The sequence below is a fragment of the Panthera tigris genome, chromosome A1, assembly GCF_018350195.1.
Source record: "Panthera tigris isolate Pti1 chromosome A1, P.tigris_Pti1_mat1.1, whole genome shotgun sequence".
Taxonomy (NCBI): domain Eukaryota; kingdom Metazoa; phylum Chordata; class Mammalia; order Carnivora; family Felidae; genus Panthera; species Panthera tigris.
The window spans coordinates 173,057,679-173,346,036 of NC_056660.1; the positions used below are offsets into that span (position 1 = coordinate 173,057,679).

General features: G+C 42.4%; 7 protein-coding genes, 1 long non-coding RNA gene and 2 pseudogenes across 14 annotated transcripts; 6 read left to right on the forward strand and 4 right to left on the reverse strand.

The window, feature by feature from the left end:
- Positions 1-389: 389 nt before the first annotated feature.
- Positions 390-22,230, forward strand: CLTB (clathrin light chain B). 2 transcript variants are annotated; one of them, XM_042991868.1, is made up of 6 exons: positions 390-774; positions 6,071-6,117; positions 14,707-14,824; positions 15,065-15,176; positions 18,451-18,504; positions 21,743-22,230. In XM_042991868.1, exons 1-6 carry the CDS (start codon positions 588-590, stop codon positions 21,912-21,914), a joined length of 690 nt encoding a protein of 229 aa, XP_042847802.1. In that variant the 5' UTR covers positions 390-587; the 3' UTR covers positions 21,915-22,230. The 2 variants fall into 2 exon arrangements, with proteins under 2 accessions (XP_042847802.1, XP_007085576.3); XM_007085514.3 differs by lacking the exon at positions 18,451-18,504.
- A 1,901-nt stretch (positions 22,231-24,131) lies between these two features.
- On the reverse strand, positions 24,132-25,146 carry HIGD2A (HIG1 hypoxia inducible domain family member 2A). The gene is made up of 2 exons (XM_007085511.2): positions 24,892-25,146; positions 24,132-24,534 (listed from the first exon to the last, which is right to left on the reverse strand). The coding sequence occupies exons 1-2, from the start codon at positions 25,043-25,045 to the stop codon at positions 24,368-24,370; spliced, it is 321 nt and encodes a 106-aa protein (XP_007085573.1). The 5' UTR covers positions 25,046-25,146; the 3' UTR covers positions 24,132-24,367.
- Positions 25,147-25,329: 183 nt separating this feature from the next.
- Positions 25,330-31,562, forward strand: NOP16 (NOP16 nucleolar protein). The gene is made up of 5 exons (XM_007085512.2): positions 25,330-25,436; positions 25,525-25,633; positions 28,599-28,668; positions 30,460-30,566; positions 31,134-31,562. The coding sequence occupies exons 1-5, from the start codon at positions 25,330-25,332 to the stop codon at positions 31,275-31,277; spliced, it is 537 nt and encodes a 178-aa protein (XP_007085574.2). The 3' UTR covers positions 31,278-31,562.
- Positions 31,563-39,794: 8,232 nt separating this feature from the next.
- ARL10 (ADP ribosylation factor like GTPase 10) lies at positions 39,795-49,684 on the reverse strand. Of its 2 annotated transcripts, XR_006219811.1 has the most exons (5): positions 49,375-49,684; positions 48,494-48,695; positions 45,538-45,713; positions 43,499-43,847; positions 39,795-43,034 (listed from the first exon to the last, which is right to left on the reverse strand). XR_006219811.1 is itself a non-coding variant. In XM_042991852.1 (4 exons), the coding sequence occupies exons 1-4, from the start codon at positions 49,555-49,557 to the stop codon at positions 43,674-43,676; spliced, it is 735 nt and encodes a 244-aa protein (XP_042847786.1). In that variant the 5' UTR covers positions 49,558-49,684; the 3' UTR covers positions 43,072-43,673. The 2 variants fall into 2 exon arrangements, 1 of the variants encoding a protein (XP_042847786.1); XM_042991852.1 differs by lacking the exon at positions 39,795-43,034 and having other exon boundaries at positions 43,072-43,847.
- Positions 49,685-65,114: 15,430 nt separating this feature from the next.
- Positions 65,115-65,531, reverse strand: LOC102961021 (annotated as a pseudogene).
- Positions 65,532-79,382: 13,851 nt separating this feature from the next.
- KIAA1191 (KIAA1191 ortholog) lies at positions 79,383-94,152 on the forward strand. 2 transcript variants are annotated; one of them, XM_007085509.3, is made up of 9 exons: positions 79,383-79,593; positions 81,106-81,218; positions 81,506-81,592; positions 84,241-84,419; positions 87,733-87,859; positions 90,001-90,125; positions 92,129-92,235; positions 92,427-92,569; positions 92,707-94,152. In XM_007085509.3, exons 3-9 carry the CDS (start codon positions 81,565-81,567, stop codon positions 92,913-92,915), a joined length of 918 nt encoding a protein of 305 aa, XP_007085571.2. In that variant the 5' UTR covers positions 79,383-79,593; positions 81,106-81,218; positions 81,506-81,564; the 3' UTR covers positions 92,916-94,152. The 2 variants fall into 2 exon arrangements, with proteins under 2 accessions (XP_007085571.2, XP_007085572.2); XM_007085510.3 differs by lacking the exon at positions 81,506-81,592.
- Positions 94,153-94,254: 102 nt separating this feature from the next.
- On the reverse strand, positions 94,255-176,744 carry SIMC1 (SUMO interacting motifs containing 1). Of its 3 annotated transcripts, none has more exons than XM_042991909.1 (10): positions 176,494-176,744; positions 139,380-140,849; positions 135,338-135,570; positions 134,524-134,593; positions 123,249-123,403; positions 116,042-116,194; positions 114,011-114,139; positions 102,315-102,471; positions 102,125-102,209; positions 94,255-94,597 (listed from the first exon to the last, which is right to left on the reverse strand). In XM_042991909.1, the coding sequence occupies exons 1-10, from the start codon at positions 176,620-176,622 to the stop codon at positions 94,551-94,553; spliced, it is 2,628 nt and encodes an 875-aa protein (XP_042847843.1). In that variant the 5' UTR covers positions 176,623-176,744; the 3' UTR covers positions 94,255-94,550. The 3 variants fall into 3 exon arrangements, with proteins under 3 accessions (XP_042847843.1, XP_042847839.1, XP_042847851.1); XM_042991905.1 differs by having other exon boundaries at positions 94,255-95,116; XM_042991917.1 differs by lacking the exons at positions 94,255-94,597; positions 102,125-102,209 and adding an exon at positions 110,180-110,303 and having other exon boundaries at positions 102,385-102,471.
- A 102-nt stretch (positions 176,745-176,846) lies between these two features.
- LOC122240316 lies at positions 176,847-218,742 on the forward strand. Its single transcript, XR_006219822.1, has 3 exons — positions 176,847-177,167; positions 181,361-181,491; positions 218,119-218,742. It is a non-coding gene; the product is annotated as an uncharacterized LOC122240316 (long non-coding RNA).
- LOC102960733 lies at positions 199,308-199,915 on the forward strand (annotated as a pseudogene).
- Positions 218,743-248,998: 30,256 nt separating the features above from the next.
- Positions 248,999-266,948, forward strand: THOC3 (THO complex 3). Of its 2 annotated transcripts, none has more exons than XM_042991959.1 (6): positions 248,999-249,367; positions 250,125-250,281; positions 251,707-251,911; positions 259,177-259,338; positions 259,458-259,558; positions 265,825-266,370. In XM_042991959.1, the coding sequence occupies exons 1-6, from the start codon at positions 249,101-249,103 to the stop codon at positions 265,827-265,829; spliced, it is 897 nt and encodes a 298-aa protein (XP_042847893.1). In that variant the 5' UTR covers positions 248,999-249,100; the 3' UTR covers positions 265,830-266,370. The 2 variants fall into 2 exon arrangements, with proteins under 2 accessions (XP_042847893.1, XP_042847884.1); XM_042991950.1 differs by lacking the exon at positions 265,825-266,370 and adding an exon at positions 266,398-266,948 and having other exon boundaries at positions 249,001-249,367.
- Positions 266,949-288,358: the final 21,410 nt, after the last annotated feature.

The following is a 288,358-nucleotide window of genomic DNA, read 5'->3' on the forward strand; positions in this document are numbered from 1 at the left end:
CCAGGCCGGGGTTGCCTGCCTGAGATGGATAAATAGGTCTTTCTCAGACCAGTTCATACTGAAGAACATTTAAGGGGCCAGGTCCCTAAGTAGGGGCCCAGCCGGGCGATGCAAACTCTGGCGGTCGGAGCTGTTCATACCCCGGCCGCTTTGCCCGGTCCGCTTGCTTCTAGACCGGCCGGGCCTGTCCTGTGCCTCGTCCTGGTGTCCCCGCAAAGAGCAATGCCAGCCGGGAGCGGGAGCGCTGCCGGGGCCTCCTGGCCCCTGGGGCTGCGCCACCGTCCTGCTGCCGCCCTCCTGTGGCCGCTGCGAGGCGACCTCCGGCCGCGCTGCGGGCCCCCTCCCACGGCCGGTGACATCACCGCATTCCCGTCCCGGCTCCTCCCGCCTGCAGCTGCAGTGACAGGCGAGCCGGGCCCGGTGGCGGAGAGGAAGTGCGGGGCCGCCGCGCCGCGCCGAGCCAGTCCCAGCCGAGGCCGGCTCCCGGGCGGCTCGGGTGACAGTGTCGCGGCCGCCGGGCGCAGCGCCGGGCACGCGCCGGGCAGAGCCGAGCGCCAGGCGGACGCTTCAGCAGAGACGCGGGGAAAATGGCTGATGACTTTGGCTTCTTCTCGTCGTCGGAGAGCGGGGCGCCCGAGGCGGCGGAGGAGGACCCGGCGGCTGCCTTCCTGGCCCAGCAGGAGAGTGAGATCGCGGGCATAGAGAATGACGAGGGCTTCGGGGCACCTGCCGGCAGCCATGCGGCCCTCTCCCAGCTGGGACCTGCGAGTGGGGGTGAGTCAGTATAGGGGCCCGGGAACTGGGGACGCCTGGGGCTCGCACCCGGGTACCTGGCCGCGCAGACCCGGCCTCCGGGCCCTGCGGTGGAGAGAAAAGGGCCTGCTGTGGCCAGCCAGGAGCAGGCCTAGGGTTGAGAGGGACCTGGTAGATATGGGGAGGAATCTTATTGGATTCTGAGGCCCTGCCTGGCGGCTGTGGACCTGGTGGCTCCACGGACAGGAATTTGTCATGACATTTCATCCCAGGGCCAGCTCCACCACTGCCTGGCTCTGGAATCCAACATAACCTGGCCCTGAGAGTCCCTTCTGAACCTCCCCCCTTGGCTGGTTGTCCCAGACTCCCAGCTAAGCCCTGCAGGTGTGGGCAGAACCACAGACCTCCCAGCTCCTCAGTCCTAGCTCTTGCCTACAGCTGGCAAAAGCAGAGGACGCTCAGTGCACCAAGAACTCACAAACCTCTCCTGGGGACCACCTGCCATCCTGCAGCCACTGGGTTAGCCACTTTACTTACATTTAGTCATTTCCTATGCATTATTAAACCCATTTCAGAGATGGCAAAACTGAGGCTCAAAAGGTACACCACTGAAACAACTAGTAAGTGGCAGTGAGGATTTAAACCTGTTTCTGTCAGACTCTAAGCCCTCTCCACCTGACCACACTGTCTTCCATATGCCTGGCTCTGAGTTAGACACCAAGGTGGGGGTAGGGGCACAAAGGGCTTCAGTCAGATGTGGTGCTAGCCTCCTGGGGGTTTCTAAGTGTCTATTAATGGTTTTCCATGGTGGTCCAGGGCTACTGTGGTTAGCTTTAGAATCAGGGTCCAGGGTCTGGTCCCTTTGATAGCGTGTTTATCAATGATACTCCTGTTCTGGTTCTGGCTGGAAAGAACAGTTTCTTAAAATATTTAACTAAAAAGTAGATACCTTCATGGGTGCCTCCAAAACAGCCTGTGCTTCTTGTTAATGTTTTCATTTTGGTTGGGGTTTATGGGCCTGTTGGAATCAGTGGTAGCTTACATAATTAAAAAAAAAATGTTCCTTATCGTCATATTTGTTTTTATTCAACCTTTACTGAGTGCCTACTGTGTGCCAGGACCACTGGGGATATAGAAATGAATAGGACAGTTTCTGTGGCTGTAGGAGCTTGAAGCATCTCAGTACCCCATTGATAAAAGAAATGAAACAAGCCTTTTGTAACATCTAAGAAACTGGAGGCCCAGAGAGCCTGAGTGTCTTGCCCAAAGTCTCACAGCCATGAGTGACAGATCTGAGACTTGATCCTAACCCTCCCAACTTTGGGCCCCACACTCTTTCAAATGATGTGGCCGTCACCCTAGGAGGTAATGGGATGGAGGGGTGTCTTTGTGACCCAGCCAGGCCAAGAGTGGAGTCTTCTCAAACAGCAGCTCCTAGCACCTCATCATGGATGCTCACACATTCCAGGGAACTCCTAGGAAATGCCTGCCTATAGTCATGCACCAGTATTCATTAGTCCACACCTCCTCCTTGAAACCACCAGTTTTTTCAATCTGGCTTGGCCTGCGGGAGGCCCTGCTGAGAAGAGCTGTTATCAGAACGCTCTGAGAGAGAAGGGCAGGTAGAAACTAGGCTAAGGACAGCCAGAGGCATCTGGGAGTTGAGCAGGTTGTGGCCTATCCCAGGACAGTGGGGCTCCAGGGGCTTACAGCCTGGATGAGAGGTTCCCTTTGTGGCAGGAGTGGGGTACAGTTTGACCCCAGACTGGAGGTAGCAGGGAGAAAAGCAGAGACATGGCCCTCTGAAGGCCTTCCAGACTCATACTTGCTGAAGCTGCAAATGTTCAGCTGCCCTCCTAAGTGGGACCTGAAGATCAGGGAGGTAATATGGGATGATGGCTCAGTAGGTGGCCAGACAGCATGGAGTTGATCTGACCTTCCTAGGCCTAGATGGTGCTGAGCAAGTAATCTTTCCTAACCAGCGATAGTGCCAGAAGCCAGGATAGGATGGAGAAAAAGTGCCTTGGCCTGTTGGGAGCTGGAGGAAGCTGGCTTCCGGAGCTGCCACCAATCAACACTTCTGTGGCTGTTCTCTTAGATGTTGCCACTGTGCTGACTGCCCTGCCGTTGGACTCCCTGTTACCCCTGGGGAAAGAGGTATCCGATATAGGCCTGCGCCTCAGCCACATTGAGCCTCTCCTCTGGGGCTGGATCTGTGGCCAGCCTGAGCAATGGACACTTTGTTTCCATTCATCAGCCTTGGGTAGGGCCCCAGAAGGTTTACATTTTCACACCCAGATTTCTGAGCCCTGGCCTGGCTCTGCCCCTGACTTGCCCAGTCAGTTCCTGGCAAGCCTATTTCCCCTGCTGGGCCTCAGTAAGCTCCCAGGAATGTTCTGGACCCTGTCTGCCCTTGTTCCAAAAGGGGTCAGGAATCTGAGGGAAGCAACACCCACAGGGTTATCTGTGGGACTCATATCTGCTGCGCTTCTAGTCTGCAGGCCTCTGACTATGGACATATGATTATAAATGTGCAATAATCAGAAAGCATTATGGGAACAGATACTCAATTCTGTGTGTGGGTGTGTGTGGATTCTCGAAGAGCCTGAAATTTCATCTCCAGAGGAGCAGTCAGGGGACCGAGAAACTGAGGCAGAGACTTTTGAAAGGCCAAGGTAGGCACAAGGACTGTGGACCAGGGACCTGAGACTGGTCTGGTCAGAGTGGGGTGGGGCCTCCAGAAAGGCCAAGTGTACAGACTGACATAATCATGAATGTACCCTGATAGCATTAGGCCCTGGTAGAGGAGATGTCCCAGGAGAAGCCCCTACACAGAAGATGCTGCCACTAAAACTCCATCAGCTCCCTGCTGACTGAGGGATGAGGCCACCTACATAGGAGAAGCCCTAGCTGAATGGGTAGGAATGACAGCTGACATAGTTGGTCAGAAGCAATCACTGTTTGAAAATAGTCAATTATAATGTATATCAACCAGGGATTATTTCCATAAGGTTAAGTATCCCTCCCTTCAGTCCCCAGGCTGAAATCACTGTGGTTCCTGCTTACAGGAACTGTAAGCTAGCTGGCTGGTAAAGGGGTACTTGTCTGTCTGTGGGAAGCTGGTGTGGCCTCCTGTGGCTCTTTGGCAGGAGGCATCACAGTTTCTGAGATGCCTTAGGCAGACCTTGCAGGTAGCAGTGGGCCCAAAAGAGCAATTCACCTTCCATTTAGCTGGCACTCGCTGCTCAACTGTTCACCCGTTCTGTGCAGGAACCCTTAGGAGCTGAACACGATACAGAGACTGGCTTGAGAAGGGAGTGCATGACCCTTGGAAGGTCACAAATAACTGCATAAGAGTGTGGGGGATGCTATACAATATTCTGTGATATCCCAGAGCTGGAACCTTCCATCAGTGTCTAGGGAAGTAGGGGAAGTGATAGAGGGCTTCCCAAAGGAGGTGACTTGTGAGCTGGGCCTTGGAGAATGGCTCCAGAGAGCATTCTTTAGAGAGAGAAGCAGGAAGAAAGGCATGGGGTGCAGACTGCTGTGTTTGGAGAAGGAGGAAACCAGAATAGGTTTCGTGAGAGGGACTGGTGGGAAGTGAGGCAGGGAAGTAAGTGGGCAGGGCCAGAGTGTAGAGATTCTCACGTACTATGGTCTGAGGTTTGACGTACTCATTCAACAAATATTTATTGAGCCTCTAGTATGTGCCAGGCACAGTTTTATTTTATTTTATTTATTTTTATTTATTATTATTTTTTTAGTGTTTATTTATTTTTGAGACAGAGACAGAGCCTGAGCGGGAGAGGGGCAGAGAGAGAGGGAGGCATAGATTCTGAAGCAAGCTTCAGACTCCGAGCTGTCAGCACAGAGCCCGATGCGGGGCTTGAACTCACAAACCCGCGAGATCATGACCTGAGCTGAAGTTGGACGCTTAACCGACCGAGTCACCCAGACGCCCCGCCACACACTGTGTTAGATGCTGGGTCCCAGCAGTGGACAAAACAAAGTCCCTGCCCTCATGAGGGTCCATTCAAGTGGGGAAGGTACATAATAGGCACATGCACAAAAAAGCCTATCAGGCTGAGGGGTAAGTAGAGAAATACTGCAGGGGCAGGAGGGAGCGGTGCCAGAGGGGTAAATGTCCGGGGTGGTCAGGGAAGGCCTCTAATAAGACAACATTTGGGCAGAGGCTGAAGAGAGATAAGGGAACAGCCTGTGTGGCTATGGGTAGGAAGCCCTTCCAGGCAGAGGGAACAGTCCCAAAGGCAGGAGCAGGCCCTACAGGCTACTGCAGTTCATGAGAGGTGGATATTTTTTCTGGTTTGTTTTTATTATATTTTTAATCAGAAGAGTGACATAGGTAAGTGTATGCTTTACAAAACATCAACCCTGACAGATGGTTTGAAAGAGGGTTGGGAGAGTGTGACACTGGAGTCAGGGAGGCCTGTGAGTGGACAAAAGCCATCCATTCTTTTTCTGATATGTTTTATTCGTGTTTATTTAACACACGTCTCTGAACTCTTACTGTGCCCACCTCTGGAGAAGACAGTGGGGAGGAGAAAGGACACAAGTATGGCCCTCTAGGTGTTTGCCACTAACAGGGCAGATAGAGCGGACAGGGGGCAGAGGGCAGAGGGCAAATTTGAGGGTCACTGTTGCAGCAAAAGCCACAGGAATTTGTGACTAATCAGCTGTCAGGGAAAGGGACCAGGAGGAGTCATTGTTGAGGGCAAAAGAAAATCCTTTTGGGAGGAGCGGAAGGAGGAAAAATAGGCCAGGTGCTGCCTGGTGGGGGCTGCAGTTCCTGCTCTTCCAGGTGGAGCAGTTGCTCAAGGCATCGCAGGGACAGGCAGGGACGCGCTGGGCCCCTCTTCCTTAGCTCTCACAGACACCGCCCTGAGCCTACAGCACCTCTATCTCCTCACCAGGCACAGGCTCCACAGGCAATCAGGCCATTCCTAGCCATGGCCGAGGGTGAAGTCATCTCAGGTAGGTGAGGGGCTATTACTGGCTGGGTGGCTCTTGGCAATCATAAGCCTCTCTGGGCCTCAGTTTGAGTATCTGTAAAATGGGTTGATAGCGTCATCACAAAGTTGTGGTGACAATCAAATGTGATAACGGCTGTGAGAAGGATTTGTGAACAGTCATGGTTGGAGCCCAACTTATTTATGCATCCAGTATGTCTACGTGGGGAGGGGGTGTTAACACACACATGGGCATAGGCAGAGGATGGCTCAGGGAGCTAATGTAGAACCATTCTGTGCTTGCTTTAAGCTGAGCTATGAATAGTGCCATTTCTTTGTTCTCTTTCTAGCTGGTTCTGAGGACATGGGGACCACCATCAACGGAGATGTGTTTCAGGTAAGCAAGATTCTGTGTTAGTCGTGGTAGGGACCAACAGCCTGGGTCTCAAAAACTTATGGTCCCATCATCAGAAGGATTAAGGCTGCAAGTTATTCTGGTCATTATGTCTGATGCATTGGGATGGGGAATATAGATGAGGGTTTTGACATGTTTTCTTCCTTCCTTCCTTCCTTCCTTCCTTCCTCCCTCCCTCCCTCCCTCCCTCCCTCCCTCCCTTCCTTCCTTTCTTCCTTCCTTCCTTCCTTCCTCCCTCCCTTCCCCCCTTCCCATTGTGTAGGGGAAGGGAGTGAAGAATCAGAACCACTAGAGACAGGGATTGATGGTGCGTGGCCTCAGGTTGCCCATGGTGATGTCCATCAGGGAGAGAGAGATAAAGTGGCCCACAGTGGCACAGATGCACACTGGGCCCTGCACACATGTGTACCATGGATGGGAGGTTGAACTGACCATCTCTAACATGTCTGAGCATTTTAAGTGGGCAGATCTTTGATCCACTGATTCTACTTCTTAGAATTTTCCCTAAGGAGGGGTGCCTGGGTGGCTCAGTCAGTTAAGCATCTGACTTCGGCTCAGGTCATGATCTCACGGTCTGTGGGTTCAAGCCCCATGTCGGGCTCTGTGCTGACGGCTCAGACCCTGGAGCCTGTTTCAGATTCTGTGTCTCCCTGTCTCTCTGCCCCTCTCCCGCTCACACTCTGCCTCTCTCTCTCTCAAAAAATAAATAAACATTAAAAAAATTAAAAAAAAATTTCCCTAAGGAAAGAATTGGACAAGGACTCCCATACTCCCAGATGTTTGCACGATTATTTATTTTTTTAATGTTTATTTATTTTTTGAGAGAGAAAGACAGAGAACAGAGACAGAGACAGAGCATGAGTGAGGGAGGGGCAGAGAAAGAGGAAGACACAGAATCCAACACAGAGCCCGACATGGGGTTTGAACCCACGAACTGTGAGATCATGACCTGAGCCAAAGTCGGATGCTTAACTGACTGAGCTACCCAGGTGCCCCTGCAGGACTGTTTATAAGAGCAGACAAACTATATGGTGAGCATAGCATAACATATACGTAAGTTGAATTCCTAAATTGTACACCTGAAACTAATGTAACATTGTATGTCAACTACACTCAAATAAAAAGTTAAAAAAAAAAACAAAAAAACAAACTGGAAACAACCTGAGTGTCCAGCATCAAAGGACTGAGTAGGTAAACTGGAAAACCGTGCTGTTGTTTAAAAGAGCAATCAGAGCTTTCTGTATTGACATGAAAAGAGGCCCGCAATATATTAAGTGGAAAAGCCCGTTGCAGAATAATATGCACAGTATGGTCCAGGTTTTTATTGTAGAAATCTGTTTGCACAGAATATCTGAAAGGATGTGTACCAACTGTTAACAATGCTTAACAGTGGTTAGTCCCAAGGTTGGGCGTGAGATAAGAAAAAGGCTTTCACTTTCACTGGATTGTTTTAAAATTCCTCATAGTAGTCTTATAACACACACACACACACACACACACCCCACCTTTTTCTAGTTAGACTGCCCTCTGTACTTGCCTACTGCCTCCCCTCATTTGTACACAAATCGGTTTAAGAGTCCGTAGACTGGGAGAACTTGGACCACAAATGGCATCCCCAGGACCCCCACAGTTGCAACAGTCCCTCCCCACCCATGCTTAGTTGAGGTAAAGTCTTTGCTGGATGAGGCTTAATTCTCACTGGCTGGGTCAAAGAGCCTTGACCCCTGGGGCTGCAGCTTCAGGATCTCCTGAGCCCCACCCTATTGAAGAGCTAACCTCCCAAATCCTCAGTGGGGAATAAACAATACTTTCTTATGTAAGAGGGATGGGCTGGTACCTTACACAAGGAACCTAGCCAAGTCCCATTTCTGGAAAATTACTCAACTATCGGCGAGCGAGAAAAGTCAGGCTCTAGGACTTTAGGAACTTTGTGTCCCTTCTGGCCTGAGAGCTCCAAGTAAGCAGCATTTATTCCTGTACAGTTTGGTAGGTCATAGAGTTCAGGCGGCCCCTGTCCTGGGCACACTCAAAAGGACTTCACTTGACCCAAAAGGTCTGTGTCCTAAAGTGGACCTGGAGCTGGAGATATACTTAGGACCACAGAAATACTTAGAACACTATGAGCAAGATACTTTTCCCTTTCGGGGTGCCTGGGTGGCTCAGTCAGTTAAGCGTCTGACTTTGGCTCAGGTCATGATCTTGCGGTCCATGAGTTCGAGCCCCGCGACAGGCTCTGTGCTGACAGCTCAGAGCCTGGAGCCTGCTTCGGATTCTGTGTCTCCCTCTCTCTCTCTGCCCCTCCCCCACTCACACTCTGTCTGTCTCTCTCCTTCAAAAATAAATAAACATTAAAAAAAAATTTTTGTTTAATAAAGAAATTCCAATGCTTAGGGGCACCTGGGTGGGTCATTCAGTTAAGCGTCTGACTTTGGCTCAGGTCATGATCTCACAGTTTGTGGGTTCGAGCCCTGCATTGGGCTCTGTGTTGACAGCTCAGAGCCTGGAGCCTGCTTCAGATTCTGTGTCTCCCTCTCACTCTGCCCCTCCCCCACTCATGCTCTGTCTCTCAAAAGTAAATAAACATTGAAAGAAAATTAAATTAAATTTAAAAAAAAGATAATTTTCCCTTTCTATAGGTTAGGATCTTGAGGTCTTCTCCTTTCCTGGCCCCCCAGACTTACTTTCTGTTCCCCATAGGGAACCCCGGGGCTCCTTCCCTGTCTCAATGGGAACTCTTATTCTCACTGCTAATAATCCAGGTGTGTTTATGTGTAAATCATTTCACTCCATGCCATTCTAGAACCATTACGGAGAGGGGAAGGGTCATGGATGAGATGAGTCACTCAGGAACCTAGTGGCAAAACTGTTCTCCTAGATCTCCTGCCCCTGATCTGGTGCCCTTTGTCCCACCCCCTTGTGCTGGAACTGGCTGGCTGCAGCCCCCGAATCTTAGGTAGAAAGCCCATGCAGACTTTTTTAGGATTGAGCATAGACCAGGGTCTGGTTTGTGCTGTGGAAGGAGGACGGGGGGGGAAGCCTTGCTTGTACATGCCCAACACTGTCAAGTGTCCTGGGCAGAGCTTTCTTACTACATTTCTTATTCTTTCCTGGCAGCCTCCGGACCACAAGGGGGTCCAGCTATAAACCTGGTCTTCAAGGCGTAAGGATAAGTCTGCCCACACCTATTCCAGTTCCATCTAGCACCGCCAGGGACAGGATAGAAGGTCCCTGCAGGACTCCCCCCTCCTGCACAAACTCTCTCTCCCCCCACTCACTGCCATCATCCCCCTTTGAGCTACTTAGGGGAATCAACGGCTCAGCTTAGCTTAGCTTTAGATGGACAATCCCAAAGACGGATATGCTTCATCCTCCTGACTGTCTCCAGAGTCACAGCACATCCTCGGCCAGCCTGACCCGGGGAGGCTCTCATAGTGATGTCCAGCAGAGAGGTCTCTCAGGAGAGGGGCGCTGGGCAACTGGACCAAGATAAACCTGGCCCTGACTATGGCTTCCTGCTTTTTGGTCCTGGCCATTCTTGCCCCCTTCTCTGTTGAGCTTGGGGGTGCTCAGAGCATTCCTGCAGCCACTGGGAAGCCCACCTGAGCTGCCAGCCTGCAGCTGACCCGATTTCCTCTCTGGGACACTCAAGTGGTTAAAGAGGAGCCCTGCTGTGGCCCCCAACCTCGCTGCTCACTGGCAGGGGTTGGGAAAATAAGTCCACAGAGCAGCCAGAGAAGAGGAGCCAGTAAACAACTTCCCAGGACTCAGTGTGCTGGCAGCACTGTGGTGCTCTTCCTGGACATGGTGCAACATGGGCCGGCATGCACAGGGCCTGCTTGGCCCCAGCAGTGAGCCACACAGCCCTGCTGGCCCCCACACATGCACATCCTCTCCAGGTTACAAGGGGCCCACGGCAGTTATCCCATGTGGGCCCTGCTTCACACTCTGAGTGGGATGTCGCCACTCCCATTCATTATCTATTTATATTTTTAAGAAAGTTTATTTATTTTGAGAGAGAGTGTGTGTGTGCATGCGAGCAGAGGAGGGGCAGAGAAGGAAGGAGAGAGAGAGAATCCCAAACAGGCTCCACGCTGTGAATGCAGAGCCCAATGCGGGGCTTGGACCCGTGAACCATGAGATCATGACCCGAGGCAAGATCGAGGGTCGGATGTTTAACCGACTGAGCCACCCAGGTGCCCTTCGGGGTGACGTTTGTAAAGGCAAATCGACCAGCTGTTGTCCTCTTCAAAGAAGCTTGCTTGTAATGGAGGACAGAGACCCAGAGAGGAGTGATGCTAGTGCAGGATGGTAAGGCTCAGATACAGGGGTGGTATGAAGAGCTAGGAATCCAAGGGGCACCTGGGTGGCTCAGTCGGTTAAGCGTCTGACTTTGGTTCAGATCATGATCTCAAGGTTCCTGAGTTTGGGCCTCCATCAGGCTCTGTGCTGACAGCTCAGAACCTGGAGCTCGCTTCGGATTCTGTGTCTCCCTCTCTCTCTGCCCCTCTCCTGCTCGCTCTCTGTCTCTGTCTCTCTCTCAAAAAATATTTAAAAAAAAATTTTTTTTTAACGTTTATTTATTTTTGAGACAGAGAGAGACAGAGCATGAGCAGGGGAGGGGCAGAGAGAGAGGGAGACACAGAATCCGAAACAGGCTCCAGGCTCTGAGCTGTCAGCACAGAGCCCGACGCGGGGCTCAAACTCACGGACTGTGAGATCGTGACCTGAGCCGAAGTCGGACGCTTAACCGACCAAGCCACCCAGGCGCCCCTCAAAAAATAATTTTTAAAAATTAAAAAAAAAAAGCAAGGAATTTGAGTTCTTAACAGTGTGTCAGGCATCACCCAAGAGCTTTACATGTAAGCTCATTTCATCCTCCCGACACCCCTATGATGTAGGTTCTGTCATTATTCCCATTTTACAGACCAAGAGGAGGATGCACCGAGAGGTTTAATAGCTTGCTCTAGTTAGACAGCTGTGAAAAGCTGGGACTTGAACCAGGCCAGGTGCTGCACTGAATCAGGGAGTACAATAGAGAGGGGATGCTGGAGGTGGGTTTCCAGGCTGCCCGGGGGCATGTGGTGGTCTTGGCTGATAGGAAAGTGTGTGCAAAGTACAGAGGGTGAGGCAGTCTGTGTGGGCCTTGCCCGGAGCCTGGGGCCTGCTGCAGACAGGTGTGTGGGTGTGAGAGAGATGGGGGATGGGCCGGGGGGGGGGGTCACTTGGAGGAGTGGGCGTAGTCTCTAATCTTGGGCAAGTAGACTTATCTGAGAGACCGAGTAAGCGTGTCACAAATCACGTGACACAGAAGTGACTTTGGTCCCTGCTGCTATGTGGCCAGTAAGTTCACACACACCCAGGAATTCAGTTGGAATCTCAGCTCCACCAGTTCCCAGCTGGGTGACCTTGGGACTCTAGAGCTAGAATTTCTCTACCTGTAAAACACCGATCATAAAATCCATCGTGTAGTGTTGTAAAGATCAAAGAGAACTGTTTAATTGTGATTTCTCTGTAAGTTTTAAAGCACTATAACCTGGGAATCTTAATTTTAGGGCAGGTTTTATGGAGATGGTGGGCCTGAAGGACACCACTGTTACACAATTCCTGCTCAAGAGACCCTTCTCCAGCCCACACCCCCCACCCTTTCTCCTCCCATGCCTGGCAGCATCAATGTACCCAGAGTTTCCCAAAGGCACTGGCCCCACAAGGTCCTCAACGCTGTTGGCTCTGGTCTGAAATGACCTTTCCATGTCTCTTCCCATCCTGCTATACCCCCAGGCTAAAATGGCTGTGTCCTCTCTTGACCCCTCTCTTTACCTGACCTGTGTTATAGTGCATAGCCCAGCCATGGTCCTCATTTGTGAGGGACTCTCCATGCCAGACTCCCTAAGGGAATGGGTTGTCTTATTCATCCCTGTCCCCAAGCCCAAGCATATGATAATTCATTCAATGAATGTTCTAGAAATCCTGCAGCGGGTCTTCCCTGTTTTAGGTACTCTACAGAGGTAGGCTTGGGACTCACTTACTTGATTGGGGCAGGTGGGAGACAGATTGTAAACACGTAAACAAACAAATCATTTCAGATGGCAAGTAGTGCCATGAGGACCATGAAACCCGGCACCTGAATAAACACATATACACAAAAGTAACTGCAGTTGTCTGCAGATGGGACATTCTGTAAGATTGGGCAGGAGGCCTGGCGGCCTGGCCTCAGGACAGTCTTTTTCCAAAGGGGGCAGGGTGGGGCTCACTCAGCATTAGTGATCAACTTGTGTTCTCCAGATTAGGGCCCTTGGGTGTGGTGAGAGACTGTCTAAATTGAAGTGTAATGCTGTGCTGGAAAGAGGAATAGGGCAGTGTTCCAACTGTCCCACCCAAGGCTGGGCCTGAGCCCAGGGAGGTGCCAGGCTACATACCCTGCTCTGGGCCTGCCCTTCCCTCTCCCCCCAGACAGCTGGAGACTGCAGCCCTCCTGTTCCCCGCTGTGTGCTCCTTCACCCTGGCTGCCCACACCCCTTTGGGCAAGCGTTTACCCAGCACTTCCTCTGATCTGGGCACATCAGGCTCCAGGGATATTTATCCATGCAGCCACTGCTTATTGAGCACTGATGTGTGCCAAGGACAGTGGGGAGCACTCCTGGACAGAGGGCGCCCCAGACACTGTCTTGTGGGGAGAAGACATTAAACACCAAAGTTCCTGACAGTTTTGATGAGTGCTTGAAGGAAGAGCACAGGGAGCGATGGAAGGATGGAACAGGGAACCAGAGGCTATAAATAAGGTCCAGCTTTGCCCACCAGGACCTCCTGGTTCAGCGGGGAGACTCTTGTGCAGAAGGTGAAGGCCGTGATAGAGCACAGAGAAGAAGGGGTGTGAAATCTGCCAAGGGGGTGGATATCCCAGAGCTGGTGACTTCAGAGCTGGAAACTCGTGGGATGGAACAAGATTTCATCAGCTGGAGAAGGGAGGGGAGACAATTGCAGCTAAAGCAGGAGACAGAGGCAGGGCTGCAGGACTGTGTGGGGTGTGTGCAGACTGGAATGTGTAGGACCAGCAGAGTGCCAGAGGAGGAGGCAGGAGATGGGGCTGGACTGGAAAAGGTTTCTGGCTTTGCGAGACCAGAGGGGAACCACATCCTTGCTGGGCTGAGCTCTCAGCCCCAGCACTTGGGAGTCCCTAGCTCAGGCAGGCAGCACAGGGAAGTGGGCAGAGCCCTGGCCTGGGAGTCAGAAGCCTGGATGCCTGCCACTACAGCATGCCATCTTTCCTGGCCTCAATTTCCTCCCCTATAAAATGAGAATGAATAATTATGATAATTATGATAATTCTACCATTCATTGAGCCATCACCCCATGCCAGGCACTCTTCTTCTTCTTCTTCTTTTAAGTTTATTTATTTATTTTGAGAGAGACAGAGAGAGTGCAAGTGAGGGAGGGGCAGAGAGAGAAGAAGAGTGGGGGAATCCCAAGCAGGCTCGGCACAGTCAGTGCGCAGAGCCCAATGCAGGGCTCGAACTCACAAAACGATGAGATCATGACCTGAACTGAGATCAAGAGTCAGGCACTCAACTGACTGAGCCACCCAGGCGCTCCCAGGCACTCTTCTAAATGTCTTACAAATACTGTCACGTCAAATGCTCACAACAGCTCTTAGAAGTAGTTTTATTATTGTTCTCAGTTTCAGATGAAAAAACAGGCCCAGCAAGGCTTATACCACTGTGCAGTCTTAGCCACGGCCATCCTGCCTATCTCAGCACTGCCTGTTCACTTAGCAGATGCTAATTGAGTATCTTCTGTGTGTCAGGCACTGTGCTGGGCACAGAGGACAGGGTGATGAGCAGGCTAGGCAAGGACCCTACTGTCACGAAGATGACATTCTGATGGAGAAGGCAGACAATGGACAAGCAAACATAAAGTGAGACTTTTTTCAGACTGTGTAAGTGCTAGTGGGTGAATAAGATTGTAATAGAGAGAGACTTTAATAATAGTAACACAAGGGACTCACTGTGCCAAGAAGTGTTCAAAATCTTTTCCATTTTTTACTATATATTCTTAAAATATTTACTGATTAGAGAGAAAGAGAGGGCAAACGCAGGGGAGGGGCAGAAAGAGAGGGAGAGAGAGAATCCCAAGCAGGCTCCACACTGTTTTCTTAGAGCCTGATGCGGGGCTTGATCTCACGAACCATGAGATCACGACCTGAGCCGAAATCAAGAGTTGGACACTCAACCGATTGAGCCACCTAGGTTCCTCCGAATCCTTTACATTTTAAAACTGATTTCAACCTTACATCAGTGTTAAGGTGGATAGTCTTACTGAGCCTTCTTCATGATGAGGAAAGTGAGGCACAGGGAGGCTGAGTAACTTTCCCAGGGTCCCCCAGTGGGAAGATTGCTGGCAAAGGGCACAGCAAGTATAGAGGCAGGGTCTAGTCATAGTCACCAGAGGCAGCAGGTGGGAGATTGTTGGGGACTGCTGGGAAATCCAGATGCAGGGGGTGTCTTGGCAGTCAGGCAGCAGAGACAAAGGGGTAGGTGCACGAGCTGTGCACGCTGCTGTGTATTTGTGCCCTAGGAGGCTAACGGTCCAGCAGACGGCTATGCGGCGATTGCCCAGGCTGACAGACTGACTCAGGAACCTGAGAGCATCCGCAAGTGGAGAGAGGAGCAGAGGAAACGGCTGCAGGAACTGGGTAAGGGCCAGGCTGAGGTTCGGAGCAGCTCCAGCTGGGTTGACTGTTTGGGATATGGTGGGGGGTGGGGAATCCTTAGGATAGAGGACCCCCTTCCCCCTGCACTGCCTTAATATGGGTATTGGGTGAGGTTGGGCCCTGAGGCTGCCTGCCAAGGGCCAAGGGGAGAAGCAGCCAGGGCAGCTGTGCTCTCACATTCTTACAAGAAAGCTGCCACTTATTCTCCTGTTGGGATCGCAGATGCTGCCTCCAAGGTGACAGAACAGGAGTGGCGGGAGAAAGCCAAAAAGGACCTGGAGGAGTGGAACCAGCGCCAGAGTGAACAAGTCGAGAAGAACAAGATCAACAACCGGTGAGAGGAGCTATGGGCACATGAGGGCAGCTATAGAAATTTGAGGAGGCCGTGGGGATCTGAGGGGACTATAGGGACATGAGGGGACTGTGGGGACATAAGGGGGCTGTGGGGACATGAGGGGACTATGGGGACATGAAGGGATTGTGGGGACATGAGGGGACTGTGGAGACATGAAGGGACTGTGGGGACACGGGTCTGTGAGGACACGAGGGGACTATGGGTACATGAGGGGACTGTGGGGACATGAGGGGACTGTGGGGATATGAGGGGGCTGTGGGGACACGAGGGGACTGTGGGGACACAAGGGGACTGTGGGGACATGCGGGGACCATGGGGACACGAGGGGACTGTGGGGACATGCAGGGACCGTGGGGACACAAGGGGACCGTGGGTACACGAGGGGGCTGTGGGGACATGAGGGGACTGTGGGGACACGAGGGGACTGTGGGGACATGCGGGGACCGTGGGGACATGAGGGGACCGTGGGGACATGCGGGGACCATGGGGACACAAGGGGACCGTGGGTACATGAGGGGGCTGTGGGGACATGAGGGGACTGTGGGGACATGAAGGGACTGTGGGGACACGGGTCTGTGAGGACACGAGGGGACTATGGGTACATGAGGGGACTGTGGGTACATGAGGGGACTGTGGGGATATGAGGGGGCTGTGGGGACACGAGGGGACTGTGGGGATACAAGGGGACTGTGGGGACATGCGGGGACCATGGGGACACGAGGGGACTGTGGGGACATGCGGGGACCGTGGGGACATGAGGGGACCGTGGGGACATGCGGGGACCATGGGGACACAAGGGGACCGTGGGTACATGAGGGGGCTGTGGGGACATGAGGGGACTGTGGGGACATGAAGGGATTGTGGGGACATGAGGGGACTGTGGAGACATGAAGGGACTGTGGGGACACGGGTCTGTGAGGACACGAGGGGACTATGGGTACATGAGGGGACTGTGGGTACATGAGGGGACTGTGGGGATATGAGGGGGCTGTGGGACATGAGGGGACTGTGGGGATACAAGGGGACTGTGGGGACATGTGGGGACCATGGGGACACGAGGGGACTGTGGGGACATGCGGGGACTGTGGGGACACGAGGGGACTGTGGGGACATGCGGGGACCATGGGGACACGAGGGGACTGTGGGGACATGTGGGGACCGTGGGGACACGAGGGGACCGTGGGGACATGCGGGGACCGTGGGGACACAAGGGGACCGTGGGGACACGAGGGGGCCGTAGGGACACGAGGGGACTGTGGGGACACGAGGGGGCTGTGAGGACACAAGGGGGCTGTGGGGACACGAGGGGGCTGTGAGGACCTGAGGGGACTGTGGGGACATGAGGGGGCTGTGGGGACACGAGGGGACTGTGGGGACACGAGGGGACTGTGCGGACATGCAGGGACTGTGGGGACACAAGGGGACCGTGGGTATACAGGGCTGTGGGGACACGACGGGACTGTAGGGACATGAGGGGGCTGTGAGGACATGAGGGGGCTGTGGGAACACGAGGGGACTGTGGGGACTTGAGGGGGCTGTGGGGACATGAGGGGGCTGTGGGGACACAAGGGGGCTGTGAAGACACGAGGGAGCTGTGGGGACATGAGAGGATTTATGGAGACAGGAGGGGGCTGTGGGGACATGAAGCCAGCCATGGGGATAGTGAGACAGTTATGGGATGGGAACTGTCTTGAGGATGGCGATTTAGTGGCAAGAACATAGAGGAAGTAGAAGCAGAAACCTTCAGGGCTGCTTCCTCAGCTGCCTGTGGAGTTCAGAGTCCTTCAGAGGTGGTACACTGTTGAACTGTCATCTTACCACAACAGAGAGAAGCAAGTTCTGCAGTCAGCAGAAGAGGTCCCAGGACCCTGGCACGGGAGCCAGACTGTCCGGGGCCCAGCAGTTAGCGTCACAGGGAGCACAGGCCTGGCTGGGAGTGAAGAACCAACCTGGGTAGAGGATTTTACTGCCTGTAGAAACGGCAACACTTCAACCCAGAGAGGCTGAAGAATAAAAGGAAGTTAGTGGCTCGTGTAACTGAAAAGGCTGGGGTGGGACTCCAGGTACACTAGGCTCAGGGGCTCAGACAAAGTGGACTGGTGCTCACTTTTACTGTCTCTCCATGCGGCATTCCCCTCTTGTCCCGGGATGGGGCAGAAAGATGGCCACCAGAAGCTCCAGGCTTCTGCCATTCTCTTGGCAACTTCAGTGAAAATAGCATCGTGCTCCCAATAGCTCAGCTGAAATCCTCAACCTGACCCTCATTGGTTTGGTGTGGGTCCTGTGCCCATTCCAGGCCCAGTGACTGTGCCGGGGGAGGGACCCTGATAGTCCAGCGATAGTGTGCATGGGGTCAGTCTCACCCAAACCACAGGGACTGAAGTGGGGCCATCCTGATCCTGCAAAAGACAATCAGGGGCCCTTCCTGGAAGGGGCAGATGGATGCTGGGCAGGCAGGCAGTGGATGCCCACCAGAGAGCACCTGCATGGACATGGTCTCAGACCACTTCTGAGACTCTGGCCAGCAGCTCTGCCTTTGAGGCTGTGTCCTTCAAGGTACTTGGCCTGCCCAGAAAGGAAAGGCTGGCTCTGGGAAGCTGCCGCACTTCTGTTCAAGAAGTTGCTGCACGCCAGGCTCTGGGTTGGGCCCTGGGGAAACGGAGCTGAGGACCCCGTCGGTATCCTGGAAGAGCTCAGAGGAGACAAGCACACATGTGCAGGTGAACTCAACAGTACAGCTCTCTGCAAGAAGGCCATGGAAGCAAGGGCTGTGGGTGGGGGAGAGACCTCTGTGTCTGAGGACCTGGGCTTGGGAGGATGACTAGAAGTTCATTAGGGAAAAGAGGGCAGCGTTGGGGGAGGGTATTCTAGATCAGGGAACAGCATAGTATGAAAAAAAGGATGTTGTGTCTCAGGCACCAGGGAGTCAGGGAGTGGTAGGAGGGAAGACAGGAAGGAGGGGTCACGGGTGGAGGGCCTCCAATAACAGGGCTGGATAGACGGGGTGGTGAGGAGCCACCGAAGATTTGTGAACAGGACAAGTAATACGATCGGCACAGTTTTAGAAGAGGCACTCAGGCCGGTGGAGGATCCCTGCTCTCCTCTCCGGGTTGTGGATAGTTGCCAAGCGTTACAGAACTGTGCTTCCTAACACGCTCCAACTGGAGGTACTAACGCTGTCTCCCTTTTTCTTTAACCCTCTGCCTGTCTGTCTTGCCATCTGTCTTCCCCCACCTAACCCTTCTCTCTCAAGGATCGCTGACAAAGCATTCTACCAGCAGCCAGATGCTGATATCATCGGCTATGTGTACGTGTCTTCTTCGCTCCTCTGTCAGGGACTGGGAGAGAGCGAGGGACCCCTTGTGGGGCTGCCACGGTTTCTTGAGTCTCCTGCTAGTGGGGTATAAATGAGGTGGGGGTGGCAATGACCAGAGCAGGTGGCACTCCAGGGCTAGTGCAGGCACAGACCTTCTCCTCTATCCCTGCGGCAAATGTTTATTGAGCATCTATTCTGCCTGGAGGCAGCTTTGCTAAATCTGAGCAGAGAAAGAATGCAAGGGACATCCCAGCGGGGACAGGCAAATGGTGGGAGGGGCAAATGCAAACAGTCAAACTCCCTCCCTCTGAGAGGCCTCTTAGGGCTGGGAGGTGGGGAGGAGTCTTCTGTTGAACCAAACTTGGACTGTCAGAAGCATAAAGAAGAGATGCTCCCAGGAACACTTCCATTCTCTCCTCCTGCCCCCAAGTGCACTGCTCCTCCTCAAAACTTCGGCCCAAGTTTGGCGACAAGACCCTGCCTAGACCACCCAGGGCCCCTCTCACATGTTCCCCTTTGGAGTCTAGTTAGGACTGTGATTAATCTAGACCTGAGATGGCAGAGGCTTCCTCTCATGTCACTGCCAAATGATTGGTAGTGACAGCCTGGAAGATGTGTTGGGGATGTTGAAGCTAAAGGAAAAGCAGTGATGAATGTGTGATGTCTGCCACGTGCGTGTGTGCCAGTATTTGCTGTTCCTCACTCTGGGTTCACCCTCGGCAGGCCTCTGATGCTGTCTGGGCTAACACTTCTCTCACAGAGCACAGGACCCACCTGAGAAACAACCTGTTTTTCAGCCAGTTTTTACTGGGACTCGCCCAGTGCCAGTCTCTGTTCAAACAGGAATAAGGCACAGCCTGTCCCCCCAAGTTGCTCATGGTCAGGAGGGTGTTGTCATAAGGGCGGTATGGAAGGGCACACTGAGCTCCAGGAGCCACCGTCTGCTGGGGGAGCGGCTTCAGAGATGCGGGACCTTCAGTATGAGAAGGAAGGGATGTGCTAGAAGAGGACAAGGGCAGCCTCCATGAGTGGAGTGCTGGGGCTGTGGGGATGGATGGGTGGGAGCTGAGGACGGGAGGTCAGCTTGGGGCTAGTTGCAAAATGCCTGTTGTGCCAGATGTGTAAGCTGGGACTTGATCCTAAAAGCAGGATCCATAGGTTTCAAACAGAAGAGTGGGATGACAGGGGCATGGGTGCTGGGGAATATACAAGTGGTTGAGTGTTCTTTTTGCGCTTGAGTAAATAGCGCCCAGGGGGCTCCTGAAGAGAGGAAGAGTCTAGATCAGTGTTTCTCAGACTTTTCTGTGCCTATGAATCATTGAGGGATCTGTTGGAGGGAGATTCCAATTCAGTAGGACTGAGGTGAGGCCATGATTCTGCATTTCTTTTTTTTTAATTTTTTTTTTTTAACGTTTATTTATTTTTGAGACAGAGAGAGACAGAGCATGAACGGGGGAGGGTCAGAGAGAGGGAGACACAGAATCAGAAACAGGCTCCAGGCTCTGAGCTGTCAGCACAGAGCCCGATGCGGGGCTCGAACTCACGGACCGCAAGATCGTGACCTGAGCCGAAGTCGGACGCTTAACCGACTGAGCCACCCAGGCGCCCCTGATTCTGCATTTCTAACAAGCCCCATGGTGATGCCAATGCTGCTGGACCATGCACCACACTTTGAACAGCAAGGTTAGAGGAGAGCCTCTTGACCTAGAAGGGACAGCTCCTAAGACAGCACTCCTCAGCCCCACTGGTCATCCAACCTCATATAGCCTTTTTCCAAGCCTGCACACACTCACCACTTTGTTAGATTCTCAGGCCAGTGAGACAGATCAGCAAGGTGGAGGCTGATTCTCACTTTATAGGTAAGGAAATGAGTACATGGAAGGAAAGGAAGATCACTAGGGAGGGGCCACGTCACCTAATCCAGGGCCAGCTCATTCTTGGCACAGCCTGTAGGCATCACCTAAGAGCTCCCTGCCTGACATGTGCAGAACTGATCCTGCTTGAGATACAGAAGGGGCCATGAGGGGAATGGGGATTTCCAGGGACCCTTGCTGGCCAAATAAGACATAGACCCAGCCCTCTCCACTGGAGATCAGTTATTGTCCTTTTCTTAGATTCCCACATTTGGGTTTTGTCCACTGCACTGTGTTTACTGTACTTTGTTTCTCCACTGTTCCTTAATCAGTGGCTTCTAGAACTGTCCACCAGAACTTCTGATGAAAAAACCACCAGTTTTCATCCTAACTTGATTCCAACCAAAAGCAAAGACTCCAATGGAGTGTTCCCCAGGCTGTGGTTCCATGGAGATAAGTCATTCTGGGCTAAAAAGAGCTCTATAGTCAAATATGCTTGGAATGTGGTAGATTCTATCTGCATCTTATACTCCACCTTAGAGGTTCAGGATAAACATCAGTACATTCAAGGCTTTGAAAGTCTCGCTTTTAAGATCCTCTTTAACTAAATTTTCTATGTGTATTTGACCAGAATGCTTTTCTGGGGGAATACTTATTGGGTCCATAGGACATAGAGGCAATGCTGAACCAGTTAGTAAGGTGGTTAGTCAATGTCCTACCTCTGTCAAGGTTTTGGAAATGTTTAAAATAGCTGAGGTACTACACTAGTGCCTCCAAGGTTCTTTAGTTGTTGGGATTCCCAACAACTTTTATTTTTTTATTATTTTTTTAATTTATTTTATTTTATTTTGTTTTATTTTATTTTATTTTATTATTTTGAGAGAGAATGAGTGAGTAGGGGAGAGGCAGAGAGGCAGGGAGAGAAAGAATCCCAAGCAGTCTCCACACTGTTAGCACAAAGCCTGATGCAGGGCTCCACCTCACGAACCGGGAGATCATGACCTGAGCTGAAATCAAGAGTCAGACGCTTAACTGACTGAGCCACTCAGGCGCCCCAGTTGGGAACTCTTGCTGAGGAGTGAGGCCTGTACTCAGACCTGAATGAAAAGAAGCTACAAGCCACGAGCAGGTATAGGGGAAAGCATTCCAGGAAGAGGTGACAGCCAAGTACAAAGGCCCTGAGGCAGGACCAAAGTAGGCTTCCTTTGATGCCAAGGCTGCTTCTGGGGACCTGAGGGCATAGGACACAGGGCTAACTCTGGACAGAGGACCCAAGAGTAGGCTGGGCAAAGCAGCTTACTCAATGGGAGCAGAACATCACTGATTCAGGGGAAAGACAGACAGCAATGAAATCTCTGTCTTTTCTCCACCTGCAGGGCATCTGAGGAGGCTTTCGTGAAGGAATCCAAGGAGGAGACCCCAGGCACAGAATGGGAGAAGGTGGCTCAGCTGTGTGATTTCAACCCCAAGAGCAGCAAGCAGTGCAAAGACGTGTCCCGCCTGCGCTCAGTGCTCATGTCCCTGAAGCAGACGCCGCTGTCCCGCTAGGTGCCTGTTACAAGCATGGCCACAAAGCATGGGCTGGGCCTGGGCACAGGAGGAGCAGCTGCTTCAGCCAGCGGGGGCAGCACCTCCAGCAGCTGCTACACACAGCCTATTCCGTTCCTCCCCATCTCCCGGGGCTGGGAAGGGAACCCTCACCCCTCTCACCCCATTTCCTCCTAGCCCTGTGGCCCAGCCCTTCACACCTCCTCTCAGTCCACAAAATTGTGACTGTCCCTCCTGACGTATTTTTTTTTTTCTTGGCTTAAAGGGTGTGTTGTTAACTCTTTTTACACTTATTTATTATCATTCTCATTTCTCCAGAAGCCATAACTGGTGTCAGGGCTCAGTTTGTGCTTAGAACTTTCCCAGCTTCATGGCCTTGAGACAAGGTGAGGCTATTCCCCCAGAACCCCTCCCAGCTGGAAGTGGGTGTCCCAACTTGTATGTCTGCTGCCTCCCTCTCCAGGAGGAAAGACAACCTCTAATGGAATGCTTTTGCAACCTTGATCCTTGCTGATTCTTGAACAAGCCTGTGAGATAGGGATTCTCTTGTTGTCTTGATATAGCCATGGACACCAAGGCTCCCAGAAAGTAAGAAGCTTCAAGTGGGAGGGAAGAGGCAAGACCAGAAGTTCCCGGTGGTAGCTCCCTCTAAACCTGGGTGAGAGGCTGGTGAAGGTGGCTGCTGCCAGACTCCTTTCTTGGGTTTGGCCAGTACCCTCTAGATGGGGAAGGCTCACTGCTCTCTCTCCTTCAGCTGTGCCCCTCTGTAGATCTGGGATAAATAATCAGTGACCATACATTCTTCCTCTTCAGCCGAGGTTGCAAACAAGCTATGCTTAAGCCATTGTGACCTGCACAATGTTTAAAAAGAGTTGAGTAACTACCAACTGTATTAGTTTCCTAGAGTTGCCATTACAAAGTACTGCAGTATATGGCTTAGAACACACATTTATTGTCTCACCATTCTGGATGTCCAAAGTCCAAAATCAAGGTGTCAGCAGGGCCATGGTCCATCAGAAGGCACTAGGGAAGGATCTGTGCAGGCTTCCCTCCCAGCTTCTGGCAGCCTCAGGTATTCTTTGACTTGTAGGTGCATCACTACAGCCCTGAGTTCATCTTCGTATCATCTATGCATTGTCTTTCTGTCCAAATTCCCCCCTTCATAACAATGTCAATCAGAATGGATTAAGGCCTACTGCAATGACCTCAGTTCAACTTAATTATCAGTAAAGACCCTATTTCCAAATAAGATCACATTCTGAGATACTGGGTTAGGACTTCAACATATCTTTTTTAGGGGAACACAATACCACCAACCACTAAAAATGGTGGCCTTCATCTTTAAAAGTGCCATAGTCCTCACTACTCCACATTGATTCCTTGAATCTTGAGGCAAGGGTCACCACAACATATAGCTTTAAATTTATAATCTCTGCCTTACAACTGAGAGACCATGATGGGAACAAGAAACTTAGTAGGCCCTAGTCATATACTCCTCCATTTTGCAATTTAGATTGTGTTATGGGGCTCAAAAAGTGGGTATGTCTTCTATACTCCCTCTTTTCCCTTCCGGTAGCTTGCAGATGGTGATGAAATTGAAGTCATACATGTTAGGAACTTGGGTCCAAATCAACAGGTTGGATCTGACCACAGTCCAGGAATACTTGTGTGAGATTTTACATGAATGCAAAACTCATAGGTTGCCTCTCTTCTAGAGTTTGCTTAGGTCCAGCCTACTTTCTTCCTTAACCCTGAAACAGTAGGTACACAAACCAGTGACAAGCTTTGTGACTATGTTCTTACCACTCTACCAGGCTACTTCTCTGAGCCTGTTTCCTTTTCTGTAAGATGCATCAAGAATCAAGCCAGGATGGTATAGATCAGTGGAGCCCTAGGTGCTCTCAGGTGAGAGTGGGGTGAGGAGTAAAGTGGAGAGCAGAGCCCTCTGCCTTGGACAGGGCCACAGCTGTTGGCCTAGTCTGAACGAAGGTTTTCTGTTGTAAGTTTGAAAATTGACAGAAAGATCAGTTTTTTTCAAATAACATCACTCTAAGGAATCTCTACTTTTAGCAAGTTCCTCAGGTGATCGTTACCAGGAAAGTTCGGGAACGATTAAACTATTAAGATTTCTAAGGGCCCCTGCAGTCTTTAGACAATTTTGTCCTAAAACCAAAGACCAAAAACTTTGGAGGGTTAGAAGGAATGAATTCACCAAACTACAAGTGGATCAATTTATTAAGTAGGAGGTGGAGAAAGTGAGGCACAAATAGAAGTATGCAACACCCCAACTGAACCGAATCTGAGATTCCTGAAAAAACATGTGTCGGTCACACAATTGGCCACTTCCTCCGACTTGTCAGGGAAGATGAGGGAATAAGTCAGGTGACAGGACAGGTGGTTGCTCCTGGGGCTGGGAATGATCTCTGCGGAACTTTCAAGGCCAAGTCTCGGGCTCAGGATCGAGACCTCATAGCAGATGCAGCCAGACCCAGCAAGATGGCTGCGACCGTGAAGCCCTGGGCAGCGATCCGGGTGCGCATCATGAGCTGAGATCGGTGGCTCTGACCCCGGTGGAAGCAGTAGAGGCCGTAGGTTAGGGCGGCCGCCGTGCCCAGGCAGCCTGAGGAAGGGACAAAGCAAGTACGGAGTGGAAGGTTTCGACCCCGTAGGCCTCTCCCCGCTTTGGATCCCCTACCAGAGGGTGGAGAGCTCAGAAGAGAGACCGAGGGAAGGCGGGTGGAGCCGAGTGGGAGGCTTTGGTCGAGGTAGGGTGCTCCTAGTTGTAGGGCTCGCCCCACCTCAGCGACCCCCAATCCCGCCCAGCTCCAATCAGATTCACCCCTCACAGCCCGGCCACTTCGCCACAACTCTGGTCCACTCTCACTCAGGTCCCCCTTGGCTTTCCTGGTCCTCCCCTAATTCATTCCCTCAGACATCACTATCCTCTCGGTCTACAGTTCCTACAACACCTGCTTACCTATGGGTACCATCGGGTTCTCGCGGGTCTTGCGAAGGAATTTTTCTTTGAAGCTTTCTGGAGTGCTGTAGACACTGGGGCTAAAGCCCTCAATGACCGGGGGCTGTGATGGCTCAAACGGTGCCTCCGGAGTCACAGGGCCAGGAACCGCCATGTCCCCGCAACAGCTTTAGGAGAAAATAGGGACGCTAAACCCCGCCTCCTGATGAGGTCATGAAAAGGGCGGGGAAAAGGAATTTGTTGAGCATTGTACGCAGGCGCTAACCGCTCATTGGATTCTGGGAGTCGTGGTAAACTGCACGATATCGCTAAGGGGAGAACTACGTTTCCCAAAAAGCCTGCACAGCCCTGGCGCGCATATGCCGGAAATAGTCTGCTGCACGAGGTGCTGCGAGTGAGAGGAGCCCAGTTGTAGTTGCCGGTGCGGTGGTCACTGCAATGCCCAAGGCCAAGGGGAAGACCAGGAGACAGAAGTTCGGTTACAATGTTAACCGGAAGCGTCTGAACCGAAATGCTCGACGGAAAGCAGCGCCGCGGATCGAGTGGTGAGGGGCCCGGGGTTTAGGAGGAGGGGGACCTCTGGTGAGACGGCCTGCGAGATGACGGTTCCGTGATCTCTTTCTTTGCCCGTAGCTCCCACATCCGACATGCCTGGGACCACGCTAAATCCGTGCGGCAGAACCTGGCCGAGATGGGGTTGGCTATGGACCCCAACAAGGCTGTGCCCCTTCGTAAGAGAAAGGTACTCACATAGCAGAGTCCCGGCCCTTGACCCCTGCTTCCCGCCGTACTTAGCCGGGTCTCAGAACTTCATCCTGTCTATTCCCACGCTCACGCTTTTCCTGGGTTTGCGACCTTCCCACAGCCAACTCGGGCAGCTTGCACTGACTGTGGATGAATGTCTCTTTACCACTACGCTCAGACTCCTCAGCACACGTTGGACCAGGGTTGGAGCTTCCCTCTTTTCTTCTCCATTCATTTTTCCCTCCGAAATTAACCTGTTTGGGTTCCTCGTCATCTCAGTGGTGTTTTCCAGAATTTATCTTTTTCTGCCCTTAACTTTCCTAGTAAGGGCTCCCTCAGATTTTGGGATCTTTACTTCCTCTTCCTTACACCTTCCCCTAGTCATCCTGGTCTGAGGCTCCCTTATTAGCTTCTCCCAAATAGGTCTTTTACTGGACCACCCTTTCAAAAATGGCACACTTTTTTACCCAGTAGTTTCTTCCCTGCTTTAATTCATAGCACTTGTAAACACTTGATATTTTATATATTTGTTTATTGTCTGTGCCTCTTTACCCCAGCATAATCTCCTTGGAGACAATTTTGTGCTTTGTTCACTATTAAACCCCCAGTGGTTCTTAGGATGTGACTAGTGCTCAATAGTTAACCTAATGAATGGGCTTGCTGTTTGGATTTGTCCCATTGCTTTTATTTTTATTTTTTTTATGAATATAAATTTTTATGAATTTAAATTTTTTTATGAATATAAAAATTTTGTATGAATATAATTGTCAAATTGGGTCAAATACAACACCCATTGCTCATCCCAACAAGTGCCCTCTTCAATGCCCATCATCCATTTTCCCTATCCCCCACCTCCCCATCCCCTTAGTTTGTTCTCTGTATTTAATAGTCTCTTGTGGCTAGTCTCCCTTCCTCTGTTGGTGTCTACTTTTTTTCCCCTTCCCTTCTCCCATGGTCTTCTGTTCAATTTCTCAAGATCCACATATGCATGAAAACATAAGATATCTGTCCTTCTCTGACTGACTTATTTCACTCAGCATAATACCTTCCAGTTCCATCCACATTGCTGCAAATGGCACAATTTCATTCTTTCTCATTGCCAACTAGTATTCCATTGAATATATAAACCACATCTTCTTTATCCATTCATCAGTTGATGAACATTTAGGCTCTTTCCATAATTTGGCTATTGTTGAAAGTGCTGCTATAAACATTGGGGTACATGTGCCCCTATACATGAGCACTCCTGTGTCCCTTGGGTAAATTCCTAGCATTGCTATTGCTGGGTCATATGGTAGCTCTATTTTTAATTTTTTGAGGAACCTCCACACTGTTTCCAGAGCGGCTGCACCAGTTTGCATTCCCACCAACAGTGCACGAGGGTTCCTGTTTTCCCACATCCTCACCAGCGTCTGTAGTTTCCCGATTTGTTCATTTTAGCCACTCTGACCGGTGTGAGGTGGTATCTCACTGTGGCTTTGATTTGTATTTCCCTGATGCTGAGTGACGTTGAGCATCTTTTCATGTGTCTGTTGACCATCTGGATGTCTTCTTTGGAAAAGTGTCTATTCATGTCTTCTGCCCATTTCTTCACTGGATTATTTGGTTTTTGGGTGTTGAGTTTGGTAAGTTCTTCATAGATACTAGCCCTTTGTCCGATGTCATTTGCAAATATCTTTCCCCATTCCATCGGTTGTCTTTTAGTTATGTTGGTTGTTTCCTTTGCAGTGTAGAAGCGCTTTATCCTTATGAGGTCCCAATAGTTCATTTTTGCTTTTAATTCCCTTGCCTTTGGAAACGTGTTGAGTAAGAAATTGCTGCGGCTGAGGTCAAAGAGGTTGTTGGCCTGCTTTCTCCTCCAGGGTTTTGATGGTTTCCTGTCTCACATTTAGGTCTATTTTGAGTTTATTTTTGTGTATGGTGTAAAGAAGGTGGTCTAGTTTCATTCTTCTGCATGTTGCTGTCCAGTTCTCCCAGCAACATTTGCTAAAGAGACTGTCTTTTTTCCACTGGATGCTCTTTCCTGCTTTGTCAAACATTAGTTGGCCATACATTTGTGGGTCCAATTTTGGGTTCTCTATTCTATTCAATTGGTCTATGTGTCTGTTTTTGTGCCAATACCATACTGTCTTGATTACAGCTTTGTAGTAGAGGCTAAAGTCTGGGATTATGATGCCTCCTGCTTTGGTTTTTCTTCAATATTACTTGGGCTGTATGGGGTCTTTTGTGGTTCCATACAAATTTTAGGATTGTTTGTTCTAGCTTTGAGAAGAATGCCAGTGCAATTTTGATTGGGATTGCATTGAATGTGTAGATTGCTTTGGGTAGTATTGACATTTTAACAATATTTATTCCTCCAATCCATGAGCATGGAATGTTTTTCCATTTCTTTGTGTCTTCTTCAGTTTCCTTCATAAGCTTTCTTTAGTTTTCAGCATATAGGTCTTTTACATCTTTGGTTAAGTTTATTCTGAGGTATTTTATGGTTCTTTGTCCCATTGCTTTTAGACAGGTTTCTTTTTATTCCTTCATGCCAGAGTAAAATGGCACTACTGTTTCTTGATCAAATAAATGTGAGGCTATTGCTAAGCACTGTCAGGTTGCTCCTCTTCATAGAAAAGAAGTCATCTAAAAAAAAAAAAAAAGTCATCTGCTCCTCAGTGTAAATTATGAAGAGCTTTCATATGCATTGTTTCACTTGATTAGCACAGATGAGGTGAGGTAGGCAAAGGATATTATGCTGATTTTATAGATAGGCACAGAAAGATTAATTGCTTGCTTGAATCCCTTTTGGGAACCATAAAGCCTCTGGGGCAATGGTTCTCTCTGTCATTTCTTCCTGCCTGAACTTGTGTAGGGATTTTTGTGGGTAGTGCAGTTGTGTGAGGAGGGCAGGAACCTCTAGAATTTTCCCTCATCTGGGATCCTTTGTATACTGGTCTCACAACTTCTGTTCTCTTCAGGTGAAGGCCATGGACATTGATGTAGAGGAAAGGCCTAAGGAGCTTGTGCGAAAACCCTATGTGCTAAATGGTGAGTGCTGGTTACATTCCTCTAGGTCACTATCCTGCACAGTCAGGGCTAAAAAGGGCCTCAGATGTCTTCATTTTACAGATGGAGAAACTGAGGTTCAGAGGGAAGAAGGGAACTGGTCCAGGGTTCACAAAGTTAATACTGCGTCTCTAACTGGGACATTTTCAGTCTACTTACTAAACTCCAGTGTGTGAAGTGAGGTCAGAGATGTTCAGGGAGGATGTAGCCAGGTGCCTTAAGAGAATAGAAAAGAAACCATTAAGTCTCAGGCACATGTTCAGCTTGTCATGAATTTAAGGACAAACAGATTTTTATAGAGATTCTACCATCTCATTTAATCTTTTCATTGACAAGTCAATTTCATGTATATTAAGCCTATAGAGGCTGAATATTAAAATAGAGCAGAGTAAAATCTGCAGGGAAGCAGGTATACTCTGAAATTCTCCACCCATCCTTCTTCTTACCTGTCCAAGATTTTTAACAGTTCTCCTGAAGGTAAAAGGGTTTTATGAGACTGATGCGCTACCTACTGTGCTAACGAGGCACCTTTAAGGTAAAAGGGTTTTAAATGGCCAGACATTACATAGAGAATTCTTGAGTTCCTATTATTAGTTCATCAGTGATTCTCATAAGAATTAGTACACAGGATTGCATAAATAAAACCAGGTGTACTTATTGTAGTCAGAGTTAATCTTAAAAAGTTTTACTTCTCATTCTCTAAAAAATTTTTTTAAATTATGGTAAAAAACATACTACATAAAGTTTACTATCTTAATCCTTTTTCATTGTATAGCTCAGTAATGTTAAGTATGTTTATCTTGTCATGTAGCAGATCTCCAGAACTTTTTCATCTTCAAAACTGAAACTCTACCCATTAAACAACTAATCCCTTTGTTCCTGTCTCCCCACCCTGACCTTGCCCCTGGCAACCAAGTCAAAGATATTCTTGACCATAAGCAATTTAGCATTTAACCCTTGAATAACATTTGACCACCTTCTTTCTGTGAGCTATTTTTCACATTGAGAAATGGGGAGTGTTTGCCTAACGATTTTATTTTATTTTTTTTTTAAGTTTTTAAATTTATTTTGAAAGAAAGGAGAGGGAATCAGCAGGGGAGGGACTGAGAGAATGGGGGACAGAGGATCTGAAGTGGGTTCTGTGCTGACAGCAGCAAGCCCGATGCCAGGCTTGAACTCATGAACCATGAGGCCATGACTTGAGCCCAAGTCGGATGCCTAACCGACAGAGCTGCCCAGGCCCCCTTGCTTAGCTGTTTTAAAAGCGAAGCCACAATTGCCTCCACAGCTTGGCTTTTTACCTTACATAGAGCAGTGAGGTTCCAGTGAGACCCAGCCTCAGGCCCTGGTTCCTGCGGCGTTAGTTCTCATTCACACCTTTCCATTTCACATTATTGTTGTAACACTTAAAGAAAAGAAATTCTCAGGAAATGTTAGAGATGGAAGGGAGTCCCAACCTCTGGTAGGCAATGTATCTTCATTTCTGTCCCCAGGACCTGGTACTAAGTAGAGATTATTAGTTTGGTACCTGTCTCTTACCAAGCTTAGACCCAAAGAGGTAAGACTTGCCTTTTAGGTAGTTGTAAAACTGATAGATGGTTGTGTCATAGGCACAGCCTGAGATCCAAGGGGCTGAAGAGTACCGAATTGGGGATGAAGAGGCAAAGCCCATCTGATGGCCATGGTTTGGGATTAGGTGAAAGAGTGACTGGGCAACCAAAAAGTACAGGAGGCAAAACCTCTTTTCCTGTTTCTTGGTTTCTCTCACCCCAGACCTGGAGGCAGAAGCCAGCCTCCCAGAAAAGAAAGGAAATACGCTGTCCCGAGACCTCATTGACTATGTACGTTACATGGTGGAGAATCATGGCGAGGACTATAAGGTGAGTGGTTTGGGTCCCACGGGAAGAACCACTTGAGTTTGTTGGGAAGGTACCCTGGACAGTTTGGGGTCTGATCTTCTTGACTCTTGCCTGAGACTGAGTTGAAACAAAGAAAGGAAAGAGAGACTTTAGGAAATTGATCTCATTGACAGATGCTTATAGCTGGGATAGACTGACTGGCCTGTGATTCATATCCCACTCACAGATATGCTGTTTTGTTTGCATGGTATTTTTAAAGAACTTGAACTGGTTGCTATTTTAATTATGGGAGGTTTCAAATAAAAATTCACGTTTTTGACTTCTCTTAAAAATTGAAAAATCTGGCTGCACTGGACTCTGGTGCCCAAGTGGGATCAATGGCTGTGGATGGAGCATTAGCTATTCCTCTGGCCCTAGCTCCTGCCTGGTCCCCGAGGGCATTTGCACCCATTTCCCCACATATACCATGGTTTTTGAGGTGAGGAACCTGAACCTCGGGGATATGAGGTGGCTTGCCCAACTCAGGCAGAACTAGGGGTTGAACTGTGCCTGTCCAGCCCTCCTCAAGTGGCCCTTCTCCTTTCTTAGGCTATGGCTCGGGATGAGAAGAATTACTATCAAGATACCCCGAAACAGATTCGGAATAAGATCAACGTCTATAAGCGTTTTTACCCAGTGGAGTGGCAAGCCTTCATTGATTCTTTGCAGAAGAATAAGATGGAAGTTGAGTGAGTGGCTTATGCCTGCCCCAGGTTGAGGCCTCCTCCTGGACCAAAGAAACTGGAAGCCAGGGTTTAAGGCAAGAAGGGGCATGTGGCTAGATGAGGCTGGCCAAACCCCATGGAATCAAAAGGTCACACACGCACACACACACACGCACATACACGCTCCCCTCTCTGGGGAAGGAACAGTCTCCATGAGGTTTCTTAGGGCCCTGGGAAAAGCTAGAACCTAATGTTTTCAGAGTGGGTGGTTTGTTTACATATAATATGTACATAATAAAATAAGGCTATTTTATTTCTCTGACGGTTATGTGTTTCCCCTCCCAGCCAAGCCCTGGGACTGCCCCTGTGAAAACCAACTCAACCAGAGCAGAGGCCGTTCAGCCCTTTGTGTGCCACATTGCCACGCCCTCTTAGGTGTGGCCTCCCTCCTCTTCTCACTTGTTCAGTTCCATTGCTCTGCCTTGGTTTTCTGCACAGCATTAACCCTTCCACAGAAGCCTGCCAGCAACCCTGGACTGCTCAGAAGGGATCTGTCTTGCCAACACTAGCCCCACTCCGAGGCTGGAGGTTGGCAGACTGGTTGTCCACGGCCCTACCCTGTGGTTTGATGGCCAGAGGGCAGGTAGCTGCACTGCTGCCTCCTTGTGACTGGTCTTCATTGCATCTTCAGATTGCTTGCCCTGAAAGGAACCCAGGGCCCCCAGTCTGCTTTCTGAGACTGGGGGACTGCTGAATACCACTCTACTGTGTGCCAAGCACTGGGCTACACACTGTGTGGCCAGTCTCTGGGGCAGGCCTAATTTGGTCCTATGAGGTGATGACTCAGAACAGGATCACAGGCATGTTGTGGGGTGGGCACTGGGCATTTTCTGGTCTTGGTACTTTATCTTCAGCTGTTATAATTTTTTTAATGTTTTATTTATTTTTGAGAGAGTGCAAGTGGGGGAGGGACAGAAGGAGGGGGCACTGTAGAGAGACGGGGCCTAAAGGTGCAGTGATGAGAGAATTACGAAGCAGGGGGCTAAGACTCTCCAGGAGCCCGAAGCACCAGTCCCCTGGCTCAAGCCTCTTTTATTTTTGCAATTTGTCTGATGACAGCAAGCACGTACAACATAGTATTTGACATCTTGACAGGCCGTGCACCTGCAGTGTATTCCATACTGGGTCATGAGTACGTCTGGCGCCAGACAAAACATTCTTATCCCTGGCCTGGTGCCGGTATGATATCCTTCTGGAGAGGACGTGCAGTCCCGGCGGCTTTCAGTTCCTGCTTCCTTTCCTTCAGGACATTCTCACGGTGCCTCCAGCTTCTTGTTCTCCAACATCTCCCCCTTTTTGTTTGTATACAACGGACTGTAGGAGGACATTGTATAACCTGAGGTGTCCGTCGGTACATTGACAGGCTTGTTGTCCCCGGTACCAGACTGCACATGCAAGGATAAATACGCTGCATATTAATACAAACAGAATAGCAGTAGAGAAATTAAAAATACTAATACGCTCTTTAGGGTTTAATTTTCCCAATCCCTCTGGTATACTTTCTAAGATCTTAGAACTGGATAACATGTCCAGATTTGTTTTGAAAGTCTCACATATTTCTGCTTGCAGATGGTCCATCAGACACATTTCTGGAGAATATTGCCATGGTTGAGACATGTGAACCAGCAGCCACAGGCCAGTGCACGCTCTAAGTAAATACAGGCTTTTGGATGACATATTAAAGGGTATAGAATTGTTAAGACAGGTGTGTAATGAGCAGTTAACACAAGTTATAAGGGTCTCAGAATCATTCCAAACTATCCGTCCTTTCAGTAGTATGTATGGCAAACGGACACAAGCCCGTATGTACTGGGTACTATTGACTGTGAAGGATAAAGTAGAAATATTGCTGGAGCTGTTTTTATAACATGTGCCCTTCCAGGTATGTAAAGGGTGGAGGGCGGCAGTTAATTTCCCTATATGCTTCTGTAACAGTCGTTGTAAATGAGGACTGGGTGCGGAAATTCCCCCACCATGCCAAACGATTGAGCCATTAGCAGTGGTGCTGATAGTTTGATTATGAACACACCATCGTAGATTTTGTAACGAATTTTTAAGGCAAGCTGAGCCCATAGGGCTTTAATGAATGACGCTTCCATAGGAAGCATTTAAAAGAACTCACCCTATTTCCCTTCTATATACGTCCCAAGTCACGCATCTGTCATTCTGACAATGTGCGAGTAGCATAAGATAGAAGCATTGGAGGAGTGTCATTAATTGTAAGGTTGGAGTCAATCAGAGAATGGGCTGATAGTAAGAAAATATGTTTGTGTTGGGTCCCATTTTTAATAATAGATAGTCATACTTGAGGCTTACTCTTGAGGCAGTGTTGCCCGTAACCAAAACGTAAGGACACTCGATCCCTATAGTGTAATTATCCATAACAGGACTTTCTTCATTTGGCCTATGTAGTCCTCTGCTGTCAAATGGCCCAGGTGTCCATTCTGTGTCATTTGTATATACCAGCACGGGGGAACCGTACCAATTTATGCCCTGATTGAGAGGTCGATGAGGGATATAAGCCCAGTAAGCATAGTTATCAGCGTTTACTGTAGTAGTGATGACCGCAAGCATCGCAAGGAAAAGGTGAGCAGGAGTTTGCGGGCTGCGAGTCTGCATCACTATTTTTCAGCATCATGTGTCAACCTCTTAACTTGTCCCCAGGTAGGAGGCTGAGCGGTCCTAGTGCGCCTGAGGAGAGGGCATGGCGCATTAGGCACAAATTATCAGTTTCCCTATGGACATTCTGTGAAACTCTTTGACTGGTGGGATTATGCCTAACCAAGGTCACTTGGATTGGCTTATTCCTGGGTTTCAACCGGCTACTGGGTAACCACTGGTAGCCTTGATCCATAGAGACATAAGCATACCCTTTGCCCCACACAACAACCTCTCCCTTTTCCCAGTGTCCCTTCTCATCTTTCCAATATACCGGCTGATGAACAGGGGTGACCTTTTGCTTGTGCCAGTGTACCTTAGCAGCCTGACATGTATGGGGTACTTGTATGTCCGAGAAATTTAAAGTATATAAGGCACGATGTAATTGTTCCCGTGGCGTAGTCTAAGTCCTTCTTCTCCCCCTTTTTGTTTAATTAACATGTTTTTAAGTACCCGATGAGTGTGTTCTATGATCCCTTGATCTTGAGGGTTACAGGGAATGCCAGTAAGATGAGTAATTTGTTGTGCTGCAAAGCAGCGGGCTACCTTATGAGATATGTATGCAGGGCCATTATCACTTTTAATGTATAGCCTTTTTTCCTGTACATGCTGTGGCCCAGATATATCCGGAGAAGGTATCCGCAGTAACATGTACATAAGAGAGCTTACCAAAAGCAGGAATATGGATAACATCAGATTGCCAAAGTTCATTTGCCCATAGTCTATGAGGATTCACTCGAGAAGTATATGGAGCCACAGTGAGGGGCTTGCAAGAAGGACAGGCACTAACGATGTCTTTTGACTCAGCATGCGTTATAGTGTGTCTATGGGCAAGTCCTCGAGCATTAGTATGGTGAAGCATATGCTCCTGTTGTGTCATCTGTAAAGTGCCTTGTAATAAGTCATCAGCAATGGAATTTCCTAAGGCTAATGGGCCAGGAAGGTTAGAATGACTGCAAGTATGAGTGATATATAAAGGATGTTGCCTATGCCGTCTGTATTAATTCTTGTAAATGCAAAAACAGATAATGTAATTCATTTTGTGAAACAATATGTACAGTTTCAATATTTAGGACTATGAACCATACATATAGTGAATCTGTCACAACATTGAGGGAAGCAGGTACAAGATGCAACAATTCTATAACGGCTGCTAATTCAGCTTTTTGGGTAGGGCTGTTAAGGTTGGGATCACGGCTAATGTTTGGAAAAGATAAGGTATAAGTCGGATTCCCAAAGCAGGTCACAACCAATTTATATCACCTAGTAACTTCTGGAAATCATTTAAAGTTTTCAAATTATCTCGGTGAATCTGTACTTTTTGGGGAATGATGGTTACCTTGTGAATTTTTACACCAAGATAAAGGAAGGGATCTTGGTTTTGCACCTTTTCCTCTCCTATTATTAGGCCGTATTTGGGCCTAATAATAAAGATAAAGATCTTCTACTTGTGTAGGCGTTTGAATATCATTCATGTAATGGTTAATCAATGCTTGTGGGAACTGAATACGCAATTGTGAAAGCAGCTGATTAACAAAATGCTGACACATAGTAGGGCTATTAAGCATACCTTTTGGAAGCACTTTCCATTGATAGCATTGCACAGGAGCCATATGATTGTATGAAGGTACAGAAAAAGCAAATTTTTCTCTATCATCTGGCTGTAGTAGAATTGTGAAAAAACAATCTTTCAAATCTATAATTAATGACCAGTTCTGACAAATCATAGTAGGGGATGGGAGCCCAGGTTGCAAAGGTCCCATACTCGTTTACCTTCCTTAAGTCAGTCAACATTCTCCATTTCCCAGATTTTTTCTTTATCACAAACACAGGAGAATTCCATAGACTGGTGGACATATCTATATGACCTGCATCCAGTTGTTCTTGCACTAATTGCTCTAAAGCCTCTAATTTCTCTTTGAGAAGGGGCCACTGATCCACCCACACTGGGACAGTTGTTAACCATTTTAATGGCAAGGCATAACGTTGTTTAGAAACAGTGGCCCTTACACTAAATTTGAATTCTGTGCAGGATATCCCAGTCCCATATAAGGAGGCTGCATTTTGGCAGTAATTGGCTCCGTACACCCATTTTCTTGTCCAAGCCCTTCTAATGGATTTTAACTCATTTTTGGACATAATATTGGTTGCAGCAGGAGAAACATAAGGAATATTAACATATGCTCTTCATTGACTTAATAGGTCTCTTCCCCACAGATTAATGGCTCTATCACTAATATAAGGCTGGATAGTAGCAGCCTGGCCTTCAGGCACTTTACACAGAAAAATTTCAATGCTCTGTTGGATATCAGTCAGTAGCTTTTCCTACACCCGTGAAGACTGCGGATACAAGTCAAAGTGGCCAATTCTTAGGCCAGAACTTAGAAGCAATGATGGTGACATCAGTTCCTGAATCTACCAGGCCAGTAAACTATTTTCTGTTCATTTGTAAGGTCAGCTCAGGCCTTGTGTCCTTTAGAAATGTTTGCCGAAGTACCCCGTTTGCCGGTAGATCCAAACCCTCCCTGTCGTTCTATCGGCTTGGAATTCAAAGCAATGTAAGGCAACAACAATAGTTGAGCAATGTGATCTCCTGCCAAGACACGATAAAAAACAGAAGTACTAATCATTACTAAAATTTCATCCTTAAAATCAGCATCTATAATTCCTAAGTGGACATGAACTCCCTTGGACATAAGACTACTTCATCCAATAAGGCCAATGGACCCTGAAGAAAAAGTGTCATAAATCCCATTTTAAGCATATAAATTCCCATGGAAGTCTTGAGGCCCAGAGAATCTGGAGCAGGAATATCTAACGCAGCGCTCCCTCGTGTGGCATGGAGGAGGTTATGGACAGATTTGCTTGATGAGTCCCGCTGCTCACAGGATAACAACGTGGAATCTGATTCCCCATGTTGTTTACATTCGGGCCCTGGGGAGGGCCTGTTATCCCGTTTCCCTGACCGACTGAGGTGGCAGGGGAGCTCCATTCTTAAGGAAGTTAGATCTACATCGATGTGCATAGTAATAGCCTTTATTGCTTGGTGGGGGGGAGCATTAGTATTTCGTTTTGGTGGCCAAGGTGGATCACAGGAATTGTTACGACTCAGCTGTCGACAATCCCTTTTATTTATTTATTTTTTTATGACAATCCCTTGTATAATGTCCCAATTTGCCACAGCGAAAACACTTGGACTGTTTGTAAGGTCCAGTGCCTTGAATAGCCACTGCCAGTAACCCCATTTTATAGATCTCTGAGCCAATATTTGACAGGCCTTTAAATAATCGGTTAAATTAACACCTCCTTGAGCCTTCACTGGGCATAAAGCTTGTTGGCATTCCTTACTAGCATTATCAAAAGCCAGCAGCTCTAAGAGGAGATCGCGTAAACCTGCCCGAGAAACAGTTTTTGTAATAACAACCTTTAGTCGAGCCACGAAATCTACATAGGGCTCATTAGAACTCTTTAGCTTGAACACAAGAGGGTGTAGCCCGTCCTGGGGTAGCTCTTTTCTCCCAGACATTAAGGCAGCACAATCTGACCTATGACACTGCATGATCATTGTACTGAAGCCGAACCTGTAGGCCAAACCCTTGTCCAGCCCGGTAAGTTGTTCTATGGTAATGGGCACAGGAGGATTCACGGCGACATCACGCCAGGCCTGTATCTGTGTCTTTATCCTACCAAGTTCTAAATTGCAAAAATTTAGAAGCACTTAGGACAGTGCGACCTAGGACCTCCCAGTCCCACGGAATGAGTCGCTCTGAATTTGCTAAACCAGACACCAATCCCAACATACAAGGGGAATTAACACATACTGCATGCAAGCCTGTTTCAAATCCTTAATTACCTTAAAACTTAAAGGAACATGATCAAATTGTTGCCCTCCCTGAGGATATTGCTGATTAGGAGGAATTTGGCTAATGTTGACAGGATAAATTGCAGGCATACTAGCCATTAATTCGGTTGCCCCCCCAGCCTTAGCTTGTTGAAGCATCTGCATCATGGGGGAAACAGGAACTGTGATGCTCTGAGTGGACGTATCAAAAAATGGGTTTTTTTGAATAAGTGGAACAGTTAGTTTCCTTAAAAGGATTGACTGGCTCAGGACCATGGGGTATTGCGGGATGCAGGGATGCAGGGGTGTGGAGGCTGGAGCTGTGACTATCTCTGGGCCATTAACCTATGATTCCGTAGGTTTCCATTCCTCCGGTGGTGGAGGTTGGGGCTCGGGTTCCTCGTTATCTACAAGCTCATGATCACATTCAGCCAGTGAAAGGTTGTGAGGACCAGTGCCCCCTCCTCCCAATTCTGACTGCAAGGGTTGTAAAGCCAGGAAAGTTAAATTACACAAAGACCATATGGAGAAAGGGATGGCTTCCCCTTGTTGATGAGTGAGGGGCAAAGCATGTAAAGCCAAATTCCATTGTTTCTGATTCAAAGCATTTTTTTGCCAGAGGGCGTAAACCAATAACAATGTTTCTTTACTAAATAAGACAAATCTTCAAATGTGGAACGTTTCACTTTTACCACTGAGCTCTTTAATAAAGTCTGCAAGAGCTGAATATATGAGTCCTAACTAGATGAGGTGGCATTCCCCATACTTACCTGCAGAAATCCCAAAGGATGAGCTTCCTGGCTCCAAATTTCCCTTTGGTTCCCTTGGCACTTCTTCAGCAGTGCTGCACACTTCCTCCCTCAGGTCCCTGTTTGGGTGCCAGCTGTAGAGAGACGGGGCCTAAAGGTGCAGTGACGAGAGAATTACGAAGCAGGGGTCTAAGACTCTCCAGGAGCCGAAGCACCAGTCCCCTGGCTCAAGCCTCTTATTTTTGCAATTTGTCTGATGACAGCAAGCACGTACAACATAGTATTTGGCATCTTGACAGGCCGTGCACCTGCAGTGTATTCCATACTGGGTCATGAGTACGTCTGGTGCCAGATAAAACATTCTTCTCCCTGGCCTGGTGCCGGTATGATGTCCTTCTGGAGAGAACGTGCAGTCCCGGCGGCTTTCAGTTCCTTGCTGCTCCATCCTTTTCCTTCAGGACATTCTCATGGTGCCTCGGGCTTCTTGTTCTTCAGCAGGGGCCAGAAGATCTGAAGTGGGCTATGAGCTGAAAGCAGCAAGGCTGATGTGAGGCTTGAACTCACGAACTACAAGATCATGACCTGAGCTGAAGTCAGATGCTCAACCAACTGAGCCACCCAGGTGCCCCTATCTTCAGCTATTATAATTTTAAAACCCTCTTATTCCTAATGTTTCTCCTAGAAGTGCCCCTAAAATCTGGTTCTTCTTACTGCTCTTAAAAAGGACTTGGTATTTTTATATAAATCACTTCATGTAAAACCCTGTAAGGTGTGTGGCTTTATCCTTTTACAGGTAAGGAAACTGAGGCTTGAGAGGTCAGTGTGAAGTTTGAAGTCAATTCTGACAGCTAAGCCTGGGCTTTCACTTGCTATCCTTCCCTTTGAAGGCAGCCTGGAAACTGAAGAAGTTCCCAGAATCCCCTCCTCGGGGACCCAGCCAGTTTAGACCCCAGCAGTGACTGGCCGTTGTAAGCTGTGTTCACACAGCCTTTGGAATCTAGTCTGCAGCAGAGCTCATGAGGACTTTTGTTGTTTGGCTTCATAATGCCCTCCACAGCATTCCATATTCAGACCTTTGATGGCTGTCCCCTTGTTTCTTTACCCAATTCAGGTGCCAATTTTAGGAAGCCTTTCCTACCACTGTGCCCCACCCCCAGGCTGTGTAAGTGTCCTATTGTCCCTACGCCCCAGACTTCCTGTAGCAATAAAGATCAGTCATAAATGCCTTTTAACCTGCTTGACTTCTGCCTCCAGACTGGGCTGGAGTGTGGACACCTTACCTGGGAATCCAGAGCCCAGCCCAAGGCAGGTGCTAGGGGAATGCTCCATTCTGATCTCTGGAATGGAGGCAGTTAGACATCCTTTGCTCCTGTTTCCACACCCCGGCTCCAGCCCATCAGCTAGAACTCCCAAGGAATGTCAACCAGGCTTAGATACCTCCCAAAAGATACTGAGCTGTGGGTTGAAGGGTCAGAGGACCGGGACTTGCTGTTGACCAGTGATTGTGTCACAGGTAGTATTCTGGGACCACCCTCCATAGCTGCCCCTCACTGGAGCTGTAAGCACCCAGCATGTATTCCTCAAAGTCAGAATTCAAATGAAACCACAACTGAGTTTTTGGCATTTATTGTGTGGCTCAAACTGCTGCCGGTGGTCTTTAATGCAGATTGTCCTTGGCAACCCTGCAGGTCTGGGTTCATAGGGCTTGGGCTGGGACAGCAAGGCCTCTTTACTTCCAGATCTTTGGTGGGAATTCTCCCCATGTACCTCATGGGCCCACCTCGCAGAGGCAACAGATGAGGAAAAGGTGGAGGTTCTTTTCATAACTACTAGAAAGGACTTCGGGGATGTGTGAGCCAACAAACAAGACAAAGACTATTCCCAGGTCTGAGGTGTGGGCAGGCGCTCGAGGATGAATACCACAGGTGAGTTTCAGCAGCTAGTTCAAAGTGCTGGCAATTGCTACTAAGCTAGCATAAGAACAAATGTTTTCTAAAGTCAAGTGGAAACATCTTTTGGAGAATCTAGTGTTTCATTCAGGAAGATGGGGAAGAGTCCTCAGATTCTCATCAGCACCTCTCTGGAGGACTGGGAGGGCTGTGATGGACTGATTTCACCATCTCACCCCGTCCTTACAGCTGGATGCCAGTGTCAGTGCAAGCTTACAACCCACATCTGGGCACCAAGAGGTACCAGAGGAGGCTTCTTGGGATAGGCAGCCAGTCCAAGGTGGTGGTCTCAGTAGTCTCAGGAACCTAATTTTGCTCAGACCATCCACATGACCAAGCTTTCAGCCAAGTTGGCCTCTCCTGAGGGTTGGCAGCAGGTCAGAGAACGGAAAACCAGAAGCCACATTGCATTAAGTAATTCTTAAGAACAGAAGTCCTTAGGGCCAGGGTGAATGATGAGGCACAGGTTCAACAGGCAAGCAGAAGCAGAGGCTTCCCTTTGATGTGGAGTGCCCATCTGTTCTCGCAGATCCAGAGCCTTCCTACCTTCCAGCTGCCTTTGTTAGGGGAGCTGCTGACATTTGACCCCTAACCCACGCTCAGGTAGGTTGGGAGCTGTAGTGTTGGGGCAGTGGGGTGGAGTGGGGTGGGGGCAGTGTCACCCAGGCTAGCTCAGAAAACTTTGAGATGAACTCCAGATAATGGCTGGGTCCCAGGAGCAGGTGATCTGGGCTTGTGAATCAGAAAGTCACATTCGGGAGCAACTGGGTAAGAGCACCACAGGCCAGGCACGTAGCTGTTCGTAAGAGAGCCCCACTCCTCTACTTCATCTGGTCTAATCCTGGCAGAAACCAGAGCAGATAAGCACCGTTGGCACTCTGCCTGGAGGATAGGCCAACGACCCTACCAGAGCACAGCTGTCAGCCACAAATGTGATGAGGCACACTCAAAGGCCAAGAGAACATCTATATTCTACACAAGTATCAGAGGGGTGGTACTCTGGACCTTCAGCGCCCCCCGGTGGTGTCTCTTCTGGTGTACCACTGGGACCTGTCCGTTCTGGGAGTGGTCTTCAAAAGTTGCTCAAGTGGATATAGTTAGTTAAAACTCTTTATTCAAGTTCACTGCCCTCACTGGAGACTTTGAAAATTGTATTACATAATGATACTCATTAGACCAAAGGCAGATCTTAATTAGAAAAGGATCCCCTACAACACTGCTGGTTCCAAAGGTAAATGTCAAGCACTGGAGAACCAGGAGTTCAAAGAACAGAGAAGTAGTTTTATAATCTTTCAATGTCAAAAGGAAAATTTGTCGACAAAGTTTCAAAGGCTACTCTTTAAAAGCCAAGTCATTCCTTAAATATTTTAAGTAAAAGCAAACAAATCTCTTTTGCGAACATTAATCAGGATTTCAAATAACAGCGATTCTGTTGATATACCTACAGCCCAAGAGCATGGTAGGCCACTGTTCCAATAATCACACTTCTGGATTTGGGGGGTTCCCTCCCCACCCTCCCTCCCTGTGCCTTTTCTCACATAGGCCACAGCATGGAACTGAAGCACACTGAGTAAATGTCAAATGAAATGAAGGCACATAATCTGTATTCTCAATTAAAAAGCAAACGGAGTTGGATATGACCTCTAAAAAAAAAAGTCCATTTGTGGCTACTGATTACTCAGTGGCCCCTGACAGACAAAAGGCTCATTCTTTTGCCTGCACTAAAGAGAAGTGTCAATATACAGACAAACTGGCTGGTCACCGGAAACAGGAGAATCCTGGAGTGTGCACTGGAGAAAACCCAGAAATTCTGTCCAACTTTGGTTTAGCTGAGGAATCAGCAGGTCCAGAAAGGCTGAGTGAGGTACCCAAAGTCCCCCTATTGGCTGATCTGCTAATTCCCGTTTCTTTTTGCCTGGATTTACATGATTCAAATTTCCTCTCCTAGAGTCACCATCTACACAGAAGGAGGTGTGTCCTTTTGACTTATCAGGCCAGGTGGTGGAGTTTAAGTTCATGTGGATTAATGTGAAGTATGATACTGAATACAGCTGTAAATGATAGGGGGAAGCTAGAGCTTTGTCTCCACTGACGTGTGGAGGTTATCACATTGCCTCACAATTCCAGCTATTTTCCTCAAAGACACAAGTTTTCCATGACAGTCATCTGGGGTTCTGATAACAGCACCTAGAAACAGAACCTAAAACTTTGGCCTGTTCCTTTTATAAATAAATAAATAATTAAAACGCAGTTCTGAGGCCAACACCCAGCTCCAGTTGACAGTTGTCTCCCCAGGGACATGGGTTCCTCCCCCAGACTTCTGTAAACATGGGCATTGGCACAGTTAGTGCAAAAGCAGCAGCTTGTGTGTCCAGATTAGGGGGCAAAAAGCCTTTAGTTTTTTTGACTGGGGGTGAATACCGCTTTATCCTGTAGTCTGGCAGGCAGGCCTTGGCTTGCAGAAGCAGGAGGTTTCAGAAAGCTTGCTAGGATCTCCAGGTTCATTCCAGCACTTCTTACCTTCATGGCTGGAAAATGTATTTCCAAGTCAGAAAAAAAAAAAAAAAAAAAAAAAAACAACCATGGAAATCACCTCTCTTTAAAAATGATGGCCCCAGGGCCAGAGAGGCAGAGATAGCACAAGGCCATGACCCAGCTGGGCAGAACTGGGGCTGCAGGATATTGTAGGCCTTGGAGCCACAGCTCACTGTGTACTGCCCAGAACCTGCCTGCATGAGAGGGGCCTGAAGTCTCCAGGAGGGAATGGTTCAGACTGGGAGTACTTCTGACACTATACTGGTTCTCAGTCACCACAAGCTGCAGTGGTGAGAACTGAGCCCACTGAGCACCTTGCTTCACACATCAGAGAAGGAGGGTGCAGGCCTTCACTGGTGAAAATTGGATCCACTTCCAGCCTGGAGTGAGCCAGACACTATGCTCTTCCACTGTCTGCCCCACCTGCCTCCCCACTTCAGCCTCACGGCCACCTCACCGGGAAGGCCTCTGTGTGGTTCTTGGCCTTGCTCAGGCCCTGTTCTGGAGCGTGGGAGGAGAGAAGGGAAGAGTTGCCACACAGCTCCCGCCTCAGGCCCAGGCTGGCAATAGAGAAACAGGAGTGGCAGAACGGGGGTCTCCAGGGTTGGGTGCGTGAGCAGGCGGGGGCCAGCCTAGGAGAGAAGCTCCAAGAGCAGTCTCCAGATATGCACGGTGCCGGGGTCTTCAAAGCCAGGTCCTGCAGGGGCGATGCTGGCTGCCAAGAGGAACACCTCCCGCTGGCTATCGACAGCCTGCAGGCCCAGCTCCTGCTGCAGCTCCACCATGCTCATGGCCTCACTCAGGTCCTGGGAGGAGATGGAGAAGCTAGTTGGAACAGGGCTGACAGTTTCCCAGCACCCATGCTGTCATCCACAGAAAGAACTGTTTGGCTACCCGGGGAACACTGGGGCCTAAGTTCCCAGAAGTGGCCTCTGGGCCCCTTTGTCTAAACTCTTTTCCGTCTTTCCTTGGTACCAACCTCTTTTCATACCATCACCAGCCACTGTGGTAAGAGATGGCACTTCCTTTAAGCCAGGCATTGTAAGAGGCGCTTAGACTTATTTGATTCTTACAGTCTGCACTGAACTGCTGAGGAAATGGACTCAGGGAAGTGAAGGTATTTAGCTAAGGACACAGTGGCAAGCCAGGTTTCAAACCCAGGTTGGGCTGATAACCAAGGCTATACCCCTTACAGGAATCCTAGCTCAGTTTCCTAAACTCAGTAGTGGGGAGATCTTATACTAGGGTCATTTCCAGACAAGGGCCTTATCTGCCCCAGACTCCTAGACACTGGCTGAGGAAAAAAGAAGCCACTGCAGAGCACAGCTGGTGAGGGTACATTTTAATTTCAGCCCTGGCCCCACATTAAAATAATTCTTGGAGAATTCATGGGACCTTAGGTGTTGTCTCCTGTAGGTTCTATATTGCCATAAATTATGAATAGAATGATGACATAATTCATCATCCAAACCAGGGTACTTCTGAGACTCAAAGTGGGCACTATTAATAATTATACCAGAACAACAGGCATAAATGGGGACCATCTCAGGAAAACCAGGACATATGGGCATATTTATAAATGATTGTCAAGTATTTCCTGACAGGCAAGGGAAACTGGGATCAAAGACGTACAGCTTCTCTTCAAGACAGGTTGGGAACATGTGCCACAGTTCTCAGGGACATGGGCCAGGCCACAGGAAAAATGACAGAACTCTGTACCGTGGCAAAGCTTAACTTGGTATGTACTGAGAAGGGCAGCTTAGGTCTGGCCAAAGGCCCAGGAGAGGTAAAGTGTGGTTAAGAAGGATCTTTGAGGAAGATCTGAGTTCAAGTCCTGCCTTTGCCACATACCAGCTGTAACTCTGGGCATTGAGGGATAATAACAAGGTCAACCATAGGATTTTGCAGGATTTAAGTGAGGTCATGATTGTCAGGTGGTTAGCCTGGCACACTGTAGGTGCACTCATAATATTGTCATTTCAATCGGCTCAACTTACTACTTCCCAGCTTTACCTCTCAGATCTAGAGCTGGAAGTCACAAGGAGTGGCAATGCAGAAAAGGCACAAGTTTTGGATTTAGACATCCCAGTTCCACTATTTTCAAGGTGTACAGCCTTGGGGAGATTACAAAACCTCAAGCTTCAGATTCCCAATTTGTAAAATGGGAATAGTATCCCATTCCTAGTAGGGTCAATTAGAAGCATAATATGAAATGCTCTTCAAAACCATACCTGATTGACATGTAGTGGATGCGTAATCATTATTTTTCTCATTTCTCCAGGATGGTGGGTGGCAGGGAGACAAAGAGGAAGGCAGATAGAGGACAAGGGTCAGGGATGAGGAAAAAGCACAGGATGAAAAGCACGGGACAGAATCTCAGCCAAGTGCTCCGGGTCATGGACTTGGGCCTGAATCTTTCTCCTGTGCTCCCTGCCCCTGCCCAGGGATCAGTGGATCAAACCCAACTGGCCTAAGCCAGCCTCCCATGGCTCTCACCTGCTTGTTGGCCACCACGACGACAGGCAGGTCAGGGTCCTTGTCCAGCAGCTTGTGCAGTTCCTGCCGGGCCCAAGGCAGCCGCAGCCGGTCAGCCGAGTCCACCAGGAACACCAGCACGTCTACTTCATTCACAAACTCCTTCCAGTAGAAGCGTAGGTTCTGACTGCCACCGACTGAGGAGAGGCCAGGGGCCAGCTCAGAGCCTCCCCAGGCCCCAGCTCTGTACGTACAGCCTCAAGACCACCCCTCTTCTGGCTTCCCAAGGCTCCATCAGCCAGGGGCAAGGAAAAGACAACCTGTTCTGGAGCCAATCAGTCCTGGTTAGCTCAGGCTCTGACAGCTAGGGCTCCCTGGGCAAGTCACTGCCTTCAAGCAGCAGCATTCTCCTCCTCACTGAACTTACCTACTAATAGGTTGTGGCAAAACCCAAGGTACCACACGCAATGCACCTTTCACAGGACTGGCATACAAGGTCCTCATTAAATAGTACTCTCTAGTTCTTTTTCCTGGGCTGCTTCCTGCCAATTCCTAGCTTCCTCCCTGGCCAGTAATGGTGTGGTCAGAAGCCAGGACTCCCTGCCCAGCCTATGCACAGCCATTCTCCCTTCAGTGTCTCTTGTTCAGTCTGGTCACCCCATTTTCTTTCCTTGCAAACACCACACTCAGTCCTACCACCACATGGCTGCCCACACAGTACCCTGGGTTGCCTTCTTGTTCCTCTCTGTCCCTCTGCACAGTCCCCATTAGTCACACCACATCCTAGTGTTGCTGAATATATTTCTGATACTTGTGGACTCTATGCTCTTTGAGAGTTAGAGCTGTTTACATCTGGATCCCCCCCAAAGCCCTCAGCACAATGCCTGGCACATAGCAGGCACTCAACAAGTATTTACTGAGTGCTTACTAGGTGCCAAGCACTGATCTGGGTGCTGGGGATACAGAGGTGAGCAAGGCAGACAGGGCCCTGCTCTCAAGGAGCTCCCTCTGTAACCAAGACGGACACAGCAGTAACACATAAGCACATTTCAGAAAGGAAGGAAATCAAACAGAAAAAGTGAAAATGGCTGAGGGTGGCTTTGGATTGGGTCATCTGGGAAGGTCTCCCCGAGGAAGCAGCATATGAGCTGAGTCTGGACTAATGAAAAGGAGCTAGCTAAGGGAAGAGGCAGAGAAAAGCATTACAAGCAGAAGGAAGAGCAAGCACACTGTGTTTGAGAAACAGAAGGCGGCCAGGATGGCTGAGGGAGGGAGGAAGAAGCCACAACTATCAAGGTTGGCCAGGGCTTGAACACACAGGGGCTGTAAGGCTACAGTGAGGCTGCTGGGGATCCCCTTAAGGGTTTTAAGCAAGCGTGACATGGGTGTCTGAAAGATACTGCTGGCTGACATTGGGGACAGAAGTGGAAGCAGAAAGACCAGCACAGGGGCTATTATAGTACTGGGATGATGGTGGCTTGGATCAAACAGGCAGTGGTGGAAGTGGGGGAAAGTGGACAGATGCAGAATCTACTGGAAAATAAAGCTGAAAGAACTAGCTAATAAAAGAGGTATACGAAGTGGGGGGGGGGGACGGAAAGAGTCATCAAAGATCCACGAAGGGCCCATCCTTGGCTGGGCTCCAGGCCAGGCATTGGAGACCACAGCCATGTGAGTGTTGTGGGAAGGGAAAACTCTAGGACTTGGATGGGAGATCTGAATTTGAATCCAGGAGTGACCCTATCAAACCTGGATTGTAACCAGTCAGACTCTTGGGTAACATGAAAACACCAAACCCCTTCTTCCAGGGATGGGGAAAATCTTGTTTAAAGAACCAAATTCCAGGTGGATATCAATGTTTGCCACAATCAGGGAGGAAAGATATAGCCAGGACAGGCCAGCAAGCAAGTGCCTGAGACCAGAAGAACTGGGCCCATTCAGGCCAACAGGTAGGCCCTCAGAGTCTGATCTCACTACATTAACGCTTAACTAAACCTACCCAATCTTTATGGCCTGAGTCCTGTGGCTGGCAAGAAGTCCATTTGTCCCTCCCCTCCAAGTCTGTAGCTAGACACACGCGGCTAAGTACTGCTGTCCTCTCAATACCCCTCTGCCAACCCTCTCCTGGGATCCCAAGAAGCCTAACACTGAGGATAGGCACTGCCCAGACCCCCTCTGATCACTCACTCAACAAGCTCTCCCAGGTATCTGCTTGAGGCTGGGCCCTAGGGGCCAGACTGGATCAGACCCATCTGTGTCCCAGATGCTTAGTTACGGACACAGCCTGGTATGTGGCAAAAGCTAGCTCAGAGGAAGAGCCCTTAACCTAGCCTGGGAGTCAGAGATGGCTTCACAGGATATCATATTTGACCTAAATCTTGAAGGTGTAGCAGTTTATCAAGGGAAGAAGGGCTTTCCAGACTGAGGGAACAGTGCAAAGGGCAGAAGAAAATAGCAAGCATCCTTCAGAAACAAGCAATGTAGCATGGTACTTAACATCCAGAGCTTAGAGTCAGAGTCTGCATTAGCAGACTGGCAAGCTGGGTGAGCCAGGATAAATTATTTAACTTGTTGAGCCTCCCTTTCCTCATGCATGTAACAAGGATAATGACTGTTTCCAGTTTGTTGGAATTGTTGGGAGGATTTCATTACATAATAATGCCTGTCAAGTGCTTGGCATACAGGAAACGTTAGCTTTTGATATCTCAGTGTTAGGCATGTGAGCTTCAGTAGGGGTGAGGGACAGGCAGTGACCAAGCTGGAGTTGCCTGATCATGAACGGCCCATTGCTTCAGAAGACAGAGCTTGGACTATATTTGTGCCCCAGAGAGGCAGGGGAAGAATGTCATACAGGGACGTGTCCTGCTTAGATATGCATGCTGGAGCTACCCCCAGGCAAAGATCCCCCGCTTGGGTCCAGCTGAGGTGATGGGGAGATGGTGTAGGGGGTGGGGGCGGTGGGGGGGGGTCTGCTCACTCTCTAGCAGGTCCACCTCGAAGTCCTTGGTGGGCAGCCGTACAGAATTGAAGCCCCAGGTGGGGATGTGGCCTTCCAGCGGTGGCTTCCCAGACAGCACGCGCAGGAACGTGCTCTTCCCTGAGCCATCCAGCCCCAGCACCAGCACCTCACGCTGCTCCAACTCCTCCAGCGCCGGCTCTTCGTCCTCCTCGTCTTCAGGCTGTGGAGCACAGGTCAGGTTGCGGCCGGCACCCTCCCTCCGGACCCTCCCTAAAAGAAGACCGAAGACACCAAAGCGTCCATCCCGCTCCCCACCCGTCAACGGGCAGGCAGGCATGGTCTGGTGCAGTGAGACCAGCGCTGCCTTTGGAGTCCTGAATCCCAAACCCTATTCTCCTGGCTTTTCCTGAGTGACCTCGGTGAAATTCCTTCTCGCGAAGTCTCAGACTCCTCAGACTGGCAATCCCCGCGACCCAGGATCGTAGGTACCACGGACAGGGAAAAACTCTCAATTCGGCCAGTGGCCGGGAAGGGGGCGGAGGCCTCTCCCAGCATGCCCCAGGCCGCGGGCTGTGCGTACTGCGCAGGCGCCCGGCGAGCGCGGGCTGGACAGGGCGCGGGCCCGACATCACTCTGGGGCCGCGCCCACGGAGCTCTGGCGCCCACGAGGAAGCCCGGGTCCCGCGGCAGCACAGGGCGGTGCCAAACACTCCCTGAAATGCCCACCCATCTCCCGGTTCCGGGACTCACGACTGCCTGGCTGCCCGCCGCGCGCCCTTTCGCGAGGGGCTAGCGGGCTGTGGCGCCAAGTCCCGGACCCAGGCGCTTCCGGCCTCGCGGGGCCGCGTCACACCCCTCAGCTGCACGTGCGGAGATACAGACCCCGGCCCGGCACTCACGTCCCACTCGTCCCACTCAGGGAGGCGGGGAGGCTCCGCGCCCCACCAGGCCTCGTTCCGGTCCCAGCGCCGCTCCCGTCCGCGCCCGAAGTAGGCCTTCCAGAGGATGAAGAGTACTGAGCCCAGCACGGCCGCGGCGCCGCCCAGCGCCAGCACCAAGGGGCTCAGCGGCCGCGGAGCCATCGGACCGGGCGAAGGGCGCGGGTGCGGGCTGCACAGGCCGAACCAGCCGGCCCGCGGAAGATGGCCCCGCTGCGACTGCCGCGGCCGCGCCCACCCACCCAACCCCAGCCCCGCACTACAAGGTCCACAATGCACCACTGCTGTCAGCGACAGGCGGCCCGCGCCGGGGCAGCGGGAGTGGGCTAGCCGACCAGAGCGCCGGGACCTCCCGCCCCCCCTGCAAGGTGCGGTGTGGAGCGAGAGGCTGTACCTGTGCGTAATGGGAGACGGTGATATTGGCATTTCCCGAGCACTTACTATATGCCTATTGTTCAGTTGACCGCTGTTCTCGGTTACTCTGTAAAGCAGGGCTTCCTAGAAGGAAAAACCGAGGCCCCAGGTCGCATTGTAGTGCATTGGTAGAGACTGCACTCAAACCCAAAAGGTGTTTTCTGGGCATCCCTCAAGACCTCGGGGAACAAATTAAGACAAGTCACAAGGCTACGGGGTATCAGGTTATGGAGTGTCAGAGACGGGACTGCAGCCTGGATCCCAGACGCTTGGTACTCTACCTTCCGTTGGCTGCTTCTCAGACCCCAGGGGTTCTGCTCTCTTGGGGTGTTGGGCATGCTAATGAAGCAGGCAGGATCAGAAGGCAGTGTTTAGATTTCCTAATCACCTAGTCTTTTGTGACTTCCAGTGACTGCCAAGGTTTCCAGGTGTAGCAGGAGAAACATCCTGAGGTACTTCAAAGAAGAACTCCATGAGGGGCTGCACGGTGAATAGGTGTCTTTATTGTAAGCAACCCCAAGCCATCTAGTTGGCCCGGACGGACTAGGGACTCTTGTAGTCACTCACAGATATGCTCAGATCTCTCTTGTTTGGGAAACTGTCCTCCCTCACTGGCTACTTCCTCTCCTTTCTATCACAGCCCTACTTCTGGATAATATGCGTTTCCTATTCCACGCCCCGCCCACTCAGAGAAACTTCTCTCACCTGGGTCTCTAACAAATCCCTCTTTATTAAATCTGTTGGTAACATCTTAGCTCTTATTTTGCTCGATCTCCTTGCACCATTTAACACTGTTAAATGGAGTCTTAGCAGAGATGCCATTCAAAACCTGGCCAGGGTGCCAGCTCACTCCTTGAGGGATCACCTCCTTGGTAAAACAGGAGTGCAAAGTTCCCAAAGAGAAAAGTTAGCATCAGTGAATTTAACCAGAACTTTGCGGTCAGAAAAAAAAAAAAAAAAAAAATTTAGGTTTCTTTTTTTGTTTTTTTTCTTCCTCAGCTGGAGTTCAGTCACCCTGTTTTGTCACAGTTTCTGCCTGAAAATTTTTCTGTCACTCCACTTGAGGATGTTGACCAGGCCTTTGTCATCTTGGGGTCTGATGTGCTCAGTCTGACTGAAGCCCAGAGGTCACACTTAAATATTTGCAGAATTGAATGAATTGCATGTGCTCCTCCCTTGGCTTCTATGATACATTTTTTTCTTGATCTTTTCCCTCCTCTCTGACCAATCCTTTTCAATCTCCTTTTACCTGGCATTGGCTGCCATTAGCTGAAACTAACTGGAGATCTGGCAAGGAAATTTTGGAAATGGGATTGTCAGGAGTTAGATACAGAGCAGGGCAGGTGAAGGGTGAGGGATGGAGCCATAAGTAAACAGGCACATGACCAGCACAGTCCACCCCTTTGCATCCAGTTTTACTCTTATATCCATTTTAAACTTTGTGCTTCCACTTACATGATATAATATCCATCATAAAAATAGTCACCCTTTACCTTCTGAAAAAAGGGAAGACAAAATCCCAATAGTCAATATATCCATCTCTGAGTGATGTTAATTCCTCTTCAATCATAATCCCATCTGGATATTCTACAATTAAAGATTAAATTCTTTTAAAAAAATTTTTTAATGTTTATTTTTGAGACAGAGGGAGACAGAGCATGAGTGGCAAGGGGCAGAGAGAGAGAGGGAGACAGAGAATCTGAAGCAGGCTACAGGCTCTAAGCTGTCAGCACAGAGCCCAACATGGGGCTCAAACCCACGAACATGAGATCATGACCTGAGCTGAAGTTGGACGTTTAACCGACTCAGCCACCTAGGCACCCCTAAAGATTAAATTCTAAAGATAAACACTGCCAACTTTCCTTACACAGTCCAACTTCCATATTGCTACACAGTAGTCTTAACAAAACAAAAGCTGACAATGTCATCTTTAGCTTAAAATTCCTTAGTGGCTCCCCATCTCTACCAGGATAAGTACTACATGTCTCTGATGATGGTGCAAGGAGGGCAGCAGGGAACTGACATTTAATGATCACCTACTATATATCAGGCTTTGTTCTGGTGTAAAGTGTACTGCTATGCAAACATTTGTCTGTCTTCATCTCCTGAGAATTGTTTCCCTAATGATTGAATTAACTGGAAACCTACCATGTTTATATGATTCTTGGCACAAATAATTAGTCCCAGGGTAATGACTTGGATCAAGCTGGACGAAGAAGATCCTTTCGCGAGATTCTTAAATTTGGTAAGCAGAGTGTTGAGATCAATCTGTCTTGGGTGGATAAAGATGTAAAACTTATCAGCTATAGGCAGCCATTTCCCCCACCTGTAACAAAGAAGGCGTCAGGTCAAAGAGATTGAGGTAGAGCAGGAAAAACAAAGAAAGAAGGTAGAGCTGGAATCCTGGTGCCATTTGCATTCTTGTGCACTTTTGTTCCTAAAGTCCAGGGTATATTTGTGTTCACCCCTTTTATAGCTTCCTTCCTTCCTTCCTTCCTTCCTTCCTTCCTTCCTTCCTTCCCTCTTTCCTTCCATCCTTTTTTTTTTTTTTTTTTCATCACTATCTGGGGAACCACAGTATGCCTGCCCAATCCACAGGAAGTAGTCACAAACAACATAGCATACAATGAGGGGACCTACTATACAGTGAGAGGCAGGACCCTTGACCAAAGGGTCCACTCATTATATCATACACCATATCATTCAGAAGTAGCCAGCTTCAGACAACACTGGCTTAACCTTCTGCCTTTCAGTTATACCTTTGTTATGCTTTTAAGGCAATTTTCTGAAACTGATCTTCATACTTGCTTATTTCGTCCTTGGGTATATCCACTCTGCTATTCACCACAGCCTTTGAGGGATTTATTTAATCTACAACATTTTTTACATCAGGTTCTGTAGTTGGTTTTTCTTTATGATTTCTTGTTTCCCCCTTCATGTTTCCAAAGTCCTCTCTTTTCTTTTTTAGAATAATACTTAAAATGCTTATTTTCAGTTGTTGCCCTGCCTAGTCTATTAACTCTGGTGTGTCTGGATAAGATAGTCCTGTATGTTGTCTTTCTCTGGTTGGGTGTGTGCCCCTCAGACCTCTCTTATCTGTCCCTGTGAGCTCCTCTTTCCTTGGGGCCAGGAGAGGCCTGGAGACTAAAATGCCTAGGGGAGGTGGCATAGTCCAAGTGTAGCTTGAAGTATTCCTGGTGAGTTGGGAAGGAGGCTCTCTGGTGTATAGTCTACACCCCTAGTTGGTATAATCCTGAGCAGACAACTGCATCCCTGGAGAACCTCTCTATAACTCTCTTGGCCCAGGTAAGACTCTTACTAGAAGTTGCCGCCTCTGATCGCTTTAACTTGGTGCTTGGGTACAGGCAGAGGGAAGAGGAGTGGTGGAAGAGAGGCTGCTAAGGTGCAGGCTGGTTCACTACACTGTAGTTAGTTCTTGAGGTAGAACAGGTGCCTACCCAGCCACCCAGCCAGTGTCTTCTCAACCTGCAGTAATGGTGATAGGGCTGGCCAAGGTCTCCCCAGGGCAACGGGGGGGGGGGGGGGGAAGAATAAGGGGTACATCTGTCCGAAACCCAACAGGGCCTGATTCCCTTAGAGCTCTGGCCTCTTCTGTAATGGGTTGCCATTGTTTACACCCAAGCCCAGCTCTCTTCTGATGGCCACAGGGCTGGTTTCTCTGATCTGCCAGCTTCCCTTTGGCTCTCAGGTATCCCTGACCTGGGGCTGCCTTGTGCTATCTGCCATCTGGCCAGCTTATCTCCATCTCATAAAAGAGGAAACAAGCTTAGAGGGAGGAAGTGGTTTACCCAAGAACATATATTGAATAACCAAGGCAGCTATGACTTGAACCAGGTCTGTGTGTCTTGAAAACCATGCTTTTGATATCTTGTTTCTCCCTGTATAGATCCAGGAATCTAGGTCCACTCGTTTTATCCAACTTTTCTTTTGAAAAAGAAGGGAAACTCAAAGGATTGGTTCTGAAGTTTTTCACATGTGTCTTCAGTTGGATTTTAGGATGTTTCAATTTCACAGACATAGATGAGCTCTGGAGTTGTTCATCATTTTAATTAATCGACTCTTAATGTTTTTAAATTTTAAAATTATTAAATATGACAAACATGTTCAGATACCCATGTATTGACCAAAATTTGAGAGTTAGCATTTTGCTTTATTCTCTTTTTTTATTAAAAATATTTTTCAGGGACATCAGGGTGGCTCAGTCAGTTGAACATCTGACTCTTGATTTCTGCTCAGGTCATGATCCCAGGGTCATGGTATCGAGCCCTGCATTGGGCTCTGTGCTGAATGTGGAGCCTGCTTGGGATTGGGATTCTCTCTCTCTCTCTCTCTCTCTCTCTCTCTCTCTCTCTCTCTTTGTGTGTGTGTCTCTCCCCCCCGCTCATGCATGCTCTCTCTCTAAAAAAAAAAAAAAATTCAAACATAACTAGGATGCTATTCCTATCTCCAGGTATAACCATTATCCTGAAGTTGATGTGTATCATTCCCATTTATGTTTTTATACTTTTATTATGTACGTATCAAAACGTTTTTTTGAATTTTAATAATGTTCATAAATGGTGATGTGGCATGGTCTGATTGGATAGGGGGCCAAGGCATGGGTGGTGAAAGAATACACCCAAGGCAGAACAAAAGAGATGAAAGTTTATTGAATACACTGCAAAAGAGCAGCAGGCAGGACAGCAAAGGAGAGACTGTCTGCCAGGAGGTGGTGGTAAAGGGCTATAGGTATAGGGCAGAGTGAGGAAGTATGGAACCTATGGAATTTTCCCTTTTTTGGTGATCTTAAGAACTATGCGTGGTTGTAATTGGTCAGAGCCTATGGCTATTTCCAGGTGGGTCACTTGATAAACCTTTTTGCATCAGTTTGGTGGTCACTGTGGACACTTTTGCCTTGTTCAAGTTTCTAATGCTCGAGCCTGTTGCCTAAAAAGTGTCCTCTACAGGTAACATACTGTTATCTTTTTTTATCCAACTTGACGTTTTTGAGATTAATCCATGTCATACATGGAGATCTAGTTTCATTTCTAATGCTGTGTAGTATTCCCTTGCATGAATATATCACAGTTTACTTTTTTTTTAAATGTTTATTTTTGAGAGAGAGAGAGACAGAGGGCAAGGGGGGAGGGGCAGAGAGAGACACACAGAATCCGAAGCAGGCTCCGAGCTGCCAGCACAAGAGCCTGACATGGGGCTCCAACTCACACTCTGTTGAGATCATGACCTGAGCCAAAGTCAGCCGCTTAATGGACTGAGCCACCCAGGCGCCCCCACGGTTTACTTTTTTATTCTTCTGTTGTTGAAATGGTTGGACTGACTACACATTTTTGCTCTCACAAACAGTGATGCAATGAAGGTTGTTATATGCATCTCCTTGAGCACATTTGTGAGGGATGTATGTGTGAAGTATTTCCTGGGAGTGAAATTCCTGAGTCATTCTATCTGTGCATCTTCAAAGTTAATACTGCCAAATTGCTCTCCCAAATGGTTGTCCTAATTTTTAATCCATTCCAAAAACATATTAAGTCTCTATTTCCCCATATTCTTGCCAACATATGGTACTATCAAACTTAAATTTTTTTGCAAATCTGATGGAAATGAGCTTCTATTTCTTTGTTTATTGGTGTTTTTCCCATTGGAGTGAGGCTGAGCAACTTTCTTTTTTAAAAAAATTTTTTTTAACGTTTTATTTATTTTTGAGACAGAGAGAGACAGAGCATGAACGGGGGAGGGGCAGAGAGAGAGGGAGACACAGAATCGGAAGCAGGCTCCAGGCTCTGAGCCATCAGCCCAGAGCCTGACGCAGGGCTCGAACTCACGGACTGCCAGATCGTGACCTGAGCTGAAGTCGTGAAAAGAACAGCTTTAAATTCAAATGACAGCCCTGCCTTAGTTTAAAGCTAAGTTCTCTTTTCTGCTTATTATGGATCTTTGATAAGAAATACAATTGCTGAGAAGTCTATTGTGAAACCTTTCCCGAATGTAGTCTGATATGTAATAGAATAAGTGATTGTACACAAACTAACCAGCATTTCTCGCTTCTGTAAACCTGCTTGCTTAACACATTCCTCCCCTACCCCCTTCCCCCTTCCCCCTTTTCCTCCCGCCACAAGTAACGGACAAAGCCTTCCCGCCAAAGGACAGACAAAGGACGCCCAATCAGAGAACAACAAATGTCCTTACTTTAAAACCAACTAATCAGGCCCCTCATAATTTGAAACCTCCCCTGTGCTATTTGTCTCTGTCTATAAAAACGCTGTACCAACCCTGATCGGGGCCTCTCAGTGTCACTGGTGACGAGTGCGCAGAGGTCCAGGTTCGAACCTGCAATAAATGACCCTTGCCGCTTGGCTTTGACTTACGACTCTGGTGGTCTCTTGCGGGGGGCTCGCGACCTCGGGCATTACATTTGGAGGTTCCACCGAGATCTCCCCCGGGCCCACCAGACTTCTGGTCAACAGGTCGTCTCTGCTTCTGATCAGTAAGTAAGCCAGCTCTATCTTTTTCTTCTTTCTAATCTGTGTTTCTTCTTAGGAGAACCGGTTCTGTCTGTCTTTCTCATCTCTAGGCGCCTGAAAAACCAGTAGGCATGCCCATTGTTACCCGTGTTCTGATGTGATGTGTGTCTGTCTGTTGAATTGACTGGAATGATTGTTGGGAGTCAGGGGCACGCGCCTGACTTACCCTATGTGTAGTCCCACGGCGTAAGCTACAGGATTCAAGTGGGCTCTAACCCGATTTCCGCGGTGATCCTCATATGGCTTAAGGCGGTCAAAATTTTTTGATCCAAGCAGGGGGTTTATACCTGCCCGCCTATGCTAAGAGGCACCTAAGTTCCAGCGAGGGACGCGGAAGGACGAGTATGCGAGTGCTTCTGTATCAGTCTAAATGTATTGTCACCCTTGGGCCTTTGTAATAGTAACCATCCTAGCCGTAACCCTTTCTATCGGGTTGGCCGAAACAGCACCAGAAAGTTGGAACCGCTGTGAGAGATTCTTGTTAGTTCTTGTTTTTCTTTCATGGGTCGGATGCTTTATTGGAATTAAGTGTTTTCTCCGCTGATCAGAATTAATTATTCCATCCTTTGTTCCTCTCTTCTCCTTCCTCAGCTCCCTGCGGCTTTCCCTCCCGCCCCTCCGCCCAGGGCCCAGCCAGGCCGCCGGGGGTCTCACCCTCGGAAGTCGCCTGCGCGAACTCCTCCACCGCTAGTTTCAGCCGCTTCAGGGCCCCCTCCGTGCCACCCGCTGGCCAGCAACGCCCCCCCCCCCCCGCGTCCGTGCTGCCCGCGCCCCCTTCTCTTCTCCTCTTCCTCAGAATCATAACATGGGCCAAACGCAGAGCACCCCTCTTTCCCTCCTCCTCACCAACTTCAGGGATGTAAGAGCTAGAGGACACAACTTAAGCCTAGACATTCGCAAAAGAAAGTTGATCGCCTACTGCTGCTCTGAATGGCCTACCTTTGGGGTCAATTGGCTTACAGAGGGAACCTTCTGCCTCCCTGTGGTCCTTAAAGTAAAATCAAGAATTTTCCTACCAGGGAAAGAAGGTCACCCGGATCAGATTCCCTATATTCTGGTGTGGCAAGATTTAGTGGAAAATCCACCTCCTTGGATGGCCTCTTTCTTAACAGCAAGGTCATGCCAAATCCTAGCGGCTAAACCTATCAACCCTCCCAAGCCGCTAACCTCAACTGCACCCCCTGTCCTCCCCGACAGCCAAGATTTGCTTTCTCTCGACCCTCCCCCTTACCAGATTCCTCCCCTTATTCCGCAAGCTGCCCTTATCCCTGCTGCGCCAGCAGAGCCTCCCGTAGCCCAGCCAATAGAACTAGAGAATAGGGAGGCTCAACCTGCGCTCAGGCCTAGTGGGGGCGAAGTCCAAGGGCCGGCTGGACGCACCTGTAGGCGGGCCCCACATGAGCCAGGACTCCGCCTTCCTGACTCCACCGTAGCTTTACCCTTACGGGAAATAGGGCCTCCCGATGAGATGGGGAACCCCCGACTTCAATACTGGCCCTTCTCTACCAGTGACCTATATAACTGGAAAACCCAGAATGCCCGATTTTCTGATAACCCTAAAGATTTAATAAGTCTCTTAGACAGCGTTATGTTTACCCACCAACCCACCTGGGATGATTGTCAGCAGCTCCTCCGAATCCTGTTCACCACCGAGGAGCGAGAAAGAATTCAATTGGAAGCAAGAAAGCTGGTTCCTGGAGATGACGGCCAACCCACTGCTAACCTTGATCTCATTAATGCAGCTTTTCCCTTGACCCGACCCCCACAGGATGGCTGGGACTACAACACGGCAGAAGGTAGGGGACGGTTGCGCATTTATCGCCAGACTCTAATGGCGGGTCTCAGGGCTGCTGCACGCAAGCCCACTAATTTGGCAAAAGTGTATTCAGTAATACAAGGTAAGACAGAGAGCCCTACCGCTTATTTAGAAAGACTAATGGAAGCCTTCAGACAGTATACCCCTAGGGACCCAGAGACCCCCGAAAATCAAGCTGCCGTTGTAATGGCCTTTGTAAACCAGGCAGCCACTGATATTAAAAAGAAACTCCAGAAACTAGAAGACCTGGAGGGAAAACAAATTCAGGACTTACTCCGCATTGCCCAGCATGTCTATAATAATAGGGAAACTCCAGAGGACAGGCAACTTAAAGCTACCGAAAAAGTGACCAAAGTCCTGGCTGCTGTTGTCCAAAAGAACTAACGCTACCAACCACGGGAAGAACCCTGGCTCCAGGGCCCGTGGAACCAGACCGGGAGCCTATTGGGAAGTAGACTTCACCGAGGTAAAGCCTGGAAAATATGGGTATAAATATTTGTTAGTGTTTATAGATACCTTTTCAGGATGGACAGAAGCCTTCCCCACCAAGCATGAGACTGTGCAGGTAGTAGCAAAGAAAATGTTAGAAGACATCATGCCCAGGTACGGATTCCCTACCCTAATAGGATCAGATAACGGACCAGCATTCATTTCAAAGGTAATACAGGGGATAGCGCAGTTTATTGGGGCTGATTGGAAACTACATTGTGCATATAGACCCCAAAGCTCAGGACAGGTAGAAAGAATGAGTAGAACTCTAAAAGAGACCTTGACTAAATTGACCATGGAGACTGGCGTTAACTGGGTAGCCTTACTCCCCTACGCTCTGTTCAGGGTGCGAAACTCCCCCTACAAACTGGGATTAACCCCCTTTGAAATCATGTATGGAGTACCCCCTCCTATAATTCCCAACCTACAGTCTAATGTGTTAACTGAATTTGATGATCATAAACTTCTTATTTCCCTGAGAGAACTCCAGCACACCCACCAGGAAATTTGGCCCAGACTGAGAGCCATTTATGAGACCGGGCCCCCTCCTGAGCCACATCACTACCGACCCGGAGACTGGGTATACGTGCGGAGACATAAGCAAGAGACCCTCCAACCACGGTGGAAGGGACCCTACATTGTGATCCTAACCACACTCACCGCTCTCAAAGTCGACGGGATTGCTACCTGGATCCATTATACCCACGCCCGACCAGCTGATCCATTTGCAGTTCGAGAAGACTTTGTGCCGGAAGCCAACACCGCCTGGACGGTTGACCAGAGTAAGACCCATCCTTTAAAATTGACTCTGCGTCGAAAACCTGACCCCGAAAACCGGCTGAGACCAAAGGCTCGGGTGTCCCATACCAAGACTGTTGCAGCAACTCCGGACCCACAATGATCAAAGCGTCAAAATGATCACTAGCGTGCTCCTGCTCACTTCCTACGGACTGATAAGTATTGCGGGCAACCCCCACACACCCTATACTTTAACTTGGGAGGTTTCTAATTTGGAAACCCAGGAAGTCTATAATACTACCACAGCAGACGATACTCCCCTCAATGCCTGGTGGCCTGATCTATATTTTAACCTAGAGGACGTAGCCGTAACCATGGGGGTACTCCCCCCCAACGGAAGCCGCCAGCGTCCTAATCCGTCATGGACCGGAACCCCAGAAAATGAAAAAAAGCGCATAAGATCTGGTGGGTTTTATGCATGTCCCGGGTTCAGAACAGGAGCAATGAAAAAAGCCTGTGGAGGAATCGAATCCCTTTACTGTAAGGCTTGGAGTTGTGTCACTACCAATGATGGAAGCTGGAAATGGGAGGTAAAACCCCATTATATTGATATGAAATTTGCCAGCCCCTGTCCCAAGCAAACCCGTGCCTGTAACCTTATTCGTATCAAATTTCTAGAGGATGGAAAAAAGGAGACAAGATGGATTACGGGACTAAATTGGGGAATTTATCTGTATCGGGGACCGCCTTACTTTGCAACTGTTATTCAGATAAGATTAAAAATAAAACCCAAAGCTTCACCAACACTAATAGGGCCAAACCAGTCAGTATGGCCCACAAGTAAGCCTAATACTACCCCGCGGTCCACAAATAAAGGTACTAATTCTCCGGCCACTCAGGTGGTCACTGTAACCGGGACTACTCCAAGAAAACCCCCCCAAAAAAATCCAAATCCCATTCAAAGATGACCCTTTATGGGTAATGATAAATACCACTTATCAGGCCTTAAACCATACTAACCCTAATGAGACAGAGGCTTGTTGGTTGTGCTATTCTATACAACCCCCATTTTATGAATCAGTGGCTATAATGGGTACTTATAACACTGCGAACAACTCAGATACTTGCAGATGGGGACAAAAAAGACCTGGTCTCATGCTACCAGTGCTTACGGAAAATGGAACATGTATAGAAAAAGCGCCTAAAAAGTATAGCCACTTGTGTACAAATAACATAAATATATCAGATATTTCAAAAAAGTGAATAATTCCACCAAATAACTCATGGTGGCTTTGCTCTCATGCAGGACTAACCCCCTGCCTCTATAAAAGTATATTCAATCAGTCAAAATTCTGTGTAATGGTAATTGTGTTCCCAAAAATCACATACCACACAGCTGAGTATATAGACCAGATGTGGATAGCACCAAAAGGAGTAACTAAGAGAACACTCATTACTGCGGGGGCTCTAACCCTAGCCACCATATTCAGACTCGGGGCCATCGGAACAGGGACAGGGATCTCGGCCTTAACTATACAAAACAAGGGATTTAGTATACTTAGAGAAGTGGTTGATAAAGATATAAAAAAAATAAAAACCGCCATCACTTCACTTGAAAAGTCCCTAACCTCCCTCTCGGAAGTAGTTTTACAAAACAGGAGAGGATTAGACCTGCTGTTCCTACAGCAAGGTGGTCTCTGTGCAGCACTAGGAAAAGAATGTTGTTTCTATGCTGACCACACAGGAATAGTAAGAGATTCTATGGCCAAGGTCCGAGAAGGGCTAAATAAATGAAAGAAGGAAAGAAAACAGGAGACAGGATGGTTTGAATCCTGGTTCAGTGCGTCCCCATGGTTAACTACCCTGCTCTCCGCTTTACTTGGACCTCTGGCCATCCTACTTCTCGCTCTCACAGTAGGCCCCTACATCATAAACAAAATTATTAATTTTGTCCAAGATAGGTTCAATACTATACAACTAATGATGTTAAGAACTCAATACCTACCGCTCGAGACATTACAAACAGAGGCTTAAAAGACCCAAGATTGGCTCTTTAGGCACAAGAAAAAGGGGGGAATGAAAAGAACAGCTTTAAATCCAAATGACAGCCCTGCCTTAGTTTAAAGCTAAGTTCTCTTTTCTGCTTATTATGGATCTTTGATAAGAAATACAATTGCTGAGAAGTCTATTGTGAAACCTTTCCCGAATGTAGTCTGATATGTAATAGAATAAGTGATTGCACACAAACTAACTGATATGTAATAGAATAAGTGATTGTACACAAACTAACCAGCATTTCTCGCTTCTGTAAACCTGCTTGCTTAACACATTCCTCCCCTACCCCCTTCCCCCTTCCCCCTTTTCCTCCCGCCACAAGTAACGGACAAAGCCTTCCCGCCAAAGGACAGACAAAGGACGCCCAATCAGAGAACAACAAATGTCCTTACTTTAAAACCAACTAATCAGGCCCCTCATAATTTGAAACCTCCCCTGTGCTATTTGTCTCTGTCTATAAAAACGCTGTACCAACCCTGATCGGGGCCTCTCAGCGTCACTGGTGACGAGTGCGCAGAGGTCCAGGTTCGAACCTGCAATAAACGACCCTTGCCGCTTGGCTTTGATTTATGACTCTGGTGGTCTCTTGCGGGGGGCTCGCGACCTCGGGCATTACAGTCGGACGCTCAACCGACTGAGCCACCCAGGCGCCCCAGCAACTTTCTATATGTTTATTCACCAATCAGTTTTCTTCTGTGTTTGTTCATATCCTTTTACCATTTGTTTAATTGGTAATTTGGATGAATATCAGTTTATCACCAGTCCCCTACATTAGAAGGTAGGTGCCCTGAGGGCAAGGACTGAGTCACCCAGCACTTAGCACAATCCCTGTCCCTTCAATATTCATCAACCCTTTGTTGAGTGGGTGCTGATTGCATCTACTGTGTGCTGACATCTATTCTTTCTGTCATCTCCCCCTTTTCCTATGGGAATGCCTCTTCCATCCCAGTCATGAGATTCCTAGGGAAGCTAACATTTTCTAATGTAGCATGCTCCTGGCCACAGATGGTTGGCTACAGTGGGAGGGAGCACTGACCCAAGCCAGGGCAAGCGTTTGAGGCTTTCATACTGCATTTGAGAAATAGCTATACTCTTGGCAGAAGTAAAGCTGGAGAGATATCAGCATTCATGTTCCCTACAGACACAGAGAGAATGAAGATAACGTGAAAAGATGAGAAAATTAGAACTTCTGGTTTCAGGTATTCAAGAGGGATTTCTGTGAGTTAAGCGGGCGGACTGGAGTTGATAAAGTTTTAGAGTGGTGGCGGGGGGGTCCAGAGCTGACAGCCAAGAGAGAATTCTTGAAGACATCTTTAGTGCAAAAAAAGTGATTTTATTAAAGCACAGGAACAGGACCCATGGGCAGAAAGAGCTGCACTGGGGTTATGAAGAGTGACTGGTTATATACTATGGAGTTGGGGGAGGTAAAGACAAAAGGGAGGCAGGCCTCCAGAAAGACTTTGATACACTAAAGAGGACTCTTGGGGCGCCTGGGTGGCGCAGTCGGTTAAGCGTCCAACTTCAGCCAGGTCACGATCTTGCGGTCTGTGAGTTCGAGCCCCGCGTCAGGCTCTGGCCTGATGGCTCGGAGCCTGGAGCCTGTTTCCGATTCTGTGTCTCCCTCTCTCTCTGCCCCTCCCCTGTTCATGCTCTGTCTCTCTCTGTCCCAAAAATAAATAAAAAACATTGAAAAAAAAATTAAAAAAAAAATAAAGAGGACTCTTAAAATACTGGAGACCTTGCTATTGTCAAACGAAGGTGGTTTTCCCTCTAGTAATGCATTAGCATTATGACAGTAGGGGTTCCTAGAGAAATGTTATACTCTGTATTTGCCTCAAGTATTTGTCAATGGGCTGCAGTTATAAAGAAATTTAATTTTCCCTGCCATTTCCTTCTTGCCTTTGTTCTCCACATCACTATGGAGGGGAGGGTGATATTAAGGGCTCCAGGAAACCGAGTCTATAGGTTTCTGGAGATTAGGCTATTGAAATGAATGCCTTTTTCTTGTAATTTACTAAGATATTTGTAAACTGATGGAGACTCATGCCCTCATGACTGTGATCTCTGTCAGTTTCCTATTTGTTTCCTTTCCTTTGTTCTTGGGCATCCAGGAGTGCCTGAGGAATCACACATATCCCACCTAGGGGTTGGGAGTGGGGGTGCTAGCTTGTGCTTTGCCCTCAACTTGCCTTATGGTCCCTTGTCCGATCCCCCCTAATCAGTTTTGACTCTTAAATCTTTAAAGTTGCTGAAGGTGGAGAGTCTCATCTTCTGTAGCTTCTTCCTGCTAAATAGTGGTATAGAGATGTCCCTACCTGTGGGTCAACATTGGTCAGTCCGGGGATGTATAGGAGAGTTATGAAAGGCGGAAGCAACTGAATTCAAGGTGGACAATGAGTATGAATCTCCTTGAGTAGAAAAGATCATCTGTTGGCTTGAAGTTATTGTAGTGATGGAGTCTTAGCATCAGGTGGAGAGACATGGGAGAAAACAGCAAAACATAATTAGAGTAAGAAGAAAGAAACCCCAATAAAAGTCCTTGGTAGTTGACAAAAATTTTCCAGTCTAGATGTTTAACCAATCATTAAAGGAAAGAGAGGGATTTTTAAAAGTGTCAATTTGAGTATTCATGTTGCTTTGAAATCCAGAAATATTCGTGTGGTAATCTGGAATGTGTACACAGCATTGTTTTTTTGTTTTTGTGTTTGTTTTTTTTTTACTTTGAAAACTGTGCATCTCAAAGCAAACTTTATTTGTTCAATTATTTTTAACAACAGCGTTTTATGATAAATACACTGATTTTTCAAGGAAACTCATCTTAATTTTTTTTTTTTTAATAGGCCTGTATTCACCTAAAAAAATTTTCCCCCAGCTCTGATCAGATTATTTTGATTTGGGAAGAAAATACCATTTTGACAGCATGAAATGCAAAGTTTAAGTTTTTTAAAACATCCCAGTACAGAATTTTAAAAACTATTAATGGAAAATAGGTTAAGGACATTAAGTGCACAACACTAATTATTGGCCACCTAGTGGTATTCGGTTTCTTCCCTAGTTCTCCCAAGGGAAACTTAAATTCAGTCTTCAGCAGAATGGTCTTTAAAGCAAAATGAGAGCGTTGTTTACATTGTTTTTAGATCTTGCTGTTCCTAATTTTATTCTGAAACTCAGTTTTACCCCAAACCTTAATTAACATATTAACTTTGTAATGCACAGTTGTATGCAGTTCAGCAAGCAGTAATATACTAGCAGGCTCTATTCACCCAGAGTTCAGGGTAAATAGGATTGATCACACCCATTTAAAAACAAATCTCACGGGGCGCCTGGGTGGCTCAGTCAGTTGAGTGGCCGACTTTGGCTCAGGTCATGATCTCACGGTCCGTGAGTTCTAGCCCCGTGTCGGGCTCTGTGCTGACAGCTCAGAGCCTGGAGCCTGTTTCAGATTCTGTGTCTCCCTCTCTCTGGCCCTCCCCTGTTCATGCTCTGTCTCTCCCTGTCTCAAAAATAAATAAACGTTAAAAAAATTTAAAAAACCCCAAATCTCACATTATTTGCCAATGTGTGATTTCCATCTAAGTTCTGACAATGAAATATATGGATATATATCTATATACCTTATCTTAATTTTCAAAGATAGGCAAAGGAGTTCTTCACAGCTTAGCTTTGCCTGACTGAAGCTGACGATTTTGTAACTCCATAGCCAGGCCCATGTTGTCAGTGATTTTCAATTTGCCTTGAAAGAATGCCGACTGAGGATTCATTTTACCAGGCGTTAAAGCCAGTAAGCCGAGTCAGCCATTGCGATTGTGCAGTCACAATCTAGTTAGGAAGCACTGACCTTTGCCATTCTTCACATCCACCAGCGAGGTGGCTTCTTTACCCCCAGGGCCATCCTTCACCTTGAAGACAAAGAACCCACCAGTTTTCTTCAAGTTCCCTTCGTCTTCAAGTTTCTTCTCAATCTCCTTAAAGACAAGATTTGCCTTAAATCCATCAAATGCAGAGCTGGTTGGAGCAGCCTCGATTTGATGAGTTCTGAAAGAACTGGCAGCTTCAGGAAAACCCATCTTGTAGAGCGTCTACACAGCATTGTTTTTATGAGAGCACGAGTTCCACCTTGTGCAGCAGTTAAAACATCTAATGCCATTCTCTTTTGTAGAACTATGTAGAGAGCAAATTCCTCTTCTAGAGGTCCCCAAGATATCCTGAGGCTCCTGCACCTGCCAGGAAATGACATTCTTTATACACCTGATAAAGCTGCTGGGAACTCTCTAAGCAAGGTATCAGGCCAACATTTCCAGCGGGCTTTCCCGGTGTCTGCCAGCACTGCCAGTGAGATTTTTAGATGTCAGGCTTGAAGCCTCTCAGAGGGGAGTACTTCTACTACTCCTACCCCTACTTCTACTACTACTACTACTTCTCAGAGGAGAGTAGGAACTGGCAGCAGGAATCAGATGGGTCTTTTTGGTTTGTAATTCAAATGTCTTTGGTGATCCTTTTGAATGACCCATTATAAGAAGGAATTATCAGTATAAACTGGGAAAAGGAGAATGAAGAAGAAAGGTGCAACCATCACAAGAGAAGCTTGAGGTCTTCCACAGGTTTCAGGAATAAGAAAGCACATTATTTGGCTCATCGGTTTCCTGTGAAGGAGGTACAGTTTTTATTCTGGGTATATGAGCCCGTGAAGAATGCCCCTCTGACTTTATTGCAGTGGAAGTACACAATATGACCCCAGTAGGGGTCCTCCCATTTTGGAATGAAATCCCCTGCTGTATTAGACTTTCGCCCAGGCCTCCTGGGTTTTTATGGGGTAGGTTTCTAGTAACTGTCAAATCAGGTTTAGGGAGGATATGGTTTGTATATTCATTTAGAGATTTATGAATTAACCCAGCCTCAAGTGAATAATTTAATAAAGTGCTATAGTCTTTATCTATTGATAGGTTTACAGTGAGAAAAGTCTTTTTATATACAATTGTTGGGGAAATCCATCCCACTAAAATATATATATATATATATATATATATATATATATATATATATACACATACGTATATATATACGTATATATATGTATATATATATGGCCATGGGGTCCTGTTATTATTCCCACAAAATAACAAACAAGATTGTCCATACCTGTGCTATTGTGACAATTCTTCTGAAGTTTACCTCATGTTGTTCAACTTAGGCAAACAACAAACAGGTAAAGACAATCAGAACTAGAATTTAACATCCATAAAGGTGCATTATTGAAACATAATTTTTGTAATAATCCTCATTTCCAGAGATAGCCAAATCAAGACTAATTTGCTTGTAAAACAAGTCCAGTTTTAATAAACTTGACCTAATTAATTACATAAGCTCAGCAAGAACAGCGACTGATCATATAAATCCTTTATAATTTGCTTTGCTAGAACTTTTTGTAAGGAATCTCTAGGTTGAACTTTTAGGCCTCTCCAGGCCAGAAGCCAGCCATATACTTGCCATCAGACGTGCCTGCAATACTTAAGTTGGGCAAGTTCCTCTTCTAGAGGTCCCCAAGATATCCTGAGGTTCCTGCACCTGCCAGCAAGTGACATTCTTTACTCACCTGATAAGGCTGCTGGGAACTCTGTAAGCAAGGCATCAGGCCAACATTTCCAACGGGCTTTGTTGGCTTCATGCTTTATAAAGTCAACCTTAGTTCCTTAAAGCTGTTTGGTTATTTCTGAGTCTATGCATGATTCTCAAATATGACCTTCCAGTCAAAGCCTAGTAAAATAACCAATGGTGTCCTGTTACAAAGAGAACAGATTCTTATATAACTCATGCAAATAACTGTAATTGCCATGAAAAAGAACACTTACTGGGAGTCTGAATTTCAGAGGGTTCAGGTAGAGAGAAAGGTTAAAAGCTTCAGTTTGTTTCCCAATGAATACCTTATCCTATTTTTGTATATCATGGACATCTTATGAGAAAGTTTCCTTAATCGGGAAGAGCAAACAGAGAACAAGCAATTGTTTAAAACAAGAGTCATAAAAACTGTAATTTTCGTCAGTTTATTTTGTACCATGTTCCTAATTTTTGTTCAGTTTGAATGATGTCATTTGGTTCTGTAAATTCTTACCCATTTTAGTATTAATGTTAAAGATTTCAGATGCCTGTATTTGTCCTAAAAGTCCTTCTTATAAATCTTGAAGATAAAAGACGTTTTGTAAGAGCATCAGAACAATAACTATAAGTGACAAAAGACTAAAAAGTGGACATGGCTAACAGTCTGATGAGAGTTCATTTTGATGCAGTTGACAAGGAAATTTGGTTATTTCTGTGACACATAACACTTTGATAATCAGAATATCAAGTGTCAACCTTATCACCAAAACATATTAAAATTTTAGGAATTTCGTGTATATTTGAAGAGTTATAGCATTTACCCAAGCAATAAAACCTAAACTTAACCATTATTTGTTTGACAGGGTTTGCACAGTAACTTAACATAACAAATAAAAAGGCCTAACTGGTCAAAAAGACTTCATTTACAATTTAAATCTTGGAAGTTTGTTAAAACCTTAGAAAGTTATAAAGCACATCCTAAATAGGATTATAGATCATTACAAATCTTAAAAACTTTAAATTATTTATTTAACCAAGATGGCAATAAGAGATTTCAAAAACAAACATGTAGGGTTATATAGTTGTTAGCAAAACTTAGGTCCTTTAACATTGAGAAGTTTTAACTTTAAGTTGTCAAAGACCTGATAAAGACAAAACATAAGCTTTCATTTTCCCAGCAGACGAAAGAGAAAAAACCGTTTGCATATATATATTTACTATATGTATTATATATTATATATAATATAGAATTATAGATTTATTTATATATCATATAAATATATATTATATATTAAATTTAATATATATATTTATCAAGAGCAGAACAATCCAAGAAAACTTTGTCTTTTGAATAGAGAAAAGCAGAATTTTAACCTTATACCAGTGTAGTTTAAAAAAACATTTTTTTAATGTTTATTTATTTTTGAGAGAGAGACAGAGTGTGAGTGGGGGAGGAGCAGAGAGAGAGGGAGACACAGAGTCCGAAGCAGGCTCCAAGCTCTGAGCTGTCAGCACAGGGCCTGATGCTGGGCTCAAACCCACAAACTGTGAGATCGTGACCTGAGCCAAAGTCAGATGCTTAACCAACTGAGCCACCCAGGCACCTCAATACCAGTGTACTTTTAAAATCCATGAATTTCACCTAGTCCATTCTAACCACATATAAAATTCCTTTCCAAAGATTTCCTTTCATGAACCTTCTACAACTTTCCTTTGCCTTCAGATTTTGTCCCAAGCCATTTCTCTTCAAACAACCAATCTCATGTAGAACAAAATTACTTTCTTTTACGTTCAACAAAATTATATTTCCATTTACTATATCTTATACATCTGCTTTTTTTTGCATACAGAGTTGCTTCCCTTATTTCCATCAGTCTTAACTACATTTAGCAGAATTTTAACTCTTAGGAAACTTAGTCTCCAGTGAAAACTAAGTAGTAACCAATTGTGAACTGTTAAAGCAGAATTTTTTTAGATGACAAATTTATGAACCAGTTAAGCGCAAAGCATTTGCGCATATTTTGGGTCTGTTGGTAAAGGCCCAAATAGCCTTAGTTTCTCTGCAATAAGAAGTCAAAAGCACAAATCTACATTGAATAATTAATATTTTAGCATTCCATTCTATTTGGAAAAGACCTATATGTCCAATGAATTCAGTCCCACTTACCAGGCAAGCAAAACTTTTAAGTCTCAGATTACCAAAGACTTTGAAAGCTATCTTAACAATTACCCATGAAAACTTTGAGACAGGCAAAATTAACCATTATTTTAAGTCATCTTTTCACTAACAAATTGGAACGGAGATAACATGAGCTTTTGTGACCTTCAGCAAACCTAGATAGAATAAGTTCCATATTTAATGCTGATAACTGTAAAAACATGTCTATCTTAATTAAATCAACAAACTCAATTTAAAGACCAAATATGTTCTACCTGTGTCCACTTAAAAGTCAGTCAATTGTTCCCCATTGTCAGTTTTTACCTGGGAATCTGAAGTGGGCGGTCCAAGGGGGTGCTCTTCACTCTTTGACATTGATGATGGGAGTAGGAGCCAATGGTGCCAGAGACACAGAGGATGGTATAGAAGCCAGTTTTGTAGGCTGCATCCAAGGTGGTGCAGAAACAGGAGTGGGAGGGGAAGGCAGAAGGGGCAAGGTGCCAGCAGAAGGCAGAGAAGGAGGATTCCCGGTTTTGTTTTTTTTTTTAATTTTTTTTTTAACGTTTATTGATTTTTGAGACAGAGAGAGACAGAGCATGAACGGGGGAGGGTCAGAGAGAGGGAGACACAGAATCTGAAACAGGCCCCAGGCTCTGAGCTGTCAGCACAGAGCCCGACGCGGGGCTCGAACTCACGGACCACGAGATCATGACCTGAGCCGAAGTCGGACGCTTAACCGACCGAGCCACCCAGGCGCCCCGAGGATTCCCGGTTTTAAACATTGTCAGCTGGGACAGAGGAACAGACGCCAGATTTTTGTTTTGTTTTGTTTTGCTTTGTTTTCTACCAACTAGTGGAATTAGGCTGTCCATGTCAGGCTGGAAAAGACAGGGAATTTCCTGAAACAAATGGAGTTTTAACAGCTGTTTGGGAATATTCCTTAAAGTTCCCATCCTGACTAACCACAGTTGGCTCCAATTATCATAGCCATTAACCTAGGAAATGAATGAGGGAGAAACCCTCACATTAATTAGAAGAAGGAACAGTAAGAGAGGGTCAGTGTCCCCTTCGTTAGGGATGGCTTGTGTTTCCTCCAGCGACTGTGTTCTATCAGGAGGAAGTCTGTTTAGACAATTATCATCCAATATATGTCTGGGGGACTTTACTAACCAAATACATTTGGGCAAAAACATTCTACAAGAGGCCCTTAGGTCCAGAGCCTCAAAGGCCTGGACCTAGGGTAGCTTGTGCTTTGCCCTCAGCTTGCCTTATGGTCTTTTATCAGAGTTTGTCTCCTTTTTTTCTTAATGTTTATTTATTTATTTTGAGAGAGAGATAGAGAGTGAGCAGGGGAGGGGCAGAGAGAGAGAGAGAGACAGAGAATCCCAAGCAGGCTTTGCCTGTCAGCACGGAGGCTGATGTGGGGCTCAAACTCACGAACCATGAGATCATGACTTGAACCAAAGTTAAGAGTAGGATGCCTAACAGACTGAGCCATCCAGGTGCCCCAGAGTTTCTCTCCTTTTAACTAAATGAATTCTGACTAAAGCACTTTACATTTGGGTTTTTCCCAATTTTTTTTTCTTTCAAAAATTTTCAAATCTGCAGAAGAAAATTTAAGCAGAGCTTAATGAACACTTGTAAATCCTTCATCTAGAGTCACCAGCTGTGAACATTTTGCTTTTTGTTTTATCTGTTTATCTCTCTCTTTGTGTATATTCAGACAGATACACACGCACAAATACACACAAATTCTTTGAGATTTAGTTGCAGACATCATGGCATTTTATTTATTTATTTATTTATTTTTAATTTTTTAACATTTATTTATTTTTGAGACAGAGAGAGAGCATGAACAGGGGAGGGGCAGAGAGAGAGGGAGACACAGAATTGGAAGCAGGCTCCAGGCTCTGAGCCATCAGCCCAGAGCCCGATGCGGGGCTCGAACTCATGGACCATGAGATCGTGACCTGAGCTGAAGTCGGACGCTTAACCGACTGAGCCACCCAGGCGCCCCTACATCATGGCATTTTAGTCCCAAATACATCAGAAGCTTCCTAACAAGACCAGGCTCCTACATAACCACAGGACAAATATAACACACAGGAATTTTAATGTCGATGTAGTATGATTGTCTAATATGCAGTCAATATTTGAATTTCCTCAATGCTAACCTTTATAGCTGTTTTTTAAATGGAAAAGTTATGATTCAGTCAAATATTGTGTTGTATTTAAACATTTTTTAAATTTTATTTTTTATTTTTTAAAATTTACATCCAAATTAGCATATAGTGAAACAATGATTTCAGGAGTAGATTCCTTAATGCCCCTTACCCATTTAGCCAATCCCCCCTCCCACAACCCCTCCAGCAACCCTCAGTTTGTTCTCCATATTTATGAGTCTCTTGTGTTTTGTTCCCCTCCCTGTTTTTATATTATTTTTGTTTCCCTTCCCTTATGTTCATCTGTTTTGTCTCTTTCACTCATATGAGTGAAGTCATATGATGTTTGTCTTTCTCTGACTAATTTCACTTAGCATAACATCCTCTAGTTCCATCCATGTAGTTGCAAATGGCAAGATTTCATTCTTTTTGATTGCTAACTAATACTCCTTTGTGTGTGTGTATGTATATATATATATATGCATATATATATACACATGTATATATATGCATATATATACATATTTATATATGTATATATATACATATTTATATATGTATATGTATATATGTATATATATATACACACACACACAACATCTTCTTTATCCATTCATCCATCGATGGACATTTGGGCTCCTTTCATACTTTGGCTATTGTTGATAGTGCTGCTATAAACATGGGGGTGCATGTGTCCCTTTGAAACAGCACATCTGTATCCCATGGATAAATGCCTAGCAGTGCAATTGCTGGGTCGTAGGTAGTTCTATTTTTAGTTTTTTGAGGAACCTCCATACTGTTTTCAGAGTGGCTGCACCAGCTTGCATTCCCATACCTAAACATTTTTTTAAGTTTATTTATTTATTTTGAGAGAGAGCGCAAGTGGGGGAGAGGCAGTAAGGGGGGGGAGAGAGAGAATCCCAAGCAGGCTCTACATGGTCAGCACAGAGCTCAACATGGGGCTTGAACCCATGAACCGTGAGATCATGACCTGAACCAAAATCAAGAGTTGGATGCTCAACCAACTGAGCCCCCCAGGCGCCCCTGTCATGTGTTGTATTTAGTTGTTATGACTCTTTGGTGTACCCGAAACTAGAACAGTTGTAGTGTTTTTTTGACATTTATGACATGATAGGAGGTCTTTTATGACATTGACATTTTGGAAGAGTCTGGGTCACTTGTGGGCAATCCCATAAGTTGGTTTGTCTGATTGTCTCCTCATGATTAGATTTGTGTTAGTTGTTTTTGGCAGGGATGTTACTTGAGTGACATGTCCTAAGGACATCACACTGAGGACACATAGCTATCAGCTTATTTTAGTATTGATGATGCTAATGTGATCACTTGGTTAGAGGTGGTGTTCACTAGATTGCTCCATTTTTAAGATACCCTTTCCCCTTTCTAATTAATAAGTAGTCTATAAGGTAATACTTTGAGATTGCACGAATAGCCACGTTCACAAGTTAGCATCTGTTGATTATTCTTGCTTGGATTATGTTTGGATTCATTTTTTTTTTTTAGGTTGGTTTGTTTGTTTGTTTATTTATTTTTGAGAGGGATAGAGAGCAAGCAGGATAGGGCCAGAGAGAGAGACAGAGAGAGACAGAGATGGAGACACAGAACCCCAAGTGGGCTTTGCACTGTAGTGCAAAGGGGCTTGAACTCACCAACCATGAGATCATGATCTGAGCTGAAATCAAGAGTTGGACCCCTATCCGACTGAGCCACCCAGGTGCTCCATCTTTGGATTCTTAACATTATATTCAGTTTGGGGAACTGCTTCTGTGGTCTCATTAGGGACATATGAGTTTTGTAAAGTTGCTGGGAATAGGTGAATACCCAGGAGGTTCCCTCCTCTCCTCACTCCCACTTACTACTTCTAGGGGCCCCTTCTGTCCTCAACTCCTAGTTAGGAACCATTCAGTAAGACCTTAAAAGGACACAGCATATGGGAAAGATCTGGGCTCAGATTCTGGACCCACTGCTTATTAGGTCTATGACCTTTATCAGTTTACATAACCTCCCTGAACCTGTTTCTTCAACTGTAAAATGGAGGATGACGATTGTGGCAGACACTGTTGGTGGCCTGCCTAACGGCCATTCTTCTGTTTTTCTTGCTAACAGAATCCCAATTTTATTTATTTGGCATACGCCAAGCCCCAGGAGGAGTCACAATTTAAAACCAAGCTAGGGGCACCTGGCTGGCTCAGTTGGAAGAGCAGGCGACTTTTGATCTTGGGGTCATGAGTTTGAGCCCTACGTGGGGTGTAGAGATTACTTAAATAAATACAACTGGAAAAAAAAAAAAAGCTAAGCTAACTGAAGCCTTCCAATTCAGTGTTAGTTTAGGATTAAGTACCTGCCTCAGTTCTGGCCCAGGAGATGTAGGTAAACGATGGCCAGTTTTCTGGGAAATAATTTTCTCCTTTCTTGTAGAAAGTGCTGTCATAGAAGGAAGGTATGCTTTGCGAGCTGGGTGGCCAGCTCAAACATGAGGTGCAAGCCTGCAATGAAACTCAACTTGCTGGGGGGGGGGGGGCGGGCAGAATGGGGGAAGAAAAGAGCCTGGGTCCTTGATATCATGGAGCTTCCCAACCAATCCTGGGTATACTTTCCTCCATACCCTCTGGTAAGTAAGCAGATATCTTATGCCATTGTTGAGTTTTTCTCTTGCTTATAGTCCAATGCATACTGACAGATATAATGATCCTTATGATTGAGGTAGGGCATGTAAAAGTGTCTATCTGTGTGCATGATGTAGGCACTCAAAGATGTTAAGTTCCTCTCATACTTCGACCCTTCATCCTGTCCTTCTGTTGAACCCCACTCCTGGGTGAACCCAATAAGCCCCTCGCTGTGCCTGCTTCCAGATTGCTAAACTGTGTTTCAGGAGACACACAATGAGACAGATTGGCACAAACATTTACTCTTGGTGACCACCCTCAACTCGGTCCTCCACACTTTCCAGGTAGTTTCTTCCACTCTCTGGAACAATAATTTATTTCTTTCTTTTTTCTTTCTTTCGTTCTTTCTTTCTTTCTTTCTTTCTTTCTTTTTCTTTTTCTTTTTTTTTTTTAAGTTTATTTATTTTGAGAGAGAGAGAGAGTAGGAGAGGGGCAGAGAGAGGGAGAGAGACTCCCACACAGGATTCACACTGTCGGTGTGAAGCGCCATGTGGGGCTTGAACTCATGAACTGTGAGATCATGCCCTGAGCTGAAGTCAGACACTTAACATACAGAGCCACCCAAGCACCCCTGAAACAGCAATTTAAGAACTTCATGCTTCTCTTTCTTTGCCCCATACCATGCCTCCCCCTTTCTGCTTGCAGAAGAGACAACCTCATCTTCTACTTCACAGACAACAAAAAAGCCATTAGAGTGGGGCTTGCCAATCTTCCTGTGCCAAATCCCTTGAAAACTTCCTCCTCTTCAGTATTAGTCTCCTATATGTCACACGATCTGGCTCACCCCACCCCCCACAGTGACTTTTAGATCTTCTTTGGCCCTAGTCTGTCTTTAGAAGGCTTCACCATGTACCACACCAAACATATTCAGATGTACTCACTTCCTATATTAAATATATATTTTTGCTGTAAAAATCTTAAATACTTTTTTTGAGAATTTAATTACTTAGCTGCAGGTAACTTGTCTACTTTGTGATTGGCAATGCTTCCCCCTCCCCCCGCCGCCCCGTCCCTGCCTTAGGAGCACTAAGGTGCCACTTGGAATTTATTTTAAGGTAAGAAAAATCTAACTCCCAAATTGTTTTCAAGTGTAATGCCATTGTTATGAACATTAAATATTGCCATAAAGGAAGTTGACACAATAATCTGTTGTGCCGTCATTTAACTAAACAATAAGTTTGATTAGGTATGGTTTAAAAACAATTTTGGAGGCAATAATTCTACATTTAGCACTCAAAGATTTTTGTGGGTCCCTGAAAAGCTCAGAGGCCCTAGGTAATTTGCAGAATGCCAGGTGCCTCTTCTTGCTTCTCAGGGTTCTTAAGCCCTCACTCAGTCACATCTTCCACACCTCCCTCTCTGCTTGATTCTTCCCAGCTGCATTTAAATGTACTGATTTATGGGGCGCCTGGGTGGTTCAGTCGGTTAAGCGGCCGACTTGGGCTCAGGTCATGATCTCACGGTCCATGAGTTCGAGCCCCGCGTCGGGCTCTGTGCTGACGGCTCAGAGCCTGGAGCCTGTTTCAGATTCTGTGCCTCCCTCTCTCTGACCCTCCCCTGTTCATGCTCTGTCTCTCCCTGTCTCAAAAATAAATAAAAATGTTAAAAAATAAATAAATAAATGTACTGATTTCTGCCATCCTGATAAACCCTTCTGGCCTAACAAAATCACACTAGGGCCCACTGCAACTAACCTTTCTAACTGTCCTCTCCCTTCCTCACCAAAGGCTGACTTCAGAATTGTTTACACTATATCTACTTTGAGAGGGCCCCTTATCCTCTGGGCTTGCAGGGAAAAAACAGAACTCCCTACCTTGGCCTGTAAAGCCCAACCTCATAGTCCCTACCCTCAGCTCTACCTTCTCTCAGTTCTTCAGACACAAGCCTTCTCTTGCCTTTGAGTCTCTGCCCTTACTGTGGTGCCCACTTGGAGTACCCTCTTCCACCCACTTCCTTGCTTCTAAACTTGTATCTCTAAACTTGTATCTCTGTGGGCAATCTCCCCTGACATTTCCGAGTCAGTCCTTCTATTACATAGTACCTGGAGGCTAGAAGTCTAAGATCAAGATGGTGGCAGGCTTGGCGTCTTTTGAGTCCTCTCTCCTTGGCTTGCAGTTAATTGCCTTCCTACTGTATCGCCACATGGCCTTTCCTCTACGTGTGTGCAACCCTGGGGTTTCTTCTACTTACAAGGACACCAGCCTTATTTTAACTAAATTATCCTTTAAAGACTTTATCTCCAAATACTGTTCTGAGTCACTGAGGTTTGGGACCTCAACGTGTGACTTTTGGGAGGACACAATGCAGCCCATAACAGTCCGACTGTGTCTTCCTCCCCAGTGTATCCCAAGCACCGAGGATCATATCTGACATTAAATAAGACACAAGAACACATTTTCTATTTAATTAACTGCCCCAGACTGTGTGACATTGGCCTGGTTCCTTCTGTTTTCTGTAGCTTAGTTGCACCACCTGTAATATCAGGCTGGACAAACTGGTCTCTGAGGGGAGTCTGACTGTTGACCCAACATCCTTTAATTAATCTCTTCAGTGAAATCTTTCCCCGCCACCACTAGAGGGAGATGCTACTTCTAGTTTTTTTTTTCTCTGTAGGAATGTGCCTTTAACTCTTTTGCCCCAGGGATATTAAAAGTGGAGGAGCTGAGGCCAAGGACAACCTGCAGTCAAACTATCAGCGGGCATTCAAGCCTTGGGCTTGAATTTCAACTCTACCATTTCCTGGCCGGCTGAGGTATCTTTGGCAAGGTCCCCTTGAGAGCGTTCATTTTCTCTGCTGCTGAGTGAGCAATGGAAGTGCCTCATCTATGATGATACGTGGGCCAGGCTTCCAGATAGAGCTCCCGGTCTAGAAACCCCAGAAATGCAAATGCTCCACTTGCTCCCATCTCAGTAAACCAGCTCCTGTCTGCTGATGGGTGCTTGAGAATGTCGGCAAGTCTAAGGAGGAAGGCAGGTAAGCAGAATTTGGTCCTGCGCCCTGCCTCCTCCCCCATGAAATAGGAATGTAGGATGCTTTGGGGCATCCAGGGTAGATGCAAGAGAGGTCCTGGTCAATTCTAATTTTCGAAGCTCCAAATTTGTTAAAGTATGAAATGCCCAAGGAGGTGCAGAAAGGCAATTCAGAGACAAAAGCTCTTATTTATTTACTTATTCATAACATTTATTTTAGAGAGAGAGAGACTGTGTATGTGTGCACGTGTGTGTATGTGCTCTTGCACAAGCAGGAGAGGGGCAGAGAGAGAGGGAGAGAGGATCCCAGGGCTCGATATCATGAGATCATGACCTGAGCTGAAATCAAGGGTCGGATGCTTAACCAACTGAGCCACTCAGGTGCCCCCAGAGACAAAAGCATTTAGAAAATTAGTTTCATAGTAAGTGTATGTTGTAAACATACATAAAAAGACAACCAGTTTCCCTGGTCAGTCACATACAGGGACCCCTGACTGTTGTCTGCCCCCAGACAAGAACCATACAGTCAGACCTCGAAGACAAACTTCTCAATGGTGCTGCCACTCTTGGGGAAATAAAGTGGCTGTGTATATAACTGGGAGCAAGCTTGGTCATGAACCAAAACCAGAGTCAGAAAAAAAGCACAAAGGAGGGGATGAAAGGGAACTTCTATTGCTACAAGAAATCCATGCCAGGAGCTGCAAAAGAAGGCCTGAGCTCAAACAGCTTAAAAGGCCCTTCTTGGGCCTGATGGATTCAGTTTTGACTGACTGACTCCTCCTTAACAATGCAACCATACCCTTTAGAAAAGTAGTTTACTTGCAAATAAGGCTGCTAAGAGACACCAAGCTTTAAAATAATTATATTTTATTTCCCCATGAAGTAGGAATATAGGATGCTTTGGGGCATCCAGCGTGGATGCAAGAGAGGTCCTGGTCAATTCTAATTTTCGAAGCTCCAAATTTGTTAAAGTATGAAATGCCCAAGGAGGTGCAAAAAGGCAATTCAGAGACAAAAGCACTTATTTATTTATTTATTTATTTATTACCTTTATTTTAGAGAGAGAGTGTGTGTGTGTGCACGTGTGTGCATGTGCTCTTGCACAAGCAGGAGGGGGCAGAGAGAGAGGTATAAAAAATACAGCACCCATTTAAAGGGGGAAACTCCTTAAGATCGTAAAGGTTGAAAGTTTACAGTCTGGTTTTTTGTGGGAAACAGCAATTTTCTTACATGATATCAACATAATGCCATAGGTTCAGAAATTTGTACCATTAAACGTCAGGGATAAAGTTGTGTTAGAACATCAGGAAAGACTTTAGTTTTAATTTATTTGATGATAAGAACTGATCATTATCACTTATAGAAGGGTGCAAAGTCCTGTTTCTCCCCTTTTGACTGAAATATTCTGTGCAGCCTATCCTCTTAACGGAGGAGGGCAACGTGTCAGCTTTGCTTCTGCAGAACGAAAAAGATTACAGCATATTTTAAAAGTTCCAAATTAACAAATTAACACTTTTAACACACAAACCACACTGCAAGGTAATTGTGTTATTCATAAGCTAATTATAGAATTTATAAAAGACCTGAATTCATTCACAGAGGTTTGGTAATGTCACTCACATTTAAAGTCGCAGGAGCAAAGCCTCTCAGGCCTACTAGTAGGCCCAGCAAACGTCAAATGCAGAAATCTAAATGTGAGACCCACCCCCAACCCTCAGAGCCCTCCTGAGAAGAGCCTTGATGGCAAGCTTTGGACGTGGGGTAGAAACGGAGGTAGATTTTTTCCCCATCTTCTTTTACTTCCTCAACTTTGTTGTTCTGTCAGATTTGCAAACACTTAGGGGGAAAAAAAGAAGTCTTCCTTCAGGATGTGAAATTTGAGCTGGCACCTCTCCAAGTATCACTTTCCTTAGTGTAAAAGGGACATGATATTAGGACCGTCTTATGGAGGGGAGAGCAGGTGCGGATAGCTCTTCTCGGTTGTGCTGTTAGTATGAACCCTGCATAACCTATCTATTTCTGGAAGAGGGCTCTGGCTCAGGCTCACTTCTTTAAGTGACTTCTCATCTCTCTGGGCCTCAAAATCACCTCCCTGAAACGGGTGTCAGGGTTTCACTCTGCAATGGCACCTCCATCTTTCTCAGCCTGTCATAGACCAAAGCACAGAATGGTGGTAAAGGGTGGCTTTTCCTCTGGGAACTGGCTAGTTTCACACCTGCAACTGTGGCCCCGCCCCGCCCCTAACTCGCGGTGCGGGGGAAGTTGTGGGGCCTTCTGGACCGTGGACTACAGTTCCCAGCATGCCCCGAGGCCCTCTCGGGCCAAGTCTCGCGTGATGTGACGAGACCTCGGAAGGCTTTACAGGAAGGCTGCCGGTCGGCTGCCGGCCAGTGCTCCTTGGTTGGTGCCTGAGGCCTTCGGTGTCTCCACAGGCACGGCGCTGCTCGCACCATGGCTTGGGTCCCGAATGCACCACAGCGTCTCGTGAGACAGGGGTCCTCGGAGCCTCTTTAGTGCCGGAGCTCTGGCCGCAGGCAGCCCCGCGGCGGCGGAAGAACAGGTAACCAGACGGCCCAGGCCTGGCCCTCCTTGGGTCTGTGTCCTGCGGGCATACGGAGGGGCGTGCCCGTGGCCCCTCCACCGAGGCGCTGGCAGAGGGCCTCTCCGTGGCTCGCCCTCGTCCCCTACCCAGGGTCAGAGCTCGGCCCCACAGCCCCTAGCTTCTCTTGCCCCACCTTCTGGGAGGGTTGTCTAGTGGGACGTCTGTCTGATGATCCCCCTGCATCCCCGCACCAGGCCTGGTCTCTGCTTCCTCAGACTGGCCTAGCCCAGAAACCCCACTCCTAGCCCTCACCCCATGCCTCTGCCTTGCCCTGCCCTTGGGGAACCTTCGGCTTGTGCCAGGCCGCGGCCTTAATCTCCTTTTTCTTAGACTTGCGGGGTGGGAGGGGGGTTGGGTCAGACCTGGCCTTTCAAATCCTTGTGGCTTTGTTCTGTATCCTGTGCAGGAGCAGCGTGAACTCTGCGGGGGAGTGCGAATGGGGAAAGGGAAGGGGAAGGGGAAGTGGAAGGGGCTCTATGTGGGTCGGAATGCTTCCTGGACCCGGAGGATGCTGAACTTTGGTTTCTGCGATGTTTTTAAATGAAGAACTAACTAGTTTGTCCTCTGAGCTTTCAGGATAGAGGGTCAGTGTAGCAAGTTGAAAAGCAAATAACTTGGCTTTTTGAGGGCTTTTTTAAAAATATTTTTTTAAATGTTTATTTTAGAGAGAGAGCGCAAGCAGTGGAGGGGCGGAGAGAGAGGGAGACACAGAGTCTGAAGCAAGCGCCAGGCTCTGAGCTGTCAGCACAGAACCCCAGGAGGGCCTGGAACTCAAGAGCTGTGAGATCATGAACTGAGCTGAAGTCCTGTGCTTAACCAGCTGAGCCACTCAGGTGCCCCCAAGGGCTTTGTTTTAATTCCCCTGTAAAATGGGGGTGAAACTATCAGCCTTGCAGATGGGCCACTTATCTGTGACAGTGGACAAATCACATATATACATCTCCTGAGTTTTAGTTTCCTTCTTTTAAAATTATAGGGGATTGGGGCGCCTGGGTGGCTCAGTCGGTTAAGTGTCCGACTTCGGCTCAGGTCATGATCTCAGGGTCCATGGTTTCGAGCCCCGCTTCGGGCTCTGTGCTGACGGCTCAGAGCCTGGAGCCTGTTTCAGATTCTGTGTCTCCCTCTCTCTCTGACCCTCCCCTGTTCATGCTCTGTCTCTCTCTGTCTCAAAAATAAATAAACATTAAAAAATAAATAAATAAAATTATAGGGGATAGAAAGTGCCCACTTTGCAGAGTAGAAAATGCTTATGAATAGAATGTTAATGCTGGCAACAAAGAATGAGTTTAACCATTATGGTAAATAGCTCCTTGCTGTGGGTTAAGTTGTATGGACCCTGGGTCCTAACTTCCTTAAAAATGAAATGTTTATAATCACTCTTGCGAGGTTGTGGGGAATACGTGAATGTATAGGAAGGTGTTTGGCAGACTCTGAAGGGCTCTACCAATGCTGGTTGTTTGTTATTCGTAGAACCTCTGAAATGGATGGACTCTTCCCAAGCAGCTTTGCTAATTCACAGCAGCTGGACAATGTTCCTCATTAATACCTGTCTGTCAGCATAATCGTCACATCATTTCACTCTGGTAAGGTGACCTTTTCACCACGTGTGTCTTTGTCATATCACAGGTGTTAAGATCAGCCATGAGTGTGGTGAGACCTTTGACTTTATCCTTTTTTTTTTTTTTTTTTTTTTTAAGTCATCTTTGGCATGTTTGTATGTTTGTCACCCACCCATTGGCTCTTCAACCAAGGTTGAAGTGTGCTTCAACCTTGTGAACAAGCTGTAAAACTGTGTGCCTGTCAGAAGAACAGGATTGGAGCTATTCTTTTGTGTTCACTGTAAGAAAATGCCCTTTGTTATTTTTATTAGGTGGCAGGCACTCAGCTCCGAATTCTATATAGAAAAAGCACCTGGATCCCAGTCTTTCAATGGCTTCGAGACAACCAGAAGTGCCTGGTAAACTTAATTCTTTTTGATAAAGTTTTGTTTTGCCCTTAATGTTTTAAGCTAGATAGAAACCAATTTTTTTCTCAACCATATATTAATGGTTACTTTCTGCCTCCAGGCAAGTATGTAAACTTAATAGATTGACCTCGTTTAAATATTATCTTGCTAACTACCCAGCCAGGGTACAAACCCAAACCCTCACTCATAAGCGTACAGTCATTTCACTTAAGCATATACCAAATTTGTCACTTTCCTACAGATATCAAATAAGAATTCAGAATAAGTTGTGTAGTTCTAATAGTATGTACCAAAAATGACTGTACCTATCCCCCTTTTTTGAGGGGATGGCGGTGGGCAGAATGGAGGTCCGGGCAAAAAGGCACCAGCCTGATTTAAAGGCAGATTAAATTTGGGCAGTCGTGAAAACCCTCACAGCAACATCTAATGAGTCCTGGGTCTCTAGGGCAGTACCTTCTGGGTTACTAAAGTCATTGATCCCTCCTAGGACTGTTTTAGTGGGAAGGACCAGTGATTTTTAATCAGATCTGAATCCCTCAAATTTTGATTCTCAGTAAAGAGATACTGCCTGTCTTTCAAGGTTGCTGTGAAGATTAACATATGTGAAAATGTGAGTTAAAAAATTAGTGATGAATATACATGTGCTGCTCAATTTTTTGGGCTCTATCTGTAGGAATATATTTCCTAGTAAATTTTAGCTGACTTAGTATTATTTTTAGAAGGGCTATTGGGATGGCTGCTAAGAGGGGTCTTTAAGATACTTTGAAATTGCTCCTAAATTAGGTGGATTATTAGGAGTCTCCCCCACGTCTCCCGATGTGGATCTGTCTCTGGTCTCTAACATCATCAGTTTGCATTATAGTTTGTGTTTCATCATTGTTGTGATCACATAAATTCCCTGTAACCATCTGGGCTATAGGGTTGCACTCATTAGGTTAAAGTTTGAGTGTGGGGAGGATGGAGTGTTGCACATAGAGTGTGAGCACTGGCTTAGATCTATGATGCAGTCCCCACCTTGCTACCTGGGTGTCGCTTAAGTTCAATGCCTCAGTTTCCTGAGCTGGAAAATGGGAAGAATATCTGCTTAATGAGCATTAGGTGAGATGAGGGATGTAACTGCTCGGCAAGGAACGGTATTTGGTAATTATTATTTGCTTGTGTGTTTGTTATAATTGAGGTAATTCACATGCCGTAAAATTCCCATTCAAAGTGAACAGTTTAGTGGTGATTAGTATATTCCCATGGTTGTGCAACCATCCCCACCATTTAATTCCCGAGCGTTTCACCACCCCAAAAAGAAAACCTTGTACCCATTAGCAATCTCTTCTCATCTGTTTGATCCCAGTCCCTGGCAGCCACTGATTCTTTATTTCTGTGGACTTGTTGGTAATTATTATTAATGTTAATAATAATGGTAGCTGCTTGTTCCCCTTGCTGTTTAAATGAAGTGTCTTTGCTGGTTTGGGACTTCCTGCCATTGAAGTTGATGTCTTAGAGAGTTATGGTATGATTTTAAGCAGGAAAATGTCATGCTGAAGGTAGGATCTGGACATCAGTTCTACAGTGAAAGGATTAGCAAACAAACAACATGAACTTTGCTCCCTGGTCTGGCAGAACTGAGTGCCCTTGAAGTAGGGTGCCTGTGTCACAGTGGGACATTCCTTCCGCCAGTGAGTTCAGTGGACAGGAATGGCAGGATCAGCCGGCAGTGCTTTATGAGAGTGGTTGTCAACAATTTCTGTGATGGAAATTGGCTCTGCTGTTTAAATCACACAGACTGCTCAAAACTAGAGGTGACTCTGGACAGGAAATGCTTTAATTATATCTTTTTAAAAAATATATATTTTAATGTTTTATTTATTTATTTATTTATTTATTTATTTATTTGTTTATTTATTTACTTTGCGGGGCGGGGGGCGGGAGGCGGGAGCCAGAGAGCAAGGGGGGACAGAGGATCCAAAGTGGTTCTGCTCTGACAGCAGTGAGCCCGACGTGGGGCGCGAACTCATGAAACGTGAGATCATGACCTGAGCTGAAGTCAGATGCTTAACCAACTGAGTCACCCAGGTGCCCGTAATAATTTCTTATCATGGCACTCTTGTTTTCTTTGGTAGAGTAGGTAAAGAAGGCAGAAGATCTGCGGTTGTGCCCCAGCTGGCTACTTTCTGTATGAGCTTTGCCAAATCACTTTACCTGTAGGCCTTAGTTTCGTTATCTATCAAATGGGAACAAGAACTGCATATCTTCAGTCCTACATGAATTGAGAGCCTTGGCTTTGCCGTTGGGTGGCTTCTGTGGCATAAAGAACATGGCTTCGAAATCAGGTTTGGGTTTTGATTCCAAACTGTACTTTGAAGGTGTATGACCTTACTCAGGTAATTTTAAATTGAAGTTTGTTTTTCTGCTCCATAAAAATGGATTAGGGCTTCTGGATGGGTAAAGTGGAGAATTCAAAGCATCAGGCATAAAGGAAGGATTTAGTACTATTACCTTTCCTTGAATGGATTAGCTATTCCAGAACAAGCTATTGCTCTGTCCCAGAAGGAGAGTGTTTCAGAGCTTTCCTGCCTAAAGATTAATTTAAAGATACTAGTATGTTCAGCTGCTGAACTCATCCTGACAGGTATCTCTGTTCTTAGCTCTAGAGCCTAGTGGGCCTCTAGGCAAGATGTCCCTGCCCATCGGGATGTACCGCCGGGCATTCAGCTATGATGATGCCCTCGAGGACCCTACGCCCATGACTCCTCCTCCATCGGACATGGGCAGCATCCCCTGGAAGCCAGTGATTCCAGAGCGCAAGTATCAGCACCTCGCCAAGGTATCTGACTCCACTGACTGCTTCTGGCAAGCCCAACCTTTTCGTTTTCCTTCGTCTGTTCCAGAAGCCTTCAGTGGCTCTTGGCACCCTTTGAATTGGGTAGCCCCCTGTATGTTCTCAGTGCCTCAGCTGGAGTTGGTGGGCCTTCTTTTTTTTATGAATTCAAACTAGAATGGCTGTGTCTTCTCTTACCTGAGACTCTGCTGTGTCATCTCCCCGCCCCGTGATCCGACCATGCAAATTATTTAAGATTTCTTGCACTTAACGGGTATCTTATGCCTCTAAGTCTTTGCATCACACTGCTGGGATGTTTACAGTCCCTGTCCCGTTTACAGCCCCCGTCCTGGTCTCCCACCCCTCCTCCTACTTCAGCTGCCCGATAACATCTTAGCTCAGACATCTCTCCTGGGAGAGTTTTCCTCCATCCTGCTGCCCTTTGAGCTCTCTGCTGTGCCCCTGTCATAAACTTTACGTGATTTTTATCACCTTCCATGAGGTTCTTGAGGGCAGGGGCCATGTCCAGTTTTATACTCCCGTCTGCAGTATTTAGCAGAGGACCTGGCGTGAAGTAGATTTCCAAAAAAGTTTTCATTGAGTGATTAGGAGAAAAAGTGGCTCTTTCCTGAACACATGCTGTGCTTTTCCTCATGCGGTTCCTCCTGCCTCAGATGCCTCTTCCCATCGCTATCTTCCGTAAGGGCGCCTCCTTCCTAAGGCCCACCTGTCACACACACACACACACACACACACACACACACACACACACACACACACACACACACATATAACCCCACACACACCTCGTTGCACCTTGATCTGCTCTCCAGCCCTTTTGTGTAGTTTGGCTTCATAGGTTCTCACATGCTTGTTATAGACCTGTTTCCTGACTGCAGGGGCTGCGTCTCCCTCGCTTCTGACTCTCCAGCCATCAAGAACACAAGAAAGGTGGTACTGTTGCCCGAATAAACTAGGCCTGCCAAGTTCACATGAGGCCATTTAACCTGCAGCTAGTTTCACTGAACTTTGAGCTGTGTGACAGCTCAGGGCCTGGCAGGAAGTGCACAGTACGCATCTGCTTAAGCAGACCTGGGTGTGAATCCCGTAAAGGTCTATGTACTAGCAATGACCTTGGGAACACAGCTTCATCCCCGAGTCACAGTGTCTTCATCTGAGAGATGAGAATACTTTATGTCATGGAGGTGTTGTGGGGGATCAAATAAAAGAAGATTAAAAGGCTTGACACGTTAGGTATGTATCTGCTACTGTGACTCCTGGCTTAACTTTCATTGGGTAGAGCTGTATTTGATCGTTCCTTTCCGATGAGGCCCCCAGCCCACCCCCTCCCACAGGAAGCTCTCAAAATAGGGAGCTCCGGTCTACAAAAGCGTCCCCTGCAGCTCTGGGGGGAACGCCCTGGATCAGTTATCTACTGAAATCTGACCCAGTCATTTGTGAAGGAGAAAACATTTAGTCTAGAAAGCACAAGAGCGCCAGGGGGAAAGGGCCTGGCAGCCTGGCCTCAAGGCCAGAGCAGCACACTCGGGGGACAAGGGCAGAAAATGGGTCTGGCTTCTGATGGTGCTTTGAAGGGCCACACCCTTTCCGTCCTAAAGGCTGCTGCTTACTCCACTGGGCAAGGGATGGGCTCCCAGTTTTGTAGCCTGCCCCAGCTGGAAAAGTTGACAGTTTGGAACAACTGTTCTCTCAAAAGAAAGCTTGATTTGACTCATTACATGCATTCTCTCATTTGTCCTGACTCCCCGTGTCCAAACAGTCAACCACGCTCCAAGTGAGGAAGTAGAGGTCCCTTTTAGTCAAATAGGGTTACAGCTAAAAGCTAGAAATCCCATTTTGTAACAGGGATGCAGCATTTCAGTACTTTCTTCTGCTCTCCTCCTTTTGGACCATCTTTCTCCTCAATTCTTTTGGAGAAGCAGAGAATGAAGAATAAACCCAGTTCTCTTCTTCCTGGTAGTCCTGAGCATGGTGTCTAGATTACAGAAGGTGGCATGTCTCAGCTTTCTCATGTTAAAGATTAGGAGCTATTTATTTATTTCTTTATTTACTTACTTACTTACTTTATTGTCAAGTTAGCTAACATACAGCATATACAGCGTACTCTTGGCTTTGGGAGTAGATTCCCATGATTCATCACTTACATACAGCACTCAGTGCTCATTCTAACAAGTGCCCTCCTCAGTGCCCATCACCCATTTTCCCCAGCTCCCCCGTCCCCATTTTTGATTTGTTTTAAAGACCATTACTTGAACCGTTAGAGCAGTGGGCATCAAACTGTGGTCTTGGGCACTAGCGGCATTAGCATCACCTGGGAATTTGTTAGAAACATGATTTTTTTTTTTTAATGCTTATTTACTTTTTGAGAGAGAGAGAGACACACAGACAGAGACAGAGTGCAAGCAGGAGACAGGCAGAGAGAGAGAGGGAGACCCAGAATCCAAAGCAGGCTCTAGGCTCTGAGCTGTCAGCACTGGTGCAGGGCCAGAACTCATGAACCGTGAGATCATGACCTGAGCTGAAATCAAGACTTGGATGTTTAACCCGACTGAGCCACCCAGGCGCTCCAGAAACATGAATTCTTGAGAGCCCCCCCCATGCCTCTCCCCGGACTCGTTGAATCAGCTCTGGGGTGGGCCCAGCAATCTTTATTTAACAAGTCCTCCATGGGATTTTGATGCTCAGCAAAGTTTGAGAACCACCTAGCAAATGCAGTGATTAAACAAAAGCCAGCATAGTGACTGGGACATGGTCAGGGCTTAGTAATGTTTCTCCTGCATTCTTAGGGACACAATAGTATAGTATATTGTACAGACAGAGGCTGGGAAGGTAGAAGGCCTCAAATCTTCAAATTCTATTGCTTTTTTTATTTTTTTAAAAGTTTATTTATTTATTGAGAGAAAGCATGAGCATGCACAAGCAGGGGAGGGGCAGAGAGGGAGGGAGAGAGAGAATCCCGGTGGGCTCTGCGCGGTCAGTGCAAAGCCCGATGCAGGGCTTGAACTCAGGAACCGTGAGATCGTGACCCGAGCCAAAGTCAAGAGATGCTTAACTGACTGAGCCACCCAGGCGCCCCCGGCTTTCCCATTTTTATAAATTCAGACTATTCATATAATGTCTTTGTGTGTTTTCACTGTGGATAATACATATGTAATTGGGTGGAGATAACCAACCCCCTTTCAGATATTTCCTTACCTGTCAGGTGAAAGGTATTTGGGTAACTTCTTCCCCAAAGGACTAAGTTTAGGTGTGTGACTCCCCTGCCCTGCTCAAGCTCCTCCTTACCTTTCTTGAACAGGCGGAGGAAGGGGAGGCCAATGTCTCCTCCCCTGCCATGACCATGTCATCGGCCACTGACAGTGTGGACAAGGCCCCTGTGGTGAAGGCTAAAGCTACTCATGTCATCATGAATTCTCTGATCACAAGTAAGCACTTTTCATCCTTAGAATAGAATGAAGTAGGGGCGGGGAGAGTTTGGGCTTCCTACAAGCTAGCTGTGGGGGATACTGCAAACTCCCATGCCTTAGCATGGCATGTCCTGACCGTGCCTGGCCCTTGTCAGCTTGGCTGCTGAGGCGTCGGTACTGAAGATCATTTAAATGGAAGGTTTGCCAAATATTGAGCATCTCAGTTGATTTGGGTGCATCCCTGCTGATCTGCTGATACAATCTGATTTTCCCATATCCATTAGTGTGGCGTCGGGCCAGTTAGTTAACTCTCGAGACTGTTTCCCTCTCCGTGAGATGAGGCAGCTGGTTGGTGGGCTGAGGGGAGGTGTAGCTGGCCCCAGTGCTCAGTGGCTGGGAGCTGCTGCTGCTGTGGCTGTCTCAGGCCGTCCTGGAGATGCTGACACGCTGAGGCATCTCCCACCTGCCCTGCGCTACTACTACTTCTTGTTTTTAATTGAGAGGCTCAAAGTTGTTTCTCTTCCTGGACCTGAGGCAAGTTTGGTGCCTCAGACATCTTTATCGTCTTAGGAATGTGTGGTTTGTGGGTCTAATGAGACCAGAAATGAGAGCTAGCTTTTTTTTTTTTTTCTTCTTTCCCTTTTAAAACCTTGTAACAAATTAACTAAACTTTTGGTTCTGAGGGCCCTTCTAGTTGCTGTGGGAAGTTAATTAACGTCTCTGAGATCCACAGCTCTGCTGGTCAGCAGCGGCTCTGCCGAGCACACAGAGCTCCTTGGTAGGCTCGGCTTTGAAGTTGGAAGCTTTTGTTTACCTGCTCCAGGAGGGCATCCGCTTGTCTCAGGCAGTTCTTGGAGAATTCACCTAAGAACCCAAAGTCCAAACTCCTCCTTGGACTTTTTTTTTTATTCCTACATAAAGGCACTGTTTGAATCAGCAACTACCACTTGTACTTTGCCAGCTTGAGAAGGTATCGTGGCAGGCGTTAGAAAAGCTTAGTCATTGTCTTAGCACAGTATTAACTTCTTTATTGATGATCCCATTTCTCACCAGTGCAGAATGTTGTTAACAGCCCAGTGTGCTCCTGTCACTCAGATACTTGTTTGGTTTAGTCACTTCCACTTTTGAGCAAGTTTTTATGTAATCACAGGTATAGACATACCATTCTGTTTTGCCCAACTAATAATGCCATGAACTTTGCTGTTGTTCTAGTCTTAAATTTAGAAAAAGCAACAAAAAACCCTCTGCATTTAAAATCCTGGTGTTAGTGAACTGTAATTCATTAAATCCTTTCCTGCTTTTAAAATTTTCAGGTGGCCACCTGGCAAAATTGGAAAACATTTTTATGCATTTGTTTTCCTTTTGCTTCTATTTCTGATGATAATAAAATAGTTTCTTAGAAGGGGAATGGCTAACTCATAAAGGACATCTGGTGTCTAGGCTTTTGGTCCCCAGCTGCCACATTCCTGTATGAAGGGGTGTGTTTTGTAGTGTGTGTACAGATGAAGCAAAAATGCAGCTGTCAGTCATACCGCAGATTAACTGATTTACTGATGAGATAAACGGGTCAGACTGACCTAACACTGAGTCTGCCTGTGTCTTCTGCCGGGCAGTGTGATGGCTGATCTCACACTTGAGACACGTGGGATCAGCAGACCTTGGCTAGGTCAAGGCATGTTCTCTGTGGTTTGGATCTACTTGGGACCTTGCTGCCATCCGGCCTAAATGTGGCCCGTTTCTTTTTGGTAGAGGTCTCTGTGGGAGTAACGAGGGTGGGGAGTCTGGGGAAGCTCCACGCTTGGAGAACTTGCACCACTTCTGAATGTCAGCTGCCTTCTCCATGTTGCATTTCTAAACACAAAAAAAACCGTCCGTGCACAAATAAAGGAAGGTAAGGAGTGTTTCCCTGCAGGTGATCCGGCCGTCCCTTTAGGAGTAACCTATTTTAGTTTGGTGTGAGGGAAGGCTTCCTTCTGGTTAGAGAACTTTTGTATGAGGTTCAGCATTGCTGCCGTGATGCCCGTCTGGGGGACCCCTCCTCCTCAGATGGTCAGTGTGGTCTCTTGCTTCTGGGGAGAACAGCGGACATCTGTGTAGATCTCCCCCAGTTTGTGGTGGGAGAGGGGGATGGGCATGACCATCATCTCCTCTGTTCCCAGAACAGACCCAGGAGAGCATTCAGCGTTTTGAGCAACAGGCAGGGCTGAGAGATGCTGGCTACACACCCCACAAGGGCCTTACCACCGAGGAGACCAAGTACCTGCGAGTGGCAGAAGCACTCCACGTAAGCTCGTCTCTTAGGAACGTTAAGAAAGCCCTCCTCACTCATAGCTCGAGATGTGGCTGTGTGGCTTACAAGTTACCAGAGCAGCCAGCCGGGGGTTGTGGAGAGCAGTGGACAGAATTGGGTGAGCGTTTCAGAACTGGTTTAGTCCCACCCGTGGTGGCACTTTCTGGTTGAGAGCTCCAGAACTCTCAGCCTCTGGTTTCTGCTTATCCATCTGTAAAGTGGGGGTATCTGCCTTGTTGCCTTGTGGTCAGGGGGATCAGATGAGACTCTGAGCTTACACACATGATGTGTGTTGAGCACGTTATGAACAGTGGAGCGGGTACTTTGTGTACCAGAGTGACGCTTTGAGGGAGAGAAGAGAATCGGACAGTCTCAACAGTTTAGCGGGAAAGGAACGTTATGCTCTATGTTTAATTTATTTTTAAAATTTTATTTATTTTGAGAGAGACAGTGAGTATGAGCGAGAGGCAGAGAGAAAGAATCCCAATTAGGCTCTGCACTGTCAGCACGGAGCCCGATGTGGGGCTCAAACCCACAAACTGAAATCATGACCTGAGCTGAAATCAAGAGTCAGGCACTTAACCGGCTGAGTCATCCAGGCTCCCCTAGTTTTTAAAATAGTAAAATCACAGGTAGAATTGAAATGTTTTTGCCCTTTCATTTCTAAAATTGGAATGAATGAAGAATAATTTCTGATGAGGTTAATGACTAATTGTATGAATGACATAGTTTCAAGGGATTTTCTGCCGGGGACTACTAGGTGGCACTTAATAGTGCTTTGTGATCTATGAAGCACTTGGATTCACTTAGTCTTTGTATTAATCCTTGGAGGTAGATACTGTTCTCCATATTTTATAAATGAAGAGACTGAGGCCCAAGGTCATATATGTAACCAGTCACAGTACTAGAACTCAAAGTCTCCTGATTCCCTATTTCCCGGAGTTTTTCCCCCCATATTCCGAAGTTGTCTGGGAATCTGGTTCCTTAAGGGGTCATAAGAGGATCATGATGCACCGTATATGGTACTGGTGGCTTGTGGGTAAGGATATAGGACATTGTTGACTGTTTGCGTTTTGCAGTGAGCATCCCAGATGATTCTTTGCACCCTAAGTTTAAAAACCACTGCTGTAGGGCATCAGGGTTGGGTTGGTGGCTCATTTAATCTCTCAGACAAGGCAGATACTTCTGGAGAGGGGCACTGTCCGTCTTTGAGAACTTTCCAGGATAGGTGTCAGTCAGAATTCCAGTTGAGCATTTTTTCCAGTTGGCTGGCCCATTTTCTGCATCTTGGCCACAGGAGTAGAACGTGAGGATGGCTGAAATGCCAGCTTACATAAATTGACATGTTGAGTGTGGGAGAACATTTAGACATGCTCATTTGTTTGGAATGTAGCTTGGGCTTGCTAGATAATGGCGCACAGAGACCGTGGTGGTGGAGCGGGCCTTGATCTAGAAGAACTGAAAAGTAGACTTGTCTCTCCCCTCCGAGACGGCTAGTCTGCATGTTAGGAGCCCAGAGTGACTTTCCCCAGTGAAGGGAAAGGGGCAGGCTCCACATAAAAGCATTTAGCTGGAGAGGAGTAGCATGCCTGAGTCTTGGCTTTGAGACACCGGGAATGGCAGGGCTTGTACCTGGTAGGAGAAGCAGCATGAGTGTTCAAGGGCCTCCTTAAAAGGCCGAAAAGGCCTATAGCTTGTGTTCTGGTTTTTCACTTGCTGGCAAGTGGGAAAATTATTTCTCTGAAAGCAAAAGCTCTATTGCGGTATTTAATACAGAACTATTTGAGATATGTTGCAGAATGAATACATTCTCCTAAAGATGGAATTCTGTCTAGTACGGCAGAATCAAATATCTGTTCTATAATCAAAATTATTCTACCTATTAATGTTTTTCCTTTTGCCTGAGGTTAAAGTGTGAACCAAGTTATTTATACCCAAACTAGCCGTTTTGTATTTGCTGTCATTTAAAAAAAGTCCCTTCTCACCCATCTGAACAGAAATTAAAGCTACAGAGTGGAGAGATAACAAGAGAAGAGAAGCAGCCGGCCTCAGCCCAGTCCACCCCCAGCAGCACCCCGCACTCCTCCCCTAAGCAGAAGTCCAGGTGAGCCCTTGCTGGGAGCCTTTCGTGCTGCCTCGTGCTTCCAGGAAGCTAGTGCTGCATGTGAAATTGGAGCTTAAGCCTGTGGTTTCAGAGGGAGCCGGGGGAGCTGACAGTTCTAGTCTTTTCGCATGAGGCGCTTCTAGAGGTGTCAGAAGGGGATATAAGGATATGCTTTATTCTTTCTCTTCCAGAGGCTGGTTCACTTCTGGTTCTTCCACAGCCTTACCTGGCCCAAATCCTGGCCCCATGGATTCTGCAAGTGGGGACAAGGACAGAAACTTGGCAGATAAATGGAGCCTCTTTGGACCAAGATCCCTCCAGAAGTCTGATTCAGGTAAGGCAGCTCCTTCAAAAAAAACCAAACACCAAAAACAAACAAACAGAAAAAACCCATGTGGATGGCATTTTACCATGTATATTGGGAGCTGCTACTAATTTTGAAATAATTTACTTTTTGGTTTACTTCCATAGGAGGTTTTGCCACCCAGGCTTACAGAGGAGCCCAGAAACCTTCTCCGATGGAACTGATCCGTGCCCAGGCCACCCGCATGGCTGAAGATCCAGCAACCTTCAAGCCACCCAAGATGGACATCCCAGTGGTAGAAGGGAAGAAACAACCGCCACGGACCCACAATCTCAAACCCCGTGACTTAAATGTGCTCACACCCACTGGCTTCTAGAGCTCTTTGTGTTCCAGGGACTCTGGATAGAGGATATCTTGTATCCAATTCTCTTTTTACCTTGGCTTTGACATAGGAAAGGTTTCTTTCTTTTTTTTTTTTTTAACCTCTTAAACCGAGGCTAGAGCTGGAGATATAATTAGGTTTTGAGGAATGTTAGCGCAAAGCTTATCCTTGTGTGGAAGAAGCCATTTTGTACGGTTTAAAGTTAAATCCCAGCAGTGATGTATGGGGGACCTCATTACCCATTTTTGTATCATTTACCTTAGACAAGAACTTTGATCACTGCTTACTAGGTAAATAATGTTTGTGTTGGTCCAGAACTGGGGCTTCTTGATGTCTTTACCACTGTCAACACGTGTGCATGGAGAAACCATGAAATAGATGTGTTCACGAGCTAGTTTAGACTTTGGCCCTCTTGACTAGTGTACTTCTGTGTGTTCCAGCCTTGTCCGTGGGGCACCTGAGATCTATTTGAGCCAGACTCGGCAGGGACCCCTCTCCCTATGCTGAAACCGGAGCGTCCTTGCCTTTCGGTAGGCCTTACAGATCATGTCATCTTGCAGCCACTCATCGCCGGAGCGCCTCTTTGGCCAGTGCTGTTGGAGGGATGCTTCTCTTATGTGTCACAGAGCAAACACTAGTCTTGCATATCCTTTTTTGCGCTTTGAAAATGAGAGTAACTCACAATTCGGTTGAAAACTTCCTAAGGGAGGAAATTTAGTGTACTGGTTTGGTATAGATAAATGGATGTTAAACTTTTTTAGTATGGAAGGTGGTACCTACATTTAGATTATAGTCATTGAGGTTCATGTGAAACCAGTGTCACCCTATTTTGAATTTTTTTTTTCCATTTTGATTTTCTTGTTCAGGCGAAGCATAAAACTTTTTTTTTTTTCTGGGAGGTAGAAGAATTTAAAAATTTTCTATATGAAATCATTGTCCCCCACAAAGAGCTGCATACTTTTATAAATATGTAAGTTACTGAGGAACATTTATTTTTCCTCTCACCATGTATATGTTCAGTCACTGTTCTAAACACAGTCTCAAATTCCCACTGTTTTGTTTTATTTTGGATAGTGTCCTGTCTCCATAAGGACCTGGGCTGACCTTTCCATAGAGAAGCCCTGGAGTCTAAAATGATCAGAATAATTAATTTATTTGTGTCTTCTGTTCTGTATGCTTGTATTTCTTATTTGTTTTGACAATAAAAATCCTTAGTGCTTTCTCAAACGTGGATAGCTTTTTTGTTTGTTTGTTTTTGGTTTTTTTTTGGTCCTTTTGAGAGTTGTTATTACATTCTGCCTACTCGCAGTCATAGAACCTAAGCATGGAAAACTTGCTCTTTTGAAAAACCAGTGCCTTTTTATTGGATCCTTTTAACATCAAATTATTTGTAACACATTCAATCCTTTTGTTTCTGCTGCCCCCCTCCCCCCCCGCCCCCCCCAGTACATTAGATCTTAACAGACTGGCCACAAAGTCAAATTCATAGGCAACATAACAGCTCTAAAATAGGATGTTTGTGTTCCATCAGGGAGAAATGAGTAGATCTTTCTCTTTCGAAACAGGTTATCAGTACCTTGAATGACATACGTTGATGTCCAGAATTTGTTCAGCAGAGGGATTCTTTTTTCACATATTGAGTGGAAATGGTAAACACATAGTGCATATAGTATTACCTGTTTCAAAAAAGGTATAAATAATTTATTAAAAAATATATACACCTTGTATATTTAAGCCATATTCGAGAACAGGCTAGGATAGGATATCAAAAAAAGATATTTACTAAAGAGTTAGAAAGTCATTATAACCTACAGATAAATAGATAGGTTTGGTCCTCTAAGATTTTTCACTACTTCAGATACTTTTAGAACTTCCAAGTAGTTGGAGATAGAGTTCGGGAGGTATTCTTGGTGTTCAGTGCTTAGAAGGACCTCAGGGGCTGCTCCAGTTCTTGGGAGGAGGCTCTGCATCGGGGTTCAAGTCGGCGGCATAGAAGAGCAGGAGCTTCAACAAGTGCACCTTGTCTTGGAGCTGCGGCACGAGCGGCTCCCCCAGCATCTGGACCAGGCGGCTGCGGAAGGCCTCGATCTGCTTCTCCACGTCCACCACCGTGATGTCATCCCCCTGCTGGGGCTTGGGCTTAATCCTTTTGATGATTAAGTCTTTTCGATCAATCACTGAACTCCGTAAGTGCTCTGCAAGAGGGAAAAAGTCCACTGAACTGTTCTGAACTGCTTTGAACTCCCCTTTATGGCTTAAGATGAAGTGCGATTTTAGCAGGTAGGGTCTGGGCAGAGACTGGTTACTGGGGTACGACTCAAAGGCTATTTGAGGAACTGGGGCAACTCCATTTTTTTTAAAGTTGCTTATTTATTTTTAATATTTATTTATTTTTGAAAGAGAGAGCGACAGCGTGAGTGATGGAGGGGCAGAGAGTGAGAGAGACACAGAATCCGAAGAAAACTTGAGGCTCTGAGCTGTCAGCACAGAGCCCGATGCGGGGCTCGAACCCGTGGGGCTGGAACCCGTGGACCATGAGATCATGACCTGAGTTGAAGTCAGATGCTTAACCGACTGAGCCATTCAGGCACCCCTTTTTAAGTCAGAGAGAGCGAGCCAGCACGGGGAGGGGCCCAGAGAGAATCTTAAGCAGGCTCCACATTCAGCACAGATCCTGATACGGGGTCTCGATCCCACAACCCTGTGGATCATGACCTGAGCCAAAACCAAGAGACGGATGCTCAACCGACTGCACCACCCAGGCGCCCCTACATGAAGAATTATGATGGTGCAACTTACTCTCAACTCAAGTATTTAGGTGGATCAACAGATAAACCAAATGTGGCAAAATGTTAATAGCTACTAAATCAACATAAAAGGTAAAAATAGGTGTTCATTGAACCTCTCTTTCAACCCTTCTGTAGGTCCAAAAATAAAAACAGGGAAAAGTAAAAGAGGTTATAAAGGTGGGTCATCCCAATGCACAGATCAGCCCCAACAGGATTCTGGAAGCCCGTGGAGCTCAGGCAAAGCAGCACAGGTCAGGCTAAGGCAAATGGATCGAAGAGAGCTCTGAGCACTTGCGGACTCCCGGATGCACCAGTGTGCACTAACTAGAGCATCATTTTCTCGATCTCGTTTGTGAAAAGGGGATAATGGCATCTCTGCCAGCAGGGTTATTAGGACCGAACTACCTTGTACCCAGAAGTTTGGGAAACACAGAATAAACTTATTTTTAAGCAATGTATTAGGTTACATTTTCAAATAATATGCTCAATATGTTTCTCCTCAACCTTCAGATAACTTTCCAGGTAAAGTCCCTCTAAACTTACGGCACCAGGCCTAACTGTAATATGAAAAGAAAGTACAACAAATACAACAAATGGAGTGTTCAAAAAGGTAACACAGGAAGCAAAACTGCCTTGAGGTGTCATTTCAGGGCCCTTTCAGCGTTCAATCAACAATTCCAGCAAGCACCTACTATGCATCTGGAACTGGGCTAGTTTCCAGGGATACAGTGGAATTAGACTTGGGCCCAGCCCCCACGGACTGGCATTCTACTTGCAGAGATCCTGACAGTAAACCAGCCGTCAAGAACAACTATAGTTTTGGTGAGTACAATCAGAGAAATAAATCAGATGCTGTGATAGTGGCACTGGGGGAACGAGGGAAGCAGCCCACTCTAGTCAGGGAGGGCCTCTTAGCTGAGTCCTGAAGGGTGAGAAGGAGGCAACTGCAAAGGCCTAGGGGAAAAGCAATTCAGGTGACGAGAACAGCAGCTGTAAATGCCCCGAGGCAGGACAAAGCTTGTTCTGAGAACTAGAGGTAAAATCTGGGTAGTAAGGGAGAGCGGTAAAAGAGGAGACTGGAAGGCAGTCTGGACCACAGAACAATGTGGAGTTTGGCCTTGAAGAGCAAATGGAAGTATCTGGAGGGTTGTAAGCCAGGGAGTGTCCTCCATTGTATTCTGCTACTGGTGGAGAATGGTTGTAGGGGGGCAAAAGCCTTTTAGTAAAATGTGGTTTTCTGAAGGCGTGTGCTACTCTGAAAAATACGAAAGTGATTTGGAAAAAATGGAAAGAACTGGCTGAACAGAGGCGGGGAGAGGGAAGACTTGGGGTGGGAAGAAGAGTTTGGAGTTCATTAAGGTAATACAGCACATTCAAAGAAGCAAATGTTAGCTGTTTCCATCCAAACACTATCCAAGGGGGAGGAGCTCTCAGCCAGTGGACTTCGGCCATTCTGGTCCAGTTGGCAAAGGCCTTGGATTTTATGCTTCAGTAAGCATGCTTTAGTAAGTCTTATATCAGAGGCTGCTGGGATTACTGTGTGAGGTGATTTATGTAATGGGTTCAGCACAATACCTTACTCAAGATATTTTGGCTGGTGGTATTATTATTATTAGTTCCTGGATCGGGTTACTAGGGTTAACTATTATTATTTTATCATCATCCTCCTCCTCACCCTCATTATCGCCATCACCACAGGAATCTCCAACCTAACAGTCACACTGAGCTTTTTATCTTCTTTACAGATCTTTCTCCATTTATCTCCATGTCAGTAATGGCAGAACCCTGGAGTCAGCCTTCAGACTCAGTCACCCAAGCCCCGTCAAACGGATCTTCAAAGTGCTTCTGTTCCATCCACTGCCTTCCCTGCTGTACCACCCACGTCCTCGCCACCATGACCCCTTCCGGGACCTGCCTGGTCCTCCACCAAACTACTTGCCACACACCAGGCGGAACAATCTTATGCAAAACCACTTTGATGGCTTCTCTTCACTCTTGGAATCAGTTGACATTCCTTAACGTGGCCCAGAAGGCCCTTTGTGCCCTATCTACCACTCTAGTCTCATCTCGCGCTATTCTCCCGGCTCTCTACATTCCAGTCTTTTTTTTTTTTTTTTTTTTTTTTTAACATTTATTTTTGAGACAGAGAGAGACAGAGCACGAACGGGGGAGGGTCAGAGAGAGAGAGAGGGAGACACAGAATCCGAAACAGGCTCCAGGCTCCGAGCTGTCAGCACAGAGCCCGACGCGGGGCTTGAACTCACAAACCGCGAGATCATGACCTGAGCCGAAGTCGGACGCTTAACCGACTGAGCCACCCAGGCGCCCCTCTACATTCCAGTCTTACTAGTGTGTTCTGTGTTTCTTGGACTCACTAAGCAACCTCTTGCCTCAGGGCCCTTAGACGTGCTATTTTTTTTTTTTTTCTGGAAAACTTTGCCTGATTTGCCTGCTAACACCAGTACTTCTTATCTCAGCTGAAGTATCACTTCTTCAGGGAAGCCTTTGTGGGTCCCTCCAAAAATAGATTACGTCCTCCTATTTTATGTACTTCTCTTTTCCTTCAGAGCACTTATGTTAATTGTAATTATATGTTACTTGTGTGAATATTTGTGTAGGATCAAATCTTTTCACTAGACAGTAAGCTCTGTGAGGGCAAAGGCCATGTCGGTCTTATTCACTGAAGTATTCCCAATGAGCCAGGCACACAGGAGGCATTTTGTAAGTATTTGTTGCCTGCATGAATATATGAATTGAACTGATCTTGCCTGCATCTGCTTTTCTCCCCTCTTTGGACAGGGCTCCTTGTAGGAAGGCTGTATGTGTCTCTCTCCTCAGAATGAACTGGGATCGGACTTCTGCGGGCCATCCCGCTAACCTGTCCAGCCAAGTGGAATTCAGAAAAGCATGTGTTTTTCTTCCTTTAAATACTGTATGTTTAAATTCCTAGCATTCCTAGCTTCAAAATAAGAGGTATAAACTATTCACAAGTGTCAGGAAAACTCATGGCATAAAGCAATTTGTAATTGTGCTGAGGCTCAAACTTGAGCTGCATGGCTCTGTAAGTGGGGGTGTGGTGGGACGGGTTCTCTTAGCCAGACAATGTGAGCTCATCTGGCACACCAGCATCTCGGTGGGGCTGCTCTGCCTTGAAATATTTACAAAGTGTGGGGCTTCAGGATATACTTCTCCCCAAGGTCAAGGGTTTGTACAAAAGTAATTTAACTATGTACAGACAGTTTAGAAAATGGGGGCTGGAAATTCCTTAGAATCTCACCTTCTAATCTCACCCAGTGATTTCACAGAATAATAATTCCTTCCAGTGTGTTTTCACTGCACACAGACTGGGCGACAGACCTTTGAATCCTGGCTCTGCACCTTAATTTTCTCTCAGCCTTTGTTTCCCCATGTATAAAAAGGGGATGATACTCTTCTTTACCAGGTTATTGGATTATATAAGCCAGTCTGTGTGAATTTACTAGTCTTCCTTCTTCTCTTCTCCCATGCTAAGATGTTCCCCTAAACAAGGCGCAAGCTCCCCAACCTCTTCCCTTCTTCTCCTATCCGTGGAGCTGGACAGCTCAGGCTGACCCAAAATGCCCTCAACATCGTCCTCAGACACTTGCAGAGGGCAGAGATGATTAAGGAGCCCTCACAGGAAAAAGCCTCCTGACAACGATACCGAACATTTCAGGGTACCATTTAGCTGTCTTCTTTGGAGGACATTGTTTCCAAACTATTGGTTCTAAATATTTTTTTTCTCCTTAACTCTTGGTCTCCAAAGAAAGTGGAGAGAATGTTAAGGATAAAATAGCCCTGGAATACTCCATTTATTTTTGGTCAACATACACTGGTCTAAGGCTTTCCTCTCCTTTCTTAGAAGCAGAAGAATATTCTGTAATGAAAATGGATTCCTTGGGTGGGAGGTGGGCTAGAGGGGTGATGGGTACTAAGGAGGGCACTTGTGATGAGCACTGGGTGTTGTATGTAAGTGATGCAGCACTGAATTCTACTCCTGAAACCAAAATTGCACTGTATGTAAACTAACTAAAATTAAAACAAAAAAACAAAAAAACCCCAACAAAATGGATCCCATGTCCATCTTAAGTCACTATTGCCCAAGGCCTAGCTGTATTCCCTGAGAAGCAGAACAGAAGTGAACAAGCATGTTAAAGGTGAACTTGAAATCAACCCAAGCTGCTTTAATATTAAACTTTCTGCTTGATCTCCAAAAGAACAATTATGTAAACCTTGATGAGGCTAAGTACACATGGAATTTGCCTTTGGGGCTTTGTCCTGAGAAGGACATGCACCTTTCTTTGAGGTGCTCAATAATGCACAAACTACACAACTACAGATGTCAAGGCCTTAACAATGCACTTTTAAGTTTCAGTTACAAGAGCCTGAAACACAGAAGACCTTGCAGCCTGCTCCTGGCTGGGCAAACAGGCTGAGAGTCAACGAACATTGACTGTGGGCTTACTATTTTTTCTCACACCTATTAACAATCAGTGTTGAAAAGTTATATATTACCATCCCCATTCCATAGAAGGAAGAAAATGAGGTCTAGAGACAAAGTTAGCAGAGTAAGTAGCGGAGTTGGGATTCAAATCCAGACCTTCTGTCTTAAGTTCAGTGCTGTTTTTTTTATTTCTCTACAACAGTTTCCTCAGTTCCAGGCCTGAGAGGGTATAAGGACCAATTGTACCTTCCCAAGTGCCATTACTGAGCTAAGATCAATCTCAACATGATCATGGCAAGTAAATATAAAATTTGTATTACATGTAAATTTATATATTTGTGTATATTTACGTATGAATATATACTTTCCCTCCTGTTTGAGAATAGTTGAACATTATGCATTTCTAGCCTTTAATACTTCAGTCTGGATTTCCTAAGACCCAGGACATTTACTTTCATAAGCCAGGATCATTATCAAAAATAGGAAGTTTAATATTAATATAATGTTATTACATAATCTATTTACATTTCACCAATTGTCCCAATAATGTACTTGATAGCTTCTTTTTTCCTTGTTCAGGATCCAATCCAGGATCATGCTTTACATTTAGTATTAATCTGGATTCGTTTCTAATCTGGAAGTTTCTTGGTCTTTGTTTTTAAGACACTGGCACTTTATTTATTTAATTTTTTAATTTTAGAGAGAGAGAGAAAGTATGAGTTGGGGAGAGATGGAGAGGGCAGACAGAGAGAGAGCAAGAGAATCTTAAGCAGGCTCCATGCTCAGCGCAGAGGGGATCAATCCTATGACCCTGGGATCATGACATTAACTGAAATCAAGAGTTGGATGCTCAACCTACTGAACTACCCAGGTGCCCCAAGACATTGGCATTTTTAAGGAGTATAAGCCAATTATTTTATAAAAGGTCCCTCAGTGTGAGTTTGTCTGGTGCTTCCATGTGATTAGACTCAGGTCATGGGTTTTTGGCAAGAACACTACATAAGTGATGAGGTGTTCTTCTCAGGGCATCATATTAAGAAATGTGTTTTCTTGGGGTGCCTGGGTGGCTCAGTCAGTTGAGCGTCCGACTTCGGCTCAGGTCATGATCTCACCGTCTGTGAGTTTGAGCCCCGCGTCGGGCTCTGTGCTGACAGCTCGGAGCCTGGAGCCTGCTTCGGATTCTGTGTCTCCCTCTCTCTCTGTCCCTCCCCTGCTCATGCTCTGTCTCTCTCTCTCTGTCAAAAATAAATAAACATTAAAAAAAATTTTTAAAAAATGTGCTTTCTCCTCTAAAAAGTTACTATCTTTCCTTTTGGAATTAATGATATCAGTTTTCCCAAGGGCCTTATTAATCTTTGGCCAATAAAATCATTCTCATTCGAAGGAGCTATTGATTATTTTCCTTGTTGACATTTGCCTCTTGAGCGTTAATTAGTCTGACTCTCCTGGATCCTCATTGATCACTGGCTTTGCCAGGGCCTTGAGCAAACCTATGTTCGCAGACTTTAGAGTGTCTTAACAATTTCTGCAAGATGTGTGCTTTTAGCTTGCCACTGATTTGCTCTGGATTTGCATCATACTGACAGATGCTTACAATGTCCGCAGTCAATGAGCAAATGACCCAACAAAGACTTTGCAGTGACAGGCTAGGGTAAGATGCCAGGGCTAATCAGATCATTCCAAAATATTTCTCATGTTATAATGACATCTGCTTACCTATACAACCTAACAACTGCAATGACCACTGGATTATCTGCCATTACAAAAATATGTGAATTCTTTTGACTCACAGCGGTGATTCCAACCATGTCATTCCTTCTTCCTTATAGTTACAACCAAGGCACAATGCTTTACTTAGGCTAACAAATTAGAATCACCTATTAACTTCAATTCATAATAATGACCATTGTGAGGCTCCTACACCATCTTATTTGTGAACAAATGCTCCTTACCTCTTAAAACATGTTGATAACTGGATAACAGAAACTGCAGATGCTCAACCAGTTCATCCCACGTCTGCCACTGGGTTTTATCCGACTGCAGAGAAGTAAAAGCAGGTGGTAGTAGATGCCTTCCTCAATTAGAAGCTCAAGGGTTGGGGAGAAGGTGTTCTAGGCCTGACCAAAGCAGGGAAGCATGTACCTGGCACTTGAGCAGTGATGTGGAATTGTTCAGAAAGTAGAGGGCCTGGGCCAGAGACAAGGGCAGGCGGGTGGGAGTCTCGCAGCTGTGAAGGAATATGATTTCTAACACTTTGCAGCGCAGAAGGTGGCTCTCCATCGTAGTGAAGAACATCTCTCTGTGTGGAGAACAGAAAGGTTAACCATCACAACTACTTCAAGGAACACATACCACAATTCCCCCTGAAAGTGCTAACGTTTGTCCTAAAGCAGAGACGGCTAAGAAGGAATACGACAGGGGCCTACAAAGTCACAAAGCTTGTGGACAGGGCAGAGGGGGATTTGTTCATGAATTAACCACTGCCAGAAAGAGGGAAAAGTCTTTGACATTTGGGAAAGATAAGTTGAGGACAAATGAAAAAGGATAACTTCATACTGTAAGAGAATTCATATGAGATAAATATTTCTGAGTGTCCACAGTGTGCCAGGTACTGTTTGGCCCAGCAAAGAACATCAAGGTAAATAAAAGAAGGTATTTCTCTCCAAAAGCTGACTGTTGAACAAGGGCAGACGGTACGCGACGGGAACTTAAATATAGCGCAGGGCAAGCGCATGTGTACGTGAGCTGCCTGTGGTGCTCCAGACACACAAACAGGAGAGAGTACGTTTGGTCAGGGGACTCCGAGTGGCCTTCTAATGGAGGAGGAGGCATGGGACAGTGGTCCAGGAAGAGCAAAGAAGACTCAAGGCAGGAGGCCTTTCTCCAGAGAGGAGAAACCTGGACAAAACGAATAAAGTAAAAAATACACAGCTGTGGGCACTGCAGCCTCTTAAATTTCAAGTCCAGGACTTGAGAGTCCCAGAGGGCTCTTGCCCTTGACTCTGTCACTCTACCCAGTGCAGGGCTCGACCAGCAAGGGTGGGCTCCAGAATATTCAAAGTCTCAGAGAGGGAGGGCTACAAAATGACAAAACTTCCTGTGCTTCAGGAAGGTGAACCAAGCTCATTGTTCTGAAAGCAATGTCAGCTTCTAGAAGAATGGTATAAATCTCAGATGCATCTGCTCCAAGGTGTTTTCTTAAAGGTTTGTCAGTCCTTGTCAGGTCTGTCGGTCACAGCAGTTCCGGGGAGCAGATAGCTCATGAGCACTTAAGGAGGTGCAGCTGTAAGGAGCACGGGTAGCCCTGATCCAAGAGCTCTTTCTCCTGTAACATCTTGCCCTTTGTAGTTTTGCAACATCTGGAAAAGTAGGGGGTTCTTCGTGCCACTGCCATTTATAAAAAGGATAAAGCACAAAGAGTTTATTATTTTAATCTTCTTTTTTCCCTTTCCCTTTGCTTTTGCGTCAGGCACATATATTATTTGTATAAAAGCAAAATGAATATTTTTTTTTCTTTTTCTTTTTTTTTCAACGTTTTTTATTTATTTTTGGGACAGAGAGAGACAGAGCATGAACGGGGGAGGGGCAGAGAGAGAGGGAGACACAGAATCGGAAACAGGCTCCAGGCTCTGAGCCATCAGCCCAGAGCCTGACGCGGGGCTCGAACTCACGGACTGCGAGATCGTGACCTGGCTGAAGTCGGACGCTTAACCGACTGCGCCACCCAGGCGCCCCGCAAAATGAATATTTTTAACCTTTGCTTCTTACTATTCAAAAGTTTAAAAAGTCAACAATAATTTGTGACTATCCATTTTATCTCTTTAATGATTTGAAAATCATTGTACATTTTCTCTGACACATTTTCTTGATATAAGGAACTCCAAATGATTACATTTGCAAGATAGTTCCCAAATTCTTTTTAAAGTCCAATCTGTACTGTGTATTTGCCCTATTTCTTTCACAAGACAGTTTTCCTATTCAATAACCTTTTATTTCAAACTGTATTTTCTCTTCTAACTTTGTTTGCAGGGCTCGCGGTTGTCTTGGTTTTATAATCCACAGGTGGCAAACTCAGAGATATACAAAGGACAAAAAGATCATTTTCATGCATTGGCCAGAGTAGGAAATGGAGGTACAATGATCTACAGCAATTCAAATTTGAATTTCAAAAACAAGACGTACATAATGAGTGACTAGGTAGGTGGGGACTACTAGCAAAGAGAAATGGAAACCTTAAAAATGAATCAAATGGAAACACCAGATCTGAAAAATATAATATCTGAAATGGAAAAAAAGAATAAAAAAGACACCACTGCTTAGGCTTAACAGCAAATTGGGCACTGTGAAAGAAATGATTGGGAATCTTGGAGCCTATCCAAACTGAAACAGAAAAAAAGAGTCAAGACACAACAAGGCAAAACAACACCAACAGAAAACACCAGAATCTCAGTGATCTGTGAAACAGTGTCAAGCAATCCATATATGTACTTGAATCCCCAGAATAAGTTGAGAGTTTGGGGCAAAAAAATCCTGGCCAAAATGTTACCGAATTTGATGAAAAACATCAACTCACAGATTTAAGAAGCTCACTAAACCCCAAGCAGGATAAATGTAAAGGAAACCACACCTAGGCATCATAATCAAATTGCTGGAAAAAAAAAATAAAGCAGTCAGAGAAAAAGACACACGATATATAGGGGAACTGCAGTAACATGTTCTAAGAACTTCTCATTAGCAAACCACAGGAGAAAATGGAACAACTTTAAGATAAATGAAGAAAAATTACCTATCAACCTAGAATTTACATCAAGTAAAAACACCACTCATAAATGAAGGTGACATAAAAACATTTCCAGATAAAAGCTGAGAGAATTTATTATAAGTAGACCCGCACTACAAGAATACTTTAAAAAGTAAATTCTTTTGGTAGATAAGAAATGACACCAAATGGAACTTGGATCTTCAAGAAAGAATACCAGAAATGGTAACGATGTGGGTCTGATGTATACATTTTTTTCTGACACTGCAAGCAGTTAACTCAGTTCTGGCACTCTCTACGTGAAGATAGCATCAGATCCCACAGGTTATGGATCCTATGAGACTCCCTCCACCCTTACTTCAGATGCCACCCTCACATCCAGTTTGTCATCTGTGCTTCTGGATGACTGGCTGTGGATGAGACGTTCCTAGGTCTTCCTCCTCAGGTTCAATCAATTTGCTAGAATGGCTCACAAAACTCAGAAAAAGATTTTACTTACTAGTTTACCAGCTTCTTATAAAGGGATGTAACTCAGGAACATGGAAGATATACACAGGACAAGGTATGGGAAGAGGTGAAAAGCTTCCAAGCTCTCTGAGGCTGTTATTCTCCTGGTATCTCCCTGTGTTCACTATCCTGTAAGCTTTCTGAGCCCTGTCCTTTTGGTTTTTTTATAGAGGCTTCATTAGATAGACAGGACAGATTAAATCATTGACTATTTGTGATTGAACTCCATCCCCAGCCTCTCTCCCCATCCCGTAGGAAGGTGGAGGTAGGGGGTTGGGGGCTGGGACACAGTTGGTTCTCCTAACAACCAGCTCCCATACCTACCCTAGGGATATTCCAAAAGCGACTTTATTAACATAATAAAAGGCACCTTTAGCTCTCCTCACTTAGGAAATTCCAAGGGTTTTAGCTCTGTGCCAAAAATGGGATGAAGACCAATTATATATATTTCTTATTATAAATCACAATATCATGGAGGGTAAATATGAAAGACCCTTCCCACATCCTCTCTCTCTCTCTCTCTCTCAAAAATAAATAAACATTAAAAGAGAGAGAGAGAGAGAGATCGCGTGAGCAGGAGAGGGACAGAGAGAGAGGGAGGCACAGAATCCAAAGCAGATTCCAGGCTCTGAGCTGTCAGCACAGAGCCTGACGCGGGGCTCGAACTCATGAACTGTGAGATCATGACCTGCGCCGAAGTCAGACGTTTAACCGACTGAGCCACCCAGATGCCCCACTCTCTCTCTCTCTTTTAAAATGTTTTATTTATTTCTGAGAGAGAGAGAGAGAGACAGAAAGGGAGAGGGAGGAAGGGGAAGGGGCAGAGAGAGGGTGGGGGACACAGAATCCGAAGCAGGCTCCAGGCTCTGATCTGTTAGCGCTCTGAGCTGGAACTCACGGACCAGACCATGAGATCATAACCTGAGCCGAAGCTGGACGCTCATCCAACTGAGCCACCCAGGTGCCCCATCCCACATCATCTCTTAAATTTGTTTTAAAAGCAACTAAGTGTTTAAAACAAAAATGTGACTTCATTCTGGAGTTTATACCTATGTAAAAGTAAAAGTGTATGACAGTAAAGCACAAGGGATGAGAGCAGGGTAAACGGAAGTACAAGTTTTTAAGATTCTTACATCACGTGTTAAGTGACATAATATTAATTCAAGGCAGACTACAGTAAGTTAAGGATGCATATTCTAATTCTAAGGGCAATTATTAAAAATAATTTGCTGAAAAGTATTTGATAAAATTCAATATCCACTCACGATGAAAACTAGGAGTAAAAGGGAACTTCTTCAACTTGTTAATGAACATCTACAAAAACCCCCCACAGCTAGCATCATAATTCACGATGAACTTATATTTTAATCAATAATTAACTAATGAACTGAATGTTTTCCCCTGGGTCATTAACAAAGGCAAAGATGTCTGCTTTTACCACGACTATTCAACATAGCTGTGGAAGTTCTAGCCAGTGCAGTAAGGCAAGAAAAGGAAATAAAAGGCATAAAGATTCTAGACAGGAAGAAATAAAATTGTCCCTATATGCAAGATAACACACTGACACAGATCTATATGGACAATCCCAAGGAATCTTTGGCACAAAAGTATCCATAGAAGGAAAGTTGATAAATTGTATTTTATCAACATTTAAAACTTTTGGTCTGTGAAAGACCTTGTTTAGAGGCTGAAAAGAGAAACTACAGAATGGGAGAAAATGCTTGCGAACCACAGATCTGACGAAAAAGTAGTACCTAGAATACAAAAAGATTCTCAAAACTCAACAGTAACAAAGCAAACAATCCATTTAGAAAATGAAGAGAGACATTTCAGTAAAGAAGTTACACTAAGCACATGAGAAGATGTTCACACTCATTAGCTATTAGAGAAATGAAAACCACACTGAGACGCCACCACAGACTTATCAGAACGGCTAACGTCAACAACAGTGGCAACACCAGATGCCGGCTGGGGTGCAGATAAACTGGATCACAAATGTATTGTTGGTGGGCACGTAAAATAGTATAGCTGCTCAGGGAAAGAGTTTGGCAGGTTCTTGAACTAAACATGTCACGGACACATGATACAAACATTATACTCCTTTGTATTTATTCTAGAGATACGAAGACTTCTGTTCACATGAGAATTTGTATACGAGTATTTATAGCAGCTTTATTCATAACAGTCCCAAACTAAACAACAGATATCCTCAATGGGTAAATGGTTACAGAAAATCCAAGATACACTCACACCATGGACTACGATTCAGTAATAAAAAGGGATGAACTACTGATACAATAACCTGAATGAATCTCTAGAGAATTATGCTGAGTGTAAAAAGCCAACCCCAAAAGGTTATATACTGTATGATTCCATTTATAAAATATTCTTTTTTTTTTTAATTTTTTTTTTCAACGTTTTTTATTTATTTTTGGGACAGAGAGAGACAGAGCATGAACGGGGGAGGGGCAGAGAGAGAGGGAGACACAGAATCGGAAACAGGCTCCAGGCTCCGAGCCATCAGCCCAGAACCTGACGCGGGGCTCGAACTCACGGACCGCGAGATCGTGACCTGGCTGAAGTCGGACGCTTAACCGACTGCGCCACCCAGGCACCCCCATTTATAAAATATTCTTGAAATGACAAAAGTGTAAAAATGGAGAGCAGATTAGTTGCCAGAGGTTAAGAAGGGATGGGGTGGGAGGGAAGGGCATATGGCTATAAAAGGGCAACATGAATAATCCCTGTGGTGATGAGAATGTTCTGTATGTTGGCTTGTACCAATCTAGATGTTCTGGTTGTGATACTGCACTACGGTTTTGTGATACGTTATCACTGGGGAAAACTGGTTAAAGAGTACATGGGATCTCTCTGTACTCTTCCTTGTAACTAATGCAAATATATGTCAAAATAAAAATGTTTTTGATGTTTATTTATTTTTTGATAGAGAATCAGAGCGTGAGTGGGGGAGGGCAGAGAGAGAGAGGAGACACAGAGTCCAAAGCAGGCTCCAAGGTCTGAGATGTCAGCACAGAGCCTGATGCAGGGGGGGGGGCTTGAACTCACGAACTGGGGGATCATGACCTGAGCCGAGAAGTCAGATGCTTAACTGACTGCACCACCGAGGTGCCCCAAAATAAAATTTTAATTAAAAAAAGCTAAAAGCCAATAGGAAAGACTAAATGGAATAACTGAAAATAATCCAAAAGAAGGCAGAAAAGGAGGTAAAAGTGAACAAAGGAGAGACAAATAGGAAGCAAATAGCAAGATGACAGATATAAAACCAACAATTAAATGTAAATGGAATAAATAACTCCCATTAAAAGGTAGGGATTGTCAGCTGACTCAAAAAGCCAGACTCTATGCTATTTACAATAAACATACCCTTTTTTCCTTTAACCTTTTGTTGGACACACAGAAGAGTTGCAAGAATAGTACAAAGAATTCCCAAATGCTGTTAATGCCTTTCACCAAATGCTTATCACATCTTCTTTATCCTTCTGTCTTTGATTTTCAATTTATTTCTCTTAACTATTTGAGGGTAAGCTGCAGACATGATGCCCATTTACCCCTAAATACTTCAGTGTATAATTCCTAAAAACAAGGACATTCTCTTAGATAATCAAATACAATGCTCAAAATCAGGAAATTAACTTTAACATAATATTATCCACAGACTTTAGTCAGATTTTTTTCATTGTCCTCGTAATGCTATTTATAACAAAGGAAAATCAGAGATTACACATTGTATTGTCTGTTTTTACAGTTAGTTCCTTTACTGTACTTTGTCTTTCATGACACTGACATTTTTTAAAAGTGCAGGTCTGTTTTTTTCATAGAATGTTTCTCATTTTGGATTTGTCTGATTATTTTCCCACAATTAGACTGAGGTTATGCGTTTTGGGGCAAGAGTACTACAAGGATTATGTTTTGTTTTTCTCAGTGCATCATATCAAAAGGCACAAGATGCCAACTTACCTTATTGTTGGTGTTAACCTTGATCACTTAGTGACTAAGGTAGGGCCTCCACTATTATTTTTTCCCTATTATAATTAATATCTTGTGGCAATACACTTTGAGATTATGCAAATATCTTGGTACTCCACAAACTTTCACCATTTTAATATCCATTTATACCTAAACTAGCTATTATCATGCTGGTTGTCAAATGGCATTTTTTCCCCAATTCGTCATTTCTTCTTATATTTATTAATTGGCTTTCAACTGTAAGGAAGAAAGTCCTTTCTCTTCTTTCCTGTCAGTATTAGAATTATAGATTCTTATTTTATTTAATAGTTTTTATAGTCTTTTACTGTCAATATTTATTCTGATGCCAAATTATCCCAGATTTGGTCAGTGAAGCCCTTTAAGCTGGCTCGTGTGTCTTTGGACAAGTCTGAACATTTCCTTACTTTCTGGCACAAGATGTTCCAGGTTCATCTTGTACTTTTCCCTACCTCAGCTGTGGAATTATGCTTTCCTTCAAGGAACTCTTGTTCCTTTTAGGGTAAATTGGTATTTAGAAACAAAGATCTGGGTACTAGGTTAGCTTATTGCCACTCAAGTGTAATTATTTTTATGTTCTCTCAGTGGGCACAGGTAGGAAAAAGATGTATGAATGAATACACACACACACACACACACACACACACACACACACACACACACAGCACTGTCACACATCTATATCTATTTCTTTATCTTTCCATATTTATTAGAAACCACAAGTTCATATTGATACCTCCAATTCCAATCCAGCACCACAGGGTTCCTTCTATCCTTTCCCCTTTTCATATGTGTAACTCTCTTCTCTGACAGTGAGAAACTTGGCTCTCATTATCCACAATACATTTATTTGTTTAATCCTAGAATACACATAAGATAATTTTTGAATTGTTAACTTAATACCTCTGTGAAAAAGAGTTCAAAATTTATTTACATTTCATTTTCTCTTTAGCCTGAGAATATTTAGTCCAAATACTGTGTTTTAAATTACTTGGACAGATTAGTGGTTGCCAGGGATTGGGGAAGATGGATGGTGTGGCTGTAAAAGGAAAGGGATCCTTGTGGAGATGGAATAGTTCTGCATATCTGGATTGTGCCGGTAGTTCCATGAATCTATGAGTCTATACATGTGATCACACTGCACACAAATGAGTGCATGCAAATTGGGTGAAATCTGTATATGATCTGTGGATTATACCAGTGTCGATTTCCTGTTAGTGATATTGTACTATAGTTATGTAAGATGTAATCACTGGGGAAAAAACAGGGTGAAGCGTACGTAGGACTTCTCTGTATTAATTTTTGCAACCTCCTGTGAATCCATAATTATTTAAAAATAGAAAGTGAAAAAAAAAAGTTACTTGGGCTTGTTTTTCCCTCACACCCCTCCCCTCATCCACCTCCCCTCACCCCGGTTATGTTATTTATTTAAAGCACAGATTAGTTTGTCTGTATTCCATGTTAGGCTCTCCCTTGTTGATTTATCTTTCAACTCTCTTGTTGATTTATTTTCCTTTTTGGAGTATATAAAACATTAGAATAGCCCCCAAAGCCTAAAAGTCATAATATACAAAGAAGTTTGTACTTAGAAGTATTATAGCATCACCATCACCACCAGTATTACCATTATCACTCTGGCCTAGTACCTTTTCTCTTCCAGCCCATTGCCATCCATCCCCTCAATGTAAGCAATGTGATTAGTCTGCCAGTTGCCATTTTTTCAGTCTGCCATTTTTCTTAACTTTGTTCCTTTTTTGACAAATGATCATAATCACGTACATTTAAAAATTTCTCCTTTCTTACAAAAAGATACATATATTTACTATGCATACTCTTTTGTATTTTGCCTTTTTTATTCAATAATATATTTTGGAAATCAGTTCAGAAAATTTGCTCCTACTTTTATTTATTTATTTGTTCATTTGTTTGTTATTTATTTTTTACCACTGCATAATACTCCATTGTGTGGATGTACTATGGATATTCAACCACTGCACTATGAATGGGCATTTGGGTTGTTTTTAATGTTTTACAATTATAAACAATGCTGTAGTGAAAATCCTACATATGGTATTTTCATATTGTTAGAAGTGTATCTTCAGGGCAAATTCCTAGAAGTGAGCTTGCTGGGTCAAGAGACAAATGTTCATTTACTTTTGTTAGATAATGCAGAATTCCCAACAGGTCTGCCCATTTTGCATTCCCACCAGCAACATATGAGTACCTGCTTTCTCAAAACTCTCTCTCTCTGTCTCTTTCTTATTTTTATTTTTTAAAGATTTTATGTTTAAGTAATCTCTACATCCAACATGGGGCTTGAATTCCCAACCCTGAAATCAAGAGTCACATGCTCTACTAAGAGCCAGCCAGGTGCCCTCAAAACCTCTCTACTGGAATGTATTTATTGTACTTCAAAATTCTTACTATTTGGGTAGGTGAGAAACGGCACCTCAGCGTAGTTTTAGTTTATATTTCTTTAAATATGAGTGAGGGTGAACATTATAAGAAAACAAAATTACAGCTCAATATCCCTTGTAAACACAGATGCAAAAGCCCTTAATAAAATATTAGTAAATGGAATCTGTCAATACACAAAAAGAGTAACATATCACAACCAAGTACGATTTTTTATTCCAGGAATGGAAGGTTGGTTTAACATTAGGAAATTAATCAGTATAATTCATCACAATGTGATAAAGGAGAAAAATTATGATTATCTCAATAGATGCAGAAAACATATTTCACGAATTTCAATACCTAGTTTTCATAAAAACACTCTACTATAGAAACTAGAAATAGAAAGAAGCTTCCTCAATCCAACAGACGACCTCTAGGAAACATCTATAGCTAACATTATACTTGGTCAAAGACTGAATATTTTCCCACTAAGATTAGGAATAAGGCAAGGATATCTGCTCTGATCACTTCTCCAACATTCTATTGGGGGCGCTAGTCCATGTAATAAGGTAGGAAAAAGAAGCAAAAGGCATACAGATTGGAGAGGAAGATGTTAAACTGCTTTTATTTGCAGAAAATATGGTTGTGTATGTAGAAAATCCTAAGAAAACCACAAAAATATTCTTATTAGATATAATAAGTGAATTTAGCAAGGTTGCAGCAGGATTTCTACATACTATCAGTGAGTCGCTGGAAAATGATAGGTGCCATGGGTTATGCATTTGTCAAAATCCATGGAATACTTATGCAAATCAGTTTATATAATTTAATTGTGTGTAAATTATACCTAAACTTTAAAGAATTTAAATAAACCAAGGTAAAGGCTATATAAAGTATCTTCTAGTATAATTTGAGTGGTTGCCAATTTGCCCCTTCTGAGTTTTAGAACAGGGTCAGGCTTTATTTAAATTGTTTTTGTCAGTGTTAGGTCTAAATGTGTTTACAGTTACCCATTCCTTAGATTTCCCATCTCTCATAAGAATCTAGGCTTATATGAATGAATGGCATGCGAGTTGGACCCAAATGAAATACTCCCGACAAAGTGATAGAGTGAGCATGGCATTTATGTACGCTTCCTTCAGTCTGACCACTGTCACATATTGCTTCCTTTGAACACTGAACTTGGGATCAAAAAGTCCTGGGTTTGAATTTGTATTATGAATCCAATTAGCTGTGTAACCGTGGACTAATGATTTCACTACTTTAAGTATTTTTCTCATTTGTTAAATAGGAATACCGTATGAAAATGTGAAAATATGAGATAGCTAATGTGACAATGACACATGTCATTGTAGGGACTCAATAAATGTTTTTCTTAATCTCACTGGGGTATTTTAATTAAATCTCTATTACAGTACAATTTGATATGACGTTTTCTTCTAATAGAGGAACCAGAACTGTAGAAGAATAGTCTCGCCTGCCAATTGGGAGTTATGCGATGGGGATCAGAAGTCACACATGGAGCTCTGATAGAGATAATTTACCCAAGAGACACTACTGTACAATGGCTCTCTCATAGTTATTTCCTGTACCAGCAACTATTCATGAATTCATATTCATTCATTTATTTATTTTTCGTCTGGATTCTAAAATTACTGGTTTAAAGAAGGAATCACTGATCCCTGCCAAGAACTCTATTTCTTTGTCTCCTTCTAAGGGAACACTTTACTAATGCATGCTTAGAGAAATTGAGTTCCTTATTCTTACTGTTTGGGCTTATTCTCCAGGTCCAACTGTTTTCATTCTTGGCTGACCTCTTCTTCCACTAATATTGGACATGCCTATTTCATTCATCCACCAAGCCTTTAGTGAACATTTAAATCAGGCTCTATGGTTGAGGATCAGAGAACAGCTGAACCTTGAGGGATGAGTAAAGTTCTCAGCCAAATGAATCAAGTAAGAAACTGCAGGCTCCACTTAAGGCATCCTGCCTGTTCTCAAGAGGTTATGCCTTAGTTTCAAATAATCAGTTGAGAACCTCTTTATTTCAAAAGACTAACGAGACAGAAACTATCCCTCGTTCTCGTCTTTCCCAATTGAACTACTGTTTGGAATTTTCTTTTGAAATTCTGTTCCCAGAACATAAAACAGAAACAAAAGTAAGACTCACCTCTGACTCCTCTCAGGAATGTCCAGCACAAATCCAAACATCATCTCAGCAATTTTATTGGAGCTGCAGGTGGGGGTCCTGTCTACCTCTACGGCTATAGACAGCATCCTTTGCAGCTGACACACAATCCTGAGTCCAGAACACAGAACACAAGTGAGTGGGACCGTCTGGCAAGGAGCCACCCTGCTAGCTGGGAGCAGGCCCCCACCAGTGTACTAAAGGATCTTGTAAAGCACCTACTAGGTCAGGGAGAACTACCTGAGCCATCAGCCTGCTTTTATTTAGAAATTTCACCTACCTGAATCCCTTCTGCCAGCTCGTACTATCTGAACCACTGAACCTGTGGTTGAGCTGTAAAAGCAAGCTACTTTTAAATTCAAAAATAGAAAATAGGATCTAGAGAACTTTAAGGATCATCTAACCTGTAACTTCTCTATTTTCCAGATAAAGAAACAGGTCCAGAATGACTATCAATTATTTGAATTTCTTTGATATGGGAGAAAATACATATTTATCATATAGTTCTCCTGTTACTGGTTCCCTTATAATTATCCTTTACTAAGTTCAGTCTCAGAACTTCAACTGGTGGACCGTGACCCTCTCTCCCATCAGATCTAAATGGGGGAGATAGCCAGGCTGATGTGACCAAAAGAATGTAGGCCACCCCGCAGAAAGATGGGCCTGGCGTGAAGTCAGTCTTTTCTAATATGCATTATTATTTGTGATGGAAGAAAGGGCTGTTTTCAGAAAATCTGCAGCTAGTAACACAATAGGTGGCCCAGGGGCTTTGGCATCAGTTTCTGGCTCTGCAATGACAAGCCGTTCAACTTTTGACAAATTACTAAACTGCTCTGAGCCCAAGTCTTCTCATCTCTAAATAGAGGAAATAATACTACCTATTTCATAAAGTTGTGAGTGCTGTGTAAGATATTTGGCAGATACACACTCATTAATGGTAGATGGTAGTGCTTACTGTTGTTATTAAGATCACGATAAACTGACTTTTAGAGGGCCTTATTTTTATTTCTACTCCTATTTACTTATAATAAATCATAGTAATTTAGATTATAATATAGACTATCTTCCACTGAAGGCACAGTGTCTGCCCGTCTGTTAGGTCTCTATAACTGGATTTCTAGGATAACCCTACTTTAGTGCCTCCCCCAATCTGTCAAGCAAATGCTTTATCATTCTAAACATTCTCCTTTTAGATACAAGATTGTCTGTTAGTTAAAACCCATAGGCCTTATATGTAAATCAGATCGATGCAACCAGATTATAAAATAGCATTGTGAATTTAGGCACAAACGCTGTATTTGAAATGTCAAGCGTGACTGGCTTTTAACAATATGACTGACTTGGAATAGTAGGTTACTTGTGCAATGACGGCTCTGGATCTAAAATCCTGGCCTCTCTCAAAAAATGCCAAGACTACTCTCAATCCCATAAAAGAAATGCCAGGAAATCTCTTTTCAGTGTGGTCTGAGGTGATGGGGTCTTTTCAGTGTGGTCTGAGGTGATGGGGACTGCCCTGTTCTGTTCTAACAGGCTGTTATAACCTGTTGGAATCTGCAGGTTAAACTGCTACTCTTCTCCCAGGCCTGAAGGAGAGACCTTGAGGGATCTTGGTAGGATCCTGAAGGCTACAGGCCGCTGGAACACCCACTATCCATGATTCTTGCTCTTCTTTTGTTGGTGGACAGCTGAAGTAATGAGTAGCTGTAACCCTGTACTGTCTCTGGGAATCCAGGGGATGGAAGTCAGTATCCCCTAGCTTTCGTTTCACTTTAGCTTTGTGAATTTATGTTCACTTAGTGAAGTCCTATTTATCTAAGAGGGAAATCATCTGCTTTTGTTTAGCTTTGGCATTAGAATTTAGCCTTTAGTCAAACTAAGATAGTCTTTAGTAAGAATCAGTCTATGTTATCAGAGCTAACTAATTTTGTGGAAACTTCTTCTAGGAAAGGTGCTGTTCTCTAAAGCAATAAATCCCAATAGCCCTGGGAAAGACAACTTCTGTCTGCCCCTTACAGCTGATTGGTGTTCTTTGTCAGGTTAGGCTGGGGAGAAGGATGGCTACTGGTGGCCTTCAAGATTCCTGTTCCTGAAGAGGTTTGATTTCCATTTGTGGGTTGAGTTAATCCGTCTTCAGTCACTACTTTGACCAACCACTTGATAACATCCCTGTAGTGGAAAATAAAAAAAAAAAAAAAGTTTAAACTTCTGTCTTATGATATGATAATCAAAACTGCAGCCTTAACCTAGGTTCCAAGGCCCAAGATTTCCCCAAAGGCAACCAAGAGGGCTCTTTGGAGATTTTCAATATTTAAATAAGTCTAATGGAAACCCCACATTTAACTGTAGTAAGGTTATAAGAGCTAACTAAAATACTGACATTTGTGTGAGTTCTAATTATTGAAAGGCACCTCTGAGGTCAGAGAGTACTATCTATGGCCTCTTGAGCAGGTGGAAAGTTAGACCTGATGACCAAAGAGGTCCTTGCTGGCTTTCTATGATTAGGTGTCATCCATTAATGCTAGTAAACAAGGTTTAGAGTATATGCAATGGAGTCATACATTCTATAGGGTGTAGGCTCTTAAAGTTAGTAAGGTAAAAACATCTCATATTCTCATACAGTCAAAATTGCTTTTGATGATCACTTAGGTAACCCAGGTAAAAATGGTGGACTTAATACACACTTCTAATATTCTTCCTTCCTAAAATCCCACTAATATTAGACTAAATAATTCTTTTAAAGAGCCACAAGGGAGAAGATAAAAGGGAGACAACAGCGAAATTTTAGAAGATGGAAAGAAAATGAAGTATAGTCACAAAATAGAATATTACATAGTAGTGAAAATAAACTACAGTGATAAAGTAACACTATGGACAAATCTTACACTCTATAATATAAAGTGGAAAATAAAAGTCCCAACAGATTATGTATAGCATGATATCCTTTAATATATAGCAGGAAGGAACTAAAATAAAAACATATACTTTACAGGAACGCATAAACTAAAACTACATAAAAAAGTAAAGGAATTGATAAACATTCAAGATGCTGATCACTTTGGGTGCAGGAAGGTGCAAAAGTAGGTGATGGAGGACGGATATATGGTTAGATGCAGGTAACCGTCAAGGTCCCAGCCTTTGATTTGGGGAGTGAGTTACGAGATGCTGATTATAAAATCAAAGGTAACCAATTAACTAATTAAATAAGGAAAGTGTATCATGCTTTCAGGATGATTTTTAATCTAAATCTATGACTTTAACAAAGGGATGGATTTTAAGTGACTTAGCAGGATTGAGAAAGCTGAATCCTAAACTAGCAGTAGAGAAGAGCAATCCTATGTAAGCATATTTACCAAAAAAGAAAAAGAATCCTCAATAAGCTCTGCAAAAGACAGTGCAAGTTTTCTCTGAAGCGAGGATGAAAGGATGTAAGGGAAAACGAATATGATGGTTTGTAAGCTCTTTAAGAGAAATTTAGACCCTACACTGCAGGTTAACATCGTGGAGAGATAAAACAGAGGGTCTCTGGACGAGGACACCAGGCACAGTTGGGAGGCAAGGGCATCAAAGCATAACAGCAGCACTAAGTGAACATATGCTGAGTGCAGAGACCCTGGCTATTTTCCCACACTTGTCTTCTAAAAACCTGGCATCCCGGTCTTTACCCTTCATGTGGGAAACTGGAAGTCTTCTCTGGAAAACCCATCCAGCCCAAGAGGAAAGACTTAAAGACATGACGAGGTATTTTCTAAGAACAGGGAAGTGTAGAAATGATGAGCCCTCCCGTGGACTCAGCTTCCATCAGCTGTTGAGTCTGTCACAACACAGGCTACCAAGGTTTATTACACACTTATGGAGATATTCTAATAAGAGAGATAAGCACCAAAATAGCCAAAACCAACTCTCCCCTCCCCCTAAAAAAGCAACTTGGGAGAAAATAAGACTATACAGAGAATAAACAAAAACGAAGGCTATCTAAATGTCCATCAACTAATGAATGGATAAAGAAGATGTGGTTTATATACACAATGGAATACTATTTGGCAATGAGAAAGAATGAAATATGGCCATTTGCAGCAACATGGATGGAACTGGAGGGTATTATGCTAAGCAAAATAAGTCAGTCAGAGAAAGACAGATATCATATGTTTTCACTCATATGTGGAACTTGAGAAACTTAACAGAAGACCATGGGGGAGGGGAAGGGGAAAAAATAGTTACAGAGAGGGAAGGAGGCAAACCATAAGAGACTCTTAAATACAGAGAACTGAGGGTTGATGGGGGAGGGCAGGGGAGAGGAGAAATTGGGTGATGGGCATTGAGGAGGGCATTTGTTAGGATGAGCACTGGGTGTTGTATGTAAGCGATGAATCACGGGAATTTACCCCCAAAACCAAGAGCACACTGTATACACTGTATGTTAGCCAACCTGACAATAAATTATATTAAAAAAACAAAAACAAAGGCTATAATTAGTGTCACCAAAGATATGAGGAAATACAGACCCATGAAAGAAGAAAACAAGAACAGAATACTATTTATTAATTTAATTTTTTTTAAGTTTATTTATTTTTGAGAGAGACAGAGATAGTGTGAGCAGGGGAGGGTGGGTGGAGTGGGTGGAGTGGGAGAGGGAGAGACAGAGAAAGAGAGAGAGAGAGAGAGAGAGAGAATCCCAAGTAGGTTCTGTGCTGTCAGCACAGAGCCTGATGCGGGGTTCAAATTCATGAAACTATGAGATCATGATGTGAGCCAAAACCAAGAGTTGGACACCTAACCCACTGAGCCACCCAGGTGTCCCATATTTATTATTTTAAAAAAGAAACATTTAGAGACAAAGTAAAAGAGCCCTTGGAAATTAAAAACATGATAGCAGAGATAAAAACTCTTTTCCAGGAATGAAGGATGTTCCTAGACTGAAATGGCACACCGAAGGCCCAGAACAATGGATGAATACAGACCTACAACAAGCATACTGGGCAAAACAAGTAGGATTCTAAAAACTTTCAGAGGAAAAAATTAGGGCATATACAAAGAATCAGTAATCAAGGTAGTTATGACTTTTTAACAGCAAATGTGGAAGACAATGGAAGATTTCCTGCAGTACTCTGTAGAAAAGTTATTGCTAATCTAAATATCTATACTCAGTTATCAGTCAACATATAGGAAGATAAAATATTTTCAGATATATAACATCTCAAAATTTTACTTTCCACATCCCTTTCTAAGAAGCTACTGGAGACCGATCCATCAAATGAGGGAGTAAACCAATAAAGAGAAGACACAGGACAAATAAACGAAAGATCCAACTTTTGGAAACAAAGGAAATTCTCACATTTAGGATAAAAGCTGGCAAAAAGGACAACTAATCCAGATTGAAGGAGGTCAAACAGTTCCACCACAGATCTTCAAGAATATGACGACCCAGTACAAATAAACATCGAAGGGAGATTTAGACCAAATAGAGAATTTGGGGTTGACTTCCAATATGCAAAAAGAATACAGGGGAACTAAAAATAAGGCAATTATTAACTGTAAGGAAACACAAAGGTATGAATTAAAGGAAAAATAATCATAGTTTATTTAGGACTTGGCTCAACTCTGACTAGCATACATCGTCGTAACAATAGAAACATTGAATACTGATCTGAACAAAATTATGATATAAATAAATTAATAGCATGGGGGCAGGGAAACATGTGTGTGCCCAGGAGGAGGTAGGGAGGAAAAAGAGTTAACTACTCTTTTTTTTTTTTTTTAAATGTTTATTCATTTTTGAGACAGAGAGAGACAGAGCATGAATGGGGGAAGGTCAGAGAGAGATGGAGACACAGAATCCGAAACAGGCTCCAGGCTCTGAGCTGTCAGCACAGAGCCCGATGCGGGGCTCGAACTCACGGACCGCGAGATCATGACCCGACTGAAGTCAGCTGCTTAAGCAACTGAGCCACCGAGGCGCCCCTTAACTACTCTTATTTCATGTGGAAAGTCAATAGATAATAGCTAATAATGAAAAATCAAGAATTAGCAACATAAACATGTTATTTAGCCATACAGAGGTAAATATTAAAAAAATCACTTAAACGAGTGGAAAGTAGCTACCCCTGTGGAAAAGAAAAATGCAGGTGAGGGAACCTGGGAACTAGTGTATTTCTTAAACCTTATAGAACTAGTTTACTCTTTGTATGCACAGTTAAAAAAGAAAAGAAAACCCCGTAAGACCAGGGTAATATAGAGACTGATTTTTAAAACCTCATTATCTTTGAGACAAGAAATAACAAATGCTGGCAAGGATGTGGACAAAAGGGACTCCTCCTGCACTATTGGGAATGTAAGTTGGTGCAACCACTGGGGAAACAGTATGGAAGTTCATCAAAAATTTAATAACAGGAAAAAACATATGATCCACTAATCCCACTAGTGTGTATTTAAAGGAAATGAAAACACTAATTTGAAAAGACAGATGCACTACTGTGTTTGCTGCAGTATTATTTACAATAGCTAAGACATGGAAGCAACCTTAGTGTCCACCAATAGATGGATGGATGAAAAAGATGTGATATATATATATGTACATACATACATACGTACAAAGGAATATTACTCAGCCATGAGAAAGAGTGAGATCTTGCCATTTATAAGAACATGGATGGACCAAGAAGATATTACACTAGATGAAGTAAGTCAGAAAAAGACAAATACCATATGATTTCACTTATTTGTGGAATGTAAAAACACAAAACAAACAAAAGAAACAGACTTGTAAATACAGAAAACAAACTGGTGGTTGCCAGAGGGCAGGGGTTTGGAGGATGAGTAAAATAGGTGAAGGGGACTGGGGGGGTATAGACTACCAGTTACAGAATGAATAAGTCACAGGTATGAAAGGTACAGCATGGGGAACATTGTCAATGATATTATAAAAGTGTAGTATGGTGACAGATGGTGGCCACACTTCGTAATATATAGAGATGTTGAATCACTGTGTTGTATACGTGAAACTGATAAACATTGTGTGTCAACTATACTTCAATTAAAAAAAAAAGCCCTCATCTTTGAGGTACAGTTTATATACAATAAATTGCACACAGATTTTTATTTGATGAGTTTTGGTAAATATATATATACATCTGTGTAACCATAACCTCAATCTAAGATCAATCTTTAGTGTCCCTAAATTGTTATTTTTCTATTTAAAACCCAACTATGCTGGGGTACTTGGGTGGCTAAGTCAGTGGAGCATCCAACTTTGGCTCAGGTCATGATCTCGGTTTGTGAGTTCAAGCCCTGCATTGGGCTCACTGCTGTCAGCACAGAGCCTGCTTTGGATCCTCTGTCCCCCTCTCCCGCCCATGCTCTCACTCTAATAAAAAATAAAACATTAAAAAAACAAAAAACTACCTAACTACACTATCCTGTGCTCTTTGTAGATCTACTTACTGATTTTCTATTCTATAATCATTAACATTTAAACTTTACAGAAAATGCCACATCTATGAAAATGGGTATGGGCATGCAAACTAAGGGGGGAAGCTGACTGATGCTCAAAACAGTATGAAGCTTCCTCTTTTTTGTTTTTTTTATTAAAGTAGTTACAACAGTCAATATCCCATATTGGCCTATAGAAAACTATTTTTAACAAACATACAAGAACATATGAGAATGTAAATATGAGTGGAAGAGTTTCAATGATGCTGTTAAAAAAAAAAAAAGGATGCTGGTACACTAGCTTGGTGAAAACCATTTCCAAAAAAAGTAAGGATTGGAGTGCCCGGGTAGCTCAGTTGGTTAAGCATCCGACTCTTGATTTCTGCTCAAGTTGTGATCCTGTAGTTCACGAGTTCGAGCCTCATGTTGGGCTCTGCACACAGCATGGAGCTTGCTTATGATTCTCTGTCTCTCCCTCTCTCTGTACCTCCCCCACTCGTGCTGTCTCTCTCAAAATAAATAAACTTAAAAAAAAATGGGGGGCGCCTGGTGCTTCAGTTGCTTGGGTATCCAACTTCAGCTCAGGTCATGATCTCACTGTGTGTGAGTTCAAGCCATGCATCAGGCTCTGTGCTGACATCTCAGAGCCTGGAGCCTGCTTTGGATTCTGTGTCTCCTCTCTCTGCCCCTCCCCACATTCGCACTCTGCCTCTCTGTCTCACACAAAAAAATTTTTTTTAAATTAAAAAAAACAAAAGAACCCACGAGTTGTAGTTCCAGGAAGAAAATTCCAGCCTGAGATTGCCACCCTAGAAATCACATTTTCTCCTATTCATATAAGGATATAGTAGTTCCCTGTCCTGAAGCTTCCAGAAGCTCCCACTTGCCCTGATTCTACAAAAAAAGAATACATGCTTGCTACCATCTTGTACCTTATTGTTAGCCTCAGGACCTATTATATTACTTTTTAGAAACTAATAGTGACAAATGAGAGTTCTCCTGAGGTACTCAGGGAGATGGAAATAAATCTAGGTTTATAAAAGCTGTGAAAAGTTTTATGCAAGTTAAGGTTTTCCCTTAGATCTCCTGAGGCTGTCTGGACAATTCTGAAATACACCAAAGGACGTCTGACAGTCTTGAGAAAAACCAAAAACCATGAAGGCTGTGGTGCTCAACACACGGTTGGTACAGAGAGATTTTCTTTTAGAATCGTCTGTAGTTCTTTTTTTTTTTTTAAGTTTATTTATTTATTTTTGAGAGAGACACAGTACAAGCAGGGGGAGGGCAGAGAAAGAGTGGGAGAGACAGAGAATCCCAAGCAGGCTTTGCATTGTCAGCACAGAGCCCAATGCGTGGCTCGAACTCACGAACCACGAGATCATGACCTGAGCTGAAGTTAGATGCTTAACCGACTGAGCCACACAGATGCCTCTAGGATCATCTATAATTTTTTTTTGTTTTTATTTATTTATATTGAGATCGAGTGAGAAAGCGTGTGCACGTGGAAGAGGCAGAGAGGGAATCTCAAGCAGGCTCCATACTGTCAGCATGGAGCCTGATGCTGGGCTGGAACTCACGAACTGTGAGATCATGACCTGAGCCGAGATCAAGAGTTAGACGCTTAACCGACTGAGCCACTCGGGCACTCCTTGTCTATAGTTTTAATAACTATCCCTGTTATATTATTGTGTGACTATGAAACTTCATCCATTTGATGTTCTCCAGCCTTGAGTAGCTGCCCACCTATGGCTCCTACTTCTTAACATCCCTGAGCTCAGGTGCTAGTTTAAGTTACCTGACATTGTGGGGCTGCTTGTCACAGGACAGCACAGTGCTTGCAATGGACTGCTGCAGGTGCTGTCGTTGCCTCCTCAGGATCTGCTGGAAGTCATCTTCCAGGGTCTGTACCACATAACGCAGAAAAAGGACTCTCCCAGGCAGATTTTGCCCCTGTAGAAGAAAAAATGAGAAGTATTTCCTCTCAATTTCCTGATGAGTGAGCATTCGGCTCTCCTAAATATGAAGCCCAAGAGAAGGCCATGCATCACGAAGTATGTCTGTACCTAAAAGAGAAGCTCCTGAGAGAGAGCAGGCAATCGAGGTTGTTTTAAAAGAGGGAAAACAGGGCAATCCCAGAGCCTGGAGGCTCAGGACTGTAGACGTCCTAATTTTAAGAGATAGATAGCCATGAGAAGTCGTCTCTCACTAAACTTGACTATCAGTCTCAGGATAAACCTCAAACTGTGGGTATCAGAATAGAGAGACAAAAACTGGTTCCTATATGATCCTGTTGAGCTGCTGGATCAAGCAGTCATGATGTCCATACCACTGCTGAACTTCTAGTAACGTGAGCTGATTCACATCTTTATTGTTTAAGCAAGTTGAGTTTTCTGTTACAGGTGAAATGATTCTAACTGAGAAAGCTGAACTGTTGTAGGTAAAGAGCATGGGCTTTGATGGCACAGAGATCTTATGTATTTATTTTTGTTTGATTGTTTTAAACCCAGATCTATACTCATTCAACTTGCCCTTCTGAGTTTCACTGTCTCTTGATTTAAGTGGTGATAATTTTAAGTATACAAAAGCCAGTATAAATACCTGTGACATGCCAAGCAGACATGCACCATTTGTTGATTTCCCTTTACTGGGAGACAAGTGCTGGGACGTAGGACCAGGAGCTCGGGCTTTCAAACTTCAAAGAATAAGGCCCCAAACTGTTTCTGGATTCTTTAGGAACTTTTCAAACAGCAGGGGGTTGGTATATACTCTGAGAATATAAACTCATGGACTAGGGTACAGTTTAGTAAGCAGGAAAACGAATAAACATTGTAAGCACATATGATTTCTTTTTTTAAGAGGTGAGAGGGGCACCTGGGTGGCACAGTCAGTTGAGTGTTGACTTTGGCTCAGGTCATGATCTCACAGTTCATGGGTTTGAGCCCCACATTGGGCTCTGTGCTGGCAGCTCAGAGTCTGGAACCTGCTTTGGATTCTGTGTCTCCCTCTCTCTCTGGTCCTCCCCTACTCATGCTCTGTCTCTCAAAAATAAATAAACGTTAAAAAATTCTAAAATAAATAAATAAATAGGTAAGGATGTGATAACTTTGTCTTCCAATGTGCATATTTTTTTCTAATCCTCATTAATTAGTGCAAATGATTTTTTAAAAGTTTATTTATTTTTGAGAGAGAGTGTGCACAAGCTGGAGAGGGGCAGAGAGATAGGATCCCAGGCAGGCTTTGCACTGTCAACGTGTAAGTGGGGCTTGAGCACACAAACCATGAGATCGTGACCTGAGCCAAAATCAAGAGTTTGATGCTTAACCAACTGAGCCACCCGGGCACTCTGGTGCAAATTTTTTAAAAATCAAGTAATTATGCTAGATTTATGATGAAAGTCTTTCACTAACACCACTCTCCACTACTGCTTGCCCCCTGCAGTACCCTAGAGTGAAATTTTACTCTTCTGAAAGTTACTCTAAACATCTCTAAAAAATGCTCATATCATTACTTCTTGATTTATCAACTTTAGACATTATTGGCTTCTGCTGTGTTAGATAAAGATTTAATTCACTTATGCCACTTCCCCATTTCTCTTCCTAAAATAACTATCTCAATTTATGTTCCATCATCTACAGATAGTATCTCTTGACACCCAATTTTATAAGATAAAGATGCTATAAAAGCCCTACTACTCAGAGATCCTATCCCTTTTCACTTCCTAATCTTTATCATCTAGTGCTTTCCATTGTCAAGGCTAAAATTGTTTTGTTTTGTATATAAATTGATTCTAAATATTATAACTAAATAGTGTTTACAGTATGAGGACTATGTTAAAATTATTTACTACACTGGAAATCCATATAGTACACTAAGAAAATAATTTCTTTCTTGTTAAGCTTTTTGATTTTCTTAAAGTTTCTTTTTTATCCTCCCTATATTGCCTACAATTATCACTTTACTTCTTTTAACTCCTCAAGAATGGTGTTGAATCTTGAGAATATCCTTCTTTCCCTTTTTTTTTTTTTTCATTTTTAAAAACAACTTTTTTGGGGCGCCTGGGTGGCTTAGTTGGTTAAGCGTCCAACTTTGGCTCAGGTCATGATCTTGCAGTTTATGGGTTTGACGCCCACATTGGGCTCTGTGCTGACAGCTCAGAGCCTGGAGCCTGCTTCAGATTCCGTGTTTCCCTCTCTCTCTGTCTCTCTCCCACTCAGGCTCTGTCTCTCTCAAAAATAAATAAACATTAAAAAAGAAAAACCAAGTTTATTGACAACCCTTATAAATTCACCCACTTTAAATGTGCAATTCAATGATTTGTTGTAAATTTATTGAGCATGGTAACCATGGCCATAACCAATTTTTAGAATATCTTTATAACTGAAATAAGATCCCTCATGCCTATTTACAGTTAGTTCCCGTTCCCATCTCTAGCCCCAGGCAACCACTCCTCTACTTTATGGCTCTACTTGATTTGCCCTTCTGGACATTTCATATACGGAGAACTATACACTATATGACCTTGTGTAAGTGGCTTCCTTTTATGTAGCTTAATATTTTTTGAGGTTTGTCCATGTCACGGCATATATCAAGAGCACTTTTTTTAATTACCGAATAGCATTCCCATGTATGAAGATAGCACATTTTGTTTACCCGCTTGTTTTTTTAATTTTTTTTACTTTTATTTATTTTTGAGAAACAGAGTGAGACAAAGCGTGAGTGGGGGAGGGGCAGAGAAAGAAGGAGACACAGAATCTGAAGCAGGCTCCAGGCTCTGTGCAAGCGGTCAGCACAGAACCTGATGTGGGGCTTGAACCCACAAACTGTGAGATCATGACCTGAGCCGAAGTCGGAGGCTCAACTGACTGAGCCACCCAGGTGCCCCTATCCATTCAATTGTTGATGGACGTTTGGGTTGTTTCCACTTTTTGGCTATTATGAATAAGGCTGCTATGAACATTCACATGTAAGCCTTTGTTAGACATATATTTTCATTTTTCTTGGGTCAGTATCTGGAAGCTGAATAGCTGGGTCATATGATAAGTTTATGTTTAATTTTTTAAAGGAACTGTCAAACTGTTTTAGACAGTGGTTGTTCCATTTACATTCCCACCAGTAATGTATCAGACTTCCTGTATCTCTACTTTCTTGCCAACATTTGTTATTGCCTACTTTCTTTTTAAAATTGTGGTAAAAAGACATATAACATAAACTTAACTATCTTAACCATTTATTTTTTATTTGTTTAAAAAAAATTTTTTTTTTTTAACGTTTATTTATTTTTGAGACAGAGAGAGACAGAGCATGAACAGGGGAGGGGCAGAGAGAGAGGGAGGCACAGAATCCGAAACAGGCTCCAGGCTCTGAGCTGTCAGCACAGAGCCCGACGCGGGGCTTGAACTCATGGACCGCGAGATCATGACCTGAGCCGAAGCCGGATGCCTAACCAACTGAGCCATCCAGGCGCCCCTATTTTTTATTTTTGAGAGAGAGCACAAGTAAGGGAGGGGCAGAGAAAGAGAGGGAAACATAGAAACCTAATCAGGCTCCAGTCTCTGAGCTGTCAGCCAGAGCCTGATGCATGGCTCAAACCCACAAACTGTGAGGTCATGACCTGAGCTGAAGTCGGATGCTTAACTGACTGAGCCATCCAGGGGCCCTGTATTTTTTTTTTTTTTTTTAAGTAGGCCTCATGCCTAGCATGGAGCCCAACACAGGGCCTGACATCAAGACCTGGGCTGAGACCAAGAGTCGGATGCTAACCTATGGAGCCACCCCTATCTTAATCATTTTTCAGTATATTCATGTAGTTGTGCAACAGATCTCCTGAACTTTTCCATCTTGCAAAATGAAACTTTACACACAATGAACAATCATGTCCCATTTCCCCCTCCCCCCTAGCCTCTGGTAACCAACATTCTATTTGCTTTTTATATTAATGACAGCTATAGATACTTTGTGTATGTCAAATTATACAGGGTCTTTTTATGACTGGCTTATTTCACTTAGTATAATACCCTCATTATGGTACCATCGATGTTGTAGCATATGGGATTTCCTTCCTATTTAAAGCAGAATATTTCACTGTACCTGTATATGCCACATTTTGTTTACCTTGTCATCTACGGATGGACGTTTGGGTTGCTTCCACTTCTTGGCTTTTGTGAATAATGCTGCTATGAACATGGGTGTGCAAATATCTCTTCAAGACACTTCTTTCAATTCTTTTACATGTATACGCTTGTGGGAATATATGAAGTGGGATTGATGGATCATATAATAATTTTTTTAAATTTTTTGAAGAAACACCATATAGTTTTCCACAGTGGTCGTACAATTTTACAATCCTACCCACAGTGGGCAAGTGTTCTCATTTCTCTACAAATTTGCCACAACTCATGACTTATTTTCTGTTAAAAAATTTTGTTTTAATAGTGGTCATCCTGAATGGGTGTGAGATGATATCTCATTGTGGTTTTGATGTGCCATTCTTTGTGATTTAGTGATGTTGAGCATCCTTTCATAGGCTTGTTGGCCACTTGTATATCATCTTTGGAGAAATGGTCATTCAAGTCCTTTGCCCTTTTAAAAATCAGATTATTTTGTTGTTCAATTTTCCCTTTAATTCTGTCAGTTTTGTAATAAAATGTTTAAATGTTGTTGAGTTAAGGAGCTCTTTATATATTCAGGATATTAACCCTTTATCAGATATGCAATTTTAAAATGTCTTCCCCTGGGCGCCTGATTGGCTCAGTTGGTTGAGTGCCCGACTCGATTTTGGCTTAGGTTGTGATCTCACAGTTGTGGGATGGAGCCTGCATGGGATTGTTTCTCTGTCTCTCTGCCCTCCTCTGCTCATGCTTGTGCATGTGTGAAATCTCTCTTAAAAAAAAAAAAAAGTGAAAAAAATACTTTATAAAAAAATAACAAAATGTTTTCTATTCCACAGACTGTCTTTTAATTCCAGATTGTGTTCTTTGGTGCACACGTTTTAAACTTTGATGTAGTCCCATTTGCCTATTTTTGCCTTTTTTTTTTTTTTTTTTTTTTTTTTTGCCGGTATCTTTGGTGTCATACCAGAGAAAAATGTAAAATCCAATTGTCATGAAGCTTTCCCCTATATTTTCTAAGAGTTTTATAGTTTTTGGCATGATGTAAGAGATCTTTGATCCATTTTGAGCTAATTTTTGTATGTGGTATTGGATAAGAGTCCAACTTCATTCTTTTGCATATGGCTATCCAGTTTTCCCAAAACCATTTGTTGAAAAGGCTATCTTTTTCCATTGAATGGTCTTGGGACCCTTGATGAACATCGTTTGATCATATTCACAATTTTTTTTTTCTGGGTTCTCCATTTTACTCCACATGTCTGTAGGTCTGTCTTTATGAGATTACCACACTGTTTTGATTACTGTAGCTTTGTAATATGTTTAAAAATCAAGAAGTATGAATACTCCAACTTTGTTCTTTTTCAAGATTGTTTTGGCTATTCAGGGTCCTCTAAGATTCCATAGGAATTTTAGGATGATTTTTCTATTTCTGAAAAAAATGCTGCTGGGATTTTGATAGGGATAGTGCTGAATATGTGGATTACTTTGGGTACTATTGACATCTTAACAATATTAAGTCTTTCAACCTATGAACATGAGATGTCTTACCATTTATTTATGTCTTCATTTTCTTTCAGCAATGTTTTATAATTTTCAGTGTGCAAATTGTTCATCTCCTCGGTTAAGTTACCTCTAAGTATTTTATTGTTTTTGATGCTATTGTTAACCGAACTGTTTTCCTAATTTCGTTTTGAGATTGTTAGGACACAGAAATGCAATTGATTTTTGTGTGTTAATTTTGTATCCTGCAACCTTGCTGAATTTGCCTATTAGCTGTAACAATCTTTCTGTGTGGAATCTTTAGGGTTTTCTTCATATAAGATCATGTTATCTATGAATAGAGATAATTCTTGCTTTTAAATTCAGATGTCTTTTATTTCCTTCCTTGCCTAACTGCTTTGGTTAGAACTTCCAATACTATGTTGAATAGAAGGGACAAAAGCAGGTATTCTTGCTTTATTCCTGAACTTAGAAAAAAAGCTTGTAGTATTTCACCATTGAATATGGTTCGCTGGGGTTTTTCCATATAGGGTTTTTATGAGATAGTTTCCATCTATTCCTAGTTTTTAGGATGAAAATGTGTTGAATCTTGTCAAATGCATTTTTTTTTGCATCAATTGAGATGATCAGGTGGTTTCTGTCCTTCACATTCTGTTAATATAGTGTATTTGACTGACTGATTTTTTATATTGAACCATCCTTGTATTCCCAGATAAATCCCACTTGATCATAATGTATAATCCATATGATATGCTGAATTTGGTTTGCTAGTATTTTGCTGAGGATTTTTGCATGAGCATTCATAAGGGATATTGGTCTACAGTTTTCTTGTAGTGTTTATATCTGGTTTTAATATCCAGATGATGCTGGTTTCACAAAATGAAGATACTTGCTATGAGATCTTTTAAAATCTATTGGGACTTGGGGCACCTGGGTGGCTCAGTTGGTTAAATGTCTGACTCTTGGTTTCAGCTCAGGTCATGATCTCATGGTTTGTGAGTTTGAGCCCCGCATCAGGTTCTGCCCTGACAGCATGGAGCTGCTTCAGATCCTCCCCATCCCTCTCTCTCTGTCCCTTCCTTGCTTGCCCTCTCTCTCTCAAAATAAATAAACTTAAAAATTTAAAATCTATTGGAACTTAATTTATGGCCTAAAATAAGGTCTTTCCTGGAATATGCCCCTTATGCACCAAGAAGAAAGTGGGTACTGTTGTTGGTAGACTATTCTGCATATAATTATTAGATCTGGTTAGTTTATTGTGTTGCTTAATTTCTCTCTTTCCTTACTTATCTCCCATTCTGGTTATTCTATCCACTATTGAGAGTTGGGTATTGAAGTCTCCAACTATTAATATAGAACAATTTTTCCGTTTGGGGTGCCTGGGTGGCTCAGTCGGTTGAGCGTCTGACTTTGGCTCAGGTCATGATCTCGCGGTGTGGGAGTTTGAGCCCCCATGTTGGGCTCTGGGCTGACAGCTTGAAGCCTGGAGCCTGTTTCAGATTCGGTGTCTCCCTCTCTCTCTCTGCCCCTCCCCTGCTCATGCTCTGTCTCTGTCTCAAAAATAAACATTAGAAAAAAAATTAAAAAGAACTATTTTTCCTTTTGATTCTATCAGTTTTTGCTTTGTATCTTGATGGTCTGTAATTAGGTACGTAAATATCTATGATTATTGTATCTCAGAGTTGTATTGAACCTTTTAATTAATACATAATGTCCTCCTTTGTCTCTTGTAACATTTTCTGACTTAAAGTCTATTTTGTCTCATATTAGTACAGCCACCTGTGCTCTTTTGGTTACTATTTGCATGGAATATCTTCTCCCATTCTTTCACTTTGAATCTACTTGTGTCTTTGGATCTAAACTGTTTTTTGTAGATAGCATGTAGTTGGATCATGCCAATCTGTGTCTTTTGATTGGAGAGTTTAACCCATTTACATTTACATTTTAAAGTAATTGCTTATAAGGAAAGAGGGTCAGTCAGTACAGAGTGTGACTTTTTTTTTTTTAATGTTTATTTATTTTTGAAGGAGAGACAGAGCATGAGTGGGGTGGGAGCAGAGAGAGACGGAGACACTGAATCAGAAGCAGGCTCCAGGCTCTGAGCTGTCAGCACAGAGCCCAACATAGGGCTCAAACTCATGAGCTGTGAGATCATGACCTGAGCCGAAGTTGGATGCTAAACTGACTATGCCACCCAGGCTCACCCTAGAGAGTGTGACTCTTGATCTCAGGGTTGTAAGTTTGAGCCCCCTGTTGGGTGTAGAGATTACTTAAAAAAATAATAAAAAGCAGTTACTCATAAGGAAGGATGCACTTGTGTCATTGTACTGTTTTCTACACGCCTTATAGCTTTTTTGTCCCTCATTTCCTGCATTATTGTCTTTTGTTGTTAGTTGATTTTTTGTAGTGAAATGTTTACATTCCTTTGTTGCTTCCTTTTGTGTCTCTAGCTATTGTCTTTGTGGTTACCATAATTACATTTAATATTCGGAAGTTAAAATACTCTAATTTGAATTTGTACAAGCTTAACTTCAATAACATATAAAAACTTGCTTTACAGCTCTGTCCCTTACTGTTTTGGTTGTTGATGTCACATAACTACATCTTCATACAAAACAAATTAATAATTCTTTTAAATGCATTAGTGTCTTTCATTACATAGAAAGCAAAATGTGGAGTTTCAAAGTTATAGTAATACTAGCTTTTAGACTAATAATTATGAAACTTGTATTAGTCACTTAACCATATAGAAAACCAAACATTATAAATTGTTATTACAATCATAGTTTTTGTAATTGTCCATGTATTTACCTTTATTGACATCTTTGTTTCTTCATATGGCTCAAGTTACTGTTCAGTGTTTCATTTTACTCTGCAGGACTCCCTTTAGGCTTTTTTTGCTGGGCAGGGCTAGTGAAAATGAACTCCCTCAGCTTTTGTTTATCTAGGGAGGTCTTTATTTCTGCCTCATTTTTGAAAAGCAGCTTTGTTGAACATGGAACTCTTGGTTTTTATTCTTTAGCACTTTGAATATATTAGCCCACTACCTTCTGGCCTCCAAAATTTCTGATGAGAAATCTGCTGATAATCTTATTGAGACCTTGTATGTGATGTGTTGCTTCTCTCCTGCTGCTCTCCCTCATTTTTGAAGGATGGTTTGGCCAGATAAAGTATTTTTGGTTAAGAGCTTTTTTTCCTTCAGCATTTTGAATATATCATCCAACTGCCTTGTGACTTGCAAGATTCTGCTAAAAACCTTGCATGCGGTGAGCAACTTTTTTCTTGCTGTTTTCAAGATTCTGGCTTTACCTTTTGTTAACTTTTGACACTTGATTTAATGTGTCTTGGTGTGGGTCTCTGGTTTAACTTCATTGGAGTTGAACTTCACAAATCTGTATATCCATTTCTTTCCTCAGGTTTGGGGAGTCTGGGGTCATTATTTTCTCAAGTAAGTTCTCTGCCCCTTTCTCTCTTCTTCTGGGGCTCTCATAATACATATATGGCCCACTTAATAATGTCCCATGGTCCCTTAGGCTCTCTTCAATTTTCTTCATTGTATTTTCTTTTTGCTCTTCTGTCTCAATGATTTCAAATGACCTTTCTTCAAGTTCATTGCCAGTTTTCTTTTGCTTGGTCAAGTACGCCGTTGAATCCTTCTAGTGAATTTTTCAATTCAGTTACACTTTTCGGGTCCAGAATATGTTTGATTCTAATAGTTTTTTGTTTAATACTCTCATTTTGTTCACACATAATTTTCATGCTGCAGTTAGTTGTCTATCTCTGCTCTCTTTTAGTTCCTTGTACATTTTTAAGATAGTTCAAAAACACTCTTTTGTCAGGGGGGCACCATTTAAGCATCCAGCTCTTGATTTCAGCTCAGGTCATGATCTCATGGTTGTGAGATCTAGCCCGTCAGGCTCTGCACTGAGCGTGTGCTTTTATCTGTCTTAATTTCCCAAATGGCTTGCCTTTGTCTCAGGAGCCACAATCTCTTGCTTCCCTGCCTGTGGAACAGTGCTCACCTGTCTTTTCAGCAGCTTCCAAACTATACCACTATCCCCATCAGTGATCTGAGTCAGGTGAGAAAACAACTGTCCCTTGCGCAGCTCCCTAACAAGCCAGGACACTGGCTCAAGGTCCACTTTTTTATTTCCATCTTGAGGGAGGAGCCGGGGCATGTGAAGTTTCTTTCCAGTTGCACCATGATAAGCAGGGTCGGGGGAGGGGCATGGGCACACCAAATAACACAAATCTTCCTACTCCTTTCATTGAGCCCCTTCTCGATTATGCATTCTCCTGGGTACTGAGGCTTCTCAACTGATCTCCAGAGTTTTCACAAAAGTATTCTGGTCCGTATGTTTTTCTTAATTTGGCGTCTCCATGGAGAACAATAGCCTGGAGCTTGTTTATCATCTAGGTGATGTTTCCCAGATCATTCTTAAAGCCCTCAATTATTCTGCTCCAATCTGGACTGACTGCTTTGTAGGTCTACTATTCACCATAATTTTAGGAATTCTCTGTATTATTCTCTTGGATTAGATCTAGTGTTCCCTGGATCCTGTGCCACCCTCTTTCTTAATCCCTTCTTCTTTAGATGCATACCTTCAGGTAACTGAAGAAATGGGTGTGAGGATATTTTTTCAAGTTCCCACATGTCTGGAAATGTCTTTATGTTACACTCATACTTGAATAATAGTTTTGTTGAGTATGGAATTCTAAGCTGAAAATAATTTGTTCCATCCAAGTGCTCTGGGTGAGCAGACAGAATCCTGGCCATTTAGAGATCCCTAAAAGTCAGAATGCAGAAGACTTCTTTTCTGCAGCACCAACTCTATACTAGGTGCCTTTGTTTATGACGGATGTTTCATTCAATGTCTTTAGAAAATAAGTCCTCTGACTTTTTGCCTGAAGGGTAGGTAACCTGATGACTGAACTTTCTGTACTCAAGAATGGAAAGACTGTCAGTTCTATCTGCAAACTTTCAACAGATTTACAGCCCACATCTGACTCTAACCCTCTTGTATATATTGTGTTTCTGAGTTGAAAACCTCTTTACTCTAAAGGGAGATTTCCTTTCTCCTTGACTGCAGCCACCTCTACATGTATTACAGCCTATGGCTTTCTCTGCCTAGCTTTACCAGTCAACACTTACATTTCCTTTAGTTCTTCTAGTTTTCATTCAAATCTATTGCCCTTCCCCTTATTTTCATTGCCATGGATTTATACCTTTCACTATTCATCTACTATTATTTTTAATGGGATCTCAAGAAGGAGAGGGATAAGTGAAGGTATTCAATTTTGAATTGGAAGACAGCACATACCATTTCAAAAGGAGTTTTTTGGTGAGGGTGGGAATATAAGGATGGAATAATGGCAAAGACTTTACTACCAGATTTGTCATCACTTTTGTTTCTAGTTAAAACTTCCTATGCAAAAGATACACCCTCATAATTGTTATGTTACCTCTTCCTCCATGACATAAGTGAGCAGCTTCCAGTCCCACTCCACTGTCTTGGCATTAGCTGGATGTAGCCTGAAATTCAAGGGACATCAATTAGAATTCTAGAGGGTATAGTGGAAGAAGGGATGGGATCTGGAAGATGACAGAAACAAAAAAACCTCCTCTTATCCTCACTGCTTTTGTCTATCCTTTGACATGATACCATGTCATCTGACGGTAGCAGAACTTCAGTTTTTTTGCTACCCAGTATTCGCTTCTCTTTTGGAAGACATCAGCACCCCAATTTTGCCTTGAAGAAATCAACTCTTTATTGCTATTAGCCCATTAGCTTTACCCTACCAGGATCCCAGCCCATGAAGTATATTGAGCCAATCATGATATTCTATCCCTCAGTTCAGTGATTGGTTCAAAAATGGGCTCATGTCCTATGTTATTGCAATTAAAGCCTACAAGACTAAATTTCAGAACTTTTATGTGATTATAAAGGAAGTGGGCTTTCTCTCACAAAAGCTGGAGGCTGAGAAGACTACTATGTGGAGCCTCAAGAGAGAAGCAAAGCAGGAAAATGGATCCTGGTAACCATTCTGAACTGAATTAAGTCTTATTCCTAGGCTTCTAGTAAAATAAATAATTAAATTCTCTTTTATCAGCTGTTACAGCCAGTTTGGATTGGGTTTCCCATTAGTTGCAATCCAAATAACACTAATACACTAAGTCACCCTCTCTAATTGGTTAGCTCAATCAAGCTCAGGCAAGAGAAAGATGTGCCCTGAGTCCAGATTCTCTAGGAGATTCACCAACATCAAAGGTTCATACTGTTGAATTTTCATGAGAAGCATATAGGCCTCCTTCAGTACATCCACGGTCTCAGAGCCACTGAGCAGGATTTTCTGGATGATGTGAGCCACAATTTCTCTGGGTGGGTAATGCTGGGGTGACACAAAGTCCATCAAAAACTGCACCGTCCCCAGGGGAAAATTTTCTTCAATGGTGTTTGTTACCATTCTTAGTCTTCGATGAGGAATGGGTTCTAGTTTTTGACTTTTACTCTGTAGAGATAAAAATAAACCAATCAGAACAGGTTTCTATAGACATATATACACAGGATCTGAAACAGATTCAAGACAGCAAAATTTTCCATGCATTTGAAAAATAAAAAATAAAAAGACTGAAAAGCCTTATCTAAAAAACTTTCAACGACATGGAAAAATACTTATATTAAGTTAAAAAATAAGCATTCACAGTTCTACATATAATATGATTTCATCTGTGCTAAAAGCACAGAAAAGAAGTACAAGAGTCAAGAGCTAGCCTAAGTAGATTTTGGAGTGAAGGTGGGAAGATAGGGTAGTTGTGATACTATTATCAGATACTTAGATAAAGAGAGGGAGACACAGAATCCCAAGCAGGCTCCAGGTTCTGAGCTGTCAGCACAGAGCCTGATGTGGGGCTCAAACTCACGAACTGTGAGATCATGACCTGAGCTGAAGTCGGACGCTTAACCGATTGAGCCACCCAGGTGGCCCGAAAGATGCTTTAAATATGTTTTATTGTTAAAATAAGATCCCATTTTATTGATTTACTGTCAACAGTAAATGTTAAGTTGCTTCCCTCCCACCTCCCAAAAGTATGTATATAAAGACTGGGAGAGAATATGTGAAAAGTGGTTTTCTATTATCTGGGGTGCTGGAATTACAGATGTTTTGCCTCTATACGTTCTTCTGTATGTTGCCATAATAGATACATATTACTTTCACAATCAAAAGGAAAAACATGAAAAAGTTTTCTGACATCAGAATATAATAACAATAATGACGATAATTTTTGAACATTTGACTTATCCTCATCTTAATTCTCACAGCCCTACTACTACTATTATTATTCCTACTATATAGATAAGGAAGCTGAGGTTTAGAGAGTAAGGACTTGTTATGCAACAAATGTCAGAAGCTGGTTTCACACATGGGTGGTGTAACCCCATATCTACCCTCTAAATTCATACTACCTCTCAACAACAAAACCAATAATAATAAATATATTTTTGTTAAAAATCCCCATTAAAATATTTTAAATGCCTATGTTTAAAAAGGCAACTGAGCAGCAAGTATTATTTTTAAAATCTGAGAATAAGTATTAAACCTATTATTTTACTTTATTATTATTTTTTTAATTTTACAGAGAGAGAGAGAGCGAGAGAGAGCGCGCGCATGAGTGGGGAAGAGGGGCAGAGAAAGAGAGAGAAAATCTTTTTTTTTATTTTTATTTTTTTAACATTTATTTATTTTTGAGACAGAGACAGAGCACGAACGGGGAAGGGTCAGAGAGAGAGAGAGAGACACAGAATCTGAAACAAGCTCCAGGCTCTGAGCTGTCAGCACAGAGCCCGACGCGGGGCTCAAACTCACGGACCGCGAGATCATGACCTGAGCTGAAGTCGGACCCTTAACCGACTGAGCCACCCAGGCGCCCCGAGAAAATCTTAAGTAGGCTCCATGTCCAGTGCGGACCCGATGTGGGGTTTGATCTCATGACCCTGGGATCATGACCTGGGCCAAAATCAAGAGCTGGATGCTCAACTGACTGAGCCACTCAGGCACCCCAAGTATTAAATTTAAAACATCAACCAAAGGTCTGACAGCTTATATATGACAGTAAAACAATGATGACTAGAATTGTCCTTCCAGAAAATTTTCCGGAGAAGTCTAGTTAGCTTTCCTTATGCCTCACATCACCTAAGGGTAACCCCTTATCTCACTGATCAGAGACCAATACTGTACATGTCATGTAATGAAAATTAAGAGCCAGAGAAGAGAAAACCAAAAAACAATATTGCTTTTGTGACTATTTCACATGTGAGGCACTTTACCTATATTTGAACCTATATTATGCATTTCTTGCCTACAAATGGGGACATCTACAGCAGATAAAGTTTACAAATTCTTTTGATGCCCATATACTTAAGGGGAACTAAGACTTATATTTCTTTAGGCCTTGAAAGGTGGCTTTGTGCTTTATGTATTTACTTTTAGGTCAAACAACTTTATGATATGAGCATTATAACTTATTTTAGAGTAAACAAAGAAAGACTCAGAGGAGTTAAGGCCAAAGGCTGGTAGGCGGCAGGCAGCGTGGGGACTGGCTAAGAAGTTCTGGGGGGAAAACGACCTGGTTGAAGAAGTACTTATTAAAAGCCCAAAAGAAATAATAGGAGAGACCAAAAAGATTTACAGATGGATTCTAGATGGCCGAAGTTCTTTAAGGTAAGAAATAAAGATGAGGAAGAAAAATCCCCTTTGTTTGGCCTAACTGCCATCTTATAATCCAAGCTGTGTTTACACAGAAAGGGGATGTGGTGTCCCATTTGCATCCACTGGCGGCCTCGCTACTTTTTGTAGCACTTACAAAGCACTACGGCCTTGACTAAGGAAACACAAACTCTCTCAAGTCCTCCAAATGCTCTTGATAATGGACTGATATATCACCATCCTGAGGCAAACCCACAGGAATAAAGAGAATGAGCTAGGGTAGTTAGGGAGAGTCATTCAGAAAGAGAAGACATAAAACGTATTAGAAGATACAACAACAATTAAAATGAGAGAAAAAAATTCAATCTTCAAGGCCAAATCGATGTGAATGCCTGAAACAGGCCACATGGGATTCCTGATTGCTCCAAGAATGCACCTTCTGAATTCATGGACTACCTCAAGCCAGTCTTTTTTTTTTTTTTTTAAGGTTTATATATTTATTTATTGTGAGGGAGAGTGAGCCTGAGCCAGGGAGGGGCAGAGAGAGAGAGAGAGAGAGAGAGAGAGAGAGAGAGAAATTCCAAGCAGGCTCCGCATTGTTGGTGAAGAGCCTGACTTGGGGTTTGACCTCATGAACCATGAGATCATGACCTGAGCTGAAATCAAGAGTCAGAGGCTTAACCAACTGAGCCACACAGGTGCCCCTCAAGCCAGTCTTCTTAACATTGAGAATATGGTTATGGATGATGAAAAAATAGCTTCATATTATAAAACCTAGCCACAAACTTTTTCTTACATCTGCTAAGAAAAGCATCTGGTTTAGTTCTCACAGCTTAATAAAGACCAATGGGAAGTAGCATTTCCATTAAAATCTTTTTTTTTAATGTTTATTTATTTTTGAGAGAGAGAGAGAGAGAGAGAGAGAGAGAGAGAGAGGAAGTGTGCATGCACTCATGAAGAGGGGAGGGGCAGAGAGAGAAGGAGACAGAGACTCCCAAGCAGGTTTTGCACTGTCAGTGCAGAACCTGTGGGGTGGGAGGGGGGTCAGGTTCGAATTCATGAACTGTGAGATCATAACCTGAGCTAAAATCAAGACTTGGTTGCTTAACTGACTGAGCCAGCCAGGCGCCCCTCCCATTAAAATCTTAAAACCGAATTTCCTCCCCAAAAGTCAGAAAGTAATAATTTTGGAAGCACTGAAGTGTCAAGGGTATCACTATTTCTGTGATATGGGAGCTGTAATAAGGGCATCAGGAAGGGAAAGGCATAGGAATTGAAGAGAAGCATTTGATGAAGACCTATAATGAGCCAGACACTCTAACAGACACTTTTACATATGTTATGTCATTTAATGATCCTGTGAGGTATGTTTTTATCTCCATTTTACGTATAGGATAGAAGCTAAGGCTCAGAAAGGTAAAGTGACTTCTACAGTGCCAGTTTTTCACTGTGGGGGTGAAATTTGAACCCAGGTCTGACTCTACACTACATGGTTCCACAAGTGGAGGAAAGATAAAAATATCAAATTTATACTGGGCCTGTTCTTTCATGCATATTTATGCTAGGCCTATACAAAGGACACCTAATCCCTAGGGGAAGACATATTAGCTCACCTCTCTTGTGTCTTTATCTGGTATTAGTGTCTGGAAGAAGAGGTGATGCACTGGAGGTCGTAAGAAGTACTTCAGTCTATGCAGGCATGGTCTGCTGTATAACCCACCTTGTGGTGTTCGTGCTTGTACCTGGGCAGACTCGGGGTTAGCAGGCTCTGACAGTGATCTCTCTTTTCTAGCTGGTGTTTCTGTAGCAGAGAGCCAAGGAACTTTCTCTAAGGAAGTTTCAAACTGTGGAGACTGTGGACTGGGAGAGGACCTTGGAGAAGATGGAGCTGAGACATCCATAGGGATGTCATGGTTCTGTATATCATTTTGGGGAGGGTCAGGCCAGTCTTGTCGTAAGTGAGGCAAATCTCCAAGTGAGCATAGCATGTCTCCTGGCAAGCAAGGCACGTCTCCAGCTGAACGGAACATATCTCCTGGGAAGTGTGGGACTTCTCCAGGTGAACGTGGCATGCTTTCTGGTGACTGTGGCGCATCTGCTGGTGACTGTGGCATGTCTGATGGTGACTGTGACGTGCTTACTGGTGACCGTGGCACGTCTTCTGGCGACTGTGGTGTGTCTCTTGATGACTGTGGCACATCTCCCAGTGACTGTGGCATATCCCGTAAGTGTGCCACATCTTGTGGATATGATATGTTTTGAGGTGGGCCTGGTACATCTTGAGGTAGGCCCAGAGAGTCTTGAGGTGGGCACAGTGAGTCTTGAGGTGGGCTGGGTGAGTACTGAGGTCGCCACGATGAGTCTTGAGGTGGGCTTGGCACATTCTGCTGAGGGCATGGCATCTCTTGAGGAGGGCATGGAACTTCTTGAGGCGGGTGAGGCAAAGCTTGTAGTTGGCACTGCATGGTTTGTGGTGGGCATGACAAGGCTCGTGGTGGGCACGAGGAGGCTCGTGGTGGACAGGGCGAGGCTCGCAGTGGGCATGGCAAGGCTCGCAGTGGGCATGGCAAGGCTTGTGGTGGGCAAGGCACATCTTGCTGTGGGGTTGGCAAGGGTGCCCTCTGATTGCTGCTGCTACCATTATTGCTTGTCGGGGAACGGGAGCGAACATCTGAAGATAGCTGTAGGCTTGCCAAGAAGCCAAGGTCACCTTTGAATGCAGTTGAGCTGCAATTTGGCTCTGCTGCATAAATAGAGTCCCCACTGACGGATGTAGGAGGTTGTGGACCTTCAAATGCGGTTTCTTCCAAAAGGTCCAAATCCACAGGATCGCTGTTAATGATTCTCCGTGCTGCAGGCCGAGAGCTTCTGTCTACCCGCCCTTCCATCACCTCTTTGCTGGAGAGGCTGGCACATGTCTGAAGACTGGCTGGCTCCTTCTGGGAAGGAGCAACAGGTTCTAGGGTCAAGTCAAGAGTGGCAATAGGTCTATTTTCTTCTTCAGTTCTTGTCAGGTCAATCACACAGAGTCCATTGCGATCCTTTGCCCTTGGTCTGGTTTCTCTGGTTAAGTCAATGAAGTCCTGTTAAAATATTATGAGAATATAAGTGGTCAAGTAGGGAGCCTTTGCTTTATCTAAGAAGATCTGCATCTGAGCTTTTAAGGATAATCATATTTTACCTTTTCACTTCACTGAAAATTTATACATTTTATATACCATAAGCATTAGTATTTCCTTTGGTCAAAATTTTGCTACTGTCAATCTGTCAATTTCTATACCATCTTAAATTATCCAAATGCCACATGCATATAACTGAGGGCATAGTGGGAAATTTTTTCTGATCCAAGATAAATAGGGGAGTTGTAGGGAAGATTGTAACCTTAAGTCACAAGGGAAAAAGCAACCTTTGTTTGGAAAAGCACCTTACTTACTTACTTACAACAGAAACTAAAGAAGGTAAGCTAATATAAGAGAATCTACTATGTGCTAAGAACATGTTGAGTGCTTGCACGTATCTTTAACTTTCACAATATCCCTATCAGGTAGGCCTTATAATCTCCATTACACAGATGGGGAAAATGGAGTTCAGAAGAGTTAGGTCATTACCTAAGGATTATACAATTAAGTCACAGACACACACATTCAAACCCAGGTCCGTTTCCTTTTTTCTCTGTACAACTTCATTCAATATATAATTACCTTATAGTCAGATATGTAGAGTAATGCAATAACAGTTATAAAACCAACAGTGTAAGTCTGAGCCCTAACTAGGTTCATTATTGGAAAACCTCCTATCTTTACCTCCATTCCTTGCCAAAATGATTAGGTACTTCATAAACCCTAATGACACCTGCCCATGGTACTAAAATCAATCTCTGTGCCATACACATGTTAAAATATTGTACTCCCTTTCAACTCTCAAAACTGTCTCAGTGTGGATGAAAATTAATAGCCTAATTATCCATCAATCTCATTGATGAATATGAATGCAAATATTCTCTATGAAGTATTAGTAAATCCAGTATTTAAAAAAAAAGTTCCATTTCTCATCAGAAGGGCTAGCTAGATACTCTGCTCAACCAACCTAATAAAAGTGAGAAATTATATACAAATGTAAAAACACGGGAGAGGTTATAACAAGAAAAACTGACCAAAAAGAAAGCCAGTGTACCTATATTAATGTCAGACAAAGTAGATTTCAAGGAATATAGTGTTACTAGAGATAAAGAGGCTACTGTACAATAAAAGACTTATTTCATCAAGATATAATAATTTTAAAACTATATGCCTAATAACAGTCTCCATAAAGCAAAAACAGATACAAGGAGAAAAAGGAATATCCAGTCATTGTAAGAAACTTTTACATGTCTTTCTTGATTGATAGATTACTCAAACAAAAAAATTATTATGGATACAAAAGATTTGAACACTTTTTTTAAAGTTTTAATTTGAGAGACAGAGAGAAAAAGAGGGGGGGGAGGTGGGGCAGGGAGAGAGAATCCCAAGCAGGCTTTACACTGTCAGTGCAGAGCGTGACGCAGGGCTTGAACTCATGAACTGCGAGATCATGACCTGACCTGAAATCAAGAGTTGGACACTTAACTGACTGAGCCACCCAGGTACCCCAAGATTTGAACACATTTAGTAAGCTGCATCTGAAGGACTCAGAATAGATATTCACAATTACACGAAATATTTACAAAAATTGACCACAAACCAGGAGTCAAAGTACATCTTAGTCAATGTCAAAAAGATTATCATTCAGGCCAAAATACTATTAGGCTAGGAAGCAGCACAAAAGAGTAACTAGGAAAAACTCCATATAACTGCAAATAGGTCAAAGGAGGAATCACAAATTAGAGAAATTTTAGAACTGAACAATAACAAAAATACCAGTTATTAAAATGTGGCATGCAGAATCACTATGTAGAAAAAAATGCACACTTACACACTTAATTAGAAAAGTGGAATGGAAGAAAATTAACGTGCTAAGCACAAACCTTTTGATAGCAGAAAAAGGAAAAAATACCCCAAAGAAAGCAGAACAGAGGAAATAATGAGAGCAGAAATGAATGAAACAGAGAAGACAGCAGAGAAGTGCAACAATGTTACAGGTTGTTCTTCTAAAAGATTATTAAAATTGGCAAACATCTGAGAAGAAATTTGAGAACAAAGGCACAAATAACCAATATTAAGAATGAAAATAGGACAAAATTACAGATGTTTTTAAGATAAAAAAGATTAGAAGATGTTATGAATAATTTTATGTCGAAAAAACTTGGGAACTTGGATGAAACAGATAAATCCCTGGAAAAATAAAGCTTAGCAAAACTGACTCAAGAACCTGGGTGATGGGTACATGGGGGATCATTATACAATTTGCTATATTTTTCATGTTTGAGATTTTCCTTAATGAAAAGACATTTTTAAGTTGACTCAAGAAGAAAGAAAAAAATCAAAATAGTCCTTTAACCAATAAAGAAATAAATCAGTAGTTGAAATTTTTTTCCATCAAAAAACTCCAGGTCAAGGTGATTTTAGAAATCACCTGTTTAGTTTTGCTAAAAATTCAAGGAAAAAATTATTCTACTTTTATACAAGTTATTTGAGAGTATAAAAAAAATGAAGGGCTACCTCTGACTCCTATTATGACTTAGCATACACTTGATACACAATCTGAAAGAAGGAAATGTTATGTCAATATCACTTGTGTACACAGACATAAAAATTCTAAACAAAACACTATTAAACTAAATCCAGCACAACCGAGATGAGTTTACCTAGGAATCACAGCTAGCTTAGCATTAAAAAAAAAATCAATTAATATAACTCATCACATAAAGGAGAAAATCATATGATCATGTGAAGAGGCCAAAAAGCATTTGATAACACATTCAACATCCATTCTTAAAAAGAGGGGGAAAAAAAACCCTCAAATAGAAATAGAAGAAAACATACTTATCTATTAAAAGTTATTTCCAAAGCACATATAGTAAACATTACACTGAAACACTGAAAACATTCCCTGTAAAATCAGAAGCACATCAAAGATGCTTACTGTTGCTAATTCTATTCAGCAGTGTACCAATGTTGTATATGCAATGCAGGAAAATATGATATAAAAATTGTAAAAATTAGAAAATAAAACTGTCCTTCATGAATAATATGATTATTTACATGAAAAACTCAAAAGAATCTATAGATAAATATCAGAATAAGAGCATTTAGGGGCGCCTGGGTGGCGCAGTCGGTTAAGCGTCCGACGTCAGCCAGGTCACGATCTCGTGGTCCGTGAGTTCGAGCCCCGCGTCAGGCTCTGGGCTGATGGCTTGGAGCCTGGAGCCTGCTTCCAATTCTGTGTCTCCCTCTCTCTCTGCCCCTCCCCCGTTCATGCTCTGTCTCTCTCTGTCCCAAAAATAAATAAAAAACGTTGAAAAAAAAAAAAGAATAAGAGCATTTATCATGGTTGTTGGATATAAAAATTACATTTTTTTAATACTTCAACAACAGTAGCCTCATGTTGTATAACTCCCACATCTCACAACTTCAGGGGAAATCATTCATATTATATTCTATATGAATTATGCCATCTAGGGCAAAATTCTAGGCAATCCATACAATATCAACACAAAAAACATATACATGTATATGAATGTGTTTGTATATATTTGTATACACATGCATGTGCACATATGCACACACACACTACAGGTGGTAGTTATTTTTTTAAACATTTGTTTACTTATTTTGGGAGAGAGCGTGCATGCGAGCAGGAGAGGGGAAGAGAGGGAGAGAGAAAATCCCAAGCAGGCTCCACACTCAGTACAGAGCCCAATGCAGGGCTTGATTCCACAACCATGAAATCAGAACCTAAGCTGAAATCAAGAGTCTGACACTTAACTGACTGAGCCACCCAGATGACCCCCCCTTTAAAAAAAAAAAAAAAGTTTGTTTACTTATTATGTGGTAGTTATTTTTGTGGGTTGCCAAACATTTCCATGATACATGGTAGACTGTAGTTCCTGAATCCCATGACTAGGTGGAGTCATGTGATTAATTCTGCCCAATAAATTATGAGGGGAAGTAACATGTATTACTCCTGGGCTGGGCCTTTCTGGATGCAGACACTCCAAAGGTTTCTTTTCCTTCTGATGTGTCTGTCTCATGGCCATGTTCAAGATAATGGCAACTCTGTCAGCCTGTGTCTCCACAGGACTATGATATGCAGACATCCCTCCTCCTCTACTCCACCTGCAATGGGCATGTAGTAGTGTGAATGGAAATAAACCTTGTTTTAAGCCACAGTATAACATAGCTTATCCTGACAAACACAGTACCTGGGAACAAATTTAACTAGAGATGTGCAAGACCTGTGCAAAAAAATATTAGGGAAGCATACTGAAGAACCCTAACATAGGCATAAATAAATGAAAGTATATACCACTGTCCATGAATTAGAAGACTCAATGTAATAAATATGCCATTCTCCCCAAACTGACATACAAATTCAGTACCATCTCAATGTCTAAGCAGGTTTTACTGAGGAACTTAGAAGTTAACTCTAAAATTTGAAAGGAAAGGGGCGCCTGGGTGGCTCAGTGGGTTGAGCATCCGACTTTGGCTCAGGTCATAATCTCACAGTTTGTGAGTTTGAGCCCCAGATAGGGCTCTGTGCTGACAGCTCAGAGCCTAGAGCCTGCTTCAGATTCTGTGTCTCCCTCTCTCTCTGCCCCACCCCTGCTTGTGCTCTGTCTCTGTCTTTCAAAAATGAATAAACATTAAAAAATTAAAAAATAATAAAATAAAATAAAATTTGAAAGGAAAAACAAAAGACCAAGAATAGCCAAGACAATTCTGAAGAAGACAGTGTGGTATTGGCACTAGATAGTCAAACAGATAAATGGACAGAAGAGCAAGTTTACAAACAGACCCATACATTTAGAAAAATTTGATTTATGTCAGAGGTGGTATTAAAGATTATGAAGAATGGGGCGCCTGGGTGGCTCAGTCGGTTAAGCGTCCGACTTCAACTCAGGTCACGATCTCGCGGTCTGTGAGTTCGAGCCCCACGTCAGGCTCTGGGCTGATGGCTCAGAGCCTGGAGCCTGCTTCTGATTCTGTGTCTCCCTCTCTCTCTGACCCTCCCCCGTTCATGCTCTGTCTCTCTCTGTCTCAAAATAAATAAACGTTAAAAAAAATTAAAAAGTGTTTAAAAAAAAAAGATTATGAAGAAAAGGATGAAACTTTAAATGGTACCACTATCCATTCAGGGAGAAAAATGAAATCAGATCTTAACTTCATGCCAAAATCATAAATCAATTTCAGATTTATTAAAGAAATGAAAAACCCAATTAAAATTTTTTTAGGAAAAAAAACAAGAGAACATCTTTATAATATTTGTGTAAGGAAGGATTTCTTAAGATACAAAGGGTAAACCATAAAGGAATATTTGACTACATCAAAATTAGGACTTACTGTTTATCAAAAGTACTTTAAAGTTGTAAGACAAGCCACAAACTAGAAGGAACTTGCCAGTGACTGACTTGGGAATACTATGTAGAGATGAAAATGTCAAATTAAAGGCACATGCAATAACATTAACTGTTTTAGAAGATGTTATTTATTTAAAAAAAAAAATTTTTTTTTTTTAACGTTTATTTATTTTTGAGACAGAGAGAGACAGAGCATGAACGGGGGAGGGTCAGAGAGAGAGGGAGACACAGAATCTGAAACAGGCTCCAGGCTCTGAGCTGTCAGCACAGAGCCCGACGCGGGGCTTGAACTCACGGACCACGAGATGATGACCTGAGCTGAAGTCGGACGCTTAACCGACTGAGCCACCCAGGCGCCCCATAGAAGATTTTATTTTTTTTAAGTAATCTCTACACCCAACTTGGGGCTTGAACTTAACAACACGGAGATCAAGAGTTGCACACTCTACTGACTGAGCCAGCCAGGCACCCCAACAGTGATTAATTTTATAAACATAATATTGAAGCTAAAAGAAAAACAAAAGAGAATAACATACAATATGATTCTGTGATATTGTGATATACAGTAGTCCCCCCTTGTCCACAGGGGATACTTTCCAAGACCCTCAGTGAAGGTGTAAAATCGCAGACGATACTGAACCCTACGTGTTTTCTCCTATGCATACATTCCTATGATAAAATTTAATTTTTAAATTAGGCAAAGTAAAAGATTAATGACCATAACTCATAATAAGAGGAAACAATTATAACAATATACTGTAATAAAAGTTATGTGATTGTGGTTTCTGTCTCAAAATAACTTCTTGTACTATACTCCTCCTTTTTGTGATGATGTGAGATGATAAAACGCCTATGTGATGAGTGAGGTGAATGGTGGATGTAGGCGTTGTGATGAAGTGTTAGGCTACTATGGACCTTCTAATGATATGTCAGAAGGGGGTCATTGTCTTAGAAACTGCACCTGACCCTGGGTCACTGAAACCTCAGAAAGTGAAACTGAAGAAAGGAGGGGACTACTGTCTTGGTCCTTATCCCTGGTTCCCGGTAGAACTCCAGTAAACCCCTGTAATTTGCTGAGTGATAGGGTAAGAGGACTGTCTTTTGTTATTCATAAGTCCCTTTCAACCATACCTGAGTTTGCTAATGACTGAAAACCCCTACACAGCTTCAGGATTGGGGCTAGTTGTCAGAGGAACCAACCAGGCGTTTAGAGGGTTAGAATTTTCAGCCCTACTTCCTCAGTCTCTGGGGAGGGGAGAGGAGCTGGAGATTGAGTTAATCACCAATGGCTAACGATTTTAATCAACAAGACTCATGTCATGGAGCCTCCATAAAAGTCCTAAGCAACAGTTTGGAGAGCTTCCAGGTTGGTGAATACATCCACATACCAGTAGGGAGGCATACCTCAAACTCCAGGGGGTCAGAAGCTCCTGCACTCGGGACCCTTTTGGACCTTGCCCTATGTACCTCTTCATCTGGACCTTGCCCTATGTACCTCTTCATCTGGCTGTTCACTTGCATCCTTTATAATAAACTGGTAATAGTAAGTAAAGTGTTTCCCTGAGTTCTGTGAACTGTTATTATCAAAACTTAGGAAGGGGGTCATGGGAACCCCCAATTTATAGCCAAGTTGGACAGAATGGTGGGTAACTAGGGGCCCAACGACTTGTGACTGGCATCTGTATGGGGGGCAGTCATGTGGGACTGAGCCCTTAACCTGTGGGTTCTGCACTAATTCCAGGTAGTATCAGAATTGAGTGAAACTGTAGGGACACTCAGTGATGTCCAGAGTTGGAGAATTAGTTAGTATGAGGAAAAACTCCCCACACGTTTGGTATCAGAAATGATGTGAACAGAGAAATAGCGTTTTCATTTAGATTCCGTTCATATAAAGTCCAAAAATAGGTAGAAGCAAACTATGTTATTTAGGTACACACATATAGTAAAACTATAGCGAAAAGAAAGTGAGCATCATGAAAATTAGGAAGTAGTTGGGAGGAGGAGGGTGGCAAGGCATGGAGGTAGAATATACATTGAACAAAGAAACATATCCACAGCTTTTATAATACAGGCAATATGGCTGCATGGGCTTTAACTTAATTTGTTCTACTATATGTTTGCTTTATACATTCCCTCCCCTGCCGCCGTGTGTGTGTGCGTGCAATGTATATCTATATACACATTTTTTTTTTAAGTTTACTTATCTATTTTGAGAGAAAGAGTGGGGGGAAGGAGGGAGGGAAGGAGAGAGACAGAGAGAGAGGCAGAGAGAGTGAATCCCAAACAGGCTCTGCACTGTCAGGGCAGAGTCTGACGTGGGGCCTAAATTCACAAACTGTGGGATCATGATCTGAGCTGAAACCAAGAGTCAGACACTTACCGAATGAGTCATTCATGCACACCTATACACATATTAAAAAAAAAAGAAAGTTAAAAAGTCTGTGGAGTAAACTTCTTAGGAAATTTCAAGACCCACGTGAAGAAAACTTTAAAAAAGCCCATTTAAGTAAGGATCCTAAATGTCTAAATGCATGAAAACACTATTCTACCACTATCGTGTAGAAAGATGCAGCATTGTAGGATAGCAAATCTTTCTACGTTAATCTGTTCATTTAAAATGCTGAGGATTTTTAGAAAATGTGACAGAATGACATTAAAGTTTAATTATAATGTGTGAAATTTTGATTAAGAAAATAAAAGTGTTGCTAATTAACAAATGGAGGGAAGCCTTTCACAATATATATGTGTATCAAATCACCGCAACGTATACTTTAAATATCTTATAATGTTATTTACACTTCAATTGAATTACACCTCAATAAGGCTGAAATTAAAAACAAACTTTAAAAATGTGACAAAAGCCAGAAAAACTGGCAAATAATGAGCCGGGGACTAACACTACCTTAGAGTATTTGAATTTCTTGGATTGGTACGTATAACTCTTTTTTAAAGGTTTATTTTTTGAGAGAGTGCAAGCGGGGGAGGAGCAGAGAGAATGGGGGACAGTGCAGAGCTTAGTGGACTCTGCACTGACAGCAGCAAGCCCATTGTGTGGCTTGAACTCAGGAACTGCAAGATCATGGCCTGAGCTGAAGTCAGATGCTCAACCAACTGAGCTACCCAGGCACCTCAGTACATGTAACTTTTATGTAAATTAATAAAACTTTAGTTTTTAAAGCAGCTTTAGGTTCACAGCAAAATTGAAAAACTTCAGAGCATTCCCATATACTCCTCTCCCCACATACAATCTCCCCATCAGCATCCAATACCACGACGGCACATTGGTTACAACTGATGAATCAACATTGACCCATTATCATTACCCAAAGTCCATAGTTTACATTAGGGTTCACTCTTGGTGTTGTACATTCTATGGGGTTTGACAAATGTATAATGACATGCCTGGAAAACCCTTAATATTAGTTCCTCCTATTTCTCTCCCTTCCCACTAACCTCCAGCAACCACTGATCTAACTTTTTACTATCTCCATAGTTTTGACTTCTCCAGAATGTCATATTGTTGGAATCACAGAGTAGGTAACCTTTTCAGATTGGCTTCTTTCCCTTAGTAATACGCATTGAAGTTTCCTCCATGTCTTTTCAAGACTTGATAGCTCATTTCTTTTTAGCAACGAATAATATTCCAGTGTCTGGATGTACCACAGTTTACTTATCCATTCACTTACTGATGAACATCTTAGTTGCTTCCCAGTTTTGGTAATTATAAATAAAGCTGCTATAAATATCTGTGTGCAGGTTTTTGTGTGGACATAAATTTTCAGTTCATCTGGGTAAATACTACGGACCACGATTGCTGGATCTTATGGTAAGAATATGTTTAGTTTTGTAAGAAACTGAACTGTTTTCCAAAGTGACTGTACCATTTTGCATTCCCAGCAGTAGTTAATGAGAGTTCCCTTTACTATATATCTTCACCAGAATTTGGTGTAATCAGTATTTTGGATTTTGGCTATTCTAAAATCCAAATGTAGTAATATCTCATCCTTGTTTTAATTTGCAATTTCCTAATGACATATGTTGTTGGACATCTTTTCATATGCTTACTTGCCATCTGTATACTTTCTTGGGTGAGGTGTCTGTTTAGGTGTTTTGCCATTTTATTTGAAGTTTATTTTTATTTCTTTTGAAAGAGGGAGATAGAGAGCAAGCAAGGGAGGGGCAGAGAAAGAAGGAGACAGAATCCCAAGCAGGCTCCATGCTGTCAGAATTCACAAACTGTGAGATCATGACCCGAGCTGAAATCAAGAGTCAGATGCTTAACTCACTGAGCCACCCAGGTGCCCCAGATATTTTGCCATTTTTAAATTGGATTGTTCATTTTCTTATTGAGTTTTAAGAGTTCTTTGTATATTTTTGATAACAGTCTTTTCTCATATGTGTCTTTTGCATACGTCTTCTCCCAGTCTGTGGCCTGTCTTCTCGTTCTCTTGATGTGGTCTTTCGCAGAGCAGTTTTTAATTTTGATGAAATTCAGCTTAGCAATTATTTCATGGATTGTGTCTTCGGTGTTGTATCTAAAAAGTCATTGCCCGGGGCGCCTGGGTGGCGCAGTCGGTTAAGCGTCCGACTTCGGCCAGGTCACGATCTCGCGGTCCGTGAGTTCGAGCCCCGCGTCGGGCTCTGGGCTGATGGCTTGGAGCCTGGAGCCTGTTTCTGATTCTGTGTCTCCCTCTCTCTCTGCCCCTCCCCCGTTCATGCTCTGTCTCTCTCTGTCCCAAAAATAAAATAAAATAAAATAAAATAAAAAAATAAAATAAAATAAAATAAAATAAAATAAAATAAAAAGTCATTGCCCAAAGTCATGTAGGTTTTTTCTACTTTATCTTTTAGGAGTTTTATAGTCTCACATTTTACTTTTAGGTCTATGATCTATTTTGAGTTAATTTTTGCTAAGGGTGTAAGATGTGTGTCTAGATTCATTTCTTTGCATCTGAATGTCCGGTTGTTCCAGCACCATTTGTTGAAAAGACTATCTTTGCTCCATTGAATTACTTTTGCTCCTTTGTCAAAAATCAGCTTACTATATTAATGTGGGTATATTTATGGGCTTTCAATTTTGTTCCACTGACCTATTTGTCTATTCTTCTTACACTGTCTTGGCTACTGTAATTTGTAGTAAGTCTTGAAGTCAGGTAGTGGCAGTCCTCTGTTCTTCTCCTTCAATATTGGATTGGCTATTTGCAGTCTTTTGCCTCTCCCTATAAACTTCAATCACCTTATTAATATCTACAAAATAACTTGCTAGGATTTTGACTGGGATTGTGTTGAATCTATTGACCAAATTTATAAGAACTGACATCTTGACAATATTGAGTCTTTCTAACCACAAACGTGCAATATTCCTCCATTTATTTAGTTCTTTGATATTTCACCAAAACAATATGGCACTGGAACAATAAGAGACATAGATCAACAGAACATAACAGAAAACCCAGAAATAAACACACACCTATATGGTCAACTAATGTTTGACAAAGCAGGAAAGAATATGCAATGGGAAAAAGACAGTCTCTTCAGCAAATCGTGCTGGGAAAACTGGACAGCAACATGCAAAAGAAACTGGACCACTTTCTTACACTATACACAAAAATAAACACAAGATGAATTAAGGACATAAATGTGAGACCTGAACACTTAAGCTTTGTAATATAACTTGAAGTCTGAAATTGTGATGCCCCAGCTTTGCTTTTCTTTCTCAAGATTGCTTTGGCTATTCAGGGTCTTTTGTGGTTCCATACAAATTTTAGAATTGTTTGTCCCAGTCCTGTCAAAAAATGCTGTTGGTATTTTGATACGGATTGCATTGAATGTGTAGATTGCTTTGGGTAGTACAGATATTTTAACAATATTTGTCCGTCCAATCTCTGAGCATGGAATGTCTTTCCATTTCTTTGTGTTATCTTCAATTTTTTTCATCAGTGTTTTATAGTTTTTAGAGTACAGGTCTTTCACCTCTTTGGTTACATTTATTCCTAGATATCTTATTATTCTTGGTGCAATTGTAAACGGGATATATATTTTTTAAAGTATGCTCTATACCCAAAATGGGACTTGAATCCATGACCCCAAGATCAAGAGTCACACGCTCTCCTGATCGAGCCAGCCAGGCACCCCATAAGTGGGGGTTTTCTTAATTTCTCTTTCTTCTTCATTTTTGGTCTATAGAAATGCAACATATTTCTGCACATTAATTTTGTGTCCTGTGACTTTACTGAATTTATCAGTTCTAATAGTTTTTGGGTGCAGTTTTATGGGTTTTCTATATATAGTATTGTATCATCTGCAAATAGTAAAGATTTTACCGATTTGGATGCATTTATTTTCTTTCCTTTATTTTTCTCTTCTCTCTTCTGTCCTCTCCTCTCTCTTTCTCTCTCCCTTTCTTTTCTTTCATTTTTTTCTCTTCTCTTTTCCTCTCTCTCTGATTGCTGAGGCTAGGACTTCCAGTACTATGAAGAACATAGTGGGGAGAGTGGACATCCTTATTCTGTTCCTTACCTTAGGGGAAAAGTTCTAAGTTTTTCCCCAGTCAAGATGATGTTAGCTGTGGGTTTTCATATATGGCATTATGTTGAGGCATGTTCCCTTTAAACTTACTTGTTGAGGGTTTTTGTCAGGAATGGATGTTGTACATTGTCAAATGCTTTTTCTCTGTCTACTGAAATGATAATATGGTTCTTATCCTTCTCTTACTGATGTGATGTATCATGTTGATTGATTTGCAAATATTGAACCACCCTTGCAACCCAGGAATTAAGCCCACTTGATGGTGGTGAATGGTATTTTTAATGTATTGTTGAATCCAGTTTCCTAGTATTTTGTTGAGGATTTTTGCATCTACATTCATCAGGGATATTCAACTGTAGCTCTTTTAGTGGTGTCTTTATCCGGTTTTGGTATCAGGGTAATGCTGGCCTCATAGAATGAATTTGGGTTTTCCTCTTTTCTATATTTTGGAATAGTTTGAGAAGAGCAGGTATTAACTCTTCTTTAAATGTTTGGTAGAATTAGCCTGCAAAGCCATCTGGTCCTGGACTTTTGTTTGTTGGGAGATTTTTGATTACTGATTCAACTTCTTTGCTGGTTAAACAAGTCTGTTCAAAATTTCTATTTCTTCCTGCTTCAATTTTGGTAGGTTATATGTTTCTAGGAATTTATTTCTTCTAGGTTGTCTAATTTGTTGGCATATAGTTTTTCATAATGTTCTCTTGTGATTGTATTTCTGTGGTGTTGGTTGTTATCTCTCCTCTCTCATTTGTGATTTTGAGTCATTTCTCTTTATAAGTCTGGCTAGAGGTTTATCAATTTTCTTCATTTTTTTCAAAGAACCAGCTGATTTCACTGATCTGTTTGTTTGTTTGGTTTTGGTTTCTATACCACTTATTTCTGCTCTAATCTTTATTATTTCCTTCCTTCTGCTGGTTTGGCTTTTGTTTGTTCTTCTTTTTCTAGCTCCTGTAGGTGTTAAGGTTGGGTTGTTTATTTCAGATTTTTCTTGCTTCTTGATGTAGGTCTGTACTGCTATAAATTTCCTTCTTAGAGCCACTTCTGCTGCATCCCAAAGGTATTGGACCATTGTGTTTTCACTTTTATTTGTTTCCATGTACTTGTTTATTTCTTCCTTTATTTCCTGGTTGACCCATTCATTGTTTAAGTAGCAAGTTATTTAATCTTCATGTATTTGTGGTCTTTCCCGATTTTTCTTGTGGTTGACTTCTAGATTCATAGTGTTGTGGTAAGAAAAGATGCATGGTATGACTTCGATCTTGAATTTGAGGCTTGTTTTGTGGGCTAATACATGATCTATTCTGGAGCATGTTCCATGTGTACTTGAAAAGAATGTGTATTCTGCTGTTTTAGGATGGGATGCTCTGAATATATCTGTTAAATCCATCTGTTCCAGTGTGTCATTCAAAGCCATTGTTTCCCTGTTGATTTTCTGTTTAGATGATCTGCCATTGATGTAAGTGTTGTGTTAAAGTCCCCTACTATTATTGTAATATTATTGACTAGTTCCTTTATGTTTGTTATTAACTGTCGTATGTGTTTGGGTGGTCCTATGTTGGGTGCATAGATATTTACAACTGTTATATCTTCTTGTTGGATTGTCCTATTATTATATAGTGTCCTTTTTGGTCTCTTGTTACAGTCTTTGTTTTACAGTCTATATTGTCAGATCTAAGTATTACTAACCCAGTTTTCTTTTGACATCCATTTTCATGATAGGTGTTTTTCCATCACCTAACTTTCAATGTGCAGGTGTCTTTAGGTCTAAAAGGAGCCTCTTGTAGGCAGTATATAGATGGGTCTTGTTTTTTTTTATCCAATCTGTCACCCCATGTCTTTTTTCCCCCCCCCCCGTTACCTTATGTCTTTTGATTGGAGCATTTGGCCCATTTCCATTCAAAGTAATTATTGATAGATATGTAATTACTGGCATTTTAGTATTTGTTTTGTGGTTGTTTCTAAAGATTTTCTCTGATCCTTTCTTGTCTTTCTCTCTTTCATGGCTTATTTTCTTTAGTGATATACTTGGATTTCTTTCTGTTTATTATTTGCATATTCATTAGCTTTTGATTATGGTTACCAGTAGGTTTCTACATAACCTCTTCTGCATATAGCAGTCTATATTAATTTGATGGCTGCTTAAGTTTGAGCCTATTCTTTACTCCTCTCCTTCCCCCACATTTTAGGTATATGATCTCCTATTTTATATCCTTTTATTTTGTGAGTTCCTTGATTGAGTTTTTACAGAAGTGTTCATATTTACTGCCTTTTTATTATCTTTATAGTATCACTCCTTTCTACTAAAAGAATCCCCTTTAATATTTTGCAGTGTAGGGGAGTAGCCAACATGGCCGAACAGCATGGAAGTTTTTTTGTGTCTTGCATTCATGAAATACAGCCAGATCAATACTAAACCATCCTGCATACCTAGAAAACTGACTTGAGGATTAACACAACAATCTGCACAACTTGAACCACAGAACTCAGTAGGTATGCGGTGTGGAGAGGTGAACTAGGTGAGAGAAAGGCCGCAGAGGGCAGGGAGGTGTTTTTACTTACAGAGAGAGGATGGGGACAGGGGGAGAGTTCAGGAAAAGCACCACCCCCCCAACCAAAGCAGCTGGAGGGAAAGTGGAAAAGTGGAAACAGCCACAGGGACTGAACTAAAAAGGGAGAAAGTAGAAAGGAGAGGGTTTAAATTCCATTAAGACTCTATAAACAGGGGGAGCACAGAGTCTGAAACTCTGCAGCTCAATACCTGGTGGTGCTCTGGTGGGAAGGGTAAATCCCTAGAAACAGAGTGGGGTCTGGGAAGTTCTCAGGGCACACAGGGAGAAGTGGTTCCACTGCTGGAAAGATATGTGGTAGAGGTTGTGAGCCACCTGGTCCCAGCAGACCCTAGAGAACAACCACATCTGCTGGTGCTGGAACAAGGTCATTAAGGGTGAAGCCTGGTGCCAGATGTGTGTTGTGATTTTCCAAAACCCCTGAAACACTGCTGTTACATGACTGCATGAACTTTTTCTGGGGTGGGCTGGCATCCAGCCACAGTCTCTGGGCATCGGCAGCAGCACGGTCCCATGAACATTCCTGGATGTGTCCGGCACCCAGGCATTGCTTGGTGAGACACTGCTGCAGACAGTCAGAAAGGGTCAAAGCTGCAGTCCCTCAGAAGTGAGGGGTGGGGAAACACAGCTGCTTTTGAGAGAAAACTCAGGAGGGAGGTGCCTCCTGGCAACCTGACAGCTTGGTCACAGACAGTGTAAAAGCAGGGAGTGGATGGAAACTGGAGAGAAAGGATGGGTGCATGATTGCTGGTCGGGGAGAGCAGAGTTCCAATACTAGAGACTGGGTAGCTGGGTGATGCCATTTTCACCCCTCCGTGCATGTGCATACCCACCCAGAAGTGCCACAACAATCCACCCCAATAAGCTACACCGTGCCATTTAGTAGAGAATGGGGCCGTTACACTAAGCCCTGGCCAACTGTGCCAAACTCACTCTTCACGCACACCACAAATCTCTCCACCTGCCTAGTTTATGACTATAAAGGGCTTCACAGTTTGACTTCTAGAGGAAACTGATGTAATTTCAATCATATTTCAGTCTGTTTGCTGGTCTATCTATTCAATTTTCTTCTTCTTCTTCGTTTCTTCTTTTTCTTGAATACAGAAAAAAATCTATTTTTATTTTCAATTCTTATTAAAATATTTTTATTTTTTCTACTATATATCTTACTTTTTGGATAAGTTTTTCAAATTCTATTTTACTTCCATCATTTCATTTTATTCTATTTCATTGTATTCAGTTTCACAAATTTTCAAACGTTTTCCTTTTTCCCACTTTTTTTCTCTAATCTATCAAGCTCCTTTCAATAACCAGACCAAAACACACCTAGAATCTAGCATCATTTATTTGATTTTTGTGTGTGTGTGTTGTTTTTAATTTTTTAATTTTAATTTTTTTATTACCTTATCAATTCCTTTTCTCCCTTCAAAATGACGAAACAATGGAATTCACCCCAAGAGAAAGAGCAGGAAGAAACGAAAGCCAGGGGCTTAATCCACACATATACAAGATGTCTGAACCAGAATTTAGAATGATAATAAGAATACTAGCTGGGGTCGAAAATAGATTAGAATCCCTTTCTGCGGAGATAAAGGAGGTAAAACTAGTCAGGATGAAATAAAAAATGGTATAACTGAGCTGCAATCTCGAATGGATGCCACGGCGGCAAGGATGGGTGAGGCAAAACAGCAAATCAGCAATGTAGAGGACAAACTTATGGAGAATAATGAAGCAGAAAAAAAGAGGGAGACTAAGGCAAAAGAACACGATTTAAGAACTAGAGCAACCAGTAACTCATTAAAAAAGAACAACATCAGAATCATAGGGGTCCCAGAAGATGAAGAGATAGAAAAAGGGGTAACAGAGTTATGTGAGCAAATCATAGCGTAAAACTTTCCTAACCTGGGGAAAGACACAGACATCAAAATCCAGGAAGCACAGAGGACTCCCATAAGATTCAACAAAAACTGACCAACAGCAAGGCATGTCATGGTCAAATTCACAAAATATTCAGGCAAGGAAAGAACCATGAAAGCAGCAAGGGAAAAAAAAAATCCTTAACCTACAAGGGAAGACAGATCAGGTTTGCAACAGATGTATCCACAGAAACTTGGCAGACCAGAAAGGAGTAGCAAGATATATTCAATGTGCTGAATTGGAAAAATATGCAGCCAAGAATTCTTTATCCAGCAAGGCTGTCACCCAAAGTAGAAGGAGATTAAAAGTTTCCCAAACAAAAATTAAAGGAGTTCATGATCACTAAAACAGCCCTGCAAGAAATTTTAAGGGGGACTCTCTGAGAAAAGATGGGGAAAAAAATACCAAAAGCAACAAAGACTAGAAAGGACCAGAGAACACTGCCAGAAATTCCAACTCTATAAGAAACATAATGGCAATAAACTTATATCTTTCAGTACTCACTCTAAACGTCAATGGACTAAATGTTCCAATCAAAAAGCACTGGGTAACAGAATGGACAAGAAAACAAAATCCGTCAATATGCTGTTTACAAGAGACCTACTTCAGACCTAAAGATACCTTCAGATTGAAAATAAGAGGATGGAGAACCATCTATCATGCTAATGGTTGACAAAAGAAAGCCAGAGTAGCCATACTTATATCAGACAATCTAGACTTCAAACTAAAGACTGTAACAAGAGATGAAGAAGGGCATTATATCATAATTAAGGGGTCTATACACCAAGAAGACCTAACAATTGTAAACATTTATGCTCCATATGTGACAGCACCCAAATTCATAAATCAATTAATTACAAACATAAAGAATCTCATTGATAATAATACTACAAGAGTAGGGGACTTCAACACCCCAATTACAACAATGGACAGATCATCTAAACAGAAAATCAACAAGGAAACAATGCCTTTAAATGACACCGGACCAGATGGACTTAACAGATATATTCAGAACATTTCATCCTAAAGCAGTGGAATATACATTCTTCTCTAGTGCACATGGAACGTTCTCCAGAATAGACCATGTACTGGGACACAAATCAGCCTTCAACAAGTACAAAAAGATCGAGATCATACCATGCATATTTTCAGACCACAACACTATGAAACTCGAAATCAACCACAAGAAAAAATTTGGAAAGAGAGCAAACACTTGGAGACTAAAGAACATCCTCCTGAGAAAGAATGAATGGACTAACCAAGAAGTTAAAAAGGAAATTATAACGTACATGGAAGCCAACAAAAATGATAACACCAAGACCAAAACCTCTGGGATGCAGCAAAGATGGTCGTAAGAGGGAAGATTATAGCAATCCAGGCCTTCCTAAAGAAGGAAGAAAGGTCTCAGATACACAACCTAACCTTACACCTTGAAGAGCTGGAGAAAGAACAGCAAATAAAACCCAAAACCAGCAGAAGACAGGAAATAATAAAGATTAGAGCAGAAAACAATGCTATTAAAAGCAAAAAAAACAAAAAACCCAGTAGAACAGAACAATGAAACCAGAAACTGGTTCTTTAAAAGAATTAACAAAATTGATAAACCACTAGCCAGTTTGATCAAAAAGAAAAAGGAAAGGACTCAAACAAAATCAAGAATGAAAGAAGAGAGACCACAACCAATACAGCAGAAATAAAAACAATAATAAGAGAATATTATGAGCAATTATACACCAATAAAATGGGCAATCTGGAAGAAATGGACAAATTCCTAGAAACATATACACTACCAAAACTGAAACAGGAAGAAATAGAAAATCGGAACAGACCCATAACCAGTAAGGAAATCGAATTAGTAATCAAAAGTCTACCAAAAAACAAGAGTCCAGGGCCACAGGGCTTTCCAGGGGAATTCTACCAAACATTTAAGGAAGAGTTAACACCTATTCTCTTGAAGCTGTTCCAAACAATGGAAATGGAAGGAAAACTTCCAAACTCTATGAAGCCAGCATAACCTTGATTCCAAAACCAGACAAAGACCCCATTAAAAAGGAGAACTATAGACCAATTTTCCTGATGAACATGGATGCAAAAATCCTCAACAAGATATTAGCCAACCAGATCCAAGAATACATTAAAAAAATTATTCACCATGACCAAGCAGGATTTATGCCTGGGATGCAGGGCTGGTTCAATATCCACAAAACAATTAATGTGATTCATCACATCAATAAAAGAAAGGACAAGAACCACATGATCCTCTCAATAGATGCAGAGAAAGCATTTGACAAAATACAGCATCCTTTCTTGATAAAATCCCTAAAGAAAGTAGGGATAGAAGGAGCATACCTTGAGATCATAAAAGCCATATATGAAAGACCCAACGCTAATATTATTGTCAATGGAGAAAAACTGAGAGCGTTCCCCCTAATGTCAGGAACAAGACAGGGATGTTCTCTCTTGCCACTGTTATTTAACATAGTATTGGAAGTCTTAGCCTCAGCAATCAGACAACACAAAGCAATAAAAGGCATCCAAATCGTTGAGAAGGAGGTCAGACTCTCACTCTTTGCAGATGACATGATACTCTATATGGAAAACCCTAAAGATTCCACCAAAAAACTGCTAGAACTGATTCATGAATTCAGGAAAGGGGCAGGATACAAAATCAATGTACAGAAATCGGTTTCATTCCTATACACCAACAATGAAGCAGCAGAAAGAGAAACCAAGGAATTGATCCCATGTACAATTGCACAAAAAACCATAAAATACCTAGGAATAAATCTAACTGAAGAGGTGAAAAATCTAGACACTGAAAACTATAGAAAGCTTATGAAAGAAATTGAAGAAGACACAAAAAAAGGGAAAAAGATTCCGTGCTCCTGGATAGGAAGAACAAATATTGTTAAAACGTCAATACTACCCAAAGTAATCTACATATTCAATGCAATCCCTATCAAAGTAACACCAACATTCTTCACAGAACTAGAACAAATAATCCTAAAATTTGTATGGAACCAAAAAGACCCTGAATTGCCAAAGCAATCTTGAAAAAGAAAACTAAAGCAGGAGGCATCACATTCCCAGACTTCAAGCTATACTACAAAGCTGTAATCATCAAGACAGTATGGTACTGGCACAAGAACAGACACTCAGATCAATGGAACAGAATAGAGAATCCAGAAATGGACCCACAAACATATGGCCAACTAATCTTTGACAAAGCAGGAAAGAATATCCAGTGGAATAAGGACAGTCTCTTCAGCAAGTGGTGCTGGGAAAACTGGACAGCGACATACAGAGAGATGAACCTGGACCACTTTCTTAGACCATACACAAAAATATGAACTCAAAATGGATGAGAGACCTAAATGTAAGACAGGAAGCCATCAAAATCCTCAAGGAGAAAGCAGGCAAAAACTGCTTTGACTTTGGCCGCAGCAACTTTTTACTCAACACATCTCCAGAGGCAAGGGAAACAAAAGCAAAAATGAACTATTGGGACCTCATCAAAATAAAAAGCTTCTGCACAGCAAAGGAAACAATCAGCAAAGCTAAAAGGCAACCGACAGAATGGGAGAAGATATTTGCCAGTATCCAAAATCTATAAAGAACTTCTCAACCTCAACACCCCAAAAACAAATAATCCAGTGAAGAAATGGGCAAAAGACACGAATAGACACTTCTCCAAAGAAGACATCAGATGGACAACTGACAAATGAAAAAAATGCTCAACATCACTCATTAGGGAAATACAAATCAAAACCACCATGAGATACCACCTCACACCTGTCAGAATGTCTAACATTAACAACTCAGGCAACAGATATTGGTGAGGATGTGGCCACTGCTGGTGGCACTGCTGGTGGGAATGCAAACTGGTGCAGCCACTCTGGAAAACAGTACAGAGGTTCCTCAAAAAACTAAAAATAGAACTACCCCATGACCCAGCAAATGCACTACTGGTTATTAATCCACTGGGATACAGGTATGCTGTTTTGAAGGTGCACATGCACCCTGAAGTTTATAGCAGCACTATCAACAGCAGCCAATGTATGGAAAGAGCCCAAATGTCCATCGACAGATGAATGGATAAAGAAGACGTGTGTGTGTGTGTGTGTGTGTGTGCGTGTGCGTGTGTGTGTACACACACACAAATATACATACAATGGAATATTACTCAGCAATCAAAAAGAATGAAATCTTACTACTTGCAACTACATGCATGGAACTAGAGGGTATTATGCTAAGTGAAATTAGTCAGAGAAAGTCAAATATCACATGACTTCACTCAGATGAGGACTTTAAAGAGACAAACAGATGAACATAAGGGAAGGGAAGCAAAAATAATATAAAAACAGGGAGGGGGACAAAAACACGAGACTCTTAAACATGGAGAACAAACAGCAGTTTGCCAAAGGGGTTGTGGGAGGGGGGATGGGCTAAATGGGTAAGGGGCATTAAGGAATCTACTCCTGAAATCATTGTTGTACTATAAAATAACTAACTTGGATGTAAACTTAAAAAAATAAATACAAATTTAAAAAAATAGTATTTTGCAGGGTTAGTTTATTGATAATAAACTCTTAGTTTTTGTTTGTCTGGGAAACTATCTCTCCTTCTATCCTGAATGATAGCCTTTCTGGATAGAGAATTCTTGGCTGCACATTTCTCCCATTCAGCACTTTGAATATTATCATGCCACACATTTCTGACTTTGAAAGTTTCTGCTGCAAAATCCCCTGCTAGCCTTATGGGTTTTCCCTTCTTAGTTACTGTCATCTTTGGTCTTGCTTTAAAATTTGTTTCTTTATCACTATATTTTGCCAATTTAATTGCAATATGTCTTCGTGTGGATTTGTTTTGGCTGATTCTGATGGAAGTTCTCTGTGCCTCCTGGATGTGGTTATCTATTTCCTTTCTCAGATTAGGGAAGTTTTCAGCTATTTCTTCAAATAAATTTTTTGTTTCTCTCTCTTCTTCTGGGACTGCTATGATACGAATATTATTATGCTTGATGAAGTCATCGAGTTCCCTAAGTCTATTCTCATTTTGTATAATTCTTTTTTCTCTCTTTTGTTCAGATCAATTATTTTTCATTACTCTGCTTTTTAGGTCAATAATTCATCCTCTGTTTATTCCAGCCTGTTGGAAGAATCCTTTCTTCAAATGTGTTTCTCATTTCATTTATTGAGTCCTTTATCTCTGCTATGCTATTCCTTATCTGTTTCAAGAGCCTTACATCTCCCTCTCTTTCCTCAAGTCCACTGAGTATCCTTATGGTCACTACTTTAAATTCTCTACCAGGCATGTTACTTATATCTGTTTCACTTAGATCTCTGCCCATGGCCTTGTCCTGTTCTTTTATTTGGGATAAATTTTTGGTGTCTCATTTTGTCTAAGTCTCTGTGCCTGTTTCTGTGTATTAGGTAAGTCAGCTATGTCTCTTGCTCTTGAAAGTAACCGCCTTACGTAGATGTCCTCTAGTGCTCTGCTGTTTAGTGTCTCTTGTTCCCCAGGGCCTGCTGCTTCTGAGAGGGTCTCCAATGTGTACTGCATGTGCTCTGTCTTGTCCTGGCCACTTTATCCTTCAGGCTAGTCATTTGCAAAGACTCTCTTTGCCTTTTGTGGGTAGCGTTTGGTCCCTGGCCTGAATGTGGTACGTTTTAACTAGGTGTGTTCTAGTCTGTTTGTGAAATGAGACTGTTGCCACCGTCACCAGAACTGAGGCTCTGCAAAACTCCCAAGTCAGGAGACATGGTGTGAGCAGGGTTTGGGACATTTTCCTGTGGAAAGGGGTCCACCATGCAGGGTATGAGGCAAGTGTGACTAGGAGGGGCAGTTCTAAAGAGTATGGGGAGTGGGGCTTGGTGTAAGCAAGTTAGGTAGCATATTTGATGATGTTGTGGATCCCACATGTAGCTCTGTGTTTATGTGAGGGGCAGGGGAGGGAAATGGCACCAGCCAGTTCCTTTGTTTCTGGAGAGGTATCTCCACTGACACTCTCTGGGATATGCTCTGAGATGAGCGAATAACCTCCACACTGTGTGACCCAGACACTCTTGGGATCACTGTTTCCATACTGTATATCTGTGTGTTGTTTGCCTGCCTTCTCTCCAACAGCAGAGCAATGCCTTCTGGGTTCTATCCCAGCCAAGCCCACTGACCTTTGAAACACCAGGCTTTAAGCCCCACTGGTTGCAGGAACTTATGAAATTGGCCTCTTTTACTTTCCAATCTAATTGCTGGCTACGGGGATTTGTTTTCCCTGTGTGCTCCCCTGTGTGCTAGTCTGTCTCTCACCCTTCTCCATGACCATGGCTCCCTCCTCAAGATAGAAGCCACTATCTGTTTCTGTCCCAAACCACATCTTTGCACTTCCTATTTTCTTCATTGTGGCCTTTTTTCTACCTTTAGTTGTGAGTTTGTTATGCCAGTCTTCAGGTCAATTTCTGAGGTATTTAAGATGATTTGATAGTTATCTAGTTGTATTCGTGGGATGAAGTGAGCCTAAAGTCCTCCTACTCTGCTGCCATGTTTCCCACCCCACAATGATTTTTGAATGAACAGCCTTGCATACTTAGGATATATTCCTCTTGATCATGGTGTATAATTCTTTTTAGACACTGTTGGCTTCAGCTTGCTAATATTTTGTTGAGTTTTTCTGCATATGTTCAGTGTGAGATATTAATCTGTTTTTCTTTTCTTATAATGTCTTTGTCTGGTTTTAGGGTAATGCTGGCCTTATAGAGTTAGGCTGTGTCTTCTCTGCTTCCATATCTTCTATAGAGAATTGGTATAATTTTTTCCTTCAACGTCTAGTAGAATATGCCAGTGAACCCAACTGGGCTTGGTACTTTCTGGTTTAGAAGGTTATTAATCATTGATTCAATTTCCTTATTAGATATAGGTCTATTCAGACTGTTCATATAACTTCTGTAACAAAAAATTTAAAGTTTAAAAAATGTTTGTTCTCCCCCAGATTAACCTATAAATTCAATAAATACCAAGCAAAATTCCAATGGTATTTTTAAAAGAAATGGAGATGATTCAAAAGTTCATCTGAATCAGAAAAGGCTCAAGAGTAACATAAAAAAACAAAAACAAAAATGAAAAACTATAAGGGAAAGCAAAAGATAAGTGAAGAGGTGAAAAGGGTTCCTGGATCCAATTCCAGTGTGTTCTGTGGAGACTTCCCCACACCAACAAGCAATTCTCTCACGTCTGAGAATTCAACTCAACTCTGACATGATCTACCTGGAGGTAAAATCATATTCCATAGGTAACAGGCTCAGTTAGACAAACTTCCAAACCCTCTCCAGGTGTGCCACTCTCCTAGCACTTTTTTAAAAGTTTATTTATTTTGAGAGAGAGAGACAGAGAGACAGAGAGAGCAAGCCAGCACAGAGACTGCTGTGGGGCTTAAACTCACAACTGTGAGATCATGACCCAAGCTGAAATCAAGAGTCAGATGCCAACTGACTGAGCCACCCAGGCGCCGTTCTCCTAGCACCTCTATGTGTTCATCAACCCAGAAGCTCTCCAGACGTCCTTTGGGTTTTTATAAAGGCTTCATTATATAGTCAGAATTGATTGAATCATTGGTCACTGGTGATTGAAGTCAATCTCTAGGCCCTCTCCACTCTCTGGAGGTCTGGGGATGGGACTGAAAATTCCAATCCTTTAATCATCTGGCTTCACTGGTAACCAGCTCCCTTATTTATGTGTTTTCCAAAAGTCACCTCACTACCATAACAAAGAACACCTTTAACTTCTCATCACTTAAGGAGTTCCAAGGGTTTTGAGAGCTGTGAGCAAAGAACCATGGATAAAGACTACATATATGTGAGAAATATATATTTTGTCATCTGAATGATCAAAAAATATGTATATATATTTAAAAATTTTTTTAATTTAAATTTTTAAAAATTTAAATCCAAGTTAGTTAACATATAGTGTAGGGTGCCTGGGTGGCTCAGTCTGGTAAGCATCTGACTTCAGCTTAGGTCACGATCTCAGTTTGTGTGTTTGAGACCCATGTTGGGCTCTGTGCCGACAGCTCAGAGCCTGGAGCCTCCTTCAGATTCTGTGTCTCCCTCTCTCTCTCTGCCCCTCCCAGTTCATGCTCTGTCTCTCTCTTTCAAAAATAAACATTTAAAAAATTATTTAAAAGAAACATATAGTGTAGTAATGGTTTCAGAAGTAGAATATATATATAATTCTTATAAATCACAATATCACAGGAGGCTTTGCCCTACTAAATAGCAAGGTAAACTGCAGAGGTGCAGTAATTAAAATATGCAGAAAATAGGTCCAAATTATCTAGAAAATTTATGACACGGGTAGTTTTTCATATATGTGGGTAGATCATTTGATAGTATTAAATAAGCTAACTAACATTTGAGAAGAGTTTTCCCTTTCAGCAAAATTCTAGACAATTGAAACATTAGACTATTAGATTCGGCACAAATCTAAGAAGCTTATAATAACCAGGTTGGCTAGAGTATAAGAAAACAGGTATTCTCATACAGAGTCTGTATTAAGAATATATGTTATAACCTTTTGGAAGTATAATTTGGTGGCTATGTGTCAATGACCTTAGCTGCAAGCAAAAAACAAACAAAAAACCCCAAATCTTCCTCTAATTTAACCACAAAAGGAGCTTATAGAGGATAATGGGTAGTTTCTAGAATGTAGACAAGAGCCTGAAAACCAAGCTTGGAATCTACACAACCAAAATCTGGTGCTCCAAACCATGTGGTACAACTGAGTACCCCATTATCAAGGGCACTGGACACAAACACCCCAGCTTGTATGGCCAGCAGCACCATGCTATATACCCTGTCACCTGCACCTTTATAATTGCTACATGTCATTGCTGATGCCATCTCACCAAAATGGAGTACAAGGACCCTGCTGCTTCTCATCATTTCCAATTCAAAGTCTGGAGTAAGTACATCTGACTGGTGTATCTGGGTTCTATGTCCAAGCCCTATGTGCAAAGTCGTCTGGGAATGTGATGTGAGTATCTGGCGTTTCGGCTTCTTTAGTTAGAAACAGATTATATCTCCAAAGGTGGGAGTTCTGTAAACACAGTTCTGGGATTCAGATACTAGGATCCCACAAAGAATGACACATTGTTCTCGACCATGGTATATATTAAAATTATAAATACATACTACTCTTTAACTCCAAAATCCCACTGTAAGGAATTTGTCCTACAAATGTATTCTCATGACCATGAAAGAGAGTTCATCACATCTTCCGTAATAACAAAATGAAAATCAGTAAGGGCTGATCCAATAAATTATGGTCTTCTTCAAAATATTAGAATAACATGCAGCTGATAAATACTTACTAAATGAATACTCACTATGTGCCAGGAATCATCATGTTATGTACTAGGAATACCACTGTAAGCAAAATGGGCAACGGTTTTGATGAGGTACTAATATTTTTTTAAATGCCTAAAACATATTTAGTGGTTTAAAAGATTAGTATGACTCCATTGGGAAAAAAGACACTTATGTATTTTTGTGTACACACAGAGAAAACTTCTGGAACAATACACAAAAACTTACTTATCTCAGAGTGGCAATGGACAGGGGTGGGTTTTTTCCTGAGGCCCTGAATTTTTTTTTACCTCTATTTAACATTTTAAAATACTTTTTATAATTTAAAATGGGGAAATTTTATTTTTCAGGTGATATGATTACCTTAAAAAAACAGAAAACAAAGAGAACCCACTGGAGAGTCTAGGGTTTCCTTCTGGAGTAAGGAAAATGTTCTAAAATTAGATAGTGGTGAAGGTCAAACAACTCAGGGAATTTTATGGGTGGGAATTTTCACGTAAGGTATGGAATTATATCTTAATAAAGCTGTTAATGGGGGATGGGGTAAGTGATCTTCAGGCTTACATGAGAGCTGACCTTGATTTAAGATTCAAATTAGTGTGACATCTGATGTTTAAATTCAAAATGTAGGTGAATTCTGCCTTTTATTCTAAGACATATCCACATTTTTTAGTTTTCAAAGTCTTAGTAGCCTGGAAAAAAAAATTAGCCTGGGATAGCTGCCATATATATCCCTTGGCTCTCCCATCACATAAAATTATTTTGACATAACTGCAACAAAACTTAGCAGGAGAAAAGGATTCCTTAGAAAATCAGTAAAAGGAATTGTTTCTCCTAGAATAAATAGTTACTGAGCACCTACTACACTCAAGGCACTAAGCTAGTTGCTGGGGATATGGCTGTGTCCAACAGTGTACTTTTATTTGGAGGAAGGGATTGAGAAAGAGAAGACGATTTTTAAAAATATTTTTAAAGTACATGATAGGGGTTTAAAAAATAATTTTGGGGGCTGCCTGCATGGCTCACTTGGTTAAGTGTCTGAATCATGGTTTTAGCTGGGGCCATGATCTCGTAGTTCATGGGTTTGAGCCCCATGTTGGGCTCTGTGATGACAGTGAGGGGCCTGCTTGGGATTCTCTCTCTCCCTCTCTCTCTCTCTGCCCCTTTCCTGCTCACTCTCTCTCTCATTCAAAATAAATAAACTTAAAAAAATAATTTTTGGATTAAAAAACTGCGATGGGTCTATTCTTCTAAAACCATACATTAAGAAAATTTTTTTTAACATTTATTTATTTTTGAGAGACAGAGACAGAGAACGAGCAAGGGAGGAACAGAAAGAGAGGGAGACACAGAATCTGAAGCAGGCTCCAGGCTCTGAGCTGTCAGTACAGAGTCCAATGTGGGGCTCAAACCCATGAACTGTGAGATCGTGACCTGAGCTGAAGTCAGACGCTTATCCGACTGAACCACCCAGGTGCCCCTAAAACTACACATTTAAAAAATAGAATATTTTGCAACTTGCTTTTTTCAACTTATCCATTATTTCTAGTGCCTCCAGAGGATGTGCCTTCAGAAACCTGGTGAGAGGTTTGCAAGTTCACCCCAGGATTTTCTTTTTTAAAATTTTATTAATTTAATTTTATTTTTTATTATTAAAAATTATTTTAATGTTTATTTACTTTTGAGAGAGAGCATGAGCACACAAGTGGGGGAGGGGCAGAGAGCGAAAGAGTGGGAGACACAGAATCTGAAGTAGGTTCTAGGCTCTGAGGCTCTAGGCTCCTTGGGCTCAGTGCAGAGCCCAAGGAGGTGCTTGAACTCATGAACTGTGAGATCACGACCTGGGCCGAAGTGGGATGCTTAACTAAGACACCCAGATGCCCTCACCCCAGGATTTTCAAGATTGAGACTAATGGTGGCAAACCTGTTCTACTAGTTAGCACCTGGCTGACCCTACCTCAGATTCTTCATTTATCAAATAGGGATAATAACAGTACCAAACTTACGGGGCTGCAGTGAAGATTACATGAGCTAATCCATGCAACGTACTTAATTAACAGGGTGCCTAGCATAAAGGCAAGCTATTCTTACTATGTGAGGCTCACCATGATTGGCATGCTCAACCCTATGGGGCAACCAGTTACTCAGAATCAAAACACTAGCTCCAGGATAAGAAACGCGCAGGATTCAAAGCAAGTTTTATTAATTGCCAAAAAGGAAACCCCATAAAATGAAAGGTAAGCCATGTTTCTAATTAGGAAGACAGTATTATAAAGAGGTTATTTCTCTTTCAATTAACTTATAAATTCAACACAGTAGTTTTGAACCAGTGGCAATTTTGCCCTCCAGGAGACACACTCGGGAGTGTCTAGAGACACTTTTGGTTGTAACAAGTTGGGGGAAAGGTGAGGTGCTGCTACTGGCTGGCAGCTAGTGGGCAGAGACCAAAGATGCTGCTAAACATTCCACAGTGCACAGAACAGCCTCCCACAACAAAGAATTATCTGACCCAAAGGAACCCTAATCAAATGCAATCCTGGACAAAATGATTCTAAAATTCTTTTGGAGGCCTACATGGGCACAATAACCAAGAAATTTCGGGAGAAAAATAAGGAAAGATAATTGCTCTATTAGATACCAAAAACTATGATCAAACCACAAAAATAAAACAGTAAAGTTCTGTCATTGAAAATAGACCAACCAATGAAACACAAAAGAAAACCCAGAAACAGACACAAGTGTATAAAATAATTTGGTGTTAAAAATGTGTCTCAAATATGTGGAAAAAAGATAATTATTTGAGAAATGATTCCCAGACAATTAACACCATATATTATAAACTCTCATATCTAGAGTGTTTCCCTCCTATATCTGCAATCAGGGTGCATCTAATAGTTGGTCTCACATTTCATGTGGCAGTTTCTTTTTTCCTGAAAAGCTGTTCTTAAGCTGACAGCAAGTCTTACATAGGGCAATACGGTATATGGAAAATGGCAGGTACATTTCATGCCATATAAAACATTTTAGGTGAATTAAAGATCTAAATGTAAGAATGAGATGGTAAAAAAATAATGCAAAGGAAATAAAAGGAAAGTAATCTCAGGACAGGAAAGATCTCTCTAAACATAAAACAAAGAAAAAAACCATAAAGATAAAAGATGCACAGATACATACATAAAAGTGTAAAACTTCATTAAGTAAAACACCACAAAGTACAGATTTCTAAATTTAGTATCATCCCCATTTTAAAAGTAGAAATTGTTTGGAGGTTGACAAAATGATTTTAAAGTGATCTGACAGAATAAACATGCAAAACTAGTCAAAAAAATTCTAAAAAGAGCAATGAAGAGTTTCCTCTGCTTATTGTTAAAATTTTTAATGCTTATTTATTTTAGAGAGACAGAGACAGAGTGTGCACAGGAAAGGGATACAGAATCTGAAGCAGGCTCCAGGCCCTGAGCTGTCAGTACAAAGCCTGATGTGGGGCTCGAACACAGGGGCTCAAATTCAGGAGCCGTGAGACCACGACCTGCGCTGAAGTCCAACGCTTAACCGACTGAGCCACCCAGGTGCCCCTCCTCTGCTTATTATTAAAATAGCATGTACCAAGGCGAGAAAAGAAAGTCCACAAAAAGACACACAAATATATAAAAGTTTACCATTTGATAAAGGTAATATTTCAAACCACAGGGTAGAAAGGATAGATAATTCAATAAATGTTAGGACAACTAGCTAACCATCCTGAAAGAAAAAGATGACTATTTTATCCCTTTTTTGAAATTAATTCCAGGTGGATTAATAAATTAAATGTAAAAAATATTTTTATAATCTTAAGAGGAAAGGCTTCCTAAGAAAAAGAGTGATAGAACTGGCTACACAAGAATTTAAAACTTTTGTAAAGAACCAAAAGAAATAAAAAATTGGGGGGGGGGGAAGTAACACAGGGGGCTGTATTAGTTTCCTAGCACAAATTACTGCAAAATTGCTTAAAACAACAGGCATCTATCATCTCACAGTTCTGGAGGCTTAAAAGTCAAAACCAATCTGCAGTGCCACGCTCTCTCGAAGCCTGTAGAAGAGAATCTGTTCCATGCCTTTCTCTTAGTTTCTGGTGTCACCAGCAATCCTTGGTATTGCTTGACTTGCAGCTTCAACTCCCATCTTTGTTTCTATCGTCACATGGTGTTCTTCCTCTACCCTCATGTCTTTTTTTTTTAATTTTTTTTTAACGTTTATTTATTTTTGAGACAGAGAGAGACAGCATGAACAGGAGAGGGAGACACAGAATCTGAAACAGGCTCTAGGCTCTGAGCTGTCAGCACAGAGACCAATGCGGGGCTCGAACTCACGGACCGCGAGATCATGACCTGAGCCTAAGTCAGACGCTTAACCGACTGAGCCACCCAGGCGCCCCCCTCATGTCTTCTTATAAGGACACCACTCATATTAGATTAGTAAGGGCCCACCCTACTCTGTATGACCTCATCTTCAATTACTACATCTGCAATGGCCCTATTTCCCAATAAGGTCACATTTTGTAGTGGTGGTTAGGCCTTTGACATATCTTTTTGAAGGACCCAATTCAACCCATAACAAGTCTTTAGTATGTAAGGAAAATTTACAAATAACACCCCAATAGGAGAAGAACAGGTAATCTTCATGCACACATGCACACAATCTCTCTCTCTATATATACCCAATAGGCCACCAATAAACATGTTCAAGGTGTCCAGCTCTACTACATGCTGAGCACACTCTCTGATCTCCAACCTCACTAGCTGCTCCTCCTCCCCTTACCTTCATCTGAGGTAGACGCTGTGTGTGCCCTAGGGTTACGTCCAGGATGCTCTTCTTGTTGAGTCTTAGCCTAGATGATCTCATCCAGGTCAAGGACTTTACTACGACCTATGTGTCAACGACATCAAATTTGTGTCCCTAGTCAGACCTTCTCCCCTGGCCTCCAAACTCAGTACAAACAACATACCTTGTATCTCCCGTTGGCTATTCTATAAGCATCTTTTAACACCTTCAAAACAGAACTCTTGAATCTTTCCTCCAATCCTGGTCTTCAAGTCTCCATTTTAATGAAGGACACCAACATATATCTAGTTGCTCAGGCCAAAACCAGAGCTTCATTCTTGATTCTTCCTTTTCTTTTCATTGTCTACATCCAAGTTATCAAGACTTGTTGATTCTACTTCCTCACTATCTTCCAATGTCCCAAATCCTTCCAGTATCCCAGGCTATTCCAAGCTACAATTATTTTTGGTTTAGACTACTACAGCAACCTCTTAAACTGGTCTCCCTGATTCCACTATGGTCTCCTTTCAGGAAGGTGACTATACTCCTGGTTTGTTTGGGACAGTTCTAGTTTTCACCTGTTGTTTGACATCCCCTCCAGTTAGCACCCCCTTTCATTTGCAAAAGGATTCCCACTTGGATGATAAATTACATGGTCACCTTACCGTACAGTCTTATCTTCTCACAGGAGTTAAAACTACCTTCTAAATCTTTTTTTTTTTTTTTAATGTTTATTTATTTTTGAGAGAAAGGGTAGACAGAGCGTGAGCGGGGGAGAAGCAGAGAGAGGGTGAAACACAGAATCTGAAGCAGGTTCCAGGCTCTGAGCTGTCAGCACAGAGCCTGACACGGGGCTCGAACCCACAAACCGTGAGATCGTGACCTGAGCCAAAGTTGGACACTTAACTGACTGAGCCACCAAGGCACCCCTAAAACCATCTTTTAAAAATGCAAATGAGATCATGTCATTCCCCTGCCTAAAACCCTTCAAAGATTTCTTATTACATAAGGATAAAATTGGAACTCCTTATTGTGGTCTACAAGACCCTATATGACCTAGCCCACTACTTCTCATCTCTTCAGACTGCGTCTTCCATTCATGACCTTCCAGCCCCACTGGCCTTTCAATTCCTCCAATTAGTCATACCATTTCCACTTCCAAGTCTTTGTTTTTGCCACACCCATTGCTGCTACCTTAGATCTTCTCATAACAAATCTATTCTGTCATTTTTTTCTCAGATCAAATATTAACTCTTCAGAGAGAGGCCTTCTTTGAAAAGACAATTTAATGTTCCCAACACCACCTGTTACTATTACATTGTTCACTTATTTTCTGGTTGTTTATTGCTTATATTTCCCCAACAGAATATCAGCTCATTGTTAACTTGTTTACTTCTGGTCCCCAGGGTCAGAGCATGTGCTCAATAAGTATTTATTGAAAGAATGAATCACAACCAGAGAAAAAAATTAAAACCATGACAGCTCATAGAATTTGGCTACCAAATCAACAAATATTTAAATGAACAAAAATGCCTATTTTTCTTTCTAACACTCTATATCATCTGACATTACATTTATGTGACTGTTTATTGTTTGTTTCCCCTTGACTAAAATAGAACCTCCACAAGGGCAGGGACTTGTTCACAGCTGTATTCTTAGCACCTACAAGTGCCTTGCATATAGTAAGTGTTCAGTAAATGTTTACCAAATAAATTGACAATATCTAGGGGTGACTGGGTAGTGGCGAAAAGGGTATGGAGAGAATATAATTGGTGCACAATTTCTGTAGGAAATTTGGCAATATATATCAAAAGCTCTCAAAGGGGGCATACCTTTTGACTTCATACTCTCACTTCTAAGAGGAACTCATCCTAAAGAAGCAAATAAACAAGGGTACAAAGATTATTTGTGAGGGACTTTACACTGGGTTGTTTATGACAGAGAAAATTTGTAAATGTCAGCATGATATCCATTAATAGGAGATCATAAATAGAATAAAAATCTATACAATGAAACACATTAAAAATATCGGAGAGACATGTATTTATTGGTGCAAGAGACAAAAAGTGTATTAAGAGAAAAGGTGGGGCACCTGGGTGGCTCAGGCAATTAAGCATCTGACTCTGGATTTTGGCTCAGGTTTTATCTCATGGTTTGTGAACTCAAGCCTTGTGTTGCTTGGGATTCTCTCTCTTAAATAATAAATAAACATTAAAAAAGAGAGAGAAAAAGGCAAGCTAAAAAAGCCCCACATGTATAGTGGAATTTCATTTTCGCAAAAACATACATGGGGAAGACACGAGGGGCTGTATGAATGCACACTGGCATTTACAGATAAAAGTTTAGATGGACATACTTCAAAATATCAACACTGGTTATCTCTGGATGGTGAGATTAAGGACAGTTTTAATTTTCTTCTACGTACATTTCTAAAGTTTTTGTAATTAGCTCAACATTCTGCTTTTGTAAGTGGCAAACAGAAAGTAGTAAGTATTATGGAAAACACAGACCCGCTTCATAAACTTAGTGAAGACTAAAGCCCAGGTTAAGAACCAGGAGTTCAGAAATGTCAACTTCAGTATTGGAAATAGTTTTCTGATTTCCCGAATTCAAGCAAGTTGTTTCCCCTCAGTCAATATTTGTAAAAAATAAATAAATAAATAAATAAAACTTGTTTCTTTTATTTCATCGCCTGCCACGCTTGAGAACGTCAGGCCTGGTTGAGAAAAAATACAAAGTGTAGCAAAAGCGATCATCTATGCTAGGCATTTTCCTTGTGTTGCCTTATTAAAAACCCCCTTATGATCCTGTCAGGTAGGTATCAATGTTCTCAAGCGCAAAAGCTGAGAGAGGTGACAGAATTTGCCAAAACTCGCACTGCTGCTATGCGGGTGGGGGTGGGGGTTCCTGATTTGAAGAGAGGTCTCTCTGACCTCAGGGCCTTCAGGTGAAAGCTAGACAAAAGCGTTTTAGGCTTTAACCTTGCAAGTCTCTTAACGCATCTGATCTCTGGCATGGTTATCCTACTGCCCTATTTAATTTGCAACAACTATAAAAAGAGACCAAGCCTGGAGTTTTAAAGGAAAACTGGAGTAAATATATGGAGAGGCAAGATTTACATTGGGTACTATTCTCTGGAATGTGCCCTTCGTTTCTCTTCAACTCAGAAGGCTCAGAATGAAAAGGCTTGGTTGGGCGGTCACGGGGGAGGGGAGCAGTTTGAGAGAGCACCCACGTTTGTGTGTGAAGGGCCACAAGAGACACCACAGACGAAGGATGACATCTGAGCACTTAAAGAGAGGGGCTGGACGAAGATGAGGGAAGATGGACGACACCTGGAAGGAAAGGGGGCTTGAGACCAGGGGCAACAGGAACGAGGAAGAACTGGAAGGAAAGGCAGCTGTGAGTTATTCTGAGGCCACTTCTTCCTTCCACCTTTTCTCTCCCTCTCGTCTTTTCCTTGCTCATCTCGGTCACGATTAGGCCTTCAGCACTCTTTTCTATTTGGGTGATTACCAAATCTCTCCAGTCCTGACTTTTCTCCAGAGTTCAACTCCTCCTGAGGTCCCAACTGAAGGCGGCATCCCTTCCACCTCGAGCCTGCTCCTACTCATGTACTCGTTCTCACTTATCAAACATCCATTAGAACTGCTCTTTCTCCTCTCTTCCTTCAGCCATTCTTGCACCCAACAAACATTTACTGTGGGTCTACGTCCTTCACACCGCCACGGCACTGGGGCTACCCATGCACTTACCACGTTGGGTCACTTCTCCTCTGAAATCTTGTCTGTCCATCTCCTCTAAGTTCTTTACTGAGATTTACTGAGAATCCTGCACGCTTGAACCAGGGCCACACGGGACTAGATGTTAACTGGTCTGGCATGCCATTCATTTCCTAGCGACCACTTCGCATTTAGCACTATACCTGGGGCACAGAAGGGGCTGGCAGTGGAGGCGTAGGGACTACAAACTGGCTGGGACCCGAGGAGCAGAAGCTAGGAGATTTGCCTCGAAGGAGTATTTGCATATGAAGAAAGGTGTCTTCCTTAACCTGTAGGTTACAGACCTATACCAGCCAGAGAATTCTTTTATTTCTGGGGTGTGTCCGTGGGAAGCTGGGAAGAGGGCTGGAAGTCTGATGCTGAGAGTCTTCTGATAGAAAGCCTGTCCACCTCCCACTCCTGGAGTACTCAACAGTCACTTGTTGAATACCATCACCTTCTGTGACAGAGACCACGGACATTGTGTTCTCCACTATCCCCAGCGTCTAGCACATCTAGCCCACATTAGGGGTTCCGTAAATATCTGTGGAGGATTCTAGAAAGGCAGGGACCATAGATATTTCATTCACCACCTCAGGACGAAGGACAAAGACTAAAGACTAAGGAGCCCGAAGGAAAAAGGGAGCAAGACGTTTCCCTCCCTATTCCTTTAGAGCTGGGTAAATGTTTGCTAAGCGAAATAAATCGCCCTCCTGCACTACTCCAAAACCGGGCCCCTCGCTCGGCTGCCAGGCCCTGGAGCGCGGCCACCATCTGGCTCAGGCTCAGGCCCGCGCTTCCCTCCCTCCCAGCCCGGGCTCCTGTTACCTCCCTGCACACATCTGTACCCACCACAGGCCAAACAATTACACGCTCCCGCGTCCCTGCCTCGAGATCCCCCAGGACCACGTCCCCCCAGCTCCCCGCCCCCACCCGAGGTCCGGGGAAGCCGGCGGCCGGGCCTCACACCGCCGCTTGCAGCCGGCTCCCGCACCCCCCGCCACAGGCGCGCCAGGCCGCCGTCCATGTGCTCGGCCGCCGTTGCCAGCCCCGGCCCGCTGAGGCTGCAGCGCGGAGCCCGGGAGGCCCGGCGGCCGCGGCCCGGGCCCGCCGCGCTCCTCAGGGCGGGAAAGGTCGGCAAGCGGCGAGGCGGGAAGCGGCTGAAGCTGTGAGGCGCCAGGGGGCGGGAGGCGGTGGCGCGGGGGGACCAGCGGGCCGAGCCGGGGGAGCGAAGATGCGCAGCCCGAGCGGGGGCAGCGCTCCGGCCTCGGCGGGGCTGGGCGAGCGGCGGCTCGCTCACTCACCACGGTACGGCGAGGCAGAGCGCCGGGGGTTCGGGACAGGGCCCGGCGGAGCCTCCGCGCCCTGCCCGAGCGGGCCCCCCCGGAGCTCTCGGAGCCGCTGTCGTCCGAGATCACGATGAAATCCTCCATGGCTTTGGGCCCCGGCCGAGGCGGCGCGCGGGCGGCCGGCGACCCGGACGACGGCGGCGGCGACTTCGGTTCCTGCTGCTGAGGCGGTGGCGGCGGCGACAACCGGAGCCATCACCCCGCCGGCCCCGCCCCTTCCCGCCCCGAGCCCCGCCCCCGCCGGCCGGCTCCGCCCCGCCCCTCCGGAGCCAACCCCCACCCCCCCCACCCGCCGGCGGTGGCGAGCGGCGGGCAGCGGGCGGGTCGGGCTCTGGCCCCGCGGGCGCTGTGCCTGGCGGGGAACTTATCTTCCCTTCCTGGGGAGGAAAAAAAAAAGAGAGAGAGAGAGAAAATCAAGTCGCAGCCGGCTTGGGCCGGTGTTGCGGGCGGGCGTGGGAGACGCTGAGGCTGCGAGGGCTTCCCCAGCTGTTTCCAACTGACCCAAGTGTGAAGTGAGGTGTGAACAGACAGGCCTCTGACCGAGCCCGAGCCCACTGACTGCCCAGGAGAGAGGCCCTTGAGGACCTGGCCTGCAACAGACTGGCTGGAGGGTCCCCCACTGACTGAGGGTAGGTGGCCTGGCCTGTGGCTGAGGGGGCAGAGACCACCCCCGCTCCCTTGTGCACAGGTGCCAGTACGACTGTGGGATAAATGCCTAGAAGTGGAATTACTGAGTCAGAGGGGATGTTTCTGCTGTTTCGATAAATGATGCCAAATTATTCCTAAATTGTACCAACTGGCAGTTTCACCAACAATCTGGGTCATGCAGGCATTTAAACTGTGAGATTCAGAAACTTGGGCAGTTGGTAGCAGGATCAGAAACTTGAAAAAATGTACAAAGAGAAGCCCTGAGATGGCTCCCGCCAGGAAAAATGAGATGTTATGAATGAGCAAAGTTATAAAGATAAAAAGATATACCCGGTAGAGGGAGAAGTGGTAGGTAGGTGGCCGGTTGTAGGGCAGGAACAAGTCAAGATGGGGAGGATCTGTGTTACGATAAATGTTGGGTATTGACAAAATCCTGTCGTTCATGCTTCCGCAACTTGCTAATATGGGTTGACAGAGCCGATGGGAAAACGTATTTCTCAGAAGAGGGATTGATTTCCAAAGGAATGGTTATCAGATGCTACCTGATAAGCACTGTCTAGAGCAGTGATTCTCAAACTTCAGTGAACATCACAATCACCAAGAAGACGTGTTCAAACACAGATTGTTGGGCCCCACCCCGGAGTTTGTAATTCTGGGGTACGAGGCATGAGGCTCTGAATTTATATTTCTGAAAAGTTCCCGCATATCGTTGATGCTGCTGGTCTGGGCACCATGTGTTGAAAACCACTGGTCTGGTGGGCAGGGAGTCTACTGCCAACGCATTTCAGAAGTTCTGGTTGAATGGCGAAAATCATCCCACTTGTGAGGGCATTCATTAAGTTGTCTTCACCAAATGCCATTAAACATTTGGTTTATTTGACTCCCTGCTTCTTGAAACACTGTCTTTTCTAAGCTTCTGTGACGCTGCACCTCTCTGACCACTTCTTTTCAGTCTTCCTAGATGACTCCTGCTCCTCTACTCACTCCTTGAATCTTATTTTTAATTTTTTTTTTAACATTTACTTATTATTGACAGAGACAGAACATGAGCATGTGAAGGGCAAAGAGAGGAGGAGACACAGAATCTGAAGCAGGCTCCAGGCTCTGATCTGTTAGCACAGAGCCCAATGTGGGGCTCAAACCCACAAACCGTGAGATCATGACCTGAGCCAAAGTCGGACGCTTCACTGACTGAGCCACCCAGACGCCCCATCCTTGAATCTTGATGTTCCTCAGAGTTCTAACAGAGGCCACCTTCACGCACTCTCCCTACACAGTGTCAACATGGCTGTAAGGGTAACTTTTATGTGGACGCCTCCTACAAGCTTATCTCCAGCCTTGCAGATGTATATTGAATGAATTAAAACCGAACCCCTGTCCCCTCGAAAAAAGCCTGCTTCTTCTTCTTCTCTGTTCCCTATCTTAGTGAGCGGTGGTACTACCAGCCAGCAGTTGCTCAAGTGAGAAATCTGAGCATTATGCTTGATTTCTACCTCTTTCTCACCAACAAGTCCTGTCTCTTTTATCTCCTAAATATTTTTCGTGCCCGTTTGCTTCTTTTGGCCTCTTCTGGGATCATTCTAGGCAAGCTAAGGTCACCTCTGGCCCAGTCTACTTTAGTAGTCACCTATTTAGTCTTCCTGAATCTATTCTTGCCCTCTTTCATTCCTTTTTCCACATCCAAAGTGATCTTTAAGAGAGTATGTAATCAAGCCCCCTTTAGTGGCTTCCTAATAACACTGTGTCTTAGTCACCACCATATTAACAAAATAGCATGGCCTGGGTTACTTAAACAATAGAAATTTCTTTTCTTACAGTTCTAGAGGCTGGGAAGTCAAAGATCAAGGTTTCTGGTGAAACCTCTCTGTTTAGGTTGCAGATTTCTTTTTATAGCCTCACATGGTCTTTCCCCAGTGGGTGTATGCTGAGAGAGAGGGAGAGAGGGAGGGAAGGAGGGAGGAAGAAAAGAAGGAGCAAAGGAAAGAGGGAAGGAGGGAGACAAGGAGAGGGAGAGGGGAGAGAGAGGAAGGGAGGCAGAGAAGGAAAAAGAGAGAGAGAAAAGAGAGAGATTTCTTCCTCCTATAAGGCCACTAATCCCAGCATGAGGGCCCAATCTACATGTCTAATCTAACCTTAATTACCTTTCAAAGGCCCCATATCCAAATACCATCACATTGGGGGTTAGAGTTTTTTGGGGGGAACACAAATATAGCACTATAAACTTTTAAATGTAAAAAATATATTTTTGTAAATTATATAAATATTATATTTATGTATAGTAAACATATGATTTCACCATAAGTAATTTTTACCCCCCCCAAAAAAAAGGAATGGAAAAAAATTTGAACTCTATGATATGCATGTTACAGTGTTAAGGGATGAAGGGTACTGATGTCTACAAGTTATTTTGAAATGCATCAAAAATAGATGAATGTGTAGATGGATAAATATGGATAAAGCAAATATAACAAAATGTTAACATTGTCAAATCTACATGATACTTTAGCTTTTATGTAAATGTGAATGTTTTCATATTACATTGAGAAAAAATTTAAAATTAAGAAAGTGAATTATGATTTTATAACGTTTTAAAAAAAGGAGAGCAAAGATTATGATGAACCCTGTGTGCCCATCATCCAGCTTCAAGAATGATCAATCTTGTTCCACTTATATTCTTGCCCACTCTGTCACAACACAGTGACACTTTTGAAACAATAGTGAGCAAGGTAGACATGGTCTCTGGTTTATGGTGATTATACTTTGTGGAGAAAGCAGACAATAAGCTAGTAAATAATTATAAATTATGACAAGTATATAACCAGTTTGTGATATACTTGTGAGATGTAACTTGTGAGATATAAATATAAAATAATTTTATTGTTTCTCCAGTAACCATCACCACTGTCTGTAGAAATCCTCTTGTTCTCTAGATAGTGAATTCCCTTAAAAAATAGTCTATTCTGGGGGTGCCTGTGTGGCTCAGTCGGTTAAGTGACTCTTGATTTCAATTCAGGTAATGATCTCATGGTTCGTGACATTGAGCCCCGCATCGGGCTCTGCCTGGTTGGGATTCTCTCTCTCCTTCTCTCTCTGCCTCTCCTCTGCACATGCTCTCTCTCTCTGTCTCAGAATAAATAAACATTAAAAGATTTTTAAAAAAAAATATCCTGTTCTGGTCCCATTCCAAGCATTATGACTTAGGCTTGTCCATTTAAAGTCTTTAATCTCATATTTAATTTATAGCTCTTACCATTCTCCGGGTGCAGGTGGACTTATGGTTACAACAGCTCCTAGTGGAGAGGGTGGTAATGTCCCCTTCTGTACCCTTGACTCTTGTTCCTCCCAAGTAGGAGTGAGGAAGAGGGAGAGAGAATATTCTCTGCAAGACTGTCCAGAAAGAATTGTTTGCTCTTTTTCTGCTGGTTGTTGCTGTTTCAATAATAGTTCTCCCAATGTGTGGGGAGTACAGAGGCTAGCTCTCTTACTTGGACGGGGCACACGGTTGCTCTCTGGGGCCTGCTCTGTGTACATCCTAACCTAGGAGAAGTCAGTCTCAACCTCTTTCTCCCAGACATCCCCACCAGTCCCTACCAGGGGCAATCTAACCTGTAAGCCTGTTGGGGGATCCTTGTTGTTCGGGGATCCTTGTCCGGAGGGGCTTCTTGGGGAGTGCCAGCAAGAGCCTTGAGGCTCAGCCATCTTCTGTGCTCTCTAGGAGACTCACACATGGAGATTTTGCATGCTTAAATCAGGAAGGAAAGAAATGCAGGCAGCTCTCATCCTGATGGCCTTTATCTAAGCCCACGTTAGCTCTCTTCTCCCTTCGCACCCAAGGACATCAGGGGCTTGTTCAAGTCATGGTTCCAGTAACTTTCAGACAAGTTCTCAGCTTGGGGAATGGGAAGAAGAATTGTTTGCTGCACTTTCACCTTGTGGTAAGGGAATGGGGAGAACAAGTTGAATGACCCCATCTTCTTTAGCTAGGGAGAATTAATGGATGGTTGCTAACTACAATATTCATCTGGATATATGAACTAATTGGAGAAAAATTTAAATTCTACTTTTGTTGCAGAATTTATGATAAAGTGGTTAATATTAGTAACTAACTTTTAAGCATAGTGATATGACTTTAAGGGTACAACGGTGTTCTGATTGTATATATCTTTCTCATCAGCCGTCCTGCCCGAAAGTCAGGAAACACAGGGGCCCTGGTTGTGTAACAAGAGTACATTTGAAAAATGCCTTGTCCTTATCTGAAAACCCAGATGGAAGAATACCAGCCCTGAAGTTGCTTTTCTTAAAACTGTAAGTAGTGTCACTTATGTTTTCTTGGTCATCCTGGATCTGTCTTGAAATACTCTGTTTACCCAAGGCTTCTAAAATCATAGTTTTTCACAAGCTAGTATCTTTGTGTGTTTTTCTTTTCTTTTTTTTTCTGGGAGATTTGTCTTATTTTTTTCCAGATTTATTGAGATATAGTTGACACATAACACTGTGTAAGTTTAAGAAGTACAATGTGATATTTTGATACATACATATGTTGTGAAATATTTACCACAATAAGGTTGGTTAACACATCTTTACCTCACATAACTACTGTTTTGTTGTTGGTATGGTGAGAACATTAAAGCTTTGCTCTCATAGCAACTTTCAAGTATACAATACAGTATTATTAACTATGGTCATCATGCTATACATTAGATGCCCAGAACTTATTCATCTTAAAACTGAAAGTTTGGACTGTTTGATTAATAGCTCCCCTTTACCCCCTCCCAACCCTGGCAACCACCACCCTCCTCTTTGTTTCTATAAGTTTAATGTTTTAGATTCCACATATAAGTGAGATCATAGAGTATTTGTCTTTTCCTGAATTATTTTCCTTAGCATAATGCCCTCAAGGTCCATCCACGTTGTTGCAAACAAGAAGGATTTCCTTTTTTTTATGGCTGAATAATATGTGTGTGTGTGCGTGTGTGTGTATTTTTCAAGGTGATACTTCTTAATAGACTTATTCCCCTTAAATAATACATTAATCCCTTGTAAACGGAGAGGCTAACGCAGTCATTTATTCATCCAATGATTACTGTATAGGTATCTCCCACTTTTCTGAAAGTTCCACATTATACCACTTTGCTTTTACGAAAGACTTAACATTAGTATCTGTTTTTGCTAACCAAAAGAAATCTGAAGAGGATTTTCACCCTTATGAAAAAAGGCAAAAAGCAAAAACAGTGTCCAGCATTTATTTTGCAGCCAGCCCTAAGAGTGGCAGCTTGCACCCCAAGCAGTGAGAGTGGCCCTGCCCAGCTCCTTTACCAGGATCTCCACTCAGCATCTCAGCAGCGAGCCACTGTAGCTTTGAACTGTGTCTGTGAGCATCTGTGCTGTATCTCAGTTTATTTTGTGCAACTGTTAGCAAGATGTGTCCTAAGGTAAGGGAAGAGCCTAAGAGAGGTTATTTTTGGGGTCTGGAAACACAAAAAATTCCATATAAATGAATGGAAATTGCTTCTTTGCTTTATGCCATTTCAGCTTATGAAGGGTTTCACAGGAGGACTCTAGTTTTGGATGGAAGGATGTGTTGAGTGCCTACTGGGTGTCAGGCACCTTGTTAGGGGCTGGGGATGAAACAGTAAGCAAGAGAGTCATGGGCTCTGTTCTCACAGAGCTGAGCAGTCCTACTTTGTGAATGAAGAAAACAAATCTCAATCTCTTACTTTCTTTTGAAAAATATGTATTTAAAAAAAATGTTTATTTGTTTATTTATTTATTTAGTTGGGGGGTTGCCTAGAAGAGTTTGCTGCAGTCGCTCTCATACATCTCGCGTAGATTATTTTTGCCAAATCTGATCACTTATGTATTTAAAACTTCTGAATAACATATGTATATGACCAATCTACAATAATCCTGATTCAAAAAAGAAAGTTCTTCATTCAGTCAGTCTAATCTGCACTGAAACTTTTTTATTTTATTTTATTTTTTAAAATTTACATCCAAATTAGCATATAGTGCAACAATGATTTCAGGAGTAGATTCCTTAATGCCCCTTACCTGTTTAGCCCATCCCACCTCCCACAGTAACCCTCAGTTTGTTCTCCATATTTATGAGTCTCTTCTGTTTTGTCCCCCTCCCTGTTTTTATATTGTTTTTGTTTCCCTTCCCTTATATTCATCTGTTTTATCTCTTAAAGTCCTTATATGAGTGAATTCATATGATTTTTGTCTTTCTCTGACTAATTGCACTTAGTATAATACCCTCCAGTTCCATCCACGTAGTTGCAAATGGCAAGATTTCATTCTTTTTGATCGCTGAGTAATACTCCATTGTATATATACACCGCTTCTTCTTTATCCATTCATCCATCAATGGACATTCGGGCTCTTTACATACTTTGGCTATTGTCGATAGTGCTGCTATAAACATGGGGGTGCATATGTCCCTTTGAAACAGCACACCTGTATCCCTTGGATAAATGCCTAGTAGTTCAATTGCTGGGTCATAGGGTAGTTCTATTTTTAGTTTTTTGAGGAACCTCCACACTGTTTTCCAGAGTGGCTGCACCAGCTTGCATTCCCACCAACAATGCAAAAGAGATCCTCTTTCTCCACATCCTCACCAACATCTGTTGTTGCCTGAGTTGTTAATGGTAGCCATTCTGACAGGTGTGAGGTTGTATCTCATGTGGTTTTGATTTGTATTTCCCTGATGATGAGTGATGTTGAGTATTTTTTCATGTGTTGGTTGGCCATCTGGATGTCTTCTTTGGAGAAGTGTCTATTCATGTCTTTGGCCATTTCTTCACTGGATTATTTGTTTTTTTGGGTGTTGAGTTTGAGAAGTTCTTTATAGGTTTTGAACACTAGCCCTTTATCTGATATATCATTTGCAAATATCTTCTCCCATTCTATCAGTTGCCTTTTAGTTTTGCTGATTGTTTCCTTCGCTGTGCAGAAACTTTTTATTTTGATGAGGTCCCAGTAGTTCATTTTTGCTTTCCCTTGCCTCTGGAGACGTGTTGAGTAAGAAGTTGCTCTGGCCAGATCAAAGAGGTTTTTGCCTGCTTTCTCCTTGAGGATTTTGATGGCTTCCTGTCTTACATTTAGGTCTCTCATCCATTTTGAGTTTATTTTTGTGTATGGTGTAAGAAAGTGGTCCAGGTTCATCTTTCTGCAGGTTTCTGTCCAGTTTTCCCAGCACCATTTGCTGAAGAGACTGTCTTTATTCCATTGGATATTCTTTCCTGCTTTGTCAAAGATTAGTTGGCCATATGTTTGTGGGTCCATTTCTGTGTTCTGTATTGTGTTCCATTGATCTGAGTATCTGTTCTTGTGCCAGTACCATACTGTCTTGATGATTACAGCTTTGTAGTATAGCTTGAAGTCTGGGATTGTGACGCCTCCTGCCTTGGTTTTCTTTTTCAAGGTCGCTTTGGCTATTTGGGGTCTTTTCTGGTTCCAAACAAATTTGAGGATTATTTGTTCTGGCTCTGTGAAGAATGTTGGTGTTACTTTGATAAGGATTGCATTGAATATGTAGATTGCTTTGGGTAATATTGACATTTTAACAATATTTGTTCTTCCTATCCAGGAGCATGGAATCTTTTCCCATTTTTTGGTGTCTTCTTCAATTTCTTTCATAAGGTTTCTATAGTTTTCAGTGTCTAGATTTTTCACCTCTTCAGTTAGATTTATTCCTAGGTATTTTATGGTTTTTTGTGCAACTGTAAATGGGATCGATTCCTTGATTTCTCTTTCTGTTGCTTCATTGTTGGTGTATAGGAATGCAATTGATTTCTGTGCGTTGATATTATATCCTGCAAACTTGCTGAATTTATGAATCAATTCTAGCAGTTTTTAGGTGGAATCTTTTGGGTTTTCCATATAGAGTATCATGTCATCTGTGAAGAGTGAAAATTTGACCTCCTCCTGGCCTATTTGGATGCCTTTTATTTCTTTGTGTTGTCTGATTGCTGAGGCTGACTTCCAATACTATGTTGAATAACAGTGGCGAGAGTGGACATCCCTGTCTTGTTCCTGACCTTAGGGGAAAAGCTGTCAGTTTTTCACATTGAGGATGATATTAGCGTTGGGTCATTCATATATGGCTTTTATGATCTCGAGGTATGCTCCTTCTATCCCTACTTTCTTGAGGGTTTTTATCAAGAAAGGATGCTGTATTTTGTCAAATGCTTTCTCTGCATCTATTGAGAGGATCATGTGGTTCTTGTCCTTTCTTTTATTGATGTGATGAATCACGTTAATTGTTTTGTGGATATTGAACCAGCCCTGCATCCCAGGCATAAATCCCGCTTGGTCGTGGTGAATAATTTTTTTAATGTATTCTTGGATCTGGTTGGCTAATATCTTGTTGAGGATTTTTACATCCGTGTTCATCAGGGAAATTGGTTTATAGTTCTCCTTTTTAGTGGGGTCTTTGTCTGGTTTTGGAATCAAGGTAATGCTGGCTTCATAGAAAGAGTTTGAAAATTTTCCTTCCATTTCTATTTTTTGGAATAGCTTCAAGAGAATAGGTGTTAACTCTTCCTTAAATGTTTGAAGAATTCCCCTGGAAAGCCATCTGGCCCTAGACTCTTGTTTTTTGGTAGACTTTTGATTATTAATTCGATTTCCTTACTGGTTATGGGTCTGTTCCAATTTTCTATTTCTTCCTGTTTCAGTTTTGGTAGTATATATTTTTCTAGGAATTTGTCCATTTCTTCCAGATTACCCATTTTATTGGCGTATAATTGCTCATAATATTCTCTAATTATTGTTTTTATTTCTGCTGTGTTGGTTGTAGCCTCTCCTTTTTCATTCTTGATTTTATTTATTTGGGTCCTTTCCTTTTTCTTTTTGATCAAACTGGCTAGTGGTTTATCAATTTTGTTAATTCTTTAAAGAACCAGCTTCTCGTTTCATTGATCAAGAGTAATTTTTAATTAAAAACTTACATATTAAAAAATATGTGAACATGCAAATCAAAACCATTTCACACCCATTATGATGACTGTTATTAAAATAAAATGGAAAACAAGTTTTGGCGAGGATGTGGAGAAATTGGAACCCTTGCTCATTGGTGGTAGGAATGTAAAATGGTGCAGCTGCTGTGGACAACATTTTGGCAGTTCCTCAAAAAGTTAGACATAGAATTACCATATGATCCAGAAATTCTATTCCTTTACCCAAAAGCATTGAAGGCAGGGACACAAATAGATACTTATCCACGTATCTTCATAGCAACAGTATTCATGATAGAGACACAGGTAGAAATAACCTCTGTTCCATTGACAGTTGAAGGGATAATCAAAATAGAATTCCATTCAGACTTAAAAAGGATGGAAATTATGACAAAAGATACAACACGGAGGAAACTTGAGGACACCATGCTAAATGAAACAAGCCAGTCGCAAAAGGACAAATATTGTATGAGTCTACTTATATAAGTTACTTAGGCAAATTCATAGAAATAGAAAATAGAATGGAGTTATCAGGGGCTGGGGGGAAGGGAGAATGGGTGTTATTCAATAGGTACAGAGTTTCTGTTGGGAAGACGAAAAAGTTCTAGAGATGGATAGTGGTGATGGCTGCACAATATTGTGACTATATATTAATTCCATTGTATTCTGCACTTATAAATGGTTAGAATAGTAAATTTTATGTATATTTTACCACAATAAATATATGTGAATATTTTCCTTTTATTAAAAAATCAAAACGTTATGGACAACATCAGAGGCCCCTTTGACCACGTCCACTATCCTGATCCCAATTCCTCTCTTCATTGTTTTGTGTTTTCTCCTCTAGAGTTTTTCTGTATATTTGCCTGGATTTATATTTACTTAGCAAAATGACATATATTTTTAGCTTTAGCCAAAGAACATGTCTGCCTTGGCATGGGGATTTGAAACCATCACTTGCAGTAAAAATGTTCTAAGCAGTAGGACTTTCTGCCTTATTAATGGGGATTTTTTTTGTGTGGATATACATTTTTAAATGTTTTTATTTATTTTTGAGACAGAGAGAGACAGAGCATGAGCAGGGAAGGGGCAGAGAGAGAGGGAGACACAGAATCCGAAACAGGCTCCAGGCTCTGAGCTGTCAGCACAGAGCCCGACGCGGGGCTCGAACTCACAGACCATGAGATCATGACCTGAGCCGAAGTCGGCCGCTTAACCAACTGAGCCACCCAGGCGCCCCTGGATATACATTTTTTAAAAAGTTGTGTTTTTCTCTCATTTTTCTTTTTTTCATTATATGGTGTTTCAGGGAATATGGCCAGAGTCGCAAAAGATGAGTCCGCAAACAAAATGCAGTTAAGTGAAAGTCCTCATACTTGAGTAGGAATGAGGCCCCAACTCTAGAATGGAGCTTCTTTTTGTTACGATAATTGCTAACGACTACGTGCATAAAGTCAGCTAAGCAAGTGTGTTAATCAATTTAATGGTTTAGGTTTCCAAGGTTGAATTTTGAGTTAATTGGTGTCTACAACACTAGGAAGGGTTAGGTGTGAAGGGGGATCAGGCCCTGGACAATGTTAATGGCTGCGTAAACATGTCCTAAGGCCTTGCACCTTCTCCAGCCCTTCCCTTTTGAAGTCTTTTCCTTTGATGCTTCTCTCCTGCATCTCCCACAATATGGCAGGGTCAGTGCCTACAGAGCTGCTTTTGTTATCCCACAGCTAGCCAGCTCAGATTTCTCCCATGCCTTAGAGAACACTTTGTCCTTCCTGAGGGACTCCAGGTATAAACTCCCAGTTTCAGGTCACTCCTAGCTTTTCCACTGGACTGCTTTAGTAGGCAGGCCCTCAGTGCTGCCTACTAAATACATAACTTTATTTAAATAATTTTCTTATCTTTTCCCCTTTTCCATCCCTGTTTCTAATTTGCTGAGATATCAAGTAGGGCCAAATCTTTATAAAAATTGTGTTTTCTCCTCTATGTTTAAGGATGATACATCCTCATTTTGAGAAAATTAAAGCAATTTAGAATGGTTATAAAACAATGTGCAACCACATCACACTTTGATAACTTTTCTAGACATCTCTGAATGGTGAATACTCACAGGTGCAAACCACACAATTTTAGACAAATATGATCATACTATGCACATTGTATTGCAATTGGCTTTCTTAAAAAAAAATATGTCCTTAAAGTTTTCTGTGGATATAGATTCACATTATCCATTTTACTGGCTCATAATATTTTAAAAATAGTATGACATTGTTTTCTTATTTAATAGAAAAGCACAAAGAAACAAAAAAGTGTATCACATTCTCTCAACCCTGATAGCCTACACTGAACAGTTTGTAAAATTAAAAACACATCTGTGAGATTAGGAAATTCGTGCTACAAAAAGTTACAAAATAAAAAGTGAAAGTTGAGAGCCATCCACACTTTCCTAGTTTATTCTTCCCAAGGCTAAATGCCTTTAATTTCTAGTGAATCCTTCAAAACATGCAAAATCACTTACATATATGTATTTCTATCTTTCTAATTTTTGTGTTTTTTTTTTTAAATACAAAACAGATCAGTATATAGAGTTATTTATGTTGCTTTTTTGTTTTGTTTGTTGTATTTGGGGGATCATTCCTTAACTGCAAGGTAAATGTATCTTTTGAACAGCTGCGTAAAAAGTCATTTGTTAGGATGTGCCATAATTTACTTAGTTCCCTGTGATGGATATTCTGATTGTTTCCAGGGTTTTGCTTGTTTATTATGCAGTTTTGATTCTACTATTATCAATAATGTTGCAAAAATCATCTTTGTACTTATCTTAACAAGTCCTGCCAGCATATCCATAGAGAAAATCTTAAGCATTGGGGATTGGATTACAGGGTGTATGTGTTTTACATGTTGGTAGAAATCGCCAAATCATCATCCAGAACGGTTACACCAAATACCATTACAACAAAAGTGTTTGAGAGTGCTTGTTTCCTAAAATTCCACAAGCATTAGTTATCAGGCTTTTTAGGTGTTGCCAATCAAATAAATTAAAATTGTTATCTTGTTCTGATTTGCATTTACTTTATTATGAATGAATTTGAGATAGTTTTGAAATGTTCATTGGCTGTTTGTAGTTTTTCCTTGAAACTGTTCATGCATTCACTGTATTTTTTTCCTCCTAGGCTGTTCATCTTTTTTAATAACTGTCACTAGAATTTGTGTGAATAGATAACATTTATTGAGCAAGGAATTACATTGCTTGGATAATTTATTCAACTAATTACCTAATAATGAACAGTTAGAATGTTTAGAATATCACACTACAGTTTCAAGCTTCATGTACTTGCATCTTTATGCTCTGAATAAAATATGTCTTTAAGTTAGATTTCCAGAAGTAGAATTGCTGGTTTAAAGCCCAATTCCTTGTCAAAACATTCAAAATAGCATTGTTTGATGGGGGAATAGTCCAAGTTAGGAAGTGGGAGCAAAGAAAGAGGCACTAAATAGGAGATCCTGATTGCAAGGCTAATCTGCTCTAAATTAGAATTGAACTAAAAGGCTAATTGGTGATGTTATCATCCTAGCTGCTTTCATCAATAAGTTTCTTAAAATCCTGAATCTCCTTTGCTATTTGGTGCCTCCTGGGCGTCTGCAAATTCTCTGGAAGGAAAAAAAGAAAAAATGTCATTTTCAAGTGAAATAATAGTATTAAAACATAATCATACGCACATTTTGAATCATTGTATGGCCATGCAGTTTTAATGTTGGCTTTGCATTTCTGTTTACAATTATCTGGGTGGTGCACATGGTTTAAAGGAACATTTGGCATTAAGGTAATTTATGAATTTAAATTGATTGGAGGAAAGTAGTGGGAGACTTGAATAAGCTTACCTATAGGACTGGTTCAGTTTAAGAACCTGAGTTCAAGCTGAGTTCAAGAGAAGCTGTGCACAAAGCAATCCATTAAATTAGGATAATTTAGGAAGTGATTTGGGGGAGGATGAATTGCATAAATCTTGTCTTTGTACCTAATAACTGTTTCATTAGCAGGTAGTATAGTAGAAAATACAGAGCAAAGAAATTTACATTTCTGATTGGAGTTATAATTGGACTAGGATACCAGTTCAGGCCAAATTGCATTAATGACCACAATGCCAACCTTAGTTTTACAGGGGTTATTAGGTAACACTACGTTAAACCAGGCTTTCCAGGATTACTTGGGCAGTATGAGGTCTGCCTTGATATCTGCAAAGTTAAGAAGTGAAGTTATTCTCACCACTTTGTACAATATTATTACCTGAACAGACGTTTTGTGCATTCGTATTTTTGACAGACAAAATCAAATAGGCAAAAATTGGTTTGCTCTCATTTTTTGTTCTAATATGCATTTATTATGATTATATATATATACACACATATAATGTTAATAATGTTAATCTATTTTCTTTTTTTTTTTTTTTTACCAGCGTTACTTTTTTTTTTAATGTTTATTTTTGAGAGAGAGAGAGAGATTGAAAGAGAGAACATGATTAGGCAAGGGGCAGAGAGAGAGGGAGATACAGAATCCGAAGCAGGCTCCAGGTTTTGAGCTGTCAGTGCAGAGCCTGATGTGGGGCTCCAGCTCACAAATGAGAGATCATGACCTGAGCCGAAGTCCGACGCTTAACTGAGTCACTCAGGCACCCCTCCTTTTGAAAACAATCCAAGATAACAAAACCCTTTCTTTTGAAAACAATCCTTGAAAACACCCTTTCTTTTGAAAACAATCCAAGATAAAAATCTGCCATTTAAATTTTCTATTGTCTTTGTTACCTCCACAAGTATATTCAGTTTTACATACTTACAACGTTATAGCTAGCGTTTTGAATTTTACATTTCATTTAACATATACCATAATTATTTTCCCATTTTGTTTGTCTGTTTTTATTCTTAATGTTTATTTATTTTTGAGAGAGAGACGACAGAGTGCAAGCAGGGGAGGGTCAGAGAGAGCGGGAGACACAGAATCCAAAGCAGGCTCCAGGCTCTGAGCTGTCAGCACAGAGCCTGACGCAGGGCTCAAACATGAATGGGGAGTTTGTGACCTGAGCCAAAGTCAGATGCTTAACCGACTGAGCCACCCAGGCACCCCAATCTGTTTTTATTCTGATTTTCTGTTGCGTCATGCATTTTCCCTTGACCACCATCATGTAACCAATGTTTGCGTAGGTATGTGAGTCCACACATTTTTCTCCATAACTATGTAAGCATTTACAAAGATATAGATACATGCATACACATATAAATAAATATATAAAATATATATTAAAAGATTGTTAATTGTCATTTACTTTTACAGAAGTATGGTCATAAATTATATCTATTTCTCAGTTACATCCTTTCTTGTTTAATTCATTAGGACAGCCGGACAGATCAACTTGATTTTTTTTTTTAACATGAAATTTATTGTCAAATTGGTTTCCATACAACACCCAGTGCTCATCCCAACAGGTGCCCTCCTCCATGCCCATCACCCACTTTCCCCTCCCGCCTACCCACCACCAACCCTTAGTTTATTCTCAGTTTTTAAGAGTCTCTGATGGTTTGCCTCCCTCCCTCTCTCTCTTTTTTTTCTTCCCTTCCCCTCTCCCATGGTCTTCTGTTAAGTTTCTCAGGATCCACATAAGAGTGAAAACATATGGTATCTGTCTTTCTCTGTATGACTTATTTCACTTAGCATCACACTCTCCAGTTCCATCCACGTTGCTACAAAAGGCCATATTTTATTCTTTCTCATTGCCAAGTAGTATTCCATTGTATATATAAACCACAATTTCTTTATCCATTCATCAGCTGATGGACATTTAGGCTCTTTCCATAATTTGGCTATTGTTGAGAGTGCTGCTATAAACATTGGGGTACAAGTGCCCTATGCATCAGCACTCCTGTATCCTTTGGGTAAATTCCTAGCAATGCTATTGCTGGGTCATAGGGTAGGTCTATTTTTAATTTTTTGAGGAACCTCCACACTGTTTTCCAGAGTGGCTGCACCAGTTTGCATTCCCACCAACAGTGCAAGAGCATTCCTGTTTCTCCATATCCTCTCCAGCATCTATAGTCTCCTGATTTTAGCCACTCTGACTGGTGTGAGGTGGTATCTCAGTGTGGTTTTGATTTGTATTTCCCTGATGAGGAGTGATGTTGAGCATCTTTTCATGTGCCTGTTGGCCATCTGGATGTCTTCTTTAGAGAAGTGTCGATTCATGTTTTCTGCCCATTTCTTCACTGGGCTATTTGTTTTTCGGGTGTGGAGTTTGGTGAGTTCTTTATGGATTTTGGATACTAGCCCTTTGTCCGATATGTTGTTTGCAAATATCTTTTCCCATTCCGTTGGTTGCCTTTTAGTTTTGCTGATTGTTTCCTTTGCAGTGCAGAAGGTTTTTTCTTCATAAGGTCCCAGTAGTTCATTTTTGCTTTTAATTCCCTTGCCTTTGGAGATGTGTCAAGTAAGAAATTGTTGCGGCTGAGGTCAGAGAGGTTTTTTTCCTGCTTTCTCCTCTAGGGTTTTGATGGTTTCCTCTCTCACATTCAGGTCTTAATCCATTTTGAGTTTATTTTTGTGAATGGTGTAAGAAAGTGGTCTAGTTTCATTCTTCTGCATGTTGCTGTCCAGTTCTCCTAGCACCATTTGTTAAAGAGACTGTCTTTTTTCCATCGTATATTCTTTCCTGCTTTGTCAAAGATTAGTTGGCCATACATTTGTGGGTCCAATTCTGGAGTCTCTATTCTATTCCATTGCTCTATGTGTCTGTTTTTGTGCCAATACCATGCTGTCTTAATTATTACAGCTTTGTAGTAGAGGCTAAAGTCTGGGATTGTGATGCCTCCCGCTTTAGTCTTCTTCTTCAATATTTCTTTGGCTATTCGGGGTCTTTTGTGGTTCCATACAAATTTTAGGATTGCTTGTTCTAGCTTCGAGAAGAATGCTGGTGTAATTTTGATTGGGATTGCATTGAATGTGTAGATTGCTTTGGGTAGTATCAACATTTTAACAATATTTATTCTTCCAATCCATGAGCATGGAATCTTTTTCCATTTCTTTGTGTCTTCTTCAATTTCCTTCATAAGCTTTCTATAGTTTTCAGCATACAGATCTTTTGCATCTTTGGTTAGGTTTATTCCTAGGTATTTTATGATTCTTGGTGCAATTGTGAATGGGATCAGCTTCTTTATTTGTCTTTCTGTTGCTTCATTATTAGTGTATAAAAATGCAACTGATTCTGTACATTAATTTTGTATCCTGTGACTTTGCTGAATTCATGTATCAGTTCTAGCAAACTTTTGGTGGAGTCTATCGGGTTTTCCATGTATAATATCATGTCATCTGGAAAAATCAACTTGATTTTTTTAATAGCAACATAGCTATATTATAGATGTACACATTATTCATCAATAGAGGGTTCCTCCATTGATGGACTTTTAAGTTTTCAAGTTTGTTTTTAAGTTTACTTATTTTTTGGGGGGGGAGGGGCAGAGAGAAGGGAGAGGGAGAATCCCAAGCAGCTCTGCACTATCAGGGCAGAGCCCGACGTGGGGCTCTATCTCATGAACCGTGAGATCATGATCTGAGCCAAAATCCAGAGTCGGAGACTCAACTGACTGAGCCACCCAGGTGCCCCAGTTCTCAAGTTTTTTGTTATTACAAACAATGCCACAATAAATATTCTTGGGGCACCTAGGTGGCTCAGTCAGCTAAGTGTCTGACTCTTGATTTTGGCTCAGGACATGATCTCACGGTTTGTGAATTCTAGCCCTGCACTGGGCTCTGCACTGACCGTGTGGAGCCTGCTCCAGATTCTCTGTCTCCCTCTTTCTCTGCCCCTCCCCTGCTCTCTCTCTCTCTCAAAAATAAAGAAACATTAAAAAATATTCTCACAGATTCATTCTTAGATTGTTAGGACTAGGATCCCTAGATCAGAGGGTATATATATTTTTTGTTTTTAATGTATAATGCCATATTACTTTAAAAAGCTGTGTGTAGACCTTATTTGGATCTTGATTCAAATAAACTATAAAATTGAGTATATTTATAAGACAACTGGAAATTTGAACACTGACTAGATAATTCATTAAATTAAGGAATGGGGGCATTTTTTAGGTGTGATAATGGTAGAGATACATACTGAAATATTTATGGATGAAATAATTTATTTCTACTAGAGGGAGAGAAGTGGACTGAAGCTGATATAATGGGAATTCATTATACCATTGTCTTCTTTTATATATGTTTGAAATTCATAATAATAAAAGCTACAAAAATTCATATTATATAATGTGTGAGAAAACCTGTTCCTTACATTTCCCTTAGCACCAGATATTATCACTTTTTTTATTTTTGTCAATCTCATGCATGAAAAAAGATATTTGTTGCTATAATTTGCATTTACCTTACTACTAGTGATGAGGAAAACAAAGGCAAGAGAAATGCAGCTTAAATTAAATCTCCTTACAGCTTGCAGCTCACTGATAGACACTTGAAACATACAGAACGTGACCTTCCTCAAGCAAGTCATGGCTGCCTTAGTGCCTTAATGTTTTTGTTTTTATTAAAGACTAAAAGTAACCTTATCTTAACAGCCAGCCCCTCAAGGTCCTGAAAGCCTTGCTTCCCAATTCCTTAGAAACTTACTTTATTTCTATCTCCCTCCCTCCACAAACCTAAAAATATATAATCATTCACTCCTCACAGCCCCAGTTGTGCAGCTCTTTCTGCCCACGGGTCCTGTCCCCGTGATTTAATAAAATCACTTTTTCACACCAAAGATGTCTCAAGAATCCTTTCTTCGCCATTTGCTCACGAACCTCATCACTAGATTATCTTGAGAAAGTGTAAAGCTTCCTTACTGGCAGCTAGCAGCCAGGCCATGATGCTCTCAAAAGAACATAAACAAACTCACTAGACTATAAGTAAGAGGTACACAAGGCCACTCTGTGACCATTTCTAGAACAAGACATAAAAACAATAAAATATCCTCTACTTCTGACTTAACTGAGTGACAGCTGCTCCTTTACCAATGACAACAGGTGCCTTGCTTTAATCCTCCTACTTCCAGATAAAAATTGTTCAGCTATCCAGCCACTAAATTGCCCCAACTTTTTGACAACCTCCAATCCATAACTGGTCCTTACTTCTTTGACTTTTCAGGGAATAATCTAGTACAAGTCCAAATAATATGAGAAACTCCTTCCGAGGTTCTCTTGCTGAGGCCTCTACAGGTTCCTCTGGAGTACTTTCTCCCTTGCTGTGGGAAGGTAAATCTAACTTTTTTATTATGGATATTGTTATGCCCAGAATTTGTGATCCCCAAAGACCACTAGGGAGCCGAGTCCGATGCAAAAGCAAAGAGCCTTTATTCGAGCTAGCTCGAGCTCAATCCCCTACCTGCACCAACGCAGCGGTGAGATACCAGGGAAAGAGAGCGAGTTTCAAAAGGACAAAGGTTTTATTGGGGCCTAGGGGCAGTTGGTGAGGTAATGGCTATGGCTTCAGCTGATTGGCTGGGGAAGGGTCCTGGGGAAGGGTCCGAGTCCTGTTAGGCAGGTGAGGGGGGGGGTTACTCAAGGGGAGGAGGTGTGGTCAAGGTGAAGGACACAGAACAAGATGGAGTCGGCTGGCGTAGGCCCGCCCTTTCAGATATTTTCCTGGAGGCCTTTGATCAGCGGGCTTTATTTAAAGCAATCTTGTCAAAGTTTATCATCCATTTGGATTTCCTCTTTTTTGGGACATTCTCCCAGTTCAGTGGGTAGTTCTGAAATTTTCCCTTTTGTTTGAGAGTCAGCCCCATTATTTACCTTCCCCATTCTTCTCTAGGAGCCATAGGTGCTACTTCTTAGAAGAGGTAAGAGATATGGATTATTATTCGAGTTGGATCACTGCGGGTTTGATGGCATTAGCAAGAGTCTTCAGGATCTTATTAATTCACCAGGAATGCTACTGGGAGCTAAGCTAAGTTGGATCTCTCCATTTGCTTCAGACTCTTCAGGTTATTTTCTTGGCCACCAGTCTAGTTTGGCTAATGTTGATGACGTGCGTGTATACCATTTATGCTCATTTCATTAGGTATTAAGGGAGAAAATTCATCTTAACTCGGAAGTCTGACATTTATATTAGGTTTTGCTTTATATATTCATAAACTCTGATGTGAGATACATAAAAATGCAATACTGTTTTTGTTAATTGTTCTTTTATTGATATGAAACACTACTACTTGTCTCTTTTAGTGCTTTCCTCTTGAATTCTACTGTTTGTTACATTAACATTGTAACATACATAACATAATCTTTTGTTTGGTGTGCTGGGAAAATATTTTGATCTTTAAACCCATGTGTTTTCATCCAGTATGTAACTCTCTATTCAGATGACTAGACTCTGAGTCATCCTCTGCCTTAAGGGAGGTTGTCCCAATAGAACCAGAATACAAAAGAGGCAAATTCTTGGCTTGCGAATTTCAAAGCTGGGGCCTAGGTGTAAGACACCCGGAGCCAGTTTCTTCCCCCTCACTCAGAGGAGAGAAGAACCAAGTCATCTTCTGTTTGGTCTATGCTATTTTCTTAGGTGTTACTTCTCTCTTTTGTGGGGTGTGTGTGTGTGTGTGTGTGTGTGTGTGTGTGTGTGTGTGTGATTTTTGATGTTAGTTTTCCTCAAGTGTTTTGTCATTCTAGGTTGAGTGTTCATCTTAATTTTTGACGTACCCTTTTAGCCTATTGTGAGTGCTGAATCTATTACATCTTTTTTTTTAATACTTATTTTTGAGAGAGAGAGAGAGAGAGACAGGCAGAGCATAAGCAGGGGAGGGGCAGCGAGAGAGGGAGACATAGAGTCCCAAGCAGGCTCTAGGCTCTGAGCTATCAGCACAGAGCCTGATGCAGGGCTCGAATTCACAAGCTGTGAGATCATGACCTGAGCCAAAGTTGGACACTTAACCTACTGAGCCACCCAGATGCCCCTGTATATCACATCTTGTTGCCAGGAAAGAATTTGGACTTGTTGCTGGATGGGATATATTCTTTAGTATCTAGAATGAGAACTGGGGACAACCGTATTATTACCATGGGCACTGCAATGCTTTGCCTCTTTTAGGTGCTTCTATTGACATTTCTTTTACTGCAGTTGCTTGACAAAAGCTGGGGAGGATTACCTTACCAGTTGCCCATGTCTTGTTCTGATTTCCCCATATCCACTGTCTCTGGGGCTGGAGAAACTTAAAGTTGCTCTCACCTTTTGCTTCAGTTTTTTTCTCTGCAGGCTACTCAGCCTAATCTGGAGCCAATGCAGAGTTAGTTAGGGGGTATAGTCCCCCCCACCCCCAACACTGCTTTTTGTCAGGGTTGGAAATGCACAGTCTGGGATGCTTCCAACCAGGGGAAGGACTAAGATGCTGAAAGAGTCAGTTTTTATAACTGAACAGCATCTCCTCTGGCCCAGTTCCATGCTTGAGCAGTTCCAGTATCTGGATCCCCTGGGTATTCTGGAGGGTTCTTGGATTTTGTTCCAAATCCCTTCTCCAGCTCCCTGGGGGCTGAGGGAGTCTACCCAGTGCTTCAAGTGTGCAGAATGTGCCTTATTTTGATAAGATATATTTTCCTGGGGGAAGATCAGGACTGGACACATGCTGCTTTGTCCCTGACTGTTTCAGGTGGATTTCTGCAACTGGTAGGCAGATATGACTTCCAACTAAGTTGGTGCCCACCTGTGTCCATTGCTTTTCTCTTTAGGAGACCCTTGCTTTTTGGTTAATGGGAGCTGCTGCTGACACTTGGGCAGCTTTTTGTTTGGGAAGTTAGAAATGGTAAACAGGCAAGATGGGTAACTGTAGGCCTTTCCCCAGGGCCAGGTATTAGCATTGCAAATATGGCTCTTCAGTTCTAGTTAGTAAGGTGATGCCCAGGGAGAGAAGGAATTGTGCCAACTAAAGAAAGATTCTTTCTTATTTATGATTTTCCCCACCAGCAGGAGGTTTTCAAAGCACTGCATCTGTTTTAGAAGGCTCTGTGCTAATTATCATTATAATAATTATTATAATCATAATGTGAATTTAAATTTCATTCATAATCTCAGGTGTGCATAAAATGTAATTTTATTTATTTTTAGTACCTCTTCAATTTCTGACTCTGCATCCTCATTCTGCATAATGGAAGACAACTCCTTGCCAACTGAGGTTGGACCCCAGTAATCTTGGTCAGCCTCTGCTAACAAACTTGGACATTGTCCAACTCCCCCAGATTCAGTGATGGCCTTTACTGGAGCCTGCTTCAAACTTTGCTCATTGCCCTATAAAAGAATTTTGAACATCTGTGTAACTCCTTGCTCAATTTTTAATTGACATTTAAACTTTTCATCATAAATTTAAATCGTTATAAAAGATTTATTAGCATACTGCATATATTGATATTTAAAAATCGAACTATTATCCCATACTTTTAAATATATATAAATACTATAACAATTTAATTTAATTTAATTAAAAATACCTTAGGGGCACCTGGGTGGCTCAGTCCATTAAGTGTCCAACTCTTGGTTTTGGCTCAGGTCATGGTCTCATGGTCATGAGATGGAACACCAAGTCAGGCTCTGCTCTGGTCATGGAACGTGCTTAAGGTTTTCTCTCTCTTTCCCTCTGACCCTCTCCCTTGCTCATGTGTATGCTCGTGCTCCCTCTCTCTCTCAAAAAAAAAAAAAGTTAAAAAAAAATACCTTAATATTTTGGAGTGCTTGGATGGCTCAGCCAGTTGAACATCTAGCTTCGGTTCAGGTCATGCTCTCTCGGTTCATGGGTTTGAGCCTCGCCATCCGGCTCTGTGCTGACAGCTCAGAGCCTGGAGCCTGCTTCAGATTCTCTGCCTTCACCTTTCTCTGCCCCTCCCCTGCTTACATTCTCTCTCTCTCTCTCTCTCAAAAATAAATAAAACATTAAAAAAATTTTTTTAATACCTTAATATTTTAAGAGGAGGAACCAGGTAAAGATGCCTGCTTTCACCACTTTTGTTAAGCATTATACTTGAGGTCCTATCCAGAGTAATAAAGCAAGGCAAAGAAAAATAAAAAGGTTGCAGATTGGAAATAAAGAAGTAAAACTGCCTTGAGACGGGCTTTCAGGTGGCCCTGGTCGGGGAAGAGGAGTTGCATATATCGCTTCAGCTGGCATTTTGTGAGATGGCTGCTGATATTTCTGAATCCAGTGGGCATGATTGCAAAGGAGAGCCGAGGGGGAATACCAAGTTACATGAAGACTACCCACTTTGAGTCCTCTACTGTGGAGTCTGTTCATTACTAACAGAGTACTGTGAATATATGCCTGATGTCGCTAAATGTCGACAGTGGTTAGAGAAGAATTTTCCAAGTGAGTTTGCAAAACTTACTGTAGAAAATTCGCCCAAACAAGAAGCTGGAGGTAGTGAGGGTCAAGGCACAGCAGGGGAAGAAGAAAAGAAGAAAAGCAGAAGAGAGGTGGAAGGGGTCAAATAGAGCAAAAAAAGAAGACTGTACCACAAAAGGTTATGATAGCCAAAATTCCCAGAGCAAAGAAGAAATATGTAACAAGAGTATGTGGCCTTGCAACTGTGAAATTGATCTAAAAGAAGCACAAAGATTTTTTGCTCAAAAAGTCTCCTGTGGTGCCTCAGTAACAGGAGAGGATGAAATCATCATTCAGGGAGACTTTACAGATGACATAATTGATGTCATTCAGGAAAAATGGCCAGAGGTGGATGATGATAGCATCAAAGATGTTGGAGAAGTAAAGAAGTGATTTTGAAAATTTCTTTCTAGGGGCGCCTGGGTGGCTCAGTCGGTTAAGCGTCTGACTTCGGCTCAGGTCATGATCTCACGGTCTGTGAGTTCGAGCCCCACGTCGGGCTCTGTGCTGACAGCTCAGAGCCTGGAGCCTGCTTCGGATTCTGTGTCTCCCTCTCTCTCTGCCCCTCCCCTGTTCATGCTCTGTCTCTCTCTGTCTCAAAAATAAATAAACATTTTAAAAAAACTAAAAAAAAAAAAAGAAAATTTCTATTTAATGATTTGTTTTTTTTTTTTTTTTTTTTTTTTTTTTCTATTTAATGATTTGAACTGAGAGTTGATATGGCCAAAGGGAGAGAGGCCTTTTAAAAAAATGTATATTTATCCTACAGTAAAACTGTAGACTACCCTCACCCTTGGCATTTTCACCGTTCTGTTCTGTATCTGTTCTGTACCTGTTTTTTTTTTTTTTTAATTGCCAAAGTCTAATAAACAGGGGAGACTGTCATGCTTATGCATGAAATAGAATTTAGTCAAATAAAAATTTTTGGTCATTTGGTACTGACTTTTCTCTTTCTCTTTTTAACTTTTTATTTTTGAAAAACATTCGATTTTTTTTGTGCAAAGCCTTTCTGTTTACTACCTTAAAATAATCATGATTTAATGAGTTAATTTTCTTAAAAATAGTCATGATTTAATTAAATCATGATTTAAAGCTGAGTAATGTTTTAAAGAATTTGAATTTTGGCTTTCATCACCATTAATGATTATCTCCTTGCTTCTTTGGTGTGATAGTTTTGAGATGCTTGGGCATCTAATAGATTTGTGGTTGAATTTGCCTCATTGTTACCAAACAAGTCCACTTGGTGGTCACATTAACTTAACGTTGGTAGGAGTTGTTCAGTTCTGGAGATTATTTGGTAAAGTATACTAAAGCCTTAAAACCATCTGTAGTCTAACCCAGTAAGCCACTTAGTTGACATTATCCTAAAGATAGAATCATTCTTGCTTAGAACTGTGGGTGAGGGTGTTCATCACAATGTTACTTATAAAGACATTGCAACTGATATAAATGAACAATTGGGAAATGGTTAGAGAATGATGGTGTACCATATGGTAGAATTTTCATATATTTTTAAATATTTTCCAAGGGTATTTTGGAAACATGTTTGATGATGTTAAGTAGGGGGTCGGATCCCAAATCTGTTTTATGCATTATTATCACCATTGTTTTGAGTGAAAGGCCATTCAAAGATGCTGCAAGTTCTTGTTCTAGCTATAAATTCTGAGAGTAAAATTCTACCCAATTGAAAAGAATATACACCCATGCTGTCTCTATATATATAGGTAGTCTGGGAAATAACAATTGAAATGAGTCTTTCTCAAGAGAAACAGTGACAATGAATTTTAATGAATGCACTAAATGAATTTAAACTTTGTTTTTATAAGGGTCTTAAATCAGGTGCTACAAATAGAAAAGAAGACTCCTGGTATTTTAAATTGCTATAGACACCTTTAAGAAACTTAGAACCCATTGTTTATTGCCCTGCAAATTACAACCTTGAATGAATGAGTGGTTTTTTTAAATAATTAAAATCTTAGAAAAAATGTGTAATAAAGATGCAAATTAAGAAAATGAAATTCTGCATTAACTGTGAATTTTACTAAATATGAGTATCTGATGAAGCAAATTTATCCATCAAGACCATTTGGTATGTGTTGTATATGTATTCTGTTAGTGTTGGAAGATGTCTATGTGCCTGTATCAACCATGTGACTTCATGTAAAGATTCTGAATGTTCACAGTTCTTGGCAAATGCAGTTTTAATCCACATAAAGCCAGTAGTGGATGTTACTGCAGGATAGGGTAATGGAGGGTTAAAATTGTCCTAGTGTAAACAAACAAGCAAAAAAAAAGAAGTAAAACTGTCTTAATTCACAAATGAAGACCACTCAAGTGAAAATAGGCTATTTATTCAGAATTTGTTATAGCAGGTAGCCACAAACACTTGGCTTTGGGAGAGACTAAGAGTCAGGCAGGGGCCAGGAAAGTTTTCTAATGAAAAAAAGGGAAAGCTTTCAGCATGCACTGATTGAAGGCTCTTGGCATGGGGAAGCTAGAGATGGGTTAACTAGAAGTCGGCATCTTATGTGATGGTTTGGGGAGCATATTTATCTTTTTCTCTTTGGCCTTGAGTTAGAAGCAAGATAAAAGAAATAGGGAAGTGGGCTGTCACCGATCGAGTTCTGACCATTCTGGGTTGATTGCTTCAGAGGTTGTAATTTGGCTTCCTAGAGTGGTTGCTGCAGGGGTTGTGGGTCAGAGTTCTGTTGTTATACATGGTCTGGCTTTTTTTTTTTTTTTTTTTAATTTTTTTTTTCAACGTTTTTTATTTATTTTTGGGACAGAGAGAGACAGAGCATGAATGGGGGAGGGGCAGAGAGAGAGGGAGACACAGAATCGGAAACAGGCTCCAGGCTCCGAGCCATCAGCCCAGAGCCCGACGCAGGGCTCGAACTCACGGACCGCGAGATCGTGACCTGGCTGAAGTCGGACACTTAACCGACTGCGCCACCCAGGCGCCCCAACATGGTCTGGCTTTTGTCTGTTTGTATATCCACTCATTCAGACAACATGAACATATATGTAGAAAATCCAGAGGAATCTACAAAAACACTTTAATAAGTGAGTTTAGCAAGGTCTCATGATATAAGGTCATTACATAAAAATTAATTCTATGGAAATAATTAATTCATAGAAATAGAAGCAGATTAGTAGTTGCCAGGGGCTGGGAGGGTGGAAATGGGGTGGAATAAGTATGGAGTTTCTTTTTTTTTTTTATGTAGGCTCCATGACCAGTGCAAAACTCAACATGGGCTTGAACTCAAAACCCCAATATCAAGACCTGAGCTGAGATCAAGAGTCAGATGCTTAACTGACTGAGCTACCCAGGCACCCTGAGTATAGAGCTTCTTTTTGGAGTGATGTAGATGTTATGGAATTAGATAGTGATAATGACTGCACCACCTTGTGAATATACTAAAACCACTGAACTATATTCTTTAAAAGGGTGAATATTATGGTCTATTATGGTATGTGAATATTATGGTATGTGAATTATATTTCAATAAAAAGCTTTAATTGTATTTATATATAGTAGCAATAAGCAATTGAAATTGAAAATGTAAATAAATCACGTATAGTAGCATCAATAGATATGAAATGCTAAGGGATAAATTCAACTAAATATGTGCAAGACCTGTACACTGAAAACTTTAAACAGTGTAAAATTTCAGAGAAATTAAAGAAGACGTAAATAAATGGAGAAATAAACTATATTCATGAATTCAAAGATTCAGTATTATTATGATTTCAGTTCTCTGCAAATTGATTTATATAGAGTCAATGCAGCCCTAATCCTGGCAGGCTTTGTTTTGTAGACTAACTAGCTGATTCTAATACGATTCAGAGGAGAAAAAACAGTTTTGAAGAAGAAAAGTTGGAGGACAGAGGGATCTGCATACACCCTGCCAGGTTCTACCACTTATTAGCTATATGTCCTTGATCAAGCCTTTTCACCATCCTGGCCTTGGTTTCTTGACCAGTGAAAAGGGAATAATAATAGTATCTAAGACTTATATAGGATTTCTGAGAGGATTAACTGAGATGATACATATAAAGCACTTAGGAAAGTACTTGGAACATAGTAAGCCTTCAAATGTATTGTTACTGTTGTTGTCTCTTCCTTGACCAGGCTGGGCATTCAGGGGATGTACAGGGGAGCTTCTGGAAACCCAAGCGTTCTCCCTGCCTCCTTGCCCAGATGTAGCATGCTGCCCTTTTTACTGCATGCCCCTGTCCACTGGTACAGGAGACATCTATGGGGTAATACTCTCAAATGCCACACTAGAGGTGGTACACTTGTCTTATTCTTGAGTCCCTCAAATTTCGGTCGGCATTTTGTTGCCTTCTCCCTCTGCCATAAACCTACATATAGGGAAGCTGGTGTGGAGCTTGAAGCTACTACATTGCTTCTCATTTTCTTTGTCTTCTACCCATCTCACATCTGTGGAACTTTGTAGTCTTAGGCTAGGAAGAAAAACCAGTTTCACCCTGTTTGCATGGCCTCAAAAATGATTTCTGTCTCTCACCTGTTAAACATTAGGAAGTGGTGCCTTTGTTCAACAGGGCAGTCATTAGCTCAACATGCTAATTTTTAAAAACTGAATGGAAGTTTACCTGTAGTGAAATGTGTAAATCTTAACAGTATAATTCAATGAAATTTGACAACCAACACGCCAATAAAGATACAGATTTCCACTGCCCCAGAAAGTTCCTTCTTGCCACATTATAGTCAATCCTCAACCACCTTTTCCTAATAGGATACCACGGTTCTGATTTTTATTGACATTGACGGTTTTAGCTCCTAGGTAAGGCAACTATATCAGGTCTGAGGGAGCAATAAGCCACCTAACGTTTTGAAATAACCACAACAGGGGCACCTGGGTGGCTCAGTCGGTTGAGCGTCCGACTTCAGCTCAGGTCATGATCTCACAGTCTGTGAGTTCGAGCCCACGTCGGGCTCTGTGCTGACAGCTCAGAGTCTAGAGCCTGCTTCCGATTCTGTGTCTCCCTCTGTCTCTGCCCCTCCCCTGCGCATGCTCTGCCTCTCTCTGTCTCAAAAATAAATAAAAACATTAAAAAAAAAATAAAATGAAATAACCACAACAAAACTACCACTACTATTACCGTGAGCCTTTCTTGATATTCTGTACCAGTCACTTCAAAAAGCACTTTATGTGAATTAGCTCATTTAATCCTCAGGAGAGCTCCTGTGAACCAAATCCTATTATTATCCCCATTTCTCAATGAGAAAACTGAGGCTGTGAGAGTTAAGCCTCTAGCCAGGCATCTCTCACAACTATTAAGACCTAGAGCAGAGATGAAAATTTCGAAGGAATTTCAAGGCCAATTCTCTTTATGAGGGGGACACATGTTTAGAACTTTTATACAATTCAAAACTTATCCATTTCTGAGTTAACTAATGTCACTGGACATTTGTTTTAATGCTTATTTCTAAAAATCTCTTAGCGTGATTTATACTCTTCAGCGGAGTGTACCCTTCTAAATTGTCAGCTTGGTAGATCATGATGATGGGCCTTCCTCATGAGGTTTTTATCATCTCGCAACATTTAGGGGGCACCTTTCATAGCTCTGTAATCAGAATTATTACCTAACAAAATATTACCTAACAAAGTATTTAAAGGACAGTGTTATGATATTACACTAGAGGTGACATTACATTAAAATAACAAGTGAGGGGCGCCTGGGTGGCTCAGTTGGTTAAACGTCCGATTTCGGCTCAGGTCACGATCTCGCAGTCCGTGAGTTCGAGCCCCGCATCGGGCTCTGGGCTGATGGTCAGAGCCTGGAGCCTGCTTCTGATTCTGTGTCTCCCTCTCTCTCTGCCCCTCCCCCGTTCATGCTCTGTCTCTCTCTGTCTCAAAAATAAATAAAACGTTAAAAAAAAAAAATAACAAGTGAATGTAAAGTGGACACATGAAAAATCTAACTTGGAGAAATTTCCCGAAGCATACAAAAGCTATAGTTTTTCTTTTTGCCAGCTGAAGGATGCCCAATGTGGCAACTACATAAGTACAGTATACAATTCACCTGGGCTGCTGGTTTTGCAATTATGAAATTCTTGGCAGATTTTTCAAATTGGGGGTGGTGTGGGGATTGCATTGCTTCTATTTTCTGCTTATAGCGAGACTTCATTAATATTTTAACTATGGCACTATTTCAAATGTGTGTCATTTTTTAAAAAGTTTGTTTATTTTGAGAGAGAGCGCATGTGAGCGGAGGAGGGGCAGAGAGAGAAAGGGAGAGAGAGAATCCCAGGCAGGCTCTGTGCACTCAGCACAGAGCCTGATGCTGGGCTCAATCCCGTGACCCTGGGATCATGACCTGAACTGAAATCAAGAGTCGGTTGCTTAATGGACTGAGCCACCCAGGCTCCCCAAAACTCACTCTTTAAAATTTTTTTCTTTTTAAACTGAGAATAAACTGAGGGTTGATGGGGGGTGGGAGGGAGGGGAAAGTGGGTGATGGGCATTGAGGAGGGCACCTGTTGGGATGAGCACTGGGTGTTGTACGGAAACCGATTTGACAATAAATTTCATATTAAAAATTTTTTTTCTTTTTAAATGTTTATTTTTGAGAGAGAGAGAGAGAGAGAGAGAGAGAGAGAGAGATTGAGAGAATGCGAGTGGGAGAAGGGTAGAGAGCAAGGGAGACACAGAATCTGAAGCAGGCTCCAGGCTCCGAGTTGTCAGCACAGAGCCCAATGCGGGGCTTGAACTCAGGAACTGTGAGATCGTGACCTGAGCCGAAGTCAGATGCTTTACTGATTGAGCCACCCAGGTGCCCCAGAAAGTCACTCTTTTAAAGTGTACAATTTAGCATTCTTATATTCTTTATAGAGCAGTGCTCCATCACTACTATCTCCCAGAATTTTTTTCATCACCCCAAAAGAAATTCTGTACCTGTTAGTAATCATGCCCCATTTCCTTTTTTTCAGTCCTTACTGACTGCTAATTTATTTTGTGTCTCTGTGGATTGGTCTATTGTGGACATTTCATATAAGTAGAACTACACAATATGTGACCTTTTGTGTCTGGCTTTTGTCAGTTAGCATTATGTTTTCAGGGTTCATCCACATTGTAACATGTATCAGTACTTTGCTCCTTTTTATGACTAAATAATATTCCATTATATTGATATAGCACATTTTGTTTTTCTGTTCCTCAATGATAGACATTTGGGTTGCTTCTATTCTATTTCTTCTTGAGTCGATTTTGGTAGTTTTTCCATTTTGTTTCATCTAGGTTACCTAATTTGTTGACATACGTAGTATTTCCTTATAATTCATTTTATTTCTGTGAGGTCAGTAATGATGTCCCCTCTTTAGTAATTTGAGTTTTCTTTCTCTCTTTTTCTTGGTCAGGTAGCTTTACTTGTCAATTTTATTTGTCTTTGCAAAGAACCAACTTTCAGTCTCATTGATTTGCTCTATTGTTTTCTATTCTCTATTTCATTTATTTTTTGCTCTAATTATTATTTATTTCCTTCTGCTTGCCTTAGGTTTAGTTTGCTCTTCTTTTTCTAGTATTTTAAGGTAGAAAGTTAGTTGAGGTTTTTCTTATTTTTAAATATATATATTTATAGCTATATAAATTTCCCTGTAAGCAATGCCTTAGAGGGAATGTATGGCATAGATTTTGGCATGTTGTGTTTTAATGTTCATTTATAGCTAAGTACTTTCTAATTTCCCTTGTGACTTCTTCTTTGACCCATTGAGGTTTTTTTTTTTTAAGGAGTGTGTTGTTTAATTTTCACTTACTTGTGAATCCCAATTTTTCCCCTGTATTTCTAATTTTATTCCATTGTAGTCAGAGAACATACTTTTAAATTTGTTCAGACTTGTTTTATGGCCCAACATATTTTTTTTAATCCTGGGTAATATACCATGTGCACTTGAGAAGATTATGTAATCCACTGTTATTGGATGAATGTTCTCTATGGATACCTGTTAGATATATTAGCTTATACTGTTGTTCAAGTCTTCTATTTCTCTGTTGATCTTCTATCTAGATGTTCTATTATTCAAAGTGGAGTATCAAAGTCTCCAACTATACATTCAATTGTCTGTTTATCTCTTCAGTTCTTTCAGTTTTTACATTATGTATTTGGCCAATAATCCTCTTTTGTTTTAAATGAACTTACCTGTACTGTAAATTTGTGGTAATGAACAGACTGATGTTATTTTGAGGTTATGTTGTTCTTACTTTTTGATAGTCATCAATCCTTTCTTCAACAAAATGATGAGAATAGTAAGTGGTGACAGTATATTTATATTAAGTGTCCTCAACTTGGCAAAATGAAAGTTGACATCCCTATGCCTGTACTCTTCCTTTTTTTACTTTGTTTTAAAATTTACAGTAGAGTAGCTTTTTTAAAATGTACAGTACTATCAGTTTTAATACATGAACAGATCCCTGAAACCACCATTGTAATCAGAATCAGAACAGTCCTATCACTTTTTTTATGGGTTGAATTATATCCTTCCCTCTGCAACCCCCACAAAGATATGTTGAAGTCCTAACTTCCAGTACTTGTGATTGTGACCTTATTTGGAGTCTTTGGAGATGTAATCAAGTTAAGATGAGGCCATTAGGATGGGCTCAAATCCAGTATAACTGGTGTCTTTTAAAAAAGAGGAAAACACCAGGATGAAGAAAGAAGCAGATATTGGAGTCATGTGAAGAAAGAAGCAGATATTGGAGTTATGCTGTCACAAGCCAAGGAATGCAAGGATGGGACTACTAGGAACTGGAAGAGATAAGTAAGGTCCTCTCCTACTGGTTTCAGAAAGGAGCATCACCATGGTAATACCTTGTTTTCAGATTTCTAACTGTGAGAGAACTGTGAGAGAATAAATTTTGGTTGCTGTAAGACAACCAATTTTGTGGTACTGTGTTGTCAGCCCTAGGAAACTACCACATGCCCCCAAACACTCCATTATGGACTTCTTTATGGAGATAACCTCCCCTGATGCCAACCTGGCCACCACTGAAGTGATATCACCAGTAGTTTGTCTTATCACATATGTCATATAAATAGAATCATGTTGTTTATAGCCTTTTGAGATGGGCTTTCAGAGAGCATACCTTTGCGATTTATCTAGGCACTATTGATACATACCGAGTTATATTCCATCGTGTGGATGTACCAGTTTATTCATTCACCTAATTGAAGGGCATTTGGATTGTTTTCAATTTGGGCAATTATGAATACAGCTGCCTAAACTTTTTTTGGAAAACATTAGTTTTCGTTTCTCTAGGGTAAATGCCCAAGAGTGCGATTGCTGGTTCATATGGTAAGAATATTTTTAGATTTATAAGAAACTGCCAAACTGTTTTCTAGATTGACTGTGTCATTTTGTATTCCCACCTGCAATGTATGATGGTTTGACTTGCTCTCCTTTGCATCATTGTCAGCACTTGGAATTATAAGTACTTTTTATTTTAGCCATTCAAATAAATGTGCAATGGTATGTATCATGGTTTTTTCCTAAGTTTATTTATTTTCTTTTGAGAGAGAGGGAGAGAGAGTGCATGTGTAAGTGGGGGAGGGGCAGAGAGAGAGAGAGAGGGGGAGAGAGAGAATCCCAAGCAGGCTCTGTGCTGTCAGTGTGGAACCCAGTGTGGGGCTTGATCTCATGAGCCCAAGATCCTGGTCTCAGTTGAAAATAAGAGTAGGATGCTTAACCGACTGAACCACCCAGGTTCCCCAACATCATGGTTTTAAATTGCTTTCCCCTTAATGGCATATGATGTTGAGTGTCTTTTCATATGCTTATTTTCTATTTGTATATCCTATTTAGTTAAGTATGTGTTCAAGTGTTTTGCCCATTTTTAAGTTGAGTTGTTTTTGTTTTGTATTGGGACTTCTTTATATATTCTGGGCATAAGTCCATTCTTTTTGAGTATGTTATTTGCAAATACTTTCTCCCATTCTGTAGCTTCTCTCTTAATTTCAAACAGTATTTTTATAAAACAAATGCTTTTAATTTTAATGAAGTCCAATTTGTCAACTTAGTCTTTTGTGAATTGTATTTTTGGAGTTAAAACCAAGAATTATTTGTCTAATCCTACCTCATGAAGATTTTCTCCTATGTTTCATTCTGGAAGTTTTATAGTTTTAGGTCTATGATCCCTTTTGATTTACTTTAGTATCAGGGGTAAGGTTTAGGTTGATGTTCTTTTTTTTTTTTTTTTTTTTTTATAATATAAATGTCCAATTGTTCTAATGCCATTTGTTGAAAGAAGTATCCTTTCATCTTTAATCGCCTTTGTGTCTTTTCAAAAATCAGCTTGCCATATTTGTGTGGGCCTATGTCTGAAAATATGCTACCAGAAAGGCCATATATTGTATGATTCTATCTGTGTGTACTCCCTTGCCAGTACCATTCTGTCTTGATTACTGTAACTGTATCATAAGTCTTAATATTGGATCATGTGGTTCTTCCAACTGTATACTTGTTTATCAAAATTATTTTGTTTTTTCCTACTTCCTATGCCCTTCCAATTAAATTTTAGAATCACTTGTTTATATCTACAAAAAAAATCCTGATGGGATTTTGATGGGAATTCTGTTAAATTTATAGGTCAGCTTGGGAGAATTGATATCTTTATTATGTTCAGTTTTACAATCCATGAATATAGTATGCCTCTCCATTTATGTAGGTTTTTAATTTATTTCATCAGCATTTTGTAGTTTTATCTTGAACATATTTTGTTAGTTTATACCTAATTATTTCATGTCAGGGAGGTTTTATAATGATATTTAAAGGAATTTTATTTTGTAATTACTCAATGCCAATATATAAAATGTAACTGATTTTATTGATTTATTTAATTTATTTTTTTTTTAAGTAATCTTTACATCCAACATGGGGTTCGAAATCACAACCCGGAGATCAAGAGTCACATGCTCACCAACTGAGCCAGCCATGCACCCCAAGATATAACTGATTTTATTGTGTTTACTAGATATTTACATGCAAAATAATGGATTTGGACCCCTATCTCATATCACACACAAAAATTAACTCAAAATGGATCAAAGACCTAAATAGGATAGCTAGAACTTTTCTTAGAAGAAAGTATCTTCATGACCTTGGGTTAGTTTTTTTTAGGCATGACACTAAATTCACAAGCAACTAAAGAAAACAAGATATGTTGGACTTTATTTATATCTGATAAGGGCATAATATCTAGAAAAACCAATTGCAGCATCTTTTGTGCTTCAGTGGACACAAATAAGAAAGTGAAATGAAAACCCATAGAATGGGAGAAAATATTTACAAATATGCAATCGAACATATGTCTCCAGAAAAATGAATGCTCATAGTAGCATTATTTATAATCGTCAAAAAGTGAATGGGGAGCCTATTTGGCTCAGTGGTTAAGTGTCTGACTCTTGATTTCGACTCAGGTCATGATCTTGTGGTTTGTGAGTTCCAGCCCCACATTAGGCTCCATGCTGGTAGTGTGGGCCCTTCTTGAAATTCTCTCTCTCTGCCCCTCCTCTGTTCTCTCTCTTTCTCAAAATAAATAAATAAACTTAAAAAAAGTGAAAATAACTCAAATGTCCATCAACTGATGATTACATAAATAAAATGTGGAATATCCATGGGATACAGTGGAATATTATTTAGCCATAAAAGGAAATAAGTACTGATACCTGCTACAACATTGATGAACCTTGAAAACATTGTCAGGAGAAGGAAGGCTGCATATTGTGTGATTCCATTTACACGAAATGTCCAGTTAAGGCAAATCCAGAGAGACATAAAGTAAATTAGTGGTTGTTGGGAGGAGGGAATGAGGAGTGACTCTGTGTAGGTAAATGGTTACTTGTTGGGGTGATTTCTGAAAGTATTCTGAAATTAGTGGTGATGGTTGTACAACTTTTTGAACATATTAAAAGCACTAAATTACATACTTTAGAAGGTGAATTTTATGTTATATGAGTTATATTTAAATAAAAGATTATGCCACTTCAAAAACATGTTTTAAGGTAAGATATATTTGACAAGACAAAGGTGAGTGTGTGCTGCTTGCTGGGATTTTCAGTGTGTTGGGGGCACAGTGTGGCTTTGCAGTCCTCTGCCTCACTTTTGGGCACATGTATTCACATGGAGGCAGCAGGAGAACAGGCTGTGAACCACAGTGATTTTGTTTTTCATTCTTTTTTTTTTTAATTTTCTTTTTTCTTTTTTAAAATTTACATCCAAATTAGTTAGCATATAGTGCAACAATGATTTCAGGAGTAGATTCCTTAATGCCCCTTACCCATTTAGCCAATCCCCCTTCCCACAACCCCTCCAGCAACCCTCAGTTTGTTCTCCATATTGATGAGTCTCTTCTGTTTTGTCCCCCTCCCTGTTTTTATATTATTTTTGTTTCCCTTCCCTTATGTTCATCTGTTTTGTCTCTTAAAGTCCTCATATGAGTGAAGTCTATGATTTTTGTCTTTCTTTGACTGACTAATTTCACTTAGCATAATACCCTCCAGTTCCATCCACGTAGTTGCAAATGGCAAGATTTCATTCTTTTTGATTGCCGAGTAATACTCCATTGTACATATATACCACATCTTCTTTATCCATTCATCCATCGATGGACATTTGGGCTATTTCCATACTTTGGCTATTGTTGATAGTGCTGCTATAAATATGGGGGTGCACGTGTCCCTTCGAAACAGCACACCTGTATCCCATGGATAAATGCCTAGTAGTGCAATTGCTGGGTCGTAGGGTAGTTCTATTTTTAGTTTTTTGAGGAACCTCATAACTGTTTTCCAGAGTGGCTGCACCAGCTTGCATTCCCACACAGTGATTTTAAAAAAAATGTTTCAATAAATAAAATATTTATTTATTTTGAGAGAGAGTGAGTGTGTGTGAGTGGAGGAGGGACAGGGAGAGAAAGGGAGAGAGAGAATCCCAAGCAGACTCCATGCTGTCAGCACAGAGCCCAGTGCAGGGCTCTATCCCACAACTGTGAGATCATGACCTGAGCCAAAACCAAGAGTTGCATACTTAACTGACTGAGCCACCCAGGCGTCCCCCACAGGATTTTGTTGACCATGTGCTCTTTGTGGTGGTACTGGTGGCAAAGGAATTCTGTTTCTGGGCCAGAGCAGTCCAGGTTCAATGGCCTCCTGGAATTCAGTGACTTCCAGCCTGTTCTGCTAAATGCTTAGGATTCTGGAGCTGTTCTGCGTGCATAGCAAGGCATGAGCGTTCCTGGCATACGGTATATGTGCTGCCATGAACCCGTCTGGCCTTGGGGTCCTTGGACAAAATGGCCTGTGTCTTCTTGCTGGACAAGGACTTGTTGGTGAGCTGTCAGGGCTCAACCCAAGCCAGAGAGAAGGGAGATGGAGAAGTGTAGTGTGCTGGTAAGGAGAGAATGGTGGTACAGAAGAGGATGGGATGAAGAAGGGAGCAGGAATGAGGAAAGGGGAGTAGAAGGGGTGAGGAGAGAGAGGGTGTAGGGATGAGGAGAGGGGAGGGGATAGAGACTGGTGGTGAGGAGAAGGATGGGGGCGAATAAGAGGGCGGGACTGAGAAGAGGTAGAGGAGTGTGTGACAAATGCAGTTAGAGTAGGGGTATATTTTCACACTTACTAGGAAACGTATAGCCAGGTCATTGCATTTATTAGTGAAAATTAGCTAAAATTTTTAAGTAAAAAATTTAAAAATTATTGAATGAAGAGGGGCGCCTGGCTGGCTCAGTTATAGAGCATGCAACTCTTGATCTCAGGGTTGTAAGTTCAAGGCCCACGTTGTGTGTGGAGCCTACTTTAAAAAAATTACTGAATAAAGAAAAGTATAGCTGATGGTGGTTAGGGCAAAAATTCTGAAGATGTGTGAATGATTAATGCCTGTGTAAAAGATAGAATAAGTGGTTTTGGGGTCAGACCTCATTACATATTTTTGCTCTTCCACTTAACAGCTTTGACACTTTGGCTGGTCTCTCTTATCTTCCATTTTCCTATTTATAAAATGGGGTTAAATATATGTCTGGGATTTATTGTAAGGACTAAAGGGGAAATTTGTAGGTGAATGTGCTGGACTCTTGTGATCCATAAATGGTAGTTCCCTTCTACTGACTAGGACCATCTTGAATGAATCTTTGAAGAAGATAGCTCTAGTCCTTTCCCTAGGATAGCAAAGTCCTAGGGACTTTGGCTGGTCCTGGGGGACCCCCTCTGGGTCCTTGGACCTGACCTGCCTATGTCAGAAACATTGAACATTTTAATATACTTTTCTATGCATGTATTTTTTTTTAATGTTTGTTTATTTTGAGAGAGAGAGCATGTGAGCAGGGGAGGGACAGAGAGAAAGATGGAGAGAGAGAATCCCAAGCAGGCTCCACACTCTGTGCAGAGACCAACGCAGAGCTTGAACCTACGAACAGTGAACCTATGAACAGTGTGAGATCTGAGCTAAAACCAAGAGTTGGATGCTTAACTAACTGAGCCACCCAGGTGCCCCTATATATGTATTTTTGATGTAGTTAGGATCATATAGTAGATATAATTTTATGTACTGCATTTTTTAAGTTAACAACACACTATAAATATTTTCTACTTTAATCTTAATCATAATCCTGATATTGATAAATAGACAGCTGAAGAAATAATAGCTTGAAGAAAAATCATATATTATTTCGATGAATGAGAGAAATAAAATATCGGTTAAAAAAATGAACCGATCTATTTGCAAGGCAGTGTGATTTAGTGGAAAGAATTAAATTGTTCGGGGCAGATGGAACTTATTTCAGAGTGCTGACTCCACTAGAAAGCATGACTTTAGTTTAGTCGCCTATTTATAGTGAGGTTGAAATTAATGTTTTACCAAACACTAATTAAAGAAGGCCTGAATAAATATGGAAACATATTGCGTTCATGCTGGAAGACTCAATATTGTTAATTCTCCCTAACTTGACCTAAAGAACTAAAGCAATCTCAACATCCCAGAAAGCTTCTGTAGAGTGAATATGCTCCCCACTCCCCCACAATTCATATGTTGAAACCTAATCCTCAGTGTGATAGTATTTGGCAGTGAGGCCTTTGGGAAGTGATTAGGTCATTAGTGTGGAGCTCTCATGAATGGGATTGGTGCCCTTACAAAAGAGACTCCAGAGGGCTCCCTTGCCTCTTCTGCCATGTGAGGATACAGCAAGGATATGGCCATCTGTGAAACTGGAAGCAGCTCTCACCAGACATTGAATCTGTAGGTGTCTTGATTGGACTTCCCAGCCTCCAGAAATGAGAGACATAAATTTGAGTTGTTTATAAGTCACCCAGTCTGTGATGATCTGCTAAAGCAGCCTGGAAGGACTAAGATAGCTTCTTTGTAGATATAGCTGATTCTAAAATTTATATGGAAAGGAACTTGAAAGCCAAAACAGCTTTGAAAAAAGAACAGAATTGAAGGATTTCACTACCTGTTTTTAAGATACACCGTAAGGCAACCAGTGTGATATTGGTGAAAGGAAAGTCACATAGACAAATGAAATATATATGCAATATAAAATCATAAATAGGGTCAACTGATTTTTGACAAAAATAGACCCTCATAAAGAGGATCAATTGATTTTTGATAAAAGTACAATAGCAGTCCAATGGACAAAGGATAGACAGTCTTTAGCAAATGGTGCTGGACCATTCACATGCAAAAAAGTAAGCCTTGACCTACACCTTATGCTGCATACAAAAATTAACTTGAATTGAATGATAGACCTAAGTGTAAGACCTAAAACTATAAAGTTCTTAGAAAGCAACAGGAAAATCTTTTTCCTGTTGAGTTAGGTAACTATCTCTTAGATATGACAACACAAGCTTGATCCATAAAGAAAAGCTGATAGAGGGGTGCCTGGGTGACTCAGTCGGTTAGGCGGCCGACTTTGGCTCGGGTCATGATCTCGCGGTCCGTGAGTTCGATCCCCGCGTCGGGCTCTGTGCTGACAGCTCAGAGCCTGGAACCTGTTTCAGATTCTGTGTCTCCCTCTCTCTGACCCTCCCCCGTTCATGCTCTGTCTCTCTCTGTCTCAAAAATAAATAAACGTTAAAAAAAAAAATTAAAAAAAAAAGAAAAGCTGATAGATTGGACCTCGTGAAAATGGAAAACATTTGCTTTGCAAATAACACTGTTAAGAGAATAGAAACCCAGTCCCATATTGGGAGAAAATATTTGCAAACACACATAAGAAAAATCATTTATATCTAAAATACTTAAAGAACTCTCAAAACTCAATAAAACTTAACCATATCAATTTAAAAAGCAGACAAAAGATTAGAACAGACTTTTCACCATAGAGGATATAAAGATGGCAAATAAGCAACTGAAAGATGCTCAACATCATTAGTAATAATTAAGACTAAGACGAAATTGCCAGTAGCCTATCCATCCAGCCTTCCTGATGGTACAGCCTGGATGGTTGGCAGAAGGACAACGCACAGCGACCCTCCAGATGGGAAGCTACTGGTATCCCTCCTGTTACTCATCATGGCCATCCCCATGGTCCAACTGGCACTGATGATTCAAAATAAACCCATAGAAGCAAACTTGGGGATATTTTCTGGGGATGACCCCCAGGACAAAAAAGAAACCTTATATCCAGCCTGTGCCACCCCTGCCTGCCCGTTCTCTACCTAAAGGAAGGATAGCCCCATATATTTCCCAGCCAAGGAGGGGGGCAAATGGGTTCAAAATCCCCACTCTGGCAACAAAGGAATGCATCCATGGATACAAGTTACTCCAACCCCTAGGCCCACTTGGCCCCCAGGAGGCATTCCAGAGCATAACTGGACCTGGTGGGTTAAGGTACAGAATGGTTCATTAGTTCCTAGGTATACATTTGACTCTCTGGGAGCGCATAAGGCGTGGGTTCCCAGGGCCCTCTTGGCTCCCTCCTGGCACCCCAGACCAAAGCAAATACTTTTGTTCCTTGTACTGCAAATGGTTCAAAGGAACAATTAAGAAGTCACGTCCCTGTAAATGTTCCACTTGAGGTGTTGAGAGTTAGATGACCTTTCATGAAAATAGCAAAGCAACCGCTTTATACAGTATAAATAAATGTAGATACATAATGAAAGTAGAATGAAGAAATCAATAAGCAAAAAGGCAGGAGGAAACATTACAAAGAAATAACCATGAGGTTCCTTAATGGGTGATTACACAAAGGAACATTTTTAGAATTAGGTAAAGCCGAGAAACATAGATGACGCACACTACAAGGAAATTGCTGACACATATAATGCCACGCTTGCCACAATACAGCGGCCACTCTAACACACTGCTGTTGTCTGTGTTCATTTGTTATTTTCGCTGATGCCATTCATCCTTCGGGAACCCCTGGACCTGCTGGGGCTGGACCTCGGCACATCAGATGTTGGCAAGGAGGATGGGGAGAAAGGGGAACCCTTTTGCACTGTTGGTGGGAATGCAAACTGGTGCAGCCACTCTGAAGAATAGTACAGAGGTTCCTCAAAAAGTTAAAAATAGAGCTACCCTGGGACCCAGCAATGGCACTAATAGGTATTTATCCAAAGGAAACAAAAATGCTGACTCGAAGGGACACACACACCCAATGTTTATAGCAGCGCTATCATCAATAGCCAGATTATGGAAAGAGCCCAGATGTCCATCGACTGATCAATGGATAAAGAAGACGTGGTATATATATCCAATCGAATATGGCAATCAAAAAGAATGAAACCTTGCCATCTGCAACAACGTGGATGGAGCTACTTTGTGTTAATGCTAAATGAAATAAGTCAGAGAAAGACAAATATTATATGATTTTACTCATATATGGAATTTAAGAAACAAAACAGATGAACATAGGGGAAGGGAAGGAAAAATAAAATAAGATAAAAACAGAAAGGGAGACAAACTATAAGAGACTCTTAAATATAAAGAACAAACTGAGGGTTGCTGGGGGGGAAGTGGGTGGGGGCACAGGCTAAATGGGTGATGGGCATTAAGGAGGGCACTTTTGGGATGAGCATTGGTTGTATGTAAGTGATGCATCACTAAATTCTACTCCAGAAGCCGATATTACACTATACGTTAACTAACTTGAATTTAAATTAAAAAAAAAAAAAAAAAGAGAAAAGTGCATGTATGTTTAAAATCTCTTAGAACTATACATGGGAAGAAGCAAATTTCACAATTTTTTAATTTAAAAACTTTGTTATTTTTTAACGATTGATTTTAATTTTGCAGTTAAAATTTTAAAAAGAAAACTGCCTTGCTGAGTTGTCACTGGCATTCAGTAAAATATAATTCATCTGATTCGTAAGAGATGCTCGACAAACATCAGCTGCTAGTCCTGTTTTCCTGGGGAGTAGAGAGTAGGGGTTCAGAGCATAGGCTCTTAAGTTAACTGGCCTACATTCAGATCTTGCTGTGTCATCTACTGGCTTGTGCCCTGTTTGTGCCTAGTGTTCTTTGTAAAATGGAGTAATGATTGTATCTATCCTATAGGGTTGTTAAACAGGTTAAATCACTTACTGTAGGCAAATACTTAATGAATGTACACTCTTATTATTAACATGGTTTCTCTCTATTGATTTCATAGGAGACCAGCTGGGAAGTGGTATGGGTCTCTGAACTTGGCATGCACTGGCACCACAAAAGGTCTCTGCTGGTGTTTGCCTGTGATGACAAAGATGGCAAGTATGACAGCAGTCGGGAAGCTGTAACTGTGAAGCTGTTGGGGGGTCCTAATGACTCCTGATAGGAGGACCTGGTGTAGGGAGAGGAGGCACTGGCAGAGGCCTTCCTTTGTGTATTAGTTTGGCCTTGGATTCCTGGAGTTGGTATGCATCTTAAATATTTGTAAATTGGCTGCCTGAATATCTTTTGCAGGAGAAGGAAATTGTCAACTTCCTATTTCCCCAGCCTGAGGGAGGCCCCTCATTTGAGAATGGTGGCATAAAATTACCACAGGTCGGTGGGCTGGCTGCAGCATTAGGTTCTGATAGAGGATCTCTTGAAATTCTATGCCAGGGTTTTGAGAGAGTGGTTTTATTAGTGCCTTTGACCTCTTTCCTTAGGAGTGACTTTGTTGGGCTTGCTGCTGCTTGCATATGTCAAAATTCAGTGGAGTAGGTAGGGAAGGGGAGGAATAAGTATAGAGTTTTTTAAAATTAAAAAAGATATTCTCAAAAATTTTATATATTATGTTATATAATTTATATATTATAAAATATATGTTTTATAACATATACGTTTTGAGAATTGAGCATTTAATAAAAGTGACCTAGTTCTAAGGTTTTTAAAAGTCATTACAGGGAGATTTTGTGGTTTTGCATTTTTTTTTTAAATCTCAGAAATAGGGTTTAAAGATTACTATAATTCTTTCATTAGTGTTGTAACCAAGAACTCCATGAAATGCATGAAGTGTGAAATGAAGTACACGGGCTACAGCAATCTTTAAAAGTTATCAGTTGTTGGGGTGCCTGGGTGGCTCAGTCAGTTAAGCGTCCGACTTCGGCTCAGGTCATGATCTCGCGGTTCGTGAGTTCAAGCCCCGCGTCGGGCTCTGTGCTGACGCTCGGAGCTCAGAGCCTGGAGCCTGTTTCAGATTCTGTGTCTCCCTCTCTCTCTCTGACCCTCCCCCGTTCATGCTCTGTCTCTCTCTGTCTCAAAAATAAATAAACGTTAAAAAAAAAAGAAAAAAAGAAAAAAATAAAAAGAAAAAAAAAAGTTATCAGTTGTTTATGTGTGTGTATGTATACCAGGCCTCATTCTATGAAGGGTTTATGATGGATTATGACAAACACTGAGGAAATTACTAAAATACAAGTATGAAATATAAAATCAGGCTAAGACAAATATAAATTAGAATAGAAAGTCAAGACTGGGGCAGGCAGAGAAATTGAAGAGAAATATGCAAAGAGTTAAGGACCTAACTGAATAATTGAATTAAAATTTTAGTTCTGAGTTCCTCTGGCAAAGTGAAGAGGGGATAAGTCAGTTAGCTAACTTTTATTATTAGGAAGAAAAACACAGGGGTGCCTGTGGCTCAGCTGGTTAAGTGCCTGACTCTTGGTTTTGGCTCAGGTCATGATTTTGCAGTTGGTGCGTTCGAGCCCCGCATCAGGCTCCATGTTGACAGTGTGGAGCTTGCTTGGGATTCTTTCTCTCCCTCTCTCTCTGTGCTTCCCTCCCTATCTCTCTCTCAAAAAAAATAAGTGAACTTAAAAAGAAAAAAAGAGGGGCACCTGTGTGGCTTAGTTGGTTAAGCATTGACTTTGGCTCAGATCATGATCTCATGGCTTGTGAGTTAGAGCTCAGAGCCTGGGGCCCGCTTTGGATTTTGTGTCTCTGTCTTTCTCTGTCACTCCCCTGCTTATGTTCTGTCTCTGTCTCTCTCTCAAAAATAAACAAACATTAAAAAAAATTAAAGAAAAACACATACCAGTTCCTAAGAGAAAGCAAAACTTTTGTTAGCTCTTACCTCCAAAAGAGATGGCTCATGTAGGTTTTTTTAACAAAAGTATTTTGGCATAAAAAAGAAACCAAAACCAAAATATTCATAGAAAAGATTTGAAAAGGAAGATAAGCAAAAAAAAAGGACAAAAATTGTCCGTAAACATAACCCTGTGAGATAACCACTACATTTTGTTTATTTGTTTTTTTATTAAAAAAAATTTTTTTTAACGTTTATTTATTTTTGAAACAGAGAGAGACAGAGCATGAACAGGGGAGGGTCAGAGAGAGGGAGACACAGAATCTGAAACAGGCTCCCGGCTCTGAGCTGTCAGCACAGAGCCCAATGCGGGGCTCGAACTCGCGGACTGCGAGATCATGACCTGAGCCGAAGTCGGACGCCCAACTGACTGAGCCACCCAGGTGCCCCAACCACTACATTTTGGCATATATCTTTTCAGGACTTTTCCTGTGATCAAATTTGCATGTAAAAATACATATTTGTTTTATCTTCATAAAAATCTTTTGAGGGGTTGACAAAGCAAGTGTGGCAAGATAAGTCATACAGTTGTAAGCAATATATAGCCAAAATGTAAGCAAAAATCCAGTAACTGTTAATAGACCATTTTCATTTATTGGGCATTCCTTATGTGCTTGGTACTGTAATAAGGACCTTAAGTAAGCTGCCACCAAGTTGTCCCAACAGATCTCTTTCAGATTCAGCATTACTCGTATTGTATGGCTTCAGGCAAATTAAGTCACTCAAGGTTACACTATTAAGTGACAGTATTCAGGACTAGGTTTATCTAAAAGTCTGTATTCTTCTATTGTGATAGGTCACTCTGTCTCTGCAAATATTGCCATTCTCATTTTACAGATGGGTAACCCATGGCTCTGGGAAGTTGACTATTGCCCTAGACTAGTGAGCTATGGAGTACTCCTTCTCGGAGTCTCAGAGTACTGACTTTGCTCCTGCCCTGAGAAGAGTCCCTTCCCACCTTTTGTGAAGAATGTTGTAAACTAGCTTGCTACCACTTTATGTTGGCAGGATGTTGCTGTTCAGATGCCAGGGGAACACTTATTCTGATGGTTTCTGTGAAATGTCAGTGAGAGGAAACTTGGATGTATTGGTTCTTTTTAAAAACTTTTTAAATGTTTATTTATTTTTTTGAGAGAGAGAAAGAGCACAAGTGGGGAAAGGACAGAGAGAGAGGGAGACACAGAATCAGAAGCAGGCTCCAGGCTCTGCGCCATCAGCCCAGAGCCCGACGCGGGGCTCGAACTCACGGACCGCGAGATCGTGACCTGAGCTGAAGTCGGACGCTTAACCGACTGAGCCACCCAGGCGCCCCGAATGTATTGGTTCTTAATTTTGCAGTTATCCACCATTCTAACAGCAAGCTGCTGTTGCTCCATTTCTGCATAAGTTCCCTTGGCATTGTGACCAAATGCAAAAGGTATAACTGAACCAAAGGAGAGTTCATCTTGCTGATGAGTGGCTAGCCAATTAAAAAAAAAAAAAAAAGCTGACACCAATCTTTTGCCATGAAGAAAGATAGGCTTATCTATTGGTGTGGCACCACCCAGGAGAAGGGGGGGCTAATGCTCCAAAGTCCTGAACTCCCTGATGGCTTGCAAGTGAGGAGCTTTAAAGGCAAAAATCAAGGGTGAGGGGTTTGAGGTCATGGGTACTTCTGAATGGTCAGAGACTGGGTAAACTCAAGATTGATTGACTAGTCTTTCTGGCACTGGTTCATCTGATTTCATCAAGATTGTGGTCTGGTGGTGAGTGGTTCCTTTCCCCGATCTGGTTCTGCAATGTGTGTCAATGGTGCTTTGTTAGCAAATGCAGATGCCATACACCCTATGACTATGATAACTGTGCAGCCTATTTCATTTCTTATTCCCTTGGGCTACATTTTCATTATCTTGAGCAAAGAAAGCATCTTGGTGTTTTCCCCAATAATCTTTATGCGCTCTGTCTTTCTGCAGACTTAATTTTGTTGGTGGTTTCATGGGTTTGGTTCAGACAGTACCTCTCCATCAATATGGATCTTTTATTTTCTTCTTTTGGATATGTTATAAGCAAAAGTAGCAAACTTTGCTCCTTATAATTTAAACAAAAAGAAATTCATCTCCTTTGACTAAAGGAGCAATTATAATAGGAAAATTATTAATACACACATCAGTGAAGAAAGCCTCAGCTTGTGGCTGCCTCGGTTGACTGTCAAGGTCATGGTCCACTACCCTCTTTCTTTGGCTACACAGTCCTCGATGGCTTGATATCCAGCCCTAGAGAGTGGCCAAGAGAGTTTGGAGCTTGAGGCTCTGCCAGAGAAATGACACACAGTAACTCTATGGTTTGGTCATTTCTCTAGTTTCTTAACGATCACATCTGGCTATTTACTGATTGGCCAGTCTAGGCATATCCTATAGTTTCTCCTCTAAAGGCTAGTAAGCTAGGAAAGGTGGCATTTTGGTTTGTTTTGGTTTGGTTTTGGTTATTCCTAGTCTTTTGCTGAGTCCCAAGTACCTTTGTAGCTTATGATCCAGGGAAGGATGAACCTATTTTTCATGCCAAACATCAAGTGTGAGATATATGTGTGTGCCTTGTGGATTATTTCCCTCATGCTAACCTGTGTGGGGATGAGGGTGAGTACTGGGATCCTGGCAGAGGGCCTTGTGTGAGCAACTGGGAGACCAGAGCAGAGTCTTAGCCAGAGGCAGTTCCATCCAATGAACCCAAAGCAGTTAGTTCCAAGGAAAGCAGGTTAAGCTCTCCTCAGTAGGAGAGTGCAGTGTGTAATACCAGAAGAGGAATCAGGAGAGGTCAGTTCTGGGAGGTCCTAGAGGAGTGTGTGTGCCTGTGTGCATGTGTGTGTGCCTGTGCGTGTGTGTGTGTGTGTGTGTGTGTGTGTGATGAGCTGGTTGGGATGTGATGTGTCAGTGGTCTTTCAGTTTAGAGTGACCAGGAATGGGGTAGATATACCCTTACTCCCTTTCCTATGTCAAAGATGTATTCTATTCCCTAAAGATTGTAATCACAAAAGGGACCACCAAATGTCTACCTTCTTTGGAAGGGAAAAAGCCCATAAACAGAATTACAAGGTAAGTCCCATCTTTCAGAAGGAGAGTAGAGATCATACACCTAGAAGTGCCTTGCACACTCAGAAATACCTACATATAGGTAAGTATTGCCTTCTTTTCTCCCTGTGACACTGCAGGGCAGTGAAAAGAAGGCTGGCTTCCTAGGCGAGCAGAAGGGGATTTGAATCCCGGCTCCAGCAGTGATTGATGTGAACCCACTTTCCTCTTCTCCTTGGGTTGTTCGGAGAGTTAAAGGACATAACCTATTTGTAAAGCGTCTAGCATAGCAGCTGGCGCACGGGGGATTCTTAGCACATCCCTTCCCCTTGAGGAAGGGCAGCTTCTGGTGAGAACACAGAGGCTGTCCACAGAGACATGGCAGCAGACCGTCCACTTTCTCGGCTCCGTCTCAGACTGTCCACGGTCAGAGCTGTGCAGGCCACGTTTGTCATTCCAGAAGTAGGTGCTGTGAGGAGAGGAGACTTCTCTGTCACACCTGGGCGTGGTGGGAGGTTCAGAGGAGAAATAGTACATCTGCTTACTGTTGCAGTCTGTTTGGGTCTGTGATGGATATGTGTGCACGTGAACAGGTGGCGCATACGTCAGAACTGTGCACACCAGTGGGGGAAGAAAGAGTAGCTGAGATGGCTGGGAAAGGATCGGATGGAGAGGAGGTGGGCTTAGAGCAAGCGTTGATCACAGAGGGTGCGACTCTGGGGGTGAGGACATGTGAGAAGGGGTGCTGCAGCTTGGGGCAAAGTGGAGGCAGTGGCAGTGTCTCAGGACGTGGAGAAGATTGTCAGGTGGAATATGAGGTGGGGCTGGAGAGAAGAGAGAGAGGGTGTCGGGCTCTGGCGATGTCAGTTGGTACTGGTTAAGGGTGTGCCCTGGTGAGTAGGGCAGACCTGGATAGGCCTGGGTTCAAATCATTCTGGAAGAATCTGGCCAATTACTTCACCTCCCCAATTTTGGTTATCCTTAAAATGTACATAATAACAGTGTACAAATACAACAGTGTACAAATAACAGTGTGCAAATGCCTGGCACATTGTAGATGGTCAGTAAATAGCAGCTATTGTTTTGTAGATATGAATGTTATATCTGTGGGCAATGTAAACCTTCCTCCCTTATGAGGCTTTCCCTGTCCCTGGGCTAATCACATTGCATGCAAAAGGGAGGATTATAGGATTATAAAGAAGGCAGTATAGGCCTTAAAAAAAGGAAGTGAGAACTGGACAAAGGAATAATTAACACTTACTTTTTAGTGCCCATTTATAGACCAAAGACTCATTGTTAGCATTTAAGGACACTAAATTTAAAACTATTCAAATATTACAAATTTACTACAGTTTCCATGTTTGATTTTTGCTCAGATGGGGCCACAAGCTGTTGAACTTCAAGACATGTATCACCTCAGTCTTTCACCCCTTACAAGAAGCAGGCAGAGTTTGAAAATATGTCTTCCCAACCAGCAGTATCATAGTAACAAAGTCCCTGGGTACAATTTATACCCAGCTGAAGCATCACCAAGTCCCTCTTCTGGTAATTAATTACTCTTGAGAGGCGTTGTATCTAAAGGGAATAGTTGTCCCTGGAGCCACCTTGGGTTGGCCAAGAATGAGTTACTAAACTCACCTTGTTTCTTTTTACCTTCTTGGTATGGGTACTAGAATGTAGGTCAGGCAATGGCACACATATACAAGGAATCTGTCAAAACATCTCAGAATGTCCTTGAGGACCAAAGGAAATCTGGGCTAGGCACAAGCCCACTTGTACCTGGTCATCAACTATACAAAGAGTGGGGATTAAAGTCAATTTGGAAAAAAGTTTCTCTCTTGAAATGGGATAGCAGCATGGAGTTCAGGTCGAAGATGATCAGGCCTATGTTTATTGAACATTTATGACAGACTGTATCTCCACAATGCTTTGTTCAACACATAGTAGAGCTCCTGTCCTCTTACCCTCTTTGTAGAAAGGAATCTTTGTTGGATTGACCAAACATCTGAGCTCCCTTTGAGTGCTGAGCATTGTATAAGAGACAAAGGGGAAAATCAGACTCTGTACTCTGGACCCATTTTACAAATGAGAGCTGAGGTTCAGGGAAGTTGGAGAACTTACTCAGGGTCACCTGGTCAGTACATTAGTTTGAAGCCCTCCACATGGGTCCCAAATTCCAACTGTTTAGGTTCAGTCCAATCTAGATGTCGCTTATGAACCACAGATATAAAGATACAGATATAAAGATACACCGATATAAAGGCTTGGGAGTCTTAGAAGATTGTCAGCCATCAACACTGGGATTTATCTGGTTCTGGCAAAGCTGTCATGATGGGCAGAAACCAGACAAAAGGTTTGGCTTGGTGAACCAAAGGGAAATAACATATGAGGGGCAAGGAGGTTTATCCAGCTAGCCACTCAACACCCTTTGGCAGTCCTGGGCTGAGCACTGAGGGTACAGATGTGAAGGTCAGCCAGTTTCTGTGCTCAGGAACCCACAGCCTGGTGTGGAGATGGTGACAATTCAGTGTGAGAGTGGTTTGTAGAAGAGTAACTCATGGCACAAAAACAGACACTCAGATCAATGGAACAGAATAGAGAACCCAGAAATGGACCCACAAACGTATGGCCAATGAATCTTTGACAAAGCAGGAAAGAATATCCAATGGAATAAAGACAGTCTCTTCAGCAAGTGGTGCTGGGGAAACTGGACAGAAACATGCAGAAAGATGAACCTGGACCACTTTCTTACACCATACACAAAAATAAACTCAAAATCGATGAAGTAACTAAATGTAAGACAGGAAGCCATCAAAATCCTCAAGGAGAAAGCAGGCAAAAACCTCTTTGATGTTGGCCAGAGCAACTTCTTACTCAACACGTCTCCAGAGGCAAGGGAAACAAAAGCAAAAATGAATTATTGGGACCTCATCAAAATAAAAAAGCTCCTGCACAGTGAAGGAAACAATCAGCAAAACTAAAAGGCAACCGATGGAATGGGAGAAGATATTTGCAAAGGGTTAGCATCCAAAATCTATAAAGAACTTCTCAAACAAACTCAACACCCAAAAAAAAAAAAAAAAAAAAATCCAGTGAAGAAATGGGCAAAAGACATGAATAGACACTTCTCCAAAGAAGACATCCAGATGGCCAAGTGACACATGAAAAAATGCTCAACATCACTCATCATCAGGGAAATACAAATCAAAACCACAATGAGATACCACCTTACACCCATCAGAATGGCTAACATTAACAACTCAGGCAACAACAGATGCTGGCGAGGATGCAGAGAAAGAGGGCTCTTTTGCACTGCTGGTGGGAATGCAAACTGGTACAGCCACTCTGGAAAACAGTTTGGAGGTTCCTCAAAAAATTAATTACCCTATGACCCAGCAATTGCATTACTGGGTATTTATTCAAGGGATACAGTTATATTGTTTCGAAGGGGCACATGCACCCCAATGTTTATAGCACCACTGTCAACAATAGCCAAAGTATGGAAAGAGCCCAAATGTCCATTGATGGATGAATGGATAAAAATGTGGTGTATATATACAATGGAGTATTACTTGGCAATCAAAAAGAATGAAATCTTGCCATTTACAACTATGTGGATGGAACTAGAGGGTATTATGCTAAGCAAAATTAGTCAGAGAAAGACTAATATCATATGACTTCACTCAGAGGAACACTTTAAGATACAAAACAGATGAACATAAGGGAAGGGAAGCAAAAATAATATAAAAACAGGGAGGGGGACAAAACATAAGAGACTCATAAATATGGAGAACAAACGGGGGGTTACTGGAGGGGTTGTGGGAGGGGGAATGGGCTAAATGGGTAAGGGGCATTAAGGAATCTACTCCTGAAATCATTGTTGCACTATATGCTAACTAACTGGGATGTAAATTAAAAAATAAATAAATTATTAAAAAATAAAATAAAAATGGTGGACCACTGGCGGGGGGCGGGGGGAAGAAGAATAACTCAGATCATGTCTCTCCCCTGCTAAAAACACTATAGAGGCTTCCCTTTGAACTTTTTTCCAGATCTGGTCTTTCTAAACCATGTCCTTCTTGGCATTCACATCTGAATTCGGAAGGCACTCCCTTTCTTTTTTTTTTAAACAACAGTTCTGGGGCACCTGGGTGGCTCAGTCAGTTAAGTGTCTGACTTCAGCTCAGGTCATGATCTCATGGTTAGTGAGTTCGAGCCCCACGTTGGGCTCTGCACTGACAGTGAGGAGCCTGCTTGGGATTCTCTCTCCCTCTCTCTCTGCTTCTCCTCTACTCATGCTCTCAAAATAAATAACAAATAAGCCTAAAAAAACCCCTCCAAAACAAGTTTTATTATGTACATACTGTGATAGGCTGAATGATGGCTTTCAAAGATGTGTACATCCTAATCCGTGGAACCTGTGAATATGTTACCTTACCTGATAAAAACAAATTTGGATATATGAGTAAATGAGGCATTGGAGATGGAAAGATTATCCTGTAAAATCCTGTGAGCCAGGTGTAATAACAAGGGTCTTTCTAAAAGGGGGACAAATGGATGAGAAAGAGAAAAGGGAAGTATAACATTTGAACCTTTGAGGTTTAAATGATACACATGGAAGATACAGGAAGAGGCCAATTGCCGAGGAATGCAGGCAGGCTCAATAAGCTGGAAGAGCAAGGAAACAGATTCCTCCTTGGGCTTCCAGAAGGGACACATCCCTGACAACACCGTGATTTTAGACTTTTGGCCTCCAGACTATAAAAGAATAAATTGGTGTTTGAAGCCACTAAGTTGTCATTTGTTACAGCAGCAATAGGAAAGTAATACACATGCTGTACAATTTGGTGGATTTTTGTATATTCACAGAGCTATACAATTTATCATCACAATCAATTTTAGAACATTTTGTCACCTTCTTCCTCCAAAAACTCCACCCATTAGTGGTCACTCCTCTTTTCCACTTGTAGGTACCCATGTGGCATTAAATAAGTTCCCTAACTCATGTGAGCCTCTATTTCTTAATCTGTAGGGGGGATACTGCCCACTTCAAAAGATGTAAGAGTTCAATAAGATAATGTAGTGCTCAGCACAGTGCCTGAAGTCAGCATTCACTAGGCTGTTTATTATTTTTATTAAAATCAGTGAGGAGGCTGTTGCAGAAGTGCCAGGGAGAGGTGAAGGAGAGGCTGAACGAGGCCAGTGGCTGAGTGATGGGGAGGAGGGGATCTGGTTTCTCTGGGAAGCCCCAGGCCCTGTGATCCTCTCTCATCAGAGTCTGGTTTCACCTCCTTTCTTCACTGGGAACTTGCTTTAAATCCGCGGGCTGGTCCCTTTCTGGCCACTAGAGGGCAGTGGAGGCAAGGCCGTGCAGAGGGAGGTGGGCGTCCTGAAGATTGGCGCTGGTCTGTGCATTCAGCCTTTCTTCGTGCTCTGAAGCCTAATTGTGTATTTGCATTGTACTCTCCTCTCCCTCTTTGCTCTGTGTAGCTGATGGCATTTTTTCAAACACTGCATTGGTGGGCACCTCTGAGTTCTTGTTCCATCTGTGGCCTGGGATTAGTCATGGCTCAAGCCTCTCGCTTTCTGGCAGCTGTATTTATTTCTGAAGGGCACAAGTTGCTGCAGAACATGGTGGCCTGGGCTCTGCAGCTCAGGAGAGCCTAGGACAAACCTCAGTTTTTCTTTTGCCAGTTCGAAACATGGGGACTATTCCATCTTGCATTCCTCCCCTGCCCCCCAGGCCATATCAGTACCACCCAAATCGCATGGACTGAGGTGGCAGGTGGTGGAGTGTGGTGGGTATGATTCCTCAAAGAAAATTCAGATGATTTCACTAGAGGAAGGAAGAGTGGATGTTTAGGCAAAATCCACAGATGTCCACTACAGCTACTATGTGGGAAGAGAATAATCCACTGGCTAAGAGCTCTGGCCTGGGACTCTAGTTCCCTGTGAGGGAATCCCAGTTTCACCATTCACAAGTTGTGTGACCATGGCCGGCTCACTCACCTGTCAGTCTGCCTCTCAGTGTCCCATCTACAAAGCGGGAGTGATGGATCAACATTGTAGGCCTGAATCAGTGGGAAAGCACATTGTAGAGGGATCAGGCAAGCTCCAGAGGGTGTCCCTGCAGTTTGGCGTGGCATGAAGTCTGAAGTCTCCGCATTGTTACCTGACCAGTTCCAGGGCAGCTGTCCAACAGACAGGCAGCCAAAGTCCTCTGGGTTCAAGTTCTCAATCTGCCACTTACTGGCTACGCTTTCCTCCTCCATGAGTGAGGATCATCATTCCTGCCTCCCAGGGTCGTTGGGAGAAGTGATGAGGTGACATACAGACAGTGCCTGGTACGTAGCAGTCTGTAACTAATGATAGACGTGTTCTCAGCCCAATTACTACTCCAGAGCATGTTAGGAGTCCAGGTGCGACTCTGGCAGGACAGGCCACGTGCTCTGTGAACAAACAACCGTCCTTCTGGATAGAGTGCATTTGGCCATCAGCCGGGGCCTTGGGAAGCTTTGTGTAGCCTGGCCCTTCCCTCCTTCCTTTCAACTTGAGGAGGGTACACCCTCACAGAGGTTCATGTTTCACTCTTAATTACCCCTCGGGCTCTACTATCAGCCTTTCATTTCCACTCCCAGTCAGACAGGTTGAATAGAATCTCATCTGGAGTGTGTTAACTTTTCTCTCCATCGTTGGCAGAGATCTGGAATCGGCTCTGCATTAGGACAAGCTGTAAATAAACACATATTTGCTTAAATGTGCCTCCTGCTCCTATCCCCACAGCCTTATCTTAGATTTCAGCAGCTTTAAGTCATGGAACAGAGAGTGTTTGGAAAAGACCTTAGAAATCATTGAATCCAGTCTACCCATTTTACAGAAGAGTAAATTGAAGGTATTTAGTTAAGTCACCCATGTTTACATAGACAACTTGAGGTTACAGATAAAGATGGAAATGAGGTCTTTTACTCTTAGTCCAAAACTCTTTCCATAGTAACCTAGTACTACAGGCAGTCATTCACTCATTCCTTCAAAAAAATGCATACTGAGCATCTCCCTACCTATACCTTGTCCTTTTGTGGGCATTGGAAAAACAGATAAACAAGGAATGATTTGCCCTTGAAGTGCTTATGAACTCTTTGTCCATTGGTCCATCTATCCATCTAATGCATGTGTCTCTTCATTCATCCATTTCTCTGTGTATCCATTTACCTTTCTCCTGTCCATCTTTTCATCCATCCCTTAATCTTCATCCTTTTGTACATTTGTTTTTGTCCATTTATCTCACCATAGGTTGTCCACCACATTTATTTATCTTTCTTTCTGTCTGTTTTCTTGCCCACCTGTCATCTGTTCCTGTTTCGTCCAGTCTACTTCTCTTTTGATCCACCCATTGGTCTCTTCATCTGTCCAGAATTTCTTGAGTGTCTATATGGCTCCAGGTTTTTGGCTGGTGCTCAGGACTGAGAGAAGTAAGAAGCATTTGTATTCGAGTCTTTGTATGAACACATACTTTATTATCTTTTTATTAAGTACCTTGGAGTAGAATGGCTGGATCATTTGGTAGATATTTATTTAGCTTTTTAAGAAACTGCTAAAATCTATTAGGTATTTACCCAAAGGATACAAAAATACAGATTCAAAGGGGTACATGCACCCACGTATGAAGGGTACATGCTGCTGTAATGTTTATAGCAGCATTATCAACAATAGCCAAACTATGGAGAGAGCCAAAATGCCCATCAACTGATGAATGGATGTGTGTGTGTGTGTGTGTGTGTGTGTGTGTGTGTGTAATGGAATATTACTCAGCCATCAAAAATAATGAAATCTTGCCATTTGCAATGACATGGATGGAGCTACAGTGTATTATGCTAAGCAAAATAAGTCAATCAGAGAAAGACAAATATCATATGCTTTCCCTCATATGTCAAATTTAAGAAACAAAACAAATGAACATATGGCATGGGTTGAGGGAGAGAGAAGAAAGGGAAACAAACCATAATAGACTCTTAACGATAGAGAAAAAAACTGAGGGTTGATGGAAGGAGGTGGGTGGGAGATGGGCTAGATGGATTATGGGTATTAAGAGGGGCACTTGGGGGCGCCTGGGTGGCTCAGTCGGTTAAGCGTCCGACTTCAGCTCAGGTCACGATCTCGCGGTCCGTGAGTTCGAGCCCCGCGTCGGGCTCTGGGCTGGTGGCTCAGAGCCTGGAGCCTGCTTCCGATTCTGCGTCTCCCTCTCTCTCTGCCCCTCCCCTGTTCATGCTGTGTCTCTCTGTGTCTCAAAAATAAATACATGTTAAAAAAAAAATTAAAAAAAAAAGAGGGGCACTTGTTGTAATGAGCAGTGGATTTGTGTGTAAGTGATGAATCACTGAAATTTACTTCTGAAACCAATACTGCACTGTATAGTAACCAATTAAAATTTAAATAAAAAAACTGCTAAAGTATTTTTCAATGAGTTTTTACTCTCATATTTCTACTGGTTTCTCCACAGTCTTTTAAACTTTTTGCATGATCATTCATTTTAATTTTATTCGTTCTAATAGCTCTAGTTTTGATTTGTTGTTCCCCTATGACAAATGCTGGTGAGCATCTTTGTGTGCTTATTTGCTAGCCATATATCACTTTGGGAGAGTGTGTGCAAATATTTTGTCTGCTTAAGAAATTGAATTGTTTTCTTATTGAGTTGTAAGACTTAAATATAAATTCTAGGGGCACCTAGGTGGCTCAGTTGGTTGAGTGTCTGACTCTTGATTTTGGCTCAGGTTGTGATCCCAGGGTTGTGGAATTGAGTCCTGCATCAGGCTCCATGCTGAGCACAGAGCCTGCTTGGGATTCTCTCTCTCTCTCTCTCTCTCTCTCTCTCTCTCTCTCTGCCTCTCCCCTGCTCATGCCTTCATGCTTTCTCAAAATAAATAAATAGAGGCACCTTGGTGGCTCAGTCAGTTAAGCGTCTGTCTCTTGGTCTCGGCTCAGGCCATGATCTCACGGTTTGTGAGTCTGGTCTGAGCTCTGCATCAGGCTCTGCACTGACAGTGTGGAGACTGGTTGGGATTCTCTTTCTTCCCCTTTCTGTCTGCCCCTCCCCACTTGTACATGTACTCTCTCCCTCTCTCTCAAGATAAAGAAACTTAAAAATAAATAAACATTTGGGGCGCCTGGGTGGCTCAGTCGGTTAAGCGGCCGACTTCGGCTCAGGTCACGATCTCACAGTCTGTGAGTTTGAGCCCCGCGTCGGGCTCTGTGCTGACGGCTCAGAGACTGGAGCCTGCTTCAGATTCTGTGTCTCCCTCTCTCTCTGACCCTCCCTCATTCATGCTCTGTCTCTCTCTGTCTCAAAAATAAATAAACAAAAAAAAATTTTTTAAATAAATAAACATTCAAAAATAAATATAAATTCTGGATTAAAGTTGTTTATCAGATAAACACTTTGTCAGATTAACATTTTTTCTCCATATGTGGCTTGTCTTTTCATTCTTTTAACAGTGTTCCAAAGAATAGCACATGAGTTTTGGTGAAGTCCAACTTATTAAACTTTTCTTTTATGGATCTGTCTTTATAATAAATTTGTGCCTAGCATAAGGTCACAAAGATTTTCTGCTGTTTTTGTTCTGTAAGTCTTATTGTTTCAGGTTTTACCTTTAGGTCTATGAAGGATTTTGAGGTAATGTTTGTATATGGTACAAGATATAGAGCCAAGCTCGTTTATTTGTTCTTTTCTTTGCCTCTTCCTTCCTCCCTCCCTTCCTTCCTTCCTTCCTTTCTTCCTTCCTTCCTTCCTTCCTCTTTCTGTCTCTCTCTGTCTCTGTCTCTCTTTCTCTCTTTCTTTGGCATATGGATATCCAGTTGTTTTAGCATCATTTGTTGAAAATACTGCTTTCTCTGGGGTGCCTGGGTGGCTTAATCGCTTAAGCAACTGACTCTTGATTTCGGCTTAGATCATGATCTCACGGTTGTGGGATTGAGCCCTGTGTTGTGCTCCTCCCTGAGCATAGAGCCTGCTTGGGATTCTCTCTCTGCCCCTCCCCCATCTCTTTCTCTCAAAAAAAAAAAAAAAAAAAGAAAGAAAGAAAGAAAAGAAAAGAAAAGAAAAGAAAAGAAAAGGACTGCTTTCTCTAATGAATTGCCCTTGCACCTTTGTTAAAATCAAATATTCACTCCATTAGCAATGAGTACACACCTAATGCCCAGATCTTGTTTTTCTTTTCTTTTCTTTTCTTTTCTTTTCTTTTCTTTTCTTTTCTTTTTTTTAATTTGAGAGAGAGAGAGAGAGAGACAGAGGGACAGAGGGAGAGAGAGAGAATCTTAAGCAGGCTCTATGCTCAGTGCAGAACCTGACACAGGGCTCATTCTATGACCCTGGGATCATGACCTGAGCTGAAATCAAGAGTCAGGCGCTCAGCTGACTGAGTCATCCAACACCCCTAGATCTTGGTTTTTAGTACCATTTGTCAATAAAAAGATCCAGGGCTTCTTGGAGAGATGGATGATTTTAGGACTGGGGCAGGAAATATGCAAGATGGACCTGGAGCATCTTGTAGCACCGGAAGTGAAGTGCTGAAAAAGGAAAATCCTATGTTGATGGGATTTTGTCAAAAGAACACAGCAGCCAACTCAAGGAGCTCCCAAAGGCCAATTTGAACAATTTGATCAACAGTATGTAAATAAGGTAGTATTGGATTATAATCCAAGGTCTAAAACAAATATCCATGAGTCTATAGTGATATAAGTTATTAAATAAATAAATGAGAAGAGAAAAATTTCTTTTGCAAAAGCATTTCAAATAATTTATGTAGATATTCCACCCTTAAGGAAGCGGGGTATAACTGTCCACTCCTCAGGTGTGGGCTGTGTGTAGTGACTTTCTTCTGAAGAGTACAGTATAGAAAAGAGGGGAGGGGAAGAATACTTTTACAGTGGAGAAATGTAACAGACACTGTCTCAGGTAATCAAGGTTAACTTCATCAGATAAATCATGTTCATAGTATATAACCTTGGTACAACATAAGCACTTTTTTCCCAGCCTAATGAAAAAAACATCAGACAAATCCCAATTGGGGGATATTCTACAAAATACTTGTCCAGCACTCTTCAAACCTGTCAAGGTCATCAAAAACAAGGAAAGTCTGAGAAACTGTCATAGCTAAGAGGAGCCTAGGGAGACATAACAACTAGATGTAATTTGGGTAGAATCCTGGAACAGAAAAAGATGTTAGTTAAAACTAAGGAAATTTGAGTAAATGATGGACTTTAGTTAATAACAATGTATCAACATTAGTTCATTAAATATAACAAATGTATTATATGAATATAGGATGTTAATAATAGGGGAAACTTGATGAGAGACATATAGGAACTTTATGTGCTATCTTCTCAATTTTTCTGTAAATATAAAACTATTCTAATAAATGAAGTCTATATTGTAAAAATCCATTGTGTGTGTGTGTTTGTTGAATATGTGTGTGTGTGTGTATGTGTATGTGTGTGTATATATATATATATTATATATATATATATAATATATATATATGTATTGCATCATTGATCTATTTGCTTTTTTTATGCCAACATCAGACTATTTTGGTTATTAAAACTATATAACAAATCTTGAAATCAGGTAGTAGTAGCTTTCTAATTTTGTTCTTTTTTTCAAAGTTGTTTTGGCTATTCTAGTTTTTTTTCCATTTCACATGAACTTTAGAATCAGTTTGTCAATTAAAAAAAAAATGCCTGCCACATCTTGATTGGTATTACATTGATCAAACTGGGGAGAATTGACTTCTTATCAATATTGGGTTTTTCAAGCCATGGGCTCGCTCTCCATTTGTTTACATCATCTGTAATTTTTTTCTCAGCTATATTTTGTAGTTTTTAGCTTACAGATCTTTCACAGCGTTTGTCGGATTTAACCCTAAGTATTTCATATTTTCCAATGCTATGTGTAAAGAGTGTTTTTATTTTAATTTCTGGTTGCTCATTTCTAATATATAGAAATGCAACTGAGTTTTGCATACTGATCTTTATAATAGGAGAGACAGACTGGTCATAGAGATGCTTAGAGAGGAAGGCCATGTGAAGGTGGGGGGAGGTTGGGGTTATGCTGCCATGAGCCAAGGGACACCAGAAGCTACCAGACATTGGGAGGGGCAAGGAAAATTTCTCTCCTGGAGACTTTGTAGGGAATGTGGTCCTGCTGACATCTTGATTTTCTTGTGTTTTTAATTTAAAATTTAAAATTTTAATTCCAATATCATTAACATACAGTGTTATATTAGTTTCTGGTGTGCAGTTAGAATGATTCAACTATTCTATACATTACTCAGGGCTCATCATAATAAGTGTACTCTTAATCCCCTTCACCCCTTTCACCCATCCTCCCGCCCACCTCCCCTCTGATAACCATCAGTTTATTCTCTAGAGGTAAGAGTCTGTTTTTTGTCTCTTTTTTTCTCTGTTTTATATCTTAAATTACACATATAAGTGAAATCATATGGTATTTGTCTTTCTCTGATTTTTTTGCTTGTACTCTCTAGATCCATCCACGTTGTTGCAAATGGCAAGATTTCATTCTTTTTTATGGCTGAAAACACACACACACAATGGAATATTATTAGATACAGACACAGATATAGATATTATATAGATATAGACGTAGATATATATACCATATCTTCTTTATCCATTCGTCTATTAATGGACACTTGGGGGCTTCCATAATTTGTCTTTTGTAAATAATAGTGCAATAAATATAGAGGTGCATATATCTTTTCAAATTAGTGTTTTTGTGTTCTCTGGGTAAATATCCACTAGTGGAATTACTGGAAAATAAGGTCTAGTTTCAATTTTTTGAGGAATCTTCATGCTGGTTTTCACAGTGGCTGCACCAGTTTGCATTCCCATGAACTTTGCATGAGGGTTCCTTTTTCTCCACATCCTCTCCACTTGATGTTTCTTGTGTTTTTGATTTTAGCTGTTCTGACAGGTGTGAGGTGATTTCTCATTGTAGTTTTGATTTGCATTTCCCTGATGATGAGTGATGTTGAGCATCTTTTCATGTGTCCATTGGCCATCTGGATGTCTTCTTTGGAGCAATGTCTGTTTATGTTTTGCCCATTTTTAAATTAGATTATTTGTTTTTTGGGTGTTGGGTTGTATAAGTTCTTTATATATTTTGGATACTAACCCTTTTTTGGACGTGTCATTTGCAAGTATCTTCTCTCATTCAGTAGATTGAATTTTAATTTTGTTGATTGCTTTCTTTGCTGTGCAGAAGCTTTTAATTTTGATGCAGTCCCAATAGTTTATTTTTGCTTTTGTTTCCCTTGTCTTAGGAGACATATCTAGAAAAAAGTTGCTGTGGCTGATGTCAGAGAAATTACTGCCTATGTTCTCTTCTAGGATTTTTATGGCTTCAGGTGTCACATTTAGGTACTTAATCCATTTTGAGTTTATTTTTGTGCATGGTGTAAGAAAGTGGTCCAGTTTCATTCTTTTGCATGTAGCTGTACAGTTTTCCCAACATCATTTGTTGAAGAGACTGTCTTTTTCCCATTGAATACTCTTTTCTGCTTTGTTGAATATTAACTGACCATATAATTGTGGGTTTATTTCTGGGCTCTCAATTCTGTTCCACTGATCTATGTGTCTGTTTTTTGTGCCAGTACCATACAGTTTTGATTGCTATAGCTTTGTAGTATATCTTGAAATCTGAGATTTTGATACCTCCAGTTTTGTTTTCAAGATTGCTTTGGCTATTCAGGGTCTTTTCTGAGTCCATACACATTTTAGGTTCTGTTTTTTTTCTAGTTCTGTGAAAAATACTGTTGGTATTTTGATAGCTTTGGGTAGTATGGACTTTTTAACAATATTTGTTCTTCCAACCCATGAGCACGGAATGTCTTTCCATTTGTTTGCACCATCTTCAATTTCTTTCACCAATGTTTTGTAGTTTTCAAAGTACAGATCTTTTACCTCCTTGGTTAAGTTTACTCCTAGGTATCTTATCATTTTGGGTGCAGTTGTAAATGAGATTGTTTTCTTAATTTCTCTTTCCACTACTTCATTATTAGTTTATAGAAATGCAATGGATTTCTGTATATTGATTTTGTATCCTGCAACTTTACTAAATTCATTGATCAGTTCTAGTAGTTTTTTGGTGGAGTCTTTAGGGTTTTCTTTATATAGTGTGGCTGACATCTTGATTTTGAACTTCTGACTCTAGAATGGTGAGATAATAAATTTGTTGTATTAAGCCATAAAGTTTGTGGTAATTTGTTATGGAAGATCTCAGAAACTAATACAAGGGCCCTAGATATTGTCATGAAGCACAGCTTGAAGAGGCCCCAAGATCACCTTCCTCAGAGAGGGCCATATCATGTCTGACAATATTCATGAAGATATTGACTTGATGCTCAAAGATAAACCCTAAACACACTTCTTATGGGGATGGCCCTGGGACTGTCAGCTGCCACAAAGAGGTGGGCCTGGGTATGGTTGTGCGTGTGTGTGTGTGTGTGTGTGTGTGTGTGTGTGTGTGTTTGTGTCGGTGGGGTGGCTATCATGATGAAAATGATGAATATTCTCATTCCTCCTATTTCTAGTTCATTCTGATTTCCTTCAGTCATTTTCCTTGTTTCCCACTCACTGCACTACTCTTTTCCTCAAATTGACCACCATTGACATCCGGGTCATCCTTTTGCTTTCAGATGGAACATTTTATAGAAGGTAAATATAAAACAGAGAGATCTCATTATGAGTTGAATATTTGTTCCAAGATATATTAACATTACAGACACTAAAGGTCCTTAAGTAGCAAATACCCTTTTACTGTGTTTTGTTCTGATCATCTAGGATTTTACCATAGCAGTACTCTAAAAATGTACTATGACAAAGCCCACTCGGCTCTGTGTGATACTTAATAATTTTTTAAAAGTGCAAAAAAGTCACTTTTTAGGGTGGGAAGTGGGAAGAGCTGGCTCAAGACTAGAGTCAACACTCATGCTCCGAATCCAGTTCCACCCCAGTCCAGGAGGGCAAACTGAATATTACTTGAAGATTATATAGAGACTTGCAAGCTTGTATAGAGAATGTTTTTCTTCCCTTCCAAGCTTTGATAAGATCTTTCTTCCCTTTTCTTTGTCATTCATCTGTCAGAGGGTAGAAGAATAAAGAAAGCTGCTTTACTACCCCACCCCTGGGCATCCATAGTGTTCAGGTGTCAGAAGCCAAGGTCACTACATACATGTTCCTACTTATGCCCTTTTACACAGAGCTGTCACTTATCATTTGGGACAGAGAGATGAACCAGTCCCCAGCAGCCTCCTTGACAATTCCCCTGCCATCACACACACTTCAGTTCTGTGTTCAGTAATGCTCTAGAATATGGAAAAGGGTAGAAGGACAAGGAGTTGACTGCTCCACGTTTTTACTGCCCATCTACTCAGCTTTCATTAAAGGGGAAGGACTATTAGGTGTGGATGTCAACTAGTCTCACACCAAGAGATATAGGAACGTAAATGTCTCCTAACCCTTCTGAATTTAGGGTGAGCCATTCTAAACTTCTATTTCTTACTTTTGTGATATATGAGGCTGGTTATCTCCTATTGTCCCTGGAGGTTAAGTGGAGAATTTATTGCTCTATTATATCTGTATAACCCCACCCACCCTACGGTTTACCCTCGAGTTGTATAAAGTGAAGATACTGAGGGGCACCTGGATGGCTCAGTTGGTTGAGCATCTGATTTCAGCTCAGGTCATGATCTTGCAATTTGTGAGTTCAAGCCCCACATCGGGCTTGCTCCTGTCAGCCGAAGAGCCCACTTTGGATCCTCTCTCCCCCTTCTCTCTTCCCCTGCCCTGCTTTCATGCTCTCTTTCTCAAAAATAAATATAACATTAAAAAAAATCAAGTGAAAATATTGAGGGGATAGGACTGCTTGAGCCAGATCCTGGGATTGGGTCTTCATTTGATCTTGTCACTTTTGAAGGCTCCTGAAAATATGCATAGGGACATTTTTTTTCCTTTCTAATGAAAGGATTAGGAAAAATAATGAACTTAATATTTGGACATGTGACCAGGTGCAAATGGAGGAAGCCAGAATTGTGGTGACTTTGTAGTGCTATTATTACTCTCCCTCCATGGCCTGGGACACAGTTTAGAAGGTGAAGCAGGCAATCAGTAGGCACTGAAATTAATCTTTTTCCTTTTTCTAGTCCAAGCTACTGATATCCTATAAACCTTGATCTCAAATGTGACATCGACTAAACACATACCATGCTCCTATGAGAAGGAATAAATCTGTTTGGAAAGTAAAATATACTCTTTGGAGAATATATTAATAGGAGTGCTATTTTTTCTCTACAGGGAATGAAAGATTTATGAAATTCTCTACCTAGGAGGAGTTAGAGGAAGACTTTCTGGCTAAGTAGAAGTAGAACCTGACACCCTTGACTCCTGGGAACGTGGAAGGAGTTGCTGCTCTATGAATTCCATAATTTTCTCAGGGTGTCTGTCTTTTTCTCCTAACTGCCTGCTTCTACTTAGAAAATTCAAGCCTTCAGATGCTGTTGCACTTACCACTTTGCTCAAGGTAGGAGGTTCTGTAATCACAGGAATGTCCAGCTATGGGCTCTGCCTGGGTCTGGGGTTCCTCCTTATTCTGACTTTCCTTCTGTGCATGAAACACATCCTAAACCATAGTCTCCCCTCTGGCATCAGGCCCTTGACGGTATCCTCACACCCATAAAGCCTATTCTGGTTTGAAAAAGTCCTGGGCTCTCTACAAAGGCTAACACCAATGTGACTTTTATCAGAGGACCTTGCTGACATTTGCCTTTTGCCTTGAACTGAAGCCTCTGAAGCAAACGACTCCTTATTTGTCTGAACTTAGTTTTATGAAGAGCCTGTCCCTTCTGTTCCAGGACCTGAGGTGTTCTTGCTTCAAAGGTCTCTGCTAATCTTCTGTCCTGAGCAGGTTGCTCTTTCCCTGGTGTGGAAGGGATCTAATCCTGCATTTTCTTATAGATGTTCTACTGATTTGGCTTAGGGCCCTCTTTCACTTCATTTGGGTCTGCATTTGTCTTCTGACTCTTACCTGGGTCCTGAAGGCTAGGAGCTCCACGATCCTGCATCCAGCATTCTCCTTTGTCCTCCATGTGAATAGAAAGAATCTGGGAAGTGGCCATGTCTCCACTGTGCACACACTGCATATGGGGTTGTGAGCTTTTAGCCACCAAACTGTCCTGAGTCATGTGATTCTTCTGTGGAAGTGCAATGAGCATGACTATGTGGCTCAACCTTCAATTTGAGCTGTATCTTACTAAAAACATGGTCTTTAAGAAAAGTTTTTGCTAGATCTTGGGTACCCAACATTCTCAGTGGTGGAGCCATTCCTTGGTTACGGACCACTCAGATCCCCATTTAGATTTTGGATGTTTCTCAGCTCAATAGCTCAGAAGGTCTTTTTTTGGGGGCGGGGGTGATGAGATTCTAGCACCTGTCAAGTGGCTAGATCAATGAAGGACAGCCCCAAGGGCTATTCACGTGACATTCCTGAACCACTGAGAATGCCAAGTTTCTGATTTCCCTGTGGGTGTGAGACATTCCAGGAGGGAGGTAGAATAAAGTCAGCAGTGAGCCCTGAATGATGTACATTCACAGGGATCCTACCCTGATTGACTTTGCCCAAGTGTATGCTCAGGGTGTTTTTCCAATTGCTTCTCTACTAGGTTCTCCCTTGGATGCCTTGATAAATCATTGTCTGAATGACTCACCTCCCTTTTTGCTTCCTTCTTAGAGTCAGTTTTCAAACAGTGCATTGGATAACTGAGGCTTTTGCTGGATTATCTTTTGGACCCCATCACAGAATATACTCTTGTCCCCTTCACTAATTTCTTCACTAGGCTCCTCACATGGAAGCTTATTGGATTCCTTAATCCAATCTTCCTTGAATACTTGTTGCTTCACCCCTTAAAAACAGAGGGCATTGAGAGTCTGTCAGACAGGGTTCTAGGCAGGAGCAGAGGCTGAGCCTTGGGGTAGGGCAGGGGCTGTTTCTGGGGAAACTGTAGGGATTCTTTAACTTGTATTTGGTTTTGAGGGGTAGGAAAATTAGATATTACATTGAATGAGACAGCTGGAGATGCTAATGGGGGAATCGCTACCAAAGACCAGGATTGTGTTCATCAGGGACTTGTGCCTGATGAGGACATTCCAGAAGATCCAGCTCCATTTATGTTGCATATGGTTCTCCAAAGTTTTAAGAAATGGGAAATTGTGATGACTGGTCAGCTGCTTGGTTTGCCCCCAGTGCTTCAGAATGGTTGGGAGGCTATGGTGTCCCACTCATCAGCAAGTGATTCTAAGCTATTTCTAGAATTTATACATGATCGCTTTTTTGTTCCTTTCTTGTCCCAAGTTCAGAAATCCATTCTTGTTATAACTGATGTCTTGAGATGCTCCTGAAGATATAAAGTGTGTGGGAAAAGACGCTGTTAGTTTCCATACACCTGCTTATAGGGTCTCCCCAGAGGAAGTTGAAGTGGAGGAAGGTTTTGCTGGAGAACAGTGTCAGGAAGTGGAAAGGAACAAGTATTTGGCAGATGCTGGCCACCAGGGGAAGGTGAAATAGGCAGGTGTCAGTGGCCCATTCCTGAGAATATTGACATAAAAGAGGCCAACAGTAGGTGCTAGCTGGAGAGTAGCTCTGTGAAATGGTGTTCAGCAGGATGGAAATCAAATCTGACTGAATTAATTGAATTCTAGTGGTGGTAGAATAGGGAACTTTGGAAGTTCAGAATGCCAGGAGAATGATTCAGTGGGATCCAGGACCTGGGTTAATTGGTAAGAGATTGATATCATGAGAGTGTAAGGTCATGTGAGGCCAGTCTTTTCTTTACTCTGTGTTTACACTAAGGGACAAGAAAAGAATGAGCAGCTGGGGATCACACTATACTGTCTCTCGGCAAGAGAGTTATTCATTATTCATGAACAATATGTCTTCTGCATTGAATTCATGGATCTCTGTGTTCCTTCTCTGTTATTCATTTTTAAAATGGATAAAAATATTTTCTATTGATGTTTATTTGATAAATTCAAGTAAGAACCTGTTTTCAATATGTGATCTGCAACAACCTTTCAGTCAGTTATCCTTCTGCTTAAGAAGGGTGCAGATTCTCAGACATAGAGGGGCAGTTTACTCTATCAGGTAGGATTCTGGTCCTGGAGGCTACACCTGGGTTTTTGGAATCTTCTCAAAGGCTTTTAGAGGATCATCATTGCTCTGCATTTTAGCCTTGACCTAAGGGTTTGGCCCAGAGACCAAGATTCTGTATAGGAAGATAACTGAAAAGTGAGTATTGTAGGACTCTGTTCCGCTGTGGGTATGCTGAACTTTTTAATTATCCAATCCAGGACCTTGATATCCAGAGATTTTCCCCTGGAGCTCTGTATACGGCCCCCTAGATTTGACTGTGAACTTTGAATAGGAGTCCTAGTTGCCACTCTACCCTCTACCCAGTCTATCCTATTCCTCTAGAAGGATGATATTCTAATATTTCTGAAGAATTTCCACTTCAGGTGTGTTTCTTTACAAATGGTTTATTAAAGTGGGAAGAAGAACAGATAAAACAAGAGTCCGTGTGTTCTGGAGGTTAGGTATAGGCATCCCTTACTTGATTTATATCTCTATTTTTTTTTTTTACAAATACTGATAAAAACAGATTTCAGTTTTGGCCACATATATTTTGATGATCTGTCAATAGGTACATAAATGTTTATAATTGTTATATCTTTTAGCTGTATTGAGCCTTTAATTAATACACAATGTTTTTCTTTGGCTCTTATAAACTTTTTCGGTTTAAAGTCCATTGTGTTTGATATTAATAAGGCCAACTTGCTCCCTTTTGGTTATTTTCATGGAATATCTTCTTCCATTCTTTCGCTTTCAATCTATTTGTGTCTTTGGATCTAAAGTGCGTTCTTATAGACAGCATATAGTTGGTTCACATATTTTAACCATTCTGCCAATCTCTGTCTTTTCATTGGAGAGTTCAATCTGTTTACACTTAATTACTTATCAGGAGGGATTACTTCTGTCATTTTTCTATTTATTTTCTACATATCTTATGGCTTTTTTTTCAGTCCTTTATTTCCTACATTAGTGTCTTCTTTTATGCTTAGTTGATTTTTGTCTCAAAATATTTCAATTCTTTTCTAATTCCTTTTGTATATGTTCTATAGCTATTTTCATTGTGGTTACTATAGGGATTATATTTAATATCCCAAAGTTTTAACAATCTAACTTAACTTGATTTCAACAACATACAAAAACTCTGCTCCCTTAATAGCTTTGTCTTCACCCTTTTTAGTTGTTGATGTTACAGAATTACATCTTTATACGTTGTGTACCCCCAAATGTAAAGTACTAATTCTTTTTAAAGAATTTTAAAGTATTTTTAAAGAATTTAAAGTAATTTTTTTAAAGTTCATTTATTTATAGGGGCGCCTGGGTGGCTCAGTCAGTTAAGCATCCGGCTTCAGCTCAGGTCATGATCTCATAGTCTGTGAGTTCGAGCCCCACGTCGGGCTCTGTGCTGACAGCTCAGAGCCTGGAGCCTGTTTCAGATTCTGTGTTTCCCTCTCTCTGTTCATGCTCTGTCTCTCTCTCTGTCTCAAAAATAAATAAACATTAAAAAAAATTTTTAAAAGTTCATTTACTTATTTTGAGAGAGAGAGAAAGAGAGAGAGCAAGTGAGGGAGGGACAGAGAGAGAAAGAGAATCCCAGGCAGGCACCTCACTGTCAATGCAAAGCCTGACACAGGGCTTGAACTCACAAACCATAAGATGGTGACCTGAGCTGAAGTCAGATGCTTAACCAACTGAGCCACCCAGGTGCCCCTGTAAGGTAGTAATTCCTTTAAGTGCTTTAGTTTCTTAAATTATGTAGAAAACTAAATGTGGAGTTACGAAAAAAGGTTACAATAACACTAGTTTTTAGACTCATAATTAAAAAAATATATTAGTCTCTTAAATCATGTAGAAAATAAAACATGAAGTTACAAACCATTGTTACAAAAATACCGGCTTTTGTAATTGCCCATGTATTTACCTTTATTGAGATCTATATTTTTTCATATTGTTTTGAGTTTTATTTTCTGTTGTTTTTTTCTTTTCATCCTGTAGGACTTTTGAGCATTTCTTATAGGAAAAATCTAGTGGTAACAAGCTCCCTTAGCTTTAGTGTATCTAGGAATGTCTTAATTTCTCTCTCACTTTCCAAGGACAGTTTTGGTGGATGTAAGATTCTTGGTTGACACTTTTTTTGTTGTTGTTCTGGCACTTTGACCGTATCAACTCACTGCCTTATGGCCTATGAAACTTGTGATGAAAGTCTGTTCATGATCTTATTGAGGATCCCTTGTATGTGATGAGTTGTTTCTCTCTTGCTACTTTCACGATTCTCTGTTTTTATACATTCTGGTTTTTGAAAATTTGCTTATAATCTGTCTTGGTGTGGGTCTTTTTGAGTCCATCTTACTTGGAATTTGTTGAGCTTCTTGGATGTTTATATTTGTCTTTTATCAAACTTGGGAAGTTTTTTTTTTAAGTTTATTTATTTATTTTGAGAGTGAGATTGTGTGTGTGTGTATGTGTGTGTATACAGAGAGAGAGAGAGAGAGAGAGAGAGAGAAAGAGAGAGAGAGAATGCACCCCAAGCAGGCTCCACACTGTCAGTGCAGAGCCTGACATGGAGCTTGAACTCATGAACCTGGCAATCATGACCTGAGAAACCAAAAGTTGGACACTTAACTGACTGAACCACCAGGCACCCCAAACTTGGGAAGTTTTAAGCCCTTATTTCTTCAAATACTTTCTTAGTACCCCCTTTCTCTCTCTTGGACCCCTATAATGTGTATATGTTGGTTTACTTGATAGTATCTCACAGGTTCCTTACACTCTGTTCACTTTTCTTCAATCTTTTCCCTTTCCTGTTTCTCAGATTCAATAATGGCCATGATCTTATCTTCAAGTTCATTGATTTTTTTTCTTTTTCCTGTTCAAATCTGCCTTTGAATACCTTTAGGGAATTTTTCATTTTAGTTATTGTACTTTTCATCTCCAGAATATCTTCTTGGTTTCTTTTTAGGTTTTCTATTTTTTTATTTGTATTTCCATTTTGTTCACATATTTTTTTTTTTTTGCTTTCTCCGTATCTTCAATTCTTTAAAAATTTTTTAATGCTTGTTTATTTTAGAGAGAGAGAGAGAGAGAGAGAGAGAGAGTGTGTATGTGAGAGACAGGGCACAAGTGGGGTAGAGGAAGAGAGAGACAGATCACGGAATCTGAAGCAGTCTCCAGGCTCTGAGCTGTCAGCACACAGCCTGACATGGGGCTCGAACTCATGAGCTCCGAGATCATGACCTGAGCTGAAGTCGACTGCTTAACTGACTGAGCCACCCACATGCCCCTCTTCCTTTAATTCCTTGAGCATCTTTAAGACAGTTGTTTAAAGGGTTTGTGTAGTATATCTGCCATCATTTGCCTGAAGTGACAGGCTCTTTCCTGTTTTCTTTTGTAACAACAGCTTCTCCAAAGCTCCCCACTATCAAAGGACTTAAACCTCAAGCTTCCTTCTTTCCTTGTCTACTCTTCCTTCACTGTAGGATGTCTCCCTCACCCCCTGAAAATCCCCTCTATACATCCTGTCATCTCTGTTATTATTTATATCCTGTTATTATTTATATCTCTGTTATTATTTATATCTTGATTCTGCCCTGAATGACCCTAAAAATCCAAAGACTCCCATATGTAAAAATATCCTTCAGAGTTGAGCAAAGATCAGCTCCTGAAAGAGAAATTTTGGTGACAAAGGGACTATAAAAAGTCCATCAGACAAATTCTTTAAAAATATGAATATCAAAATGATTACAGAAATGCTGAGGGATTTTTATAGATTCAAGGAGACTAAGGAGATATGATAACTCAATAGAATATCAGATCCTAGACTAGATCGTGTACTGGAGAAATGCTCTAAAGGATATTACTGGCTAAACTGACACCACTGAAATACAGTAGATAAAATTCTGTTATTGTTCAAATTACCAAAGTTTATAACTATCCTGGAGATAGGAAACAGAATATCCTTGCTCTTAGGAAATATTCACTGAAAAATTTAGGGGCAAAGTGTAATGATATATGCAACTTACTCCCAAACATTTAGGAAAAGATATGTATATGGGTAGAGAGAGCAAAGGAAACAAAATGCTAAAACTAGGTGAACCCGGGCCATCGGATTAGCAGTGTTCTTGCAACTTTTCTGTAAATTTGATTATTTCTCTAAATACAAGTTTTAAAAAAATGGCCAATGCCTCTGTTTCCCTGAATTTTATCTCTCCTTTGAGATTCTCTGCCTTCAATCACATAGCCCCCACACGTATGCTGTTCCACCTTCAAAACAGTTGTACCATGCGCCATCTCAGTGAAGACCAGCAGGGTACACTTATCACAACTGAGGTCCTAATGTTTCTGTTTACAGAATATAGAAAAAGAGCACAAGGGAAAATGAAATAAAAAACACACATAGTGTACAAAAATATAAAATTAATACAGAAATACGAAGAATTATGTTTATAACATGGAGGTTTCAGGAACTGAGAATCAAGAGTGTAGGTTTTGGAATCAGTCACAGCTGAGTTCTAATCTTTGCTCTGTCCATTAACAACCATGTGATCTGGAGCAGAACATTTTGCCTTTTTCTTCTTTAGTTTCCTTATCTGGAACCCAGAGACAGAAATCCTCTGTGTTTGTAGGAAAAAAAAAAAAGCTAGCATATGAAGAAAATTCCTGAAAAGTTTAAGGAAGGAAAGCTAGACACCAAATGGTCTCCTACCCCAAGATTTTAGTGGACTTCATGGGTATTCTTTGGAGTCTAAAAAGCTTTGAAGTCTGTAAGAATTTGTGGTTGCACTGGGGTAGAGAAGAATATGGAGGAAAGAGAAGGGCCTTATTTGCTAAGGCCTTCATCAGAGTATGTGCTTTACATGTGGATTCATTTAGTATTTAGGATCTTATGACACTTCCCTATGTTCCCGATGGAAATAGAGATTGTTAGAATGCTTTCATTTGGCAATATCTATTCAAATAAAAAAGTGCATATATGCACAATGAAACTTGCATAGGCAAGTTTATAAGCATATTTACTGCAGTGTTGTTCTTTTTTATATATATATTTTTATTTTTTAAGTTTGTTTATTTATAGCAGGAGCAGAGGAAGGGCAGAGAGAGAAGGAGAGAGAGGGAATCCCAAACAGGCTCTGTGCTGGCAGCACGGATGTGGGGCTTGAACTCATGAACTGTGAGATCATGACCTGAGCCAACAGACAACCCGAGCTTAACAGACTGAGTCCCTCAGGGTGACCCTTCTGCAGTATTGTTCTAAAAGCAAAGCAAATTCAAGGACACTGTCGATTAAGGGGATCAGTTAAATAAACTATTATACATGCATGTCATTAAAGACTCATCCATGAAATAGAATGAGACATTAGCATATACTATAGATTATGTGTGCTTACCAAAGAAAACAATTTATGTAAGGAAGGCTGCTATTTTTGCTGGGCAGTGGTGGTGTGGGAAGGATATATACAGACCAATCTACCTTTCCAAAGGTGCTTTTTTACACTTAAACTATCTCTGGAAGACCACACAAAAATTTAATAATGTTTTTCAGAAAGGGAATTTGGAGACACAGGAGGTAAACTTACTCTTTTTACTCTATTCCCTTTGGTATTTTCTATATTTGTTACCAAGTGCTCATATCACTTTTTTTTTTATATTATCCTTTTAAAAAAAGGTTTGTTTTTAAACAAATTTCCAGCCACCTGCTTACCTCCAAACCCCTCTCCCAGCCCACAGTCCTTCTCCAGGGCTTTGGTTGTCATGGCAACTTACCACTGGTTTCTTCAGCAAGAAACTGCTGGACTTGTGGTTTAAGGTAGGCGTGGTAAGGATGGAAATATATAATCAAAGAGGGAGTGTGTGTCACAGGTAGGCATTTATTGTTTACTCTGTATCTTTTATGTTTTTGCATATGTAATCATGTGCATATATATGGTGTTGCGGGATCATTGAACGCTGATCGTCAAGAAAGAATTCTTGAGATGTTTTTACAGTGCAACTTAGTAAGTTTATTTAAATGGCACCGGGACAGAACGTGGGCAGAAAGATCCACGCTTTTGCTATATGCAGCCAATGGTTATATGCTTACTGTTAAAGGGGGCGGGATGTGCAGGGAGTATTAGATCATAAATGTTTTCTTTGAATTTCTACTCGTAAAACTATTTTTGCAAGACTTCTCCGGTGCTTATCATTTAGCTGGATATTAACTAGTGGTGGGATATACAGGCAATCATGGGACCTTTTAAGAATGTAGCAACCAGTACGTATATGCTCCTTATCAGAACTATGCAGGCTGTATAGATTGGCCTTCTGCACTAAAGTGAACATATTTCTGCTTCTATCACTCACCAGTAGTACCTTTTAAAAGCGGAGAATTTGCCTATTTAAAGACTTCCCTGGACTCCTTCTCAGTCCCTCCCCTCCTGAACTGTGGACACCCACAAACCCCTAGTTCACCAGCCAGAGTGTGGAGAGTCTTCTGCTCCAAGGGAGGGGACTGAGGGTGGGGATCAACCCTAGAAAAAAAATGTCTTTCACTGATGGGGAACTGAGGTTTAGAAGGATTGCATTGGTTTTCTTTTTCAATTAAATAGGGATACAAATGTATCTACCTGGCAGTAGGTAAGGGGGAAATAGGCCCTAAAATCCTTAGAATCATTAATTGTGAAAGATACTTAAATCGTAATCGTATTTGAAAAGTAAGGAAGCTCGCGCGCTGCATGCCGGGATTTGTAGTCGCCTCCGGATGGCCCACAGTGCGGCTGTGCAGGGGAGAGCGTCTCTTCCGGGCGCAGGCGTGCGGCAGCGGCGGCAGGACTGACTGGGCCAAAGCGGCCGTGTCCTCGCGGGCCACCGGGAGCTTGTCATGGCGGTTCCTGCGGCGGCCATGGGGCCCTCGGCGCTGGGCCAGAGTGGTCCTGGCTCAATGGCTCCCTGGTGCTCAGTGACCAGCGGCCCAACACGCTACGTGCTGGGAATGCAGGAGCTGTTTCGCGGCCACAGCAAGACGCGCGAGTTCCCTGCGCATAGCGCCAAGGTGCACTCGGTGGCCTGGAGCTGCGACGGGCGTCGCCTTGCCTCGGGGTCCTTCGACAAGACGGCCAGCGTATTCCTGCTGGAGAAGGACCGGTTGGTGAGCTGTCAGGGACCGGCCCAGCAGGAGAGAGGGGCCGTGGTAAAGGGAGGTGTGGTGTTGAGGGAGAGAATGGGAGTGAAAAGGGGGGTGGAGGCAAGGGGTGTGGGGATGTTGGGGGTGTGCAGTGCACGAGAGAGGAGTGTGGGAGTGATGAGGCTGGTGGTTAGGGGTCAGGAGGGGGTGTGGTGGAGAGGTGGACGGCGGTGGTAAGGGGGGGGGTGCGAGGGAGTGTAGTCGTGAGGAGGAGTTCAGATGAGGGGGGTGGGGGGGAGATGAAGACGGGTGGTGAGGAGGGTGGATGGGACTGGGGTGAGATGGGGGTGTACCAGAGTGGTAGGAAGGTGTTGTGTAGTGTGAGGAGTGGCTAGGGTGCTGTGGTGCTGGTGAGGTCCCCATGGTGCTGAGGGGGGCCCTTCTGAAAATAATAGGGCTTTCTGTGGGGATGAGCAAGACTGGGAACCTGGGTGGTAGAGTAAGGATGGAAAACCAGAAAGAAGGAGGAAGGACAGGGAGGACAAAAGAGTAAGGCCATTGGTATGGAACCCAAACCTCAGAACAGTTTAGAGTGATTGGGGAGGAAGTGTGGGTGGGTATTGGGAGTAGTTTGGCAGAAAGGGCTTGGAAGGATTGGTGTCTTTTAAATTATCCAGATCTTTGTTGGTCACAAGGTACTTTAGTTTGAATAAGGTTAAAAAAATTACATGTGGAGGCAGGTACTTTTGTGTGTAGTGATGTTTGGATCCTCTTATTTCAGGTTAAAGAAAACAATTATCGGGGACATGGGGATAGTGTGGACCAGCTTTGTTGGCACCCAAGTAATCCTGACCTCTTTGTCACCGCGTCTGGAGACAAAACCATTCGCATCTGGGATGTGAGGACTACAAAATGCATTGCCACTGTGAACACTAAAGGTGACTCTTCAGAGAAAGGGCAATAGGAATGAGCTTCTTCTAGTCATTCAACAGGCCTTTCCTGAATTATCTTCTCTATTTGTGGCCTTGTGTTAGGTATGAGACATCCTGGGCTGAATAAGACAATCTCCAGCTCCCAGGACCTGTACTGGGTTTAGTGCAGGGAGAGAGACGTACGTGTAAAAAAACCCTAACGTAATATGACATGGTTCGTCTTAACTGGAGAGGTCTAAAAGATGGACACTCAGAATGGAAATGCTTAAGTCTGCCTGTGGAGACAGGGAGGGTCTCACAGAATTTGAGCAAACTCTTAGAATAGCTAATAGGGATTTAGTGGTCAGGGTACAGTGGGTTGGTGGGGGATAGGAGGCGGCTCTAGGAGGGAACTGCATGTACAGATTTGTGGAGAATTTATGAAACTGTTGATAGGCTAGAAATGGCTGATCTTGGAATGAATGGTCTTGGTGGTCTGGGACAAAATGAACTGGAAGTCGTGCAGTATGTTTGTAGAATCTGTTCTTCACCAGGTATTGTTCTGTAAACCTTGAGGCCATTTATTATATTTTATTGACTAACATGTCATTGATTACAAGATGCACCAATATTTTATGTGCTAGTAGGAAAGAAGATAAAGCTTCTAGGTAACCATGATGCACCAAAAATTTTGAGATGCATCCTGTTGTATTTTAAGGTACATTATAGATAATAAAGTGTGAAAAAAATGTGCATCATAGAATTGGTAAAGTTGATGACATTTCTAATCAATGTGTTCACTGTGGGCCACTGGACTTTTTGACAAGACTGGTACCTGGACATGGAATGTTGTAGTGCTTTCTCCAAGTAGATGGCTGGTAATGCATGTGTGATTTAGGTGTAACATGGATGAACATTCAAAACTGGCTGTGTATATATCTTAATACCTACCAGAAAAAAAGAACTAGCCTGTAGAATTCATTGCTAAATTGAAACTAAATTTATTTAAGAAATGTTTTGAGTCAATTTTAAGAAAAGTCTTGAGTAAAGAAATATAGCTGTTAACATAGGACAAAAATTGTGAAAGTGGCATTCGAATGACTGGAGTTTGGGAAATGTTGGTGTAAGAATAAGAGGCTTTGGAGTTAAATCTGGCTTAGATTTTGGCTCTATTATGTCATAGCTTTGACATTTTGGCTCATCTCTCTTATCTTCCATTTCTTCATATGTAAATTGGGAATAATGAAGTGTCCATTAGAGAATTATTGTGAGGACCCAAAGGGGGGAAATTTGTAGATGAATGTGCTGCTCTCAAAATTGTTGAGTAAGTGGTCATTCCCTTCTATTGACTAGGACCTTAGTGAATAGGTCTGGTCTTTGTATGATAAAAAAAATAAACTTCTGGAGGATTATGGGCAAACAATATCTTGCTGATTATATCTGGGTTTCCAGGGGAGAACATTAATATCTGCTGGAGTCCCGATGGACAGACCATTGCTGTGGGCAACAAGGATGATGTGGTGACCTTTATTGATGCCAAGACACACCGTTCCAAAGCGGAGGAGCAGTTCAAGTTTGAAGTCAATGAAATCTCTTGGAATAATGACAATAACATGTTCTTCCTGACAAATGGCAATGGTTGTATCAACATCCTCAGGTGAGAGGGTTCTAGCTTAGGAACTGTCTGATCTTTGTGCTGGGTGCTGTGGTGGATACAGAGATGAATTAGATGTTGAGTCTGTCCTGAAGGAGGTCAAAGGACAAGTGATAATAAAGAATCCTAACCTCTGTTGAGCACCTTTGAGCCAGGCCCCTTATATTTTACTTAAGTCATCACAGAAATTCTAGGGGGTTGATAGTATGCATCTTATTTGACAGATGAGGACCTGGGATTCACAGAGGTTAAATCACTATCAACTAGTGAGCACTAGAAGTAGATGCACCTTGAATTGTGGATAATTTGTACCCATAAAGTCTTAGCTTAAATATCACTTACCCTTCAGGGAAGCCATCTTCATCATCATCCTACTTCCCCAGGTTAGAAGCTTATTTTTTTTATGTTTATTTTTGAGAGGGAGAGACAGACAGACAGAGCGTGAGCAGGGGAGGGGCAGAGAGACAGGGAGATACAGAATCTGAAGCAGGCTCCAGGCTCGGAGCTGTCAGCACAGAGCCTGACATGGGGCTCGAACTCGTGAACCGCGAGATCATGACCTGAGCTGAAGTCAGATGCTTAACCGACTGAGCCACCCAGGTACCCCAGAAGCTTATTTTATGTACTTCCTGTTGGAAGCATTTCTCATTCTATGTTATAATTTCATGTTTATTTGTATCTTCCATTAGACTATAAATTCCATGAGGGTAAGGACCGTGTGTAACTTGTTTACTCTTAAATCCCTAGTGCCTAACTTAATACCTGCTACACAGAGTTAGGATCTCATTAAATATTCTGTAAATGAATGAAATGGTGGAATTGAAATTCAGGCCTGTCGATTCTATTCTTTTTGTTATTCTGGGTGGGTAATGCAAGGCAGTATGAAATAGGTTATGTTAGAGAGTCTAGGAGTTTGCTATGGAACCCCAAGGAAAGAAATTTATATGGACTGTGGGAGTTGGAGCTTGAAGGAGGCACCTTTTGAGCTTGACCTTGAAAGTTGAGGAGAATTTTAAGAATCAGCAAAAGGGAACCATACAGTGGATGAAACTGCTGTGAACGAGCATGGTCTATTTGGGGAATAGTTGGTAGGTCAGAGTTGCTGGGAGTGGTGGCAGATAAGGTGTCTGAAGAAAGGGCCTGAAAATGGGAAGATAAAGTTGAAATATAATCTGGGACCAGATTATAAAAGGCTGGAATTCTATGCTTAGCAGCTTGCATTTTATTCTGTAGTTAGTAAGGATTCTATATCTTTTTTATTTTAAAGCCTTTTTATCAGAAAATAAAACACAGATACAGAAAATCACTTAAAACAATGTATAGCTTAATGAGCCATTATATGCCCAACATCTTTGTAACCCCACCCAAGTCAAGAAATGTAAGTTGTTGGCCATCCCAGAAGTCCAAACATGCTTTTTCCTGTTCATATCTCCCCCTCCTCAAAAGGAAACACTATCTTGATTTTTATAGTATTTCTTTATAGTTTTAGCGACCATGTATGCATTTCTAGATACTCTAGTTTTGTGTATTTAAAAAAATTGGATGTCTTTTAAGTATGTTACACTACCAAGTCACTTTGCATCCTTCTTTTACTTCTAATTTAGTCGTTGAAAACCTGCAGATATTCTCCTAGTCTGAATTTAGCTGATTTCACATGCTTATTTATTTGTTGGAATATAAGGTATTTCCTCTCATCTGCTATTTGGTTAATTATTACTGTTATTTATTATTATTATTTTTAAAATTAATTTTATTTTTTTAATTTACATCCAAATTAGTTAGCATATAGTGCAACAATAATTTCAGGAGTAGATTTCCTTAATGCCCCTTACCCGTTTAGCCTATCCCCCCTCCCACAACCCCTCCAGTAACCCTCTTTTGTTTTGTCCCCCTCCTGGTTTTTATATTATTTTTGCTTCCCTTCCCTTGTGTTCATCTGTTCTGTGTCTGAAAGTCCTCATATGAGTGAAGTCATATGATATTTGTCTTTCTCTGACTGACTAATTTTGCTTAGCATAATACCTTCTAGTTCCATCCACATAGTTGCAAATGGCAAGATTTTATTCTTTTTGAGGGGCAAGGACGTTTACTCAACCATCCATTAAACATGTACCCTGTGGCAGACCTGGGCTGAGTGCCAAGAGTACAGATGTGAAGATCAGCTGGTTTCTGTGCCCAGGAACCCACAGTCTGGTGTGGAGATGGTGACAATTCAGTGTGACAGTGGTTTTGTAGAAGAGTAACTCAGATTATGTCTCACCCCTGCTGAAAACACTACAGAGGCTTCCCTTTGAATTTTCCCCAGATCCAATCTTTTCAGGCTGTGTTCCTTTCTGTGTCTAGGTCTTAAATTACCTCTTCTTTTTTTTTTTTTTTTCCCCCCAGCAATGGCTGTGTAAATTCTTTAATTTAATTTAATTTAGTTATTTTAATTTAATTTTTTAAATTTACAAGCAAGTTAGTTAGCATATAGTGCAACAGTGATTTCAGGGGTAGATTCCTTAATGCCCCTTACCCATTTAGCCCATCCCCCTTCCCATAACCCCTCCAGTATCCCTCTGTTCTCCATATTTATGAATCTCTTATGTTTTGTTCCCCTCCCTGTTTTTATATTATTTTTGCTTCCCTTATGTTCATCTGTTCTGTGTCTTAAAGTCCTCATATGAGTGAAGTCATAGGATATTTGTCTTTCTCTAATTTCGCTTAGCATAATACCCTCTAGTTCCATCCATATAGTTGCAAATGGCAAGATTTCATTCTTTTTGATTGCCGAGTAATACTCCGTTGTATATATATACCACATCTTCTTTATCCATTCATCCATCGATGGACATTTGGGCTCTTTCCATACTTTGGCTATTGTTGATAGTGCTTCTATAAACATTGGGGTGCACGTGTCCCTTCAACACAGCATACCTGTATCCCTTGGATAAATACCTAGTAGTGCAATTGCTGGGTTGTAGGGTAGTTCTATTTTTAATGTTTTGAGGAACCTCCATATTGTTTTCCAGAGTGGCTGCATCAGCTTGCATTCCCACCAGCAGTGCCAAAGAGATCCTCTCTCTCTGCATCCTCGCCTACATCTGTTGTTGCCTGAGTTGTTAATGGTAGCCATTCTGACAGGTGTGAGGTGGTATCTCATGTGGATTTGATTTGCATTTCCCTGATGATGAGTGATGTTGAGCATCTTTTCATGTGTTGGTTGGCCATCTGGATGTCTTCTTTAGAGAAGTGTCTATTCATATTTTTTGCCCATTTCTTCACTGGATTGTTTTTTGGGTGTTGAGGTTGATAAGTTCTTTATAGATTTTGGATACTGGCAAATAACTTCTCCCATTCTGTCGGTTGCCTTTTAGCTTTGCTGATTGTTTCCTTTGCTGTGCAGAAGCTATTTTGATGAGGTCCCAATAGTTCATTTTTGCTTTTGTTTCCCTTGCCTCCGGAGATGTGTTGAGTAAGAAGTTGCTGTGGCCAAGATCAAAGAGGTTTTTGCCTGCTTTCTCCTTGAGGATTTTGATGGCTTCCTGTCTTACATTTAGGTGTTTCATCCATTTTGAGTTTATGTTTGTGTATGGTGTAAGAAAGTGGTCCAGGTTCATTCTTCTGCATGTCGCTGTCCGGTTTTCCCAGCACCACTTGCTGAAGAGACTGTCCTTATTCCATTGGATATTCTTTCCTGCTTTGCCAAAGATTCGTTGGCCATACGTTTGTGGGTCCATTTCTGGGTTCTCTGTTCTGTTCCACTGATCTGAGTGTCTGTTCTTGTGCCAGTACCATACTGTCTTGATGATTACAGCTTTGTAGTATAGCTTGAAGTCTCGGATTGTGATGCCTCCTTCTTTGGTTTTCTTTTTCAAGAAGAAAAGCTTTGGTGATTTAGGGTCTTTACTGGTTCCATACAAATTTTAGGATTATTTGTTCTGGCTCTGTGAAGAATGCTGGTGTTATTTTGATAGGGATTGCATTGAATATGTAGATTGCTTTGGGTAGTATCAACATGTTAACAATATTTGTTCTTCCTATCCAGGAGCATAGAATCTTTTATCTTTTTTGTGTGTCATCCTCAATTTTTTTTCATAAGCTTTCTCTAGTTTTCAGTGTCTAGATTTTTCACCTCTTTGGTTAGATTTATTCCTAGGTATTTTATGGTTTTGGTGCACTTGTAAATGGGATCGATTCCTTGGTTTCTCTTTCTGCTGCTTCATTGTTGGTGTATAGGAATGCAACTGATTTCTGTGTGTCGATTTTATATCCTGCAACTTGGCTGAATTCATGAATCAGTTCTAGCAGTTTTTGGTGGAATCTTTAGGGTTCTCTATATAGAGTATCATGTTAATCTGCGAAGAGTGAAAGTTTGACCTCCTCCTGGCTGATTTGGATGCCTTTTATTTCTTTGTGTTGTCTGATTGCAGAGGCTAAGACTTCCAATACTATGTTGAATAACAGTGGCGAGAGTGAACACCCCTGTCTTGTTCCTGACCTTAGGGCGAAAGCTCTCAGGTTTCCCCATTGAGGATGACATTAGTGCTAGGTCTTTCATATTTGGCTTTTATGATCTCGAGGTATGATCCTTCTATCCCTACTTTCTTGAGGGTTTTTATCAAGAAAGGATGCTGTATTTTGTCAAATGTTTTCTCTGCATCTATTGAGAGGATCATATGTTTCTTGTCCTTTCTTTTATTGATGTAATGAATCACGTTAATTGTTTTGTGGATATTGAACCAGCCCTGCATCCCACGTATAAATCCCACTTGGTCATGGTGAATAATTTTTTTAATGTATTCTTGGATCCGGTTGGCTAATATCTTGTTGAGGATTTTTACATCCATGTTCATCAGGTAAATCAGTCTATAGTTCTCCTTTTTAGTGGGGTCTCTGTCTAGTTTTGGAATTTAATTTTTTTTTTTAATGTTCATTTATTTTTGAAAGAGAGAGTGAGAGTGGGGGAGGGGTAGAGGGAGAGGGAGACACAGAATCTAAAGCAAGCTCCAGGCTCCAAGCTGTCTGCACAGAGCCCTACTTAGGACTTGAACTCACAAAACGTGAAAACATGACTTGAGCCAAAGTTGGATGCTTAACTGACTGAGCCACCCAGGCGCCCCTAATATTTGGTTACTTAAGAATATTGTTTACTTTGGGGCTCAGTTGGTTAACTGTCCCACTCTTGGTTTGGGCTCAGGTCATGATCTCATGGTTGTGAGATGGAGCCCCACGTCAGGCTCTGTGCTGGGTGGGGAGCCTGCTTGGGATTCTGTCTCCCTCTCTCTTTGCCCCTCTTCTGCTTATGCTTGCTTGTGCATGCACATTCTGTCTCTCTCTTTCAAAATAATAAATAAAAATAAACTTAAAAAAAAGAATATAGTTTACTTAGAAAAGACAGGATAAATGCTTCTTGTCATCAGATAATGAATTAGTTCTCTATCACTTACAAAGATAATCAGCTAGTTTTAAGACTGATTATAAACTCATGTATTTAAGCATGGTAGATGTGTTTCAATCTATTGGAATAATTATCCTTATGGAAGCTCAAATTATCCCATCTTTAGCCAGTGGGAGCCTCTTCAAGTTGATTCCTGAGTCATTTTTTTGACAGTGTTAGTAGTCTTCAGTTTCTTGCTCTCTGGTATGATGAGTATTCCACGTTCATCTTGTATGCTTCCTGCCTCAGACCTTTAATCAGAAAATTCTCTAAGAATCAATCCCTGGATTCTTTTTCTGAGAAATAATATTGGAGCTACCGATGTCTATATTGATACGTTGATTATTATTTCTAGACCTTTCCAGTGGATAGAGCAAGGAAGCATATGTGTATGTATGTATTTGTTTTTTTATTAAATTTTTTTAATGTTTATTTTTGAGAGAGAGAGAGAGAGAGACAAAGTGAGAGCTGGGGAGGGGCAGAGAGAGAGGAGACACAGAATCTGAAGCAGGCTCGAGGCTCCGGGCTGTCAGCACGGAGTCCCAACACGGGGCCCGAACTCATGAACTGTGAGATCATGACCTGAGCTGAAGTCAGAAGCCCCAGACTGAGCCACCCAGGTGCCTCTGTGTGTATTTTTAAAAAAATTTTTTTTTTTTTTTTAACGTTTATTTATTTTTGAGACAGAGAGAGACAGAGCATGAATGGGGAGGGTCAGAGAGAGGGAGACACAGAATTGAAACAGGCTCCGGGCTCTGAGCTGTCAGCACAGGGGCCCGATGCGGGGCTCGAACTCACGGACCGCAAGATCGTGACCTGAGCCGAAGTCGGCGCTCAACCGACTGAGCCACCCAGGCGCCCCTCTGTGTGTATTTTTAAAGATAAAATATCTTGTGAATTCATACTGATAAGTTCTAGTTAAAATTCAGGACTAGAGGAATTTTACTAAATATCTTCTATATTATAAGTAACTGTTTCCTTCAAACTGAGTATTCAGGTTCTCAAGGACACGGGATTACAGAATTAGAATATCCCACAGTTACTTATTACCTTTATCCATGTTATATGTGGACATATCTCAGAATAACAGTATTACCACTACCACCACCAATACATACACAAGAAGCTATATATGTAATGCTCATTGACAGTCCTATGCTGATGAATCTCTAGTCATTTGATTGTTAAAGCTCATTCTTTAGCTTCCTCAGGAATAGGGTTCATGGGAACAGTTTTCCCTGAGTTCGTACTTATTATAATTTATAGACTTAATAAAACTTACAACTACTTTATTATATTATGCTTAGTATTTGAGCTTTTTATAATTGATAGTCACTTTTGCTAGACATAAAAATCCTCGCGGCCTGGAACCTGCTTCAGATTCTGTGTCTCCCTCTCTCTCTGCCCCTCTGCCACTCATGCTCTGTCTCTCTCTCTCTGTCAAAAATAAATAAACATTAAAAAAAAAATTAAAAAATCCTTGGGGCGCTTGGGTGGCTCAGTCAGTTAAGTGTCTGACTCTTCATCTCAGCTCAGGTGTTGATCTCAGGGTCGTAAGTTCAAGCTCCACACTGGGCCCCATGCTAGGCGTGAAGCCTACTAAAAAAAAAATCCTTGATTCATATTTTCTTCCCTGTATAGCTTAAATACATTAGTCCATTTTCTTTTGGCAGAAAGTCTTATTGTCAGAAAGGTCTGATGATAATCTAATTTTATTTTTTTAAAGTTTAGAAAAGTTTGTTTGAATTATGTTGTCTTACTTTGGTTTTCTTCTTCAGCGTCTCCTGTTGTTGTCTCAGTACCATAGTCCTCTTCCCATAGTTTGATTGCCATCTGTCTTGTTTCTCAGCTACCCAGAGCTGAAGCCTGTGCAATCCATCAATGCCCATCCTTCCAACTGCATCTGCATCAAATTTGACCCCATGGGGAAGTACTTTGCCACAGGAAGTGCAGATGCTTTGGTCAGCCTTTGGGATGTGGATGAGTTAGTGTGTGTTCGGTGCTTTTCCAGGTAAGCAGCCCTGCCAGTACTTTCCTTGCTGGATAAGTTAATTTTACTTCATTTTGGGTGAAATTGTGCCCTCCTCTTATTGGGTTATTCTAATGTCTCCTCTGTCTACTCTGTTATAGGCTGGATTGGCCTGTGAGGACCCTCAGTTTTAGCCATGATGGAAAAATGCTGGCATCAGCTTCAGAAGATCATTTTATTGACATTGCTGAAGTAGAGACAGGTAACTGAAACCCTCACTACCATAATGATCTTCTCTCTGTCATCTGTGGCCATCAGGACTTCTGTCTTGTATTTTCATCTTCACATTACTACTTCACCAGTATTAGCATAAATGAATTTGTCTGCTTAAGACAGGTTTGTTTATTATGACTGCTATAGTCGGGTCATGAGGGAGCAGAGAGTTAAAAGAAAGGTCTGAAAGAAAGTGATTTAGGAAAATATTTTGCATTTTATTAACTTTTAATTCTTCTATTATAATGAAAATTTTAAAATACAGAAAATAGGAGAAAGAAAAAAGTATGACCTGTGGTCCCACCATCTAAATACAATCTCTTTAAGTGTTGTGTATATTTTTTTCTATATTTTGCTTGTGTGTAACTTAAAAAATACATATTTTTTAATAATTTTAGGAATTATCAAATATATGTGATTTGCTTTAAAAACAACCAACAGAATTTGAAAATAGAAAAATGGGAGAAGAGTATCCATTTTACAGAAGAACTTCCTCAGATTTACTTATTTTTAATTAAAAATTTTTTTTCGTTATTGAGGGATAGTTGACATATAATGTTATATTAATTTCATATAAGACAGTGATTTGACAGTTATATGCATTATACTGCAGTATAATGTAGTAAATTGACTACAGTCATTGACTGCAGTAAATATAGTCAACATACAACATTATTACAATGTTGACTGTGTTCCCCTTGCTGTACTTTACATCTTCATGACTTACTTTTTTTGTTCCTGGAAGTTTGTGCCTCTTAATCACTTCACCTATTTCACCCATTACCCTAACCTGTTCCCCTCTGGCAACCACCAGTTTATTTTCTGTATTTATGAGTCTGTTTTCTATTGTTTGTTTATTTACTTGTTTCTTTCTTTTTTTTTTTTTTTTTTAGATTTCATGTATAAGTTAAATCATATGGTATTTGTCTGTCTCTGTCTGACTTATTTCACTTAGCTTAATACCCTATAGGTCCACCCATGTTCTTGCAAATGGCAAGATCTGATTCTTTTTTCATGACTGATTAATATTCCACTGTGTATATATACACCACGTCTTCTTCATCCATTCATCTATCCATGGACACTTGGGCTGTTTCCGTATCTTCACTGTTGTAAATAATGCTGCAATAAATGTAGGGGTGCATGTATCCTTTCCAGTTGGTGTTTTTGTTTTCTTTGGGTAAATATCCAGTAGTGGAATTAGTGGATCATATGGTATTTCTGTTTTTAATTTCTTGAGGAACCTCCATACTGCAAAGTTTTTGCTGAAAGATCAGCTGATAAGGCTTATGGGTTTTTCCTTGTATGTGACTGTTTGCTTTTCTTTTGCTGCTTTTAAGATTCTCCCTTTATCTTTAATTTTTGCCATTTTAATCATTATGTCTTGGTGTGAACCTTTTTGGGTTCATCTTGTTTGGAGCTCTCTTTGCTTCCTAGATTTGGATATCTGTTTCCATCCCCAGTTTCAGGAAGTTTTCAGGTATTATTTTTCCCCCTTTCTTCTCTCTTCTCTTTCTGAAATCCTTATAATGGGAATGTTAATTATGCTTGATAATTTTGCAGAGGTCCCTTCACCTATTCTCACTTTTATTATTCTTTTGTCTTTTTGCTGTTAGTTTTGATTGTTTTCTGTTACCTTGTCTTTAAGATCTCTGGTCTGTTCTTCTGCATCCCCTAATCTGCTCTTGATTTTCTCTAGTGTATTTTTCATTTCAGTTACCATATTCTTCATCTCTGACTGGTTCTTTTTTACATTTTCTGTCTCTTTGTTGAAATTCTCACTGAGTTCATCCACTCTTTTCTCAAGTCCAGTTGAGTATCTTTATGACTATTACTCTGAACTCTTCATCACTCATATTGCTCATCTCTGTTTTGTTTAGTCCTTTCTCTGTGTTTTGTCTTATTTTTTCATTTGGGACATATCCCTTGTCTCCTCATTTTATCTAACTGTCCATGTTTGTTTCTATGTGTTAGGTAGGTCAGCTACATCCCCTGACCTTGAAAGTAGTGGCTTTATGTAGAAGAGGTCCTGTGGTGCCCTGTAGTGCTATCCACGCTGGTCACTGGAACCAGGTGCACCGGGGGTGCCCCCGTATGGGCTGTGTGCACCCTCCTGTTGTGGCTGAGCTGTGATTGCTATGGGCATGCTGATGGGTGGGGTTGGCCTTCAGCCCAGCTGGCTGCAGTAACCCGCTTTGCCTGCTGCATGCGCACTGGGCAGGGTTTGCTGCCCATGCTGTTGAGAGGCCTGGCTGCAGCTGCCATGGGCTCAGTTGTGGGGGGCATTGGCACTCAGCCTAGCTGCCTGTAATTAGCCTCTGTGAACAGCTGCAGGTACATGGAAGGGCAGGGCTAATTCTTTGTGCAGCCAGCTAAGAGGCCTGGCTGTAGGAACTGTGGGCAAGCTGCTGTGTAGGGTATCTCCCCTGTCCTCTAGGGGAGGTGTCACTTTGGAGGCGTCCCATCTGGGGCTGCTTGCTGGGTGTGGCAGGGCAGGAGCTGTTTTGGAGGGGTGCCTGCAGAGGCCAGTGGGTTGGGTATGGTGGGTGGTAGGAGAATGCTGGGGCGGGGCATGTGTTGCTAGTGAGGAAGATGGAGAGAGTTAGAACTGGTTTCTGCAAGCATCCAGCTAGAGCTAGGCTCAGGGAAGCCAAGAAAAATGGCACCTGCCAGCACTTTTTATTCCTGGAGAAATCTCCTGCAGATCTCTGCCCTTCTGGCACACATCCTAAAATTAGTCGATAAATATCCTTCATGTATACCCTAGGTGCTTTTCAAGTTGCTGCTTCTGTGCTGTCTCCGACTGAGAAACTTAGTGTGTTGACTCTTCTGCCCTCTAGTTCTCCTGTAGTTAAGCCCCGCTGATTTCTAAAGCTCCCAAAGTTAAGCCTTGCTGATCTTCAAAGCCAGACATTATGGGAACTCGTCTTCTCAGTGTAGGTCCTTAGGGCTAGGCTTACCCTGTCTGGGATCTGATTCCCTCACTCCATGCTTGTGATGTCCCTCCCGTTTGTCGTTATTTGCACCAGGGGTTTGGTTCCTGACTCACGTCTCCACCTCTTCTACCCTTTCAGTGTGGCCTTCTCTCTATACTCAGCTGTGGAAGATCTCTTCTGCCAGCAGTTAGTTCAGTTAGTTTCAGTTAGTTTCAGTTAGTTATGATAGACATACTTGTTGTCTCAGTGTGTCTCTGAGAGGAGGTGAGCTCAGGATCCTCCTACTCTGTCATCTTCTGTCATTACCCTCAGATTTATTTTGTAATGTAGCTCTATTGTTTTTGGAAATACACGATACGTTAGTAAAAGAATTGAAACTGTGTAGAAAACATCAAACAATAAAATAAAAAAAAGTTGAGATTCCACAATTTAGCAATGCTTCTGTTGATGACACTGTGTTGAGTATTGTCCAGCCATTCGGACGTGCAGCTCCTTTGTCACCCTTGTTAATGTGATGCATGGATACTCTCCTGCTCCAGGATGTGGCTGCCTCACTTGAGGATGTTATAGCTTCTTACATGGCCATGGCTGTTGAGCTCTACCGCCACTTTTTTTTTTTTAATGTTTATTTATTTTTGAGAGAGAGACAGAGTGTGAGCGGGGGAGGGACAGAGAGAGAGGGAGACACAGAATCCAAAGCAGGCTCCAGGCTCTGAGCTGTCAGTGCAGAGCCCCATGCGGGGCTCGAACTCATGAACTGCGAGATCATGACCTGAGCCGAAGTTCGATGCTTAACTGACTGAGCCACCCAGGTGCCCCTCTACTGCCACTTTTCATGCAGTTTAGAATTCCATTGAATTATATCAGTATATACTTAAACTGCCAGTATATACATACATATGCCTGTAGATACTTAAGTTGCCCATCTATTTGGTGGTTTCTCATCTGCACCATTATAAATAATGCTGTGAGAAATATCCTTATGCACTTCATTTTACTAATGCGGTCATCCTTTTGGGTAAACTATTGAAGTGAATTTTTGACTGAGTCCGAAGTGCTCACATTTTGTAAAGGACTAAACCACTTACTGAAAGGTTATCGTAGTGTTTGCTCTTAACAGTGCAAGTGTGTGCTATTTTTCCCATGCCATCTTTGTGCAAGTTTAATTGTCTGCCTCACGTAATACATATAAAATGTGATTTAGTTCACATACAATCCTCAAAACTATATCAAATATGGCTGTATTAATTTTTGTAAACAGTTCAAATACTTTTAACAAGTTTTTTTTTAATTTTCTTTATAACTGAGGCTAAAAACTAAAAGTCAAATGATTATCAAAGAGAAGCACAATTATATTTACAGCATTGTTTTATGCACAAATGGGAAATAGTCCAAATTTTCATTATGATGAGCTAATTAAATAAATTGTGATGCATCCATATTACAGTGTGCCAAGAGAAAAAACATAGCTCTGTATGTGCCGAAAAGGAAGATTGGCAAGGCATTTTACTGAATGAGCAAAACAAGTAGCCAATCAGTGCATGTGATGTGTTCCCATTTAGGTGAAGAAGCTAAAGCTAAGTTGGTAGAAAGACTTTTGAAAGAATTTATTTCAGGGACACCTGAATGGCTCAGTTGGTTAAGCGTCCGACTTCGGCTCAGGTCATGATCTCATGGTCCGTGAGTTTGAGCCCCGCATCGGACTCTTTGGCATCAGCTGACAGCTCAGAGCCTGGAGCGTGCTTTGGATTCTGTGTCTCCCTCTTTCTCTGCCCCTCCCCTGCTCATGCTCTCTCTTTCTATCTCTCAAAACTGAATAAATGTTTAAAAAAATATATTAAAAAAGAAAGAAAGAATTTATTTCAGACTTAGAAGATTGGGAGAAGACTGCAGTAGGGAAAAAGGATAAATTAAAAAAAAATTTTTTTATGTTTATTTATTTTTGAGAGAGAGGGAGAGACAGAGCGTGAGCAGGGGAGGGGCAGAGAGAGGGAGACACAGAATCCGAAGCAGGCTCCAGGCTCTGAGCTTTCAGCACCGAGCCCGATGTGGGGCTCGAACTCACAAACTGTGAGATCATTACCGGAACCGAAGTCAGACATTCAGCCGACTGAGCCACCCAGGTGCCCCCCAAAAAGATAAATTTTAATTTAAATTATAATGTAATTATTATTATGAAATCAGTTAAATAAAATGAGAAGTTCTGTTCTTCAGTCACCCTAGGCTCATTTTAAGGACTTCAGTAGCCACATGTAGCTAGTGGTTTCTATATGGATGGCACAGATGTAGAATGTCTCCACCATAGAAGTTTCTGTTGCCCAGTGCTGCTCTGTACCCTTGTACTGTTTGAATTTTATGCAGTAAGCATGTCTTTGTATATTAGTTTGTAAAATAAGAGTAATACATGTTCATTGTAGAATATTTAGAAAATGCTAACAAATATAAAGAAGAAACTAACAGTCACATATAGGCCTATAATTTGGAGATAGCTGTTCCTAACATATTGGTATATTTCCTTCCAATCTTTTTTTTCATATATAGATATCTATATCGCTATATAGATATTTTATATATAGACATCTATATGTGTGTGTGTGTGTATACACTATATTTGGAATCATGTTTAGTAAGATTTTATATCTTACATATTTTTATGTTTAAATGTAAAACAAAGTAAGAATTTTATTTCCGATAGCATACGTTTTAAAAGTCCACTTATTTTCAGCTCTTAGACACATCATACATATTACACCAAGTCTTTTGGAACTTTGGTGGTCTGGAGTAGTAATGTCAGTCTCACCCAGATAGCACCTTCTTTATCATTCAGAGATTAAGCTTTCCAGTAAAACTGTCAAGATGTTTATTTAGGAAACATTTTAGAAGGCCTCTTCATATCTACCCTGGTTTTCTTGAACTGCATAAATTTCTTTATCTTAACCAATCCCAAGTGAATTTGACAAATGACTTCGAGTTAAAGGCCTAAAGAGAAGTAAAAGGGGAGTAGCAGCCTCTGAAACTATTCTTTGTATTTGTATAATACAGAAATTTGCTCAGACGTATAGCTAGACTGCCAGATCCTAGCATCATGAAGAGTGGTTAATTGTCCCTGAAATAAGATTACTTAAAAAAAAGAATCTCTCCTACTCTCCCTATACACACATGTATTTGCATATGTATATAAATATATATATATTTTTAAAGAGCTTTATAGAAATATAATTTATCATATAGTTGACCAATTTCAGGTATATAATTTAATGCAGTCTGCATCTTTAACACCACATCGCTAATGCTTTACTACATTAATCTTAACCCTAAGGTTGAAGAAAAGTAAAGCAGGACTAAAGGGATAATGGCTTTAGAAAAATCCTGTTTAATTTCAATAAGTAGGAAGAATAACGTTTTTGGAAAAAGAAATCTATCTATTTGCAAGGCATTGTGATTTAGCAGAAAGATCTGTAGCTTTGAAAACAGACTTCATGTGCTGACTGCTGCTTCCTTGAGGTATGACTTAACTGTTAAGTCACTTGTTCCTTTATAAAATGGGGTTTAAAATGTTACCTATCTTGCTGGGATGTCGTTGTGTTTTATTAAAATAAAATAGAATTCATCTGATTCCTAAGGGGTGCTCAACAAATGGTAGCTGCTACTACTGTTTTCCTAGGGAGACAGAGTATGTTCAGAGCACAGCCTCTGCATTCAGATCTTGCTCTGCCACCTACTGACTTGTGCCTTCTTTGTGCTTCAGTGTTCTCTGTAAAATGGGGTGATGACTGTATCTATCCTATAGGGTTAATAAGGGGATTAAGTGAGTTAATGTAGGCAAGTACTTCATGAATGTGGTTTCTTATTATTAACATATTTATTGGTTTCTCTATATTGATTTTTATAGGAGACAAGCTATGGGAGGTGCAGTGTGAGTCCCCGACCTTCACCGTGGCTTGGCACCCCAAAAGGCCTCTGCTGGCATTTGCCTGTGATGACAAAGATGGCAAATATGACAGCAGTCGGGAAGCAGGAACTGTGAAGCTGTTTGGGCTTCCTAATGACTCCTGATAGGGGGACCTGATGTAGGGAGAGGAGGCACTGGCAGAGGCCTTCCTTTGTGTATTAGTTTGGTCTGTTCTCTTGGAGTTGGTGGGCACCTCAAGTATTTGTAAATTGGTATAAATTATATACGTCTTTGTCAGTCTGCCTATTCCAGTTCCCTTCTTGTATTATGAGCTCTTCCCATTCTTTCCGCCCTGCAGGAGGGCTCTGCATGATAACACCAGCATATCTTGTCCTCTGGGGACCTCCTGTCTTCCCTGCTTTTAGATGTATGGTAGACTTTGTTGTGTTTGTTTCTGTGTGGACAATACCTACTTTGGGGGAGTGAGTGAGGGAGGGTGAGATGGGGATGGAGATTTTTTATAATAAAGAAATGTACATACTTTTTGAGAATTGAGCATTTAATAAAACTGAATTTAATTATGGGACTTCTAAGACTTGAAAAGTTATGGTATTTTTGCTTTTTTTTTTTTTTATATTATTACAGGGAGATGTAGTTTTGCATTTAAAAAAAAAAAAATCTCAGATTGAATTTACAGGTTGTATTTCTATCATTTTATGTCCTAACCAAGAACTCTGGAAATGCAGGGACCTAGCATGAAGTGTATGGCAATAGCAATCCTTAAAGTCTTCAGTTTATGTGTATGTATAACTGGTCTAAATGTACAAGGATTTGTAGACAATAAATTTATGATAAACATTGAGAAAAGTAATAAAATATAAGTAAATCCCAAATCAGGATAAGACATATAGATTAGAATAGAATGTCAAGACTGGGGAAATTAAAATAGAAATATGCAAAGAATGAGGGCCTGAGGCTGTGCCCCTGGTGGCAAAGTGAAGAAGGGATAAACCAGTTAATTCTTAAAAAGCAAAGCACATGCCAGTTCCTCAAGGAAAACAGAACTTTTGTTAGCTCTTACCTCCAAAAGAAGTGGCTCCTATAGGAGATTACCTGTGAGCAATATCTTGATCTTCATTGTGTTTTACTGTGTTTTGGCATTAAAAAAATAGGAATATGCCTCAATAAATGATGTTTGTAGAAATTTTGGAAAAAGATAAGCAAAAAGAAGAAATCATATTTCTCCTCCCAAGAGATAATCACTAGTATCCCATGCTCATAGTTACAAATGGTAACATGTTTATACAAATCCTGCAGGGTAGACAAATCAAGTATGACTAGATAAAGCAAGAAAAGTGCTCAGCATCATGTTAGGTAGTATTAAAACAGTCTTAATAGAAATTTTTAGTTATTAGACACTCCTTATGTCTGGTACTGTGATGAGCACTTTACTCAAGTTTTGCAACAGCCTCTGAGGTTCGATGTTATTTTACTACAGGGAGTTTAACTCAGTGTTACTCATTAAGCGACGCTATTCAGATGTAGGTTTGCTTAAAGGTCCACATGCCTTCTATTGCAATGGCTATTCTATTTCCATTCCCATTCTACAGATAAGTAAACCTTGGCTCTGAGAAGTTGACTCTTGGCCTAAGTTAGTGAATGAGTGAGATCAGTTGAGTCCTGTCTTCAGGCTCAGTAGTATTTCCTTCAGGCCCCAGAACAGCCTCTGCTCCATCCTTCCCTGGGGATGGTCTTTTTAGTTGCAAACCAGCATGCCACCTCATTATGTCAGAAGTTCAGTGTTCATGTTACTGGGAGTAAACCGTGGCTTGTTTTTACAGTGATCTGTCATTCCTGTGGTTGCTGCTTTGTTTCTCTATATCTCCGCCTTAGCATTGGAACCAGACACCACGGTTCAGTCTAGATCTTCGTATTTGATCAATTGCCTCCTCTTTCATCCATGTGGATTTTTTCCCTCCGGGTTTGTGTAAAGTAGCAATCCACTCAACTTTTCATTTAAGAGGTCTGTTGCTTTCAACTAGTGGGATGCTTAGCAACAGGAAAACACTTACCTGTGAGGAAAGAGCTCGTTTGTGGCAGCTTTTGCTGACTCTCAGGATCTTGCTGACAACATTTCTGTGCCTCGACTTTAGAGTCCTGACAAGGCTCAGAAATTGGGTCCCTCTTGGAGGAATGGCATAATTTGTCCTAGACCTGATACCCCTATGGTTTGAGTGAATTTTCTAATTCAGAGCAGGAAGGGAACCATTCAGAGTCACCTGGCAGTTGACATATTTGGTCAGTCCAGCTGTGTCATACAGTTACTGCTCCAAATACTAACAAGTCAGAAGTGGGTGGTGACTTCTGCTTTGAGCTAGACTGTAGTTGGTAAAGAAAGTTGGGGATTTGCTATGCCAGTGACCCATTGCTGTGTAGACTTGAGTTACAAGTCAGGCTAAGAAATAGGTAGTTAAAATTACAGTATATTTTATGCTAGGATCCTGATTTCTCTATGGCATGAGATACAGGGGAGGCTGAAACCTGCCTGATGTTAAGCTTGTGTAAAGTGTATGTGTGTGCCTTGAGGATTATTCCTCCACCCTAACCTTTGTAGGGGTAGGGCATGGCTGGGGGGTGGTGTCCTGGCAGGGTGGATTGAGAGGCTAGTACAAGGAGTTTTGGCCAGAGGCAATTAGATCCAAAAAGGGGAATCAGGAAGCAGCCAATACTGTGAGGTCCAGAGCAAAGTGTGCGTGTGTGTGTGATCTGGTTGGGGTGTGATGTGTCAGTGGTCTTTTAGTTTAGAATGACCAGGAATGGGGTAGATACACCTTTCCTCCCTTTCCTGTTTCAAAGATGTATTCTACTCCCTAAGGATTTTAGTCATAAAAGGGACTGCCAAATGTCTACCTTCTTTGGAAGGGAAAAAGCCCATAAACAAAATTACAAGGTAAGTCCCATCTTTCAGAAGGAGAGTAGAGATCATACACCTAGAAGTGCCTTGCACACTCAGAAATACCTACATATAGGTAAGTATTGCCTTCTTTTCTCCCTGTGACACTGCAGGGCAGTGAAAAGAAGGCTGGCTTCCTAGGCGAGCAGAAGGGGATTTGAATCCCGGCTCCAGCAGTGATTGATGTGAACCCACTTTCCTCTTCTCCTTGGGTTGTTCGGAGAGTTAAAGGACATAACCTATTTGTAAAGCGTCTAGCATAGCAGCTGGCGCACGGGGGATTCTTAGCACATCCCTTCCCCTTGAGGAAGGGCAGCTTCTGATGAGAACACAGAGGCTGTCCACAGAGACATGTCAGCAGACCGTCCACTTTCTCGGCTCTGTCTCAGACTGTCCACGGTCAGAGCTGTGCAGGCCACGTTTGTCATTCCAGAAGTAGGTGCTGTGAGGAGAGGAGACATCTCTGTCACACCTGGGCGTGGTCGGAGGTTCAGAGGAGAAATAGTACATCTGCTTCCTGTTGCAGTCTGTTTGGGTCTGTGATGGATATGTGTGCACGTGAACAGGTGGAGCATACGTCAGAACTGTGCACGCCAGTGGGGGAAGAAAGAGTAGCTGAGATGGCTGGGAAAGGATCGGATGGAGAGGAGGTGGGCTTAGAGCAAGCGTTGATCACAGAGGGTGCGACTCTGGGGGTGAGGGCTTGTGAGAAGGGGTGCTGCAACTTGGGGCAAAGTGGAGGCAGTGGCAGTGTCTCGGGACGTGGAGAAGATTGTCAGGTGGAATATGAGGTGGGGCTGGAGAGAAAAGAGAGAGAGGGTGTCGGGCTCTGGCGATGTCAGTTGGTACTGGTTAAGGGTGTGCCTTGGTTCAAATCCTTGTTCTGCCATCACTAACTGGGAGACTTAGGCCAAATCACTTCCATGAGCTGCAGTTTGTTTATAATGTCCATAATAACAATACAGGTTATGAGGGTTAAATGACTTGCCACATGTCAAATGCCTGGCACATCATGGATGTTAAATCAATAGCTATTATTGTTATGTAGGTGTTAACATCAAATCTGTGTGCAATATAAACCTTCTTACCTTATGAAACTTCACTGTCTCCTAAGCTTATCACATCTTATGCATTAAAGGTAGGGAGTGGGATGGGGTGGGATTTAGAGAAGATGAATATTTAACAGTCATTTTTAAATACCCAATTATGGAACTAAGGCTCTGTGATATTTAAGGATATTAAGTTGAGAACTCTTCAGTGGCTCAAATCTGTTAAGTGTCCAACTCTTGATTTTGATTGAGGGCACGATCTCATGGTTCATGAGATCGAGCCCCATGTTGTCTTGCTCTGCGCGAACAGCGCAGAGCCTGCCTATTATTTTCTCTCTTACTCTCTGCCCCTCCTCTGTGCTCTCTCTCTCTCTCAAAATAAATACACCTTAAAAAAATTGAGGACTATTCAGCCAATAATTGCAAATTTACTAGCAGTTTACATGTTTGAAATTGTTGCAACATGGAGCCATGACTGATGAACCTCAAGGCATCCAACATCTTAGTCTTTCACCCCTTTGGTAAAGCAGGCAGATTGTGAAAACATGCCTATCCAACCAGCAGCGTCATAGCAAACTGGGTATAACTTGCCCTGGCTGGAATGCCAGTGGGGACCACTGGGGCCACGATGAATTTGCCAAGAACAAGTTGTTAAAAATCACATTTCCTTTTATTTTCTTGGTAAGGCTGCTTCAATACAGGTCAGGCAATGGTGCAGGTGTGGCAAGGAATCTGTCAAAATATCTCAGGATGTCCTTGAGGACCAAAGGAGATCTGAGCTAGGCATAAGCCTATTTGTACCTGGTCATCAACTGTACCCAGGGTGGGATTAAAATTAATTTGGAGAAAAGTTTCTCTCCTGAAATGAGATAGCACCATGGAGATCAGGTTGAAGATCATCAGGTCTATGATTATTTATTGAACACTTATGATGGACTGCATCTCCATGATGGTAGCTGAGGTGCATCTTTAACACGTAGTAGAACTCCTGCCCTCTTATCCTCTTTGTAATAGGGAATTTTTTTTTTAAGAGCACAAGCATGTGGGCATGCAAATGTGCAAGTGGGGGAGGGGCAGGAGGAGAGAGAAAGAAAATCTCAAGCAGGCTCCACCCCCAGCACAGAACCCAGTGCGGGACTTGATTTTATGGCTGTGAGATCATGACCTGAGCTGAAATCAACAACCAGAGGCTTAAATGACTGAGCCACCAGGCACCCCTTTTTTTCCTTTTCCTTTTTCTTTTTTTTTTAAAATAGGCTTCATGCCCAACGTGGGGCTTAAACTCATAACCCTGACATCAAGAGTAACATGCTTTACTAACTGAGCCAACCAGGTGCCTCTGTAGAAAGGAATCCTTGTTGGATTGACCAAACATCTGAGCTTCCTCTGAGTGCTGGGCATTATACAAGAGAGGGGGTGGGGGGAGTCAGACTACCATACCTTGGGCTCATTTTACAGATGAAAGCTGAGGTTCAGGGAGGTTGGGGAACTTGCCCAGGTCCATGTGGTCAGTACATTAGTTTGAAGCCCTGCACATGGGTCCCAAGTGTTTAGGTTGAGTCCAATCCAGATGTTGCTCACCAACCACATAGATATAAAGGCTTTGGAGTCTTAGATGATGTCAACCGTCAACACTGGAATTAATCTGATTCTCTGTGGTAAAGCTGTCATGATACTGATGGGCGGAGACGTGACCAAAGTCTTGGCTTGGTGAACAAAAGGGAAATAACATGAGAGGCAAGGAGGTTCATTCAACCATCCATTAAACATCTACCCTGTGGCAGACCTGGGCTGAGCGCCAAGAGTACAGATGTGAAGATCAGCTAGTTTCTGTGCCCAGGAACCCACAGTCTGGTGTGGAGATGGTGAAATTCAGTGTGACAGTGGTTTTGTAGAAGAGTAACTCAGATTGCTGAAAACACTACAGAGGCTTCCCTTTGAATTTTCCCCAGATCCAATCTTTTCAGGCTGTGTTCCTTTCTGTGTCTAGGTCTTAAATTACCTCTTTTTTTTTTTTTTTTTCTCCCAGCAATGTCTGTGTAAATTCTTTAATTTAATTTAATTTAATTTAATTATTTTAATTTAATTAAAAAAAATTTACAAACAAGTTAGTTAGCATATAGTGCAACAGTGATTTCAGGGGTAGATTCCTTAATGCCCCTTACCCATTTAGCCCATCCCCCCTCCCACAACCCCTCCAGTATCCCTTTGTTCTCCATATTTATGAGTCTCTTATGTTTTCTCCCTCTCCCTGTTTTTATATTATTTTTGCTTCCCTTCCCTTATATTCATCTGTTCTGGTCTTAAAGTCCTCATATGAGTGAAGTCATAGGATATTTGTCTTTCTCTGACTAATTTCGCTTAGCATAATGCCCTCTAGTTCCATCTACATAGTTGCAAATGGCAAGATTTCATTCTTTTAGATTGCTGAGTAATACTCCATTGTGTGTGTGTGTGTGTGTGTGTGTGTGTGTATCTGTGTGTATATATATATATATATATATATATATATATATATATATATATGTATGTATATGTATATATACACACACATACCACATACATCTTCTTTATCCATTCATCCATTGATGGACATTTGGGCTCTTTCCATACTTTGGCTATTGTTGATAGTGCTTCTATAAACATTGGGGTGCATGTGTCCCTTCAACACAGCATACCTGTATCCCTTGGATAAATACCTAGTAGTGCAATTGCTGGGTCGTAGGGTAGTTCTATTTTTAGTTTTTTGAGGAACCTCCATACTGTTTTCCAGGGTGGTTGCACCAGCTTGCATTCCCACCAACAATGCAAAAGACATCCTCTTTCTCCACATCCTCGCCAACATCTGTTGTTGCCTGAGTTGTTAATGGTAGCCATTCTGACAGGTGTGAGGTGGTATCTCATGTGGATTTGATTTGTGTTTCCCTGATGGTGAGTGATGTTGAGCATTTTTTCATGTGTCGCTTGGCCATCTGGATGTCTTCTTTGGAGAAGTGTCTATTCATATCTTTTGCCCATTTCTTCACTGGATTGTTTGTTTTTTGGGTGTTGAGGTTGATAAGTTCTTTATAGATTTTGGATACTGGCAAATAACTTCTCCCATTCTGTCGGTTGCCTTTTAGCTTTGCTGATTGTTTCCTTTGCTGTGCAGAAGCTATTTTGATGAGGTCCCAATAGTTCATTTTTGCTTTTGTTTCCCTTGCCTCTGGAGATGTGTTGAGTAAGAAGTTGCTGTGGCCAAGATCAAAGAGTTTTTGCATGATTTCTCCTTGAGGATTTTGATGGCTTCCTGTCTTACATTTAGGTGTTTCATCCATTTTGAGTTTATGTTTGTGTATGGTGTAAGAAAGTGGTCCAGGTTCATTCTTCTGCTTGTCGCTGTCCGGTTTTCCCAGCACCACTTGCTGAAGAGACTGTCCTTATTCCATTGGATATTCTTTCCTGCTTTGTCAAAGATTCGTTGGCCATACGTTTGTGGGTCCATTTCTGGGTTCTCTGTTCTGTTCCACTGATCAGAGTGTCTGTTCTTGTGCCAGTACCATACTGTCTTGATGATTACAGCTTTGTAGTATAGCTTGAAGTCTCGGATTGTGATGCCTCCTTCTTTGGTTTTCTTTTTCAAGAAGAAAAGCTTTGGTGATTTGGGGTCTTTACTGGTTCCATACAAATTTTAGGATTATTTGTTCTGGCTCTGTGAAGAATGCTGGTGTTATTTTGATAGGGATTGCATTGAATATGTAGATTGCTTTGGGTAGTATCAACATGTTAACAATATTTGTTCTTCCTATCCAGGAGCATAGAATCTTTTATCTTTTTTGTGTGTCATCCTCAATTTTTTTTCATAAGCTTTCTCTAGTTTTCAGTGTCTAGATTTTTCACCTCTTTGGTTAGATTTATTCCTAGGTATTTTATGGTTTTGGTGCACTTGTAAATGGGATCGATTCCTTGGTTTCTCTTTCTGCTGCTTCATTGTTGGTGTATAGGAATGCAACTGATTTCTGTGTGTCGATTTTATATCCTGCAACTTGGCTGAATTCATGAATCAGTTCTAGCAGTTTTTGGTGGAATCTTTAGGGTTCTCTATATAGAGTATCATGTTAATCTGCGAAGAGTGAAAGTTTGACCTCCTCCTGGCTGATTTGGATGCCTTTTATTTCTTTGTGTTGTCTGATTGCAGAGGCTAAGACTTCCAATACTATGTTGAATAACAGTGGCGAGAGTGAACACCCCTGTCTTGTTCCTGACCTTAGGGCGAAAGCTCTCAGTTTTCCCCATTGAGGATGACATTAGTGCTGGGTCTTTCATATTTAGCTTTTATGATCTCGAGGTATGCTCCTTCTATCCCTACTTTCTTGAGGGTTTTTATCAAGAAAGGATGCTGTATTTTGTCAAATGCTTTCTCTGCATCTATTGAGAGGATCATATGTTTCTTGTCCTTTCTTTTATTGATGTGATGAATCACATTAATTGTTTTGTGGATATTGAACCAGCCCTGCATCCCAGGTATAAATCCCACTTGGTCATGGTGAATAATTTTTTTAATGTATTCTTGGATCTGGTTGGCTAATATCTTGTTGAGGATTTTTGCATCTATGTTCATCAGGGATATTGGTCTATAGTTTTCCTATTTAGTGGGGTCACTGTCTGGTTTTGGAATCAAGGTAATGCTGACTTCATAGAAAGAGTTTGGAAGTTTTCCGTCCATTTCTGTTTTTTGGAACAGCTTCAAGAGAATAGGTGTTAAGAGTTCCTTAAATGTTTGGTAGAATTCCCCTGGAAAGCCATCTGGCCCTGGATTCTTGTTTTTTGGGAGATTTTTGATTACTAATTCGATTTCCTTACTGGTTATGGGTCTGTTCCAATTTTCTATTTCTTCCTGTTTCAGTTTTGGTAGTGTATATGTTTCTGGGAATTTGTCCATTTCTTCCAGATTGCCCATTTTATTGGCATATAATTGCTCATAATATTCTTTTATTATTGTTTTTATTTCTGATGTGTTGATTGTGATCTCTCCTCTTTCATTCTTGATTTTCTTTGTTTGGGTCCTTTCCTTTTTTTTTTTTTTTTTTTTGATCAAACTGGCTAGTGGTTTATGAATTTTGTTAATTCTTTCAAAGAACTAGCTTCTGATTTCATTGATCTATTCTGCTCTTTTATTTTGGTTTTGATAGCATTAATTTCTGCTCTAATCTTTATTATTTCCTGTCTTCTGCTGGTTTTGGGTTTTATTTGCTGTTCTTTTTCCAGCTCTTTAAGGTGTAAGGTTAGGTTGTGTATCTGAGATCTTTCTTTCCTTTTAGGAAAGCCTGGATTGCTATATACTTTCCTCTTATGACCGCCTTTGCTGAGTCCCAGAGGTTTTGGGTTGTGGTGTTATCATTTTCATTGGTTTCCATATACTTTCTAATTTTCTCTTTAACTTCTTGGTTAGCTCATTCATTCTTTAGTAGGATGTTTTTCAGTCTCCAAGTATTTGTTACCTTTCCAAATTTTTTCTTTGGTTGAAAATATGCATGGTATGGTCTCGATCTTTTTGTACTTGCTGAGGGCTGGCTTGTGTCCCAGTATGTGGTCTATTCTGGAGAATGTTCCATGTGCACTGGAGAAGAATGTATATTCCACTGCTTTAGGATGAAATGTTCTGAATATATCTGTTAAGTCCTTCTGGTTCGGTGTGTCCTTCAAAGCCATCGTTTCCTCGTTGATTTTTTGATTAGATGATCTGTCCATTCCTGTGAGTGGGCGGTTGAAGTCTCCTACTATTATGGTATTATTATCAATGAGTTTCTTTATGTTTGTGAATAATTGGTTTATATATTTGCAAGCTATCACATTTGGAGCATAAATGTTTACAATTGTTAAGTCTTCTTCGTGGATAGACCCCTTAATTATGATATAATGCCCTCCTTCATCTCTTGATACATTCTTTATTTCAAAGTCTAGATTGTTTGATATAAGTGTGGCTATTCAAGCTCTCTTTTGTTGACCATTAGCATGATAGATGATTCTCCATCCCCTTACTTTCAGTCTGAAGGTGTCTTTAGGTCTAAAGTGGGTCTCTTATAAACAGCATATGGATGCATCTTGTTTTCTTATCCATTCTGTTACTGTATGTCTTGTGAGTGAAGCATTTAGTCCATTGACATTTAGACTGAGTACTGAAAGACAAGAATTTATTGCCATTATGTTGCTTGTAGAGTTGGAGTTTCTGGTGGTGTTCTCTGGTCCTTTCCAGTCTTTGTTGCTTTTGGTATGTATGTATGTATGTATGTACGTACGTATGTATTTCATCTTTTTCCCCTCAGAGAGTCCCCCTTAAAATTTCTTGCAGGGTTGTTTTAGTGGTCACGAACTCCTTTAATTTTTGTTTGTTTGGGAAACTTTTAATCTCTCCTTCTATTTTGAATACAGCCTTGCTGGATAAAGAATTCTTGGTTGCATATTTTTCTGATTCAGCACATTGAATATATCCTGCCACTCCTTTCTGGCCTGCCATATTTCTGTGGATAGGTCTGCTGCAAACCTAATCTGTCTTCCCTTGTAGGTTAAGGACTTTTTTTCCCTTGCTGCTTTCATGATTCTCTCCTTGCCTGAGTATTTTGTGAATTTGACTATGATATGCCTTGTAGATGGTCGGTTTTCATTGAATCTAATGGGAGTCCTCTGTGCTTCCTGGATTTTGATGTCTGTGTCTTTCCCCAGGTTAGGAATGTTTTCTGCTATGATTTGCTCACATAACCCTTCTCCCCTATTTCTGTCTCTTCATCTTCTGGGACCCCTATGATTCTGATGTTGTTCCTTTTTAATAAGTCACAGATTTCTCTAATTCTTAAATAGGGATCTTTTGCCTTACTCCATCTTTTTTTTCTGCTTCATTATTCTCCATTAATTTTTCCTCTATATTGCTGATTCTCTCCTCTGCCTCATCCATCCTTGCCACCGTGGCATCCATTCCAGATTGCAGCTCAGTTATAGCATTTTTTATTTCATTCTGACTAGCTTTTATTTCTTTTATCTCCGCAGAAAGGGATTCTAATCTATTTTTGACTCCAGCTAGTGTTCTTATTATGGTGATTCTAAATTCTGTTTCAGACATCTCACTTGTATCTGTGTTGGTTAAGTCCCTGGCTGTCGTTTCTTCCTGCTCTTTCTTTTGGGGTGAATTCCTTCATTTCATCATTTTGAAGGGAGAAAAGGAGTCAATGAGGGAAAACATTTTTTTAAAATTAAAATTAAAAAATTAAAAACAACAAATACATAAAAAAATCGAATAAATGATGCTAGATCCTAGGTGTGTTTTGGTCTGGGTGTTGAAAGAGGCTTGATAGATTAGAGAAAAGAAGCGGAAAGGAAAAAAAAAGCAATCATTTGAAAATTTGAAAAAACGAATCCACTGAAATAGAATAAAGTGAAATGATGGAAGTAAAATCGAATTTGAAAAAATTTACACAAAGGTTAAAAATATGGTAGAAAAAAATTAAAGAAAAATGTTTTTAATAAAAATTGAAAATAAAATTTTTTTTCATTCTGTATTCAAGAAAAAGAAAAGAAATGAAAAAGAGGGAAAAAAGGAAATAAAAAGATAATTGAATGGATGGACCAGTGAACAGCCTGAGATATGATTGAAATTACTTCTATTTCACCTAGAAGTCAAACTTTGAAGCTCTTTATAGTCCGTAAACCAAGCAGGCAGAGACTTGTGTTGAAGAGTTAGGTTGGCCCAGTTGGGCTGGGCTTAGTGTAATGGCTCTGTTCTCCAGTAGATGGCGCTGTTTAGCTTACTGGGGTGGATTGTTGTGGTGCTTGTAAGTGTGTATGCACATGTGTGGGAGCGGTGGAAATGGAGTCACCCAGCTACCCAGTCTCTGGTATCGGAACTCTGTTCTTCCCAATCAGCAATGGCGCATCTGTCCTTTGTCTTCTGCTTCTGTCCACTCCCTGCTTTTACGCTGTCCGTGACCAAGCCCCAGGCAGCACCTCCCTCCTGAGTTTTATCTTAGATGTGGCTGTGTTTCCCAACACCTTACTTCTGAAGGCCTGCAGCTTTGACCTGTTCTGCCCCTCTGCAGAAGGGTCTCACTGAGCAATGGCTGGGTGCTGGCTACACCCAGGAATGTTCGCAGGACTGTGCTGCTGCCAATGCCCAGAGACTGTGGCTGGCTGCCAGCCTGCCCCAGAACAAGTTCACGTGATTGTGTAAAAGCAGTGTTTCAGCGATAATGGCAAATCACAACACACATCTGGCACCAGGCTTCACCTCCAACAACCTTGTTCCAGCACCAGCAAATGTGGTTGTTCTCCTGGGTCCACTGGGTCCTTTGGGGGAGCCACACAGCCTCTACCAGATGGCCTCCCAGCAGGGGAGCCACCTCTTCCCGTGTGGCCTGAAGATCCCTGGACCCCCCTCTGCTCCTGGGGATTCGACCTTCCCACCAGGGCACCACCAGGTATCAAGCTGTTGAGGTTCAGACTCTGCACTCCCCCTCTTTATAGAGTCTTAATGGAATTTAAGCCCTCTCCTTTCTCCTTTCTCCCTTTTTAGGTCAGTCTCTGCAGCTGTTTCCACTTTTCCACTTTCTCTCCAGCTGATTTTGGAGGGGGGTGCTTTTACCTTATTCTTCCCCCCATCTCCGTCCACAGTCTGCAAGCAAAAACAGCTCTCTGCTCTCCGTGGCACCTCTCTCCCCCAGTTCACCTCTCCGTGCCATGTACCTACTGAATTCTGTGGTTCACGTTGTGCAGATTGTTGTGTTAATCCTCAGATCAGTTTTCCAGGTGTGCAGGATGGTTTAGTGTTGATCTGGCTGTGTTTCATGGATGTGAGACACAAAAAAACTTCCATGCTGTTCCACCATCTTGGCTGCTCCCTTACCTCTTCTTTAAGGAAGCCTCATTTTGTCCCATTGTTATACTGGGGATCTGACTTGTTACACATTCACGTCTTATCAGAAGTCCCTCATTTGTTTTCCTGTTTTGTGACTGTCTCCCCAACTTTTCTGACACATCCATTGCTATATCTCCAATCTCTAGCAGGTGCCCAATACTACCAATCAGATGCTCAGTAAAATTTTATTAAATAGATGACTGATGGGAAAGTAGTGAACAGTTTGGGCAGAATTCCCACCAGGCTGTCAGTACTTGCTTTTGTGAAGGGTGGGTTTGTGGGTAGAGCAGAGGAGGGAAAGAAGTCGGGTCATGGGGGGCTGAGAAAGTTAAGTCCTCATTTAGCACTCACAGTGACCCAGAGAGGTGGGCGGCATAGCCCCAGTTCATAGTATATGAAACAAGCTTGGAAGGATTGGTTTCCTTGCTTAAACGGTACAGCTCTCAGGTGGAGGAGCAGGATTAAAACCTCTGTGTGAGGCTCCAAAGCCCAGGTCCTTCCCAGTAGGTCGGTCACACCCTGGAACCACATGCCTTTCAGGCCCTACCTGAACCAAACTCCCCGGGGGACTCTAACATCCTGCTAGGTTGGGAATCACTGCCCTAGTCTCTGCTGATTCTCCAGACTGTGGAAAGGTGGGTGGTGTCACAGGAATGGCACAGGAGTCCTTGGTGCATAGAGGAAGAAGGATTCCTGAAAAAGGACTTGGCTTGGTCCTAGAAGAGTGGGTAGGAACAGGCAGGCAGCCCATGGAGGAGGTTTGAGGCTGCAGGCTAGTATAGGCAAAGGTGTGGAGACACGGACCATCCTGGCCAGGTGTGACTGACAAGGAGCTTGGGCAGCAGTGGGGGACTGTGGAGAGATGGGCTTTCCTTTAATAGTCCTTGTGCTGAGGAGAGAGGGTTCACCCAAGCTTTGGACTGTTGTGCTTTGTCATGACAACTCATCTCCTCTGGGTCTGGTTATGTAAGGGTCCTATTAGTGCTTTGGCCTCTCTAAGCTCCTGTCCCACTATTATTAGAGTCACAGAGAGGTAGTTAAAGACTGGGATTTTCCCATGAAGGAATTTTGGGTAGAATTAGGTGGACTTTGGCCTGGTGACTCCATCAAATAAAGACGAGAACTTGTAAGGGAAGCCTATACTCATTCAGACTTCAGAGCCTACAGCATGGGGCCTCAGCCCAGCTTCCTAACCAGTTTGGTCCCATCTGGGTGGGAAGTGCTGGGTCTGTGGTGTCAGATAGTGCCAGGCTCTTACCTGGGCCTTGCCACTTGCTGGCTGTGTGAACAAAGACATGTCTTGTCACCTCTCTGAGCTTCAGGTTCCCCCTTCTGGCAAGTTAGACTTTCCTATAGGTGAGGAATTAAGTGTCATCCTGTATGCTCAGTACTAGGGGAGAGCTTGCACACAACACAGAAAGTGCTTGATCAGTGTTAGGCTCTTTCCTCTCACGTCCCCTCTCTGGATTTAAGGAAGGGGTGACAAGAATGGGGCTACAGAGGTAGATTGGGGCCAGCTGTGAAGGGACCTAACCACTAGCTCCTTAGAGTTAGACCTAAGGCCTGCCAGCGAGGTTTTAAGGGCTTAAAGCAGCTGGGAGTTGTGTTTTAGGAAGACCATTTGGGGTGGCATGGAGACTTGACGATTCAGGGAGCAGCATGTTTCTGGAAGCAGCATGGTGTAATGCAGAGGAGTCCTCTGGAGGGCTTGTTAAAGCAAATACTGCTAGGTCTTGCCCTCAGAGTTTTAGTTCCCTGCAGTGGGGTTGGGGGCCTAAGAACCTGAAGTTCTAACAGGTTCCTGGGGCTTCTGCTGCTGCTGCTGCTGCTGCTGGTGAAGTGGATAGGTACCAGGGCCCAGCCCAGAGTGCTGCTGGGTATGAACTCCAGATCTTCCACTTTGTAGTTAGCCATGCGGCCTGGGCCAAGTCCCCAGACCCGTGTGAGCCTGTGTGTGTTTCCTCATCTGTAGGTGGGGGGTGGGGGGGATACTGCCCACTCCCAAAAGATGTTGTAAGAATTCAGTGAGATAATGTAAGTGCTCAGCACAGTGCCTGAAGTCAGCATTCACTAGGCTGTTTATTATTTTTATTAAAACCAGTGAGGAGGCTGTTGCAGAAGTGCCAGGGAGAGGTGAAGGAGAGGCTGAACAAGGCCAGTGGCTGAGTGATGGAGAGGAGGGGATCTGGTTTCTCTGGGAAGCCCTAAGCCCTGTGATCCTCTCTCATCAGAGTCTGGTTTCACCTCCTTTCTTCACTGGGAACTTGCTTTAAATCCGCGGGCTGGTCCCTTTCTGGCCACTAGAGGGCAGTGGAGGCAAGGCCGCGCAGAGGGAGGTGGGCGTCCTGAAGATTGGCGCTGGTCTGTGCATTCAGCCTTTCTTCGTGCTCTGAAGCCTAATTATGTATTTGCATTGCGCTCTCCTCTCCCTCCTTGGCTGTGTTTGCTGACGTTTTTTGGAAAACACTTCTAATCGCAGGGCACCTCTGAGTTCCTGCTTGTCTTGTGGCTGAGGATTAACCATAACCGAAGCGTCCTGCTTTCTGGCAGCTGTGTTTATTTCTCAAGGGCACAAGCAGAGCAGAGCATGGGGGCCTGGGCCCTGCAGCTCAGGAGAGCCTAGGATGAACCACAGTTGTCCTTCTGCCAGTTCAGAACCTGGCCTGTTCCATTTTGCATTCCTCCCCCGCTCCCCAGCCCTCTCCTGCACCCTTTGATCCTGTGGGTGGAGAAATAAAGGGAATTCCAAATCCTTAATCCATTTTGAAGGCTGGCTGGAAGCAGGGCTTTCTAGGGGCCTGGTAAAACAGCACCGGGGGAGTCATTTCAGAGAAGTGTGAGTGCTCTTTCAAGGTCATAGAGTGTGGTGACGGAAGGAAAAAGACGAGACGCACATTTATACTATTTGATGGTATACCTTGTGCCAAGCCCTGTACTTTGATGAGTTGCTTTATTCTACAAGAATAATAAAAGTACCAGTGACAGCTACCTGCTCTTACTGATTGTGCTAAGTGATATTCCCGTATTTGCTCTCTTCACCCTCTTAACTGCCCATGACGCATTATTAATTAATCCTGAAGAAACGGACTTGGAGAGGTTACAGTGGGATGCATTGGGCCAAAGGATGGTGCTATTGGAAATTCAGACCTATGTGTCTCACTCCAGAATCTAAGTCTTTCTGTCAGCAATATTGGGTATGGGCAGTTCTATTTTAGCTCCTTCCAAAGTGGGGTATACAGACAATAGGAAGGAGAAGGCCAGCCTGATGACAGAACAGCCTACTAAGTACTCATGATCCCATATTATAGTAGACCAATTAAAAGTATGGATCTGGAACCAGATTACCTGGGTTCAAATCCTGACTCTGCCACCTACTGGCTCTGTGACGTTGGGCAAATTCTTTGGCATCTGGGCCTCATTTTCCTCACTTGTAAAATGGGAGAAGATAATAGTAGCTACCCCACTAGTGTGCTCTGAGGGTTAAATGAGTTAATACATGCAAAAGGCTTAGATCAGTGCCTGGTACAAATAACTCACTAGGGGCGCCTGAGTGGCTCAGTCAGTTAAGCATCTGACTCTTGGTTTTCGCTCAGGTCATGATCTCACAGTTCGTCGGGCTCTGTGCTGACAGCATGGAGCATGCTTGGGATTCTCTTTCCTTCTCTCTCTGCCCCTCCCCCCACTCAGACTCACTCTCCCTCTCTCTCTGTCTCTCTCTCTCTCTCTCAAAATAAGTAAACTTAAAACATAAAAATAACTCTAAGTGTTAGCTCTTATTATTGTCATTATTTTTAACCGTCATGCTGTCTTCACCTCTGTTATCTTGGCGCCTGGCATATACTAGGGGTTGGCGTATGTTTATTGAATGAGATGAGCCCTTGGATTCAGGAAATATTTTCTGAGCTCTGGATGGTGCCAGGTGCTAGCTTGGTATATAAATGGTTCCATTTTAGGCTTCTCAGTCTGGTGGAGACGTCAGGCATGGGCGCTCATTACTGCACAAGGCAACAACATTCCATGGAGGTCCTGATGTGAGTAAGAGAACTTTTGGAGTGGGGTGGCCCACTGGGGTGGGCCAGTTTCAGAGAAGACAGCCTTTGTATTAGACCTTTAAAGATGGGTGGAGGAGGAGGGAAGAGAGGCCAGAGAATTCAGTCTTCTTGGGCCCAGTATGCCTCCAGCTTCACAAAGGATCATCAAGTCAAGTTGGATATTCATTCATTCAATAAATATTCATCAGGCATGCCTGGAGTCACGTACTGAGACACAGTGGCCTTGACTTAGTCCCTGCCCTTAAGTGACCTGGGTCTAACCAGTCAACAGCCAAGGACGCAACTGATGATAGTTCAGTGTGATGAAGGGGCCATATTGACTCAGAGCCTGTTAAGATACATGTGAGAGAAAATTGATTCTGACTGGTTTAAGTAGAAAGGTGATTCAGTGGCTCACGTACCTGGAATATATTCAGGTGTGACTGGATCCAGTCTCAAAAGAGGTCCTTAGGAAATTGTCTCTTCCCATCTCTTCTCCTTGCCTTTTTCTGTGTTGGCTTCAATCTGTGACAGTCTGTCCCTTTGCAATGCCTCAGGTGCCCCCCAGGAGCTTCTGGCTTCCCTTTTACCAGCTCAGAAATCCCAGTAGGAAGAGGGTGCCTTGTTTTCAAAGGCTTGCTCTAATGTCATGGGACTTAGTCTCACTGGACATCTTTGGTCACATGCATTCACTGGGGCCAAGGGGATCATCTACTCACCCTGCATGGCATTGGGAAAGTATAGGGCATATAGTTCTGCCCAAATAACATGAATTGAGGTAGTAGATGGTGGGGTGTGAATGTGAAGAAAGAAATTCAGATGCTGTTACCAGAGGTAGGTAGAATAGATGTTTAGGCAAAATTCACAGATGTCCACTACAGCTACTATGTGGGAAGAGAATAATCCACTGGTTAAGAGCTCTGGCCTGGGACTCCAGTTCCCTGTGAGGGAATCATAGTTTCACCATTCACAAGTTGTGTGACCATGGCCGGCTCACTCACCTGTCAGTCTGCCTCTCAGTGTCCCATCTACAAAGCGAGAGTGATGGATCAACATTGTAGGCCTGAATCAGTGGGAAAGCACATCGTAGAGGGATCAGGCAAGCTCCAGAGGGTGTCCCTGCAGTTTGGCGTGGCATGAAGTCTGAAGTCTCCGCATTGTTACCTGACCAGTTCCAGGGCAGCTGTCCAACAGACAGGCAGCCAAAGTCCTCTGGGTTCAAGTTCTCAATCTGCCACTTACTGGCTACGCTTTCCTCCTCCATGAGTGAGGATCATCGTTCCTGCCTCCCAGGGTCGTTGGGAGAAGTGATGAGGTGACATACAGACACATAGCAGTCTGGCACATAGCTTGGCACATAGCAGTCTGTAACTAATGATAGATGTGTTCTCAGCACAATTACTACTCCAGAGCATGTTAGGAGTCCAGGTGCGACTCTGGGAGGACAGGCCACGTGCTCTGTGAACAAACAACCGTCCTTCTGGATAGAGTGCATTTGGCTATCAGCCAGGGCCTTGGGAGGCTTTGTGTAGCCTGGCCCTTCCCTCCTTCCTTTCAACTTGAGGAGGGTACACCCTCACAGAGGTTCATGTTTCACTCTTAATTACCCCTCGGGCTCTACTATCAGCCTGTCTTTCATTTCCATAAAAAGGCTCTCAGCCAGACAGTTTGAACAGAATCTCATCTGGAGTGTGTTAACTTTTCTCTCCATTGTTGGCAGGGATCTGGAATCGGCTCTGCATTAGGACAAGCTGTAAATAAACACATATTCGCTTAAATGTGGCTCCTGCTCCTATCCCATAGCCTTATCTTGGATTTGGGCAGCTTTAAGTCATGGAACAGAGAGTGTTTGGAAAAGACCTTAGAAATCGTTGAATCCAGTCTACCCATTTTACGGAAGAGTAAATTGAAGGTGTTTTGTTAACTTGCTAACATTCATACACATCACTTAATATGGACAGAGATGGAAATCAGGTCTTCTGACTCTTAGTCTGAAACTTTACCAGAATAACCTGGTGCTTCAACTTCATTCCTTCAGCAACATATGTTGACCATCTGGCCCTATTCTAGGTGCTGTGCAAATGAATAAGAAACAATCTCTGCCCTTCAAGTGCTTATGATCTCTTCATCTATCCATCCAGCCAGCCAGCCATTGTCTGTTCATCTTTCTTTCAGTCTCCTTTTCTCTCTGCCCATTCCTGAATCATACATCTGCTTACCTCTTTATCCATTCATGCAGCCATCAATGTGTCTGTAAGGTCCCCAGTCCTGTGCTTGTGTGAGGGAACGAGATAAGTACAAATCAATCTTTGCTCTGTGGGCTTTCACATATTGTGGAGAAAGACACAGAAAGTAGCGTCTAAAGTATGTATGATGGGCTCTGGCTGTACACAAAGGGGGACTTACAGTTCTTCCTATTATTTCTGAGAAGGCTCATTCTGAGGGTAAAAATAGAGCTGCACCTTGGGTAGGAGTTTCCTAGTGGGGAAGGTGGGGGAAGAAAAAAACCCTTCTAGGCGAGGGAACAACAGGGGAAAAGGCATGAGGATGCCTGGTGGGCTTGGGAGGGGGAGGAATTCCATTTCATTTGATGACTCCTCCAAGGAGTGAACTGGCTGGCTGATAGTCAAGACAGGATGTTGAAGGCTGTTTTATTTATTTATTTATTTATTTATTTATTTATTTATTTTTATTTTTATTAAAAAAATTTTTTTAATGTTTATTTTTGAAGGACAGAGAGTGAGTGAGGGAGGGGCAGAGAGAGAGGCAGACACAGAATCCAAAGCAGGCTCCAGGCTCTGAGCTGTCAGCACAGAGCCCGACGCGGGGCTCAAACTCACCAACCGCGAGATCATGACCTGAGATGAAGTCGGACGCTCAGCCGACTGAGCCACCCAGGTACCCTCGAAGGGTGTTTTAAAAGGAACTTGAGGGCGCCTGGGTGGCTCGGTCGGTTGGGCGTCCGACTTCGGCTCAGGTCATGATCTTGCGGTTTGTGAGTTCAAGCCCCGCGTCGGGCTCTGTGCTGACAGCTCAGAGCCTGGAGTCTGCTTCAGATTCTGTGTTTCCTTCTCTCTCTGCCCCTCCCCTGCTCATGCTCTGTCTCTCTCTGTCTCAAAAATGAATAAAACATTTAAAAAAAAAATAAAATAAAAGGAACTTGAATGTCATACCTGAAGCCAGAATGTCACTCTATGGGCATTTGGAAATCACTGTGGTCTTTAGGAAGAAGGAAGTTAAGGCATTGGGCATTTTAGAAAGATCATCCTAAGCAGCAGAGTCAGGGGGAAAGGCTGGAAGTACAGGAGTGTTTTTAAGGCCTCTTCTGACAGCCCAAAGGGAGTTGACATCAGGGCCTGAATGAAGATGTGGACAGTGGAGATGGGGCCTAAGTGGTGGGGTCTGAGCGACACGTGGAGGAAGAGTTAACAGAACTTGAATGGTGTCTTACTCTTTTGGGACCCTAAGAGAGAGAGGGACGAGTCGGAGAAGACTTTGAGAAGTCTGATGAGTGATAGGTGCCATTTGCTGAGTTCAAGACCAGAGAAGGAAAAGGATTTTTGGGGTGCAGGGACAATTATGCATTCAATTGTAGTCATGCTGCTTTTGAGGCATCTGTGAGACAGCTAGGGAGACATGTAGGATGTGGTTAGCTGTAGGATCTGGAGCTAACGAGCGATAGGGCTGGGGGTGGACATGGTGGGCTGTCCAGAGTGTGGAGTGTTGATTGCATACGGAGTGGCAGGCATAAAGCTGGAGCCGAGATTAGGACCTAGACCTTGTTACTGGAGAGGACTGGTCTGTTGGACCGCAGCAGGCTGCCCCGGAGAGGGAGAAGAGGGAGTGGTGGAATTGTGTGCCTTTGGATAACTGTGCCGGCTTATGTAAGTTGTTAACATCAGGGGAGCTGGGGGAAGGGTATTTGGAAACTATCTGTTCTGTCTTTGCAATTCTTCTGTAAGTGTAAAATTATTTAAAAATAAAAGTTAAAATAAAAACGATCTGAAGTGAATTGTACTGGTTATAGCAGTTATCCTTTATGAATGCATTATCTTTTTTCCTTTTTACAGCTTTTTTGATGTACATATTGCCATACAATAAGCTACATGTACTTAAAGTGTGTAGTTTGCTAAATTTTGGCATAGGCATTCTCTCATGAAACCCGTCACCAAATAAAAGTAGTGGACATACTTGTCACCCACAAACATTTCTTCATGTCTATCTCTATTTCCCACCTCCCCACCAAACAACCACTGATCATGTTTGTGGGATTATAGATTAGTTTGCATTTTCTAGAGTTCCATATAAATAGCATCATGTAGCATATACTCTTTTGTCTTGCTTCATTCAAAAAGCACAGTTATTTTGAGATTCAGCCATGGTGCTGTTTGTATACACAACATTCCTTTTTGCTGCTAACTCGCATTCCATCGGATAGATATGCCACACTTTGTTCATCCATTCACTTATTGATGGCCATTTGCTTTGTTTCCAGTTTTGGGCTGTTATAAGCAAAGCTGCTGTGAACATTTATGTATAATTCTTTGTATGGATATATATTTCCTTTTTTTCTTGGGTAAACAACGTGGAACGGCTGGATCGTATGGTAAGTATATGTTTGACTTCACCAACATGAGGTTCTAGTTCCTCCACATCTCCACCAACACTTACCATGGTCATTCTTTTTAATTGAAGCCATCTTACTGGGCAGGTAACAGTATCTCATTGTGCTTTTAATTAGCATTTCCCTAATGACTAATGATGTGGAGCATCTCTTCATGTGCTTATTTGCCATCTGTACATCTTCTTTAGTTAAGAGTCTGTTCAAATGTTTTGCTCATATTTTTAAAAATTGGGTTGTTTGTTTTCTTACTGTTGAGTTTTGAGAGTTCTTTATTTATTCTGGATATCAGACATATGCTTCACAAGTATTTTCTCCTGGTGTGTGGCTTGTTGTATTTTCTTAAAAGTATCGTTCAAAGAGGAGAAGTGTTTAATTTTGATGGAGCCCAATTTATCTATTTGATCTTTATGGCTTATCCTT

Coding starts and splice junctions, on each gene's coding strand:
- ARL10 (XM_042991852.1), bottom strand. CDS start 49,557: ATGGCTCCGCGGCCGCTGAGCCCCTTGGTGCTGGCGCTGGGCGGCGCC. Junction 45,714..48,493: donor CGAGGTGGACCTGCTAGAGA/GTGAGCAGACCC, acceptor GCCTCTCCTCAG/TCGGTGGCAGTCAGAACCTA. Junction 43,848..45,537: donor TCGTGGTGGCCAACAAGCAG/GTGAGAGCCATG, acceptor ATCTCCTCCCAG/GACCTGAGTGAGGCCATGAG.
- KIAA1191 (XM_007085509.3), top strand. CDS start 81,565: ATGGCTTCGAGACAACCAGAAGTGCCTG. Junction 81,593..84,240: donor GAGACAACCAGAAGTGCCTG/GTAAACTTAATT, acceptor CTCTGTTCTTAG/CTCTAGAGCCTAGTGGGCCT. Junction 87,860..90,000: donor CATGAATTCTCTGATCACAA/GTAAGCACTTTT, acceptor CTCTGTTCCCAG/AACAGACCCAGGAGAGCATT.
- CLTB (XM_042991868.1), top strand. CDS start 588: ATGGCTGATGACTTTGGCTTCTTCTCGTCGTCGGAGAGCGGGGCGCCC. Junction 14,825..15,064: donor GAAACGGCTGCAGGAACTGG/GTAAGGGCCAGG, acceptor TTGGGATCGCAG/ATGCTGCCTCCAAGGTGACA. Junction 15,177..18,450: donor AAGAACAAGATCAACAACCG/GTGAGAGGAGCT, acceptor TTCTCTCTCAAG/GATCGCTGACAAAGCATTCT.
- SIMC1 (XM_042991905.1), bottom strand. CDS start 176,622: ATGGAGGATTTCATCGTGATCTCGGACGACAGCGGCTCCGAGAGCTCC. Junction 114,140..116,041: donor ACAAAGAACACCAATCAGCT/GTAAGGGGCAGA, acceptor TTCTGGACTCAG/GATTGTGTGTCAGCTGCAAA. Junction 102,210..102,314: donor CATCACTGCTCAAGTGCCAG/GTACATGCTTCC, acceptor ACTTCTCTGCAG/TCGGATAAAACCCAGTGGCA.
- NOP16 (XM_007085512.2), top strand. CDS start 25,330: ATGCCCAAGGCCAAGGGGAAGACCAGGAGACAGAAGTTCGGTTACAAT. Junction 25,634..28,598: donor TGCCCCTTCGTAAGAGAAAG/GTACTCACATAG, acceptor TGTTCTCTTCAG/GTGAAGGCCATGGACATTGA. Junction 30,567..31,133: donor ATCATGGCGAGGACTATAAG/GTGAGTGGTTTG, acceptor CTCCTTTCTTAG/GCTATGGCTCGGGATGAGAA.
- HIGD2A (XM_007085511.2), bottom strand. CDS start 25,045: ATGGCGGTTCCTGGCCCTGTGACTCCGGAGGCACCGTTTGAGCCATCA. Junction 24,535..24,891: donor GAACCCGATGGTACCCATAG/GTAAGCAGGTGT, acceptor TCCCTTCCTCAG/GCTGCCTGGGCACGGCGGCC.
- THOC3 (XM_042991950.1), top strand. CDS start 249,101: ATGGCGGTTCCTGCGGCGGCCATGGGGCCCTCGGCGCTGGGCCAGAGT. Junction 249,368..250,124: donor TGCTGGAGAAGGACCGGTTG/GTGAGCTGTCAG, acceptor CTCTTATTTCAG/GTTAAAGAAAACAATTATCG. Junction 259,339..259,457: donor TGTGTTCGGTGCTTTTCCAG/GTAAGCAGCCCT, acceptor ACTCTGTTATAG/GCTGGATTGGCCTGTGAGGA.